This window comes from Schistocerca piceifrons, chromosome X, assembly GCF_021461385.2.
Source record: "Schistocerca piceifrons isolate TAMUIC-IGC-003096 chromosome X, iqSchPice1.1, whole genome shotgun sequence".
Lineage (NCBI taxonomy): Eukaryota > Metazoa > Arthropoda > Insecta > Orthoptera > Acrididae > Schistocerca > Schistocerca piceifrons.
This window is the reverse complement of record NC_060149.1, coordinates 149,267,154-149,501,737: the sequence shown is the minus strand read 5'-3', so window position 1 is coordinate 149,501,737 and position 234,584 is coordinate 149,267,154. Positions and strand designations below refer to the sequence as shown.

At 41.1% G+C, this 234,584-nt stretch overlaps 1 protein-coding gene across 2 annotated transcripts; it reads left to right on the top strand.

Moving 5' to 3' along the window:
- Positions 1 to 22,725: 22,725 nt before the first annotated feature.
- On the top strand, positions 22,726 to 231,290 carry LOC124721950 (coiled-coil domain-containing protein 77-like). Of its 2 annotated transcripts, none has more exons than XM_047247113.1 (9): positions 22,726 to 22,851; positions 78,929 to 79,002; positions 106,798 to 106,943; positions 121,112 to 121,274; positions 156,323 to 156,458; positions 180,233 to 180,476; positions 209,360 to 209,588; positions 224,441 to 224,554; positions 230,940 to 231,290. In XM_047247113.1, exons 2-9 carry the CDS (start codon positions 78,934 to 78,936, stop codon positions 231,231 to 231,233), a joined length of 1,395 nt encoding a protein of 464 aa, XP_047103069.1. In that variant the 5' UTR covers positions 22,726 to 22,851; positions 78,929 to 78,933; the 3' UTR covers positions 231,234 to 231,290. The 2 variants fall into 2 exon arrangements, with proteins under 2 accessions (XP_047103069.1, XP_047103070.1); XM_047247114.1 differs by having other exon boundaries at positions 22,743 to 22,851; positions 78,932 to 79,002.
- Positions 231,291 to 234,584: the final 3,294 nt, after the last annotated feature.

Sequence of the window (234,584 nt, the reverse complement as noted above, 5' to 3'; positions counted from 1 at the left end):
CAGAAGTCTAACAAACGTCACAATCAGCTTCATCTGCAGCACCACCAACAGTAACATGAATGAGTACTCCAGGAACTACTACTACTGTAGTCTTAGCAACAACACCAGAAACCCAACCAACGCCACAATCAGCTTCAGTAACCACTTTTTCAGAACCAAGAGCAGCAGCAGCAATAATTTGTGGGCTACCAACTAGAAGAAGTGTGAGGCAGCCAAATCACCTCGAGTATTTTTTAGTGTCAAAGAGCCTCAAGAAAGCAGCGTTAAGATAATAAATAATTTATTTAACTTTGCATCTCACAATCAGTTTTCAGTCCTATATCAGAATGTACAAGGTTTATGTAATAAATGGGTGTACTTGATGTTTTGTTAAGTGACAGTTTTAACCAATTATCTGTTATATGTGTCAGTGAACACTGGTTACAAAACTCTCAAATATGTATAGCAGCCCTTCCCAAATATAAGATCATAAGCAGTTTTTACAGAGAAAAGTACAGATGTGGAGGTGTTTGTATTTATGATAGAGACAATCTTAATTCTAAAGAAGTAAAGTTAAGCAATGTAAAGTGTATAGAAGAAGAATTAGAATACTGTGTCTGTGAAATGACTGACTGTGGTTTGGTAGTTGTCTGTATATATAAGTCACCTTCTGGGAATATTCCTTTATTTTTAAAAAAATGTTGAAGATCTAATGAATATATTGAGACTTAGGTGATAAGTTGTACTGGGCGATTTCAACGTCAGTTTTAGAAGTAATAATAATGCACACAAAGATCAATTGCTAAATCTCTTCACCTCACATAATTTAGAAGTTGCAGTAACTGATATCACCTGGTATGGAGAAGGGTGTGAGCAGCAATTGATCAGAACTGTAGTGATGAGGTCGAAGTAACAAATGCTGATATCTCTGACCACATGGCAATCAAGCTCTTACTAAAAAACATGGTTAGGGAAAAACATGGCAGTGGAAACTATACAGAAACAAGATACATTAATGAAAGCAGCCTTTGGAATTTTCATAGCATGTTGCATGGTGTTGAATGGGACTGACACCCAAACAAGACTGTAGACTCTAAATATGAGTCATTTTTCTCTGATTATTAATACTACTTTGATGTCGCTTTCCCCATAAAAAAGTAAAAATCTCTCTCAAATATAATTCATGGTTAACTGCAGGAATTATGAAGTCTGCAGGTACTCTTAGAAATCTGGGTTGGCATTCAAAGTGTAATGCAGCAGTAAAAGTCTACAGAAAAGTTATTCATGCATCAAAAAACTGAACTCATTTAATCATCAGAAAAGGCAGCAATAAAACCAAATCAGTTTGGAAGGTGATAAACCATAACACTGGTAAATGCAAAGTGACATACAATAATCTTATCATAAAGAAAGGAGGGAAAGTAGTTGAAGACCCTCGATGCGTTGCCAATATGCTCAATGACTACTACATTAACAGTGCTCAAAACCTTATCAAGAACCTGGGAAACTCAAAAGGTAGTAAGTCAAAAGTTCCAGCAAATGAAAAGACAATGTTTTTGTGCCCAATTACGCATTCAGAAGTAAGCAGAAAAATAAAATGTCTTGTGGATGTGATGGTAATCCTGATAAGGTCCTAAATCATAGTGCGAACAAAATAATAACTGGACAAGTTGATATTATTAATACATCATTTAAAACTGGTGAACTCCTTCCCTTCTGCACTTAAAAAATCAATATTAAAGCCACTTTATAAAAAAGACTGTCCATATGCCATACAAAATTATAGATCATTGTCACAACTCAGCTTTTGCTAAAGTAATTGAGAGGATTATGTATGAGAGACTGAGTTTCCTAAACAAATGCAACACTCTAACGAATGCACAGAATGGGTTCAAGAAAAGTAGGTCTACAGAAACAGCTGTATATCACATTTTGGAACAGGTTTTAACTGCAGCTGGCTGTGGTGGCCGAGCGGTTCCAGGCACTACGGAACAGCGCGACCGCTATGGTCGCAAGTTCGCATCCTGCCTTGGGCATGGATGTGTGTGATGTCCTTAGGTTAGTTAGGTTTAAGTAGTTCTAAGTTCTAGGGGACTGATGACCTCAGAAGTTAAGTCTCATGGTGCTCAGAGCCGTTTTTTAACTGCAATGGATGATCAGGACTTAAACTGTGGAATATTTTTGGATCTATCCAAGGCATTTGACCTCATGAACCATGACCTTTTGCTAGAGAAACTGTATTTGCTATGGAGTATGTGGAAAAGCACACAGCTGGTTCAATCATATCTGCACAACAGATATCAAAGTGTTGAAATAATACAAAATGGCACAAAATATTACTCACTATATCTGAAAGTCAACTGTGGTGTACCCCAGGGTTCTGTTCTAGGTCTTCTGCTCTTCTTAATTTTTTAACGATTTTCCTAACCATCTTACAAGACCAGAATCAGTACTTTTTGCATATGATATGAGCCTTTTTATCAAGGGAGTTAGAAAAGCTGACCTACAAGAAAAAATAGCTTCTTCAATGAATGAGGCAGCTGAATGGTTCGAGGACAATTACTTAATTATAAATGACAAAAAACCACTTGGATGAATTTTAGGCACATAAGGAACAAAGTAAAAAATAACATAAGAGTAGAGATTGGGAAATGTCTGATAGAACAACCTTCTTTTACAAAATGTTTAGGTGTATGACTGGACAATAACTTGAGATGCGAAAAACATGTTTAACTATTAAATAAAAAACTTACTAAATACTGTTATATATTAAGAAAACCTAAAGAAAACTGCAATTTTGAAACAGTACTATGTGCCTGCTACTCTTACATACATAGTAATCTAAGATATGGTGTTATATTTTGGGGAATACAGGCTTCACAAAAAGTTGTTTTAAGCTCCAAAAGAGAGCTATCCGTATTCTGAAGGGCGTTTCCTACAGAGATCCATGTAGAGGACTCTTTAAGGACTTGAAAATTTTGACCCCCCCCCCAATTTATTCATCTATGAATCAATATGTTTCCTGAAGTCAAATCAAGAATTCTCTTCTCTAAACAGTGAAGTACACTACTGTCAAACCAGAAACAGGCACGATTTCCATAGAAACGTACATTCAAAATCCCTGTACCAAAATAGTGTGATGTTTATACCCAAAATAATGTTCAATGCCTTAACAAAAGAAAAAAAAAGCATACAAGACTTACATATGTTTAGAAAAGAATTAAAGAGGCAACTATTACAAAACTTACATCTATTTCAAAAAGAATTAAAGAGGATACTATTAGGTCAAAGTTTCTATAATGTTGATGAATTTCTTTGCTATCTAAACAGATAGTGCTCATCTTTTGATTTTTCTGCATAAACCTTTGTTTTTTCCAACTTGCATGTAAAAAGAAGACAAAATATGTAATGTGTAATTAAAAAAATATTAAAGTGTAACTAAGAAAATGTTATTTCCCTTCATGGATTTTTTGTATAAACCTTGTAATTTTTTTCGTCTTGGGTGTAAAAAGAATACAAAATATGTAATGTGTAATTAATAAAATGTTATTTCCCTTAATTGTTAAAAATATAAATCACTCTCTCTCTCTCTCTCTCTCTCTCTCTCTCTCTCTCTCTCTCTCTCTATCACTCATTCTCTCTCATTCTATATGACAATTCCTATATCATGCATATTATAAAATGGATGATAATAAATTGAATTGAATTGATTTTCCTAATTAGGTTATGTTTCCCCTTTTCGACGTATGATAAAGAGTTTTTTTTCTGGAAACAGAATCGTTAACTTTTTACCATTCTTTTTATGGCAAACATAGGATTCATCGTCCTCTTCGCCATCAAATGAGACACCTGTGCTGCTTTGCTCTGTCTCTGAACAATACAGACTTCTTTGATTATTTTCTCCACATGCATGTCACAGTCTTCTTCTGGTGCAGTGTAAACTGTATGCGGTAGGATTGTCACCGGGCCTGAAGGACCTGTGAATCCTGACAGACTAGAAATGTCATTAGGTCTCATGCCACATCCATCAAATAGGAGTTCATGTATTTTCTTCAATGTTAGCAGGCTTATTAAAATTATATTTCTTTGTTGTGTAACAAGATGATAATAGTAAGCTATTATCCAAAACATTCATAGATAGCCAAAAACACAGTACACATATCAGGTGTGACATATGTAGTCGTGTTCTATCTGTTGGATACGCATACGTATTTGCCAATGGTATTTTATCGGCGAGTAAATAGCAACAAGTGAGAAACATCACTATGTAAATGAGCTACATCAAGCATCAAATCGCAAAGCTGACACATTAGACTTACATGATAATATGGTCGTGTGGTACCTCTGAGATACAAAACTGCCTCACATTGAACAACCTGAAGCGGGCAAGGTCACAGCATGACTGGCACTACTCCCACAACTATGTAAAGGAATAGAGAATACATAGCTTTGTGTCTGAGAGATCTCACACGACCATTAGTCTGAAATGCCAGTTAATAACATGGCAACAGGCTTGAAGAAATATTATGATAACCAAGACTTAAGACAAAAATCGTAAGATTAAGCTTTATCATAATGGATATTTCTGAGGTTTACGGAGTGGAAGGATGTAGGTTTGTATCCCATGACTAGCTATTTTGATTTTTTTATGAATGTAATACAAGAATATTTTGATATAACATTTAAATCTGATTAGACAACCTAGGATAAAATAAATATTTGGGTGTTTGTTTCCGAATATGTAGTGATTTCCACTGTGAGTGTAACGATGAGCAATAACATTCATTTTCTTCTTTGTCACAAATATTTCAGACACCATGAATCCTGCAGGGCTGTCCATAAATCCGTAAGAGTATAAGGGGGTGCAGACCTCTGCTGAACAGTATATTTCAGATACGCTCAATAATGTTCGTGTCCCAGTGGTTTGGTGCCCAGCAGAAGTGTTTAAATTCAGAAGAGTGTTCCTGGAGCCACTCTGTAGCAATTCTGGATGTGTGGGGTGTTGCATTGTCCTGCTGAAATTGCATAAGTCCCATCGGAATGTACAATGGACATAAAAGAATATAAGTGATCAGACAGGATGTATCACCTGTCAGAGTCGTATCTAGACATATCAGGGGACCCAAATTACTTCAATTACATGCACCCCTCGCAATTACAGAGCCTCCACCAGCTTGAACAGTCCCCTGCTGACATGCAAGGTCCATGGATTCGTGAGGCTGTCTCCATACCTGTACACGTCCATCCACTCGATACAATTTGAAATGAGATTCGTCTAACTAGGCAACATGTTTCCATTCATCAACAGTCCAATATCAGAGTTGAAATGCCTTGGCGATGTGTAAAGTTTTGTGTCGTGCAGTTATCAAGGGTACATGAGTGGGCCCTCAGCTCTGAAAGACCATATCGATGATGTTTCATTGAATGGTTCACACACTGACACTTGTTGATGGCCCAGCATTGAAATCTGCAGGAATTTGCAGAAGGGTAGCAGTTCTGTCATGCTGAACAAGTCTCTTCAGTTGTCGTTTGTCCCATTCTTGCAGGATACTTTCCCAGCCACAGCGATGTTGGAGATTTGAAGTTTTACCACATTCCTGATATTCACAGTACACTCGTGAAATGATCATATGGGAAAATCCCCACTTCATCGCTACATCGGATATGCTGTGTCCCATCACTCATGTGCGGACTATAACACCAGAATCGAACTCACTTAAATCTTGATAACCTGCGATTGTATAAACAGTAACCGGTCTAACAACTGTGACAGACACTTCTTGTCTTATATAGGCGTTGCCGACCGCAGTGCTGTATACTGCCTGTTTACATACTATCTCTGTATTTGAATACGAATGCCTATACCTGTCTCTTTGGCACTTCAGAATGTATAGCTCAACCCTAGACCATGATGCCAATAACTCCCCCACCCCCACAACTACAAAAGGCGGTATAACAATCTCCAGTTCACATGTATAGCTCAACTATAGGCCAGAATAGCAACAAACCCTCGCCACAACTACACAAGCCGGTATCCCAATCTTCAGTTCACCTATATACCTCAACCCTAGAGTAAAAGTACTCTTACGATATCAGTGGCTTCTCCATCACAAGTTGCAGTTGGTTACTGTATTCGTGGCGAATCATGGGAAGTGAACATGATGAATGATGAGTCAGATAGGACAAGACAGTGCAATCCACAAGAAAATAGAAACCTTCTCAGGTGTATCAATGTTTTTTAATGAAATCATAGGAGCAGGTAGATCAATCAATGTTTATCAATGAAACATAGGAGATGGTACGTGGATCAATGTTTGTTAATAATACAATCGCTCATTTGATATATTAATAAAAATTGATCCATCTAACTTCTCCCATGATTTAATTAAAAACATTGATCCACTTACGCTGGTTATGCAAACACCTATGAGTACAGTTTAAACTTTACTACATATTCTGTTTTATATGACAAAATTCTGCACAATATATTTCATTGTGCCGCCACATAAGTTCGTACACTCCACATCATGACGACTGTAGCATACTTAATAATGCAATGACATACCTTCCAAACACATAACCACCACATAATTAATCCACTGGATCACGCCACCTCTTCAAACAGCACGCCCTCTACAACAACATTTATTTCACTTTCACTCCAAAATAAACACTCCGCGGCTCGATGACGTCACACAACGCATCGAGGCACAGTGCAACAACGTCACAGGTCGAAGCAAACGGGTAGTATCCCGCAACCAAGTACATAATAAGAAGGGCGTCGTGTGTCACTAGCTGTAAAGAACATCGTGAAATGTTGTTGTACTTCTTTTTCCCAAAAATTAAGCTTGTTATTCATTACCGCTGAATTCCTCAGAAGCTATGTGTGCGACAGAAAAACCCAAAATAATTTCACACTTCCTTGTATCACTGTTCCCATTTTTTATGCTTCCTCTCGTTGGATTGCATATAACACGATACTATAAATTCTTTTGTGGACACGAATGCCATTATTAAATGAGTCAACGAAGGAAAGACGCGACAACTTCAACCAAACGATGATGTCGTATTGATCAGCCATGGGGCCAACGAGATTTATGGACCATGCAACGAACTGTGGACGTCTCACTAGATGTCTTGTCTGACACACTTTGCGAACGCTCAGCTCCGTGCAGGGCCCGCGGGAAATCAATATTTGATTGAGAAGGTAGTCAACAAAGGTCTTAATTTTGTTGTGTGCTATCGAGAACTTGCATGCATTTAAACACACGGTCAAGAATTATTAAAATCGTCTGAAATAGTTACTCGCTCCCGACCAGAGACAGCTGCTGGCCCTTGTAAGACCTGCAGTTTCAAGTGATGTGACGTACACACAATGAGCATGACGTCAGATCTCTCAGTCAATCATGGAACACGGACTTCACTGAACATAGAAGCTTCTTATCTTCACTTCGTTGTCAACTTTGGGATTAGTTGTACTAAGTGGTTATAATTAAAGGGCCGCTACTCACAGAGGTCCAGAGTGGGCTGTAATCATTGCATGATAGTGAAACTTGGTAGACATGCTAATGCATTAATGCGAAATCGATTTACATGGGAACAAGCCATAACAGTCAATTATAAAATAAACATTAGGTGTTCATAACCTTTTTGACCTTTTCTGCCCACATCTCGCTCCTAATCTGTTACATATGGAAATATTTCTAAGCCTCTTTCTTGTATTCACAGCACCAGACTTGCACCTGCTGGGGACTGACCATGGAACAAGAGATAAACTCAACTTACATTTACCAAGAAAAAATAAACATAAAACTAAAAACAGCATTTTCTACCAAGGAATAAAACTGTACAACAAATTACCAAAAGAGATTAAAGAAATTGAAAAAATACACAGATTTAAAAAGGCAGCAGAAAAGTACCTCTTGTAAATACATTTTATACATTGAAGGATTACTTAGATAAAACAGAGAAGGAGTTTGGTAAAAAAAGTTATACAAATAAATAACAATAATGATTATAAAATGTCCAACATTCCACATAATTCCTTCACACTATGTTTTTTTCATTTTTTCCCCTTTTCTAGAAATACTTACTCTGAAGCTATGAATAGCACAGTAGTAACACCGCTTCTTCTTTCTGAGCTCAACGTTTCACTAATTATAGAGGGATGCTGACTCAGTTTTTCAGAATAGCAAATAGGAAGTTGCACTACAGAAAATGGCCCAGAAATCACCAGTGTGTGTGTGATTGTGTTTGTAGTGAGTGAAGTGTTATGTAACAATGTGCGTATAGTGTGTGCAGTGACTGATAGTAAGATATGAGTGAATAGTAAGGCATTAGATTATTTAATAAGGTTTTTTTAAAAAAAGTATTGTATACCAGGAGTAAATCTAATGATTGTCTCTAACTAGAAGTCTGTAAATGTATGTGCATATATTTATTTTAAATTGGTCTTAACTCGTAAATACTTTGACATGACCTACATCCTTGTAAAAAGAGATCTATGGATGAATAAAGCTACTACTACTACTACTAATTTCTTTTCCAGTGTAAATTGGTTCCACATTAATGCTTTAGCATATTTACCAAGTTTTGCTGCCATATAGTAATTACGGCCAACACTGGAACTCTGTGAGTAACTGTACTTTAGTTATAACCACCCCATATATTAGAAAATGAGCTTATACTCTCAAACCTATGTCATACAGTAATAATAAAGTTTGTAAAGTTTGTGAAACAAGGCTAAATTTGTGGTTTATTTAGTTAATACAGTACACAATGTTTCACCAATGCCCATAGTTGAATCAATTAAAACAGATAGTTTATTCATGATAGACACTGCATTACCACTAATTCATTTTGTGTATCTTATTTGTAGTATCACTATTGTTCCCAATATAGTGGTTCCAATGAAGATGCCTCATGTAAAAAAAGTTTAATGTTTATCTTGTACATAAAAATATTGTTACTTATTTACCTGTGAGATAAATAGAGTAGATGTAGCAACTATGGGACAGGGCTTCAGATATTCATACACGTTTACCCAGTTCCTCACTTAGATGCTACTCCGAGAAGCAATTTCATTAAACAGACATGGCACCAGCATATCAATATGTTAAGAAAAATTCTCAGATCTGATTACTTTGCACTTAAAAATCTCTCATTATGTTGAAATGCGTAAGGAATTTGCATATATTTTCACTAAACAGTGTTTTAAGCCATATGGCAGTGTAGCAAAAACAAAAATAAAGTATGTATTCTACGGAATATTGCAGTCAGAATATTGTGCTGAGTTGATAACGGAATATCTTGCAGCAATGCCTTCAGGGACATAAAGAATCTTACAACTCTTTGTCAGTACACTCACTTCCTAGTGAAATATGCAGTTCATTACAAGAGTGAACCAAGAGTAAACTGTAGAATTCACTACCACAATAGTAGAAGTAAAACTTTCCATAAAGACTGTGAATCCCAATCTAAGAGTTCAGAATGGGGTTTAATGTTCTGGTAGAAAAATCCACAATAGGACACTGGTAGACACCTGACACGTGACTCAGAATCTACAGACACTCAGAAAAAAAAGTAAAACATATCTCCTACAATTTATTAGAATATACAGAGTTCCAAATGCATCTAAAAATGTCCAGATATTTTCTATACCTTCCCACAACTGGTATGTTATATAATCGAGTTCCATTACTTGCCTTTATGAAATATTGGTTAAGAGGAATCTTTGATACTAGTTTTCAGCTTTGACCAGTGACGTAGGAAACATGCGACTAATGTTGGAAACATATGAACTATAATGTGACATCAGTGATGATCTTTGTCAAGTGGGCTACGTTAGATATTTGTCTGTCATCACAGCCAGGCTTTTCGCTTTCACATTTGTTGGTTACTTCAACTATCAACCAAAGTGTGAAAATATGCACCAAAAGGTGATGTAACAGCATTTATTAACATTATGTCACAGGTCAAAGCTAATGACTAGTATCTAATATTTATCTTGTGTGATGTCCTTAGGTTGGTTAGGATTAAGTAGTTCTAAGGTCTTGGGGACTGGTGACCTCAGATGTTAAGTCCCATAGTGCTCAGAGCCATTTGAACCATCTTTATACAAAATCTTTCTTCAGAGCAGCATATACAGGGCATTTAAAAAAGTGTCACATATTTCTATGAGAGGTACTAGTGGTAAAACTAGAAGAAAAGATCCTATAACGATATCTCCAGAAACCAATATTACATTATTGCACAATATGTAGTCCTCCCATTCTTACCTGTGTGTGACATAAAGAATAGGCATAAAGTCTTTACCACCCATTTGACACGTCATTTAGCCCTTTTTCACAGTGAATCACACACTTTTTCAGATATATCTGGATCCATTGAAATTGCATCACATGCATTGTTCACATGCACCAGTACTGTCTGCACATTGTTCATGGGTTGTGCATAACTAATACCTGTATACTTAGGTCTGGTGGATGGGGAGCCCATGCTACTGGACCACTTCGACCAATCCGTCACCCATGAAACATTACGGTGAGATGTTGTCATATGATCCATAGCAAATGGTGTGGTTTCCCATCGTGAATATACCACAGTCAGTGTCTTCTTACCAAAGTGACGTTCTCCAATAGCACTGGTAATTCATTACACAGAAATATGTAATACACAGCACATGTAAATTTGATTGGTCAAGTATATGTCCCACTAAGTCTGGCAGCGATAATTCCTGTCCATACACTAATAATAAAGCAATCCTGATGCCTCACCTTCATGATTACTCCAGGATTTGTATCTACCCACACATACATGTTGTAGTAATTTACTATGCCATCTCTTATGAATCCTGACTTATCTACAAGTACTACACATTACTCATCACACATAAAATGGTCCATATCACAACAAGTATTGGTTTCTAGACATATAATTATCGGGTCTTTTTTCTAGTTTTAATCAATATTTCGTCTACAAATATGACGTTTTTAAACACCATGTGTTATTTCACTCAATGCTTGTTTGAACTCTGCAGTCGAAAATTCTAAATCTTTATAACTTCTTCCTTTTGTGAGCAATCATTGTTAGCCGCTCATGAGTTGAAATTGCTCGTCTAATTCAAATATTTTTACCATATTATATAAGGAGTTACTATAGGCAATAGATATTTATGTCTCCATGTCCATCCTTGAACTATTTCGCCAGTAGTCTGTTCACCCTGGAACTATTGAAGACTGTGTTCACTTAATGAACCACTGTCTTGACTATTTATATCATTCTTCATATTTAGTACTCTTTGTTTTAATTTTCTTTTCTCCAACACAAGTTTGAACACAGATGTAACAGTATTTTCTCCAATGCGAGTACCTGAAGTGAAAAAATATGAGAGACCATAGTCGCCTACTGCCGAAACTTGTTTGTAGACAGTCAAATGGTGGCCACCAATAGACTGAAAATGTGTTAGTTTCGTGTTCCATCGGTCATTTTGCATGATAGATGCTATTGATGTGGAATGAGTCATTTTACATTCACACACAAATTAATTTGTACATATGGTTACATTCTGAACATTTCTAACTTTTTTCCCTAACAGGAAAAAGATATACAGATGTTGAGAGTTAGTAAGTCTTACTGACCATCTTTTACACATTGGAGTAATAGAAATTCTTCTACAGAATGGAAGGAGTTGTCAAGGAGAAATTTTCTCATTTTGTTTTCAAATCTTACTTTGCTGTCTGCCAGACATTCTATATCAGTGGGTAAGAGATCAAAAATTTTTGTTGCAGTATTTGTAAGTAGGCTGTTTAGGTTTTTTTATTGGTAACGCCACCTCAGTATGAAAATCACTGGCTGTGCTGTGTGCAGTCTGTGGCTGCTTTGCATTGTTGTAATACTCGCCATTGTAGTGTTGGGCAGTGGCAGCTGGATGTGAACAGCGCGTAGCGTTGCGCAGTTGGAGGTGAGCCGCCAGCAGTGGTGGATGTGGGGAGAGAGATGGCAGAGTTTTGTAATTTGTCATGAACTGCTATATATATTATGACTTTTGATGATATTAAGGTAAATACATTGTTTGTTCTCTATTAATATCTTTCATTTGCTAACTATCCCTATCAGTCGTTAGTGCCGGGGCGCTCGCTTTATTGCAGTAGCTCGAGTAACCAAGATTTTTGTGAGGTAAGCGATTTGTGAAATGCATAGGTTAATGTTAGTCAGGGTCATTCTTTTGTAGGGATTTTTGAAAGTCAGATTGCGTTGCGCTAAAAATATTGTGTGTCAGTTTAAGCACAGTCTTGTATAAATTTTTCATAGGGGATGTTTCATATTGTGCACCCCTTTTTGTGCTAGAGAGTACCTTAATATAGAGTAATGAATGGCACTTTTCCTTCTGGTATTGTAATTGTGTACATCATTGTTGAGCTATAGTTGATTATTACAACAACCTTCATGAGGGAGTAAATATACTGTGAAACGGCAGTCAGATTGCCCAGCTCATTTAACAGATGTGTACAAGATGATTGTGGTGAGCATCACATATTATTCTTACAGCACGTTTTTGGGCAATTCATCTATTTATATATTTATTTATTCCATGTGATCTGATGGTACACAGTGTGTTGCAGATGTCGGAAAATATCATTTAACATTGTTAACATATATTAACATAGGCCTATAGTATCCTAATGTATTATATTGCTCAATGTTTTCAATTTAACACAAACAGCAAGATTACTGTGCTAAGGATTCATTTACAGAGTAAAAACAGTGACACAACAAATACGACTTCACGGCTTTGATAAATGTTATGTTGTCTTCGATGGACTTAATACTAGTGGGAAGATTGTTGAACAGTTGGAGGCCCATGTGGAAAGCTCCCTTTTTACACAGTTGAGTGTTTGTACGTATAACATGCAGGTTTGCGTTTTTCCTGGTGTTGTGTTCATGTATTTCATTATTTTTTATGACTCTGGGGTCAGTTGGCACTATGTGGTTTCTGAAAAATTTTAGAGTCTCAAGAATGTAGAGGCAAGGCAGTGTAAGGATTTCCAACTTTCTGAAGGTGGGTTTGCAGGAGTCTCTGGTTTTGCTTCCTGTAATTATCCTCATTGCTCCCTTCTGGATTCTGAATGTGCTCAGAGCAGTTGGAGAATTTCCCCAGAATATTACACCATATTTTGGGTGGGCTTGTATGTAAGTGCAGTACGTACTGGTTAATGTTTTCAGGCTAGCACATGTTTTCAGTACACTCAAGGCATAACAGCCAGTACAAATCCTAGCATTTACCTTTCCTGTATGTGTATTCCGTTTCAGGTTATCTTGAACCCACAGACCCAGGAATTTGGAAGCAGTGTCGGTATCTATTGGCTGGTTATTTACAGTGACAAATGGCTGAGAGGAATTTGTATTTTGTGTTGTGTGAAAATTCATGGAAGCTGTCTTTTTGGTGATGATAGTTAATCTGTTGATTTTAGCCCAGTTGTTGAGTTGTTCAGTGGCCGAGTTCACAGCTTTTTGCACAGCCTCTGTATTCTCCCCTTTGAGGAGTACAGTTGTGTTGTCAGCAAATATTATTGTTTTGTGTGCATCAACATTCAGGCTCAAGTCATTAATACACAGGAGGAAAAGTAGGGGTCCCAATACTGAGCCCTTTGGAACACGTTGCTTTACAGTTTTATTACTTGACAGTATTTCGGTTATTGAGTTGCTTTGTCTATTAGAATATTTCATGCTGACTCTCTGCATCCGATTGGTTAGGAATGTAGCAATCTAGTTGTTTGCAATTCCTCTGATACCATAGTGTTCTAATTTTTCCAGTAATATTTTGTGGTCAACAGTGTCAAAAGCCTTTGACAGATCCAGAAATATGCCTGTTATGGGTTGTTTTGTGTCTAACAGTTCTAATAGCGTATTTATGCAATCATATACTGCAGTTTCAGTAGATTTGTTGCTTCTGAACCCATGTTGAGCTAAACTTAGTAAATCTTTTTTTTTTTGTACATTCGTTTTTCAAAAACTTTAGAAAAGCGGGATGAGATTTTCTTTCCCAAAACATTATTGCGTATGAAATCATTGAAAGAAAATATGCAAAATATGTCAGTTTACTGATTTGTGTCTCCCCAAGGTTTGCAAATAATTCTAAGATTAGATTAGATTAGTACTTATTCCATAGATCATTAATACAACACTTCGTAATGATTTGGAATGTGACACGTTAATAAAAGGTGTCTATACAAGATGTTACATTACACGAAATATTACATGACACTTAATATTTTTAATTTTTTTGTGGAGGTGTGGCTGAACTAAGTTGCTTTAGGAGCTTCAAAAATGTACTTTTTGCAATTTTGATTCTCATCAATATGGACACCTAAGAACTTTGAAGTGTCCATCCTATTTATTATTTCCTCGCCATGTGTTACACTTCTCACTGTTGTAGTACCCTAGATGTGCAGAACTAGGTATGCTATGTCTTTTTAAAATTGAGGGTGAAATCATTCGCAGATAACCAGTCATTGAGACTTTAAAAACTATTTTTAACATTTATTCTGTTACTATATTTATGCTTGAATTGATTACAATACTAGCGTCGTCTGTAAAATGGACTAAATGTGCTTGTTATAAATTAGACAGAAGATCGTTTACATAGAAGAAAAGCAATAGTGAACCTGATATTGAGCCTTGCAAAATCCCATATGCGATTCCTCACCAGTCAGAATTATGCCCCTCAATATTCCGAGTGAGGTGGTGCACTGGACTCACATTTAAAGGGATGGCAGTCCAATTCCATGTCTGGACATCCTGATTTAGGTTTTACGTGATTTCCCTAAATCACTTCATCCAAATTCAAGGATGGTTCCTTTGAAAGGGCAAGACCAATTTCCTTCCCCATCCTTCTCTAATGTGTTTGGTCTCCTCGCCCAAACCAACCATTATTAGTAGAATTACTAAGTAGAGTTTTCTGCATTCTTTTGGTTAGGTATGACGTTATCCACTGGTTGACTATACCATCAATTTATCTTGTAGAATATTATGATTTACACACTTAAATGTATTAAATAGGTCGCAGAAAATACCAATTGTCGCTATTTAATTTTTAATACTTGCAAAATCTGGTGAGTGAACATATAAATCGCATTCTCAGTAGAGCAACCCTTCTGAAAGCTAAATTGTGATTTGCTGAGGATATTATTGTTGCTTGGGTGAGATACTATTCTAGAATATATCATCTCCTCAAAAATTTTGGAAAATAATGTCAGTAGTGAAACAGGTCAGTAGTTGTTGACATCTGTCTTATCACCTTCCCTTAAGGGTTTAACAACACTATATTTCAGTTTCTCTGGAAAAATGCCTTAAGTTAGTGATACATTATATATTTCAGATAAGACTGGTGCTATTACATGGAAACAAACGTTTAGCATTCTATTAGAATCACCATCAAAATCAGATGAGCTTTTATTTTTGAGAGAATGTATAATTTTTCTTAGTTTCAGAATTAGAAGTTGATGATACATTTATATAATTGAATTTTATGAGAGTTACATTTTCGACATACTGCTGTGATTTTTCTCTTGAACTGTTTGCCTATGTGCTTTCTGCCATATTGTCGGAGAAGAAGCTGAGTAGCACTCTGGTGTACTGTTTTGATACTAAACAGTTGCATGGAGGGTTGTGACCTCAAAACTCATCAGGACTGTGCAATTTTAATTTCTATATTCGTCTTTGAGTGCATCCTAGAAGTATCCACAAATGTCAAAAATCATTGTACTGGAATGTTCTGTAGCTGTGTTCTGGCCGGAGTCAGTTTGCTGCGTGCTCTTATATGTGTAAGTGCTGAATAAACCTTCCTTAAGTGAAGTTAGTGATGGTCATTCATCTAATTATACCTTCTTCTACGTGACATTATTCATGAGATGATTATGAAATATATTTGCTACCCATCAGTCATCATTTATAACCCTTTCATTCAGTTCAATAATGAAGTTAGCCTTTTCCGTGTCTGATTGTCCTGTCTCTTGTTTCACTATATTCCAGATAACCTTAAGTCTGTTATCAGAATTACTGATTTCTGACATTATGTGCATGTTCCTTGATTTTTTTAAAGTAATCGTTCTTAGTAATTTTGTGCAGTTTTTGGTAGTGTGCACCTACTACATGATCCCTACTTGTTCTTGCAAAAGTTACATTTCCCTTTTCCTTTCACAAGGTACTTTAATACCTCTAGTGATCAATAATTTTTTACATGACTGTTTAGTGTTCTTTCTGATGAGCTTAAGTGGAAAGCTATTTTCAAATAATGATATGAATTTATCATGGAATAGATTAAATTTCACTTTGCCATTTGATTCATTATAAATATCATTCCAGGTCATTTTCTGTAAACTATTCTTACACGCATTTGTCCCGGAATCAATAATTATTATAACTGATTTTTACTGATGCACTATGTTATTTCTCCTACTAGCTATTTATCATGATCAGAGAGAGTATTTGTTATTGGGTAAAGAGCTATTTTCTTACTTTGAGCTACAACAATGATAGCACTATGAATTAGGGTGTAGTGTCTTCATCCACCCACATTGAAAAGTTAATAACTGAGATCAAGTTGTAGGAACCAAATAAGGAAATTTGTGGGAAGTCCCTATGGGACCAAACAGTTGAGGTCATCGGTCGCTAGGCTTACACACTACTTAATATGTCTTAAATTAACCTATGCTAAGGACAACACACACCCATGCTGAAGGGATGATGCAAACCTCTGATGGGGAGAAGCCGTGCAAACTGTGGGAAGACACGTGAGATCTTAGGGCTACCCCGTGCGGCAACCAAATAAGGTTTCCAGATCGCCTTTCCTACCTGAATCCTTCAGAAAATCGACATTGAAGTCACCACAGACAATTAACTGCTTGCTGCTATCTGACAGTACAGTAAAGAATCCAGATTCAAACGGTTCAAAATATTCCCTGTGGGGATCTATATACAGTTATAATTTAAAAAGAACTATTTTTCAATATTAATTCGGAAGTAGTCACTTATATGTGCTGATCAATACAAAAAAATACTTGTCTCGTTATTTCTTAACTTGTGTCCTGCCTTAATATACACTCCTGGAAATGGAAAAAAGAACACATTGACACCGGTGTGTCAGACCCACCATACTTGCTCCGGACACTGCGAGAGGGCTGTACAAGCAATGATCACACGCACGGCACAGCGGACACACCAGGAACCGCGGTGTTGGCCGTCGAATGGCGCTAGCTGCGCAGCATTAGTGCACCGCCGCCGTCAGTGTCAGCCAGTTTGCCGTGGCATACGGAGCTCCATCGCAGTCTTTAACACTGGTAGCATGCCGTGACAGCGTGGACGTGAACCGTATGTGCAGTTGACGGACTTTGAGCGAGGGCGTATAGTGGGCATGCGGGAGGCCGGGTGGACGTACCGCCGAATTGCTCAACACGTGGGGCGTGAGGTCTCCACAGTACATCGATGTTGTCGCCAGTGGTCGGCGGAAGGTGCACGTGCCCGTCGACCTGGGACCGGACCGCAGCGACGCACGGATGCACGCCAAGACCATAGGATCCTACGCAGTGCCGTAGGGGACCGCACCGCCACTTCCCAGCAAATTAGGGACACTGTTGCTCCTGGGGTATCGGCGAGGACCATTCGCAACCGTCTCCATGAAGCTGGGCTACGGTCCCGCACACCGTTAGGCCGTCTTCCGCTCACGCCCCAACATCGTGCAGCCCGCCTCCAGTGCTGTCGCGACAGGCGTGAATGGAGGGACGAATGGAGACGTGTCGTCTTCAGCGATGAGAGTCGCTTCTGCCTTGGTGCCAATGATGGTCGTATGCGTGTTTGGCGCCGTGCAGGTGAGCGCCACAATCAGGACTGCATACGACCGAGGCACACAGGGCCAACACCCGGCATCATGGTGTGGGGAGCGATCTCCTACACTGGCCGTACACCACTGGTGATCGTCGAGGGGACACTGAATAGTGCACGGTACATCCAAACCGTCATCGAACCCATCGTTCTACCATTCCTAGACCGGCAAGGGAACTTGCTGCTCCAACAGGACAATGCACGTCCGCATGTATCCCGTGCCACCCAACGTGCTCTAGAAGGTGTAAGTCAACTACCCTGGCCAGCAAGATCTCCGGATCTGTCCCCCATTGAGCATGTTTGGGACTGGATGAAGCGTCGTCTCACGCGGTCTGCACGTCCAGCACGAACGCTGGTCCAACTGAGGCGCCAGGTGGAAATGGCATGGCAAGCCGTTCCACAGGACTACATCCAGCATCTCTACGATCGTATCCATGGGAGAATAGCAGCCTGCATTGCTGCGAAAGGTGGATATACACTGTACTAGTGCCGACATTGTGCATGCTCTGTTGCCTGTGTCTATGTGCCTGTGGTTCTGTCAGTGTGATCGTGTGTTGTATCTGACCCCAGGAATGTGTCAATAAAGTTTCCCCTTCCTGGGACAATGAATTCACGGTGTTCTTATTTCAATTTCCAGGAGTGTATGTAATAACTCCTATTTTCCCATATTAATTCTGCATGAGTAAGCTGCTATAGTGTAATCTTTTATTTATATCTTATCTAACCCTGTGGTGCTCTGAGAGGCAAAGTATGTCCATCTTTTCAGAGCTCGCTAAATTCTCTGAACAGACAAGAAGCTCTTCTACCTTATAAATCAGTACTCTAATATTTTAATGAAATAAGCTAACCTTACTGTTCTTTGCATTCTTAAGCATCTTCTTGGGCTCTTCTATTATTCTCACTTCTTTTAAAACGGTGTATGAATCCTGATTCGAACCTACAAAATGTGCCTCTCTGATACCAGTAATCACAGGGTTGTTGGTGTGTGTGATGATGCTTATCTCTTCTATCCAGGATGTCATGTCGATGCAAGAAATTTTATTTATTGCATCTGTGTGCATTTGCGCAGATTGGTCGTTTCATATGGACCGGCCTCATAAGGTTTCTGGGTCATCTTTAGCTACAATCTACAATACTGCATTAACTGCCAGCACGAATTTGTTTAGTTCACACCATCTTGAAAACTGTATCAATACAAATTCTGACCCTTTCTGTCCTCCGAAGGGGTTAGCGGGGAATACGCGTGCAGGAAATCGTATCTTTTTTTTCCCTTTATTGTATTTCGATTCCCCTTGAAGGGGGCGGGCTGGCAGCAGCTTATTACGCTGCTCTGCAGCCTACAGACTTTTTAAAACGTAAGGAGAAGTTAAGAAACAATAAAAGCAGGCGATAAAATGGGGACTTAAATTGTAAAACGGCGGAAAATTGTGGAAAGTTAAAACATAAATCAAAGGGTTGGCAAAGCGGATAAAATACACAGGATGCAGACAGGTAACATAGTAGGCAGACAATCAAAAAATATGGCGACAGTCTGGTTTCTGTTCGCAAGAGATATAAAATCGCACCCAGCGACAGTATGATGGCCGTTCGCAACACTTCGGAAAAGACACACAACACTGAACACTTACTGTAAACACTGCACTAAAATGTTGGCACAAAGAGGACACATCATAGCCTAGGGCAGATGGGGGGGGGGGGTGGACCTGAACGGATGAGGGGGAAAACAAGGAGGGGGGAGAGAAAAAACTAAAGGGGGGGAACCAAAGGAGGGAGAGGACTCATAAGGGGGGGAGGGGCAGGGCAGATGCGAGAGGGAATGGGAAAAGACAGAGGAGGGAAATGCAAAAGGACTCGGGGGAAAGAAGGGGACAGAGAGAGGGTAGGTGGGGAAAAAAGAGGATGGAAGGGGGGAGAGGGAGCACAAGTAAATGATGGAGGAAAGGAGGGGGGGGGGTGAGGACCAGAGTTGATAGGAGGGATAAATGGAGGGAGAGAGGGCATCACCTGGGAGGGAGATAGATGGAAGCCATCCTGGGAAAGGAGATTAAGGGTGTAGAGATGGAGGGTAGGGTGGACACAACAGTGAAGACGTGGCAGGGGGCGGGGATGGGAGAGGAGAGGAGCAACCAGGGGGTGAGGGAGATCAAGGCGGCGGGAGGTGTAGAGTATGTAGATATGTTCAAGAAATAGGAGCAGATGGGGGAAAGGAATGAGGTCATTGAGGATCCACGTGGGGGACGGGAGGCATACACGGAAGGCGAGGCGTAGTGCATGACGCTCAAGGATCTGCAGGGACTTATAGAATTTGGGGGGGGGGGGGCGATATCCAGGTGGGACTGGCATACCAGAGGATGGGACGGATTAAGGATTTGTAGGTGTGGAGGATGGTAGAGGGGTGCAACCCCCATGTCTGGCCAGAGAGGAGTTTGAGGAGTCGGAGGCTGTTGTGGGCTTTGGATTGGATGGAGCGGAGATAAGGGATCTGGGTGAGGTAAAGGTCAATGGTGAGGCCAAGGTAGGTGAGGGTGGGGATGAGGCGGACAGGACGGGCGCAGACGGTAAGGGAGAAATCCAGGAGCCGGAAGGAGCAAGTGGTACGACCTACGATGATTGCCTGGGTCTTGGAAGGATTGATTTTCAGGAGCCACTGGTTACACCATGCAGCAAAAAGGTCAAGGTGATTCTGGAGAAGGCGTTTGGGACCGTTGGAGGGTAGGAGCGAGGGCGAGGAATGCGGTGTCATCGGCATATTGCAAGAGGTGCACTGGAGGGGGGGAGATAGTATTGTGTGAAAGCGCGACTTAAATGGTTGTGCGATCGATGTGTAACACTTTTTGACAGATGTTAACAATTTTTTGAATGGCTTCGTCATGCTTTCAGTTGTCATTCTCTTTATTTCATGTACGAATGCACAGTTTCGGCCTTAGGCCATTTTCAATTGTTTTGTGGATGATTATTTTGTACTATATTATGCCATGTACGTCCTTGCTCCTATAAGTGCGTGGAATGGTCAAAAAACAAATTAGAAAGATTTTTCGCTATTTTAGGAGCACGTTACTTTCGAGTATTTCGAAAGTCACGTGCTCCTAAAATAGCAAAAAAAACTTTATAATTTATTTTATGACCATTACATGCAGTCACGCCAAAACTGTACAATCGTATATGAAATCAAGAGAATGGCAGCTGAAGACATCACGAAATAATTCAAAAAATTCATCACAACTGCACACACTATCGCACACAGTCTAATATAACAGTCGCGACACTCACTGCTGTAAAAGTTGTTGCCGTTTGACAGATGGAGCGACACTAGCGCTCCAAGCGGTAGGTAAGGTGAACGTCAGACGCGTCGTAAGCATAATGTTTGTTTACATCCATTTCCTACGTAATTTCCGCATTATTTGAGTTATTTTCTTGCCTCCAAGGGTTTGTGTGGTATCAGAAGGCATATATGTTTCTAAAAATGATTCTAAAATAAGCGCCAGCACGGACAAAAATCATGAATAGAGTGGCAAGCTACAACACATTCGTGAAGAAACACTTGTGACATTGGACAGAATTGCAGCTTACCACGTTCATATCAAAAGAATATAAACACACAGATTCACATGTCAGAAGCACAGACATGTACCTCTACTTGCAAAAACGATCGACAGCTCGTTTATCGTTCTGTAGGCCTACTGCGTTTGTTTGTCATTTTCGCCTGTTGCCACAAGTACGACCTTCATCTTTTTATTATTCTAAGTGGGACAAGCAACTGCCAAATAGTGGGAAGAATATGCTGAAAACACTATAATGAGCTGATTACACTACATTTCACGAAAAACCAAATATTTGTATAATTTTCAAACAATCTGTCAGTGAAGAAGGTGCTGACAAAATAATGTCATCACACGAAAGAAGCAAGGGAAATTAAGTGACTAACAACAGAAGTGAACGAAATACATACCAAAGAAATCAGCAGCCCAAATGAGCCAACTTCTTCAGTTTCTTATTTGCTTTCTTGTTGTTAGAAACTACGTCTTGATTCCAATATTTCAGCCTGTAAACGAGTCTCACTTTAACAAATAACTTGATTAACAGCAGTTTCGCTCGAAATCTAGCGATTTGCACATTCTGACACTTCACACGCTTTTGCAAGACACGAACAGCTGCACTTAATCTAACCACTTCATCGTCAAAGCAGGTCTGTGTTGACGATTCACACGAATCTGGCACTGATACATGGTGAGCTGAACCAGCTGCTTCTGTGTCATAGGACTGTTTTACTGCTTTAGATTGACTGTCGAATCTTTGTGGCAGTTTCCTCTTCATCGTCAGCTGAGGTGGCTTATTTGGAATGTCAAACAGGGTGGGTACTGCATTCCACACGAGTTTGTTGTTGTCTGCGTTCATGAACTGGTTTTGTTCGAAATGTAGCGAACAAAACCTAATATTACTATACAGGTACACTGGGTCTTTTTTGTTCATGAGGTCTTCTCGCCTGCTATTAACAAGCCATTTTCTGCTCGTAAAACGAAACATTCATCATTTATACACATATAGTTTGCAAGTGAATCCTGACGATACAGTTTAGTAACATGATGGTTATACCTCTCAGGATCCTTAGGAAACCTAAAAAAAGACAGCTTTGGTGTCTTCTTTCTGTTGTTGGTGCAATTTATTGCGCTACAAACGCTCCCGCCAGTAAAAGCCATTGTAAAAATCAAAATAAACAACCACTATTCTCCTTCACGATCGCGCCGAACTCACAGTGTAACCTACCAGCCGCTTGGGGCGCTGCTGGCGCTGTAGGCAACAAAATCGAGGCGAAGTGTCGCGACTGTTATATTAGACTGTGCTATCGCATTGAAAACTTAGTTAACATAACAATTTTGGTTTGTCTGTTGTAGAGTCTTTGGTAACAGCTTTTCCGCGTGTATGTTTGAATATGTGCGGAACTTTTGAAAGTTGTTTTAATACATTTTACTTCTCTGGATTACAGTTTGAGTGGTAAGATTGTATGACATGCAGTAAAGTTCATTTTTGATCTAGAGTCCCTGTTACCGTATGTTACTTTGGTTTGCTAATGTTGGCTTGTATTTTTTTTTTGGTCAAGTCATAGTACGTATGCAAATAATGACAGCTGTTCTACAAATGCGGTGTTTTGAAATCTCTTCTCCCTCACTAATTATGCTTATCTGATTAGTTTAAACAGACTGTGACCACATTGTAATCATGGACTCAATCAATCTTGGCCTGGTGTGCGAACTTTTCAGGAATTTGGAGCAGTATAGATGCGAAAATACTGTGTGAAATGAAAATACTTCAGATCTGTTGCAGTAAAACAAAAATTATGTTGAAATAACTGTATGCTCTGCTTTTGTGCCTTCTCTTACTCGGAAACCCGCAATCAATAAAAATTAAATTCAAATAACTATTGTTATGTCTTTGTTTAAATTTCACCGGAATTACAGATGAAATTTTGTACGTGGACGCTTGCAGCTGACTTTCACCATATTCTGGCCGCGAATCCAGTGTTATACAGAAATGTATAGTAGAACCGTATTTGTGTTATGTGCCAGATATTATATTTCCCCACACGAACTATCAGAATTTCAGTATAGTATGATCGTGCACCGCCCCCAACCCCATCTTGGACGTTCTGACAAACAGAACGTTTTAAAAAGTTTTGATTTGGCGCTGTACCAGTATTTCACATTAGAAGAAAAACTGGGCTTGTGTCTGCTGTGTGAATGAAGCTGATAAAGTCACACATACAGCTATGGCTCCAAATCAGGATTTTCGAAGTATTGTCAATGATGGTACCTCAGAATCTTTGTAGACACGTTTCAGTTTTCAGAAACCTGTGAATTCTTCTATCAGGTGTTGAATTGCAGTGGCCCGAGAATTATGAATTGTAATTGAAATCAAATGCCACAATATGACATTATGTAGCTTAAATCTCAGCTGTTTTACTAATTACTTTACAAAGTAATTTGTAGCCAAGAAGATTTTATTCCCTGAACTATGACCATGACAAGCTTCTTTTATGGCTGAATTTGGTGCACATAATGCAAACCTTGGTGAAGTCCATCAGCCAGAGCATAAAGCAAACTTCAGACTGTCATCAGATGATGTACTGAAATTATCATAATCATCCTCTGGGTCAAGCTCAGTTCTAGATAGCTCACTACTTAAAGTGGTAGTTTGTTCTATCAATTACAGATTGATGGAACTGTATAATTGATCTGATAGCCTAAAAGATGTTACTAACCATTTATTCCATAGTGACGGGTGTGACATTTGGAAGATTTTAATGACTCGTATATTTTCCTCTAGTAATTTTTTAAAGTTTTGTTAATGTATTACCTATTACCTGATAATGCTTACACTCTTCATTTAGATTTAGTCAGTTGTTTTCTCTTTAGAATTTACGAATAAAGACAAGAAAAGAGTTAATTTTTGTGATGGGTATGACCTTGTTCCTGTTTTTTCAGAAAATGGGTCGACAGAAGCGTCCGATCCCACGCGTTGGCTTTGACCCATGACGTAAGGGTGTTGTGTGTGACGTCATGACGGCACGGAGTTTGGTTTGAGTGTGGCTGTCTCCAGTTCTGTTTTATCTTATTTTATTTACTTTTCTGATCTGTTCGTTCTATCTCGTGATATTTTTTTTTTTAATTTAAAAACGCGTATTACTTATTTTGATTATCTGTTTCCTCCAATTTCTGTTTTAGTTTATTATATTTATCTTTCTGATCTGTTTGTTCTATCCCGTGAGATTTTTTTTAAAAAAAGACAAAACACTAATCAGCTACTGAAGCATCTTTATCTTCTATGGGTTGCAGGGGTTACGACCCCTGGGGAGGTGGGTGGGTATTCATGCATGGCTGTCGTCACTTACACGTTGTAGCTACGCAAGGCGTCTAAATTTGTTTATATTTAGTTTGCCCCCTCCACCCAAAACACCCCATTTCCCGCACTTGTCCCGTTAGTGTCATTAGGCTTCTTGTGGAAAGTGTGTGTGTTTGTTTTTGTTTCCGCCATATTTGTGACGTCATGGGTCAAAGCAGACGGGCGGGATCGGACGCTTCTGTATTTCTCAGAAAATTGTGAAACAATTAACCAAACTGCAGGAATTTATATTTTTTAAAGTTGGATAAGAAATCAGTACAACAGAAAATACACAAAGTTTTTAAAAGGTAGATATTTTTAATTTATGAAACATATTGTATTGCTGTGACAGGTATGACTTTTAGCTGTGATGGGTGTGACTCCATCCAACTATGTGAACTTATTGTTGAGAAACAAGCTTTTAACAATGAGGCTTGTAACTGATACTACCTTAGTTCTTCCATCAGAAACATGTCATCAAAAATGGTGTGCATCAGGCATTATGTTTATTGCTTACGGAAGTGATAATACATTGTTTTATACCATTGTTTTGGAATAACTATTTGAATTGAGTCTGGCCCTTGTTGTTCACTAGAACTGGAGGAGAAACTTATGTATGGATAACAACAGAGATATTTTCTGTTGAAATATCTGTTTTTTCTTTCTCTGGCCAAATCCAGAAACTACCACTGCAATGAATGTAATTCAGTTGTACTTTACGTCTTTCTGCATTGCAATAATACCAGTTATCTTGGCATAATAGAGAATTTTCCTGTTTGTTTGAACTTTGCTGCATTTTGGGTTTTCCATTTCCAGAGCGACTTGTATGAAATCATGCAGTGTAATGTTCTTGATGGAGATATTTCCCTTAGGATATGCTAGTAACATATGTTGAGTTTCAGGTACAGATTTATCAAGCACTCTAATAGATTCCAATGCAGACTTTACCATTCTTCCCACTAAAAGGTGATTTCCATCCTGCACTTCAAAAATGATACTTTTACTGTACAGTGGGTTTTGGTCAACTGTCCTCCCACCTGTCTTCCAACACTGATATGTGTATAGCTGTTTTCTCTATTGGGACATACAGTAATTGAATCTCAGATTCACATTATGAAACAATTGTGGAAGTCAAGTAAAGAATTGATTATGGATTTCCTTGCCTCTACTTGGAAAAATGCCTTACGCTTTTCTATTGCCACCTATACTATCCACTGTCCTTTTGTGTTGGGATGTGGCAGAAAAATTCCACTCTCCTGCCACACTCATGAAACGCAGATTCAGTAGTGTATATCTGTTTTTGAACTGTGCATGTTGTCCATAAGAAAAACAAGTACTTTTCCAATTGAGGAAACTCTGTTTTCAGTTTAGAAATAACAGCTTTCAGAAAAACCCAAAAATCCGCCTCATCCTGGGAGAATTTATCACTTATAACTAAAATTGGCCGCTTTGTACTTTAAGCCAACCATAGCTAGTGAGGACTGTTGATTGTAAATGACTCCAATGTGTGCTAGATATCTGGTCCTCATAAAGAGCTTCTTAATTCTCAACAAAGTCAATTTGCAGCACACATTCATTTTCCTCTGACACATTTTTTATTCTCAAAATATTCAGACTGGACACTTTTAACATAGCAGTGGATTTTCATATATGCAAGGTTACTGTCTGTTTCGTTTATGGTATATAATACAGAGCCATCAAGCTCTACAAGCCTAGGAAATCCTTCCACCTCATCCCATTGGTTCCGAGTCAAAATGCAGTCCGTCATGTAATAAATTCTCAACAGAAGTCCCTTCCCCTCGAGGAACAACTCCACCTCCTCAGCCACAGAAGAAATCCTCTTCTCTGGTTCCTGATAAGGACAGGGCTCGCTCTTGGAATACATCTCCCCAGAGTTCCCAAGATAGGAAGCCTGCTACCTTGGGTTGGACTAGGGAGCCATGCTCAAAGGCCCCCAAAGTCACTCGCTCTCTGTCCAATTCAAACATCTCTGCCACCTATTCCCTTACTGATAACACCTCCCCACTCCCTCTGAGGGAGAAGAAGGAGAAAAAGAAGCACCACCACAAGTCCCAGGACAGGACTTCCATGGAATCCCGGAGCACTTCGCCCCTTCTTCTCACTCCAAATCAGCCCCAGTTATTAAGGATGTCACCCTGTTCTCGTGGGTGAGACCACTGACCTGGTGACACGACATCCCTTCGGTTTCTTTATGTCTACCTGAATTGCAATGGATATTACTATCACCTCCCGGAAACACAACTTAATTCTTCTTATTCTGCATTCTGTCTTGTTTTTTAAGAAACAGTTATGTGATGACTACTCTCAAATGTTTCATGGTTATTGGACAATCTGTCAGAACTGTGCCAGCCCTGAGATAGCATCTGGAGGGATCTGCACTTTGTTTCGCACCAACGGCATTAGTCATTGGATCCCCCTTCGTACCAACCTGGAAGCAGTAGTGGTACGAATGCGAATGACCCCAGCAATCACTATTTGCAGTGTCTGCCTTCCTCCAGGTAGGCCACTTCCTTATGTTGAATGACCTACCTTAATACAGAAACTCCTGCCCCCATATCTCCTCCTTGGGGACTTCAATGCAAACCACCCCCTGTGGGTGAGTGCCACGTTGACGGGTAGGGGTCTTCTAATTGACCAACTTTTGATTTGTGTCTCCTCAATGATGGTTCCCCTACCCACTTCAGTGTTACACATGGCACCTTTTCTGCTATCGGTCTCATTCCATGCTCTCATGGCTTCACTACATTGCTCACCCCGTGATGATCTTTGTGACAGTGATCACTTTCTGGTGATTCTGTTGTTCCCATGCTGCCGACAGGCAGTCAGGCCCCCACGTTGGCCATTCCGCAGAGCCAGTTGGCCATTATGTAAAGGGTGTACATAAATTCTGGGAACACTTTCAATTATTTATTGCACAAGAAACAAACATTGTACAGATGTCATACATATGTCATTTTGGAGAGAAATCCTGAAAGTTTTTTTTTTTTTTTTTTTTTTTTTTTTTTTTTTTTTTTTTTTTTTTTTTTCCATGTATACCGCCACAGCTTAGTTTCATAACTTGTCTATAGTCAGCACTGCTAGCAAACGTGGCGAGTTCAGGTGCAGAGCAAGCTGTCTGTGTGTTGGAGTTCAACAAACACAGGTATGCTACAGCTGTTCAATGGATGTTTAGAACCAAGTACAGTAAGAAGCCACCAACAAGGAAGGCCATTTACAACTGGCACAACAAATTTGTTACGACGGGTTGCTATGGTCGTAGGTTTGAATCCTGCCTCGGGCATGGATGTGTGTGGTGTCCTTAGGTTAGTTAGGTTTAAGTAGTTCTAAGGTCTAGGGGACTGATGACCTCAGGTGTTAAGTCCCATAGTGCTCAGAGCCATTTGAACGATGGGTCGCTTGTGCCCGGCAAAGAGAAGGGGACATCCCAGTGTGAGTGGAGTTAATGTGGAGTGCTTACAAGAGACATTCGTAAGGAGTCCAAAGAAAACGGTGCACCGTGCATCCTGTGAACTCGAAATGGCTCCAATGACAGTGTGGAAAGTCCTGTGGCAGAAGCTGTCTATGAAACCATTCAAATTGGAGCTAGCGCAGAAGCTAAATGACGACGACATAGACAAGCGTTTTGAGTTTTGTTCACAGTTGCAACAATTGAATGAGAATGGGGATGGCATTGTTGATCACTTAATTTTTAGTGATGAAACTACTTTTCACACTAATAGGAAAGTGAACAGGCATAATTGTCGAGTCCACACTAATGCATTGAATTTGAGCATGAGTCCCCTAAGGTAAATGTTTTTTGTGCCTTGCCATGTTGAAAACTGTAGGGGCAATTCTTCTTCGCCTAGAGCACTGTTATTGTATATTCCTACTTGGACATGTTGCAGCAATGGCTGATGCCTCAAATGCAATCAGACTCTCCGTTCATCTTTCAGCAGGACGGGGCTCCACCCCATTTTCATCGTGAAGTTCGTGGGCATCTGAACACGGAGCTGCTGCATCGATGGATCAGCCGTGCTACAGAAGGGGACAGCTGTTTCGTGAAATGGCCTCCCCCATCACCAGATCTCACACTGTGTGTCTTTTTTCTGTGGGGACATATTAAAGATCTGGTGTATGTACCGCCTCTACCACATGATGTAGCAGAGCTCCAGGAGATAATATAGGAAGCGACTGCCACAGTCAATGATGCCATGTTGGGACGGGTATGGCAAGAATTCGATTACCGTATTGACGTCTGCCTGGTCACTCATGGTTCGCATATTGAATGTTTGTAAAAAAAAAAAAAAAAACACTTTCAGAGTTTCTCTTCAAAATGCAAAATGTATGACATCTGTACAATGTGTAGTTGTTGTGCAATAAATAATTGAAAGTGTTCCCAGACTTTATCTACACCCTGTATGTCTGCTGTGCACTTCAACACGTCTCTCTCAGGTTGCATTGCTGCGGTCGTGCAAGACACCTCTGACACTATTCTTTATGCTGCTGGCTATTCCCTGGTTGCCCTTGTCGACTGGTGACGTGGTTGGTGAAGGACATAGCACTCTCTATCCATGACCACCGACAGGTGCTGCAGCGATTTAAATGATGCCCTTCACAGACCAGCCTTATCACTTTTCTGTGCCTCCGTGCTAAAGCTCACTACCTTATTAAGTAGAGTAAAAAGGAATGCTGGGAGCACTGTGTTTCCTCCCTGGGGACGTATGCTTCTTCATTGCATGTTTGATCCAAATTCCATAGCCATCTGGGCTGCCAGCAGAAATCAACTGTCCTATAGGGTGCTCTGTGTACTGATCCATTGGCCCTTGCAGAATATCTTGCGACACACTTTGTGACATCATCAGCATCCTCATGCTATCCTGCTACCTTACACTGGCAGATACAGTGAGTTGAATAAACTCCTCTCTGTTTCAATCCCCAACAAGCTAAAGCCTATAGTGAACTCTTCACTCTATGGGAATTCTTGCAGGCTCTTAACTCTTCACATGACACAGACCCAGGACCAGACGCCATCCACAACCAGATCATCCAACACTTGGAAGTTATCCAGGGCCAACATCTACTCGGGGTCTTCAACAGTATTTGGCTCATGGGTGACTTCTCCTCACAATGGTGAGATAGCACCATCCTTAAGCCCGGGAAGAACACAACACCTCTCTACAGCTCCCGCCCGATTAACCTGACCAGTGTACTTTGTAAATTGCTCAAGAGGATGGTTCACTTCTGATTATGTTGGCTACTCAAATCTTGAGGCCTTTTGTCCCCATATCAGTGTAGTTTCCGGGAAGGACGAGCTACAGTTGATCATTTAATCAGTTTGGAAACAGCAATCTGACAGGTTTTTACTAACTGCCAACACCTTGTTGCAGTCTTGTTTGACCTACCTAAGGCTTACAACATGGCTTGGCACCATTACATCTTAGTTACCCTCCATGACAGGCTTTTGTGGCCCCCTTCCAGTTTTTATGCCAGTGGCTCTTCCGGGTTAGAGTTGGCACTTTACTCAGTGCCCCTCAGATCCAGGAGAAGAGTGTCCCACAGGGTTCTCTGTTAAGTGTCACATGCTTCCTCCTGCCATCAATGGACTTGTAACCTCTGTTGCACCTCTGGTTACCCCATAGTTGTATGTCAAGGATTTTTGCATCTGGTACAGCCCATCTCTGAAGCATCGATGGAATGCCAGCTCCAAGGCACCGTCTGACAGGCCTCTGCATGGGCCCTTTCCCATGGCTTCCAGTTTTCTCCCTCCAAAATGTGGGTTATGCATTTTTCCTGTCAGCTCATAGTACTCCCTGATCCAGAACTTTATTTATGTAACCAGCACCTAGGTATTGTAGCACAGTCCCATTTCTTCAGCCCGCTTTTTGATAAAAACTGATATGGCTGCCCCATGTTCACCACCTGAAAACTACCTGCATACAGAAGCTTGATGCTATCAGCCTCCTGGCCCACACATCTTAGGACACAGACTGTACTACTCTTCTCCATATGTACCGCACTTTGGTTTTGTCTAGACTAAATTATGGTTGTAAGGATTATGGCTCAGTGGCTCCTTCCAGCCTGGAACTACTCGACCCTGCGTCTGGCTATCGCTGCCTGTCACAGTGGTCCTGTTGACTGTCTCCTACAAATATGATGGAGACAACTCCTCATTTCTTAGGCAATTGCCATTCAACAGTTCCCATACCATCCCATGTATTCTGTCCTCTTTGCAGATGAGAGATGTCTTCCTCCTGATACCCGCCCTTGGGTGGAATTGCCGGTTGGAATGCCTCTCACTTTCCTATATTAGAATCTCACCGGAAAGTGACTCATGTATTTCCTCCTGCGCCCTCCCCTCCCCCCCCCCCCCCCCCCTCCCACCTTTGCTTAGTACCTTGACCGTGGATTAGGACTGACCAATTCCAGTGTGAAGAGTTCCATTGTGCTACCTTCTTCTACACTCATGGTTCTAAAATGATAGAAGGCTGGATGGATTTTTATGTCACCTACTGGCATGGTACACCATTTACTGTGGGGATAATGTTCACAATAGAGCTGCTAACCATTAACAGGACCCTCCATTTTGTTACTCAGGCCTCACACCACAGTGTTTTAATATGTACTGACTCAATGAGCAGCCTTCAGGCTATAGACTGATACCACCCTCTGGTCTCTGCTATCCATAACCTCCTCTCTGCCCTTGGCTGTGCCACCTGCTTAGTTGTCTTTCTCTGGGTCCCAAATCATGTGGGTATCATAGGGAATGAACTGGCTACCTGCTTGGCTAGAGAGGCAGATATTTAACCCCATTCCCCTTCATGATTCCAGGTGCAGATATGCGGATACATATCAGATCTCACTTTTGCTCAAAAGTGGAATGAGATCTGGTGTGCTGCTACTGCTATCAGTAGTAAACTCCACACAATCAAGGAGACTACTGCAGTTTGGCACTCTTCTGTCCACTCCTCTCTGAAGGAGTCTGCTGTCTATGCATTCATCCTACTGAGCTCACCCATCATTTTCTTGTGCATAACAAGTGCCCCCCCCCCCCCCCCCCCCCCCATAATGTGGTTGAGCCGCCAGGCTGATGGTATCCCATATATTGGGGGAATGTCCCTTCTTTTTTGGCCTTTTGTACTAAGTATAGCCTTCCAGATTCCTTAAGTTTAATCTTAACAGATGATTCACAGGTAGTTGAACTGGTCCTCAGTTTCCTTCGTGAAATTGGTTTTTATTTTCAGATATGTGGTTTTGCTTTACTCCTGGAACAGGGGCAGGGTGGTTATGGTTGGGGCCTCTCTTCATGTTTTCTGGGGCTTGGATGTATAAGCAACTCCCGTGCAAAGACTGTTCTTTTATCCCTCTGTTTTTCCAGCTTGTAGATTTGGCCTACCCATTTATGCCTTCTACTGCGTGTTTTTATCTTCCTCACTTTATAGTTTGACCCCTCTCACTGGATCCACCCGTTTTTAGCAGACACCTCTATGTTACGCATGTAATTTTTGAATCACGAGATTGATGACCTCGCTGTTTAGTCCCATAAATCCCCTCAATCAATCAGTCAACCTATCTGCAGTGACTGCGATCATCCTCTCCATGTGGAGAGTCCTTGCACCCCACCACCCATGTGCGTGAACTGTTCCAGCCAACATTCTGCTCACTTGCTGGATTCCCCCCAGGGGGCCCATCACTCTTCGGCAGTTCGTGATTGGTTACCACAGGGCCCCAGCCTTTGCAGCACTGTTTCCCTTCCATGCTGCATGTCTATTCCTTTTCCCCTCCCTTGGGGAACATGTCTGGGGTATTATTGGGAATGTTCTGCATTCTGTTGCTGACCTGTGAAGAGCCTCAACTTTCTTTTTGCCTCCTTTTTCTTTTCTTTGTTTCCATTCTCCTCTTTCCTCCTCTTCGGCGTTTGAGGATCCTCTTTTTTTTTTTTTCTTCTTCTTCCTCCCTGTGTGCTCCTGAAGGCCGGCCCATGCGTTTGAGGCATAAAAGGTAACTGGTTAATGCATAATTCCCAGCCCCGGGTCGACAGGTAGGGTTCGTACATACCCCCTGGTACAGGCCAGACCGAGGGAGGGGTGATTGCCTGAGCTGTAACCTTCCCAGATTGCCCATTGGTCCCTCCGTCAGGTGTTCGGGAGTTGTGACCTGAGGTGTGAACAATCACGTAAGGCAGGTGCACCCCCTAGTGTAGGGGTCCCCAGTTGGAAGGAGCGCACCATCAGAGATGCTGGTAATCATGGGGGATTTCCTGACGATGAGTCACTCATCCTCTCCATCAATGTCGACTTGAACGTAATGAGGCTACTGATTCGAAGACTCTTCCCGATGCACCGCGGTTCCTTATGGTATCACGTACTGCAGTCAGTCAGTCCTTTGCCACGGTCAATCTGTTTATTATTCAGAAAGGTGTTGATGCAATTGCTGACCCTGTGAAATCCTGCTCTCGTTTATGGAATGGCACCTTGCTTTTGGAGACGGATTCTGATGCTCAAGCTCAACAACTACTTGCTGCCTCGCTTCTCCACGCCTACCCTGTTCATGTCGAGGCACACGGAACTTTGTATTATTCCCGTGGCGTAATTTACACCAGGCTGCTTGATGATCTAACCAAGGCTGAAATATAGTCTTACCTCTCTGATTAGGGTGTCATAGCCTTCATCATGTAATGAAAAATATAGTTGCCCACTCGCACTCTTTCCCTCACCTTTGATAGGGTGGTGCTGTCATCCAAGATTAAAGCAGGCTACGAAATCATCACAGTCCGGCCATACATTCCAAATCTGATCTCCCTTTTACCAGCATCACCTGTTTAATCACACTAGAATGTCTTGTCGACACCCAACCAAATGCGTAATCTGTGGCAGGGACGCACACGAGGGCGAATGTCCACCTCCTCCTCCCCGTTGTATCAACTGCAATAGTTGTCACCCTGCCTCCTCTCAGGATTGTCTCGTGTATCTAGATGAGCGGGCTGTTCAAGAGATTCGAGTAAAGGAAAAAGTGCTTTACCCAGTAGCTCGCAAGTTACTGGCTAGTCACAAACCCTGTGTTCTCCCGTGTGCCACTTATAGTTCAGTTCTTGTTACCCCATTGCTCCATGAAGGACATGGCTACACAGACATGCGACCTCAGATTTGGCTCTGTGGTTGTGAAGTGACCCAGTGTCAAGGTAGCATCGCCAGCCCCCCATCCTGCTGTGCAACAAACTGTCAAACTCTCACCTACAGGGGCGAAGCTACCCACTACACAACCGGCAGGCTGCAAAGGCCAGAAGGAGTACTCCCAAGAAGACTTCCTCCGTCCCTCCAGCCAAACCCCACCCAAGTCTTCCTCTACCTGGAAGGGCTCGAAGAGGTCCACTAAATACAAAACGGCCTTCCCTCTCACCAACTCGAAGATCCTGCTCGACGGTGTCGCCACATGGTCGCTTAGCCCAGCCAGCCTCTGCCTCGCTGGTGCGCACCACCAACTGTTTTTTGGCATTGAACTCCACAGACTGCCCACACAAGCACGCCGATGCTTGTGTGGACCCCATGGAGCAGGATCCTCCTGCTTCTGTGCCCTGTAGTAGCGACTCTCCACTGGCTGTCCCTCAGTGGACACTGAGTTGACACCCCTACATCTCTTCCTCCTCATGAGTGTCCTCCAATGGAACATTTGCAGTCTTTGGTCCCACAAAGAGGATTTGTGGGTGCTTCTCGCATCACAGCATCCCCATATACTTTGCCTTCAGGAAACGAAATTGCACCCTCAAGACCGCTTTGAGCTTCCACATTACTTACCGATTGGGTTTGACCTTCCATCTGAGATTGGTATCCCATCTCATGGGGTTGTCATGCTGCTTATACGGGATGACCTTCATAATCAACCCAGCTCCCTGACTACCCGTCTTCGAGCTATTGGCATTCACCTCTTCCTTCCCCACCTGACTTTCTCACTCTGTACTATTTATTTACCTCCGTCCTTCGATGTCACCAGGGCCGACTTCCTTCAGCTTATTGGCCAGCTACCTCCACCGTTTTTGCTACTTGGTGACTTTAATGTGCACCATCCCTTTTGGCGTTCTCCCGGGACCTACCAGAGAGGTGCCCTCTTGGCTGACATTCTTAACCAACTCCACCTCTTCTGCCTTAACACTGGTGCACCCACTATCCTTTCTGACTCCTCGCACACCTAATCCCATTTGGACTTATCCTTTTGCACTGCCCAGCTTGCCCATCGTCTTGTGTGGTGTGTTCTTTCTGATGCCTACTCGAGCAACCATTTCCCGTGTGCTCTCTGTCTGCTGACTCCTACCCCATCCACATGCATGCTCAATTGACAGCTTACTCAGGCTGACTGGCAGCTTTACTCCTCCCTGGCGACCTTCGAGAACAAGATTTCCTCAGTTTTGATGGCCAAGTGGACTATCTCACAAACATTATCCTTACTGTTACAGAATGATCCATTCCTCGCTCTTCCTCTTTACCACATCGTTTACCAGTCCCCTGGTGGACTGAGACATGGCGCAACGCAATTCGTGCATAGAGACGTGCTCTCCGTGTTTTTAACCGCCACCTTATGCTGGAAAACTGCATACATTATAAACAGATGCGTGCAAAGTGTCGTCGAGTTCTTCGGGATAGCAAAAGAGCTAGTTGGGTTTCGTTCTCTAGTTCTTTTAACAATTCCACACCTTCCTCTGTTATGGGGCCAATCTCTGATGGCTGTCTGGAACCAAGATCCATAACCCCATTTCTGGACTGACAGTAGGTGCCGCTGTCTTCGTGAATCCTGTAGCTATTGCCAACGCCTTGAGCTGCCATTTTGCAGAAGTTTCAAGCGCTTTCCCACTATCACCCTGCCCTTATTCATAGGAAACAAGTGGAGAAGGCTCGGGCAATACCCTTCTCTTCTCTGAATCGTGAGTGCTGCAATGCTGCCTTCACTATGAGGGAGCTAGATCATGATCTCAGTTCATCCTGGTCCTCCGCCCCAGGGCCAGGTGCTATCCACATTCAGATGTTGCAACACCTCTCTCTTGTGGGCAAGCACTTTCTGCTTAACACGTACAACCGCATCTGGGCTGAGGGCACATTTCCTGGATGCTGGTGTGAAGCCACAGTCATACACATACCTAAGCCCGGTAAGGACAAAAACTTTCCTTCTAGCTACCACCCCATCTCATTTACCAGCTGCGTTTGCTAGGTGATGGAACATATGATTCATTCCTGACTGGTGTGGTGGCTCGAATCTCACCATTTACTCACAAATGCACAGCGTGGATTTCGAGTGCAGCGTTCTGCACTTGACCATCTTGTTGCTTTTTCCACCCATGTGACGAATGGTTTTCTGCGGCAATCCCAGACTGTGGTCATGTTTTTCGATTTGGTGGAGGCCTAAGACACCTGCTGGAGAACTGGTATCCTCCGTACTCTTTACACGTGGGGCCTGCCCTGTTTTCTTCAGGTGTTTTTACAAGACCGAATGTTCAACGTGTGTGTGGGTTCTGCTTTGTCAGACACCTTTACTCAGGAAAATGGTGTGCCTGAGGGTTCTGTTCTGAGCGCCATCCTCTTTGCTATCGCCATCCTCTTTGCTATCGCCATCCTCTTTGCTATCGCCATCCTCTTTGCTATCGCCATCCTCTTTGCTATCGCCATCCTCTTTGCTATCGCCATCCTCTTTGCTATCGCCATCCTCTTTGCATTAACCCTATCATGGCCTCTCTCCTGCCGAGTGTCTCCGGCTCCCTTTTCGTCTATGATTTTGCGATCTATTGCAGTTCTCCACGGACCTGTCTCACTGAGCAGTGTCTTCAGCGCTGTCTTGATCATCTTCACTCCTGGAGCATCGCCAATGGCTTTTGCTTTTCAACTGACAAAACAGTCTGTATGAGTTTCTGGCAGCGCAGATGGTTTCTCCCACCATCTCTACATCTTGGGCCTGTTGCCCTTCCATTCATTGCCACTACGAAATTCCTGGGACTCATGCTCGATAGGAAACACTGTTGATCCTCCCATGTCTCTTACCTGGCAGCCCGCTGTACACAGTCCCTCAGTGTCCTACGTGTCTTCAATGGTACTTCTTGGGGTGCTGATCGAGCCACCCTCCTCCATTTGTAACGGTCCCTTGTCTGTTCGAAAATCGACCACGGGTGCTTTGTTTATGCATCTGCACGCCCATCCATTTTACGTCGTCTCAACACTATCTATCATCGTGGCATCTGTTTGGCGATGGGCACCTTTTACACCAGCCCAGTTGAGAGTCTGTATGCTGATGCTGCAGAACTACCACTGTACTACCGCCATGACTTTCTCCTCAGCAGGTATGCATGCCGTTTGTCTGCCATGCGTGACCATCGTTCCTATGCTGCCTCCTTTGATGATTCTTTCGATCGTCAGTATGGGGCTCGTCCCTCTTCCCTGTTACCTCCTGGCGTCTGCTTTCGTCACTTTCTATGGTGGCTTAACTTCACGCTGCATGCAACTTTCCCCATGGGTGTGAACACTTCACCACCTTGGCTTCGTGAAGTGGCCCATGTTAACATTGGCCTTCATTCGTTTCCTAAGGACATTACTCCAGCCTTAGTCTATTGCCTTCAATTTCACGACCTTTGCATGGAATTTAGTGATAGTACCTTTGTATACACTGATGGCTCTCGGACTGACCATGGGGATGGGTGTGCATGCGTCATTGGCACCCTTGTCTTTCGATATCGGCTTCCGGCCCACACCTCAGTATTTACAGCTGAGCTTTTCGCCTTATTTCAGGTCGTGGAGTACATCCAGTGACACAACCTTCCCAATTGTGTCCTCTGCTCAGACTCACTCAGTCTCTGTTCACTGTACACTTCTCGTCCCTTAGTGCAGCGGGTACAAGAAAACTGTCACATGCTCACTCTTGGTGGAGCCAATGTCATGTTTCTGTGGGTCCCTGGTCATGTATGTCTGCCAGGAAACAAAGCTGCTGACCCTGCGGCCAAGGCTGCAGTTCTTTTACCTCAGCCTGCGAGTACCTCTCTTCCCTTCGATGATCTCTGCATTGCCATCTGTCAGAAGGTGGTGTCCCTTCGGCATCGCCAGTGGTCTTCCCTTCACGGGAATAAGCTTCGTCATCCTAAGCCTCTCCCGGCGATTTGGACGACCTCCTCTTAGCCCTCCCACCGAGAGATTGTTTTAACTCAGCTGCATATTGGGCATTGCCTCTTTAGCCATCGTCATTTGCTCATTGGCGCTGCCCTACCACTTTGTACGCATTGCGCCCAAATTTCAACCGTCCGCCACTACCCGCTGGAGTGCCCTTTTTTTACTAATTTACGTTTCATCTTGGGTTTGCCATCAGATTTATCAGCTGTTTTAGCAAATGAATCACGGGCTGTCGCCTGCATTTTACTTTTCATCCGTCGAAGCAGTATGGTGGAGGCCATTTAATTTTATGTTTTGGATTTCTATTTTTCTATGGTGTTTCTTTTTAGTCCGTTTTCCATGTGCCTTGTTTAGATGTCTCCTATTCTTTCCAATGGGACTGACATATAGTCATTTCCTTTGTCTCTGTGTTTGCGTTCAATAGTTTTGACTTGGGCGTGTATAACCTCAGCTGTTTTTTGCACTCTAAAACAAAACAGACAAACTCACTGGATTGCCCAAGCTATATAAAGGAAAAGAATATTCAAGAATTAAAAAGTCTTGACCGTCTGTCGTACTCTGAGGCCCGACAGAAATTTGACAGTCTCCACCCGGTGACTTTAATGATTACTTTTGCTTCTTTTGCATACTTTCCCCCCCTCCTTCTTTCTCCTTACGTCCATCCTGTCCCACTGAGCGATGTGGCACAGTGATTAGCACACTGGACTCGCATTCGGGAGGACGGCAGTTCAATCGCTTCAGGCAAATGGCAGGATGGTTCCTTTAACAGGGCACGGTCCACTTGCTTCCCTAATCTGATGAGATTGATGACCAATCAGTTTGGTCTCCTCCCCCAAATCAACCCCAACCCCTCCATCATGTCTCCCTTCCCTTTCCTCTTCCCTGACAATTCCCGTTCCCTCCATTTATGGACCCACTCCTACTCGGCCGGAGAAGGAACCCTCTTCTCTAGCACTCATCAGAGATGCAGCACACTCTACTAGTCCCCTCCCTGATGTCTCCAGGACAAGAAGCCTGTTACTTGAATTCAAATGTGGGAGCCACACTCTGTGGCCTCAAGGTCACTCATTCTCCTTTGGATCCTGATATTGCTGCGATTTGCTTTCTTCCTGATCACACCTCCTCTCATCCTCCATAGGGGAAGACGTAGATGATGTGTAAGTCTTGAGACAAGTCTCCCCCTTCCGTGCCCCCATCTCAACATCCCAGGGGTTTTCACCCCCTCCCTCTCAATCTGGGTCCAATCTTACATTCATGGATGTCACTCCAACCTTACTGGTTATGGATACTAACTTAGTACAATGATCGATTCTCCCCCATTTGATGTCCATCCAGCCTCTTGTACTATTCTCCTCCAATGGAACTATAGTGGTTAGTATCGTCGCACTCCAGAATTGCAGTCTGTTCTTACTCTCTACTCTGTAGCTTGTGTTGTATTTGCAGGGATCTCATTTTGAGGATACTCATTCGCTGACTCTTCCTGGTTTCCCAGGCTCTACCAGGACTGGGTTGTCCCTTTGTGGGCCTCTGGTGGTGTTCGTACATTTACCTGCAAGTGCATTGTTAGTTTGTGGTTTCCTCTTCATACTGCAGTGGAAGCGGTGGCCATTGAGATTCGTTTAGATTCCGTAGTAACAATATGTAATCTTCATCTGCCTCCAGACCTGCTTCCTAGGCTTCTTGCTCATCTTGCCCTTCTTCGACAGCTCCCTCCCCTCTTCATTCTCCTAGGGGATTTTAATTCCCATAACCCTCTGTAGCATGGTTCTGTGACCACTGATTGGGACAGGATTGTTGAAGATCTGCTGGCAGGGCTAGCTCTCTGCCTACCAATGTTGGAGCCCCATACACTTTAGTGTGGCACACAGCGCTTTGTTGGCCATTGAGCTTTACATCTGTAGCCCTGGATTGCTCCCCTCCAATGGGATGTTGATGATGATTTGTGTGACAGTGATAATTTTCTGATTGTCTTATCTTTTCTCCAGCATCACGTACCTGGTCACCCTCCCAGGGGCCCTGTTCTGTATCTTTTGGCCACTCTGCTGATCGGATCAGTAGGAGAGCACACCAAGTGGCCTTGTTTTCGAAGAAGAGTCCCCACATTATTCTGTAAGCATTTCAAAGGTGATGCCTCATGGTTCTAGTGAACTGAGATGCTGTTGTCAGTTCACAAAGTGCCAACCAGTCAAAAGCAAGTGGCCATAGATCCGTGCATGCACACTGCAGCACACACAGGGCCATGAACCTGAAGCAGCTAGCAGCCAACACAGGCACGCTATTCTTCACAGTGCTGAAAAATGTGTTTAAGAGTATGTAGTACTTCTCAAATTTCACTGACCATGTGTTTCCATGCATGCGTAATAACTATGGGGTATTTGACTGTGTCCTGGAAATTGTCATAAATGCCATATCATGTCATTTTATTCTCATTCACATTGACATCTTGTTTTGAATTTTATATTTCAGAATATGGGTTAGGAATGGCGTATTACCCCGTTGTAGAAATACATCTATAAAAACACCCAATAAATTGTTTAAGAGTGTCTCAAAGAGTAGAAAGATGCATAGAATGTGGTTGCAACTCGCTCCTAGAGATTTAAACGATGGCACAGCCTACTTCCCTATATGATATATCGATGATATGGGTCTTAAAAGCAAAATTTAAAAACATAGCTTTTTGAGAGCGTGCGGTGAGTGCAGCTATTGAAGTTCATCTTAGTTTATAACATGCATTTGGTGAATCAAAATGTTTCATATATGGTGGTATAGTCTAAAAATATTATGACGGAGATCTTTTATCTCTGTCAACAGTTAAGGATCGATCGCAGATAAATACTTTGTGACAAGCAAGAGTATAAAGACGATTGCTGCTAGTTTCATTTGCAGTAATTTAAGTTGGGTTCTTAGATTCCTGTCTAAGCACATACTCTGAAATGGCTGCGTATTTGGGAAAAAATGGTGAATTATTTGTGATAAGAAAAAAATTGAAATCTCTCTGTCAATTGTTTCACACGCAGCTATGTCATCTGTAGCAATTTCATCGTTCATTTTTTAAACATACGGAAGCCATGAAATCAAAGATACCCATTACTGAGAAAGCATGTTCTTATGTGTAAATAGTAACAAATATGGTAGAAAAGACTTGGCTTTCACTAATAACAAAGTGTCAGAATGTGTTACAAACATGAACAGGGAAAAAAATGTATACCCAGCAGGGTGCTAACCTACAACATTTAGCAGTACAATTTCTTGCCTTAACCACTTGTTCATGACAAGTTGCATGCAGCAAGCACTTTATTTCAGGTAATTCTAATGAAAAGGAACGCAGGTTGAGTTTGTTGCCAAACAATGTGTGCGTAAGTCGTAAATGCATGAAATTTTGGAAGGTTTGCACTAACATGCTTCACAAAATTCCTTTCCATTGGCACTTAAAAGTTGTAAATGCATTTCGATAGTTAATAACTAAACCATTGCAGGAAAAAGTACGCAAAATCACTAGTAATTTCAGCCAACACTCATGTATATATGTAAGCAGAATTGACATCTAAAAATTTAAAGATTTTTAAACTCTTAATTACAAAAAAATAACAGGCATTATGTGAGAATATTGACTGAAAATGCTGTTTTTTTTATGTTTTAATCATTCATAGTAACAACAATACAAATCATATTTCTGACAAAGGAAAACAGTCTATTATGAACTCACTTTCAACTAAGATGCGTCCTGGTGGCTCTTCAGTAGAAAGTAATCACTAAATCTGAAATTAAAACCACTCAATGTTTCTAAAATAACAAATTATAGCTGCAAACAAATCACACCAAACCGAATAGGTGGCCGCATCAAAGCCTAACCACCTCTTGGTACAGTTGTCGGAAAATCGGCAGGCAGACCGATCAATAACAAGTCTCAGAAGCTTACAGAATAGCAACTTTGGCTAACAAACTGAAAATGATATCACTACTGAGGCTAACCTACCGCACCGATCAGTATGAACAATACAGAATAGGACCCCAGGTGGGTCTTTACTGATGTGGATTGGTATGCCTTTTCCTCGGCTGCCATTCCAACCACCCCATTGCGAAGGCATTGATAAGTCTGTATGGAGTTTGCCCAATGCCATTCTTTTGGCAGCTGCTCCAGTGATTACTTCCTCCTCAGGTTCTCCCTGATGGAAGACTGTCCCTTGGTGGACCCTTGAAATTGCTGCAGCTCTTAGCAGGTACGGGCAAAGATCGGGTGCATTTTTGGCTGCAATCCTGCTACAGGTGTCCCAGGAATTTCCTTGACTGGTGTTATCCTCACCAGCCTGGACTTAGTCGCTGAGCATTTTGCTCGAAATTTTGCAAAGGCCTTAGTGTCGATACATTGTCCGCCTGTGTTCCATCTTCTCAAGCACCATGTAGATCAGTTCCTTTTGTCTTTCATTCCCCACTGCCAGGAGCCTTATAACACCCCATTTAGCGAGTGGAAATTCCCCAGCACCCTTACTTTTTGCCCTGACACAGCTCTTGCACTGGGCTGGATGCACACCCAAATGCTTCAACCGTTATTAGCAGCTAGCCAACGTCATATGCTTGTCCATTTTAACCTTATACCATATGGTGCCACACATCCATGCCACCTTACATGAGTGGGCCCTCTGTGGCCAACTCCCAATGTTTATCTGGAAATTTCTTTCGTGTTGCACTTTTCAGGTACAGGTTGGTGCCTCCCATAGCACCTCCCACCTGCAGGATACTGGGGTTCCACAGGTTTCTGCTTCGAGTGCCTCTAATTTTACAGTGGCTACCAATGGTCTGGTGGCATGGCCTGTGTTGTCCCCCTCTTTGTATGCTAATAATTTCTACATTTATTTATTTTTTGTTCATGATGGGCATTGCTGAATGCAGACTGCAGGGAGCAATAGACAGAGCACAATCTTGGGCTCTCTCTCATGGCTTCCATTCTTTGGCTGCCAAGACCTGCATTATGTATTTCTGTCATTGCTGTACAATCCATTCCCATCTGCATCTCTATCTTGATGGTCAGTCCCTAAATGCAGTTTACTCTCATAAATTTTTTGGGACTGATGTTTGATGCCCAGTTGATATGACTTCCACATCTTCAACTAATGCGGACATGTTGATGGCACCTCAATGCTGTTCGATGCCTCAGCAACACCAGCTGGAGCGTGGTCTGCTCTACTCTGATACGGCTCTACACAGCATTCGTCCAGTCCTGTATAGATTATAGGAGTCTCACATATGGGTCAGCATCACTTCGACATTATGAATGCTGAACATGAGACAGCATTGTGAGGTATGAATGGCAGTTGGTGCCTTTCAGACTAGCCCTGTGATCAGCTTCCTAACAGAGACAGGGGTTCCACCATTGTGCATCAACAATAATTGATTGCTTATGCATTATGTATCTGTTGCTCTCAGGGGTGTCCAAACTACCGTCTCCTCTTTCCAGACACAGAGATCCATCTCCCACAACAATGGCCCAGGTCTGGGGTTACAATCACGACACACATCTGGTTCCTTTTCTCAGAACTCCAGCTTCCCCCTCTACCGCCTCTTCTTCGAGCCTGCTCAAGTACATCTTCATGGTGCATCCCTCGTCCAAGGCCCTGTCTTGACCTATCACAACGTCTGAAAGACTCGGCTAATCCTGAGGCCCTCCACTGCCGATTCTTCTCCACACTTGATGCATTTTAAGGGTCAGAAGTATTCTACATTGGTGGCTCTGTGGTTGCCAGTCATGCTCACTTTGCTTATGTTCATGTGGCTCCTTGCTGGATGGCTGTGGTGTTTCCATGGCAGAGTTGGTAGCCATCTCTCATGCTCTTGAGCACATCCTTTCTGCACTTTTGAGACCTTCCACCCTTGCCATCCCTTTGTCCTGACTATCGATGATTCCCTTTTCCTCTTGAACAATGTAGATACTCGGTGGTCTTTGTCTGGACTCAAGGTTGCACTGGGATCCTGAGAAATGAACTTGCTGACAGGTTGACCAAATTAGCTACCAGCAAGCTGCCTCTGGAGATCAGTGTTCCGGAATCGAACCTTTGATCAGCATTATGCCGTCAAGTTCTAAGGATATGGAATACAGAATGGCGTACTCTGACTGTGCCGAACAAACTGTGGGTGAAGGAGGAGACAACGTATTTGAGGTGGTCCTCCATCCGGGCCTCTAACAAAGACTCATTCAGCCTTCACCGGCTCCCCACTGGCCATACTTGGCTGACTCATGGTCATCTCCTCCGTTGTAAGGATCTACCTCTCTGTTATTGTGGTGCCCATTTGATGATGATCCACATTTTGCTGGATGGTACTTACCTAGCTGCCCTGCGGTGGACTCTTTATCTTTCAGACTCGCTACACCTGGTGTTAGTAAATGATGCATCAGTAGCTGACTTGGTTTTATGGTTTATCCATGAAAGGGGTTTTTACCACTCTCTGTAATTGAGGGTGCCTCAGTCTTGTTGGCCCATTGAGGGGTTGGCAGGACACCCTTTTGCCTCCTTGGCCCCAAACAGCCAGCAGCTGTCTGATCTCAGTAGTCTGCCGCAGCCCTCACTCTACCTGCTCTTTTGCTCATTTTCTCCTTCCTGTGTGTTCCATTTTATTTGGTGTTCTTCCTCTGTTTTCCTCTACTTCTCTCACCCTGTCCTTGTCACTAGTGTTTTATGGGTGGGGTGCCTCTGGTAAGTGGTGGTGGGGGGGGGGGGGGGAAGGGGGTAATATCCCCCATCGCACTTTCTGCCTTTGGGGGCCTCTGGCTGCTCCCTGTGCAGGAAACCTCACCCGCCTTTCTTTCTTTCTCCCCTTTTCTTCTTCCTTGTTCCTCTCTCTAGGCTTTGTTGACCTTTGGTAGATCTCGAGGTTTTCTTTCCTTGGGTTTCATGCAGTAGACCCTTTAATCATTAAAGCAACCAACTAGCCCTTCATCAGTTTTATCTGATGGAAATCCCACGCCATGCAGCAGTAGTCCAGAAGAGCATAGTATATGCAGTCTCGGTAGTTAACCTGTTGCATTGTTCTGCCAATAAACCACAATCTTTGGTTAGCTATCCCCACAATATTATCATTGTCATCATTCCAATTTAAGTTATTCATGATTGTAATCCTTAAGAATTTAGTAGCATTCACAGCCTTTAGAGTTTTATGATTTATTGTGTAACTGAAATTTTACAGATTTGTTTTAGTATTCGTGTCAGTATTAGTGTCGGTTACGCCAGTTTTCATTATTTAATCAATTGCCACTTTTCTCACCATACAGGTATCTTGTCTAAATAATTTTGCAATTGGTTTTGATCATCTTATGATTTTATGAGACAGTAAATGTCAGCATCATCTGCAAGAAATCTAATAGGGCTGCTCAGATTGTCTCCTAAATCATTTATGTAAATTAGGAACAGCAGAGGGCCTATAAAACCTACTTGGATACTGCCAGATATCACTTCTGTTTCACTTGATGATTTTCTATCAGTTACTACTAACTGTGACCTTTCTGGCAGGAAATCGTGAATCCAGTTGCACAACTGAGATGGTACTCTGTAAGCATACAACTTGATTAGAAGTCACTTGTCAGGAACGGTGCCAAAATCTTTCTGGGAATCTAGAAATGAGAAATGGCACACTGACAAAGGGAGGCCACAACATTGGGATCATGGATTTACTTCAAACTTCGTAAACCTTTAGTTAAAACAACATAATGTGCAAGTAGTAAGGTGCACTACTCTGGCAATTTCGAGAAAATTGCAAGAGAAGTATTACAGGTCTATTATGTAACTGATTTACGTATGCTATGGTGCTGGCAGAAAGATGTCATTGTGGTGAAGCGGATAGTGTTGATGCCCTACAAGAGGGTAGTGAACAAGGCTATGGTTTGAATCCCATAAACACTTTTTTATCTATATTTTTCTCACCACTCATCACATTATGTAATTTATAAGACATTTGAGAAGTAATATAATGAAGAAAAAAAACAAGCATTTTGACTAAGTTATAGTGAATTTCATATTTGACCCTTTGCTATTGGTAATTAAATTTTCAAGGACGGGCTTGGAAAGCCCAATTAAAATCTTGGTAGATAATGATGTGAATGACATTATTCACAATCAGTAATACAGTAAGTCACAATGTGCCAGACCACAAGAGTAATGTACAATTACCCATCGGATGTGCTCTCGACATCACATGTTGCAGGATGGTATTTGTCCTGCAGACATGCAAAACATAAATTGAAACTTCATGCAAATACACGTGTTTTTCATTATATTACCTCTCAAATGTCATATAAATTAAATAATATGATCAGTGATAAAAAAAATTGATTAATAATTAAGTTTTAGCAGAAATCAAACCGTTGTCTAATACACGTTCATCTTAAAAAGCTCAAACACTAACCACCTACCTACCATGATCTCTATCATCTACCCCCTATGCACAGATACATAAGCCACATAATAGATGCATAAAACTTCTCTTGCGACTTTCTCAGAATTGCCAGAGTAGTGCACCTTACTACTTGCCCATTATGTCGTTTCAATGGCCTACTAAAAGTATACAAAGTTTGAAGTAAATACGTGATCCTAACATCGTGATCTCCCCTTGTAAGTTAAGACGGAGCTGACCAAGCAGCAAAGCTCGTAGATTCAAAGCAGCTTGTGGAGTAAACTATAAACACATAATTACACACTTCACTCATATACAATAAAGGAACGATAAGTTGCGGACACAACAGGACATAGGAGGGTTGCCCAGAAAGTAATGCACCACATTTTTTTCTTCAACAATTCTTTATTTATGTAATGAAAATTACACAAACGAAAGAATGGTGTTTTATCCACACACTATTTTTCTATGTAATCTCCATCCCATTCTATGGCCTTCCTCCAGTCCGAAACAAGGACATGTATGCCCTGTTGGTACCAATCCTTGTCCTCATGGTGAAGCCAATGCTTCACTGAATGAATCACCTCCTCGTCGTCCTCAGAATGTTTTCCATGAATGGCATCCTTTAATGGCCCAAACTTGTGGAAGTCAGAGGGGGCTGGGTCAGGGCTGTAGGGTTTAGGGGGTAACACTGTCCAACCCTGTTTTGCGATGTGTTCAGCAGTACTCAGAGTTGTGTGCGACCGAGCGTTATCGTGTTGCAGCAAAACAGCTCCTGGGTTGCTGTGGCTCCAAAGAAACCAGAATCAGGTCTTGAGTTTTGTTAATGTGTTTACATATGCTTCTGAATTAGTGGTACCGTCTCTTGGCATCACATCAGTGAGAATCACAGAATTTTTTCTTTTGTGGGGAGTGGGAATGGTGCCATTCCATCAACGGTCATTTTTTTTGGGCTCAAAATGGTGAACACAGGTTTTGTAAACCTGTCACAATCCAGGACAAGGCGGCCTCCCCCTCAGCTTCAAAATGTTGCAGCAAATAAAGACAAATGTTTTTTCTGTGCAATTTGTGATCCACCATTTGACACCACGGGACCTATCTTGCACACACTTTTGAATATCTAAGAGTGTGGATAATTGCATCCACATTTCCTTTGTTGATTGACAGATGCAGCACCAACTGCTGAGTCATAATGCTTCTGTCCTCGCAAATGACAACATCAGTTTGTTGCAACATGTCTGGTGTGACAGCAGTGGAGGGTCTCCCCGACTGCTGCAGATCGTGGAGCTCCACCGAACTGCCTTCTGATGACCTCACCACCTGTGCCCAGTGAATAACTGTACTTCTGTCGACAGCAGATGCTCCATAGACTTCACACAAGTGTTTGTGAATATTCCCCACAGTTTCTTTCTATGAAGTGAGAAATTCAATAACAACACATTTCTTGTAACTTACATCCCCTAACTGTAACTGTCCTGAAGGTACGCTATCTGTTGGAAGTGTCAGAAACTTGGCACGCTCACTCAGGAGACTTCAAATAATACATATGTAACATTTCACATTCGTAGTACTGTTTTCAGGTGAGGAAAAAAATGTGGTGCATTACTTTCTGGGCAACCCTTGTAGATACCAATGAACAACTTCAGGAATGGGAAGCTTATGGGCTGACTGCAGTACTGCATATGGTGGAAAGTGTAAATGCTAAGCTTGAGATCACCACATTTGTATTTAATTTGAATCAGTCCAAGCTAGTAGCTTCAATACCTGACCTCATATCTGGAACACATTATGCTACATTGACGGCCAACAGTTCAGGCATGATACTAAGTTCTGCAAGGGCCATCAAACATGTTGGAGATGGGAGTCAACTGCACTTATACCAAACACCACCTGCACTGCCTAAAAGCTGTATGTCAACTGTCCATAAGATAAACCATGGCAGGCCATTGTGTGTCCAGTTTCTCCCGAACAGAACAACTCCAGGAGAAGTTACTCAGTGTATATCATATGTTGAGAATCGCAAGATTTGTGAGGCATTGTCTCCAACATACATAAAATTACTTATGGTAATAGCAAACAAACAGATTAATGTTGGCGTGCATACAAATGGGAACTAAAATTGACCAAACCAGTACCTGAAAGTACAAGAAAATGAGTGTTCACAATGCACAGCCGAATCAGGCGGTGCAGGAAAAATGGTAGATAATATTGACCTATCAGAAACTACAATACATAGTACAATAATAACACAAAAATCACTTCTCGGTCTTTTGGCTATGCTGTCACAGTCACAGTTGTTGGCAGCTTAGTGGCATGGGACCACCGAAACGATGCAGTGCTTCGGCACTTGGGCATTGCCAGCGGCTACTGCCAGCTAATGCGGCGACTGATGGTGTCTAACACCATCAAATGGTCCCGCGACATCTACATCGAGCACATCACTGGCCATTGCCAGTATGTGCTCCCCTAGGCTGTGGCATGTTCTGGCGTCGGTCTGCGAGAACGTCGAGACTGCAGTCAATGGCCTAGAACTCCAGACCATCTGAGGGAAATACGACGACGATGCCGAGTCGGTACAGTGCGTGCTGTGCTGCTCTGCGCCCCTCCGCCCTCGGTGTCCACCGGTTATGGCCCCCACCTCGGACAGCGTGGGGCGGTGCAAACCGCGAGTCTACCATCCGGCCACATTGACTGCAGACTCCGCCTCCAGACAATGGGAAGTGACGCCCCATCAGCCGTGACGCCACGCTGACAGCTGCCGCATGGTGGCCTGAGGGGCGGAGCCTGGCTTTGCGGCTTGCCTGGTGCGGTGTCTGCGGGTCACTGGCCACCATGGTGCCTTGCGCATAATGGCGATCAGGGCGACATGGGAGACAAAACAAAAACTAGAACCCAAGGCCCTGTAACTGGAATACTTACGGCAATGAACTTAATGCGTCCCACCTGAGTTACTTAAAATGACCGCACCTAACGCGAAACCGTAACATAGCTTGAAATACTTAGGTTCCTGCACTTAACGCGGGCACTAACAATAAGTTGTGAATTGCATAAGCTTCATGCCTAACACGAATATGAGTGAGCTAACTAGGTTACTCTTGGAATAATTAAGGAGTGGGGTTAACCCACTTTAGTAATAATACAGTGAAGTACTTAAGTTTTGGGTAGACCTGAATTTGTATATAGAGATAAGCTTCAATTAAAATGTGTAAAGTTTGGTTTGTATAACTTGGAAAATATTTCTATTAAAATTTATACTACGTAAATATGTAACTAAGAATTATCCATGGAAATAAAATCTGTTCTTATCACCTTAATCGCTTGTAAAATACATTAAATGCGATATAGGATTCTTAGGACTATCTCTTTTCAGAGGGTTATGGCTGCAGTAGCCCAGCATACATGAAACCAGTTCATTGCGAGTCTGCCGCCTCTCCATGAACCTGTATGGCTTTGGGTAGCATTGACTGTGACCATTGTTAACATGGAAATCCCCTTCAAGAATAGACAGATTGCGCTAGACAATGCTCGGCAACTCAGACAAATTAAATATGCCAACATTGCCCATGGGCTGGCCGCTTACGGCTATGCGATCACTATTGATGCCCTGGCTGTTGGCAGCGTGGGGGCGTGGGACCGCCGGAACGACGCAGTGCATCAGTACCTGGGCATCGTTAGCCGCTACTGCCAACTAATGGCTCAGCTTATCTTATCCAACACCATTAAGTGGTCCTGTGTATAGACATTAAACACATCACTGGCCACCGCCAGTATATGCTCCCCTAGGCTGTGGCATGTTCTGGCGTTGGGCTGCGAGTGCCGAGACTGCAGTCATCGGTGTTGAACTCCTGAACATCTCTGCGATGCACCAAAATAGCACCAAGTTGGTAGAGTGTGTACTGCACCGCCCCGTGCCCATCCGCCCGTGGTGTCTGCCGGTTATGGCCCCCACCTTGGACGGCGCAGTGCAGGGTGGCGTGAAAAGTGTGTCTACCACCTGGCTACTTCGACTGCGGACTCTGCCTCCAGCCGCCTGGGAAACCACACTCCACTAGCCATGACGCCCCATTGATGGCTGCTGCACGGCAGCTCAAGGAGCTGAGCCTGATTGTGCAGCCTGCCTGTGTGTGGAGTCCGCCGGTCACTGGCTGCCATGCTGCCTTGTGCACAATGTTGGTCAGGGCGATGTGGATAAGAAAAAAAAACCTAAAGAGCCCTGTGAAATGAAATAATTAAGACACACAAGCCTAATGCGGTTAAGCTTGAAATATTTAAGTGTTCTACATCTACATTTATACTCCGCAAGCCACCCAAAGGTGTGTGGCGGAGGGCACCTAATGCGAAAATTAATAATAAGTTATCTGAAATACTTAAGTTTCGCACCTAATGCGAAAATCAGATTACTAAAATAGTATACACATGAAATACTTAAGTGGTGGCCTTCACCCATTGCTAGCAATAACACATTGGATTATTTAAGAAATGGGTAGTCCTGATGATGTAAAATTTGATAAGTTGTTGTTGTTGGGGTCTTCAGTCCTGAGACTGGTTTGATGCAGCTCTCCATGCTACTCTATCCTGTGCAAGCTTTTTCATCTCCCAGTACCTACTGCAACCTACATCCTTCTGAATCTGCTTAGTGTATTCATCTCTTGGTCTCCCCCTACGATTTTTACCCTCCACGCTGCCCTCCAATACTAAATTGGTGATCCCTTGATGCCTCAGAACATGTCCTACCAACCGATCCCTTCTTCTGGTCAAGTTGTGCCACAAACTTCTCTTCTCCCCAATCCTATTCAATACTTCCTCATTAGTTATGTGATCTACCCATCTAATCTTCAGCATTCTTCTGTAGCACCACATTTCGAAAGCATTTGCTATTTGGGGAGCAAAAAACTGATGATGGTCGAAGTAGAGAGGATATAAAATGTAGGCTGGCAATGGCAAGGAAAGCGTTTCTGAAGAAGAGAAATTTGTTAACATCCAGTATTGATTTAAGTGTCAGGAAGTCATTTCTGAAAGTATTCGTATGGAGTGTAGCCATGTATGGAAGTGAAATTTGATAAGGTATACTTAAAATTGTAAAGTTTGCTTTGCATAACTTGGACTTTTTTCAGTTTAAAGTTATATTATTTATAACTGTAACTAAGAATTATCTCTGGAAATAAAATCTGTTCTTATCGTCTTAATTGCTCATAAGATACAGTGCTGTCCAGCATTAAATGTGATGTAGGAGTTTTAGACCCATCTCTTCTCAGAGGGTGATGGCTGCAGTAGCCTGGCCTACGTGAAACCAGTTCATTGCGAGCCCGTCGCCTCTGCATAAACCTTTCGGCTTTGCGTGGCACCCGGACTGGCTAGCAAGAAAGTCGCATGCGCCCACCTCCACTCTCCTCTTAGCCAAGGTGTCCAGTAAGCAAACTGCTACTCATGATGCCAGTGTCGCCTGTCATAATGAGAAGCTGGCCCCTGTAACAGTGCGTGCCCCTGTCATGATGGACACACTCATTCCTCTCCCTGGACAGCCCTTGTGCTGGATCTCCACCAGGTTTAACATAAGCAGTACACCTCTTTTACCTTCGTCAGACTGTGCCACCGCACTCTGAATCAAACCAAGGTGTCCCATTTTCTTGCCGAAATAATTCTTACACTGGCACTAGCATTAGCCCGATGCAAGTTGGTGAGCTGCAGCCGCCCCTGGTTGAATTGGTGCTGCATCTATGGCTCCCGGACAATCCTGGCCACCAAACTGGTGTTCCGGCATGGTCTATACCTAAAGTGTAACCCATCATATTTTCCTACCCACTTCTAAGTATTACCTCAAGTCTACAGAATCTGTTCTTGTCAACTTAATATATGATACATCCTGCATCCCATCCTCGCTACATTACACGAGTGGGATCTCTGGGGCCCACTCCCGATTGCTATATATAACTTTTTGTCGCTCTGCACTTTCAGAGTTAGAATTGCTGCTTCTAACAGTTCTCCCCATATCCAAGAAATTTGGGTCCCACAGGGCTCTGTACTGAGCATCCCTCTCTTTTTAGTGGCCATTAGGGGTCTCTCAACAGCTATGAGGTCTTCACTGTCACCCTTCTTATATGCTGATGACTTGCACTGCCATATGCTCATCCACTATTGGTGTGGCTAAACATCGACTGCAGGGAGCCATGCAAAAGGTGCAGTTGTGGGCCCTCACCCACGGCTTTCGTTTTCAGCTGCCGAGACTTGGGTCTTGCACTTCTGTCACCACTGTGCTGTTCACTTACACCCACAGCTTTATCTTCCTGACCATCTCCTTGATGTAGTGGACTCTTATCACTTCTTAGGACTCGTCTTTGACACCCACTTAACTTGGCTTCCCTATCTTCGTCAACTTAAGCAAAAGTGTTGCAGCACCTTAATGTTCTTCATTGCGTTAGTCACACAAACTGGGCTGCAGATCGCCTACACTGTTGCAGCTGTACACAGCCCTTGTACACTCCTGTCTTGACTACGGGAGCCTGGCGTATGGTTCAGTATCATCCTCAGCATAGTGGATGCTGGTCCCTATACACCACTGTGGACCTTAACTTGTGACGTAAGTTTTCCGAATGAGCCCTGTGGACAGCCTGCTTGTTGAAGTCAGGGTTCCTCCATTGCAGTTCAGGTGACACAACTGCTTGCCAATTATACCGCACACATTCGTAGCTTGCCTAAATGTCTGAATCACCGTCTCCTTTTCCCTAACAAGGCAATCCCCACAACGTCGTCTCAGATCGGGGATTCCAATTGCAGCCCATGTTGTCTGCTCCCTTCTCACTAAACTCGAGTCTTTCCCACTACCACCTCTCCTCCGGGGCCACTCATGTACACTTCCATGGTGTACACCTTGACCACAGCTTCGTTTGGACCTGTCAAGTCCCAAAAGACTCAGTTCATCTTGTGGCCCTCTGCTACCTATTTCTCTCTATGGCTTGATAGTTGATGGTCACATTGGGTTCACTTACGCTCATGCAAGACCTACTGCCTTGCCTCAGGAAGTCCTTCCTCATTTGTAGCGACCCCTTGAGCACCTTACAAGCTCTCGACCAGTGCTATCCCCATCATCCTTTGGTAATGGCCATCGAAGAGTTCGTTTATATCTTTGAACTATGTGGAAGTCAGTGGTGTTCTTATAGACACTGGGAAACGTCAGAATCCCAGGAAATGAACTTGCGAACAGGCTATCCAAAGAGCAACTCACAAACCAAGTCTGGAGATAGGCATACCAGAATCTGATCTTCGATCGGCATTACGCTGTAAAATATTTGGGATTTGGCATACCGAATGGCACAACCTAACTACACCCAATAAATTACATGCTATATGGGAGACAAAAAATGTGTGGAGGTCATCCATGCGAGCCAGTCGCACGGACTCCATTGTCCTTTGCCGACTCTGCATTGGCCATACTTGGTTGACTCATGGTCATCTCCTCTGTCACAAGGACACACCCCAGTTTTGCTGCAGTTCTCAATTGACAGTAGTCCACATCTTGTTGGACTGTCGTAATCTAGCAGCCCTGAGGCAGACTATCAATTTGGTGTTAGGTGACAGTGCCTCAGTGGCTGATATAGTTTTAAGTTTTCTCTGTGAATGGGGCTTTCATCATTCTATGTAATGGTGGACGCCTTAGCCTCATTTTTCAAGCCCTCACATTACCTGCATTTTGCTCGTCCTCATTCCTTCTGGTGATGTCTGTTCGACTTGATGTTCGTCTTTTCACCGTCTGTGTTTCTCTTGCCTTGTGTTTTTAGGCTGGAGATTTTAGTGTGTTGCAGAGTGACTGGCTCATCCCTTTTTATTCTTAAGATCAGCCACCTAATGCATTTTTGCTTTCAGTTAATGTTTTCGATTTTGGCTTAATACTTTTGTTTCCTACTTCAGTGTGGTTACCCACATAGTGTTATGCATTTTGTTCCTTCAGTATGTATACCAAGACCCACTGTTGTAACTATTCCCAACATCTATTTCCCACCAAACCAGGAGTTTCTATAAGATTTGGGTAATCTACACGATTAGCAACAGCCTCCTCCCCCCTCTCTCGCCCTCCTCCCCCCTCTCTCGCCCTCCTCCCCCCTCTCTCGCCCTCCTCCCCCCTCTCTCGCCCTCCTCCCCCCTCTCTCGCCCTCCTCCCCCCTCTCTCGCCCATCCTCCCCCTCTCTCGCACATCCTCCCCCTCTCTCGCCCATCCTCCCCCCTCTCTGGCCCATCCTCCCCCCCTCTGGCCCATCCTCCCCCTCCCATTCCTCACCTTCAGCTACTCCATTCCCCCCTCCCCCTCAGTTGTAGAAAGCATCATTCATATGGAACTCAGCATGCCGTTTTCTCAGGAGATCCAGCTATTCATGGGTTAATATATTCGTACATTTCTGTAAATGTCCTCCCCCTCCCCTCCCCCGTCCTCCCTCTCATACCTTACCCATCTTCGTCCCCCCTCGCCCTCTTCCCCATCTTCGTCCCCCCTCGCCCTCTTCCCCATCTTCGTCCCCCCTCGCCCTCTTCCCCATCTTCGTCCCCCCTCGCCCTCTTCCCCATCTTCGTCCCCCCTCGCCCTCTTCCCCATCTTCGTCCCCCCTCGCCCTCTTCCCCATCTTCGTCCCCCCTCGCCCTCTTCCCCATCTTCGTCCCCCCTCGCCCTCTTCCCCATCTTCGTCCCCCCTCGCCCTCTTCCCCATCTTCGTCCCCCCTCGCCCTCTTCCCCATCTTCGTCCCCCCTCGCCCTCTTCCCCATCTTCGTCCCCCCTCGCCCTCTTCCCCATCTTCTGCTCCAGTCTCCCTGCCAACCCTCACCCCTCCCCCTCACCCCTCCCCCTCACCCCTCCCCCTCACCCCTCCCCCTCACCACTCCCCCTCACCACTCCCCCTCACCACTCCCCCTCACCCCTCCCCCTCACCCCTCCCCCTCACCCCTCCCCCTCACCCCTCCCCCTCACCCCTCCCCCTCACCCCTCCCCCTCACCCCTCCCCCTCACCCCTCCCCCTCACCCCTCCCCCTCACCCCTCCCCCTCACCCCTCCCCCTCACCCCTCCCCCTCACCCCTCCCCCTCACCCCTCCCCCTCACCCCTCCCCCTCACCCCTCCCCCTCACCCCTCCCCCTCACCCCTCCCCCTCACCCCTCCCCCTCACCCCTCCCCCTCACCCCTCCCCCTCACCCCTCCCCCTCACCCCTCCCCCTCACCCCTCCCCCTCACCCCTCCCCCTCACCCCTCCCCCTCACCCCTCCCCCTCACCCCTCCCCCTCACCCCTCCCCCTCACCCCTCACCCCTCACCCCTCACCCCTCACCCCTCCCCCTCACCCCTCCCCCTCACCCCTCCCCCTCACCCCTCCCCCTCACCCCTCCCCCTCACCCCTCCCCCTCACCCCTCCCCCTCACCCCTCCCCCTCACCCCTCCCCCTCACCCCTCCCCCTCACCCCTCCCCCTCACCCCTCCCCCTCACCCCTCCCCCTCACCCCTCCCCCTCACCCCTCCCCCTCACCCCTCCCCCTCACCCCTCCCCCTCACCCCTCCCCCTCACCCCTCCCCCTCACCCCTCCCCCTCACCCCTCGCCCTCACCCCTCGCCCTCACCCCTCGCCCTCACCCCTCGCCCTCACCCCTCGCCCTCACCCCTCGCCCTCACCCCTCGCCCTCACCCCTCGCCCTCACCCCTCGCCCTCACCCCTCGCCCTCACCCCTCGCCCTCACCCCTCGCCCTCACCCCTCGCCCTCACCCCTCGCCCTCACCCCTCGCCCTCACCCCTCGCCCTCACCCCTCGCCCTCACCCCTCGCCCTCACCCCTCGCCCTCACCCCTCGCCCTCACCCCTCGCCCTCACCCCTCGCCCTCACCCCTCGCCCTCACCCCTCGCCCTCACCCCTCGCCCTCACCCCTCGCCCTCACCCCTCGCCCTCACCCCTCGCCCTCACCCCTCGCCCTCACCCCTCCCCTTCTCCCCTCCCCCCCTCCCCCTCCCCCTCCCCCCTCCCCATCACCCCTCCCCCTCGCCCCCCCCCTCGCCCCTCCCCGCCCCTCGCCCCCCCCCTCGCCCCCCCCTCGCCCCTCCCCCCCCTCGCCCCCCCCCTCGCCCCCCCCTCGCCCCTCGCCCCTCGCCCCCTCGCCCCTCGCCCCTCGCCCCCTCGCCCCTCGCCCCTCGCCCCTCGCCCCTCGCCCCTCGCCCCTCGCCCCTCGCCCCTCGCCCCTCGCCCCTCGCCCCTCGCCCCTCGCCCCTCGCCCCTCGCCCCTCGCCCCTCGCCCCTCGCCCCTCGCCCCTCGCCCCTCGCCCCTCGCCCCTCGCCCCTCGCCCCTCGCCCCTCGCCCCTCGCCCCTCGCCCCTCGCCCCTCGCCACTCGCCCTCACCCCTCGCCCTCACCCCTCGCCCTCACCCCTCGCCCTCACCCCTCGCCCTCACCCCTCGCCCTCACCCCTCGCCCTCACCCCTCGCCCTCACCCCTCGCCCTCACCCCTCGCCCTCACCCCTCGCCCTCACCCCTCGCCCTCACCCCTCGCCCTCACCCCTCGCCCTCACCCCTCGCCCTCACCCCTCGCCCTCACCCCTCGCCCTCACCCCTCGCCCTCACCCCTCGCCCTCACCCCTCGCCCTCACCCCTCGCCCTCACCCCTCGCCCTCACCCCTCGCCCTCACCCCTCGCCCTCACCCCTCGCCCTCACCCCTCGCCCTCACCCCTCGCCCTCACCCCTCGCCCTCACCCCTCGCCCTCACCCCTCGCCCTCACCCCTCGCCCTCACCCCTCGCCCTCACCCCTCGCCCTCACCCCTCGCCCTCACCCCTCGCCCTCACCCCTCGCCCTCACCCCTCGCCCTCACCCCTCGCCCTCACCCCTCGCCCTCACCCCTCGCCCTCACCCCTCGCCCTCACCCCTCGCCCTCACCCCTCGCCCTCACCCCTCGCCCTCACCCCTCGCCCTCACCCCTCCCCTTCACCCCTCCCCTTCACCCCTCGCCCTCACCCCTCGCCTTCACCCCTCCCCCTCCCCCCTCCCCATCACCCCTCCCCCTCGCCCCCCCTCACCCCTCGCCCCCCTTTCGCCCCCTCGCCCCCTCGCCCCCTCGCCCCCTCGCCCCTCGCCCCCTCGCCCCCTCGCCCCCTCGCCCCCTCGCCCCTCGCCCCTCGCCCCCTCGCCCCCTCGCCCCCTCGCCCCCTCGCCCCCTCGCCCCCTCGCCCCTCGCCCCCTCGCCCCTCGCCCCCTCGCCCCTCGCCCCTCGCCCCTCGCCCCTCGCCCCTCGCCCCTCGCCCCTCGCCCCTCGCCCCTCGCCCCTCGCCCCTCGCCACTCGCCACTCGCCACTCGCCACTCGCCACTCGCCACTCGCCACTCGCCACTCGCCACTCGCCACTCGCCACTCGCCACTCGCCACTCGCCACTCGCCACTCGCCACTCGCCACTCGCCACTCGCCACTCGCCACTCGCCACTCGCCACTCCCCCCTCTCGTCTCCCCCTCCTGTCTACCACTCCACCATGACCCTCCCACGCGACCTCACCTCTCCCCCTCCCACTCCACATCTCCCCTCATCTCCTCACATCTTACCCTCCCCACTACTACCCTCCCCTCCTCTCTTGCTCTCCTACTCACCTATCCCCTCCTACCCTACCTTCACCCCTCCAACCCTACTGACACATATACTGATGTAAGGTCAGTGCTCAGCTTGGCTGGAGATACGCCCACTATCCCCACTGTCACTGACACCAGTGTACTATAGATTTTGAAATTTTGTGAACTGTCATGCCGTAACCATAAAGTGCTTGGGAAGGGAAGTCAGCATGCTCTGAATGTATAGCTAGCACAGGCAGTTTACCATTTTTGTTTATAGATTTTCAGTGTCTTAGTTTAATTAATGTATCATAATGGCAGTTTTTTATAATTGATAGGTTGAGATTACGAGTATTATAAGCAACTTGGCTTGTGGGAACAGCCTTTGTTCCCACCGCCCCTCCCCACACTCATTCAAGTGAATGGCATGTTGATGCTTAACATGGATGTTGATGACCATATTGTTGAGTGCCCCACATCCAACATTGTCATCTCTACTTCATGTACGTGGTTCTGATAATAGAAGATGCCTATAGACATTTACCACAATCACATACCACCTGTCTCCAGGATGAAGTTGTTGAAAGCTTCATCTCTTCAGAAACATTAACATAGGTCATAGGTAATAGGAGAAATGAAGGATACCTAGTGTTTGAAAAAATGTGCAGATCATTCCTATTTTCAAAAAATACCTTTAGATAAGATACTCATCATTATGGGTTTATGTTGCTGGCATCATCCTGCTGTAGAATTATGGAACATGTTTTATTATTGCATATCCTGACCAGTGGAGACAAAAAAATCTCTGCTGTAAGCAGAAACATTGATTCTGCAAATAATGATCAACTGAAATCCAACTCGCTCTGCTTGTTCATGAAACCCAGAAGGAAGTAGATACCGGTGGCTATGATGAAGCCATCTTCTGTGACTTCTGGAAGGTGTTTGATAGAGTTCCACATTGTCTCCCAATGAAAAAGAAATCAGTATATGTAAAATAACACCAGCTTTGTGATTGGATTCAAGTATTCATAACAAATAGAAAATAGCTTGTCATTCGTAACGGAGAGAAATCTTCAGACAAAAATGTGTGTGTGTGGCCATGCGCGTGCGTTCACTCGTGTGTGCGTGCGTGCATGCGTGTGCGCGCACGCATGTAGTTCTGCATGCATGCCTGCGTGCTGTTGTATGCAGAGAACTCGCTGTGATAGAAAACTGTAGTGAGATACTGAAAGACTTAGAAATGATTGGCACTTGGTGCATAAATATGCAGTTAATCCTCATCATAGTGAAGTTTAACATGTTGCGCATAAAAAGGTGGAAAGATTTGTTACTGTCATATTACATAATTGTTGAACAGTCACTGGAAGTAGTTACATCCATTAAACATTGCGTACTCTGCATAAAGAGTGATTTAAAGTGGAATGTTAAGTAACCCCATCAGACATGCAGGCAGATGATGCAAATATACTGACATGCAATGTTGCATACATCTGGTGAGGGCACCTACAGTAGGAACAGTCAGTATCGCATACCGGTCACGAGCTCCTGCAGTGGGCAAGTATAAAGCTGCCCTGCATCGGTCTCTTCCTAGCTGATGTTATGACTCACCTCCACCTGTGGACTCTGAATGCCACAACTGTTGACTAAGTGTATACTGCTACAAATTGTAAACTTGTGGTTTCCACCACTGCTAGTCTATATAGAACTTTCATAATGAAACATGCTTATTGGCTAATTAGTGCTTGGACTCATTTATAAACATTTCTCCATGACAGCTCTGCAATTCACAATTCATTGCATGTCAGTGACATCTTTTTCTTTTTGCAAATGCTTATCAGGACAACATATCCTCCACAATAACACAGTAGCAGATGCAGTGTGACTACATCATATCTAATCATACTTTTCACTATTTAAGGAATATCTTATTATTTTTCCCAATAACTTTATTTAAATATGCACATCAAGAAGTTTTGCATCGCCCCAGTTCCCAGAACTCCTGAAAGTAGACGTTCACTGTGGATATTGTATCACAGACACAGTCCCTTTGCCTGTTCAGAGATGGCACTAAACTCACCCAAATGTGTAAACAACCATGCATGAGCAGTGTCTGTTAGATGGAGGGGGTCTGACAGCCAATCTGGTCCAGTCATTCCACCAGGAAGAAGGTACACGGCTCGTGTTTGTAGTTCAACTATGCCTAGACGGTCAATACCGTGGTTTGATCACATCCGCATTGTTACTTTGTGCCAGGAAGGGCTCTCAACAAGGGAAGTGTCCAGGCGTCTCGGAGTAAACCAAAGCAATGTTCTTCGGCCTTGGGGGAGATACAGACAGACAGGAGTTGTTGATGACATGCCTCGCTCAGGCCGCCCAAGGGCTACTACTGCAGTGGATGACTGCTACCTGTCCCTACAGTGATCCCCATTGGAGTCCCTAAGCACCTTCAGAATACTTGCATGTAGTTCAAACCTACCAATAACGAATCTAGTAGCCCACCTCTGAATTGCTCCATTGTCTTCCTTTAATCTGACCAAACTCTCGAGCAGTTAGTCAAGAATTGGTCACACTAGTGTCCTGTATGCAGTGTCCTTTACTGATGAACCACACTATCCTAAAATTCTCCAAATAAACTGAAGTCGACCATTTGCCTTCCCTACTTCAATCCTTACATGCTCATTCCATTTCATATTGCTTTAAATGTTATGCCTATGTATGTAATCACTGTGACAGTGTCAAGCAGCACACAATTAATGCTGTACTTGATCATTGTGGGTTTGATTTTCCTACTAATCTGCACTAACTTACATACTTATACATTTAGAGCTGGCTGCCATTCACCACTTGAATAGAAATTTTGTCTGAGTCATCTTGTATCCTTGTACAGTCATTCATCAATGAGATTTTCCCATGCACCACAGCATCAGCAATGAACAGCCGCATACTGTTACATGTATATAGGAAATAACGGTGGTCCTATCACACTTCCCTGCGGCACTCCTGATGATATGCTTTTCTCCGATGAGCACTTGTCATCATGGACAACATACTGGATTATGTTACTTAAGAAGTCTTTGAGCAACTCACATACCTGGGAACCTTATCCATATGCTTATACTTTTGTTAACAATAGATTGACTCCGTGTCAAATGCTTTACAGAAATGTAGGAATATATTAACCCATGAATAGCAGGATCTCCTGAGAAAAGGGCATGCTGAGTTCCATATGAATGATGCTTTCTACAACTGTGTTGATTTGTGGATAGAAGCTTTTCCCTCTCAGGGAAGTATGTTATATTTGAACTGAGAATATGTTCAAAGATTCTGCAGCAAACCAATGTTAAAGATATTGGACTTTAATTTTGTGAGTCCATTGTATTACCCTTCCTACATACAGGAGTCACCTGCACTTTTTTCCAGTCACCTGGGAATTTGCGCTGGACAAGAGATTCACGATAAATGCAAGCTGAGTAAGGGGCCAAAGCTGTGGAGTACTCTTTGTAAAACTGAAATGGGATTCCATCAGGAGCTGATGACTTATTTGTTTTCAGTTCTTTCAGTTGTTTCTCTACACCAGCAATGCTTATTATTATGTCTTCTATATGGGAGTCTGTGCAATGATCAAACAATGTTATGTTTGTACAATTCTCTTGCATGAAAGATTTCTCTAATGCAAGATTTAAAACTTAACTTTTACTTTTGCTGTCTTCTACTACAACATCAGAGTGGTAAACAAGTAACTGTATAGAAGCCTTTGACCCACTTAGTGATTTTATGTAGGACCAGAATTTTTTTGGAGTGTCAGCAAGATCTTTTATTAAGGTATCATGGTGGTAGTTGTAAGCTTCGCTCATTGATCTTTTTTTTTTATTAACTTTTACCTGTTGTCATTTGTGCCTTCTCTTTTGAACCGAGAGTGCAACAGCCTTTGCTTGCCCAGCATTTTTCAAATTTCATTGTTAAACCATGGTGGGTCTTTTCTGTCCTTAATCCACTTACTTGGCACACATTTCTCCAGTGTATGATTTACAGTCCATTTAAACTTTGTCCATAATTCTATGTTGGAGCTGGGTTTGGGATTGTCTTAAACATGTGTCATGCCACCAGGCCATGACAAAATTCATTGCAACATATTGTGGCACCTGAGATGCTCAGGGAAGCCTCCTTGAACATTTTTACTTAATATGGAGGGAGATGACAGTTTCCTGACATACAGAAGTAAGATATCATATTTCTCCTTAGACCTGGGAAGTCCTGTGCGTGTCCAAGTAGCTATTATAGTGTTACACTCACTGTCTGTATGGACAAAAGTATAGTGCCTATAGTGAACTGCCAGATTGTCTGTTCTCCAACCCAGACAGCACTGTAGGTGCTTTCAGTGAAAGCTCAGGAAATGATATTCCATTGGTGATAACCTGACCTTGCTGGAGCCAGTTATACACCACTTTCGTGCGTAGTTATAAGCTTCACTTTTCTTACACTTTTCTCTTCCGATCCCACCCCTTTCCCTCCCCTCAAGGAAGGCTGTGGTACTGATTGGGGGGAGACAATATTCTTAGTCAGCTCCACAGACAAGCTTCAAGAAATGTTTCCCTGTTCTTTTAAAATCATTCCTCTCAACATGTAATTTTAGGTATCTAGTCTGTGACATCCTGTCCTATATTTTCAGAGATGAGAACTGTGTCCTTCGTTGTAGTGTTTTGTTATCCTGTTCACAATAGCTAAGGGCAGTATTGCATCATCAGTAAATAGCCCCATTCCGTGCTCTTTATTCATGTATCTTGTTCAGTTTTTAGAGAACCTTGTAGCAAGCACACAGCTGTGGATGACACTTGGGAGTCTGGTGGAATTGGCACTAAAAATTGGTTTTAATTTTTCAGCGATTTAAATCTGTTTCTATTTTTTAACCATTATCATCATACAATGTCCTGTCACATCGATTACTTTTCAAAAGTTTGAATAACCACTTTTTGCAGTGTGGGCTGCTGCGAGATGTGCAGAAGGAGTGTCATTGAAGTTCTGGAAGGTACCCTGGAGCCAGACCAACTCCAGTGCCATAACCAGTTGCCCCAGGTTTTCAGTTGAGAATCCATGGCGCAAACAGCCTGCTCGAGGTGGTCCCACAGATTCTCGATTGGTTTTAAATCCAAAGAGTTTGGTGACTAGGGGAGTACAGTAAACTTGTCCCGGTGCTCTTCAAACACAAACGTTCAGTGCAAGCAGTGTGACATGTCGCATAGTCCTGCTGGTAGATGCCATCATGACAAGGAACAACAGACTGCATATGTAGGTGGAAATGGCCCCCAAAGATAGATGCATTCTTGTGTTGATCCATTGTGTCTTGCAGAATGACGAGATTGCACAGGGGATGCCTCCTCCAGCCTGGACCCTTAAGATTGTTGCAAGGCTATTTATGCCAATAGCCACCTATCCAATGAAGCATAAAATGTGATTCATCTGAAAAGGCCATCTGTTGCCACTCAGTGGATGTCTGATTGTGGTATTGGCGTGAAAATTCTAGCCTTAAGTCATTGATGAACAGCAGTCAGTGTGGGTGCATCAAACAGGCTGCTGCTGTGGAGGTCCATACACTGCAACATTCACTGAATGGTTTTCGAGGAGATACTGTTGGAGCCACTTGGTTCATCTTGGTGGTCAGGTGCTCAACAGTTGCATGTGTCTGCACATACGCATCTCTGCAGCTGTCGTTCACCTGCCATTTATGGACTGTGGTACACCACAGTTGCTCAGGGCCAGTTTTGGATAGTGTCATTTTGCCTTTCATAGTGTTATTTACCCACTGTGGCCATGAACGGTTTACAGACTTATCTGTTTCAGAATGCTTCCACTTTTGGCCTGAAAGCCAATGATAATGCCCCCCTGTTAAGTCAGATAAAACACACCGTTTCCACGTAATGACAATGACTGCACTGTTTTCTGCATTCCTCGATATGCTTTATATACTTCCCACTGTTAGTGCTGCCACCTGTCTTTGAGTGGTCATTGCACATTGACATCGAACATAGGTGGTGATCACTTTAGTGTGACTGGACCATGTATTTTTTAATTTTATGAACTTTGAATGAGGCAACAGCCTTGACACAGTGGATACACCGGTTCCCGTGAGATCACTGAAGTTAAGCGCTGTCGGGTGTGGTTGGATGTTTCGGGGTGCACTCAGCCTCGTGATGCCAATTGAGGAGCTACTTGACTGAATAGTAGCGGCTTCGGTCAAGAATACCGTCATAACGACCGGGAGAGCGGTGTGCTGACCCTACGTGCCTCCTATCCGCATCCTACACTGAGGATGACACGGCGGTCGGAGGGTCCCGGTAGGCCACTCATGGCCTGAAGATGGAGTGCTTTTTTTTTTTTTTTATGAACTTTTAATGAGAGATACTACACTACTGGCCATTAAAATTGCTACACCACAACGATGACGTGCTACAGATGCGAAATTTAACTGACAGGTAGAAGATGCTGTGATATGCAAATGATTAGCTTTTCAGAGCATTGACACAAGGTTGGCGCTGGTGGCGACACCTACAACATGCTGACATGAGGAAAGTTTCCAACCGATTTCTCATACACAAACAGCAGTTGACCAGCGTTGCTTGGTGAAACGTTGTTGTGATGCCTCGTATAAGGAGGAGAAATGCGTACCATCACGTTTCTGACTTTGATAAAGGTTGGATTGTAGCCTATCGTGATTGCGGTTTATCGTATCGTGACATTGCTGCTTGTGTTGGTCAAGATCCAATGACTGTTAGCAGAATATGGAATCGGTGGGTTCAGGAGGGTAATATCGAATGCCGTGCTGGATCCCAACGGCCTCGTATCACTAGCAGTCGAGATGACAGGCATCTTATCCGCATGGCTGTAATGGATTGTGCAGCCACATCTCGATCCCTGAGTCAACAGATGGGGACGTTTGCAAGACAACAACCATCTGCACGAACAGTTTGATGACGTTTGCAGCAGCATGGACTATCAGCTCGGAGACCATGGGTGCGGTTACCCTTGACGCTGCATCACAGACATGAGCGCCTGCGATGGTGTACTCGGCTACGAACCTGGGTGCACGAATGGCAAAACGTCATTTTTTGGGATGAATCCAGGTTCTGTTTACAGCATCATGATGGTTGCTTCCATGTTCGGCGACATCGCGGTGAACGAACATCGGAAGCATGTATTCGTCATTGCCATACTGGCGTATCACCTGGCGTGATGGTATGGGGTGCCATTGGTTACACGTCTCGGTCTCCTCTTGTTCGCATTGACGGCACTTTGAACAATGGACGTTACATTTCAGATGTGTTACGACCCATGGCTCTACCCTTCGTTCGATCCCTGCAAAACCCTACATTTCAGCAGGATAATGCACGACTGCATGCTGCAGGTCCTGTATGGGCCTTTCTGGATACAGAAAATGTTCGACTGCTGCCCTGGCCAGCACATTCTCCAGATCTCTCACCAATTGAAAACGTCTGGTCAGTGCATAAATTCCTTTACAAAAAAATTCTTTTCGTAGTCCGTGCAACCACTCATGCACCGCGTGGCGTACCTCTTCATCAGAACGGAACTTCTTTCCTCCCATTGCGTCTTTGAGTGGTCCAAACATATGGAAATCACTTGGGGCAAGGTCTGGTGAGTACGGTAGATGAGGAAGACAATCAAAATGCAGGTCTGATTGTTGCAACTGTTGTATGGGCAGTGTGCGACCTTGCATTATCATGTTGCAGAAGGACACCTGCTGACAGCAATCCACGTCACTTTGATTTGATTGCAGGCCGCAGATGATTTTATAGGAGATCTGTGTGTGATGCACTGGTGACAGTGGTCCCTCTAGGCATGTAATGCTCCAAAATGACGCCTTTTTCGTCCCAAAAGAGAGTCAGCATAAACTTCCCTGCTGATGCTGGAGGTAAAATAGTCATCCCCTATTCGGGTCTCTGGGCAGGGACTACTCAGGAGGACGTCGTTATCAGGAGAAACAAAACTGGTGTTCTACAAATCGGAGCATGGAATGTCAGATCCCTTAACTTCTTTGGTTTTGGCGATGAGGAATTGCGCCATTCCTTGCTTGCTCTCTTCGTTTCCGGTTGGTGGAAGTGAACCCAGGTTTACTCCCCAGTAATGATTCTTGCAAGGAAGCCATCACCTTCTCGTTCAAAGTGCCGAAGAAGTTCTTTACAAGCATCAAAACGTGGTTCTCTCATTTCAGGTGCCTGCTGCCGTGGCACCCATCTTGCAGACACTTTGTGAAACTGGAGCACATCATGCACAGTGTGGTGTGCTGACCCATGACTAATCTGTAAACATGCTGCAATGTCATTCAGTGTCACTTGGTGGTTTTCCTTTACTATGGCTTCAACTGCTGCAATGTTCTGTGGAGTCACAACTCATTGTGCCTGACCTGGATGAGGAGCATCTTCCACTGAAGTCACACCATTTGCAAACTTCCTACTCCATTTGTAGACTTGCTGCTGTGACAAACATGCATCATCATACTGAACCTTCATTCATCGATGAATTTCAATAGGTTTCACACCTTCACTATGCAAAAACCGAATAACAGAACGCTGTTCTTCCCTGGTGCGAGTTGCAAGTGGGGCAGCCATCTTTATAATGATATTGCGATGGTATGTGTGCACCTGCACTATGCTGCCACCTACAGGCCATTCTGCAAGCTGTTTGCAGCACGATTACCAACTTTCAGGATAACGGCGCGAAATTTTGATTTGTTGTTACAAATTTAAGGTTTTCATTTGACTCACCCTCGTATAATGGTACGACTGAGATTTAGGAACAAGTCTTTAAATTGTAAGACATTTCCAGGGGCAAATGTGGACTCTCACCCCAATTCATTGGTTATGAACTGTAGATTAAAACTGAAGAGACTGCGGAATAGTTGGAATTTAAGGAGATGGTACCAGTGGCTGTAGAGTGTTTCAGAGGGAGCATTAGGGAACGACTGACAAGAGCAGGGGAAAGGAATACAGTAGAAGAAGAATGTGTAGCCCTGAAAGGTGAAATAGTGAAGGCAGCAGAGAATCAAGTAAGTGAAAAGATGAGGGCTAGTAGAAATCCTTGGGTAACACAAGAGATACTGAATTTAATTGATGAAAGGAGAAAATATAAAAGTGCAGTAAATGAAGGGGGCTAAAAGGAATAGAAACGTCTCAGAAATGAGATTGACAGGAAGTGCAAAATGGCTAAACAGGAATGGCAAGAGAATAAAAGTAAAGATGTAGAAGCAAGAAGCATATATCAATAGCGGTAAGATAGATGCCGCATACAGAAAAATTAAAGACACCTTTGGAGAAAAGAGAACTACCTGTGTGAATATCAAGAGCTCAGATGGTAAACCAGTCCTAAGAAGGAAGAGAAAGGTGGGAGGAGTATATAGAGGATCTATACAGGGACGATGTACTGAGGGCAATATTATGGAAATTGGAGAGGACGTAGATGAAGATGATATGGGAGATATGATAGTGCGTGAAGAATTTGACAGAACACTGAAAGACCTAAGTAGAAACAAGGCCCCGGGAGTAGACAACATACCATTAGAACTACTGATAGTCTTGGGAGAGCCAGCCATGACCAGTCTCTTCTATCTGGTGGGCAAGATATATGAGACAGTTGAAATTCCCTCAGACTTCAAGAAGAATATAGTAATTCCAATTCAAAAGAAAGCAGGTGCTGACAGGTGTGAAAATTACTGAAATACCAGTTTAATCAGTCATGGTTGCAAAATACTAGCATGAATTCTTTACAAACAAATGGAAAAACTGCTAGAAGCTGACCTCGGGAAAGATCAGTTTGGATTCCGTAGAAACGTTGGAACACGCGATGCAGTACTGACTTTATGACTTATCTGAGAAGCTAGGTTAAGGAAAGGCAAACCTATGTTTCTAGCATGTGTAGACTTAGAGAAAGCTTTTGAAAGTGTTGATTGGAATATTTTCTTTCAAATTCTGAAGGTGGCAGGGGTAAAATGCAGGGAGTGAAAGGCTGTTTACAATTTGCAGAGAAACCATGAGACAGTTATAAGAGTCGAGGGGCACGAAAGGGAAGCAATGGTTGGGAACGGAGTGAGACAGGGTTCCAGCCTATCACCGATGTTATTCAGTGTATAGATTGAACAAGCAGTAAAGGAAACCAAGGAAAAATTAGGAGCAGGAATTAAAATCCAGGGAGAATAAATAAAAACCTTAAGGTTTTTCCGATGATATTGTAATTCTGTCAGAGACAGCAAAGGACTTGGAAGAACTGTTGAACAGAATGGGTATCATCTTGAAAGGAGGATATAAGGTGAACATCAACATAAGCAAAATAAAGATAATGAAATGTAGTTGAATTAAATCAGGTGATGCTGTGGAAATTGGATTAGAAAATGAGACACACAAAGTAATAGATGAGTTTTGCTATTTGGGTGGCAAAACATCTGAGGACACTCGAAGTAGAGATGATATAAAATGTAGACTAGCGATGGCAAGGAAAGCGTTTCAGAAGAAGGGAAATTTGTTAACATTGTTAAGAAAAATGACTTGTCCTATATCATGTGTACTTTGTACAATATGTGATCCACAGGATAAATAAATAAATACAAATACAAATTGAGTATAGATTTGTGTCAAGAAGTCTTTCCTGAAAGTATTTGTATGGAGTTTGCAGTGGCATGGTTCCTTTTGTCCTTTTGTTACCAGCATCTACCTGTGAACTGGTTGCAGCAGTTCGCCAGTAGGACAGGCGAGCAGAAACCTACTGTACTGCAACTCGCACCAGGCTGCATACAGTGTAACAATTCTAAGAATCGGGAAAAGGTCTGAATTTTGAATGAAAGGTGAAAATACTGGCAAAACTTAAGTATATTCTGAAACCGAGAATTACACATCCACTGCCCAGTCCATGCTAATTCTAACACAGCCATGCACAAACACTTTCATTCATGTTAGCAAGTTTGTGGTAACGTATTTCCCGAAGTCTGAACAGCTACCAAGTGTGGATTGTTCTTAGATGATAATGCTCGCCATATTATTAAGTTTATCAGTGTCTATTGCACTCAAGTTTTTAGTCACTGATCTGCTCAATATGCCAAGCAAAATTACTGTCTTTTCTCATACACAAAATTACTTAAAAAATCTCTAGTTTCTAAAAAAAAGTCAGTGGAATAAATATGCCTTCACTTTAAAGCACTTTTGAGGCATGAAGCACAACCAAAGCCAGCAAATTATAACTTCCTTCAGAGCTCATACTACACATGACCGTACCATTGAAAGGCTGGCCTCTGACTCCTTAGGCTGCTGTAAGCATTCTCTGTCTCCAAGAGAAAAGACATGGGAAGAATACTCCATTCTGATTGATCAGTTTTCTTTAAGGCCAATAGAAAAACATTATTCTCCCACATTAGTTCGCGCTTTTCATTACGAACCAATCAACAAATAACTCACTTTTGAACTGACTTTTTCCCGAAATAAATATTTAGCATTTTGATATCTTGTTTATACTTTACACTATTAACTATTTTCATTTGCACTCGAATTAGTTTCCCTTTTATCATAAACTTACTTAACATATTATGATACAAAATTTCCCGTCGTGCAACGTTCATCAGTAGAACAATGATCTACATATTTACTTACACCACATTCACACTACTAAAAGTATGTACAAAACTGGACAAACATAAATAAACAAAAAAGCCTTCAAGAAATAAACAGAATAATTTACAAAAACATTCTCTTGATCTGTTTCTTGAATTTCTCAGTGCACTACTGTACTGTGGTGGATGAAAATTAGAATTACGTACTCGACTGGACCTGCTTCAGACCATCTGTCACTGTGCACGCATGAGTCATTCTCCCGATACACAGGCTCTAGACAGGACCAATATAAGGCACCACCCCTCAAGTGTAGACATGAATGGAAGTGAAACATGGATGATAAACAGTTTAGACAAGAAGAGAATAGAAGCTTTTGAAATGATGTGCTACTAAGAATGCTAAAGATTAGATGGGTAGATCATGTAACTAATGAGGAGGTACTGAATAGAATTGGGGAGAAGAGGATTTTGTAGGACAGCTTGACTAAAAGGAGGAGTCGGTTGATAGAACACATTCTGAGGCACCGAGGGATCACCAGTTTAGTGCTGGAGGGAAGTGTCGAGGGTAAAAATCATAGAGGGAGACAAAGAGATGAATATACGAAGCAGATTCAGAAGGATGTAGGTTGCAGTAGTTACTCAGAGATGAAGAGGCTTACATAAGATAGAGTAGCATGGAGAGCTGCATCAGGTCAGTCTTTGGACTGAAATCAACAACAACAACAACAACAACAACAAGAAAGTTCTATGCATTGTCTTGACTCCAATGTAATATTTCAGGTGAGAGCTATTAGTTTGTTGTGGAGTGGCTAGGTAATAAGTGATCTGCCAGCCATGTTTGTGTTGTGGTTTTGTATCCTTTTTCTCTATTGGCAAATGCTGTTATTTATTATAATCTTTAACATGATGTGAAAAGTGTGCTGTTATCAGTGTAAGTGTGTGTACATGTGCACTGTCTGATCAAAAGTATCTGAACACCCCTATATAAGGAAGAACTGAGCACTAGATATCATGAGAGGTGAAACTGCCAATATAAAAGGAGACAGGGGTATAAATGTCAACAATTGATGATCTTACGCATGAGCAGTTAGGGCTCCACTCCAGAAGACCACCCCGCAGAAGACCAAACTATGCATCATTGAGATCATGTAGCCCATGACCCCACATATTGACCCATGAAGACTGCACCACAAATAAAGCTATCACAATGAGAGCAGTATACAACAACTCTAACCTAGAAAATAACATGGTGGAATGTACAGTGCTAAACCCTACCAAAATAATGTTTGCGAACATGCAAGGAGTGGAAAGCAAAAAGACGATCTTACACCACACACTATGCAAATATGACATTGACATAGCAGGCTTTGTGGAAATCTGGATGAAATCCCACAGCAATACAAACATTAACCAATATTAATCCTACTACAGACACAGACAAGGGGGCATATCAGTCTACATCAAATCAACACTTGTATCCATGGAAGCGTCTCTCCTGCCACAGTTTAAAGAAATAGAAGCATTTATGATCTGCATCCGCTGACCAAGATGACGACTACGATGGTGACTACTCATTGCCTGCATGTATGTCCCCCCTGGAACAGATATATCAGCAAACTTCCTCCATTACATCAACACCTTCCTCGACTCTATACTCATGGGGGACTTGACTGCAAAACATCAGCTGCTAGGATGCCAAGATACCAACAGGAATGGAAAGATAGTATATGGTCTCCTAACGTCTGAAAATATGATAAGAATTCCTTTCTCTAAGCCTACCTTTGTAGGCCACCAAAGCAAATCCCTACCTGATTGTATGCTCCACAATCCAGACCTTACAGAACTCATAGTAAAAGCAGATGTAAGTGACATGATAGCCATCCTATTCAAGAACACAGCCACCAACCCACCTTCTCTCAAACCCATCAACAGGACAATCAAAAACTACTCTGCAGCAGACAGGAAAAAATTCGTGACCAAAATAAATGACAAACTCGTAGTCCACTGCCCATCACAGACGACACAGACATATTAGATTAGATTAGATTTACTTTCATTCCAATTGATCCGTAGTGAGGAGGTCCTCCAGGATGTGGAACATGTCAGAAAAACAACAATACATGACAAATATTTAAACTAAAACAAATAAGCTAATGTACCATTCCACAGGTCCCAAGTGGAATGATCGTCATTTTTTAATGAACACTAAGAGTCATTTTACAAATACTATTGCACTGAATTTAAAATAAAAAAGTTTTTTATTTATTTATAAGGTAAGAAACATGTAATACAACTACTGTAATACTTATTTACAATGAACACATTACTGCACTGAAATGGTGCAGAAGTTAGATTATACTTGCACACACACACACACACACACACACACACACACACACACACACACACACACACACACACACACACACACACACACACACACACACACACAAATTTTCAGTGAACACATTACTGCACTGAAATTGTGCAGAAGATATGTTGTACTTATATACAAATCAGTTGGTTTTCCTCAGAAATTCATCAATGGAGTAGAAGGAGTTGGCCACCAATAAATCCTTTAGGCTTCTCTTAAACTGAATTTCATTGGTTGTTAAGCTTTTTATGGCTGCTGGCAAGTTATTGAAAATGTGTGTTCCTGAATAATGCACACCTTTTTGTACAAGACTAAGTGACTTTAAATCCTTGTGAAGATTATTCTTATTTCTAGTATTGATTCCATGAATAGAGATAAACAATAAAAAAATAGAAGCAGCACAACTCACAGCCATTGACAAAGCAATTCCCACAAAAACATACCAAACTGGAAACAAACCTTACAAACTGATGTACTATTACTCATAAAAGAAAAGAAACGAATATACAATGCAGTAAGACAATGCAACAGTCAAGAACTGAAACCAATATGGAAAAGACTCAATTCTGTAATAAACCTGATGTACCTGATAAAATTAGACTATAAGTATGGACATAAATTTTGGACAAAATTCAAGACCCTGACTGGACAAAACACCAAAACCAAAGTAACACTAAACCAATCCCTGATCACAAACTACAATGAGATAGCAGAGGACTTCCAAAACGTCCTCATAGAAACCCATAGTTTCCCCCAAAGCTTCAGATTCAACAACCAATTCAGACAAAAAGTAGAAAACAAACTTCCATTCCTCCTTCACATGCACTCAGCCCCCACAGCAGCAGAACATAAATTGACCAAGGAAATCACTGAAGAAGTAGTTAAGAAAGCAATATCAGCAGTCAAAAACACAGCCCAAAGACAAAAATGCAATAAAAGACTTCACCTATGAAAAGCTCCACTGACAACAATAACCCCAATACTGACACTTCTGTTCAACTACTACCCGACAAACGACACCATCCCATCAGTATGGAACCAAACAAAAACAAACATGATCCCCTAAGCAAACAAGCCAAAGGTGGATCCAAAATCTTACTGAACCCATATACCTAATAGACATAACAAGAAAGACCGTTGAAAGGATACTGGCAGACAAACAAAATTCGTAAATCAGAGACATCTACTACTAGACAATCAGTTCGGGTTTAGGAAACATCACTCAACCAACGATCTGCAATTACGATTAACAACCGATATCACTAAAGCAATCAGCATAGGACAACTCATGCTTGCTGTCTTTCTAGACATTGATTGTGCATTTGACAAAATATGGCGCAATGTACAAATTAATAGACATAGAAATACCCCCTAGACAGTTCGACTAATCAAAAAACTTTTAGTCAACAGACTATGTGCAGTCCATGTTGATGGGCAACATTACCTCCCTCTTCCAGTCAGGTAGGTGTGGTGCATGGAGGAATAATCTCTCCACTTCTCTATTCACTACACACCACAGACATTCTCAAGACAACCAAATATAATGAAAATGTACAACTGTTCGCAGACACTTTCTACTGGTGCCTGGGAGCAATCGCTACTATCACATCAAGACACAGAGAAAAATACCTGACACGACTACAAACATGGATGGAGAAGTGGAAAATCAAATCAAACCCTGACAATACACAGGTCATCCTCTTCTGATATAGACACACAATGCAAAAACAAAAACAAAACCCGACTGACAGACTCTCACTATGGGATAAACAACTCACTCTATCAGACAAAATTAAATACCTTGGCATTCATCTTGATAAGTACGTAATTTACAACTCCCACTAACCCACACAATAGAAAAAAGAAGAAAGACAAAACCTTATCAGAAGAGTACAGGGAAAATTCCATGGATGCATCAATAACACAGTAGTGCACACACACAAAACATTCATCTGCCCAATAATGGAATATGCCTCTGCCCTCCTCACAGGAATGCACAAGCCAAGCTTAGAAAGACTATACAGAACTGAATGATACTTCATCAGAAGTATGCTAAAAGTACATGACAGAAAACATGACGATGAAGTGTATGAAGCAGCCGATGTAATATCAAACATCACTACAGACAAGGCTTGCCAAACTAAGAGTGAAATATGGCAGACAAATACTAACACACAAACCAGACATGAAATCACACATCTATTATCAACACTACACTGATACACTGCAAAGCCCAAATTCAAATTCACCCACCCCCACACCCTCCCACCCCCAAGAATCATCGGACACAACACTGCAACAGAATATGAAGGGCTTACTAACTATAAGCCCTAGATACTGATGACAAACAGCTTAACCCATCTACCTGGAAAGAACACAATCAACAATGAAGCCTAAACAGACAAAAAGAGAAAAAAGAAGGGGAAAAAGAGTTCCGCCAAGTCACCATACTACATGAGAATGTAGTGTATTGTATATCATACACATAACAACACAACAATTAAAAAATCAGAGAAATGTAAAATAGACATAAGATTAGACATAACTTAATTTTATAAACAAAAGAATAAAGAAACAAAAGAAACTGTAATTAGCTGTATTTAACAAAAGTAAAAGAAACTGTAAACAAAAGAAAAGGCCAGATAAATTGTAATTAATCATAATTAGAAATAAGCCAGATGTAAGTTACAATAAGAACCTGATCAAATAAAGGAAATAAATAAAAGAAAATGTATGCAATGACCCAACACAGGTCTCTCAGTGGTCCGCCCAATCTCTTCAAGACTGGGAATCGAAATGCTAAAAAAATTTTAAAAAATGTGTTGTCTGTAAAAACAATGCATGAAATGAGGAGAAGGAATAACTCATGAGTTCCAAAATGCTTCTAGCATTTGGCTAACATAATGACTGTGTGTATGGAGTTAAAAAGGATGGGGTAAAATGACTAAGCAGCTTTTTGTAGGCCTCACATTTATGCAGTCAGTTTTAACCAGCCCTGTGGTGGTGTGAAGAGCAACTTCACTAGACAGTGGATAATTGGAAATGACTGATTTGTAGTGATGAATCACACTACATCCTGTATGAGTGTGATGGAAGGATTTGAGTTTGATGAATGCATGGAGAACATTACCTTCCATCATGTATAGTGCAAACAGTGAAGTATGGAGGAGGTGATGTTACAATATGGGTGTGTTTTACGTAGTTTAAAATATTTTCCTCGTATTGTGCTTAAGAAAATACTAAATGCGGAAAGGATATGAACACATTTTACAGCATTATGTACTGTGTACTGTAGAGGAATAGTTCAGAGACAATGATTGCATGTTGTAAAGGGACATTCTCCTCCAGCATTAGTAGTTGATGGAAATGGAAATGAAGTCCCAGGCTTCTTGACAGAGCATAGGGGAACGATGCAGGAGACCCGCACTGCTGTACCAGGCCATGTCCTAATGGAGGTATTTTTGGTCGTTGCCTTCCTCCGACCATGATGGGGATGGATGGATGGATGGATGGATGGATGGATGGATGGATGGATGATGATGATGATGATGATATGATAACACAACAACACCCAGTCGTCTCTGGGCAGGTGAAAATCTCTGACCCTGCCAGGAATTGAACTCGGGACCCCGCGCTCGGGAATTGAGAACGCTACTTCAAGATCACGAGCTGCAGACGTAGTAGTTTATACGAAATTTTTTCGAATTTTGGAAAGGTCAATATTATAGCCGCTTTTCTGAAAAGTTTCATATAATTTTATACACAGTATGTTGCATTTCAAGCTAAAATATATGAAAAGGCGTTACTTTATTTTCATTGTTACAATCAACATGTGCTAGCTCTGAATATACAGTTAAATGTACATTTTACAAATGAATCTGGAGTCATTTGTAAAATAATAATCTAAACTAATAGAAATTCATTTGTAAAGAAAAAATGTAAGCCCTTTGGAATATTGTTATTACTGCAGACTGAAGCAGCAGTAAGCATGCCTTTCATGTAATTAGACATATTTTTGTGTTTTGGATGAACTATGTAATTTCGGCTTTGTTAACATGAAAATTGAAATACAGTGTGATATAGTAAAATGTGAGACAATAAATTATCATGAAAACAAAAATTCAGCAAATACAATCTTCAAAATTATCTAGATCAATTGAACCATGGCGACCTAAAATGTGAGAATTTCAGCTCCACGAATCAGATCGCTAGACATGAAGAACTGGAGCCAACTGTATGAGAAAAGATAAGTAAAAAGTTTATTGTAAATCTTACTCTTCTCGAATCTTCTGAAAAGACTTCTCCATCAAGGATAGTAGCAACAACAAGAAAGGGAGGGATAGATTGCAATGTATCAGCATAACAATGCACCTCGTCATAAAGCAGCATGTGTGAGGCAATACTTCGTTGACAATAACAGTACTGAAATGGACTTACCTGCCAAGGGTCATGACCTAAACCTAACGGAACACCTTTGGAATGAGCTAGAACAAAGACTTCATTCCAGGCCACAGCATCCAACATCACTATCTTCTTTTGTTTCGACTCTTGAGCAAGAATGGGCTGTTGTTCCTCCACAGATATTCATACACCTCATTGACAGTGTTCCCAGCAGAGTTCAAGCTGCCATAAAGGTAAAGGGTGGACGTACGGCATATTAATGTCCACTAATAGATGTCCAGATACTTTTGATCAGAGAGAGAGAGAGAGAGAGAGAGAGAGAGAGAGAGAGAGAGAGAGAGAGAGAGAGAGACTCTGTCTCTGTGACTGTTTTACAGATTTTTTGGGAGTAATTTAAAATGATTATTCTTTCTAATCATATTCACCTGTATGTATTTTAATGAGGACAGCCCTAGTTTCAAATGCCCGCAACCTTATGATGACAACAACGACCTACACAGTCAGTGAAAACTGCGAACAGAAGAACGCCACAAGTAAAAGTCATATCTGCAGGCAAGATATGGTCGCAATTGAGGTCTCAGCTGAAGATCAGTTAACAGACAATGTGGTCATTGAAGTTTGCCTGATGGAAACATCCAGCCCTCTGGACCAATTCTTCTCTCCAAACTTCGATCACTGCATATGGGTGGAAAGCTAATGGACACAAAAAAACAAATTCTCCCATACTCCAATGAAAGGTGTGTTAGCAATTTATGTGGAGGAACTATGGCACTGATGTCAGGTAAAACCCATGCATCTTTAAGAGAAAACCTCAATTGTTAATAAGAGCTGCTATTGCCGTTCTGAAATCGAGAGGTATGGTGTATGAAAGGACATTTATATATTGGGCCAAAAATGTGTATTTGCTGATTCTGAATGTCCACAGTTGCAGGACAGTAAGGTTGTCAACCATTAACAGAAGATTCCATATTTTCTGGAATTGTGAAAACAGTGCAGAGGAGATGTAATATGTTGCTTCCATAATCAATGGACAGCCATAAAGCAACATCTAAATGTGCATGTCTCAGTATTCAAGTACCAGGCCACAAATCCAAAGGACCATGTTTCAATCCCAGTTGGTTGTATGATTTTTATATGACTAATAGAATCTTTCAACTCTGGCAACGATTTGACAGTGTGAAAAATTCCAAGTTTCACCATGATCTGGAGTCCACGTTAAACTGTAGGTCCCCTTATAAGTGGCTGGGTGAGTCAGTTCAAAGCTCAGAGGAAAGCAATGGCATATCACCCCTAACAGAATATACCATGTAAAGCTCTGTGATGCTTAAACTAACTTTCAGATTGAGGACAATTTTACTTCAGAAGACAGACTACATGGCTTTTTTCAGGAAATTATATATGCTGTGACTGGACTGCACCTTCTTTTGTTAATCATTGCTAACCAATCCACCTATGTTTTGTAGGGTTGCTTGACAATATAATGGATTATGCTAGATGCCACAATGACATAGGCTAAGAATTTCTTTTCCTCTGTGGATTTTGTTGATTTGCCCAAGTATTCTCAATATTGGTAGTTCTAGATGGTAATGAAACAGTAACATCCACTGTCACATTATCTATTAAGTTGATGTGCGGTGATCTTGGTATGAAAAGTATAAAGTTCTTTGTTGGCCTTCAAAATTACTCTGCGCATCTGTTCTGATAAATGGGACAGTGATCTTGCAAATAAATGAGCTATTATTGATTAATAGTATAATTCACATTTCATGAACAGCTTCATATTAAGTATGTCACTCCAGCACATCCTTCCTCCTAATAATGTCACTGACCAGAAGCTCTGCTTCACCCTTCCTCAACTAACTACGTTTTTCTAATGTCTTTGACCACATTTGCAATTTTTGTGTAGTTTTTTGTATCTTTGGTAATACTGTTGAGCTACTAACTTTGTTGATATGCATCCTATTTGATTTAAAGACGCTGCCCCTGCCATATGTGTTTCCACTTAAGTAGTTATCTTAACATATTCTAATTGTATGACAGTATGGTGGAAAAACCAATGTTAGGGCTGCTCTTTTATTTTACGTATGGGTTTCACGTCTGTAGTAGCAAACTATTAACACCTTTTGGCAGTAATATTGTGGTTATAACTTGCTGTATGTGTAACATTTTTTATGATGTAACTGAGACAAGTATTTTCATATTTTTTGTAGTGTGTTGTATACATATGAAACTTCTGTGACAGTGAATGAGGAATATGTGTACCACCATTAATGATATGTGTGATAATTAATATTTTTTATAACAGCAATTCCACTCTCTTCACATAGTAATTTTATTTTGCATTTCATGGTCATATAATTCAGGATTACGTGAAGGTTTATTTTCTGTTTACTTTTATTGTTTCAATTTTTGTTTCTGTAATAATAGAAATGGTCCTCTAGATGTAATTTCACTTCCTAGATTCTTTGCACTTTCATTTCTTTGAATACTACTCAATTATCTCATCTTTCTGCTACAAAATTTCGAATTACTCCATCTGGGCCAATTTGTAGCAAATCTTTAATTTGTTGAGAGAGGGGACTTAGAAAGACAGCTTGCTTTTTATTATTGCTAAATCTTTGGACACTTAGAATAATTTAAAATGTTATGTAAGGCATTATTTTGTTTTTCCATTTACAATGCATATTCTTTGCTTCAGTGTTCTCAATATGTTGAGTATTTCATTACAATTTTTTTTTCAGAAGAAATGGGGAGCAAAGTGAAAAGTAATGGGTACTCAGTGGTACCCAGAATGTTGTCACACTGTGCTGAAAAGGTAAGACTTAAGGAATAATCTCGCTATTTAAATAACGAAATTCTGATTTTTTGTATAATACATACTGCTGAATACAGACGTTCAATATAGGGAATGTGTCCAATAAATAAGAGATACGTACTGCAATGCTATTAGACATAGATATGTTCTTTAAATGTGTCTACTATATAACAGATATAATTATAACTTCCTGACAGAAACAAGTGGAATTGAAATGGTGTGTGAAGCTGTACAAGCCAAGGATTTCCGTTCAAGGAATAGATGAGAGAGAATAGTTCCTTGCCCCGTGGTTAGTCTGCATTGTAGCAAGCCTGTATATTGAATCCTGATATATTGTGGCGTAGAGAATTATGTGCCAGACTATGAGAGCAGCACTGGTGTATTGTGGTCCACAATGAAATAGATGGAACAATTAATTACCAAGGCAAATAAGATGTTGCACTGTTTTTCAGAGAAATAATGCAAAAGAATTAGGAACAAAGATGCACTGGGTGCATTACACCCTGACTTGGTTGGGCTTTGCTGTTAAAGAAAGTGATATGGAAGTGTTAGGTGTCAGTGTTAGGTGTCATCTGCTTTGGTTCTATTCCTAATTCCTGGACCTTTCATCTGTGTCCATTCAGTATTACATTAGTTATTTGACCACTTTTCTCACTCCTTGTGAGACTTAATCAACTGCACATATGTTTCCCATTTTTTTCTTTGTCCACATACAAAATTTTAATTTCTAGGACATGGTGAAGTTAGTTTAAGATTTACACCTGATTATGATGGGCACTAGTATGCTCTTCCCTTAGCTTGTTACTCACTTATCTTTCTCTGTATTTCTCTAGGTTGCTCTTGAATTTTCAATTTTGGTTTTCATTTAATCTTTTCAATTCAGACTTTCTTCCGCTGGTGGCTGCATGGCTCCAGCAATCTCTCCTGAAGCTAAGATATATTACAACGTGGAGAGGCAGGACCTCATAATGTTCCCCTCCCTGGCTACGCCGTGGGAGGAACATAGGACTCAGAGACAACGTCAGAAATACTCCCTCCATTAATTGGGTTGTTCTATGACAGGCGGGGATTCCCTTTTGACTACAAAGCCATTGTTGTTTGTTGAACACCTCAAGGACAAATTCGAGGAAGTGGCAGCAGTTTAAAAAATGAAAAGCAGCTCTTTTCAGCTTAAAATGGCCTACCCTGCTCAGTCACTGGCACTACTTGCCTGCAACAAGGTGGGTGATATTCATGTCACTATAACCCCACTTAAAAGTCTGAATATGGTACAGGGTACAATTTTTCACAGAGATTTTCATTTACAGACTGATGACAATTTGCATGCTAATTTGGAGCAACGAAGTGTGCATTTTGTCCATCATGTCCAGTGGAGACTGAAAGAAAACAAAGTGGATACTGGAGCATTCATCTTGGCCTTTGAAGGTGGCTCATTGCCTGAGAAGGTCAAGGTATGGTGTATCACTGTGATGTCAAGCCATCTATTCCTCCTCCCCATGTGGTGCTACAAATCCATGTGATTTGAAGACATGTCTTTGCTGTGTCATCTGAACAAGACACAGCCAGGGCAAAAGCACCACAGGCACAAAGATGCGAGCTGGTGCCAGTACCATAGACTCGCCACTTGTGTGAGTTCCACCAGCACCACGAGCGATGCTGAGGATGAAGATATCAACTTCGCTTCGGCCAGTTGCTGGTCGAGTACAATCCGCCAACAACCGGATGACAATGAACAGAAGAAGTTGTCTTTGCAGTGTACTGCACTAGAAGCCATTTCACAAACTCACCAACTCGGCCTCCACAGCAGTGGTGATGTGGCCATTACAAAACTGGTGACAAGGGTTTACAAAAGTCTTAGTGTTGCAATGCCAAGCCCGTCTGTAGGAATTGTGATTGTCAGTTGCACACAAATGCTCCTTGTGCCCCTCCCTCCATCTGTATCATTTGTGGGGAGCACAATCCCCCCACTTCACCAGACTGCACCATTTTCAAACTCTTAAAAAAATCCCTTGACCATTTCACTTATCAAAAGGCCAAGAAGAAACACAATAGTCTTCATTCTAGATATATGAAAGTGACACATGCTGCTGTTACAATGACATTATTCTCTTTAATGACTGTGATATTGATCTCTGTGTCTTCTACGTCTGGCTCTTGGGGCCGCCCGACTACATCCGCTCCCCTGGTGATTGGGGGTCCTTCTTGTACTGCTCACCCCACACACCTTTAGGAGTGTCAACTCCCTGTCTGCTGAGCCACAGGTTACAGGTTGTAGGACTTCGTGTTCCTCATCGGTCCCAGAACCTGGGACAGACAAACCCTCGCAGAAGTCTAAATCATCTATGGACAAGTAGTAGTCCTCCTAAAGACGGAAATTCTGATGGTCTCTGTGCTGCCAGACCCTGCTGGTTCCGCCTCTGTATCCGAGGCAGCGTTCCTGGAGGCCCATATGGTCCTAGATCCCTCCCCCCTCCCACACAACCTGACGATTTGTAACAGATGTTTATTGATGGTGTATCTTCACAACCAGTGGCACTCAGGCATGACCTGTCTCCTTTGTCTCTTTGTGCCCCCACACAGTACTGATAGCATGATCCTCCAGTGGAACTGTAGCTCTTTTTTCTGCCACTTGGCTGAGTTATGACATCTGTTGTGTGCTTTCCCTGTTTTTTGCATCGCCCTCCAGAAAACTTGTTTCCCCCCTACCCTTCACAGCTATTGAGGCTATTTTGAGAATCACATTGACTATGAAAGAGCGTCACCCTCCATGAACCATGGACCTAGCTATTGGTGGGATGGCTTACATACCTCACAAGGGAGTTAGCACAAGTTGCGTTCGCAATTGCGGTTGAGATGTGATTTGTGTGAATATGTTTGGGGTGCTAATAACAAAAATGTATAAAACAAATGCCACTGTCATTTACACTGTAAGCTACAAATATGCCATTCCACTCACAGTGAACCATACCTTACATGATATTGTGAATTCAGTTACTGCAGTTATCATAAACAATGTTCCTGTAGTTATTTGCAGTGTATGCTGTGGTCAATACATGCTGCGCCATGCCGAAGGTCACTTGACGAAGTGTCTGATGTGACATCTAGTGGAACCTGACAGACACACAAGAGCGAGGAAACCAGTATAATAGTGATCCCTGCATGTGTTGCAACTTTGGCAGTTAATCCATCCATTTATGGTGTTACCAATCTCATTGTGTGTCATGTAGTTCTCACTGTCAATGTAATCATTTGATAATGAATCTTGCAAATATAATAAGCATGACTGTTAGCCATTAAAAACACAAAAGAAGAGCTACATAAATCAGTAAAAGAGAGAAATGTAGCTGCATTCATAATCAGTGTGATAGATGAAACAGTGGCAACCAGTGGTAATAATACACATTATGAAAATACAATAAACTATATTGAAGAATATGAATACACAGAAGAAGAGTTGTCTGATTTGAATAACGTATAAATGATTCAGAACCTGATAGTGACGAAGACTTATCACGAAGTGATAGTAGCCAGTCGTCTGTTCATACGCCAAGTGTACCAAACAGAAAGAAGTAGGGTGATACATCTTTTGAAAAGGCAAAGGAGACAATTGCATTCCAGGAATCTGGGGAAAACCAAAAGGCTTGAATACAGTACAGAAACAATATTGTATGCTGCAAGACATACATCATCTATGATATTTACATCATGTGTTAGAGAAAGGGGAGGAAGGCAAACGCTCAAAACTTCACGTGTTTGACGATTATGTAGCTGAAAAATTAAGGTTGCAAGAATTGTTCTAGCCTCTAATGTTCACAATAGAGATAGTCATGCTTGGGAGTTTGGAAAAGGCCTGAGAAATAGAACTGACTTGATTCACTTGTTCTGCCCATGAATGGGTTGAAAGGTTTGAATGGAGACATCATCTTACCTCATGGGTGATAGCAAAATGTGTAACCGCTAAAGTCTGGGATACAGATGGTGACGTGATTGAAAGGTGTGACAAGTTTTGCAAAGGTGTAATGTCCTTAATGAACACAATGGAATGTATACAGATTTATGATACTGATCTAGGTGGTGTATGAAATGAACTTCACTCATCACGAACTCTGCATTTCAAGGAAGTCAGTAAAAAGTTCAGTCCTGAATGAGAATGCAGCAACATATTCTTACACAATCCAACCCGTTACATCAGCAAGTGGATATGTGTTTCCAAAGATGCAGGTAATTTACCAGGAACCTAGCGGTCATTTTGGTGTGCAAGTAGTGAAACACATACTGAAACTGCAAAATCTGATTCAAGTTGCCTTGAAGTCTAGGTGATCACAAAACAAATCCTGATGCAATTCTTTCAAGATGTCTACATCCCATATGCAGTGAAGGAGTCTCTGGTTGATTTGCTTGGGATGTATCGTGACAGGACTCATATTGATGCTATCTGACTTCAAAACATGGTTTGTACAGTCAAGACCATCCCTTACATTCCACCAATTGATGTGCTATTCTTCTGACAGTTCAAGAAGGTGCTGAAGTGGATGAAAGAGCCCAGCATCCTTAACAACTACCAGTTCACACCATCGTCGAGGCATTCATTTTTGTTGCTGATGTGTATTCTACACAATCATTTCTGTTCTCCAATCTTCGCGGGCTTTGTTTAATACTCCTGGACTGTAGCTGGATCAGTGGTGGATACAGAAAAACCTCAAGGAGAGGGCATTAAAGATATCTTGAGCTACCTTTACTTTTACTGTAATAAAAAATAATCAAGTCACATGCAACGTATAAGAAAGTTTTATTTTAGCTGATTATACATATATACAAGGCAATGCCATGTTATGATATAAAAAAGTTACAGTTGTGATTCTCTTCCTTAAATGATGAATTCGCTCCACATATTTCTAATATCACTACGCACAACATTGACTGAAGTCCTTGGTAATAGCCAATAATCACGGTTATTCACTTTTTATTACTTCCAAGTTATCGCTGCAATTGTAGCTTTCAAACAAACTACCTGGCAGCGACTCTGCTTCCCTTATATATGTGGCTCTGTTGTTTTGAGAACATTCGCTACCAGAATTTGCGCTTCCAGACTTTTATGGGGTGTGAACAAATACCTACTGTGAAAGCGACAAGCCAATATTTACCTTACAACATATTATATCAGGGCAAATTTCCAATGATGATGTCATCTTGCAATTTATGTGTGTGTGTAACTTTTATTGTCAATTCCATTCCTTTCTAGTGCATTCGAAAGAGGGCCTATATAGTAACAATGCGTTTTTAGGAATCACTAGGAGTCACTATTACCAGACATATACACATCAATAGTTTCCCATACCTAACTCGTATTATTACATATACTTGTGTATTTACAAGTAATACTCTTACATGCAAAACCAAAACTTCGTTGCAATTCCGACTGCAACTCGTGCTGCTCCCTACTCAGTGATACAGATAGCTGTACCACCGGTGCAACCACAATGGAGGGGTATCTGTTGAGATGATGGACAAACATGTGGTTCCTGAAGAGGGGCAACAGCCTTTTTATTAGTTGCAAGATGATGGACTGATCTGACCTTGTAAAGTCAACCAAAATGGCCTTGCTGTGCTGGTACTGTGAGTGGCTGAAAGCAAGTGGAAACTACAGCCCTATTTTTTTCCGAGGGCATGTAGCAGTACTGTGTGGTTAAATAATGATGATGTCCTCTTGGGTAAAATATTCTGGAGGTAAAACAGTCCCCCATTTGGATCTTGAGATAGGGACTAGTCAGGAGAGTGTTGTCATCAGGTGAAACAAAACTGGTGTTCTACAGGTCAGAGTGTGCAGAGTCCTTAATCGCCCAGGTACGTTAGAAAATTGAAAAAGAAAAATAGACAGGCTGAAGTTAGCTTTAGTGGGAATTAGTGAAGTTCAGTGGTAGGAAGAACAAGACTAATGGTCAAGTGCATACAGGATTATAAATACAAAATCAGATAAGCGTAATGAATAATGAATAAGAAAATAGGAATGCACCTAAGCTATTATGAACAGCATAGTGAATACATTATCACAGTCAAGATAGACACAAAGCCAACAATCACCACAGTAGTACAAGTTTATAAGCCAATCAGCTGTGCAGATGATGAACAGATTGAAGAAATGTATGATGAGATAAAAGAAATCATCCATATTTTTCAGGGAGACAAAAATTTTATTGAGATGAGGACTGTAACCCGATAGTAGGGAAAGGTAGGGAAGGAAAAATTGTAGATGAACATGGACTGGGAGGAAGGAATGAAAGAGCAAGCCACCTGATGGAGTTGTCCACTGACCATAATTTAATTGTTGCTAAGACTTGGTTTAAGAATCATGGAAGAAGGTTTTATGCGTGCAAGAAACCTAGAGACACCAGAAGGTTTCAGATTGATTATATAACAGCAAGGCAGAGATTTTGGAACCAGATTTTAAACTGGTAGACATTTCCAGGGTAGATGTGGACTCTGGCTACAATTTATTGGTTATGAACTGTAGATTAAAACTGAAGAAACTGAAAAAGGGTAGGAAATTAAGGAGATGGGACTTGTATAGGTTGAAAGAACCAGAGGTTGTTGAGAGTTTCATAGGGAGTATTAGGCAACAATTGACTGAAATGGGACAACAGAATACAGTAGAAGACAAATGGGTACCTTTGACAGATGAAATAGTGAAGGGAGCAGAGGATCAAATAGGTAGAAAGACAGGGCCTCGGATAACAAGGGTGATATTGAATTTAACTGATGAGAGGAGAAAATATAAAAATGTAGCAAATGAAATAGGCGAAGGGAATACAAACATCTAAGAAATGAAATTGACAGGCAGTACAAAGCTGCCAAACAGTAATGACTAGAGGTCAAATGTAAGTCTATAGAAGCATGTATAACTAGGGGAAATATAGATGTCACCTATAGGAAAATTAAAAAGGCATTTGAAAAAAGAAAAGCGGGCAGTTATATGAATATCAAGAACTCTGATGGAATACCAGTACTAAGCAAAGAAGGGAAGCAGAAAGGTGTAACGTATATAAAAAGGGCTACACGAGGGAAAGAACTTGCAGGCAATATTATAGAAATGGATGAGGTACTAGATGAAGATGAGATGGAACATAGGATACTCTGTGAAGAATTTGACAGCTTACTGTAAGATCTAAGCTGAAGCATGGGCCCTGGAGTAGACAAGCCAGCTATGACAAAACTATTCCTTATCATGTGCAAGATTTATCAGACAGTCAAAATACCCTCAGACTTCAAGAAGAATTCCAAAGAAAGCAGGTGCTGACAGGTGTGAATATTACCAAACTATCAGTTTAATAAGTCAAAGTTGCAAAATACTAACACAAATTTTTACAGAAGAATGGAAAAGATGGTAGAGCCAACCTTGGGGAAGATCAGTTTGGATTCCAGAGAAATGTATGAACACGCGAGGCAATACTGAACCTATGTCTTGTCTTAGAAGATAGGTTAAGGAAAGGAAAACCTACATTTATAGCATTTGTAGACAGAGAGAAAGCTTCTGACATTGTTGACTGGAATACTCTCTTTGAAATTCTGAAGGTAGCAGGGGTAAAATATAGGGAGTAAAAGGGTGTGTACAAGTTGTACAGAAACAAGATGGCAGCTGTAAGTCAAGGGGCATGAAAGGGAACCAGTGGTTGAGAAGGGAGTTGTAGCCTATTGTTGATGTAATTCAGTTTGTACATTGGGCAAGCAATATAGCAAACAAAACAACAAATTGGAGTAGGAAATGAAGTTCTGGGGGAGAAATAAAACTTTTGAGGTTTGCTGATGATGTAATTCTGTCAAAGACAGCAAAGGACTTGAAAAAGCAGGTGAACAGAAGGGAAAGTGTCTTGAAAGGAGGATGCAAGCTGAATATCAACAGAAACAAGACAAAGACAATCAAATGTATTCAAATTAAATCAGGTGATGCTGAGGGAATTTAATTAGGAAATGAGACACTAAAACCAGATGATGAGTTTTGTTATTTGGGCAGCAAAATAACCGATAATGCCCAAAGTAGAGAGGATATAAAATGTAGAGTGGTAGTGCGAATATAGATTTAAGTGTTAGGAAGTCTTTTCAGAAAGTATTTATATGGAGTGTAGCCATGTATAGAAGTAAAACATGGATGATAAACAATTCAGACAAGAAGAGAAAAAGGCTAGGTGTGTAGATCATGTAGCTAATGTGGAGGTACTGAATAGAATAGGGGAGAAAAGAAATTTGTGGCACAGTCTGACTAGAAGAAGGAGTTGGTTGATAGGACTCATTCTGAGATATCACGTGACCACAAATTTAGTATTGGAGGGAGATGTGGGGGGTAAAAATCTTTGAGGGAGACCAAGAGATAAGTACAGTAAGTAGATTCAGTAGGATGTAAGATGCAGTAGTTATTCGGAGTTGGAAAGGTGTGCACACTCATACAGTAGCATGGAAAGCTGCATCAAACCAGTCTTGGGACTGAAGGCCACTACAACAACATGACAACATGCATGTGGTGTTTGCACATATCTTCTGAACTCTGCCTACATCAACCACATATGACTTTGGAGGCTGTGGCGGCTGTTCATGTGAAGACATCTCTGGAATTTACCATCTGTAATGTGTATGGCCCTCTGGGCCATGAAGTGTCCCAGAACACGTCTGCATTATTTCCTTAACTCCCCCCACATTTCTAAATACTGGATAACTTCAACCCTTTGTGGGATGGAACTACAGCCACTGGCTGCAGTAAAGCTGTCACAAACTTGCTCGCAGAGCTTGATCTTTGTCTCTTGAATACTGGTTTTCCACACATTTCAGTGTGACATATGAGTCACGTTCGACCCTTGACCTGCCCATGATGACCTGCATGACAGTGATTATTTTCCAATTGTTTTGACCCTGTCTCAGCATCACTCACCTGGAAATCCACCTGGATGGTCTCTTTCCATAGCTGATCAGGATGCATTCACTACTTCCATTGCCCTCCGGATCTTGCCACATGGAAGGACTGGTGTGGTTGTCCAGAGCACAACTACAGCCATTCTGTCAGTAGCTGACTCTGCAATCCCCTCTTCATTGGGATCCCTCCATTCGAAGACAGTACCTTGGTGGATGCCCGATGTCACTGTGGACATTAGATGTTGCAGATGGGCTCTGCAATGCCATAAATGACATCTGTTGATGGATTGGATTAGATTAGATTAATTATTCATTCTATAGACCCATAAAAGAGGTAGTCCTCCTGGGTGTGGAACATGTAAGATAAACAAATTACAAAAATGTAATTAGAAAAACTTGAGTTTCATTAATTTTAGTGATCCTCAGTCAATAAACAGTAAAATTATGTACATGAATTAAAAACTTCTAATATTTACAGGTTTAGTACTTACATCTACTTTCATTAAATCCATCATTCAGACATTTGCTAGTTTCTTGGCTATTACAACTAAGTATTGTCAAAAAATAAAGTAAATTATTCATTTCAGTGATCCTCAGTTAAGAACAGTCAGATTATGTACAAGATTTAAAATTAAACTTCCATTGTTTACAGACTTAAGACTTACATCTGCTTTCCATACATCCATCATTCACACAGTAGGTAGTTACTTGGCTGTTACAACCAAGTATTGTCAAAAATTAAAGTATAATAAATTTTCATTAAAATGGTCTACTGCACTTGTTGAGAAACTCATGGATGGAATAGAAGGAGTTGGCCACCAAAAATTCTTTTAAATTATGTTTAAATTGTGCCTTGTCTGAAACTAAACTCTTAATGGTTGCTGGTAACTTATTGAAAATATGCGTTGCTGAATACTGGACTCCTTTCTGGGCAATAATAAGTAATTTTAAATCCTTATGTATATTGTTCTTATTCCTATTATTGATACTGTGTACTAAGCAGTTAGTTGTAAAAAGAGATGTATTATTTACAACAAACTTCATTAAGGAATAAATATACTGAGAAGCTGTAATTAATATGCCCAATTCTTTGAATAGGTTTCAACAAGATGTTCTTGGATTTACACTACTCATTACTCTTATTATACGCTTCTGTACTCTAAAAATTTTTTCTCTGTTTGTGGAGTTACCCCAAAATATGATACCATATGGCATAATGGAGTGAAAATAAGCAAATATGCTAGTTTTTTTATATTTATTTCTCCTATGTCTGACATCATTCGCATTGCAAACACAGACATGTTTAGGTGCTTTAGTAGTTCGTTAGTATGTTGCTCCCAACTGAATTTATTATCAAGTTGTAATCCCAAGAATTTTACACTCTCAACTTCTCCCTTTTCCATGTCATCATATTTTATACACAAACCAGAAGTAAATCTCTTGGAAGTTCTGAACTGCATATAGTGGGTCTTTTCAAAGTTTAATAACAGTGAATTGGCTATGAACCACTTATTAATGTCAGTAAAAATTTGATTAGCTGCCCTTTCTAAATTTATATTTGATTTCCTATTTATTGCAATGTTTGTATCATCTGCAAATAAGACAAACTTGGCATCTGGTAATGTAACAGATGACAGGTCATTAATATACACAAGAAACAGTGGTGGACCTAGTATGGAACCTTGGGGAACACCACATTTAATTTCCTCCAGTCGGATGATGTCTGATTTCCTACTGCTGAAGTGTTACGTAGTGACACCCTTTGTTTTCTATTAGTAATATATGACTGAAACCACTTTGCAGCACTACCAGTGACACCATAATATTTTAATTTACTTAAAAGAATGCTGTGATTCACACAATCAAACGCCTTTGGCAGGTCACAGAATATACCAGTTGCCTCTAATTTGTTGTCCAATGAGTTAAGGACATTTTTGCTGTAAGTGTAAATAACTTTCTCAATATCAGAACCCTTAAGGGACCCAAACTGTGACTTTGACAGTATGTTATTTTCACTAAGGTGCTGAAGTAGACGCTTGAACATAACGTTTTCAAACATCTTTGAAAAAGCAGGCAAAAGTGAGATTGGTCGGTAATTTGATGGGATTTCTTTATCCCCTTTCTTGTGGAGAGGTATAACTTCAGCATATTTAAGCCAGTCCGGGAATGTTCCTGTGACAAGTGATTGATTACACAAATAACTTAAGATATGACTAAGCTCACATGAACACTCTTTTATTAACTTTGTTGGTATGTTATCATAAACACTAGAATGCTTTGATTTCAAAGACTTTATGATGGATTCTATTTCTTTGGGTGAAGTAAGTGTCAATTCCATTTTACTGAGATTGCTTGTGTGCACTGGTCTCAGATATTCCATTGCATTATTTACTGAACCTGACAACCCCATGCTATCAGTAACAGAGACAAAATACTTGTTTAAATAGTTTGCAACACAACATGCATTTGTTACCAGGGTTTCATTTATTTTTAGAGCTATTTGTTCTTCATTTCTGCTCCTACCTGTCTCTGACTTAACTATATCCCATATTATTATTGGTGTTTTGCCCTTAAAGAGCGCATTTGGACTAAACTACATGGCCAGTTCCTTTTGCTGCCTTCCTTGCTGCCCAAACTTCCCTCATTCGCTTGCTGTGTTTCTGTTTCCGGTCCTCTGTCCATGCTTCTTGTCGGCTTTGTGTCTTCGGCTTCATCTTGATTGCGTTTTTGGTTGCCCATATTTCTTTCATCTTCTGGCTGTGATTTTGCTTGCGTTCTTCGGTCCATTTTATGCCTGTTCGTTTGTCGCATTGTATCTCATGTAGTTTACTTTTCTTAATGATGTTTCTGAACTTTATTCTGTCGTTTATTGTGTCTGCTGTTATATTGAGCTGGTTCAGGTCGTTTTCTACCTCTGCCACCCATTTGTTGTTTCTAGTGGTTACCCAGTCAAAGATCTGTTTGGTCAGCCTGTGTGATGGCATTCTGTATAGGTGTCCATAGAATTGTAGTCTGCGTTTTCTAATCTTTTCTGTGATTGTCTCCGTATGTTTGTACAGTTCCTCTGTAGGTTTCTTGATCCATATTCCATTGTTGTTAGTTGCGCCAAATATTTTCCTAAGTATTTTCCGTTCTACTTTTTGTAATTGTCCGATACGTGTATGCCCTAGGATTAGTGTGGTCTCTGCTGCATATAGTGCCTCGGGGAGCACCACCATGTCGTAATGGCGTAATTTGGCTTTTTGTGAGATAGACTTCTTGTTGTAATGATTCCACACTACTTTGTATGCCTTGTCCAGTTTAGTCTTTCTTTCTTCGTTTGAGTCTCTGTTATGTCCACTCATTTGTAGTGTTTCACCGAGGTATTTGAAGTTTGCCGTTTTGTAAATCGTGCCATACTTTGTGTTCAGAGATGAGAGTTTCTTTGTGCTCATAAACTGTGTCTTTTCGTAAGAGATCTGTAGTCTAGTTTTGGAAGCAATTTCATGCAGTTTTTCAATAGCGTCTTTTGTTTCCTTTATACCTTTCGTGACAATCGCCAAATCGTCTGCAAAAGCCAGGCATTTAATCTGTAGGTTTCCTAAGGTTATCCCCTGTTGTGATGTTTCCCATTCTTTTATGACCTTATCTAACACCAGATTGAAAAGGAGAGGTGAGAGGCCATCGCCTTGTCGGACACCTGTGCGAATTTCAAAGGGCTCTGATAGTTCCCCACAGAACTTTACTTTGGAGGTCGTGTTGGTTAAAGTTTGCTCTATGATAGCCCGTGTTTTGTTGTCTACTTTGTATTCTGCTAGAATTTTGAAGAGAGTTTTCCGGTCGATAGAGTCATACGCCTTTTTGAAGTCAACAAAGGTAATGATCAGGTTCTGTTTGTGTTGTAAAATCATTTTCAGGTTCCAAATTTGTTCCGCACAAGACCGCCCTTTACGGGAGCCTGCTTGGTATTCCCCAATCAAGTGGTCGGTTTGGCATTCTAGTCTGTTCAGTAAAGCTTTAGAGAGGATCTTGTATAAGACCGGTAGTAGGGATATTCCTCTGTAGTTGTTAGGGTCAGTCTTGTCACCTTTTTTGTGTAGTGGGTGTATCAGGGCAGTTTTCCAGTCGCCAGGAATTTTCATGGTCTTCCAGATGTCTTCCAAGATCCTGTGGATGTCTTCGGTGAGTTCTGGGTCTTGTAACTTCCAGATTTCCGCGATGATGCCATCTTCTCCTGGTGCTCTACGATTCTTGAGTGACTTTATTATTTCTTTAACTTCCTCTAGAGTTGGAGGTTCACTATCTGGATTGTATGTGCTCGTTTCTGTCATCATTTCTTCCATGGGGGGGGGGGGGTCCGTGTTGAGCAGTTTTTCAAAGTACTTTGCCAGAATGTCACAATTGTTTTTGGTATTGGTTTCTAGGGTTCCATCCGGTCTTCTGGAGCACAAGTTGGGTGGTTGATATCCAGTCATATTTTCTCTGAACGTTCTGTAGAAGTTTCTTGTATTGTTCTTCATGAAGTCCGATTCGATCTCTGTCAGTCGCCGTTTGTCATACTGTCGTTTTTCACTGCGAATGATTTTGCTTGATTGCTTCTGTGTTTTCAAGAAGTTCATCCAATTCTCTTGGGATTTATGACTACTAAATTTTTTCCATGCACTGATTCGTTGGTCAATAGCTTGGTCACATGTGTGGTTCCACAAACGGTGTTTCCGTGTTCGTGGTGATTGTGCTAGTTTCATGGCCTCTCGGATTCTTCGTGAAAGTTGTGTCCAGTCTGTCGTTTTCTCCATTTTAATTTTGTGTAATATTTGTGTCTGGTTTAAAGTAACGTATTCTGGATCTGGTCTAACAATTTTGTTCTTCTGGAGCTTTTTCTTGGGCAAAAGACGAATCCTGATCTGTAGTAGGTGGTGGTCTGAGTCGAAGTAGCCTTTACGGGTGTCTATGTTCAAAATTTCTTTTTGTGAGTCTTTCTGCACTATTACGTGGTCGATTTGTAGGTCTTGCTTTCCGCTGGGGAATTTCCATGTGGTAAGTTTTCGTGTTGGTTTCTTGAATTTTGTTGACATAATGGCGAGGTCGTGGCTTTTGCAAAAGTCTATAAGATGTTTTCCGTTTTTGTTGGTATCCTTGTGTGGAGTATGTTTTCCTGTGATATGTCTGTATATCTTTTCTTTTCCGAGTTTGGCGTTGAAGTCTCCCAGTATTATTTTGACTCTATGTGCAGGAATTTTTCTGATAGTTTCTTCCATTGTCGTCCAGAAGTCATCAATTTCGTCCGGGTTTTTCCTGTTGTAGTCATTAGTCGGTGCAATTGTGTAGGATTTATTGGCTGATTTCACTGTGTGATGGTGCTGATTCTTTCGTTTGGTGACGAAAAGTCGATTATGCTGTCCGTGATGGACCTGTGTACTGCAAATGCTGTGCCAAAAAGCCTTAGGTTTTTCAGTTGTCTTGATGGTTTTCCTTTGTATATTCTGAAATTCTCCGTGTTGAAATGATCTTCGTCTGTGAATCGTGTTTCTTGCAGTGCACATATTTTGATTTGAAATTTTTCGAGAGTGTCTGTCAGTTGTTTCATCTTTCCTGTCTTCATCAGTGTGTTCACGTTGAGTGTGCCGATGTAGTGTTTGCGTTTGGTCTTGAGGGAGTTTGAGAAGCTCCAATTCTTCTCATGATGTCCGTGAGCCCCCGGAATCCGATGCTCACGACAATCCCAGTCTATTGACTGGGGCCTGGGGTAATGAGATTTTTCTCATTGTACCATCATGATGTTTAGTAGTTGGATGTATGGCATGCTGCCGAGTACAACCTGACTTTCCAGATCAGGAGGTTGGTTGAGGCCACCACTGACATGTGGAGCAGACGCCTTTTGTAGCCGCCCACTGTGGGAACAGACGCTACAAGTAGTTTTGGTCCGCCCCGAGTATTTCATTTCCTCGGTACCACATATATCTAGGAGGCATTCCCCTATCCGCCACCTGGGGAGGCGCTCGGTTGTGGGTCTACTATATCCCATATTGTTTTTATTTTATTGCTGGATGTATTTATCTTCTTCTCATAATGCAGGTGTTTAGATTTCTGGATAACCTTCTTCAGTATTTTGCAGTAATTTTTGTAATGAACTATAATGCTAGTATCAGAGGTGTCCCTATGTATCAGATAGAGTTTCCTTTTTGTCTCACATAATATCTGTATCCCTTGTGTGATCCATGGTTTCTTATTAGACTTCTGCTTAATCTGAGTTACCTTCAGGGGAAAACAATTTTCAAATAAGGTGCTAACTTTATTAATGAATGTTTTGTATTTTCCATTTGTGTCTTGGATGCTTTAAACATCCATCCAATTAATTTCTTTGAGCAATCTCCTAAATTTCTCCGTTCTTGGCTGTTTTATTGGTCTTCTGTATTCAGTTCTGATAGATGTTTTACCCTGACAATTTTCAAAATTTAATGTTAGATGTTGCCTGTCATGGTCAGATAGACCATTTACTACTGGTTTTGTAATGTGGCTTAGTTGCCTAGAATTGTCTATAAATATATTATCAATGGCAGTCTTAGAACATTTGTATACCCTAGTTGGGAAATTTACAGTAGAAATTAAATTGAATGACAATGTAACTGACTTCCGTAACTGTTCACTGACAGTGTTTTTAAGGACATCTATATTAAAATCACCAGCAACCACTAGTTCTTTGTTTTTTTAATTTTAAATGAGATAATAAATCTTCAAGACAATTTATAAACAGGTTGAAATTTCCTGAAGGTGCTCTGTATATGGCTACCATTATAAAGGACCTATTATGAAATTCTATCTCTATTGCACATGCTTCCTAAGTGCCGCTCTAAGCAAAATTTATTAATGTCAATATTCTTAAATTTAAAACTGTTTTTAACAAATGTGACAACTACTCCTTTCTCCATCTTTTCTCTACAGAAGTAGGAAACAACTCTTGGATTTCTGTGCCAGTATGGGCTTAGTAATCACAAACTCCTTTTTTAAACATAAGAACATTCACCGGTATACTTGGGAAGGCAGGGGAACCAGATCTGTCATTGACTATATAATAACAGATCAGGAATTCAGGAAGGCTGTGAGGGACACACGTGTATTCAGGGGATTCTTTGATGACACTGATCATTATTTAATCTGCAGTGAAATTGGGATTGTGAGGCCGAAAGTGCAGGAGGTCAGGTCCATATGTAGGAGGATAAGAGTGGAGAAACTTCAGGATAAGGAAATCTGGCACAAGTACATAACAGCGATCTCAGAAAGGTACCAGTTAGTTGAATGTAGTCAATTACAGTCATTGGAAAAGGAATGGACAAGGTACGGGGACACAGTACTAGAAGTGGCTAAAGAATGTCTTGGAACAGTAGTGTGTAAAAGTAGGATGAAGGAAACAGCTTGGTGGAATGACACAGTCAAGACAGCCTGTAAAAGGAAAAAGAAGGCGTATCAAAAATGGCTGCATACTAGAACTCAGGTAGACAGAGAAAGTTATGTTGAAGAAAGAAACAAAGCCAAACAGATAATTGCAGCATCCAAGAATAAATCTTGGGAAGACTTTGGAAACAGGCTGGAGACTATGGGTCAAGCTGCTGGAAAACCATTCTGGAGCGTAATTAGCAGTCTTCGAAAGGGAGGTTAGAAGGAAATGACAAGTATTTTGGACAGGTCAGGAAAACTGCTGGTGAATCCTGTTGATGCCTTGGGCAGATGGAGGGAATATTTTGAAGAGTTGCTCAATATAGGTGAAAATACGATCAGCAATGTTTCAGATTTCGAGGTAGAATGGGATAGGAATGATGATGGAAATAGGATCACATTTGAGGAAGTGGAGAAAATGGTCAATAGATTGCAGTGCAATAAAGCAGCTGGGGTGGATGAAATTAAGTTGGAACTCATCAAATACAGTGGAATGTCAGGTCTTAAATGGCTACACAGGATAATTGAAATGGCGTGGGAGTTGGGACAGGTTCCATCAGACTGGACAAAAGCAGTAATCACACCAATATTTAAACATGGAAACAGAAAAGATTGTAACAACTACAGAGGTATCTCTTTAATCAGCATTGTGGGTAAAATCTTCTCAGGTATTGTTGAAAGGAAAGTGCGAGTATTAGTTGAGGACCAATTGGATGAAAATCAGTGTGGGTTTCGGCCTCTTAGAGGTTGTCAGGACCAGATCTTTAGCTTACGGCAAATAATGGAGAAGTGTTATGAGTGGAACAGGGAATTGTATCTATGCTTTATAGATCTAGAAAAGGCATATGACCGGGTTCCTAGGAGGAAGTTATTGTCTGTTCTACGAGATTATGGAATAGGAGGCAAACTTTTGCAAGCAATTAAAGGTCTTTACATGGATAGTCAGGCAGCAGTTAGAGTTGACGGTAAATTGAGTTCATGGTTCAGAGTAGTTTCAGGGGTAAGACAAGGCTGCAACCTGTCTCCACTGTTGTTCATATTATTTATGGATCATATGTTGAAGACAATAGACTGGCTGGGTGAGATCAAGATATGTGAACACAAAATAAGCAGTCTTGCATATGCCGATGACTTAGTTGTGATGGCAGATTCGATTGAAAGTTTGCAAAGTAATATTTCAGAGCTAGATCAGAAATGTAAGGACTATGGTATGAAGATTAACATCTCCAAAATGAAAGTAATGTCAGTGGGAAAGAGATATAAACAGACTGAGTGCCAAATAGGAGGAACAAAGTTAGAACAGGTGGACGGTTTCAAGTACTTAGGATGCATATTCTCTCAGGATGGCAACATAGTGAAAGAACTGGAAGCGAGGTGTAGCAAAGCTAATGCAGTGAGCGCTCAGCTACGATCTACTCTCTTCTGCAAGAAGGAAGTCAGTACCAAGACTAAGTTATCTGTGCACCGTTCAATCTTTCGACCAACTTTGTTGTATGGGAGTGAAAGCTGGGTGGATTCAGGTTACCTTATCAACAAGGTTGAGGTTACGGATATGGAAGTAGCTAGGATGATTGCAGGTACTAGTAGATGGGAACAATGGCAGGAGGGTGTCCACAATGAGGAAATCAAAGAAAAACTGGGAATGAACTCTATAGATGTAGCAGTCAGGGCGAACAGGCTTAGATGGTGGGGTCATGTTACACGCATGCGAGAAGCAAGGTTACCCAAGAGACTCATGGGTTCAGCAGTAGAGGGTAGGAGGAATCGGGGCAGACCAAGGAGAAGGTACCTGGATTTGGTCAAGAATGATTTTGAAGTAATAGGTTTAACACCCCCCATGAACCATGGACCTTGCCGTTGGTGGGGAGGCTTGCGTGCCTCAACGATACAGATAGCCGTACCGTAGGTGCAACCACAACGGAGGGGTATCTGTTGAGAGGCCAGACAAACATGTGGTTCCTGAAGAGGGGCAGCAGCCTTTTCGGTAGTTGCAGGGGCAACAGTCTGGATGATTGACTGATCTGGCCTTGTAACATTAACCAAAACGGCCTTGCTGTTGTGGTACTGCGAACGGCTGAAAGCAAGGGGAAACTACAGCCGTAATTTTTCCCGAGGGCATGCAGCTTTACTGTATGGTTAAATGATGATGGCGTCCTCTTGGGTAAAATATTCCGGAGGTAAAATAGTCCCCCATTCGGATCTCCGGGCGGGGACTACTCAAGAGGACGTCGTTATCAGGAGAAAGAAAACTGGCATTCTGCGGATCGGAGTGTGGAATGTCAGATCCCTTAATCAGGCAGGTAGGTTAGAAAATTTAAAAAGGGAAATGGATAGGTTAAAGTTAGATATAGTGGGAATTAGTGAAGTTCGGTGGCAGGAGGAACAAGACTTTTGGTCAGGTGAATACAGGGTTATAAATACAAAATCAAATAGGGGTAATGCAGGAGTAGGTTTAATAATGAATAAAAAAATAGGAGTGCGGGTAAGCTACTACAAACAGCATAGTGAACGTATTATAGTGGCCAAGATAGACACGAAGCCCATGCCTACTACAGTAGTACAAGTTTATATGCCAACTAGCTCTGCAGATGACGAAGAAATTGAAGAAATGTATGATGAGATAAAAGAAATTATTCAGGTAGTGAAGGGAGATGAAAATTTAATAGTCATGGGTGACTGGAATTCGACAGTAGGAAAAGGGAAAGAAGGAAACATATTAGGTGAATATTGATTGGGGCTAAGAAATGAAAGAGGAAGCCGTCTGTTAGAATTTTGCACAGAGCATAACTTAATCATAACTAACACCTGGTTCAAGAATCGTAAAAGAAGGTTGTATACATGGAACAATCCTGGAGATACTAAAAGGTATCAGATAGATTATATAATGGTAAGACAGAGATTTAGGAACCAGGTTTTAAATTGTAGGACATTTCCAGGGGCAGATGTGGACTCTGACCACAATCTGTTGGTTATGAACTGTAGATTAAAATAGAAGAAATTGCAAAAAGGTGGGAATTTAAGGAGATGGGACCTGGATAAACTGACTAAACCAGAGGTTGTACAGAGTTTCAGAGACAGCATACGGGAACAATTGACAGGAATGGGGGAAAGAAATACAGTAGAAGAAGAATGGGTAGCTCTGAGGGATGAAGTAGTGAAGGCAGCAGAGGATCAAGTAGGTAATAAGACGAGGGCTAGTAGAAATCCTTGGGTAACAGAAGAAATATTGAATTTAATTGATGAAAGGAGAAAATATAAAAATGCAGTAAATGAAGCAGGCAAAAAGGAATACAAACGTCTCAAAAATGGCTAAGCAGGAATGGCTAGAGGACAAATGTAAGGATGTAGAGGCTTATCTCACTAGGGGTAAGATAGATACAGCCTACAGTAAAATTAAAGAGACCTTTGGAGAAAACAGAGCCACTTGTATGAACATCAAGAGCTCAGATGGAAACCCAGTTCTAAGCAAAGAGGTGAAAGCAGAAAAATGGAAGGAGTATATAGAGGGTCTATACAAGGGCGATGTAGTTGAGGACAATATTATGGAAATGGGAGAGGATGTAGATGAAGATGAAATCGGAGATACGATACTGCGTGAAGAGTTTGACAGAGCACTGAAAGACCTGAGTCGAAACAAGGCCCTGGGAGTAGACAACATTCCATTAGAACTACTGACGGCCTTGGGAGAGCCAGTCCTGACAAAACTTTACCATCTGGTGAGCAAAATGTATGAGACAGGCGAAATACTCTCAGACTTCAAGAAGAATATAATAATTCCAATCCCAAAGAAAGCAGGTATTGACAGATGTGAAAATTACCGAACTATCAGTTTAATAAATCACAGCTGCAAAATACTAACACGAATTATTTACAGACGAATGGAAAAACTGGTAGAAGCCGGACCTCGGGGAAGATCAGTTTGGATTCCGTAGAAATGTTGGAACACGTGATGCAATACTGACCTTACGACTTATCTTAGAAGAAAGATTAAGGAAAGGCAAACCTACGTTTCTAGCATTAGTACACTTAAAGAAAGCTTTTGACAGTGTTGACTGGAATACTCTCTTTCAAATTCTATAGGTGGCAGGGGTAAAATACAGGGAGCGAAAGGCTATTTACAATTTGTACAGAAACCAGATGGCAGTTATAAGAGTCGAGGGGCATGAAAGGGAAGTAGTGGTTGGGAAGGGAGTGAGACAGGGTTGTAGCCTCTCCCCGATGTTATTCAATCTGTATATTGAGCAAGCAGTAAAGGAAACAAAAGAAAAATTCGGAGTAGATATTAAAATCCATGGAGAAGAAATAAAAACTTTGAGGTTCGCCGATGACATTGTAATTCTGTCAGAGACAGCAAAGGACTTGGAAGAGCTGTTGAATGGAATGGACAGTGTCTTGAAAGGAGGATATAAGATGAACATCAACAAAAGCAAAACGAGGATAATGGAATGTAGTCGAATTAAGTCGGGTGATGCTGAGGGAATTAGATTAGGAAATGAGACACTTAAAGTAGTAAAGGAGTTTTGCTATTTGGGGAGCAAAATAACTGATGATGCTCAAAGTAGAGAGGATATAAAATGTAGATTGGCAATGGCAAGGAAAGCGTTTCTGAAGAAGAGAAATTTGTTAACATCGAGTATAGATTTAAGTGTCAGGAAGTCGTTTCTGAAAGTATTTGTATGGAGTGTAGCCATGTATGGAAGTGAAACATGGACAATAAATAGTTTGGACAAGAAGAGAATAGAAGCTTTCGAAATGTGGTGCTACAGGAGAATGTTGAAGATTAGGTGGGTAGATCACGTAACTAATGAGGAGGTATTGAATAGGATTGGGGAGAAGAGAAGTTTGTGGCACAACTTGACTAGAACAAGGGATTGGTTGGTAGGACATGTCCTGAGGCATCAAGGGATCACAAATTTAGCATTGGAGGGCAGCGTGGAGGGTAAAAATCGTAGAGGGAGACCAAGACATGAATACACTAAGCAGATTGAGAAGGATGTAGGTTGCAGTAGGTACTGGGTGATGAAGGAGCTTGCACAGGATAGATTAGCATGGAGAGCTGCATGAAACCAGTCTCAGGACTGAGGACTACAATAACAACAACAACAGGTTTAACATCAGAAGAGGCACCAATGTTAGCACTGAATAGGGGATCATGGAGGAATTTTATAAGGGGGCTATGCTCCAGTCTGAATGCTGAAAGGTATAATCAGTCTTAAATGATGATGATGATGATGATGATGATGAGTAGGAAGCTAACTTAAATTCTGTAAGGTCTACATAACTATACCAGTGGTCACATGATGTTCAGAAAGGCAGATTATAACAACTGGGTTCAATGACTCTAATTCACCAATGCACATAAGTAGTTCATTAATTTTACTTCTAAGCCCTTGAATATTTTGATGCACTAAAGATAGTTGGCATTTCACATTTACTGAGATGAAATCAGGTGGAAATAAAATTTCTGCTGATTGCTGTAAATTTTTAGCCAACAGCTGTGTTCGCTGACCCAATGTGCCAGGATTATGCTGTTTGATTTCTTTATCAAACTGAAGGTTTGTTTCAATCTTTACTTCTCTCAGAACTTGACTTCGTTCTGTCCTACCTATCCTAAAAAAGGTGCTGCTTCAAAACCTATGACCACTGGTATATTACCACTCACGGCAGTGCCTCCCCCCCCCCCCCCCTTACATTTCCTGCTATTAGCCTAGCCAGTTTACCCTTCCCTTTCCTGTTGAGGTGTAGGCCATGTCTAGTATAATCCCACCTACTGAGAGAATCAACCGGAACCAAACAAATATGTGACCCCTCACCCGACCCAAGCAGCCGTTCCAACTCCAAATAACTCTCCTGACAGAAGAGTTTAAATGAGGTCGGTCATGGCGTCTCAGAACAGACACAAACTCAACACTCGTATGTCTCGTTGCTGATGCAATCTTTGCCAGATCACACTCTATATTGTACCCAAGATCTCTGTCAATACTACTACCCGGCCCACCCTGAATAACCACGGTGTCTTCCTTGGTAAAATCTTTACAGAGTGAACCTAAATCCTCTGTCACCTGACCCAAACCAGCACTTGGTTTAAAAAAAAATTGTGGCCTGGTATTCTGATCCTAACTGGTCCTGCAAAAGTTGGCCTACTCCTCTGGCATGTGAACTACCTAACAACAAAACTTTCTTTCTCTTTGCTGACTTACCTACATTCTTATTCAATTTTCTACTGAAAGTTTGTTGGGCCCTCTCTCTGAGGCACATCATCTTCTAAATGAAGCAACAGGTCACACTTATTCTTCACATTCACCACAAAGCTGTCTGACAAAGTTCTAGGTCTGTTACTCCTGTTACCTGTTGCCACTTCCCACCTCTCTTTACCATTCTCCCTCCTCAACCTGTTCAGATCTTCCCTAGCCTGCTCTAACTGTGCCTGAAGGGCAGCAATGTTCCCCTCCTATTCCACTATTTTCCTATCTCTACAGCATATCCTACAGAACCACTGATGAGTCGGATCCACTTCCCTATTTCCCAGGCCACTACAGTCACCCCAATGGAAAAAACTGCTGCACCCATCACACCAAACCCGGAGCTAACAATTCTACGGCACGTCAGGCACTTTTCACTCACGGTAAAAATCTTACTTTAGCGAGAATAAGTCATTAAATTACAGAAAAACAAGAAAACACGTTTACGAAAGATTAGGTCTAGTCTCAATCGTATGTAAACAAACTTACTTTAGTGACAATAAGTTAGATTACCGAAAAGCAGAAGGAAACGTAAACGTTTGCCTTTAAACAGATCTGTGCCCATATCCACCACCTCATGAAATGACAGAAACAAGAATACTGGGAGCAGTATGTTGCTACCAGTGGACCATATACCCCCCCTTTCACAGGTTAGGGTGAAGATTCAATGCCTCTATGGATACCAGTACCCCGTATAATACTCTGTCCAGTAAGTGGGAGTTCATCAGTGCCATAGCCTTTAGCCCTGATATGGCTTCAGAGCCCAACCGCATCCACAGCTAAATGATCATCCACCTACTAGTAGATTGCCAACATCACATTGTTGCCATTTTCAACTGTATCTGGAGTGATGATGTTCACCGTCTCAGTGGCGTGAAAACATGATCGTCCCAGTACTGAAACAGGGTGAACAACCCCTGGAAATGTGGACAATAATCACTCAATTAGCCTCACTAATTTCTGTGTGTAGAGAGCCAACGGCTGCATTGGCGCCTTTAGTCTCGGGGCCTTTTGGCTCCGTCCCAGGGTGGTTTACGCCAAGGCTGTTCTACTACTGAAATTTTGATCTGCCTAGAAGAGTCTGCCTTTCAGTCAGCTTTTTCCTGGCATCAGCATCTTATTGCTCTCTTCTTTGACTTCCATAGGGCATACAACACCACATGGCATTACTGTATCCTTGTTACCCTCCACGAGCAGTCTCAAGGGCCAACTTGTGAAAGCAGTCTCAAGGGCCAACTTGTGATTTTTGTTTGGAACTTCTTGTCTCACAGTACTTTCTGGGTTCAGGTTGATGCTTTGCACAGTCCTTCCCATGTAGAAGAAAATGGGGTCCCACAGGGTTCTGTATTGACCGTGCCCCTTTTTCTAGTGGCTATCAATGACCTGACTGCAGCTTGGGGTCTACAGTCTCACCGTCCCTGTATGCTGACATCTTTTGTGTCTACTACTGCTCCTCAACTGTGGGTGTTGCTGAACACCGACTGCAGAGTGCCATACAAAAGGTGCAGTCTCAGCCACGGCTTCCAGTTTTCTGCTACCAAGACATACGTCATGCACTTCGTCGCTGATGTACTGTTCATCCCCAACAAGAACTCTACTTTGATGAGCGAATGTTCTGTGTGGTGGAATCTTATCATTTTTTTAGTATTGGTTTTTGATACCTGGTTGATGTGGCTTCCCCATCTTTGCTAACTTAATTGAATGTGGTGGCCACAGTGTAATACTCTTCCTTGTCTCAGTAACACCACCTGGGGTGCAGATTGCTCTACACTCTTGTGGCTCTACAAAGCTCTGATCCTGTCACGTTTTAATCTTGGGAGCCTGGCATATGGCTTAGTATTGCCTTCAGCACTGCAGATGCTGGACCTGATATACCATTGTGAGGTCCAACTTGCGACTGGTGCCTTTCGGACCAGTCCTGTGAACAGCCTACTCACAGAGTCTCTCTCCTAAAGATCAGATGCTAACAACTGCTGCTCAACAATGGAATACATATTCGCTGCTCACCTGAACATCTGAACTACTGAGTACATTTTCCTTGTAGAGAAATCTACCTCCCACAACAGAGGCCAAAATCTGCAGTCACTATTGCAGTGCACATACAGTCTCTGCTTTGAAATCCAGCTTTGCTGACTGTCACCTCTTGTCAGGGAGAAATCGCGTGCACTCCCATGGTGGTATCCCGTCCGCTGATATGCCTTGACCCATGCTTTGAGCCAAAGGACTTAATAGACCCTCTGGTTATTTGCCATCTGTTTTTGCACATCCTTGACACATTTCCAGGTGGTATACACTGTTGGCATATGGTCAATGTGTGAACCAGTTTTGCCTACACATGAGCAAGATGCAGTGAACTATGCTCCCTGCTGAATGGATGCAGTGTATTCACTGAAGAATTGGTGGCCATTGCTCAAGCCCTCAGCCACCTTTGTTGTTGCACTAGTGAGTGGGTTTTAAGCTGCAGTGACTCCTTGAGTAGTCTTCAGGCTGTCGACCAGTGCTACCCTTGGCACCAACTGGTTGAGTCTATCCAGGATATCCTGTATGAGATCCACCATGTTGGATGGTCATTCATCTTTGTATAGGCCGCTGATCATGTTGTGATCCCAGGGAATTAACATGTGGACAGGTTGGCTACCAGGATGCCGGCTTTGGAGAGGGAGGGCTACTGAAACCGGATCTTCAGTCGACTCTACGCCAACAGTTGTTGGAGGTTTGGAATATGGATTGGTATGTCCTGGTTGCTCTGAATAAGCTGTGAACCATAAAGCAGACCACAACCATGTGCCAGTCTTCCCTTCATGCTGAGCACAGGGAATCTACTATCCTCTTTTAACTTCGCATTGGCCACACTTGGCTGACCCATGGCCACACCTTCCAATGTGAGGATCCACCCCAATGTCAGTGTGGTGGCCCACACACTACTGGACTACCCTTATTTTGACACCTTACTGTGAAATCTTAAACTTGCCATGCTACCTCTGGCACTAGCAGATGATGCAGCTGATTTAGTTTTACATTTTACCTATGAAAGTGGGTTTTACTCTTCTCTGTGACATAGTGCACACTAGCTTCATTGTCCACTTGAGTGATTGGAGGAGTGCCCTGTCACTTGCTCCCATTTGAAGAACCCATCGCTGCCCTTACTCAGTGGTCCGGCCTGGCTCCTGCCCTTCTCACATTTTACTTCTTCTTATTCTTTTACATCTGTTGTTGGTTGACAGACTCATCATCATTGTTCACTTTCTTGAGATTTTATATTGTCCATGTAGCTAGTTTTCTTGTGATAATGGAGGGTGTGGAAGCACCAGTAGGATGCAGAGGATGTGTCTCTTGCCACACAACATGTGCACAACAGCTGCTTTGTTGGCATGCCATCTCTCCCACCTTCACCCTTTTACCCCTCTCTCACTCCTACTTGCTTCTATTTCTTAGATGTTTTATTCTCAGGTGCAGTGGAGTCCATTGGGAATTGTCTTTTGTGTTCTTCCTCTGTGGGGGCTATTCCTGGCTGGACGTACAAAGGATTAAGGGTCTGATGACCTCATAGTTCGGTCCCTGTAACCCCATCAGTCCATTCTTCCATCAGACAAAATAGGAATGATAATACACCAGTTGCTAATCTGCAAGTCTAAATAGTAGTTGGCTATCACATGTGGACTGCTCCATTCGCTTTTGCATATGTAATAAATATACAAAGTGTATTTAAAATATACCTCGCAAAAAATACAGAGGAGCCAGTGGAAAGGATGAACAAGCATAGAGAATCACAATACACAACATTTGCTCAATTTTTTGCTTCTGAAGCAAATGTGCTCCTCCTGCATGTGGATGCCAAAGCACCTGAAGAACCATAATGTGAAATAAAAGATTTTCAAAGTCAAACCAGTGCCTGGTCACTGGTCACTGAAATAACTCTTATGCTGCTTGACAGTTTTTAAGGTCTACTTTTTATTCTGTGTGCAATATACTGTTAAACTATACTTAAAGGTTGTAGGCCAATCACTAAAAGCACTGTAATTTCCAATAACAGTATGATCAGTCATTAGAGTACATAGATAGTGTCAACTCACAAATTAAAACTTCCCTCTTTTGAAGTTAAAGAATGTTTACATTTAAGGCATTCCATTAGAAGAGTTTAGAAAATATTAGTTGGTTCTACATCCACAAGGTGTCATAATTATGTGGAAAGAAATGATTTTCAGGCTATTTTATTTAATTTGTTTTGATATGTGGTTACATACCGACTGTTTACAGGTGAGTATAAACAATAGTGAAAAATACTCGAGTTTCATAACAGAAGTGGCAGTTAAAAAAATGTAGTAAATATTTTCATTCTATTAGTAAGTTTCATATTCCATGGATCGTTTACACGATAAATCGTAATGATGTGGAATGAGTCTTTTACGTTCAGTGGAATGAGTCTTTTACGTTCACATTGCAGTTAATTTGTAAATCTGACAACATGCCGAACAATTTTATATATGAGTTAGGATGTCCTATCCATCACATTTTACACGTTATAATCATAGAAATTCTTCTATGGAATTGGGCTTGTCAAGGAGAAACAATAACAGCTGAGGATGTTACCTCTAAAACTGTTAGCATCTGTATAAAAATGCATAAATGTTTCTCTTGTGTGTCCTAACTGCTACCTTCTATGGTCCCTGCCATTATACTAATCTATTAACTTATTTTGTTGCATAAAGTGTTCATGTTGTTGAATTAGATTAACCCATTTTCAAGTCAAAGTAATTAATCAAAGTAATTAATAAAAATAATTGATTTCTTACTAAATGTTCAGTTAGTTGATTAGTTTCATCCTTGTTTTATATTGCAAAGTAACTTCCCAGAATGATTTAATGCTTTTATTAATGTTCCAACTCTATTTTTTCAGATCATTATTTCATGGGCATTTAATATTGAGTGCCCCTTAAAGTAAATCATCTCCTTGCTCCTTCCTCCTCTTCCTTCAGGTTTTTACTCTGTTCTGTCCCCTCTCAACTCTCCCACTTTCTTCCATTTTGACCATGCACCTCCACTCCCAAACTACCTCATCCCTTTCTTCATTCCACACATCTGAAGATGCATAGAATGAAGTAGGTTTTAGCACTGATACTAACCAAGTTTAAATTTTATAAGTAACTAAGCATGTGGTTGGAAGTAAAACTAAGAAAAAAAATTAACATATTAAGTTTTTGATTAATTTGCTGCAGAGCTGTTGGTTTATTCTCTCAAATAGGGAAGAGAAGCTGAAGAAATTCGAAAGAGGATGATTGATGATCTTACCAATGAATTACGTCCCACACAAGAAAATTTATCTTATTATAAAACAAAGATGAGTGAGTCTGTCAAAAAATTTGAAAGGATACACAATAAAATAGAGAGGTATGTTTAATGATATGATAGGCATATGCTGTTATAGTGAATTGGTAAATAAAATAAACTAATTAGTGTCAGCAGTTTGGTTTTGGTTCGTGCAAGTGATGTGCAGTCTGACATATGAGAATAAATACAATTAGCAACCATAATAGACTTCTTTCACTTTTTAATTTTTTTCACCATAAGTCTGATCTGTGTGTGATATTGTTCATTTAGACTTTAACCAGTTGGTCATGAAAGTGTCAGTGAGTAAGATATATGATATCTATTACTGCCATAGTTGGCATTGAGTGAAGAAAGTGAATATTTCAATATAAAACTCTATAATGTGCTATATTTTGCAAGAAAATATGAAAAGTTATTGGAATATGTGATTAATAAGCTACATCTAATGTCTGATTATGCCAAATGCAAGCACACTAGGGCCTCAGCCAGTGTTGGCTGAGTGGTTAATGTGAAAAAAAGCCAGTTTGTATTGTGATTTGGAGTTGGCATTAAAATGGCAGTTTCCTTATAACTGGTTGGGTCAGTCAGTTCAAAGCTCAGAGGAAAGCCAGGACATGCTAAATCCAATAAAATGATGCTTAGTAAAGTATTTTGACATCCAAACCAACTTTTGCATTGTAGGCTGCCCCCAACTGTAATAAGTGTATCCAGCTAAGTGGGTCTGTCATTAAGTTTCTTCATTATTGCTTATATTTACATGTGAGAAATCTATAGATTTAAAAAAAAAATCATCTAATGCTCCCAGTGGCTTGGGTGAAGCACCAGCAATATAAATATGCAACGAAAAAGATGTTTATGGTAGCTGGATGTCCAGAGAAACTAAAAATTAGATGAACTAATAATAAAAATATGGCATGTAAAGCTCTAGCAGAAAAACATAAGTTTTCAGTCTTGTTTTTGTGCATGTTGACAATAATAATAATAATAATAAAGGACAACACGCATCAATTAAACAATCAGAGGAAAACGAAATCTTAAGACAGCCACCAGAGCAAGCACAAATAGAACACGAAGTGACACACATGTTAGATATAGAAGAAAAATTTCAGCTGACATACATAGAATACAAAGACACAAATACAGACATTAGACCATTCTTGCATACACCGCCAAATAACCCACAAGTCGAAACAACAATAAAAACTATCAACACAATCATACACAACAAAATAAATGAAAACACAACTATGGAAGAGTTACAACTACTGGTTTATATAGGAGCACTCACGACACTAAATATACACACTAGGCAGAGATCAGAACCAACCAACAAACAGAAGAAACCTACAAAACCAGCATGGCAACACAGGCTACAGATCAGAATAGAAAAACTGAGAAAAGACATCGGACAGCTAACACAATTTATAAGAAATGAAATGTCAGAAAAAAAACGAAAAAAGGTTAGGTAAAATCTCACAACAAGAAGCGATAGAGCAATTAGATGAAAAGAAGCAGAAATTACAAGCATTGGCCAAACGACTTAGAAGATACAAAAAAAAATGAAAATAGAAGGAAACAAAACCAAACATTCAACACAAACCAAAAGAAATTTTACCAGACAATATATAACACACACATTAAAATAGACAATCCACCAAACATAACTGACATGGAACACTTCTGGAGCAACATATGGTCAAACTCGGTACAACATAACAGGCATGCACGGTGGATACAAGCAGAAACAGACACATACAAGATGATACCACAAATGCCTGAAGTGATAATTTTGCAACATGAAGTCACCCAAGCAATTAATTCTACTCACAATTGGAAAGCCCCTGGAAAAGATAAAATAGCAAATTTCTGGCTAAAGAAGTTCACCTCAACACATTCACATCTAACTAAATTATTTAACAGTTACATTGCAGACCCATACACATTCCCTGATACACTTACACATGGAATAACTTATCTGAAACCTAAAGATCAAGCAGACACAGCAAACCCAGCAAAATATTGCCCCATAACATGCCTACCAACAATATACAAAATATTAACTTCAGTCATTACACAGAAATTAATGACACATACAACACAGAACAAAATTATAAATGAAGAACAAAAAGGCTGTTGCAAAGGAGCTCGAGGATGTAAAGAGCAACTGATAATAGATGCAGAGGTGACATATCAAGCTAAAACTAAACAAAGGTCGCTGCACTACGCATACATTGATTACCAAAAAGCTTTTGATAGAGTACCCCACTCATGGTTACTACAGATATTGGAAATATACAAAGTAGATCCTAAATTGATACAGTTCCTAAACATAGTAATGAAAAACTGGAAAACCACACTTAATATCCAAACAAATTCAAATAATATCACATCACAGCCAATACAGATTAAGCGTGGAATATACCAAGGAGACTCATTAAGTCCTTTCTGGTTCTGTCTTGCTCTGAACCCACTATCCAACATGCTAAATAATACAAATTATGGATATAATATTACTGGAACATACCCACACAAAATCACACATTTGCTATACATGGATGATCTAAAACTACTGGCAGCAACCAATCAACGACTCAACCAATTACTAAAGATAACAGAAGTATTCAGCAATGATATAAATATGGCTTTTGGAACAGACAAATGTAAGAAAAATAGCATAGTCAAGGGAAAACACACTAAACAAGAAGATTACATATTGAATAACCACAGTAACTCCATAGAAGCGATGGAAAAAACAGATGCCTATAAATATCTAGGATACAGACAAAAAATAGGAATAGATAATACAAATATTAAAGAAGAACTAAAAGAAAAATATAGACAAAGACTAACAAAAATACTGAAAACAGAATTGACAGCAAGAAACAAGACAAAAGCTATAAATACTTATGCTATACCAATATTGACCTACTCATTTGGAGTAGTGAAATTGAGTAACACAGACCTAGAAGCACTCAATACACTTACACGATCACAATGCCACAAATATAGAATACATCACATACATTCAGCAATACAAAGATTCACATTAAGCAGAAAGGAAGGAGGAAGGGGATTCATCGACATAAAAAACCTACATTATGGACAGGTAGACAATTTAAGAAAATTCTTTATAGAACGAGCAGAAACTAGCAAAATACACAAAGCAATCACTCATATAAATACATTGGCTACACCACTGCAATTTCATAACCACTTCTACAACCCTTTGGATCACATAACATCAACAGATACGAAGAAAATAAATTGGAAAAAGAAAACACTACATGGCAAGCACCCGTATCATCTAACACAGCCACACATCGATCAATACACATCCAACGCATGGCTAAGAAAAGGCAATATATACAGTGAGACGAAAGGATTCATGAGTGCAATACAGGATCAAACAATAAACACCAGATATTACAGCAAGCATATTATTAAAGATCCCAATACCACAACAGATAAATGCAGACTTTGCAAACAACAAATAGAAACAGTAGATCACATCACAAGCGGATGTGCAATACTAGCAAATACAGAATACCCCAGAAGACATGACAATGTAGCAAAAATAATACATCAACAACTTGCCATACAACATAAACTAACAAAACAACACGTTCCCACATACAAGCATGCACCACAAAATGTACTGGAGAATGATGAATACAAATTATACTGGAACAGAACCTTTATAACAGATAAAACAACACCACATAACAAACCTGACATCATACTCACCAATAAAAAGAAGAAATTAACACAACTAATCGAAATATCCATACCCAATACAACAAATATACAAAAGAAAACAGGAGAAAAAATTGAAAAATACATCCAACTGGCTGAGGAAGTCAAGGACATGTGGCATCAGGATAAAGTTGACATTATACCAATTACACTATCAACTACAGGAGTCATACCACACAATATCCACCAGTACATCAATGCAATACAGCTACATCCAAACTTATATATACAACTACAGAAATGCGTAATTATTGATACGTGTTCAATTACCCGAAAGTTCCTAAATGCAATATAACATATACCGTACAGTTAAAAGGAAGTGACGCTTGATCAAGGTCCGCGTCACTTTCCATTTTTAACCAGACTTAATGTCTGAGAAAGTAAAGAAATAATTATAATAGTAATAATAATGCATTTGCATGTTGCATATGCATTTACATATTTGGGTCCTTTTCACCAGTTTTTGCATATTTTAACTAAAAACTAGTCACGATGCACATTTTCTCTCTATATTTACAATATTTTAAAAATTTTGACGGGCATTCTCTAGCTTGATGTAGTTTTGAAGTCTTACAGATTGATCGCCACCTAGAACTGTGTGCTATTGCTAACCAACAGGCCACTGCATAATGAAATCATTACAGAAGAGGAACAGGAACAGGCAGACAAAGTCAATGCTTCTGCACCTGCACCCCCCCCCCCCCCCCCCAGTTAATCCCCTCCACTGTTATATTGTATGTGTCGGCAACAATTAAATTAAACTACGCAAGCTTTTAGTCGCATGTTCATTATTTCAGTTTAGCTTTCTGTTTACTTGTACACAGTTGAACATGTTTATGATGTCAGTGTGTAATGTGTTGTGTGCCATGCCACCCAAAAAAAGAAACATCATTTCGAGGATAGCTGACCATCCTGGAACACTTACATATGTCTTAAATTGTTGAATTTGTGAGAAAAATGTTTTATGCAAAAAAAAGTTTCAAATATCATGTCAAGACAAGTCTTCGTAGCAGGAATGCAGAAGAAAGGACCACAACAACTTCTGACAACAAAAAGTTGCAGTAGCAGGGATTTGTCCAAAGGTCACCAGAAATCGGTTTAACATGGATCTATGTGAAGCATTCATTGCAAGCAATATCCCTCTTCACAAACTTACAAACCCTATCGTCAAAGGCTTCCTGCGCAAATATTGCTTAAATAAAAATATACCATGAATCAACTTTGCGTAAAAATTACATACCGACAATTTATATAAATGTTCTGGAAGAAATACACAATGAACTCAAGGACAGCATTGTCTGGATTTCAGTTGATGCAACCACAGACAGACACTTGTGGCCATTACATTGCAAATTTAATTTTTGGTGCTTTAAAAGAAGAGCCTTCTTCCTATTTAGTGGCCTGCAAAGAACTTGAAAAAGTAAATCATTCTATGAATGCCAGATTTGTGAATGAGCGTATTAGAAAAATATCTCCAGAATCTTCTGCAGATGTTTGTGTTTATTTTAGATGCTGCTCCCTATATGATCAAAGCAGGAAAAGCCCTTCAAGTGTTTTATCCCAATTTGGTTCACGTGACATGCTGTGCTTTTGGAGTACATCGCCTTGCTGAAGAAGTACGTTCCACATTTGTGAATGTAAATAAACTGATTTCATCCACAAAGAAAGTGTTTCTAAATGCTTCTGCTCACATCAAGACCTACAAAGAAAAACTACCAAATGTGTCTTTACCTCCTGAACCAGTGGTAACTCGTTGGGGTACGTGGGTCAAAGATGTGTTGTTTTACAATGAACATTTCGAGGCCATTAGAGGGGTAGTAAACGACTTTGATAGTGCAGAGGCTTTGGCAGTTTGCTAGTGCAAGGAAGCTTTTAATGATTCCCGTATTAAAAAAGACATTGCTGTGGTTAGCACTCATGTTTCCCATATAACTGCAAGTATTAAAAAGCTTGAAACTCAAGATTTGGTGTTGAATGAATCTATTCAGTTAATGAATAGAATTATTGTAGCGACCTCCTCATTGCTGGAGGTATTCCCAAGAAAACTTAAAGAAAAGTTCGAAAACATTTTAAACAATAACCCAGGCTTTGAACCCTTGTGCCAAATTGCTAGTTTTATTAATGGGATGGGTGAACTTTTACCAGAAACAGTAAGTGCCAACATAGCACCCAAATTCAAATACTGCCCAGTTACCTCAGTTAATGTAGAATGGTCCTCTTCTGCTTATAAAAATGTCTTGAGTGATTGAAGACACAATCAAACTACCGAACATTTGGAACAGTACTTTCTCATTTATGTTTGCAATAGTAGAAAAATATAAAATAAATTGTAAATGATGCTTTGGTCCAATAGTATTAATTAAAAGTTAATGCTGTTCAAAAAAATTCATGCTTGTACATTTTTTTTTTAATATAAATATTACGGAGTTTTTGAGTGTGCCCCTCTGTGTGCAATATTGCAATATATCCCAAAGTTGGTCTTGTACCTATTGATTGTTGCAGTGCGACTCAGTTGCATTGCATCCGCTTGTTACCGACAACAATAGCAAAGCAGGAACAATTCTTGAAACATGGTATGAATACCCATTTTGCAAATTTTTAGAAAATAATCCCAGGAAGGTCCTCTTCCTAATCTCTACCAGAAAGTATTCAGATAATGATTTCAGCATTCTAAATGTACTGATTTTTTGCATGGCCAGTGCTCTTCCTCATAATTGATATGCACAGGTTGGCCTTTGAGATATAATGCATGCAGTGACTACCATGGTTTTTTTTATTATTTGATCTTGTGTATTTCGACACTTTTCACGCATTTTTAAGCATTTTTCATGCATATTTGCTGGTTTTTATGATGGGTATAATCCGGTCTTTAATAATGATGATAATAATGATAATAAATAGTGAATGTAAAAATAAATAGTGTCTGAATATTCACTGCGTGCCAGACTGTTCCTTATAATAAAAAGAGAAGGTGGCAGTTTCTACAGTACGTCACTATTCTGCATGCAGAAAGGTCAGAAAGGAATTGTTGGTAAATTAAAATCAGTCAAGTTAAGCATGTATCTCTGAGAAAGCCACATTATTACTAATTTTAACAACACATTCATCCTTAGTGGTGGTGTCATGGTGCATAAAGATGGGACAATTTTTGTGTAAAAATATGGTAAGTGTAACTACTGCTGAACATGGGAAGAATGATATGACAAACTTCAGAAATATATTGAAGAGTGTACTCAAGGAACTAGTTAAAATAGTAGCTTTTATTCAGACTTTCAAAATAGTGATATTTCCAGAACACACAACAGCAGGATTCATTCATCTTTTTGCGAGGCCCTACACATCAAACCAGATATGCTGTTTAAAATGGTTGTTGTTTGGCCATACGATACACACATGTAACAAAGAAACAATTTGCAGGAGAAACAGAAATACGCCAACAGATGGAGCTGCCTTGTAGTTTACTGTGATTTTCCTAAGTTTCCCTCAGTACATTGCGAAATAGTTTCTTCAGCAAGACCATGGCCATCTCCTTGCCCTAATGTGCCAAAAGAGAGTTGCTTTGTCATCTCTAGTGCGATCACTGTAGACCGTTTGAAGAAAAGAAATAAGTTATTTAATAGCTCATAAAATTTTCATCCTTTTTTTTTTTTGTTTTGTTTTACTAGTTAATAGTAGGTAAAAAGTTAACTCATCAAATGACAAATATGTGTAAAAAGTGATGAATTAATCTAAGAGCCTGAGGAACAATGTTATACTTCACATAACCTTCACCTAATTTCATACTCGTAATGGGAATTAGTGTGAGTTTTGTGTAGCATCGCAACACTTATGACAGCTGTCCTGGTATGGGTTTTCCATGGATTCCCTGTATCATATGAAGTGTATACTGGGATGGATCTTTACGCAAGGTTGTGGCTTATTTTCGATGCCGTACTTGTCCAGTCCTAGCTTGTGCTCCATTTCTGTTTCTGATGATCTTGATGTTAACAGGACATTAAACTGTAACCTATGTATCTTCTTTTCTTCCACACTTCATGGCTTCACAAACTGTAAAACATGGTGTTCAGACATATAACATTCACAAATCACCACCAGGGTGCAGTAAAACTTGATGCAGTTATCATCTTGTCTTAAGCTGGAGTGGGTCTTACCAGAGAAAATATCCTGTTGGTTTTCTTTGCTGCTAGTGACACGATTAAACAATGTTGCCCTGACTGTTGTTACAGCACTGTTTATGAAATGAACCTTGATTCTGTGAAGATTTTACATGTATTCTGTCAAAAACTAATCTTTGTGGAAATCAATACTGTTGGCTAGATGATAATACTGAAAGAACAGAGTTCATGGATGAACTCAACTCAGTAAGATATTACTTCTCAATATATATATAAAAAATACATGCAAGAAAGTGCAGTCAGCAGATTAATGAAATCTAGCCCTTAGGCATGGTACATTACCTCAGATACATCCATCATTTTCAGGTAATGTTAGCACACATTGCAAAATAGAATGTGACTTTTTGTATGCTTGAAAAAATGCTCTTTCCAACTGTGGTTAGTTTGAAATCAATTATGGAAAACAGATTTTCTAAAAATAGTCTGAATATGAGCTTTTTTTACAATTTTTACAAAAATCAAGTTGGATTGCAGTATGCCACGCACCCGCCATTTGCCTAAAGGGATCAGCAACCCCTCAGACACTGATGCATCATGGGTTTGCATATGTACAAGGTGTTGCCTCCACAGACCATTTCGATCAGAACGAGGACGACAGACTGTAGGACAAGCACCACCAGATGTGTTCCATGCGAGAGACCTATTTCCTTAGCCGTGTCAGTTGTATGGAACTGGATCGGCATGAATTCTTCCACGCCCTGGCTGTATAGGGTGGCGAAAGCCAACATGCTGGCGGTTCGCTCCAGCAGAGCTCCAGGCCAGTTCATGCACAGACACTTAGCAGACCATAATTCAGAGCCAGGTTGGAAGCCATTGCAATTGGACTACAACTTTGTAGCAGTATCTTGAGATCTACCTGTCAGCCAGCTACGTCGAATGCTCAACCTCTGTCATTAGGGACTATCAGTGGCATAGTCTTCACCTCCACTACGTTTATTCACTGTGTATTCCAGACGTATGCCTGTTAGTGTCTGAGAAGTTGTATTAGTTTTTATTGAGAAGAGTTTTCCTTTGTTATTAAATCTCTGTACTGTGCTCATAATAAACCCTTGTCCATGTTTACGTGTGTGTTATTATTTCTTATCAAGCATCTCCCTGTGGGAGATATAACACAGTATGTGAATGATATTTTGTATTGGAAAACCTGAGATTGCTAAATTGTTGTCAAAAGTTTCATGTTAATCATTCCTGTAATCAACAAAATATAAAAATCCAAATTTGAAACTGTATTCATTGTGCGATTTTTCCTGCTAGTTTGTTTCAATTTATATAGAATTGTTATCCCATGTGTTAAATCCGCTGTTCTTAGGGTCTTAAAATGTATTGTTTCGAATGAGACTTGTTTTGAAGCTTTAATAGAAAATAGTACACTACTGGCCATTAAAATTGCTACACCACGAAGATGACGTGCTACAGACGCGAAATTTAACCGAAAGGAAGAAGATGCTGTGATATGTAAATGATTAGCTTTTCAGAGCATTCACACAAGGTTGGCGCCGGTGGCGACGTCTACAACGGGCTGACATGAGGAAAGTTTCCAACCGATTTCTCATACACAAACAGCAGTTGACCGGCTTTGCCTGGTGAAACGTTGTTGTGATGCCTCGTGTAAGGAGGAGAAATGCGTACCATCACGTTTCCGACTCTGATAAAGGTCGGATTGTAGCCTATTGCGATTGCGGTTTATCGTATCGCGACATTGCTGCTCATGATAAAGGTCGGATTGTAGGTCGGATTGTAGCCTATTGCGATTGCGGTTTATCGTATCGCGACATTGCTGCTCGCGTTGGTCGAGATCCAATGACTGTTAGCAGAATATGGAATCGGTGTGTTCAGGGGAGTAATACGGAACGTCGTGCTGGATCCCAATGGCCTCGTATCACTAGCAGTCGAGATGACAGGCATCTTATCTGCATGGCTGTAACGGATCGTGCAGCTACGTCTCGATCCTTGAGTCAACAGATGGGGACGTTTCCAAGACAACAACCATCTGCACGAACAGTTTGACGATGTTTGCAGCAGCATGGACTATCAGCTCGGAGACCATGGGTGCAATTACCCTTGACGCTGCATCACAGACAGGAGCGCCTGCAATGGTGTACTCAACGACGAACCTAGGTGCACAAATGGCAAAACGTCATTTTTTCTGATGAATCCAGGTTCTGTTTACAGTATCATGATGGTCGCATCCGTGTTTGGTGACATCGTGGTGAACGCACATTGGAAGCGTGTATTCGTCATCGCCATACTGGCGCTTCACCTGGCAGGATGGTATGGGGTGCCATTGGTTACACGTCTCGGTCACCTCTTGTTCGCATTGACGGCACTTTGAACAGTGGAAGTTACTTTTCAGATGTGTTACGACCCGTGGCTCTACCCTTCATTCGATCCCTGCGAAATCCTACATTTCAGCAGGATAATGCACGACTGCATGTTGCAGGTCCTGTACAGGCCTTTTTGGATACAGAAAATGTTCGATTGCTGCCCTGGTCAGCACATTCTGCAGGTCTCTCACCAACTGAAAACGTCTGGTCAATGGTGGCCGAGCAACTGGCTCATCACAATACGCCAGTCACTACTCTTGATGAACTGTGGTATCGCGTTGAAGCTGCATGGGCAGCAGCTGTACCTGTACACGCCATCCAAGCTCTGTTTGACTCAATGCCCAGGCGTATCAAGGCCGTTATTACTTCCAGAGGTGGTTGTTGTGGGTACTGGTTTCTCAGGATCTATGCACCCAAATTGCGTGAAAATGTAATCACATGTCAGTTCTAGTATAATATATTTGTCCAATGAATACCCATTTATCATCTGCATTTCTTCTTGATGTAGCAATTTTAATGGCCAGTAGTGTATTTGTAAATGAAGTGTCAAATATACCCCATTTTCACCTTTCGATAGAAACTGTCAGCTTATCAGAAAATTTGTAGACTATTGGAAAACAGTAGGTGAATGAAATTTTGTATTCCACGTCCTTATGCTACCAAGCTATTGCATATTAAGTTTCATGTTCAACATGGCTTCACTCTACAAGATATTAGTTTGATTCAAAGTATCTAGCATTGTTAGCTGACATTGGATAACCAAATACACTTTTGTTCACGGATAAAACCATTGTCTTTCTGATGAGCCCAGTTTAAATAGTTTTATAGAACATAGTTTCCTGCAGAATCAAGTTGAAAATGCCACATTTTTTACATTGGACAAAATTTTCAACTTTGCACTTAATTTAGTCAGTATTGAAAAGTGGTACATAAATGAAACTTTGTATTTGAGAATCTTCTGTTGTTATGTTACAATATGCTAAGTTTCTTGTTCATCGTACCTTTAGTCCCTGAGATATAAGAAACAAACTTTGAAATCTTTTTGGATGTCGATTTCATCTGCCCCACCTCCCCCTTCCCACCAGGTGATCTGGCCTATACTTTTATGGCCACATATGGCTTGTAAAATTCTTTTCATTATTTTTCTTAATGAGAATACATAAAGTTGTACAAGGTGACCAAATTTCATGTCCTTCAACAAAATATAGCCTGCGATGAAACAACTCAAATTCACACTCACTCTGTGCAAAGTCATGTATGCAGTCAAACAAGTGACTATATCTCAGTCAGTATTGCTTCATCGAACATTAAACTGTACTAATGTTCACTGGTGACATGCAAATATTCCCTGATCGTTGAGCAGGAAAATGTTTAGAAATTAGGCAGTTTGTGGAATGACCCAAAAGTTTCTATTCTCTTCAAGACTAAATTGCTTATTGTCCATATGCCACTTCCATACAAGGCCGCCCTCCGGACAAATACCTTCAGAAAAGATTTCCTAACACTTAAATCAATGTCCAATGTTAACAAATTTCTCTTCATCAGAAAGGCTTTCCTTGCCATTGCCAGTCCATATTTTATATCGTCTCTACTTCAAGCATCATCAGTTATTTCACTGCCAAAATAGGAAAACTTCTCTACTACTTATAGTCTCTTGGCATCACCTGATTTAATTCAACTACATTCCATTATCCTTGTTTTGCTGTTGTTAGTGTTCATCTTATGCCCTCCTTTCTAGACACTGTCCATTCTGTTCAGCTGCTCTTCCTCGTCTTTTGCTGTCTCTTACAGAATTAATATGTCATTGGAGGACATCAAAAGTTTTTATTTCTCCTCCCTGAACCTCATTACCTTCTCCAAATTTTTCTTTGGTTTCCTTAACTGCTTGCTCAGTGTTCAGTTTGAATAACATTGGGGATAGGCTGTAACCCTCTCTCATTCCCTTCTCAAAGCATTGCTGTCCTTTCACGCCCTTATACTCTTAAAAATGGCCGACTGGTTCGTGTATAAGTTGTATATAATCTTTTGCTCCCTATATTTTACACTGGCTATCTTCAGAATTTGAGAGAGTGTATTTTAGTTGACATTGTCAAAGCTTTCCCCAACTCAACAAAAGCTATAAACATAGATTTGCCTTTCGTTAACCTATCTCTTAAGATAAGTCACAGGGTGAGTATTGCCTCGCGTGTTCCGACATTTCACCAGAATCCAAACTGATCTTCCCTTAGCTCAGCTTCTGTAAGTTTCTGTAAGTAATTCCTGTTAGTATTTTGCAACCATGACTTATTACACTGATAGTTCAGTAATATTTACATGTATCACCACCTACTTTCTTTAGAACTGGAATTCTTCTTTAAGTTTGAGGGTGTTTTGCCTGTCTTGTGCATGTTGCACACCAGGTGGAATAGTTTTGTTATGTGTTGCTCTCTCAAGGATATCAGCAGTTCTGAGGGAATGGGGTCTACCCTGTGAGGACCTTTTTCAACTTAGGTCTTTCAGTGCTTTGTCCAATTTTTCTTGTAGTATCGTATCTTCTATCTCGTCTTAATTTATGTTCTGTTCCCTTTCTGTTCTATTGTTCTCAAGTTAGTTTCCCATGTATAGTCCCTCTATATCCTACTTCCAACTTCCCCTTCTTTGCTTAGTGCAGGTTTTCTATCTGAGCTCTTTATGTTCCCACAGCTGCTTCTCCATCCTCCAAATGTCCCTTTAATTTTCCCCTAGTTATATATGATTCTATATTCTTACATTTGTCCATTAGCCATTCACGCTTAACCATTTTGTACTTACTGTCAGTCTCATTTTTTAGACATTTTTATTGCCATTCAGCTATTTCATTTGCTGCAGTTTTATATTTTTTCCTTTCATCAATTAACTTCAGTATCACCTGTGTTATCCAAGGACTTATCTTTTTTCAACCATTGTAGTCCTGTCTTCCTCGGTTGCGTGTAATATTACAGTATACTGATAATTTTTGCTTTATGGACCATCTGAATACAACTGAATGAAACACAATTTTCGTGCCATATGCATTTTGCCTTTATTTTCTGCAAAGCATCTTCAGTTGCAGGATGCATGGATGATTTTTTACATATTATGCTCCTGTTGCATTTTTGGTTTTGTTCCTCCTCTTCTAAATGCCTTGCAGAAAATAAAGGCGATACGCATTTGGCATGAAAGTTGTGTTTCATTCAGTTGTAGTCAGATGGTCGATAAAGTAAAAATTATCACTATACCTTATCTTTTTACCTATTTGAACCTCTGCTGCCTTCACTATTTCATCTGTCAAAGGTACCTTTTCGTCTTCTATTGTGTTCCTCTCACCTGTTTCAGTTAATTATTGCTTAACGCTCTGTCTGATATTGCTTAACGCTCTGTCTGAAACTCTCAACAACCTTATCATGTCCCATCACTTCAATGTCCTACCTTTCTTCAATTTCTTCAGTTTCAATCTACAATAAATTGTGGTCAGATTCCACATCCGCCTCTGGAAATGTGTTGCTTAGAATCTAGTTGTGAATAATGTAGTAAGTATATTAATTTCATATTCTATTCATCATTTGCATGATTTGTATCAAAATGTGAACAATTCATTTTAGCAGCTGCTTAGATTAGATTCATTGGTGTGTGTGTGTGTGTGTGTGTGTGTGTGTGTGTGTGTGTGTGTGTGTGTGTGTGTGAATACTTATATTTTATTAAGAAAATAAATGTGTGACTCTTCTTTTATTAGAAAAGACACTTACCATAGAAAAGAAGTTTTGTGTAATAAGTAAGAACATAAAGAAAAACTGTGTATCTTGTATTGTCCAGCTTTTGAATTTCCTGGATCTTATTCTCACACTGTGTTTGGTTTATCCATACTTTTTTTCTAAACAGTCAACTGCACTAACTTTGGTTTACACTGTCGATTGTTAATACAATTGTTTTCAAATTTATGATTATTGTTTTTATTGTAAGACAGCTGAAAGTTTTGCAGATGGCGAGAAGACTGTAAACAGTATTCAGTTTTGGAGGAGCTTTTTCACTCACAAGCTGACGAATTAGCTAATCTGAAAGAATTGCAAAGGACAACCAATATTTTGCTGCTAAGAGTACAAGCTGAATCTGCCGAAATCATAACTAAAAATTATGCTTTAGTGGTAAGTATATCTGTGCAGTATCATTCAGATTTTAGTTTTACATTATAAAAGGATCTAATTCTCTTCTTTGGTTGTACATGTAGTATTTTAAGGCCTTCTTTACACTTTCGTTCTTTTGGCTACCTCCCTGGAATTTGAAAACATTGGTCATGAAAGGCTCAGCTTGTACTCTGTGCACAATATATATTGCCTGACAAGAAGTTGAAGAGTGGAAACAAGAGACCCCACTCTCCTCGCCCAGCTAAGCCACAAGGAATACTTGCATAAAAGTTTATACTAGCGTTTCTACAGCATACCTGCCCATTCCAGTATTCTGGTTACCTGTTCTGAGTCACATTCAACCACCTAATTGGATATGAAAGACTATCCTCAGGAGGGAATATAAAAAAATCTGCAACAACCAGCTGCTACCAATTCATGAGGACATACCTACTATCTTAACCAACAGATACCACTCCAGACATCAGCCACTCACAACAGCTAGGAACATGGTGGACCACAGCTTCAATCTCTGTGAAGCTTGGACTGAAGAGTGGAATAACAACACTGCTTCACAGCTTCATAGTTTTCTTCAAGTTAACAGCAAACCAAGGAGGTTGCCCCTCAGTCTGCAAGATCCGGGCGGTCGCAGAGGGTGGGCTTACTGGTAGTTGGGAGCTCCAACGTCAGGCGCGTAATGGGGCCCCTTAGGGAAATGGCAGCAAGAGAGGGGAAGAAAACCAATGTGCACTCCGTGTGCATACCGGGGGGAGTCATTCCAGATGTGGAAAGGGTCCTTCCGGATGCCATGAAGGGGGACAGGGTGCACCCATCTGCAGGTGGTCGCTCATGTCGGCACCAATGATGTGTGTCGCTATGGATCGGAGGAAATCCTTTCTGGCTTCCGGCGGCTATGTGATTTGGTGAAGACTGCCAGTCTCACTAGCAGGATGAAAGCAGAGCTCACCATCTGCAGCATCGTCAACAGGACTGACTGCGGACCTTTGGTACAGAGCCGAGTGGAGGGTCTGAATCAGAGGCTGAGACAGTTCTGCGACCGTGTGGGCTGCAGATTCCTCGGGTTCCGCTGGATAGGTCAGGAGTCCACTACACGCAACAAGCAGCTACACGGGTAGCAGGGGTTGTGTGGCGTGGGCTGGGCGGTTTTTTAGGTTAGATGGCCTTGGGCAAGTACAGAAAGGGCAACAGCCTCAACGGGTGCGGGGCAAAGTCAGGACATGCGGGGACCAAGCAGCAATCGGTATTGTAATTGTCAACTGTCGAAGCTGCGTTGGTAAAGTACCAGAACTTCAAGCGCTGATAGAAAGCACCGAAGCTGAAATCGTTATAGGTACAGAAAGCTGGCTTAAGCCAGAGATAAATTCTGCCGAAATTTTTACAAAGGTACAGACGGTGTTTAGAAAGGATAGATTGCATGCAACCGGTTGTGGAGTGTTCGTCGCTGTTAGTAGTAGTTTATCCTGTAGTGAAGTAGAAGTGGATAGTTCCTGTGAATTATTATGGGTGGAGGTTACACTCAACAACCGAGCTAGGTTAATAATTGGCTCCTTTTACCAACCTCCCGACTCAGCAGCATTAGTGGCAGAACAACTGAGAGAAAATTTGGAATACATTTCACATAAATTTTCTCAGCATGTTATAGTCTTAGGTGGAGATTTCAATTTACCAGATATAGACTGGGACACTCAGATGTTTAGGACGGGTGGTAGGGACAGAGCATCGAGTGACATTATACTGAGTGCACTATCCGAAAATTACCTCGAGCAATTAAACAGAGAACCGACTCGTGGAGATAACATCTTGGACCTACTGATAACAAACAGACCCGAACTTTTCGACTCTTTAAGTGCAGAACAGGGAATCAGTGATCATAAGGCCGTTGCAGCATCCCTGAATATGGAAGTTAATAGGAATATAAAAAAAGGGGGGAAGATTTATCTGTTTAGCAAGAGTAATAGAAGGCAGATTTCAGACTACCTAACAGATCAAAATGAAAATTTCTGTTCCGACACTGACAATGTTGAGTGTTTATGGAAAAAGTTCAAGGCAATCGTAAAATGTGTTTTAGACAGGTACGTGCCGAGTAAAACTGTGAGGGACGGGAAAAACCCACCGTGGTACAACAACAAAGTTAGGAAACTACTGCGAAAGCAAAGAGAGCTTCACTCCAAGTTTAAACGCAGCCAAAACCTCTCAGACAAACAGAAGCTAAACGATGTCAAAGTTAGCATAAGGAGGGCTATGCGTGAAGCGTTCAGTGAATTCGAAAGTAAAATTCTATGTACTGACTTGACAGAAAACCCTAGGAAGTTCTGGTCTTATGTTAAATCAGTAAGTGGCTCGAAACAGCATATCCAGACACTCCGGGATGATGATGGCATTGAAACAGAGGATGACACGCGTAAAGCTGAAATACTAAACACCTTTTTCCAAAGCTGTTTCACAGAGGAAGACCGCACTGCAGTTCCTTCTCTAAATCCTCGCACAAACGAAAAAATGGCTGACATCGAAATAAGTGTCCAAGGAATAGAAAAGCAACTGGAATCACTCAATAGAGGAAAGTCCACTGGACCTGATGGGATACCATTTCGATTCTACACAGAGTACGCGAAAGAACTTGCCCACCTTCTAACAGCCGTGTACCGCAAGTCTCTAGAGGAACGGAAGGTTCCAAATGATTGGAAAAGAGCACAGGTAGTCCCAGTCTTCAAGAAGGGTCGTCGAGCAGATGCGCAAAACTATAGACCTATATCTCTGATGTCGATCTGTTGTAGAATTTTAGAACATGTTTTTTGCTCGAGTATCATGTCATTTTTGGAAACCCAGAATCTACTATGTAGGAATCAACATGGATTCCGGAAACAGCGATTGTGTGAGACCCAACTCGCTTTATTTGTTCATGAGACCCAGAAAATATTAGATACAGGCTCCCAGGTAGATGCTATTTTTCTTGACTTCCGGAAGGCGTTCGATACAGTTCCACACTGTCGCCTGATAAACAAAGTAAGAGCCTACGGAATATCAGACCAGCTGTGTGGCTGGATTGAAGAGTTTTTAGCAAACAGAACACAGCATGTTGTTATCAATGGAGAGACGTCTACAGACATTGAAGTAACCTCTGGCGTGCCGCAGGGGAGTGTTATGGGACCATTGCTTTTCACAATATATATAAATGACCTAGTAGATAGTGTCGGAAGTTCCATGCAGATTTTCGCGGATGATGCTGTAGTATACAGAGAAGTTGCAGCATTAGAAAATTGTAGCGAAATGCAGGAAGATCTGCAGCGGATAGGCACTTGGTGCAGGGAGTGGCAACTGACCCTTAACATAGACAAATGTAATGTATTGCGAATACATAGAAAGAAGGATCCTTTATTGTATGATTATATGATAGCGGAACAAACTCTGGTAGCAGTTACTTGTGTAAAATATCTGGGAATATACATACAGAACGAGTCGAAGTGGAACGATCATACAAAATTAATTGTTGGTAAGGCGGGTACCAGGTTGAGATTCATTGGGAGAGTGCTTAGAAAATGTAGTCCATCAACAAAGGAGGTGACTTACAAAACACTCGTTCGACCTATACTTGAGTATTGCTCATCAGTGTGGGATCCGTACCAGATCGGTTTGACGGAGGAGATAGAGAAGATCCAAAGAAGAGCGGCGCGTTTCGTCACAGTGTTATTTCGTAACCGGGATAGCGTTACGGAGATGTTTAATAAACTCAAGTGGCAGACTCTGCAAGAGAGGCGCTCTGCATCGCGGTGTAGATTGCTCGCCAGGTTTCGAGAGGGTGCGTTTCTGGATGAGGTATCGAATATATTGCTTCCCTCTCCTTATACCTCCCGAGGAGATCACGAATGTAAAGTTAGAGAGATTAGAGCGCGCACGGAGGCTTTCAGACAGTTGTTCTTCCCGCGAACCATACGCGACTGGAACAGGAAAGGGAGGTAATGACAGTGGCACGTAAAGTGCCCTCCGCCACACACCGTTGGGTGGCTTGCGGAGTATAAATGTAGATGTAGATGTAGATGAACTTGATCTGTCCCGTAGGACATGGAGTACACTTTATCAGGATCCATACTAATCATGGGAAATGTGGTGACTTATTATACAAATGGGGACAGATTACCACTATGGAGTGCACCTGTGGCTTTCCGTGATGGACTGTCAGACAATTGTTGAAGAGTGCTTTCAAAATTCATACCCTGGAAACCTCTCGGACTTTCGTACTTCTTGGACACTACATCAGATGTGATCAGTTATGTAAATAATATGTGTGTAAATTGTACATTATATGATGATGACGATGACATCTATGACAATGATGACTGGCACCATTTTAATCAGGGGTGATGTAGTGTGCATGTGCCCCCCCCCCCCCCCCCCCCCCCCCCCCGCCACACACACACACACACACACACACACACACACACACACACACACACACACACACATACACACACACACAATTTCAAATCCACCTCTGTAGAGTAAATTGCATTAACATAATAATGAAGATCGTAAGATTGACAGAATTTAAAGTAGGCTTTGGGTACCTGTTACAAAAATAGATGAAATGTCTTTAAATGTGAATGCATCAATGTTCACTATCTTTAATTGAAGACATAAAGTCTGAAAATGTCCGTGATCATATTTTGGCACTTTATTTTACAGGTCCATCTTGATCACATGCACTTTTACGCTTCAGTATTGCCAGTTTTGGTTACTGCCATCTTCAGATCATAAAATATTCTGATGTAGTATCAGTGTTAAACTAAACATGCAGGTACATAGTAAGTGTTTACTAAATATGAAGGAACCACACTGCTGCAGGTTCGAATCCTGCCTCGGGCATGGATGTGTGTGTTGTCCTTAGGTTACTTAGGTTTAAGTAGTTCTAAGTTCTAGGGGACTGATGACCTCAGATGTTAAGTCCCATAGTGCTTAGAGCCATTTGAACCATTTTTAAACATGCAAATACATAGTAAGTGTTTACTATGTACCTACATGTTTAGTTGGACGTTGATACTACATCAGAATATACATCATAGGAAGTGTTTACTATGTATCTACATGTTTAGTTTGATGTTGATACTACATCAGTCCACTATCTTCTCCTAAATGGAAGACTATATTTTGATGGGATTATCAGTGCTAAATGGTGCAATTATTCAAAAAAATGTAAGGCTTTTTCTTATCAAAAAATTGCTGATTTACTTGTCACTGAGGTGTGGAGATGAGTTGCAAAACAACAGTTCTTGTATCTCAGACTTTTTGTCATTAAACTTGAGAATCACTGTACATATTTTGATGAGTTTTTCAGAAGTGTATGTGGCATTGCTCATGAGAAAGGGTTTTAAGTTTGTCTCAAAATTGAATGAATTATAACAGAGATATACATTAATGACAGAATGGGTCCAAAAAAGATTCCCTTTCACAGATCCTACAGCCTTTTCCTTGAACTTCAAAACTATGTCCTGTATTTTGTAAACAGCAATGGTTTTATATGATTGAAACACATTCTATTGGCAAAAACTGATGAAATTAATTATGAAGATTTTAATTTATTTCTGATTTTGTAGAAACTAAAAATATTCATTTGTTTGGGCCCTTATTTTCTTTCATTTATCTTGGAACGAGTTGTCATTGTCTCTCTTGTTTTTGGTATTTTTCTCCCAAAAGAAAATATAGTAAATGGAAGTAATATGGGGCTTTAAAACTTTACTGAAATCACAATTATGTGATTGCTTTATATTCTGTGTATATAAAGAAGAGAAATCAGATAATTGTTACTTCCTGTGTTTTACTAACTGTAGTAAGTTCATCATACAGCTTTCTCCGTGAAATTGCCACACCCTGTACATCATTTGTGGTGTAGCAGTAACAACTTCCACATGGTGATGTGTGGGTCACTGATTCAATTTCTGCCTCTTACCAGTATATATCACTTGACATGTGTGGTATAGGGAAGGTTGTGGGACTAACCTATTAGTGAAATTTGAGATTTATTACAATATGTGAACAGAATGAGATTTATTACAATATGTGAACAGAAGTATGCACTGCTGAGGCAGGCAGCTCAGTTCTGTCTGCACTTTCATGTGCGCTTAATAAAGATGCTTTCAGTGTGAAGTGTTAGTTCTTATTGATGACCCTACTCTTGTAACAGGTACTACATTCTGGTTTCTACATGACATAGTTTGGCATGTACAGACAATATTTTGCACACTGACATTATTATGGCACCAACAAAGCTACACAAAAGCAGTTGTTTTCACTCAGGAACACAGACAGGGAGTACAGTCCCTTACTTTCCAAAGTGTCAACAAACCATAGGATTTGAAAGCACTGATATGTCAGATGCACATCAGGCAACCAACAGTGTTTTTTGGAGACATGGTTTAGGATCTGACTAAATAGCTAAAGAGATTTCTACTTTGGCTTGGATGGTGCAGCGCAGCAGTGGTTTGAGTACGAGAAAGAGCTTATACTGGGACAAATTTCAGACTGAAATCAAGACATTTGGTGACAACCAGTTGCAAATTTTCATATTCAAAGGGAAATTGAAGAACAGGGCCCAACGTCATTGGGATATGGCATGATTATACATATAGTGTATTGTCAGGCAGTGTCACACAGTGAACCTGTATATAATGGAAGAGGATGTAGTTATACACCTAATGAAAGGTTTAGCAGAGAATGTCTGTCAGGCATTTCTTTTGATGGATTGCCACCACAACAGGAGACTTCAACAAATAGTACTAGCACATCACGGCAAGGTGCCAGACGACTGTGCTGAGAGACAGTCAACAGACTTCAGATTGTTGTACCAGTGGCAGTTGTGGAAGACCATCAGGACCAAGCATTGCTAATGCAGCGAATAGGAAGTTAAAAGATACAAGGATCTGTGGTGTATATTAATGTCAAACACAAGTAGCTGAAAGTAGCAGCAGTGATCGTCAAACAAAGTCCGTGGAAAATAGCATTATTAATTCAAGAAGAGGATAGGCCAACTATAGATGAAAATACTCCATGGACAACAGTTACCAAGAACTGCACTGATGTCTTCATCAACAATCTCTCTCTCCTGATACTAGTTGATTATAGGATGTCATGTTCTATGATATCAGATATCATTGCCAGCTGAAATAGATTATGTTAAAAGTTCAGAGGCCATTGTGCTAAAGACTGCAAATGGAGAATACAGCCAGCCAACACAAATCTGTGTTTTGAGAATAACTATCAATGACAGAGCACATCCAATCAAATTTTTAGTATTACCAGAATGCACCCATAGTGGTATCTTTGGGTGGGACATCTTGTAGGCATCATAACCAGTCAGACTGTTGGAGACTGCAGCTCCAGATGGATGAAGCTATTCCAACAAGTTCATGCAATAATGATTCCTCTGGGTGATTGTCTTCCATTGAAAACATACTTATCCTTCGATTATCAACAAGACAAATTGTAGTCAATAATTCTAGTCAACAGACCCTCAGTTAAGTTGTGAAGCTCAAGTTGAGGACGAAAAAGTGCTTAGCCTCACAAAAGAAATCTTTTTACCAGTGGAGATCATAACTATTGCAAGTGGACAAAGATCTGTGGGTTATAAATCCCATGAAAAGTAGAAACTCGCTCCTAAGGGTATGTGTATATGATCAGCAAAATCAGTCAGCTTAGTCTCTTCGATGATGATGAGCCGTACTGTGTTTGCTGTACCACCATGCTAAATGGATGATGACAGTTGGAGCATAGGTGGGTCACAGTGCAACAAAGAGTGTAATTCTTGTAATTGACATTTGTTTCTCATTGCATTGACTTTGGACTACCAAATGCATAGTGTAGCATTGTTTTAGCACAGCCTGATGTGGTTTCTCATGTTCTAGACTTGCTTTTTGTGGTGTCACCACCAGACACCACACTTGCTAGGTGGTAGCCTTTAAATCGGCAGCGGTCCGTTAGTATACGTTGGACCCGCGTGTCGCCACTATCAGTGATTGCAGACTGAGTGCCGCCGCACGGCAGGTCTAGAGAGACTTCCTAGCACTCGTCCCAGTTGTACAGCCGACTTTGCTAGCGATGGTTCACTGACAAATTACGCTCTCATTTGCCGAGACGATAGTTAGCATAGCCTTCAGCTACGTCATTTGCTACGACCTAGCAAGGTGCCATTACCAGTTACTATTGATGCTGCAAAACATGTACCGTCAAGAGCGATGTTCACCAATTATGGATTAAAGTTAAGTATTCCAGCAGCTACGTACGTTTTTTGTTAGTCTCATTTCATTGTCCTGTTCCAGACCTCACGCCAGCCTGCGTGAGCTAAAACGCGTGCCTTTCATCTTCCTCTCATAGTGGGTTGGCTCTCTTGCCAATCCACAACACTTTTGCTTTCATTTATAGTCTCATATGGACAAAATGAGGAGTCTTTGGCCGTTAAACTATGTATGTGTGAACAAGAGCACTAAACTGTGCCTTTTAAGTGTAAGAGTATAACAGTGTTTTTGCAATCTAAGAGCAGTTGTACCTTGTCAGAGAAACTGCAAACATAGATTGGTAGACATAGTGAAATGTAAAATCTATGAACATAATACGTATAGATGGTTGATGTGTCCCAAGTGGTGAAAGTGCGCTGAACATCAATCATGAGTAGATTAAGATATGCAAAAATGCTGATTTCATAAGAACACATAGACACACAAGAACATTTAGAGATTTGTGTAGGAATGTTTACAGAGTGAGCAGCATGACCCAGTTCACAGAAATGCTGATGAGTCATGCTGCTGGCTGCAAGCTAGAGTGCTCACTGAGTGGCCCGCAAGAAAATGACATATTTGTACAGAAAGTACTATAGCAGTATACGAGATGACTTAGATAAAATTTGTAGTTGCTGTGATGAATGGCAGCTTGCTCTAAATGTAGAAAAATGTAAATTGATGGAGATGTCTAGGAAAAAGAATCCCGTAATATTCAAATATAGCATTAGTATTGTGCTGCTTGACAGAAACATGTCTGTTAAATTTCTTCATGTAATGTTGCAAAGCAATATAAAGTTTATTGAGAGAATTTTAGGAAAGTGTGATTCATCTGTAAAGGAGACCATGTATAGAGCACTAGTGTGATAAATGCGACTCATTTTTGAGTACTACTAGAATGTTTGGGATCCCCACCAGGTCGGATTAAAGGAAGACGTTGAAACAATTCTGAGATTGGCTGCATGATTTGTTAATAGAAGGTTCAATCCATACACGTTATGGAGGTGCTCAGTAAACTCAAACGGGAATCCCTGGAGAGAAGATGTTCTTTTCATGAAACGCCATTTAGACAATTTAGAGAACCAGCATTCGAAGTGGACTGTAGAAAGATTCTACTGCAACAGATGTACATTTTGCATAAAGACCATGAAGAGAAGAGACATCAGGGCTTATACAGAGGCATATAAGCAGTTGTTTCTCTCTCGTTCTATTTGTGAGTGGACCATAAAAGATACTGATTAGTGGTGATACAAGGTACCCTCCATCATGCACCATATAGTGGCTTGCAGAGTATATACTGCATCTGCACGAATACAGGCCACACTTTTCCCTAAATTTTTAGCTTTAAAAATCATGGTTCAGCCTATAATACAGATTTTCCCCTCTGACCATATATCGTCAGTTTCTGTATGCCATGTACACATATCTTGTGGGATGAAATTAATTCTGTTACACGTTATTGCAGACTTAGGGAGAAAATAGCGGAAAACTTGCACCTTCTTTGCAAATACAGTAACAATTTTTGAAAAAAATAAAGCAACTTTTTTTTAACTTTTCATGGCAATTTCTTCAGATTAGATTAGATTAGACTAGATTTAATGTAGTTTTCATTCTATAACCCAAAAATTGATATGATTTTTGTAGGTGCAGAAAATTTCAGAAAGTATAACATAAAAAACATAAAACATTTGAGTATAATACTCACTACCCTGATCATTTGTGAGGAGATTGTCAAAATAGGTAAATACAATATAGTAAACAAAAACAGCTAATATTTACAGAATTGATATGCTGTCAGAATGAAACATTGTTATGCACTATTAATAAATTTATCATACCCAAAATACCTAATCGTGAGTGATGTGACCAAGTGGAGTCGAAACTGAAATCTAACAGACATTTTTGCTTAAGCTGCCCTAACAGTCTCTGTTAAGATATTCATCTATAGAGTAGAAGGAGTTGCCTATCAAAAAGTCTTTCAAGCTCTGTTTAAACCATGCTTTATCTGAAACCAAGTTTTTAATGGTTGCTGGCAATTTATTGATAATGTATGTTCCTGAATGTTGGACCCCTTTTGGACCCAGGTAAGTGATTTTAGGTCTTTATGCAGATTGTTCTTATTTCTAGTATTGACACTATGCGTTGAACTATTGGTTGGAAATAGAGATGTATTATTTGCAACGAAGTTCAGTAAGGAATAAATATGGCCCGCCCAGTTGTCTGTGTGGTCTAATGCACGGCTTTCCGGGCGGGAAGGAGCGCCTGGTCCCCGGCACGAATCTGCCTGGTGGATTTGTGTCGAGGTCTGGTGAACCGGCCAGTCTGTGGATGGTTTTTAGGTGGTTTTCCATCCGCGTCGGCGAATGCGGACTGGTTCCCCTTATTCCGCCTCATTTACACTATGTCGGCGATTGCTGCGCAAACAAGTTCTCCAAGTACACGTACACCACTATTACACTACCACGCAAACATAGGGGTTACACTCGTCTGATGTGAGACGTTCCCTGGGGGGGGGTCCACTGGGAGCCGAACCGCACAATAACCCTGGGTTTGGTGTGGGGCGGTGGAGGGGTGAAGTGGACTGCGGTAGTCGTCATGGGGTTGTGGACCACTGCGGTGGGGACGGAGCCTCTCCGTTGTTTCTAGGTCCCCGGTTAACATACAATACAAGGAATAAATATACTGAGAAGCAGTAGTTAGAATACAAAGTTCCTTGAACAGGTCTCTACATGATGTTCTTGAATTTACACCACAACCGATTCTTATTACACACTTTTGCACACTAAAAACTTTTGCTGGGTTTGATGAATTTATATCTCCTACATGTGACGTAATTCAAACTGCAATTTGTTTAGGTGCTTAAACAATTCTGTGGTATGATATTGACCACCAAACAGCCAAAATAGCTATTTCTTTCATGATGTAATTTCTGTAGAATTGTCTTACACTAATTTTGAATGGATGATTGATACACACTTCTCATGCTGCCAGGATTAATCGATAGACTACAGTTTCCTTCTTTCAATTTTTGTTTCACTTGATCACCAATGTGTCCATGAAAACTATCCAACAGAATCATTGATTTTGAGGGAAGAAGCACTCCTAGCCACTTATTCCACACTACTGAAATCCAGTCTAGGACTAGTTCCTCTGTCATCCACCCACTGCCACAAGCTCTGACAATAATACTAGCTGGGAAGCTTTCTCCATTGGGGAGGATTTTCCAATTGAAAGCCCCATACAATGGCAATTTTCATCCAGCAGGGTTGGCCAACCTAATTTAGTGTCTGCATCATGCATGTAGTAGTAGTAGTAGTAGTAGTAGTAGTAGTACTTTGTAATCAGAGGTATATTTACTGTTTTACCAGAACCTCAAGCCACAGAATTCGCTTCATGAACATAATGATAACAAGGACCATGAAGTATTGGAATAGGTCATAGGCGTGTGTGTGTGGGGGGGGACGTGCGCATGCATGTTTTCATTAATGTATGAATGCCTTCCATTACATAACAAGTCCTCCGGATGGGAAATATAATATTGAGCTTCAACATTCTAAATTTACTCGTGCATTTGTGGGGTGGCAGGAGGTTGCTTCTCATATTAATAATTACCATTAGCCATAGGGAGAAATTGGAATTGTTGTAAATATTGTTCGCTATCGATAACCTGGCAACTATTTCTGTGGTCAGCCAGAAAGCGATGGAGAACATACTGACCATAGCTCCCAGTCTGCAAGTCCACATTCTTGTCCAGCCCACTGAAAGAAAAGTTTCTATTCTCTATTTGCTCAGCAGGATCAGGACTATGATTATACATGAAGATTTTGAGTTCTCATTGATACATATATTTGGTAAAGTTTCACACACTCAATATTGTAATATTCATTATGTTCATACTGACAATAAATCTCTCTATCCCTAACAGCACTATGAGCAGTTTAGAGGCGACCTGTGTGGTAAATTCCTACTAAAGTGTCTTTTGCCCAAACTACTAATAACCAAAATAAATGCTTGCCACAGAAGTGGAAAATAATTATCACCACCTGCCATGCGGTTTTGTTAACATTATTGGCGGCACACTAACAATTACTTTTGTGAAATTTAAGTGATCCAGGATGGTGTACAGTCCGCGCGAGTTCACTTTCTATTATTACTGAAAATAAGCGTTTTGTAACAGCCCATCATTGATGTCATCCGAGGCAGTGCGCACTCCAGCATTTGACTGTCGTGGATCTTATGGTGGCTGGGTGCGAAGTGAAGCCTAGTCTTGCCTCTAGGGCTGTATTTATATATGTGGCGCAGCGGACGGCCAAGGTGGCACCTGCTGTCATCCGCCTTATGCACACGGTAGCAGTCTCTAAACGGCCGCTTTCTCGGACACACAATATTTGATAACAATATCAATCAATATCAATTTAGGATCTTTGTAATTTTTGCATGCATGTAGGTAAATTGGTTAAAATCACAGAAAAAGTTTTAGCTCGCCTGCATTAAAACTTTGCCTTCTAGAATTTTTAGAACAGAACTGAAAGTAGAACATGACCTCTGAACTACAACTTTAAGAGACCTTGTATTGGCTGTTATTAACATCAAGGTCCTATAACTTGTTATAGCTGTATTGTTTAATAGGTTTCATCATGTGCTGTAACCAAAACTTTCTAGAATTAATACAACAGATACTTAATCTACTACAATTAAAGACGTTATTGTTCCAAATTTAGTTTTCAGTAAGTTACTCGAAAATTATTAGAGGTAGCTTAATGGGGGTCATGTAGTTATTATTTTAATGTTAAACTGAAGTGTCATACAAATTTTCACATTTCTAAGTCTAATATTTAGTGCCTTCAATTTTTCTTAAAAATGCGAATTTTGACCAAAATATTGCTTTAATCATGTTGAGACTTGTACCAGTTAATTTTGGCATACATCTGCACATTACATCAATTTCTGGCTTCCTAACTTTATTATTTAGTGCCTTTTATTTTTTTTCTTAAAATGATGTATTTAGGTAAAATATTGACCTAATCAATCTGATATTTGACAGTTTAAACATTATTTTACTAAAGCATATGTTGACAGAGTTTGAAAAAGCAACTTTAACTTTAAACTTCATTCTTAATTATGGTGAATTACGTGTGTGCTATGCACAGATGTGTTATGGTGACATGGTGCTACTAGCAGTGAACTGGGGTAAGTCCCGGCCTACTCGCCCGCCTCTGTGTCTCTCAAACAATACATCGCTCATTTCGCCACACATTCTATTCGCATTTTGTCTCTGGGGTGGCTGTCAGTATAATTTTCCACAGATATTCTTCACTTTTTTTATGTGCAGTCACGAGAAGTGCGGGCACTCGGGGTCCGCGCATACTCGGGCTCAACTGACTCACTCCTTTCCACCAGAAGATCCCTAGGCACCAATATCTTCCTTCTAGAGCGATGGGGAATCCCCATCACTGATGCCGCTGTGCAGTAGCAAAAGAGTGTAAGGGTAGATTTGATCCTTTAAATATAGGATTGATATTCGTACCCTTTCCAATCCCAAAGAAAGCAGGTGTTGACAGATGTGAAAATTACCGAACTATCAGTTTAATAAGTCACAGCTGCAAAATACTAACGTGAATTCCTTACAGATGAATGGAAAAACTGGTAGAAGCCGACCTCGGGGAAGATCAGTTTGGATTCCGTAGAAATGTTGGAACACGTGAGGCAATACTGACCCTATGACTTATCTTAGAAGCTATATTAAGAAAAGGCAAACCTACATTGCTAGCATTTGTAGACTTAGAGACAGCTTTTGACAATGTTGACTGGAATACTGTCTTTCAAATTCTGAATGTGGCAGGGGTAAAATACAGGGAGCGAAAGGCTATTTACAATTTGTACAGAAACCAGATGGCGGTTATGAGTCGAGGAACATGAAAGGGAAGCAGTGGTTGGGAAGGGAGTGAGACAGGGTTGTAGCCTCTCCCCGATGTTATTCAATCCGTATATTGAGCAAGCAGTGAAGGAAACAAAAGAAAAATTTGGAGAGGGAATTAAAATCCATGGAGAAGAAATAAAAACTTTGAGGTTCGCCGATGATATTTTAATTCTGTCAGAGACAGCAAAGGACCTGGAAGAGCAGCTGAACGGAATGGAGAGTGTCTTGAAAGGAGGGTATGAGATGAACATCAACAAAAGCAAAACAATGATAATCGAATGTAGTCAAATTAAGTCGGGTGATGCTGAGGGAATTAGATTAGGAAATGACACACTTAAAGTAGTAAAGGAGTTTTGCTATTTGGGGAGCAAAATAACTGATGATGGTCGACGTAGAGAGGATATAAAATGTAGACTGGCAATGGCAAGGAAAGCATTTCTGAAGAAGAGGAATTTGTTAACATCGAGTATAGATTTAAATGTCAGGAAGTAGTTTCTGAAAGTATTTGTATGGAGTGTGGCCATGTATGGAAGTGAAACGTGGACAATAAATAGTTTAGAAAAGAAGAGAATAGAAGCTTTTGAAATGTGCTACAGGAGAATGGTGAAGATTAGATGGGTATATCACATAACTAATGAGGATGTATTGAATAGATTTGGGGAGACAAGAAATTTGTGGCGCAGCTCGACTAGAACAAGGGATTGGTTGGTAGGACATGTTCTGAGGCATCAAGGGATCACCAATTTAGTATTGGAGGGCAGTGTGGAGGGTAAAAATCGTAGAGGGAGACCAAGAGATGAATACACTAAGCAGATTCAGAAGGATGTATGGTGCAATATGTACTGGGAGATGAAGCAGCTTGCACAGGATAGAGTAGCATGGAGAGCTGCATCAAATCAGTCTCAGGACTGAAGACCACAATGACAACAACATCTGTACCCTTACATCCCTCCATCTAATTGGTTTTCAAAATCCACGTGAAAGGGTTTCTAAAAAGGAATTCCCTGTTAACTCAATAAAGATAAATACATTGCAACACAGTTTTCAAAAATTTTCATACCACAAGATCAAATTGAAGAATACAGTTGTGAAATGGAGATTTTTATGTTTTTAATACCTGCTAGAGGATGGTAATCAACTGGCAGAGTAGTATTTGAAGAAACCACGAGATGGAGCACACACTCTATTTTGTATTGCCCCAAGAAAGCATGCCTTTTTTTTTTTTTTTTTGCTTTAATGTGGTAAGCCACGGCCAACATGTTGACTTGCAGGGGAAACAGTGTGACATGTTTGGATGAGAAAATGCATTGTGGATCCGAAAGGGAAGCAGATAGTTTTGAGAGTGACTGTTCGTGCTCTGACAGTGTTACAGATGTGGATTATCACCCAGATACGTGTGATATCTCATCATCAACAGAGGTAAACATCATAAATTGTCAAGGGTATATGAGTGGTGCAGTTAAAAGAAAAGTAGCTGCCAGAGAAATGGGACCTCCATGTGACTGCCATCCTGCCATCGGAAATGCATGATGAAGGTAGGAGCAGCAGCTTCCACAATATTCCATGGCTTCCGGGACTTGAGGAATTTTGATGCATAAAACAGCTACAGCTTTTCATGTATCTCAGTGGCACCTCCAAAACACACGTACCCCCCAAAAAAGGAAAAAGAAGCAGTCTTCTTGAAAAATCATTACTATGTACTGTGTTAAGATTTAAGGCAAAGTCGTCAATGTCTGTAAGAAGGCATTTCTATTTGTTCGTGGACTACACAAATCAAGAGGAAGAGTGGAAAACATCATACAGCGAGTTGGGAGTATTAAAGAGTTTGTAAAGAAAGATCAAAGGTGGTAACATAAAAATAACCGGAAATATCCACCTGAAGTGATAGAAGGTGTTCACAAGTATATATGAAACATACCAACTTACCAAAGTCACTACAACAGGCACAAGAATCCCAGAAAGGTTTGTTTTGGCTGCAAGATGACAATCAGTTCTTTATACCATGATCATTATCTACCCTACTGTGAGAAAAAAGAAAATTTCCATTGTTTCAGAACGTAAGTACAGATGGATTTTCTGCACAGAATATAGCATAGGCTTCAAGATGCCACTTTCTGACACTTGTAAAGTATGCGACAAGCTTGATACTGAGGTTAAATCATGCAGCCTACCCAATGAGCAACAAAAAGTCAGTGACCTGCGGAAGAAAATAAAATTACATCACCGGAAAGCAGAGGCATTGCAGGCAGCTATGACAGCAGATATCACCAGAGCCAAGACTGATTGAGGTTATCTCAGTTGACTTGCAGCAAGCCCTCCCTGTTCCAAAATTCACTGCTGGTCCAGCTTTTTACAAGCAAAAACTATCGATGTACAGTGATGATGGAACAGGCATCAGACACATGTACATATGGACTGAGGATGTCACAAAACACAGCAGTGATGAAATGTGTAACTGTATGTTTAAATTTCTCCAGAGAAACAGAAGTGCTTCCAAAATAATATGCTATTCAGATAACTGTGCCGGATAAAATAAGAACTGAACAGTTATGTGCATGTGGTTGTCACTAGTACATGGTGACAAATTCAAAGAAATTGATCACAGATTTTTGATACCTGGTCACACATGACTCCCATCAGATAGAAATTTTGCATCAAAAGCGCCACACGAGCCATGTTTTCTCACCCACTGAGTGGGTTGATATTGTCAATAAAAGTAGAGTAAAGAAATTTGCTCTGACACTTATAAAACGAGATGATTCCTAGAGTTCAGCAAGGTGCCTTCTCAGCACATAACAAAAGGAAATACAGCAACAGATGGACATCCTATAAACTTTTCAGAAGCTACAGTGTTCAAATTTTTGGCCCCAGGTCCTGATTCAGTTGTCATGAAGCACACTGTTCATGGAGACGTCCATGAAATTATGTGTGGCCATCCAATGCAGACACCTTGCATTGTGATGTTAACATCAAAATATCGTAGACCTATTCCCATACAGCATAAGAAAATGTCAGAAGTCTTGAACCTGCTTTCCTATATGCCTGCCATGCATCACTGATATTATTTATTCCTGACTCACTACCAAGCCACAGAGCAGGTTAATGAACCAGAATTAACTGATGGCAGTGCAGTAGATTATGCTGAAAGCAACGGGAATTGTGATCAATGAAGCCAAATGTTGACACTGAAACTTTGGTGCGGCAGGACTTGCTAAACAGTTTCTGTCGATTACTGCTGGGGCTGTGGTAGGGGTAGGCAGTTGCACATGGTCTACCTTTGTTCACTCGTTGACCCCATTTCAGTAGCCAACATGGTCAGGACCAGTGCACGTCATGGTTTTGCCGTTTGCACTTATTATGAAAACAACAGATCTGCGATCGTTACTCAACGAGCATGTCGGTGACAGTTCAACATTCCACACAACAATGCTTTTCTTATGCAAACACAATTCGGTCCTGGGTTTGGCAGTTGGAGGAAATTGGTAGCACACTAAGAATACATACACGTGGCTGACGCAGATCCATCAGAATATCAGAAAATGTGCACCAGGTGAGAACAGCAGTTCAACAATCGCCACAATGTTCTGCTCGATGACATGCTGTTGCATTGGGGATTTTAGACTGCTGTTTGAGAAGGATTCTGCAATGCTATTTGAAGTTCCATCCTTTCAAAATATTGATTGCTCAAGAATTACGCCCAGCAGACTACGCCAACGATCAAAATCTATGTGATCAAATACTTGCTCAGATCCCTCCGAATGCAGCTTTCTTCAGTAGTGACAAGGCACATTTTCATCTTAGTTGATGTGTGAATAAGCAAAACTTCGCTACTGGGCTGAAAATAAACCCCCGAATTATTCATGAAAGACCACAACATTCTCCTAAAGTGACAGTGTGGTGTGCCATATCAAAATCTGGCATGTTAGGGCCTTACTTTTTTGAGGAGGAAGGAGTGACCGTGACAGTGAATTTCACACGTTATGTTTCATTGTTGCAAAATTTTCTGCGGCCCAGAATGGATGAGATTGTTAAAGAACGTGGGGATTTGTGGTTCCAACAGGATGGAGATACTGCACACACAGCTCGAATTTCACTTGATGTTTTGAGATAAATGTTTCCAGAACGCCTCATCTCTTTGAGGGGTGATATCGAGCGGCCAGCGCGGTCACCAGATTTGAGCATTTGTGACTACTTTCTTTGGGGATATCTGAAGGAAAAAGTGTTTGAAAGCTACCCTCACACTCTACCAGAGTTAAAAGAGCAGATTATTGACAAAGTGAATGCCATACCCCGCAATATGTATGCGAGAGCTGCTCAAAATCTTCGGGGATCATCTACAACAATGTATTGATGCTAACAGCTGCATCTTGAGGACATTATTTTCAAAACTAAATGAAAATAGTATATTGTACTAATTTAGAAAATAAATACATTTTTTCTCTATACATCCAGATTTACTTTTTATTGCTCCTTAAAACTGCTTTTTCGGTTCTGCTGCACCCTTTAGAACACATCAGCTCAAAAATTTTGAAAAATGATGCTATTTGTGGAACAGGTCAGAAGTTACTGACTCCTCTCTTATCACTTTTCTTAAGGAGGGGTTTAACGGCAACAGCCGGCCGCTGGTGGCCGAGCGGTTCTGGCGCTACAGTCTGGAACTGCGCGACCGCTACGTCGCAGGTTCGAATCCTGCCTCGGGCATGGATGTGTGTGTTGTCCTTAGGTTAGTTAGGTTTAAGTAGTTCTAAGTTCTAGGGGACTTATGACCTCAGCAGTTGAGTCCCATAGTGCTCAGAGCCATTTGAACCATTTTTTTAACGGCAACATACTTCAGTGTCTCTGGAAAATAACTTGCATTAATGATGCATTATGTATTTCAGATAAGACAGGGCTCATTATGTGAGAACAAATCTTCAGTACTCTATTGGAAATACCATCAAATCTACATGAGCTCCCATTTTGGAGGGAATAAGTAGTTTTCTTAATCTCGCAAGAAGTTGGTGATACATTTATTTTTTCAACATACTTGTGTCATTTTTCTTCTGAAATGTTTGTTCCTACACTTTCTGCTATGTACATGGTGAATCACCTAAAACTGCACCACAAATATTGACGAAATGGAAAGTAATATTGATGAGTGGTTTTCACGGAATGGATTGGTAGTCAGAGGCTCATACAGATCGTAATAATACTCAGAAAGTGTATTTTTTGTGCAAACAAACGCTTTTTAAATGGAACAATGCCTATTGATAATAACAAACTAAAAGTAGTTTAAATTAGAATGTCAGTAGTGTTTGTTGCAGTACTCTAGTGCAAAATTATATGCATTGCCTGTACTTAATATTGGGTTTCACTAAGTGCAGTAGTTAAAAGTGTTCTGTTGCATATGAGAAGAAGACCCTAATGTATGTAGTATCTTATAACATAGTAAACATACCTCTTATGTCCATCACCTGATTTATGTAATTTTGTGAACTTTCAAATGTCTCTCCTGTAAAATTTACTTCATGTGGCTTACCATTATCTAGCTCCAAGCACCTAAATTTTATTTCAGTCCATTTCAAAATTTACAAAATATTACAATCCATGCTGGAAGACTTTCTCAAAATTCTTCAGATTGCATTTTGTTATTTACTTAAGCAAATAGCCCAAATCAGCTAAGTATTTAATTAGAAAAAGGTGTTTTGCATGACATCAAGTCTATGAATCAAAAAATTTTACCAGATTCCACATATTATAGAAAAGCTTTTTAAATTAAGTTAACATGAACAAAATGTAAACTAAATAGTTAAGTTCACTGCAAAGAAAAAAATACCACAAATAAAAAAATATAATATCGTACACTCATGTGCAAGTATTCACACTGCACAGATAAACACACAAGAAGGCACTACTGGGATGTAAAAAAGAAGGATCTCCACACCGTCCTCACCTGATCACTATGATGTTACTTAGCAACGACTCACAGGGTTGCCAATTGCTGGTCTGCACCTGCTGTTGTCAGCTAACAAGGCTGATGTCCATGCTTACTGAAGGCATCCAGCCAGCATCTAAATTATCCTCCTGTTGGTTCCTTTAGGTGCTGTCCAAAGTCTCCCCAATGGCCAGGCTGCTCTCTGCTGTGCTTCTCTGCCGTCTCTCGACATGCAACAACACATAACACTGTACCAGCCACAGATTCCTCTCGTAAATTCTCTATGGCATCTGCCACACCACCTAACAAGCATTGCAAGTGCTGGGTCCACTCTGGCTTTCTTTTTAAATCACTGCAATTTTACACAATGGTCCAAGAGGCTGTCTAACTATGTTCCGAGCATCCTTATTAACACAAAACATATGTCTATAACATTTGTTTAACACTGTTCATTAACACAGCAAAGATAATCACGTAGCACCGTTCTTAAAAGAAGTATATTGTAGCATATCGACCTGTCTCAGTATCACAGCCTGCACCACGAGCTTTTGACACCTGGAGCAACATCCTGGAATGCGGTATGGGGTCCACTGCTCGACCAGGGGATGGGTTAGCCTCCCCTGAGTTACGAAAGCAGCTGCTGCTGGAGCAGAAAGCCATCTGCTCGCTGGAGGGAGGTCACAGCCCCATCTGCGGTACTGTCAGCTGCACCATCATGTTGTCATCACAATCGCAGTCAGAGACATCACTGACAGTGGCATTTGAGTGATGCCACACTTGGCCCTGCTCTTTGCTCTGTCAGCACTGCCACATGTCAATTGTTTCACATGAGATGCAACTGGACACCTTCACCAAGCTGTTCCTGATGTACTACAGCCAAGGGCCAGAATAAAGAAGTTAATAAATCAAATCTACTGTCATCCTGACGTCTCATTTCACTCTCCATGGGTGCCAATCCATGGGTCATCTAACACTGGTGCTAAATCATTGACAACGCATTCTTAGATCAATGTCTGAATCTATGGCCTGTGGTATGGCGAATCCAAAAAATTTGATTGTATTTTGGTCATGAAAGAAAGGTTTGACAATCATGCATTTTGTAAAGTAAATTTTATTGTGAGTAGAGAACTGGTGGATTTGTCTAGTTTTAGAAGTAATGGAAGTCATGATTGGTTAGTGCCTGTTAGATGTACACAGCATAACCTTGAGGGCCACTCAGCACCATGCACAGAATCAGTTCCAGTAAAATGTTATACTTGTAATCGTTAGGAGCATGTGGCTAGGCAATGTTGGGAGTCAGGATGGCTCTTGATTAGATGAAAGAATTAACGTAATGTATTTTGTTTTCCTGTCTTGTGAATGTTAGTTCTCAAAGTGAACGTTGTCACGGACAAAGCTTTGACACAACCAAAGACATGAGATGTGTCAGAGCCAGAAGTAGAATGCATATTGTTAGAAAAGATGGCACAATTAACAGTGGATAATGCATAACATATGAAGAATTTAAGGAATTGTTAATTCAGAGGTATACAAAACAAAGACACGATAGGGAACAATTAGGGGCAATAACTGAGAGAGCAGTTTGTGAATAGGATAAGGAAAATTGATGGATGTACCTATGAATTAGAACAGGGTATCAGGATACTGCAGTCAGTGAAATTATTTTGCAAGAAGCTGAGCAGAGGGTGTTTAATGCTGTTTTAAGAGGGTTGCATGCGGAAATGTCAAGATATGGATGGACAGGGGGTCCGACGGATTTGCAGTTAGCAGTGCGGTTAGCTATAGAGTGTAAAGAGATTGATTTGTTGACTGGACTGCAGGGTACACAGATAGTGTCTACAGCTAATATAAAATGCTTCAGGTGTGGATGAATGGGCCCTGTAAGGAGGCAGTGCTGCCAGCCTCAGGGTGATATGATTAAGTAAGAGGAAGTAATAGTTTAGAAGTGGAGGACCAGGGAAGGATAAGGTGTTAAACAACAACTGGAACCTCAGATCTACCTACAGTCATTCCCAGTAAGATTGGATACTACAAAATCGTATGCAGAGGTCGAATGTGTGATAAGAGGAATAGGAAAAAAAAGGGTTGCAGGATATTATTAGACACAGGCACATTTGTTGGTCGCCAATACTGATCTGGTGAAACGTAAACAATGGAACCCTCCATGGTACAGATTGTGTGAAGTGGGGGATAAAGATGTCACACCATTAGGATATGATACAGTTTAAACAATGTGTAGAGATTGTGCCACACATGAGTGAGGGCTACGAGATGATTCTAGGATTAGATTTCTTATATTGGCACTGTGCAAATATCAGTCTTTGGCAACATAGGGTGAAACTTGCTGGAAAAATATTTCAGTTAGGTCAAGCCATTGCCAGTGTCGTGATGTCACGAGTGGAGTCTGTCCTGAAAGACGAACTGATTAAACTGTGAACGATCACACTAGAACTTGATCCACATGATTGTGTACCTAAAGGTGTTGGGAAATCACTTTGGGTCAGTACTGCTGTAGCTTGCCCGTAGGAATTCTGTGTGTGGTGGAACTGTGAGAAGAAAATGAAGTATTATATCGGGCGGTTTGCTTAGCTAAAAGAGGTACCGTACACATACAAGAAATAGAGGGTGGAAAGGACATACATGTTTTTATAGATACTTTTAGCACATAGTCTCGGTCGGGCACACAGTTTTAACCTGCCAGGAAGTTTCAAAGTGCGTGTTAATTGTTAATATGGATATCGTGGAGGAAAAAGAATGGGACATGAAGGGTGTCAGCTGTAGACAGTCACCGAATGCTATTGAAGTGCATTGGAGGGTGGGGGGTGGGGGGGGGGGATTGTCATTGTGCCAAAAAAAATCAATGGATGGAACAATAAATATAGGTTTTGTTGTGATTACGGGCATCTAAATGCGAAAACTGTAAAGGGCACCTACCCTTTGCAAGCATCAAACGTCACAGAAACATGGAACCATTCAGGGCAATGCAAATATTTTTTGTTGAATTCCATTTGGATTAAAAAGTGCACCAGAAACATTTCAGAAATTGAAACTTCCTGGCAGATTAAAACTGTGTGCCTGACCGAGACTCGAACTCGGGCCTTTGCCTTTCACAGGCAAGTGCTCTACCATCTGAGCTACCGAAGCACGACTCATGCCCGGTCCTCACAGCTTTACTTCTGCCAGTATCTCGTCTCCTATCTTCCTGCCTCAATCGGGCACACAGTTTTAGTCTGCCAGGAAGTTTCATATCAGCGCACACTCCGCTGCAGAGTGAAAATCTCATTCTGGATTTCAGAAATTGTTTGATGGAGTACACAGAATTTTAAAACCACAGCAGCGCTTAGTGTATCTCGATGACAATCATCTATGGGAGTGGTGGAACAGCATATGCAGCAATTAAGGAAAATATTCCTAAGGTTAAAAGCAGTGAAATTAACATTAAGTACAGAAAAGTGTAATTTTGTGATGGAAGACCCAAGATTAATTAGAGCCGTATATGAATTTCCTGTACCAGAATCTGGAAAGTAGTTGCAATTGTTCTTAGGAGTCGCGAACTATTACCGTTAGCTTGTAAAAGGATTTGTGGATATTGACAGACTAGTGACACAACTGTTAAAAAGGGGCACTAAATTTGTGTGGTCAGAAGAGTGCCAGCATGCCTTTGAGGACTGAAAGAAGCTTTAACATTGAGTCCAATATTGGTATTTCCAGATTTTAATAAAGAATTTGTTTTATCGTGTGATGCATCAAACCATGGCTGTGTGTTGTCACAAGAGGTAGAAGGCATAGAACATCTGTTACCTTAAGCATCAAGACAACTAAATTCTGCAGAAAGAAATTATTCAACAATGGAGAAAGAGATGTTAAACCTTATTTATGGAATCGCATATTTCAAATGTTATCTGTACTGCAAAAACTTTAGAGTAGTAACAGATCATGCGGCACAAAAACGATTTTTGGTGTTAAAAGGATCCTTCTGGTAGATTGATGCAATGGGCAGTAAGACTAACTGAATTTAATTTCGAAGTTGTGCATAAACCTGGGAAGAAGCACAGAAATGTAGACTGCTTAAGTAGAAAAGCAACAGTTTTACATATTGGGGATAATGAACATAAAGAATGGCAAAATGCACCAAGGGCAGATGATGAATGTAAGAATTTTTAAGCAGTCACAGTTTTGTATGCAGAGAAACAAAGTTGGGACCACGGATATTGGTACCAGCAAAGCCAAGGAATACAGTGCTACAAGAAGCTCATGGTTACATATTAACAGGTCATGGAGGTTGCAGATCTACCAACAGAAGAGTAACAGAAAGGTATTAGTTGAGGAATAGGCAGACGGACGTAAACCAGTATGTGCACAATTTCATACAGTGCACACAGAAGGCAGATTTGTGTCGAACAAAAGTATCACTGCAGAGGTTACCTGAAGCATTAGCACCATTCGAATTTGTGGGGATTGAGGTTTTAGCTCCATTCAATAAAACACATGCATGGAATAAGCATGTACTCACCATCATAGATCAGTTTTCAAGATGCATAGAAATGGTCATGATGCCAAACCAGGAGGCAGCAACAGTAGCACAAGCACTTCTGAATAATTGGATACTGAAGTTTGGAGTGCCTGAAACAATAGTAACAGACCAGGGAATGAACTTCATGTCAGATCTATTCAAGGAATTGAGTAAGTTATTGAATGTTAAGAAGTTAAGAACGAGTCCTCTCCATCCCCAAGCCAATGGAAGAACTGAAAGAGTGCGTAGGACAATTGGGAAGATGGATGGATACTACGTTGACTCACACCACAACTGGGATGTCTATTTGAAGTAAGTTGTCTCCGCCTGCAACTCAAAACTGCCCATGAATACAGGATTATCACTGTATGAAGTAGTATATGTTCGTAAAATGCCACCATCATTCAATATGTTGAAAATGAGGAAAGGGAAGCCTGGAGAGTCTGTTAACGAGTTTGTCAGAGTGATCAGGGAAGTTTGGAATGGGGTACGGAGTGCAAATACATGAGCTCTGGAGAAACAGTAGGAAGCAGTGTGCTGTATGGCAAGAATGCTAAAGTATAATGTTGGTCAGTAGATGATGCTATCAACTTCGTATACACCACAGGGAAAGACAAAGAAGTATTTTGCAAAGTATCAGGAGCCATACCAAGTGGTAGAGACTATGTCACCAGTAAATTTCAAGATTCAGTTGCTGATAAAAATGACATTTGTGCTTTTAGGGTGGTTAGAAACCTTTTCAAGGAAGTCCGGAAGTCATTCCAAGGATAGGAGATGTGGAACAGAAAGGAAGAATGAGAAAAAAGGTATTGAAAAGTACACAAGAGGTTGATGAAACGTTAATGAGGAACTTTAATGGATTAAGGCCTAGGAGATAGTCTTTTTTTTTTTTTAGGTTTGGTATAGATTTAGTGTAATTAGTATAAGCAGCTGCAAAGCAACAATGAATTGAAGGGGGCAGAAAGTAACAGGTATTCTGGCCTGTAGGTGAGATGCAGAGAAGGCAAGATGATGTGATTCATAGTTGGACTACTGATCTTCATCAGGGTGGAAGTGTTGTGGAACCAGCTCATGGAAGGGGGAGTGCTGTTCACCAAGCAGGAATACGTAGTGATCACCAGTCATTGCTGTGTGATACAGGTGGTATCCAACACATGAGACTTGCTTAATGAGGTGAGAAAATTGGAAGAAGCATTCAACATATTCTGTCAGAGAACAGAAAGGCACGGGATACTCAAGGGAAGTGGCAGGTTTTGTGAGAGAGTACATAGAGCATACAAGAAATTAAGGAATGAGGTCTCCCAGGTACTGGGGGTTATTCCACATACACAAAGGAAGAGGAGATGGACTGACGCTGGAGGTTAGCTTATGAAAACAATATTTGCCACTGCTGACGAGAAAGACATTCGAAGGGTGAACAACACCGTAGGAGAGATTTAGCAGTGGGGAAAAGGGAATAAAGCCATGAGTGATTGGCATATTATGCAGATTGCATGCTTAGAGAAGGACGTATTGAATAACACACAACTACTACGACAAATGGCTGGAGAAGTAATGCTGTATGCCAGAGATGCAGAAGCTGCAGTTAATCAGAATATTGGGGAACTACAAACAGAAGTAGAAGTCTTTGATAGGGAGGCAGTAATGACAAAATGGCAGCAGTCCATAGAATGTAGTGTTTGGAAAGCACGAGAGAAAGTAATAGAACTACAGGCTGTAAGAGATCAGCTAGGGTTAAACTTTTTGTCACCAGAGCAGCACTTAAGAGAGTCTAAGGAAAGAACAGAAGGAACTACCACTGAAGTTGGGGTTGGTTTTAGAATCCAAGCACAAAAACTTAGCTTTTTATTTCAAGGTAACTGCAAATTTGGTGAGAACTGATGGAGCAAAAGTTTACATTTCCTTTTGTATATCATTATCAGGGAAACACGTATATTACAAGTGCTGTATAGTTAATGCATATCCTGCTATATGGGGGATCTTAAAGAAAATTGTAAGAGTAAAAATGCAGTGTTTATTATTAATTGCAAAGTACATGGGAAGATATGTAGAAATGGAAGAAAAATTACAAAAATGCTACTGAGGGGAAATCACAGTCTGTCCAAATATGGTAATAAGAGAGGGGCAGGATTCCTACAGAGTGAAATTGCTGATGGGACCAAGGGAGCTAAGAGAATGCAATAAGGAAGTGATCGAGCTGGAATTGTACTTTGAGAAAGTCGAGGCTCATTGGTTGTACACAAGATGGTGGTAGTGGCTAGTTATTTCGAGCAGGGTAAGCTTTTGTCAGTAAAGAGGCAAGAACTAAACAGGAGAGGTTTGTTATTAAATGGGACAGTGTATGAGATAATGGGGCCTACTTTCCATCTGCCCTCCACAATTTCATGGATAACTCACCTGAGTATTTTGCAACCCTGTTTATATTGGCCAGAGGACCCCTTAGAAGTGCTACATGCTGCAAATCTAATGAGCTTAAAACAAACTCTGTGTCCAAAATTAATGCAGTCTATAAACACACTTCTGAACCAGCTGGAGGGATGTCTCTCTCTGGAAACAGCATGTAAATTTATATCGGGAAAGAGCAACATTAACTATTGCCATACTGACCACCACAGCCACTGCTGAGTGTAGTCCTTGTTTTGGTACGTAGAAGACGAAGCACAAGACTAAGTTTGGACCCAGCCATTGTTCACATTCCAGTGGATTGGATACAATGAGCATAAAAACAGCAGAAGGGAGATGATTGGGCGAGGGGGTGGTATTAAGGATAATTGATTCATTTTATCTTGTAAGTTTGGAATGACTACATTTCTTGTTATCCAGTGCTGCTGATATCAGTCATCATCGTTGCTCTAACAGGCATTGCAGCTAAACAAGGGAAGATCATAGAGACCTTAGAGAAGGAAGAAACTGCCAAAGGACATCGTAGATTGCTGGACAGAATACTGAATGAATGGGACTATGACCCAGTGGGAGAGAAATGGTTGCTTGTTATCCCAACTCATTTATGGCAAGACATACTTTGATATTTTCATGACACCCCTGCATCAGGTCACCTGGGATTTGTGAAGACCTTCAATAGAATTAGAAGTAGGCCATATTATCCTGGTATCTACTGCTCCATCAGACACTATCTACAGTACTGTAGGTATTGCCAACCATGGAGGCATACTCTCAGCTATTCCCAGGATGCCTGGTTCCAGTTCCTCTTGCAGATGCTCCATTTTATGAAATTGGAGTTAATCTCTAGAGGTGGTTTCCCAAATCTGCAAGTTGAGATAGATGGATAATAGTGTGCACTGACTACCTTAGGCGCTTTACTGTCACCAACGCTGTACCAACTGCCAGATTCTGGAAATCACCAGGTTTCTTGCGGAAGACCAGTTTGAAGCTTGCAGTGCCACATGTAATGACCTCTGATCTTAGGAAAGTAATTTCACAATACAACATTGTCAGTATGATAATTCCCTATCATTCACAGATGAATGACTTCATGGAACATGTTAATGAGATATTGACTGTTACGTTTACAGTGTATGTTGAAGTTGAAGAGAGAGACTTGAATTGAAGAGAGGGTCTTGCATATGATACTGCCTGCCATGACATTTACATACAAAGCACCAAAGCAATAGATTACAGGGTTCAAGCAATTTTTCCTGATCCATGGTGGACAGGCTGAAACAATAATGGGCACTTTGTTTTGTTTCAACCCACCTATGCTCTGGATGATTAAACAGCTCACCAGCAGAACCAAGCAACCAAGACAACTGGTAAATATATGCTTCATCAATGCCAAGGAGTAGCACTGTGAACATTGTGTCAGCAAACACTGAGCTGTAAGCTACAACCCAGATGACCTCCTATGGATTTTTAAATCTGTGCAACACGTTGGGCTTATGGAAATCTGCTTAAAAGGTACCAGGTACCACTTTTCAATGTCAAAACTGTATATTCTTCAACCCCTAGGTATCAGTGCTGTGGAGATCACAAATATAAAATTAGATTACAGCAGCTCACACCTTGTAGTACAAGCAATCATTGTACCCATACTCCATCAATAAATTAGCCAGGAAAATGCTAATACACTATATAATACAATCAAAAGTACTTCCATCACAAACTTCACAGTGATTTCCAGATTATATACGTAGTTACAGGTTTGTGTAGTTCATATAATACAGTGTCATAGTGTGAATGTTTGCCGTCTTAAGAAGACATGTTCTAGCAGTCTTTTCATTTTTGTTTGACTTGTGGAAAACCATAAGTTATTAGCTTTTTATGTGTGACCTGATGGTTTCAACTTACCAATATTATAACTATACTAGACAGCAGCAAAAATGGCGGCTGGGGTGGCAAGTGTAGAAGACACCCCTTCCACCTTTTCTGCACACTTCCCTTACACATGTTCTTGCCTCATACCTCAGTCGCCTCAAGTCAGAAGCCATTGGTCTGTGCCTGTCGAGCAAAACCCGGCAAAATGCGCCATCAGATAAGGCTATCTGGCGCATTTATGTACAATGTAGTATAAGGTGCTCACTCGAAAATGATATAGTATCCAGATACAACAGACAGCACATTGCAATAACGATTTCACAATCAGCAATAGACAACAGCTTATTTTAAACAATTTATTATGGGTGTAAAACCATCTATCAAAAAAATGTTCAGAAAATACTCTAGTGAAAGGGCAGCTGCTACATATTAACTTATTCTTGTGTGTTCAAGTAGACTTATTGCTGTTAAATACATTATTACTCCTCACCTGTGAAATTATTATGGTATTTCAGATTTTATGTGAACATTTAAGCATTCATTAGCTTTGCGTGTTAGTTTTTAACCTCGGTAAAGAGTGGAAAGCAGGGGTCTTCTGTTTTCCTCAAGTAACGTGCCAGCACATGCAGCGAATGCACAACAGCTTTGGTCCCACATATTGGTAACTTTTCATTGGGGGAAAGGGGGGGGGGGAGGAAAGGGAAGACAACAGGAAAGTGAGTGAAGAGAGGAAATAGTGTTCAAAGCTTTGGGGAGGGGAAGCAACAAGAAATATAACATTTAATACAATTTATTATTGTTTGAGTGTCCTGTTCTGAAAACCCACTATTCAAGCGGTCATCTGAGGCAATGACAATGCTTTTGAAGAACTTTTCATGGATGCCTTCCTTCAGAAAGCCAGTTTCCAGCTTGGCGTACACACTTAATCATTTAATTCAGTCTTACATGAAGACATGATCATTTGTTTCCTCAATTAAATTGTGCACAGCTTTCATCTGAATGTACAGTTTCTGGATGCAACCTATGATTTCACTAGGACCCATATATTTTCTATCAGGTTATACTGGCAGTGGTAAGGGGGCAGTTTCACAAGCTTGTGGCCCATTTCTGCTTTTAACCTGTCAAGTACAAACTGATTTTAATGGTTCATGTGGTGCCTGATGTCCTCCAACACCTCCACTTTCATATGGCAGTCTGAAATTGAAATAATTTTCTCTTGTAGACACTGTGAAATTTCATCCTCCTTTGTACTTTTCCTTTCTTTTTTAGTGATAACTGGCATTATCCATGATGATCATGCAACTGTCTTCCAAACCATGTAAGAAATATAAAAAACAGTGTTTGAATTATATTATTATCCATTTCTTCTCGATAACCACTGGATTTGCAGGATATAAATATTAGATTTTTTTAAATTAAGCCATATTTAAATATCCAGCATGACAGACAATAAATGTCTTTCCTTTGCCAGTTGCTGCTTTCAACCTTATTACCTTTTGAATACTTTCAGACATGCTGTCTGGTGTGATCCTGATTAAGTCAGGTCTCATCAAGATAGAGTGGTGGTGTTTTTCATTTTCTGATGTGCTTTTTTCTCAGTAAATTAGCCCTATCTCCTGCAATACAAGATCTCTCCATCAGAATGCAACTTCCATTGTCACATTTTTTGTACCTGAAGCCCAAAGATTCCTGAATTCTTCCACTCAAATAGTTGCGCTCCCCTACCCCATAAATGCAGTCTTGTCGTGTTAGACATCTGCTACAGTTGCCACTCTGATAACATTTCAGTACTATATGATGAACAACATCTTTCTGGAAATTGTTCACATTGGTTAGAGTTCTTCCACTAATATCTTCCCAAGGGGATTGAAACATCATTTCTTGACTACTGGTTTCCATTATCCATGTTTCTGCAAATATCCTACACGCAGTTCAGTGTGAAACGCCACATGCCTTTGCTGTTGCAGTTTCTTGTGCTGATAAGATTTCATCTCTCCTGGCTTTGTCTATAGGTCATGAAGAAATTAGTGTGCCGTGTATATGATGATTCTCTTTGTTTTGCTCTGTCATCTTAACTCGCAAACAAAAATAACAATATTATCTGATGAAAATCACTACCCTGTCTTCAAACATACATTTCCATGCAGTGAATTCTGGATAATGGGTTACAAAGTTGCAAAACCATGGCAGCAGCAGCATGAATGAAGCACAGTATTGCCACGTAGATGTTGTTAATGATAAGTGTGTGTTTGGTAGTCATTGCTTCTGATAATGCCATCCCAACTACACCTGTAGTAGAAGTGGCACTGGTAACAGTGTGAGCTTAGTCATGGATCAAGGTGGACTAGGCCAAAGGTTTCTCATCAGCACTTAGAAACAGGAGGAAGATGAGGGCTGGGAGAACTGACCTACTCCTCCTAGGTGCCACTTTCATTGCTTCCTTTATAGTGCAGTGTGGACACATCATCCAATGAATACTGTATGTCCTGTGTTGTTTACGGGACAGAAGGAGTAAGAGATGAAACACCACATACTGTCAAGATCATGATCCAACAATCTTGATTTCTGCAATTTCTCTAAAGGTATTTGGTTCGTGCTGCTGCTTCTGGATCACGAGGTCCCAAGTTCGATTCCTGGCCGGGATGGGGATTTTTCCCTGTCTGGGGACTGGGTGTTTGTGTTATCATTTCACAATCATTCGTTAATGTGGTGAGATTGGACTGTGTAAAGATTGAGACTTTGTATGGATGCTGATAACCACGCAGTTGAGTGCCCCGCAAACCAAACATCATCTAAAGGTATTTCATGTGAATAAGAAATTATCTCATTTCTATCGGGATGGTGATTCCCACTGCAGTCATAAAAAAAACTCAAGCTGCACGTGATGTCTTGGTTCATATTTATTAAATACAATGTTCTTGATGTTCTTGAGCAGTGGGCTGCTCAGTGTTACCAGATTTATGTCACTGTAGCCGCTACACATCCTTCGGTGATTGCTGGTGGGTTTGTTGGAAGAATGTAAGGTGTTACAAAGTGTGAGATTGTGCTTTACTACTTCTATATTGAATATGTCTCCAGATGAACAAGATGTAATGAATGCTGAGGGGAAAGTCATAATGCCCATCATTTGAGATGGTCACTTTACCAAATTTGTATCAGATTTGGTTGGTTGAGGTAATTAGTAGTCATAATCAAAGTAAATAAAAAAAGAAAAATAACAAAAATGCTAGTTCAGTACACACTAAGGTATTTATAATGAAAACTAGACCAGTTCATAGTAATTGAATACATGCCAATAACCAAAATGTATTTTTAATTGTGAAAATAAAATATGGGTTCTTGTAAATATTATCACCTTTCTGTATTCATAAAATTATGTATGAGATGGCAGGAACCCTGAAGTCAGTGAAATTTTCTCTTGCCATAGACTGCTGCTCCACATCACATCATATTGCATAAGTAGAGAATATCCACTCATGTCAGTGCTGCACAACACAATTATAGGAAAGATATTATTATATACAAATATCTGATGAGTATAGGAATGGCTGAGTTAAATTAGGATTATTAGGGCTATAATTCTACTTATGAGCAAAATGTTTTGAAGGCAAATAGTGAACTGTGGAAGACCATGCAATTTGTGTAGACTTTTAACACACCCTATTTCTGTAATAAAGTAAAGACAGTGTTGTCTGCATTAAGATATATGTCTGTGCACTAAATTCTTAAGGCTTTTCAGATACCAGCAGTTTGAACATAGCATGATGGTATGTAAAGACCAGATAATCGTAGCAAATTGTACAAAGCTAACCACAAACTAGGGAAATCTACAGACAATCTTACTTTAAATGTTGTGGCAACCATACAATTTGTGGATGAGATTACTTTGTGGAGGAAAGGATCATAGACATTGAAGTCCCAAAGTGTGTACAGCATAGCAAAGGTATGAAGACTTGGTAATCAGCATTTCAACAGTCAGAGAAGGTAAGGTCTTGTGGATCTTTTTGGCAGGTGAACATGTGTTAAAAGTTAGTTTTCAGGAAGGATATGTGACTGCCTCGTAAATTAACAATGCCAAATCTATATTAACCATGCCGACCCTATGCCAATGCAAGACAAAGACATGAAAAAAAGAAGTAACACATGTTAAGCATGAAATGAAACACTAATAGTGGCTGCAGGTGCAGTGATTGGGCGCAATTAAGATAATGAACCATCAACTGTGAATTTTTATAATAAGCTAGAACGATGGACAACTCTGTGGACAAATGAGAGAGCATGTCAACAGACTGCAGGAAGTTTCCAAAAGATTCACCCAGTTTTACAAGACTGTATTTTCTACATGAATAAAGATAGAAGCTTGGGTTAAATTTTAGCTTATACAAGGGATACCAAGTTTTTATATTCAAAAGAATCTATGATTTTATATGGGTGTATCTTTAACACACATGCACATACAAATTTGGGGTACTTATTACAATTACACTTAGCATCAATATTTCATTTACCTTTCAAAAATGTCCAATGTGTCTTCCACTCGACGCACAAAACTGTCCAGAAACCAGTCAAACTTGTTCCATACTTTTGTGAGCATGCCTGGAGTTACTGCATTAACTGTTCTTGCTGTGTACTGTTGCATTTCACCCAGAGTTGCTGGAATGAGGACACACGGATGATGACTTTCAGAAAACCCTCAACTAAAAAATTCACATACTGTGAAATCAGGAGACCTGGGAGGCCAGGGGTGCAATGCGAGATCTGTATGTTCCTGATTGCTGATCCATTATTTAATGCTTTTTTCCCCACCAGTAATCATGGGTACATTCTCTCAGATGTAGTGTTCCTCCAGGGGGAAAAAAAAACATTCACATCCTATGCAGTCCTTACACTTTAAATTAATTTATATTCTTTCATACCACAAGCCAAGTCCTATGCTGCAAAGATGCAGTTAGTGAACAGTCTGCCTCTTTCCATAATACATATTTCCTGTTTCAAACATATCTGATTGTGTCTTGTTATAAATTAATGGTAGTCTTTACTTACAGTTGAGACCATCTGCATAACCAACAGCAAGATCTCGTAATTTGTTTTCCAAATTCTTATATTTTCCACCTCTAAAACTATGTTGTAATCCTGTCTGATTGCTACATGGAAGGGCAAGACTGATCTCTGGTACTCCCAAGGAATTTTCCTTGATTTGAGGAATAAAATCAGATCCACTAATACATGTGACGCCACCTAAATAATTACTTGAAGATGTAGTATTTGAAAGGTGATATTAATCACAGGGCGAGCAATCTACAGGTCCCATATCTTTCTGTGGATTCCATATCCTTCTTTATGAGAAGAGGATGAATTAGCAGGTGGTCGGCCACTTGTGCTCTCCTAGGCCTTATATTTTTTTTCTTTTTTACCACTTGGGTGTATTTTACCTCTTTCTCTTTGATTCCTTCTTTCCTTTCCTCTGTCTTTCTTTCTTTCTTTCTTTCCTTTTTGTTATAATTCATGTTTTTGTATTAAGTTGTTATTGTTAACAATATTAGGAAAAGGAAAGATTGCTACTCATTGTAAAGATAATCCGTTGAGTTGCAGACAAGCACAATGAAAAAGACTGTTACACATTATAGATTTCAACCAAAGTCTTTTTCAGCAAAGAAAACACCCACACATTCACACAAGCAAGCACACCTCATGCACACAACTGCCACAACTGGCAGCTCCAGTCGAAATGACTGTGTGTGTTTTCTTTGCTGAAGAAGGTTTTGGGTGAAAGCTATAATGTGTAACAGTCTTTTCGTTGTGCCTGTCTGCAGCTCGATGGGTCATCTTTATGGTGTGTAGCAGTTTATCCTTTCCTAGTATTGTTGATATTACAACCTAGAGTTTCCATTGCTTAATTATTACTAATTGTTATTATTATTATTATTATTATTATTATTATTATTATTATGTAAACTGATAGTACTCTTTCATGTAAAGACATTCACTGTTAAGTACAAGGAGTTCATTTATTTCATATAAAATGAAAGATGGCTTTGAAGACCATCCTTTCATTAGGGCAAATAACAATAAATAACCAGAAACAATTAATCAGAAAATATGCAAGAAAATACTTTCCTCTTTTTGTTGCATCAGTTCTTTAATATGCCTTCTTGCAATGATTTACAGGAAAAATTAAAATATGCGAAGAAGCTTAATGAAACTGCTAATGAAGAAGGTGCAGTTAGTAGTGATCAAATAGTATTTGTCTCTTCCCAGTTGATGCCAGTAACAGTAAAACCTCATGATGGAGCAAAATTACCAGGTTGTAATTTTTTTTAGTTACTAGCTACATACCTAATTTTATGCTGCTGTTCATTTGTTTTTCTTATTTATCTAAAGATCTTCATTAGTTTTTTACATGTTCCATAAATCATTTGAACATTTTTGTTAAATGATGTGCAACAAGTCAGTTTCAGGATGTGTGTACGTGATTAATGTTAACAGTAATAAACATATTTTTTAGTCCTGCTTGTGCTACTACAATCAAAGACTAGTTTTTTTAAACAAGCTACCAGTATTTAAAGGAAAATTCGTGCATGGAATAGAAAGAGTTGTTCAGGAGAAAGTATTTTAGGTTAGATTTAAAATTTGCTTTGCTGCCTATCGGGTGTTTTATGTTATTGAGTAAATGATAAATTTTTTTCTGTATATTGAAATCCTTTCTGAGCCACTGACATCTTCAATTAATGAGTAATAAAGGTACTTTTTTCTTCTAGAACTGTAGGTTTGGAAATCACTATTCTTCTAAAATTGCGATGGATTATTCTTGATGAATTTCGTTAGCAAATGTATGTATTATAAAAGTGCCAACCTCCTTGGAGAGGTACCTACATGACTGTCGCAGGTGAACATTGTATATTATACTGTATATTGTATATATGGTTTCTTTTGTGCAATCAATGCTTTCTTTCCGAGTTATGACTGACCCCAGAAAATTATTCCATAAATCATTATTGAGTGGAATTATGCAAAATATGCCAGGAAGTTGTTTTGTTTGTTTCCAAGACTAGTAACTATATGGAGAGCAAAAGTAGCTCGAACTTAATTGTTTGAGCAGCTCAGTGATATGCCTCTACCAGTTCAAGGTGTGTACACCCAAATATTCGAAGCATTGTACCCTGTTTATTGACTCCTTTCATGCACTACATCAATTGTTGGTAGGTATGACACTCTTTGTTGTACATACTAGATATAGTGTGTTTCTCAAAATTAAGGGAGAGTCCATTTTCAGAGAACCACTTAGTAATTCTTTGAAAAATATTATTAACAGTCTCTTCTATTGCTTTCTCACTTATGGAATGTATTATAACAATAGTATCCTCTGCAAAAATTACTAGTTGTCTTGATCAATGTTAAGTGGAAAGTCACTCACATACATAATGAACAGGAATGGACTCAAAATTGAACCTTGTGGTACCGGTACTTCTTAATTTCTCCCCCATCTCAAAATTTCCTATCCTTTCAGAACTGTTTGAATTATTCAGCACAACTTTTTACATTCTGTTAAGTATGATTCAGATTAGTTGTATGTAAAGCCACCAGTTCCATAAAATTTGAATTTTTCTGGAAGAGTAACACAATCTACAGAATAAAACACCTTGGAAAGGCCACAAAAAGTACCAACTGGCAATATGTTAGCATTTAATGCTTGTAATAATGGTAAGAAAATGTATAAATAGCATTCTGAATTGAGCAACCCTTCTGGAATCCAAACTGTGATGTGCTAAGTAAATTGTTTTTACTTACACGTGAGACTACATTTGAGTACATTGGGCCATATGAATAAAACTGAAGCACAAGCTCGCAGCAAAAGGTAGAAGTAAGAGCATTCACTTGGAAGCAAAAGGTAAAAGCAGAAGCCTTAGCTTCTGATTGTAATAATGACCTTTTGCTTTTCCTCTCTACCTTTTACTTCTAACACAGTAGCAAAAGCTCCTAGCCGCCTGCTTGGTATGCATTGTCAGCGAACCATTGTTGAGCAAGAATGGGCTTCATCACTGTTTCCTTTGCCGTGCGACTGAGTTTTGCTTCATTTATTTTCAGTGAGTATTGTCACTTATTGACTGAAGATGTCTTCATCCGATTCAGATGAAAGCTGGGTATGTGCAGAAAGTATGATGTTGTTTTTAGTGGGCTTTAGAAAATCATCCTGAGTATCAGAGAAGTCACAACTTCCAGAAGCAAAAAGAAAGAGAGAAGATGCAATCTTAAATGTTATACATTCATTTGAAACTAATATCAACATTAAAGCTGACAGGAAACAATTGCTAAAGAAAACGAGACTAAAAAGGAAAATGGATAAGAACAGAACGGGAAATAAACCGATTGTTTTAAATGTTTGGGAGAAAACGTTTTACAGCTTGCTACAAGGAGATGGGAATCCTACAGTGAACCAGGTACCAGGTAAGATAAATTATAAACTCGTGTGATGTTAATATATATTTATTTTCCTTCAGTTAAAAAAATTACACACAGTCTGTAAATGTTAAAATGAGTTTTTTGTTTTTGCAAATCGTTAATTGATGGGTACTAAAATTAATATATCCATCGAGAAAGCAGTTAGTAGCGTCCCTCTTAGACAACGAATGGAGTGTGCTCCCTGCCGCCGTTGGATAAGCAGCTGCAGCAGCAAGTCGTATACTCCTAGCTCACTCATTTGCTACATAGTTTAATTCTTAATTTCTTTGCGTGTTTTTGGTACTTGCATTGTCTAATTCATAAATTTCTGGCGTATTATAGTATTTGAGAGTTATAGCATCGCGTTCTAGTACCTGAATAGTGTAAATTCGCGTAGTCGTTTGTCTTCTGTTTTTGTTTTGAACGGCCAGTGTCGGTTGGTCACAGTCAGTGTGCTCCCAGCCGGTGTTGCATAAGCAGCTGCAGCACCAAGTCGTATACTCCTAGCTCACTAATTTGTTACATAGTTTAATTCTTAATTTCTTTGAGTGTTTTTGGTACTTGCATTGTTTAATTCATAAATTTCGGGCGTATTATAGTATTTGAGAGTTGTAGCATCGCATTTTAGTACCTGAATAGTGTAAAATCGCGTAGTCTCCTTCCGCCACCGAGCAGTGTGTCAGCAGTGCGCAAGTAGCAGCATTACTGCATTTACTAGGCAATCTTGTATTTTAATAACCGTTTAAATTTTGTGTCGATTTGTTTGCGCTCTCTGTACATTAGTTCAGACGTTCTTTGCACAACAGTTTTTAGCATGGATAGGGACTGCAACTGCTGTGTTCGGATGCAGGCTGAGCTGGCATCCCTTCGCTACCAGCTTCAGGCAGTGTTGGCTCCGGTCACACAGCTTGAGGCTGTTGCCAATGGGCATCACTGTGGGGTTCCGGATGGGAGTTTGTCGGGGACAGCCAGCTCGTCTCACGCATCCCCCGATCGGACTACGACTGTGGTTGCCCGGGATACTGCCCGCATTGAGGCTGATCCCTCACCTGTGGTAGAGTGGGAGGTCGTCTCAAGGTGTGGCAGGGGGCGAAAGACATTCCGGAGGGCTGAACGGAAGGCCTCTCCAGTTTGTCTGACGAACCGGTTTCAGGCTCTGTCTCAGGCTGATACTGATCTTCGGCCTGACATGGCTGCTTGTCCTGTTCCAGAGGTTGCCCCTCAGTCTGCAAGATCCGGGCGGTCGCAGAGGGTGGGCTTACTGGTAGTTGGGAGCTCCAACATCAGGCGCGTAATGGGGCCCCTTAGGGAAATGGCAGCAAGAGAGGGGAAGAAAACCAATGTGCACTCCGTGTGCATATCGGGGGGAGTCATTCCAGATGTGGAAAGGGTCCTTCCAGATGCCGTGAAGGATACAGGGTGCACCCATCTGCAGGTGGTCGCTCATGTCGGCACCAATGATGTGTGTCGCTATGGATCGGAGAAAATCCTCTCTGGCTTCCGGCGGCTATGTGATTTGGTGAAGACTGCCAGTCTCGCTACCAGGATGAAAGCAGAGCTCACCATCTGCAGCATCGTCGACAGGACTGACTGCGGACCTTTGGTACAGAGCCGAGTGGAGGGTCTGAATCAGAGGCTGAGACGGTTCTGTGACCGTGTGGGCTGCAGATTCCTCGAGTTGCGCCATAAGGTGGTGGGGTTTCGGGTTCCGCTGGATAGGTCAGGAGTCCACTACACGCAACAAGCGGCTACACGGGTAGCAGGGGTTGTGTGGCGTGGGCTGGGCAGTTTTTTAGGTTAGATGGCCTTGGGCAAGTACAGAAAGGGCAACAGCCTCAACGGGTGCGAGGCAAAGTCAGGACATGCGGGGACCAACCAGCAATCGGTATTGTAATTGTCAACTGTCGAAGCTGCGTTGGTAAAGTACCAGAACTTCAAGCGCTGATAGAAAGCACCGAAGCTGAAATCGTTATAGGTACAGAAAGCTGGCTTAAGCCAGAGATAAATTCTACCGAAATTTTTACAAAGGTACAGAGGGTGTTTAGAAAGGATAGATTGCATCCAACCAGTGGTGGAGTGTTCATCGCTGTTAGTAGTAGTTTATCCTGTAGTGAAATAGAAGTGGATAGTTCCTTTGAATTATTATGGGTGGAGGTTACACTCAACAACCGAGCTAGGTTAATAATTGGCACCTTTTACCGACTTCCCGACTCAGCAGCATTAGTGGCAGAACAACTGAGAGAAAATTTGGAATACATTTCACATAAATTTTCTCAGCATGTTATAGTCTTAGGGAGAGATTTCAATTTACCAGATATAGACTGGGACACTCAGATGTTTAGGACGGGTGGTAGGGACAGAGCATCGAGTGACATTATACTGAGTGCACTATCCGAAAATTACCTCGAGCAATTAAACAGAGAACCGACTCGTGGAGATAACATCTTGGACCTACTGATAACAAACAGACCCGAACTTTTCGACTCTTTAAGTGCAGAACAGGGAATCAGTGATCATAAGGCCATTGCAGCATCCCTGAATATGGAAGTTAGTAGGAATATAAAAAAAGGGAGGAAGATTTATCTGTTTAGCAAGAGTAATAGAAGGCAGATTTCAGACTACCTAACAGATCAAAACGAAAATTTCTGTTCTGACACTGACAGTGTTGAGTGTTTATGGAAAAAGTTCAAGGCAATCGTAAAATGCGTTTTAGACAGGTACGTGCCGAGTAAAACTGTGAGGGATGGGAAAAACCCACCGTGGTACAACAACAAAGTTAGGAAACTACTGCGAAAGCAAAGAGAGCTTCACTCTAAGTTTAAACGCAGCCAAAACCTCTTAGACAAACAGAAGCTAAACGATGTCAAAGTTAGCATAAGGAGGGCTATGCGTGAAGCATTCAGTGAATTCGAAAGTAAAATTCTATGTACCGACTTGACAGAAAATCCTAGGAAGTTCTGGTCTTATGTTAAATCAGTAAGTGGCTCGAAACAGCATATCCAGACACTCGGGGATGATGATGACATTGAAACAGAGGATGACACGCGTAAAGCTGAAATACTAAACACCTTTTTCCAAAGCTGTTTCACAGAGGAAGACCGCACTGCAGTTCCTTCTCTAAATCCTCGCACAAACGAAAAAATGGCTGACATCGAAATAAGTGTCCAAGGAATAGAAAAACAACTGGAATCACTTAACAGAGGAAAGTCCACTGGACCTGACGGGATACCAATTTGATTCTACACAGAGTACGCGAAAGAACTTGCCCACCTTCTAACAGCCGTGTACCGCAAGTCTCTAGAGGAACGGAAGGTTCCAAATGATTGGAAAAGAGCACAGGTAGTCCCAGTCTTCAAGAAGGGTCGTCGAGCAGATGCGCAAAACTGTAGACCTATATCTCTGACGTCGATCTGTTGTAGAATTTTAGAACATGTTTTTTGCTCGAGTATCATGTCGTTTTTGGAAACCCAGAATCTACTATGTAGGAATCAACATGGATTCCGGAAACAGCGATCGTGTGAGACCCAACTCGCTTTATTTGTTCATGAGACCCAGAAAATATTAGATACAGGCTCCCATGTAGATGCTATTTTTCTTGACGTCCGGAAGGCGTTCGATACAGTTCCGCACTGTCGCCTGATAAACAAAGTAAGAGCCTACGGAATATCAGACCAGCTGTGTGGCTGGATTGAAGAGTTTTTAGCAAACAGAACACAGCATGTTGTTATCAATGGAGAGACGTCTACAGACGTTAAAGTAACCTCTGGCGTGCCACAGGGGAGTGTTATGGGACCATTGCTTTTCACAATATATATAAATGACCTAGTAGATAGTGTCGGAAGTCCCATGCGGCTTTTCGCGTATGATGCTGTAGTATACAGAGAAGTTGCAGCATTAGAAAATTGTAGCGAAATGCAGGAAGATCTGCAGCGGATAGGCACTTGGTGCAGGGAGTGGCAACTGACCCTTAACATAGACAAATGTAATGTATTGTGAATACATAGAAAGAAGGATCCTTTATTGTATGATTATATGATAGCGGAACAAACACTGGTAGCAGTTACTTCTGTAAAATATCTGGGAGTATGCGTGCGGAACGATTTGAAGTGGAATGATCATATAAAATTAATTGTTGGTAAGGCGGGTACCAGGTTGAGATTCATTGGGAGAGTCCTTAGAAAATGTAGTCCATCAACAAAGGAGGTGGCTTACAAAACACTCGTTCAACCTATACTTGCGTACTGCTCATCAGTGTGGGATCCGTACCAGATCGGGTTGACGGAGGAGATAGAGAAGATCCAAAGAATAGTCGTGCGTTTCGTCACAGGGTTATTTGGTAACCGTGATAGCATTATGGAGATGTTTAACAAACTCAAGTGGCAGACTCTGCAAGAGAGGCGCTCTGCATCGCGGTGTAGCTTGCTGTCCAGGTTTCGAGAGGGTGCGTTTCTGGATGAGGTATCGAATATATTGCTTCCCCCTACTTATACCGCCCGAGGAGATCACGAATGTAAAATTAGAGAGATTTAGAGCACGCACGGAGGCTTTCAGACAGTTGTTCTTCCCGCGAACCATACGCGACTGGAACAGGAAAGGGAGGTAATGACAGTGGCACGTAAAGTGCCCTCCGCCACACACCGTTGGGTGGCTTGCGGAGTATAAATGTAGATGTAGGTTTATTTCCAATATGATGGGTGTAGAGGATTTATGGGCAAAGATTAAACTGATTGTAAATCATGCTCTAGAGAAATATGTGCGGAGTAAGTGGATTAAGAACAAAAAAGACCCACCACCATTGAATAGCAGATATGAAAAATACTGAGGAAACAGTTTGTTTCACCAAGGTTCAAAAACGGTCGTGTAAATTTCAACAGGCAAAAGTTATTAGAAGTTCGTGCAAGTATAAAATGATCTATGGGTGAAGCATACAACTACTTTCACTTTCGTACCTTGGCAAGAGAACCCAAGAAAATTCTAGTCTTAAATAAAATCGTTAAGCGGGTCAAAGGGGTCTATCCAGTCACTCAGTGACCAGTTTGGTTAGTACATAAATGAGTTGTCGGCTGGGGTGAGTAGCAATTCTACTGTTGTCTGAAGACACTGTGGTGTATGGAAAGATGTTATTTTCGAGTGAATGTAGGAGGATACAAGATGACATAGACAAAATTTGTAGTTTGTGTGATGAATTGCAGCTTGCTCTAAATGTAGAAAAATGTAAGTTAATGCAGATGAGTAGGAAAAACAATACTGTAATGTTCAGATCCAACATTGATAGCGTGCTGCTAGACACAGTCAACTTCAGGTTATTGGGAGATTTCAGGAAAGTGTAGCTCATATATAAAGGAGACCATGTATAGAACACTAATGTGACACATTCTTGAGTACTAATTTAGTGTTTGGGATCTCCACCAGATAAGATTAAAGGAAGCTGTTGAAGCAATTAGAGGCGAGCCACTGGATTTGTTACTAGTATGTTTGATCAACATGTGATCATTACAGAGATGCTTCGTGAACTCAAATGGGAATTCGTGGAGGGAAGACAATGTTCTTTTAGTGAAAAGCTGTTGAGAAAATTTAGAGAGCCAACACGTGAAGCTAGCTGCAAAATGATTCCACTGCTGCCAACATACATATTGCATAAGGACTACAAAGATAAGATAAATTGGGGCTCGTGTGGATCATATGGATAGTCATTTTTCCCTTGCTTTATTTGCAAATCAGACAGGAAAGAAAATGACTAATAGTGGTTAAAGGCACCTTTTGCCACGCACCATACAGTAACCTGTGGAGTGTGTACATAGATGTAGATAATGAAAACGTTAATGGGCAACAGACAATATTTTCGGTTTTGGCTTGATACGAACTTTATCAGAAAAATGTTACTGGTCAGCGTAGTCACCAACTGAATAAAAGAATTGTTCAAACAATATTATTATTATTATTCTTATTATTATTATTATTATTTTAATTCTGCTTAAAATTTATATTCCTTTTGCAACTTTCTGATGTAAACTGGCAATATCTTCTAAAGCTTAACACACATGTAACTCACATGCCTTTATGTGTTAGTTCTTTTTGTTTGCTGTGTACTGAGTGCTTTGCTATTCCGGATATTCTAACTATGAAAGCCATCATTTGTCTGAATCTCTTCGAGTTGGACCCTGATGTTGTTATTCAGATAGCCTTCTTCTGTAATAGAAAAATTTGTTTTAAGTGACATGTGATGTAACCCCGAATATTATTCTGTATGTTGCAAGAGACTGAAAATGACCAAAGTACAGGGTGTCCATAATTAAAGTCATGGTTTCAAAATGCTGTAGAAAGAGAACCACTGCTCAGAATGACGTCAAATTTGAACAGCATGTTATTGACACAGGGGGAAACATCATGGAACAAAAAGAATGTAATAAAAATTTTAGCACTAGATGGCCCCGTAAGCATCAATGGGGTCAGCTACAAATGACATGAATTGCAGCACGATGGCTAAGGTGTGAGTTGAACATTACTCCATCTGTATTCATCAATGTGTATGACTGTGTAAGTATGACAGTTAACAGTTGTGGTATTGTCAGTGGAGTAAGCCCATCCATCACAGCAACGTCATACCACATGGGATGTGAAAAAAATCAGTTTTTAATTGTCCTGGGGCGAAAAATCACATAAAAAGGAAAATGACATCTGTTTCTAATTGTCGTGACACTGGTGCTAGACATGTTGAATATGTTGTCCACCATTTTCTGCCACAAGTTGAAATCGAGAAATATCAAATTCCACAACAGATTGAAGTGTCTTGGGGATCGTGTTCAGAATTAGTTGTGCATTGCAAGCCTTCAATTCAGCTACATTCATAATTGGAGCACTGAACACAACATCTTTCAGATAACCCCGCAATCAGCAGTCTCACAAGATCAGGTGATGCGGACAGCCAGGCTGCAGGAAAACGACAACTGATAATTCTAACATTTCCGAAATACCTCTGCAGCAGCCACTTCACTTGCTGCGCAATGTACTAAGGGACACCATCTTTCATAAAAATGGTCCTACCCACACATCCACACTGTTGAAGGATTGAAATGATGTTGGTGCTCGGAAGACTGTCATAGCATTTACCAGTGACAGTACAGGTAACAAAACCTACAGGATACATCTCCTTGAAAATATATGGCCCTGCAATAAACAAAGCCATCAACTCGCACCAGTCACCTTTGCTTAATGAAGTGGTACTAGTTGATGTACGTGCAGGTTTCCATTGCCGATATTCCGCAAACCTGCAGATTGACATGTCCTTGGAGGTGGAAATGTGCTTCGTCTGTCCAAACAATGGTCCATGGCCATTCATTGTCCAGTTTCATACGAGCAAGAGATTCCAGAGTGAACTTTTGTCTTACTGGCAGGTCAGCAGGAAACAATTCCTGAACACAGGTGATTTTGTACGGATAGCCACGCAGGATGTTTTGTAGGATTTTATGCACCATGCTCACATGCATGTCCAATGTTCAGGCAGCTCCCTGTGCACTGCATGCATGTTCGCACACTATCACTCAGTCCTTCCTGCAGTGCTGTGTCCACGTTTTTGATAGATGTCGGATCAACTTCTTTCCTCTGTCTGCCATATTGCACTTCAAAAGAACTGGTCTTTTCGAATTTTTAAATCATATTCTCCAAACCCTTAGCGGTCATCAGACCAAGGCCTTTTTCCATACCCTTGAGTGTCCGGAACTTCTGCAGGGCTACTGGCACACCGTCACCATTCTTGTAAAAGAGGTTTACTAGCAGTGTGCGATCCTTCATGGAGTCATATTATGTAAATTGAAGGTGGAAGGGAAGAAAGGAAAGGAAAGCGAAGAAACTTGATGTCAGCTCCATCAGGACTTCATGCAGAATCAGTGGTGATTCGTGAAAATGCATGCTGGACCAGAATTTGAACTGAGAATCTCTTGCTTACTAGACAGTTGCATTAACCACTGTGCCATATGGAACAGTGTTTATGGCAACTGTGTGGACTCTCTCAGTACGCCTCTTGACTGACTCGTAGGACCACCAAGCACCACTTATCCGCAGTCCCCATACATGTATTCCATGTGTGCTACTTTGAGATTCCTGCAGTAGATCGACCATAATTGTACATCCATACTGAATGTGGGGGATTTATTGCCCATCGAGGCACCCAGTTATATAACTGATTCACCTCGATGGGCAATGAATCCACCACCTTAAGTTCAGATGCATAATTAAGTTCAATGTCATATGGGAATCTCAAAGTAGGGAGCATGAAGTACATGTATGGGGACTGCGGCTAGATGATGATTGGTGGAAATATGTGTTGGCTCAGAGGTGTACCGGGCTCAAATCTCAAGCTAGCATACATTTTCACTTGTTGTTGCCAATTCTGCATCAAGTCTTGATGCAGGTGACATCAATAGTTCCTTCCCTTTCCTTTCCTCTCTCGCCCTCCACCTTCAATTTACATAATATGTACTGTAGCTGCAGATTTATTGTTGTGTCTGTTCATTCAGACATGTCCAAAAGTGCAGACAGCACACATTCGTGTAATTCATGTAGACAGTCATAATGGGCATCGGGCATCTCAGGTGCAAACTGAGGAACGGCCATGTATTGCACATCTGTTGGTGAGCATATTCTGATACTTAATTGTGGTCTGTTGGTAAAATTTTTGTTAGTGTGTGTGTGTGTGTGTGTTGTTTTTTTTTGTGTTTGTTTTATGTGACATTTTCCCCTGCGGAACTAGTATGCTGGTCAAATTTGACAGCATTCTGAGCAGTGGTTCTCTTTCTACACTGTTTTGAAACTGACACTTGAATTACGGGTGTCTTATGTGTGTTGCGATGTTGTTTGAAAATACAGGCACAGCATGTAATTACTGGACAACTGGTGACTTCAGGTTGCCTAATAGAGCATGCCAGATTTATGTATTACCTCTGGTAACTTTCAGCTCAGCAGTGATGCACATCTTTGAACCATTTTCTTGTAAGTAAAACAAGTTAGCAACTCTGTTTGCAATCACTTTGACTTCACTGTTAGTATCTTGTATAACTGTGCAAGTGTTCTCCAATATTACTGTGTCATTGTTGTCCATGACCTAACCCACTGAAATGAGACAAAATGTTGTTGCCACGTGTACATCACCTTTAGCTGTTACTTGTATAGTGCTGCGGCCTGTAAGCATTAAATTCTCTTTCATTTCTGTCACATGTGTGAACACTTTTGGATTGGTGTACATATGTGATGTGCATTGCACCAAAAAAGTTTTGGTGTTGCAAAACTTCTGAGCAGGCTCATTTATAAAGAAACAGTAGTGAGCCTCATTGACATTGTTCGCAGCTTGAACACTTAATTTCTTCTTGAAAAAACACTCATCTTCTTTGCATCCCTTCTTGGTGCATTTGTACACTGATTTTTCCCTTTTTTAGTTTTTCTTTAATTTTGTTCCAATTTGTCACTGTCATAGCAATTTTTGACTTGTCCTCGAAACATTTACCTGATTTAACGAACATCGCAGCACTTGCAGTTTTGCTGCCTTTCTGAATTTTCATAGTTGTGAATTTATTTTTTATTTATTTATTTATTTCGTATTCCATTAATCCGTATTGTGATAAATCACAAGGATGTGGAATGAGTCAAGATTACATACAACAGATATAATACACATATATAAAATGACAAAAATGTACCATAAGATTATGAATAAGTTTGTAGGTTAAAATCAAATCAAAGGTATAGCTCAAGTAATATAAAACAATACCTAAAAAGGAAATATAGTACATTTTCCAAATTAAACAAATAATACACATATATAAAATGACAAAAATGTACCATAAGATTATGAATAAGTTTGTAGGTTAAAATCAAATCAAAGGTATAGCTCAAGTAATATAAAACAATACCTAAAAAGGAAATATAGTACATTTTCCAAATTAAACAGTTAATATGATCTATAGCAAACAAATTTTTATCAGTATAAAAAATCATTGCTTTATCTGTAGATACTCATCAAGAGAATAGAAGGAATTTACCATTAGGTATTCTCTCAATTTACATTTAAAAGTAGGTAAGACATTAATGTGATCTTTAATACCTGATGGAAGGGAGTTGAAAATTTTTGTGGCTGAATAATGAACACCTTTCTGAACAAGACTTAAATGTTTCAGATCCCTGTGTAGATCATTTTTAGACCTAGTATTATGATCATGACATTCACTATTAGTTTTAAAAAGAGATAGGTTGTTAGAAACAAAAATCATCAAAGAAAATATGAATTGAGAGGTAAGTGTTAATATTTGTAACTTATGAAACAGACTTCTGCAAGAATATCTTGGATGAACACCACTCATGATTCTAACAGCTCTCTTCTGTGCAGTAAATATTTTTTTGGCTAAAGGCTTGTTGCCCCAAAATATTATGCCATACGACATGATAGAATGAAAATAACCAAAGTAGGCAGCTTTAGTAGCGTCCTCATCACCAATGGGGGTGATTACACGCAGAGCATAAGTTGCCACACTGAGCACAGATCACATCTAGTTGAAGCAGTACCTGAAGTGATGTAGTGCGATACCTTGGTGTCTTCAGCTCAGCATGATTGATGGATAAAATCAAGTCTGCTTTTGCTTTTCTGTCTGCCACTAGCCATGCTTTATATGTAGCATCTGCAGCAGCAAGCATTTCACCTTTGCCAGTCAGTGCAGATAATGGTGTTTCCAAATATTTGTCACCATATGTTGTTTTTGATGACTAATGCCTTGACTTGTATTCTCTAAGTCGCACGACTGCATATCCAGTCGAAATCCATGTGCAGCAGTCATGTGTGCCATATTTGTCATGTTAATAGATTTATTTATTTATGCACTTTTCAGCTTATGAATTTGTTTTCATCTAATCAAAAACTGTAACTCTTGCTGATCATGTAACTTGGCCCCATAACCTGTTGGGATGTGGTTTGAAAGTACAAGTACAACAAATAATTACTGAACAACTTTATTTTTAACTCACTGTGTGGGGAATAACACAGAACTAAGAACATTAGACTTGAGGAAGTATGCATATAGTGACATATATTACATGGTGGTAATATTTGAATCTCAACAGTGCTATACTTGCACCTTCCGAGGTAGAAATGTTAAATGTTGGCGATAATTCTAAAAGAAAAACAGACTTAATTGAGTTTCTGTGCGTGTTTTATTACATGGTCATAAAAATTTAGGTTTTAATCAACATGAATGCAATGAATGAATGAATCAACATCAATGCAGTGAATAATGTTGAGGCAAATCAATTGTTAATTGGCAATGGGTGGGTTACTGGCCACACTTGAGTTCTCTAAGGCTTGTTCTGGTAAGTGAAATTATGCCTGAATTAACCATCGTCTCCCCCCTCCCCCCTCCAGCTGATCTCCATTCTACATAAATGACTGCAGAATTCATATACACACATAAATTTAATGTACCCAACAAAGCTACCCACTCTTAAGACCTCTGTAGATACGCATACCATGTTAAGTACTTTTGGCACAAACACCTGCATTTGCAGTTGTTGCGATGGAGAAACATTCAGAAACAATGTGATACAGATACAACTGAAATAGAGAGAACAGTAAATGAAATGCAAAACAAATCCTCTACTGGTTGGGATGAAATTTCCTCCAGTATCTTAAAAAAATGCAAACATTCCCCCCCCCCCCCCCTCATCTTCCTTGTACAGAGGCTAGAATAGGCCCGAGATATTCCTGCCTGTCGTAAGAGGTGACTAAAGGAGTCTCATACGTTTCAGCCTTTATGTGATGGTCCCCTGTTGGGTTTGACCTCCATCTTTCTAAATTTTCCCGAAGAGCGAGCCAACTGGGGAAGGGCACCTTACATGGTGCATAATATCCATCATGCATTGAGATCTTTAGCCCATTTTCTTGTCATCGCATTGTAGTCCCACTCATTCTCCATCTCTTGGCAGAGGACACCTTCCTGGGTGCATTTTACACCATGCACTATGCAGGGTCGCTTTCTGCACTGACGATGACCACGGACTTCTTAGCACCTTATATCCAGCACGGTAGCCAGTCTGTTGTGGTTGGGCCGCCATGTACCCTGTTGGTTGTAGCCCCCTGACAACACAGGGATCACTCTGCTGATGCCTGCACCGTTAACTCCCCATGTATGCCATGAAGTATATGTCCACCTCCCTGGAGCATCGGGACTCCCGGCAATGGCCATCCTGCCAGGTGGCCCTTGCTGAGACTGGGTGGCACCTGTGGGAGGGACCCTGGTTGGAGTGGGTGGTATCAGGGCAGATGACATGCCATGAAGCGTAGTATGTCATCTCTTGATGGTGGTCCGCCAACAGCAGTCTCTAAGCAGGCAAAGTCAACTTCTATGATAAGAAATATGACCCCAAATCATTCCCCTCCCTGGCCACACCATGGGAGGAATGCCCGGATAAGGATGGCAGTGAAGCATATTCGCCCCGGTGCCTCGTATGTATGAGAGTTGATGGGGAATCTTTCATGTCCATGAAGCCTCAGTTTTTTGTGGAGCATTTGGAGGACAACTTTGGGGAGGTGGAGGGCTTATTCAAAATGCACTCTGGGTCAGTCTTGATAAAAACAGCATCCTCTGCCCAGTCACGGGCATTACTCGCTTGTGGCAAGTTGGGGGATGTTTCTGTTACCATCACGCCCCATAAGAGCTTAAATATGGTCCAGGGTATTATATTCCACAAGGACCTTCTTTTGCAGTCTGATGACAAGCTGTGTGCCAGTTTAGAGTGGAGAAGTGTTCATTTCGTCCTGCGTGTACATCAGGGTCCGAGGGATAATCAGGTTCCCACCAGTGCCTTCATCTTGGCCTTCGAGGGTGACAAATTGCCCGAGAAGGTCAAGGCGATGGTCTACCGCTGTGACGTCAAGCCATATATCCCTCCCCCAGTGCGGTGCTTTAAGTGCTGGAAGTTTGGCCATATGTCTTCCCGCTGTACTTCCAGCATCACATGTTGAGATTGTGGACGTCCATCACATCCTAATACTCCATGTGCCCTGCCTCCCATCTGTGTCATCTGCAGACAACGTGATTCACCTTGCTTGCCAAACTGCAGGATTTTACAGAAAGAGAGGAAAATCATGGAATATAAGACCCCGGCCCGACTGACCTACACTAAGGCTAAGAGGAAATTTGAGTGCCTATGTCCTGTGGCTATGACCTCATCCTACACTGCCGCTACAAGAACAGTTGTCACCCCATCAGTTCCTCACATTCCCGTCGCCTCTCAGAACCAGAAGACTACACCTGCCCCCTTGATGGTGGGGAACACGTCCCTTCCTGTTGCTCCCACACCACCTACTTCGGGAGCAACACCTCCCAACCATCAGAGATATCAGTCCTCACTTGAGCCGGAGAAGTGTAAGTCTTCCTCGGCTACTCTCACTACGAAGGGGTCCTTTGGGTCACTCCCTTCCTAGGTTTCTGCTAGTGGGAAAGATTACAGAACCCAAAAGCAGCTGGTTGTAGGGCTTCATGTTCATCCTCAGTCACAGAGACTGAATCAGTGAAGTCAGTCCTCCCAGCCAGGGAATCCCAAGGAGCAGTGAGAGAAATTGAAAAAGAAGGTCCCCAAGACTAAAGGAATTGCGAAGGTACTCACACCACCGCTACCTACAAGCTCTGTGTCCGCAGATGAGGTAGAGGTTCTGGCGTCCGCTGAGGACCTGGATAAGGGCAACACAGGAAAAAACTGTCTGCGATGTATATCTTCCTCCAGATGGTGCGGTATCCCTGAATGATCAACTCCATAAACCTTTCCTACTTTTGGGAGATTTTAATGCCCATTCCCCCTTTTGGGGTAGCACCATGCTTACTGGCTGAAGCAGAGATGTCAAAACTTTACTGTCTCAGTTTGACCTCTGCCTCTTTAATAGTGGGGCCGCCACACGTTTCAGTATGGCTCATGGTAGTTACTCGGTCATTGATTTATCCCTCTGCAGCCCAGGACTTCTCCCATATGTCCACTAGAGAGCACATGATGGCCCGTATGGTAGTGACCACTTCCCCATCTTCCTGTCACTGCCGTGGCTTCAGGCCCATGGATGCCTGCCCAGATGGGATTTAAACAAGGCAGACTGGGAAACTTTCACCTCTGCTGTCGAATGTCCCCCACATGGTAACTTTGATGTGATGGTTGAGCAGATGACTACAACAATTGTTTCTGTGGCAGAAAACACGATTCCTCACTATTTAGGGTGCCCCGGTGAAAGGCAGTCCCTTGGTGGTCGCCGGAAGTCGCTGAAGCAATTAAGGAGCTTCAGTAAGCTCTACACTGGTATAAATGGCACCCTTCCCTAGACCACCTCATAGCCTTTAAACAGCTCTACGCCCACGTTCACCATCTTATCAGACGACAGAAGTGTTGGGAGATATACGTCTCGACCATTGGATGTCATATATCACCTTCCCAAGTCTGGGAAAAGATCAAACATGTTTTCGGGTACCAGATACCAACAGGTGTTCTCAGTATTAACATAAGTGGCGTGTTATCTACTGATGCAAATGCAATTGCTGAGCACTTTGCTGAGCACTATGCTTGAGACTCTGCATCGGAGAATTACCCCCTGCCTGTCACACTCTCAAATGGCGGCTGGAAGGGAAAATCCACTCGTTCACTACACGCCACAGTGAATCCTATAACGCCCCATTTACAGAGTGGGAGCTCCTCAGTGGCCTTGCACATTGCCCTGAACAGCTCCTGGGCCAGATCGGATCCACAGTCATATGATTAAACATCTCTCATCTGACTACAAGCAACATCTCCTCATCATCTTCAAGCGGATCTGCTGCTATGGCATCTTTCCATTGCAATGGCGGGAGAGCACCATCATTCCGGTGCTCAAACCCGGTAAGAACCCGCTTTTGATGGATAGCTATTGGCCCATCAGCCTCACCAACGTTCTTTGTAAGCTGCTGGAACGTATGGTGTTTTGGCGGTTGGGTTGGCTCCTGGAGTCACGTGGCCTACTGGCTCCATGCCAGGGCGGCTTCCGACAGGGTCGCTCTACCACCGATAATCTTGTGTCCCTAGAGTCTGCCATCTGAACAGCCTTTTCCATACTCCAACACCTGGTTGCCGTCTCTTTTGTTTTACGAAAAGCGTATGACATCATATCCTTGCCACATTATATGAGTGGTGTCTCTAAGGCCCGCTTCCAATTTTTATCCAAAATTTCGTATTGCTTCGTACTTTCCATGTTCAAGTTGGTGCCTCCCATAGTTCCCCCCGTATCCAGGAGAATGGGGTCCAACAGGGCTCTGTATTGAGTGTCTCTCTATTTTTAGTGGCAGCAGCTGTAGGGCCGTCTGTCTCACCTTCTCTGTATGCAGACGACTTCTGCATTTAATACTGCTCCAACAGTACTGGTGTTGCTGAGCGACACTGACAGGGAGCCATCCACAAGACACAGTCATTGGCGCTAGCCCACGGTTTCCAGTTTTCGGCCTCAAAGTCGTGTGTTATGCACTTGTTGGCGTCGTACTGTTCATCCAGAACCAGAACTTTACCTTAATGATGATCCACCCACTGTAGTGGAGACATATCAGTTCTTAGGACTAATTTTTGACACCCGATTGACTTGGCTTCCTCACCTTCATCAACTTAAGTGAAAGTGCTGGCAGTACCTCAATACTCTCCGCTGCCTGAGCAACACCAACTGGGGTGCAGATTGCTCTACACTGCTGCAGCTCTACAGAGCCCTTGTTCAATCCTGCCTTGACTACGGGAGTCTGGTTTGTGGTTCAGCAGCACCCTCAGTGTTGAGTTTACTCGACCCAGTGCACCACTGTGGGATTTGACTAGCGATGGGAGCTTTTAGGACGAGTCTGGTGACCAGCATCCTGGCGGAGGCTGGAGTGCCCCTTTTCCCACCCACAGCAGTTCACCTCTTGCATCAGCGGCCCAGGTCAGGGCTTACAATTGCCGTGCATGTCAGATCCCTTCTATCCGAACTGGAGTCCTTGCCTTTTCACCTATACTCAAGGTTCATTCGCGTACACCTCCATGGTGCACACTTAGGCCACGGCTTCACCTGGACCTTTCACATGGCCCAAAGGCCTCAGTTCACCCCACGGCTCTCTGCTGTCACTTCCTCTCGATTCTTGACATGTACCGAGGCCACGAAATGGTTTACACCAATGGCTCGATGGCTGATGGTCACGTCGGCTTCATGTATGTTTATGGAGTACATACTGAACAGCATTCTTTGTCCCATTGCTGCAGTGTTTTTACTGCCAAGCTGGTGGCTATACCTTGTGCTCTTGAGCGCATCCGTTCATGCTCTGGGGGGTCATTTCTTCTGTGTTCTGACTCCTTGAGCAGTCTACAAGCTGTCGACGAGTGCTACCCTTGTCATCCTTTCGTAGCGACCATCCAGGAGCCCATCTATGCCCTGGAACAGTCCAGTTGTGCATTTGTGTTTGTGTGGACCCCAGGACACATCGGAATCCCAGGCAATGAACTTGCTGACACGCTGGCCAACCAGGCTATATGGAAACTGCGTATGGAGGTCAGCATTCCAATAACTGACCTGTGTTTGTTTTTACGCCAGGTTTTTCGGATTTGGGAGATGGAATGGCATATTTTCAGTATGCACAACAAACTGCGTGCCATTAAGGAGACTATGAATGTGTGGCAGTCCTCCATGCAGACCTTTCGCAGGGACTCTGTGGTTCTCTGCTGGCTTTGCATTGGCCATGCTTGGGTGACACACAGCTACCTCCTGCGCCGTGATGACCCACCTCAGTGTCGGTGCGGTGTCTGGCTGACAGTGGCCCATATCTTGGTGAGCTGCCCTTCTTTGGCTGCCCTGTGACGGACTCTGCAGGTACCGGACTCGTTGCCATTAATTTTAGCTGACAACGCTTCATTGGCTAATTTAGTTTTACGTTTTATATGTGACAGTGGATTTTATCATTCTATATAAGTTTTGGCACATGTTCTTTGTCCGTTTGTGTTCTCCACTCTAATGCTTTTAGGGCAGATGTTTTAATGTGTCACAGAGTGGCTGGCTTTTCCTTTTTATTCTCATTGTCGGCCAGCCACGGTCATCTGCTCTCTTGTTTTTACCCCGTCTACCTGTTTCTTGCTTCTGTGGTGTTCTTTTCCTGTTTTGTCCATGGTGGTGTTGTTTGCCCTTCTGTCGTTCTTCTGGTTCTTCCTTTCTCCTGTTGTTGTACTGTACATCTCCTTTCTTTTCTCCTTTCCTTTGTGTAATTATTTTACCGGGAACATGGGATTGATGACCTTGCAGTTTGGTCCCTTCCCCTCCCCCTTTTAAACCAACCAACCAAATATTCACTCATCCCTGTTCTTCTTCACTTCTTCAATGAAAGTTTGAATAAAGGAGTGTTTCCATCTGAATTAAAATATACAGCAGTAAAGCCATTGTACAAAAAAAGGTAGTACTTACTACATCGAAAACTGTTGACCCATCAGCTTAATTCTGGTCATAAGCAAAGTATTAGAAAAGCTTACTGCAATAAGATTAGAAAACTTTCTTGTCACAGATAGTATTACGAGAAACTCAGTATGGTTTTAGGAAAGGCTACTCAATAACATCTGCCATATTGATTTAGTAAATACAATATTTATGAAGTTACATGAATAAAAAAGGGTGGCATGTTTGTTCCTAGATCTATCATGTGCATCTACAATAGTATTTCACAAACTGCTACTTGATAAACTGAAAACATATCGTGTCAGCGGAACAGTTAAAAATATTTTACAGTCACACCTTCAAGACAGATGTCACACAGGTCACACACAAAGTGGTCAACATTATTAAGGTACAGCTCCTGTCCAGCCATACTAAAGTGTGGTTTGCCCCAAGGGCCAGTTCTGGGGCATTTGTCATTCACATTATATATCAATGATACGCCCACAGAACACAACAGCAAGGTACTTTTAACTATGTGGACAGGAGTTGTTAACTGGGGAACCATTGCGAATGATCTAGTCCAAATTTTGCTCATTGCTCTGGTGTCTAACTCGGATTGAAAAATTACTTTCAAAACAATCACTTAATCTTAAAACATCAGTAAAACAAGTCTAATGAAGTTTCAAATACACCTCAAACCAGATGGAGTGCAATGGAGTGTTATGTCTGATGATGATACAAAAATAAAATTGGATGATAAAACTACTTTCCTTGGTGTAATGCTAGACTGTCTTCTCTCCTGGGAGCATCACATTGACTTATTATGCCAAAAATTAAGAAAATCAATTTATGCAATGAGGGCAATGCCACAAGTTCCCATATATGAGCGAATGAGCATTATATACTATGTTTTAATGTGTACATGCCTCACATGTGGGCTTGAAGTAGGGGAGTGTGCTGATGCAAAGCATGTAAATAGCATATCCATCCTTCAAAAAAAGGCAGTGAAGATCATTTGTAAGCTTAGTTATAATGAGTCTTGCAAAGGAATATTCAAAAGTAAGAATCAACTAACACTGCCATCAATATATGTTTATAAAAAAGTTCAACTAATTTTAAAATACAAGCACTATAATAGTCTGAATAGTGATGTGCACATTTAAAACACTTGGAGAGACTATGATTATAATGTGGAAAGACGTAACGCAGAAAGTGCAGACGACAGCCCGTATTGCATGGAGATCAAATTTTATAACCAACTTACAAAAATTTATGAAGCTCAAGTGGAAAGTGATTTGAAATGGTCTGGAAGGAGTTTCTTATCAATAAATGTTTTTACTGTATTGAGGAATTCCTTTCAGAGGGGGACAATACTTTCATTTGTACAAATAGTATTTATATATACCAGTAATCAAGCAATATAACTTTTTTATCTTTATTGTCTGTAATTATTTGCACAAAGTTATGAGAGGAAGTGTAAAATATGTACACAATCCAAAACAAATCCTTGTGTTTGTCTATGGAGAATGGATGGATGAATGAATGAATGAATGAATGAATGAATGGAGTATGCTCAGAGAACTGCAGGCCATAAAGATTGTGGTTCATGCTTGGTCAGAAGACAATGAAAAGAAAGGCACTATTACCCAAAACATAGCTTCACCAAAATTGCAAATAAATAAACATGTAATTAAAAAACATTTAGTGCTGCTCACAGCCATTTAAATCACAATTTGCTCTCCAAACCTTATTATCCCATACAATTTACACTGACGCCTGTGACATCACCTGACTTAGTTTCAATATGTTACATTACCTTTGTTTTACTTTTCTTATCCATCTTTGCAACCACATTTCAAGAGACTTTCCATTCTATTCCACTGATCCTTCATGTCCTTCGCCATTTCTGACAGAATTAAAAGGTCATCAGCAAACGTCAAAGTTTTTATTTCTTCTCTGTTAACTTCAATTCCCTTTCCAAATTTCTGTACAAGTTTCAGATAACCCATTTATTCCTGTATTTTATCCCTACTGTCAGATTTTCAAAAAGTGTAGTCCAGCCAACAATGTCAAAAGGTTTCTCTAAATCTACAAATGCTATAAACATATGTTAGCCTTTCTTTGGAACCCAAACATCTTCACTGACATTGGGTTCTACGTCTTTCCACTCTTCTGTAAGTAATACATGTTGTTATTTGGTAACCATTGCTTATTAAACTGATGGTGCCATAATATCCACATCTGTCAACACCTGTCTTGGAGTCTGAGGGTATTTTGCACATCTCATATCTCTTGTGTACCAGGTGGAATGGTTTTGTCATGACTGGCTCTCTCAAGGATCTCAAAAATGCTGATGGAATGTCATCTGCTCCAGGTGCCTTGTTTAGAATTAGTTGTTTCAGCCCACTTTCAAATTCTTGTGGCGTTGTAATATTTCCCCTCTAAACTTCATCTACTGTTTCTTCTCTTTCCGTAACATTGTCTTAAAGTTCGTTTCCTTTGTACAGCCCTATATATTCCTGCTACTTTTCCTTTCCTTCTTTGCTTGATACTGACTTCCTATATGAACTCTTGCTATTAATACAGGTGCCTCTTTTTTTTCCAAAGTTCTTTTAATTTCTCTGTAGCTGGCATCTACAGCTTTGCATTTCTCCTCTAGCCAGTCCTGCTTTGATATTTTGCACTTTCTTTCAATCTCATTTTTTAGATGTTTGTATTTTCTTTGCCAGCTTCATTTTCTGAATTTTTATGTTTTCTCCTTTCATTAATTACATTCAATATCTTGTGTGTTATCCAAGGATTTATAATTGACCTTTGCCTGTTCACCTATTTATTCTCGACTGCCTTCAGCATTTCATCACTGAAGCTACCTATTAACCTTTTATTGTATTCCTTTCACCTGATTCAGTCAGTTCTTGCCTAATGCTCCCTTTGAAACTATCAACAAGCTCTGTTTCATTGAACTTATCTAGGTTCCATCTCCTTTAATTCGTGTTTCTGCAATTTCTTCAGTTTTAATGTGCAGTTCATAACCAATAAATTGTGATTAGTGTTAACATCTGTCCCAGGAAATGTTTTGTAATTTAAAACCTGGTTTTTAAAAATCTCCTTCTTACCTCTATATAATCTATCTGAGACCTTTTCGTGTCTCCAGATCTCTTCACGTATACAACCTTATTTCGTAATTTTTAATTCTGTGCAGCAATCTACAATACAGCAGCTTCCACTTTTGTTCCTTCTAGTCCATGTTCTAGTATTAGTCCTATTTGTCCTTCTCTTCTTTTCTCTACTATTGAATTCCAGTACTCGATGCCGTCATCATCAAACCATACAGTAGAGCTGCATGTCCTCTGGAAATATAAATGTTTCCCCTTGATTTCAGCCATTGGCAGTGCCAACATAGTAAGGCCATACAATTTAACATAACAAGGCCAAATCGGTTAATTATCCAGACTGCTACCTTTCTTTTGGAGCCATATCTCAATCAGGCTTCTCTACAGATACAGATAGCCCTCTAATGTGCTGCATTGTAAGTGACACACGCGAGAATGATACAGTGCTGAAACTTTGTGGAACTTGCCAAGAACTGTGTAGAAAGTGACTGTGAGTGAAATGCCAGCACTTTATTGCAGTACTGATTCTGACTGGAAAAATACTTCATACGTTTTACACAAATAAAAAAGTCAATGTTTCTTATTTGATTTGATATTTCTTTTTCTTCTCCTCTCCTCTCCTCTCCTCTCCTGCCTCCTGTCCCCTTTGGAATGTGGGTGTATTCCTCCAAATACTGGTGTTTGTGCTGCATCCTATATTACAATTCAAACATTAAATGTGAAATTAGGTTAGAAAAAGAATGGTGATTTAAAGATACATGTTGCTGTATTATAGTTCTGGTTGCTAATGGTCTCACCCTTCTCACTAAGTCTATCCTCATCACACTAATGTTTATAATAAAAGGTAGAAGAAAGATAATCCTTCATTTGTATAAAAATTCATTTGCTCAAATTATGAACTGTAACATATCTGTAAATGTGACATATTCCTCAAAATTACTGAAACCTTTATTAAAATATCAAGGAAACTGTCTAAATATGATAACTTTTGAAAGTTATATTCACACACTTAAATTCCCCAGTTCCAAACTAATTGTGTGAGCCTTATTGACAAACCTGCACTTACTATTTCCTGTTTTCTTTATAACTTTTTTGTTGCAGGTAAAGTAGGAAAGAAAGCTACAAAAATAATGAATGCAAAAGAAAGATGTGCAGTCAAAGGAGGAGAAAGCATGAGCACAGTTTCAAAGGAAAGTCTGAAACATCTCACAGAATTATACAAAGAAACATGCAAGCGATATGAAGATTATATACGTAACTTGATGGAGTTCTGTGAAGAGGCTGAAATTGAAGAAATAAATCGACAAAAAACCATTGAAAACTTGAAAACATTATTGGAAGCACGGTAATTCACTTTTTTATGGTATGTTGTTGGTAGAGACCTGGAAATGTAGTATCTATTTTTGGCAAAATTTGGATATAATATTTTCTTTTTAAATGATTACACATAAAAATGAAACTGGCTATTTTATAAAGGAGGAGGAAAAAAAGATGGTGGCTGGGGAGGTTTTTTGATTGGACTGTTTGCTTCTGCAAAAATTTCAACATTTATGTTCTTCTTTTGGCTGTGTTTAATTTTCAGCAAATGATTGTTTCTGTTGAGAAGCAGCAGCATTTTTCTACCTGTGAACTCAGTGCATCTCCAATGTGAGGTGTTTCTAGACATTATTTTTCTGTATACTGCCCAATTTGTTAGTTACAACATCAGCAGAATATTAATTTTGGCTCTTTGTGGGCATTCATAGCAGTGCTACATTTAGAATGGACAAAGTACTTAGTGTAGAAGTAGAACCAAAAATAACTCTATTTGCATGTTAGGGGAAGAATTTCAGTGCAGTGAAAATACATTGACAGATTTTGTTTTCTGGTTACTGTAGTGCAGAGTGTAGGCACTACAGACTAGCAGTCTGCCATGTGCACAAAAAATTAGAATTTTGACTGCCAGAGGGGAGAGCAGCGGTGTGTGGAAAGAAGCCCTGCCTCACTCTCGAGCCCATGTTCTGTGTTCCTGTGAAAGCAGAACTGACTCATTAAGGCTTTCGTGGCCACTTGTTGACAAACTGCCTATTGGCTTCTGTCTCGGGTTCTTCGGCTGACGTTCATGTAATGATTTTACTGATGTTTCACCAGCACGAGTGGATGGCATTGTCAAAGCTTCAGCCTCCATTGCTGGTGGTGAACTGGTGCCAAGCTCGCAGCTGCAGACTATATGTACCTGGCACGCCAACGTCCGAAATAAAATTTGCCAATGTGGGAGTTCTGGCTGTAGAGAACCACTATCACACGCGCTTGTTCAGAGAAGCTGTAGAAATACAAAAACACATGAACAGTTTCAATAAGAAAGAGGAAAGCCTTAAGTTAAATGGATCCTGGCTTCCCGTACTGCAGTGAATGACCGTCACAGGTAGCAAGAGGAGAACTGCGCCTGAAATGACCGAGGAGAAGCCCTCGGACGTTGGCACGCCAGGTAAATTTAGTCTGCGGCCGTGAGCTCAGCTCCAGTTCACCACCGGCGGTGGAGGGTGAAGTTTTGACAATGCCAGCCACTCGTGCTGGCGAAATGTCAGTCAAATCATTACATAAACGTCGGCCGAAGAACCGAAGACAGAAGCCAATAGGCAGTTTGTCAGAACTGACTCATAGTCACAGTATTAGCCAATCCCTTCTGGTGTTCTGAGGGTCATAATCAAAATTCATGGTGGACCAAGATTAGTCTTCTCACTCATTTCAAAATAAGAAAAGAAAATGACGAACAACACCCAACTCAAAGCATTTGGTAAGGGCTACGGGGCAATAGTCAAATAACCCACCCTAAAGAAATAGCAAACTTTGTTAATGTTTGCTTCAACAACATTGTTAAGAAATTACAACACAAATTTCCAGGCACATATGTCTTACCCACCCAGGATGAACCACCAAATTCTTTGGTACTCTGGAGCCCCAGCCTTTACAGCACCTCATGCCTTTCCATGTTACATGTCTGTCTTCCTGCTATTCTTTTTCCTCTCCTTTGGGAGACATGTTTTGTGTATTTTCGGGAATGCATTCTGAAGGTTTGGTTGCCTGGCATCGCAACAGTCCTTTGCCTGTTTTTTCCTTCTTTCTTCATGCTCCATCTCTTTTCCTTCTTCTGCTTCAGCAGTTGAGGTCTTTGTTTCTTCTTCCTCCCTGTGAACTCCTGAAGGCTAGCTCATGGCATTTGACACATAACAGGTGACTGGGTAATGTATACTTTCTTCTCCAGGTTGACAGATAGGGTTAGGGTTCACCCTTACCCCCAGCACAGACTGGAGCCAGGGAGGGGTGATTGCCTGAGCTTTTATCTTCCCAATTGCCATGTGGTCCCTCTGTCTGGAGCTCAAGGTGTAACATGAGGTGTGAACAACCAGCTAAGGTGGGTTAGCCCCCAATCTGAGGGGGGTCCCAATCGGAAGGAATGTGCCATCGGAGAGAGTGTCAAACATGTTGTTTTTTTTTTTTTTTTTTTTTAACAATGATCCAATTGTCTAATAAACGTAAATGGATTGAGACTAATGATTAAATGATTCTCCCAGCTGCATCTCAGTTCCTCATGGTGTCACACATTGGAGAAGGCCAGTCTTTTGCTACAGTGAATCTGTTTATTATTCAGAAATGTGTTGATGCAATTACAGGCCCTGTGAAGTCCTGCTCTCGCTTACGTAATGGGACTTTGCTTCTGGAGACCAATTCTGGTACCACGCACTGTGGATTTTGAACCCGTGCCAGATGGCATGGACGTCGAAGACCCCTAGAGGTCTCTGCACCATCGCGCAGTAAGGCGTGACGGCGCATGCCTCCTGGACCATGTTTAATGTGAAGGCACCACAGTGGAACATGTAGTCCCAGTGGCCAATAGCAGCATCCCCGATCATGTGTTTAAGCGCCTGCCTCTCGCTCAGCCAGTGCTTGCGACTATTGACATCTCGCCTCAGACAGCGTATTTACGTTACTTTGTTCTGTGTACGAGTGGATGTGGTTGATTCATGAGGTCTTCTTGTGACTCCGTTGTTTCTTGCTTGTTGTGGTTCATAAGGTCTCGCTCGGTTGTCCTTTGTTGTTTGTGTCTGTCCTCTCCTGTTTGTGTTGTTGTTCGCGGCAACCCCGCAGCTGTTCCGGTCGCAGTTACAACACCAATTGTGATTTTCAAGCCCAGCAACTACTTCCAGCTTCACTCCTCCATGGATATCCTGTTCATGTTGAGACCCATTGTATGCTGAATTCTTCGTGTGTTGTTAATTACTTGATGGTCTGACCAAAAGGGAAATCCAACATTATCTCTCTGATAATGACATCACTGTGGTCTATCGGGTAATGAAAAAGGTTGATGAAAACTTGGTACCTACACCCTATCTTTTTCTCATCTTTGATCGAGTTGTGCTTCCATCGAAGATTAAGGCAGGCTATGATGCCATCATGGTCCGACTATACGTTCCAAACCCGATGCATTGCTGCCAGTGTCAACATTATAACCCCACTCACGAGTCCTGTCAAAACACGGCCACTTGTATTACTTGTGGTAGAGATATTCATGAGAGTGATTGCCCACCTACGTCTCTACAATGTATCATTTGTAGTGGCGACCATGCTGCCTTATTTCGTGAGTATTCTTTGTATCTCGATGAGCAGGTTGTTCAGGAGATCTGAGTGAAGGAAAAAGTACCGTACCCTGTCGTCTGCAAGTTGTTACCTAGTTGAAACCCCTGAATTATATCATCTGGCACTTATAGTACTATTCTGCCTATGCCTTGCTCCACAGAGTACATGGCCGTGCAGAGTTGTGATCTCCAATTCTGTATTGCAGCTGTGAAATCACCCTGTATCATAGTAGCATCCCCATCTCCTTCTCCTATTGCTGCACATCAAGGCACGAAATCTTTGCCCCCTGCGGTGGCGAAATCACCTGCTACACAACTGGGAGGCCAGAAAGGACAAAGGGAACACTCCCGTGATGAATTCTTACATCTCTTTAGCCAACAAATGTCTGGGGCTTTGTCAGCCAACCATAAAAGCTCTAAGAAATTGAACAAAGGCAAACAGTCTTCTCCTTCCCTGAGTTGGAGATCCCCTTCAAGAATGCTGCCGTGTGATACCCTCATCTGGCCAACCTCCATTTCACTGGTGCACTGCCTAGCATTTTTCTACCCTGGAGTCTCCAGGCTGATCTAGGGAGAATGCTGACACCTCTGTAGATTTCATGGAACAGGATCCTCTGCAACCTGTAGCAGGGAGTCTTCGAAGGCTGGCACTTGGCAGCTGCCTAGGTGACTGCCTTGTTTATTCCCTCCTCCCCATTCCCCATTATGACTCTTCTCCAATGGAGCATTTGCGGCATTACATCCAACAAGGTGAAATCATGGCTGCTCTGGAATTGCAGCGTCTGATTGTTTTCTGCTTCCAAGAAATGAAATATCATCCTTGTGATCTCTTTGACGTCTTGTGTTTCCTTCTAGTCTGCTTTGATCTTCTCCCTGAGGATGGTGTTCCATCTCACAGGGGAGTCATGCTGCTGATCAGGGATGATGTCTATAGCCAAATCATCTCATTGAACACCCAGCTGCAAGCTGCTGCAGTCCACATTTTCCTTTCTCGTTACACCTTTATTTATTTATTTATTTATTTACATGTCAAGTTCCATAGGACCAAATTGAAGAGCAAATCTCCAAGGTCATGGAATGTGTCAGTACATGAAATTACAATTTAAAAGTAATAACAGATAAAAATAAAATGTTCATGAACCCAAAATAAGTCAAGCCACAAGTTTAAGTAAAAGCAATCAACAATACATCATAAGAATCATTTTAATTTTTCAAAGAACTCCTCGACAGAAGAGAAGGATTGACCCATGAGGAAAATCTTCAGTTTCTTTAAGATTTTTGAATTATTGTGGTAGCTTATTGAAAATGGATGCGGCAGTATACTGCACACCTTTCTTCACGAGAGTTACGGAAGTCCGATCCAAATGCAGGTTTGATTTCTGCCGGGTATTAACTGAGTGAAAGCTGCTTATCCTTGGGAATAAGCTGATATTGTTAACGAGAAATGACAGTAGTACCCATTTCTGATCCAAAAATATCCTTTTAGAATGGGAAGAGTTACCCTAAAATATAATACCATATGACATAAGCGAATGAAAATAACCAAATTAGACTAATTTTCGTGTCAAACGATCACTTACTTCAGATACTGTTCAAATAGTAGAAATGGCAGCATTATGTCTTTGAATGAACGTGGGATTTCTATGACAGTTTACTATCCATATGAACACCTAGAAATCTGAACTGTTCAGTTTCACTAATCATATGCTCATTCTGTGAAATTAAAATGTCAGGCTTTGTTGTATTTTGTGATCAACATAATCAAACACCTTAGTTAAATAAAAAAATATGCCTAGTGTTCGAAACCTTTTCTTTAACCCATCCAGTACGTAGCAGAGAAAAGAGAATATAGCATTTTCAGTTGTTAAACAACTTCTAAAGCCAAACTGTACATTTGATAGCAAATTGTGTTATATAAAATCATCAATTATCCTTACATGCACAGCCTTTTCAATAACATTAGCAAACACTGATGGCATAGAAATAGGTCTAAAATTGTCTACATTATCCATTTCTCTCTTTTTATAAAGGCTTTACTACTGAGTGCTTTAATCATTCAGAAGACTGACTATTCCTAAATGAAAAATTACAAATATGGCTAAGTAAAGGGCTAACATGTGCAGCACAGTACTTTAATATTCTGCTAGGCACTACATCATATCCATGAAAGTCTTTAGTCTTCAGTGATTTAATTATTGACTCAATCTCTTCCTTGTCTGTATCACAGAGGAGTCTTTCAGACACCAATCTGGGAAAATGCATTTGCCAAGAGAGTTATAACATTTCCCGTAGAAACTAAATTTTTATTTAATTCGCCAGCAATTCTCAGAAAATGATGGTTAAATACTGTACATATATCTGATTTATCAGTAACAGAAATATTTTTACTACAAACTGACTTTATATTGCCGACTTTGTGCTGCTGACCAGACACTTCCTTCACAACTGACCATATGGTTTTAATTTTATCCTGTGTATTAGCTATTATATTTGCATACCACATACTCTTTGCCTTCCTAATAATTTTTTTTAGCACCTTACAGTACTGTCTGTAATGGGCTACTGTAGCTGATTGTAACTACTTGTAACATTTTGATATAATTCCCGCTTTGTTCTACATAATATCCTTATCGCATTAGTCAGCCACCCAGGCTGCCTTTTACTGCTAATACCCTGTTTAGAACATTCTAATCGAAAGCAACTCTCAGAAAGCATGAGAAATGTGTTAAGGAAAGCATTATATTTGTCATCTATGTCGTAGGCTTTATAAACATCCTGTCAGTCTTGTTCCTTGACAAGGTTTAAAAAACTCTCTATTACCATTGGATTAGTTTTTGTACATACTTTGTAATTATATGTGACATTTGCTTGAGTAGAAAAGCCTTTTAGTGTTAAAATTTGTGCATCATAATCTGGGAGGCCGACACCCTTTTACTAACAGAATGCCCATCTAGTAATGAAGAATGAGTAAAAATATTGTCAATGGCTGTGCTACTGTTCCTCTGCACCCTACTTTGAAAAAGCACAGTCTGCATCAGCTCAAATGAATTTAGGAGATCTACCAACACCCTTTTTCTTGCACAATCATATACAAAATTAATATTGAAGTCACCATGTATAACTAATTTCTGGTACCTCCTATAAAGTGAACCAAGAACACTCTCTGGCTTGACCAGAAATGCTCTGAAGTCAGAGCTAGGGAATCTATTAACAACAATTAGAAGTTTAGTTTCACTAAATTCAACTGCCCCTGCACAACATTCAAATATATGTTCAGTGCAGCATCATGATACATCTATGGAGTGAAATGGAATATTGTTGTTTTAGGTACATGGCCACTCCCTCACTCTGCAAGGAACTCCTTGAAAAACAGCCAGCAAAGGAAGCCTCTGAATTGTCAAATTATTAAAGTGGAGCTCCGATATATCAATGTTTTCACAGTCAACATCTATAAGCAGTTAACTGACATTCGCTGTATTGTGACTCGCCGATCTTTCAAAGTGCCGCCTCACAGTTACGTGCATCCTCTACATGCGGCGCTGTCTGCCAGCCATGTAGCAGCCGCGCCACCTAAGTGACCAGCCAGCCAGCGGCCGCTAGACTTGGACTCAGTGCTGATTTGACTGTTACCGTGTACACATGTCTTACTTTGTCTACTTGCTCTGTGACTTACATGTATTGTGTCATCTTTGAAATATATGTGTTCAACTTGACGTTATAACAATTCGCGATGAGGTAGTGGATTTTTTCTTTTCGTCATTGACCCGCAGGTTTCCATGGCTACTTTAGAGCAACTTTTGCAAGGTCTCATAGAACAGCAAACGCTTCTCACGAATGTGATTTGTGGTTTCGTCACGGCATCAAATGCGGGGCGTCTCTCGTCGTTGTATCCACCTCGTTTTCCTTCTTACGACGAGACAGCGGAAGACTGGTCCGATTACGAAAAACATCTTCGACAGCACTTCTTGGCATTTCATGTCGCGGACGAACAAACATGTAAGTCTCTGTTCCTTTCATGGATTTCACCTCAAATGTATCGGTTGTTGTCGCAATTGGCTCCTTTGAAAGATCCTGCATCTTTGTCCTTTGCTGAAATGTGCTCACTTCTGTCCATCTATTTTCAAAAGCAAACACATGTGGTAGCCTCTTGTGTTACCTTTTATCGTTGTCAAAAACAACCGAATCAATCCTATCGTGCTTGGGCTCCTGAACTTCACGGCCTCAGTAGAAAGTGTCAATTTGTTACTGAATTTCATAAAGAATCCTATGCTGATTCCATGGTACGGGATGCTATTATCCGGCAATGTGCCCTTCAGTTGGCAAATCCGACTCTAGATGAAGTCCTATCCATGGCACAGTCTTTTGAAATTTCTCGCGCCGCTGGAGCGCAAATAGAGGTGTGGGGTGATGTCGGGGAAATACAACCTCTGTGCGCTGTTAACGACACGTGCGGCATGTCCCCGCCGGCCGACATGGCCGCAGTACACTCCCAAGCACAGCCTCAGCCTAACCGTAAACAAACCTCTAAGAAACTGCAGCAAAACCCCCGGCAACTTCCTTCATGTCCGTGGTGTTTTACGAAACATTCACGGGAGGATTGTCGCCAACGTTGGGCCGTGTGTCACAACTGCAAAAAGAAGGGTCATGTGTCATCCGTTTGCAAATTCGACTGCATACATGATGTTCATGAACATGATGCTGATTCTGATTCTGTGTTGTCTGTCAATTGTACCTCTTCCCTTTCATGGAAGTAATTCCTCACTGTCCAAATACTTGGTCGAGATGTTTGCATGCAGGTGGATACTGGTTCTGCTGCCACTATCATCAATTCTCAGACATATCTTCAGTTGGGTTCTCCAATCCTGTCACCTGTCACTAGGCAATTACGGACTTACAATAAACAGAAGATTTCTCTCTTGGGATAATTTGATGCTGAGGTATCTTCAAATCTGTCGTTCGCACTGTTCCCATATTTGTGGTTGACCATAGTAACGCGGAGAATCTTTTTGGTTTTGATGCCTTTCGCGTTTTTGGGTTCTCCATAGATGACTCTGTCAATATCGTCTCTGATGCTAATCCTTATGTTCACTTGGACTCCTTGTCGACGACATTTTAATCCCTTTTTTCTCCTGGGTTAAGCCATGCAAACGACTTTGAAGCTCATATCACGCTCAAACCCACTGCTCGACCTAAGTTTTTTCGGGCTCGGCCCACTCATGTGGCCCTTCGTGATCGGGTCAAACAGGAGCTGGATCATCTCACTGCTTCAGGGGTCTAGTTTGCTGTCACTTCCAGTGAGTGGTCCTCTCCTGTCATTGTCGTTGCTTAGCCCAATGGCGATATTCGTCTCTGTGGCGATTTTAAAGCCACTGTAAATGCTCAATGCCTCATCGACACTTACCCTATGCCCCGACCTGAAGAATTGTTCACTAAATTTGTTGGAGGCCAGTATGTTTCTAAAACTGACCTGTCAGAAGCTTATCATCAACTTCCTCTCGACTCTGCTTCCCAGCAGTTTCTGGTCCTTAACACCGCCTTTTGGCCTCTATCAATACCAATGATTGCCATTCGTGGTTGCCAGCACCCCTGCTCTCTTTCAGCGATTCTTGGAACAATTATCGCTCCCTGTCCCTGGGTGTATCAATTACATGGACGACATTGTTGTCACTGACTCCACCACTGAAGAACATCTTCAGAATCTCCGCTCACTTTTTCATGTCTTACAGACTGCCGGTCTTAAGTGTAATCTTCAGAAATCACAATTTTTTCAGGCATCTATCACATACTTGGGGTTCCAACTCTCTCGGGATGCTATTCGTCCGCTTCAGCAAACTGTCGCTGCGATCGATGCCCTCCCTTGCCCTACATCTGTTAAGGAACTGCAGGCCTTCTTGGGGAAAATAGCATACTATCACAGGTTTTTACCATCTGCGGCTTCGGTGGCTCAGCCATTGCATCGCCTGTTGCATAAAAATGTGCCCTTTCATTGGTCCGCATCGTGCGATGCGGCTTTCCAGAAATTGAAGACTATGCTGAAACAGGCCCCGTGCTTGGCTACTTATCGACCTGGCCAACGTCTCGTTCTTGCCACGGACGCCTCTCAATACGGTGTTGGTGCAGTCCTTGCGCACCGTTTTCCTGACAGTTCTGAACAACCCGTTGCATATGCCTCCAAAACATTCACGGATGCCCAACAAAAATATTCTCAAATTGAAAAAGAAGCCTTGGCCATTATTTATGCTCTTCATAAGTTTGGTGTTTTTCTCTATGGATCCAAATTTGATCTTGTTACGGACCACAAACCACTTGTTTCCTTGTTTCATCCATCAATGTCACTTCCCGGCAAGGCTGCACACCGCCTCCAGCGTTGGGCTCTTTACTTGTCTCGTTTCAATTATGAGATTCATTTCCAGCCGACGGCTCAACATACGAATGCTGATGCACTGTCTCACCTTCCCATGGGTCCTGATCTGGCATTTAATAGGGATGAACTTTTGTGTTTCCACCTGGATGTTGCCGAGCAGCAGGTTGTGGATGGGTTCCCCATCACTGGGTACCGGCTGGCGGCTGCTACGGGTTCTGACCCTACCCGCTCCTGGGTTTTAAGCTGTATTCAGAAGGGTTGGCCAGATCGTCCGTCCGCTAAGACTTCTGATCCGTTGCTGAACTACTACGCTTTGTGTTACTGCCTCACGGCTAGGGATGGTGTTATCCTCCTTTCCACCGAAAATGCTTCGCTACGTCTTGTGGTACCTGTGTCTTTGTGTGCTTCGGCCTTGCGCCTCCTTCACCAAGGGCACTGGGGTGTCTCTCTCACAAAATCTCTTGTGCACCATCATGTGTACTGGCCCGGCATCGACTCTGAAATTGCACACATGGCCGCTGCCTGCGGCCCTTGTGCATCACAGGGCGCCGCCCCGAACTCATCTTCGTCACCGTGGCCTTCCCCTGAGAAGCCCTGTGAGTGTATTCATGCTGACTTCGTGGTACCTCTTTTAGTTACTCGTAATTGACACCTACTCTAACTTTCCTTTCATTGTCCGTTGCACGTCGCCTACCACTGCGGCAACCACAAATGCTCTAGCTCGCATTTTCTCTTTGGAAGGCCTTCCCTCTACTCTTGTTAATGATAATGGTCCACAATTTGCCTCTTCCGAATTCGGATTTTTGTACCCGTTACGGAGTTATGCATGTCACGGCCCCTCAGTTGCATCCACAGTCAAACGTGAGGCAGAACGACTGGTCCGCACATTTAAGGCTCAGATGAGGAAACTCCCAACTTCTTCTGCTGCTGATGATGCGCTTCTCCAATTTCTGGCTTCTTACCATTTCAGCCCCATGGCCGACCACAGCTCGGCTGAGCTCTTACATGTCCCACAGCCCCGCACACTACTTCACCTTCTGCGGCCTTCCACCTCACGGCCGTGGGTGCCTTTGCTTGGCTGGTTCACTGCCGGCGACCTTGTATGGGTACGGGGATATGGCAGGCGACCAAAATGGAGTCCTGGCCGCATCTTATGACACCGTGGCCAATGCCTGTATGAAATCCAGACGGACACGGGTGTTGCAGTGCGTCATTCGGACCAGCTTCAGCCTCGTGTGCCAGCAACACCTGTTCCGGATGCCGCTACACCATCTTCGGCTCTACCTGACGCTCGGGATCTTGGCATCTCTCATTACTCACAAAGCAGCCCTCTCACCATTATCTCGGTGCCAGCGCAAGAACGGATGCCACCAGGAGACGTGTCCATGCAGGAACCAGATGACCATCATCTGTCAGAGCAACTCTACTCTCCTCCTTCTCCTACGGATGCCGATGCATCGCCCATGTCTCCTGTTATAACAACCGCACTTGCCGCAACGGGCAGATTGGTGCACGGGGCCCCAGCAGATTCGTCTCCTACGTCTACTGTCATCTCGACCCGTCATCATTGGGGACACTTCCATCCGTACGGGAAGCCTCCTCCTCGAGACTTTATGGCCAGTCAAACAACACCTATGGACGTTAGCAATCTACAGGCCACCTCCATCAAGACCAGTGCAAAAATTCAGAGGAGGGAAAAGTGTTGTGACTCGCCGATCTTTCAAAGTGCCGTCGCGCAGTTATGCACGTCCTCTACATGCGGCGCTGTCTGCCAGCCATGCAGGAGCTGTGCCACCTAAGCGGCCAGCCAGCCAGCGGCCGCTAGACTTGGACTCAGTGCTGATTTGACTGTTACCGTGTACACATGTCTTACTTTGTCTACTTTATCTGTGATTTACATGTATTGTGTCGTCTCTGAAATATATGTGTTCAACTTGATGTTATAACAGTACTGTTCACCAAATATTTGAGTTCTCTGACCTCCTCGCACCCAAATGTGCATCTAAACTATCTCTTTATAGTTGCACAGACCTTGTGTCAAAAAATTCCTCATGCAATGAAACGACAAACAAGCTACAATAAATCCTGAAATAAAACACTGCAAATTACCCCTCCAAATAATCTCATAATCGAAAAACAGATACAGTTATTTCTTAACCTAGTTTCCCCTTTTCATCCATCTCTAGAGTACACATATCCTGTTTGATCCACCCGTCAATTTTGTACTCGTCCCAAAATAATTCATTAAATGCTTCTTTTGCCCCACTTTCATTTTTTCTCCCTTCTAGACCTCTCACTATCTTAAACTCCTCTAGAGTCCACAAATGAGGCAATAACGATCGTAACGTTCTACCATACCATCACCAATCAGTTACAGTAAAATCACATTTCTCCTTGAGATACCATTCTGTCCAAATATCACTTTGTATATTAGAATCAAACTCACTGTATTCTCACTTAAAATTATTGACATTAGTAGCTACAACATCATTATCATGAAATAAAGCATTACTTTTTACTTCTACATCATTACAAACACCCTTACAAATAGGATTTTCAACAGCCGCTGATACATCATACAACTCACTACATAAAACCTCATTTCCCCTCCATCAACAATTCACCAATATAAAAACCGTTCATAGTTTCACCATTCTCTGCCGTTAATCGCATAAATTGTAGCTACAGCGTCGTGCAATTTCAGACTCAACAGTACCATTAAATTCCGCTGTGTTTTAATTTAAACCTGGCCATAATACCTTTTCATCTCCTACATGCTCCTGCGCCACATTAATTTCAGATCACACATCAAATTCAGATCTGCACTCATTCTCAAACAAACATTCAAGATCCACAGATCCATTCAGAATTTGGGATTCACCTCCATTAGTAGAAAGATATGCACAGATGTCTTCCTCTGAAATATCAATACCGGCAGCTTCAACTTTCATAACTTCAGCACATAAACCATCACTACTACCTTCCTTCAAAAATAATACACCAATATCGTCTGATACACACACAAATTCATCAACAGCTGGCGAGACTAATTCTACGCTGCCCTTATTAACCTCCTTAACAACTTCCCCGTCACATTATCACCTGAGACATCATCACATTCATCACTATAATCGTCACAGTTGGTTAGTACCTCTTTAGAATTTTCTTTACCATCTAACTCCACCAAATTCAGCTCCACCTCAGCCCCTTTTGGCACATAGAATCTTTCATTGTATTAACATTCACACACTCTTTCGTCTCACATTCATAAAACAAATCATTTAGCCCTAAATCGTCATCATCGCCTTTATCATTATCTTTCATTATCTTAGGATTATGCCTTTGACGTACGATCTGATTTGCAAATTTACGTATTTGATTCTCATCTCTTACTAATTGCATTTCAATATTCTGGTACCTTTCTGCTGATTTGTTAACACCTACCACATTTCCTTCACTCATGTCCTATTCGTCGCCACTTTATTTTGCCATCTCCGGACCTGAGATGCAGCAAAACTTAGTTTCCTGATCTCCCATTATGCTGGTTCATTTTGCCAGGTGCTGGTCCCTCAAATCTATGTTATTGGTGTCAGTCCCTGTCATGAAAGTATCTGTTCCCATTACTCTTTTGAAATTTATCATTGGATGTGTTCCTGTTACCATTTCCCTTATCAAAACTGCCATTTGCATTTTGTTGATAACTTCCTGGATGTCTTTAATATCGATTACTCGGACTGTAGTTATGATTTCCACTCTGAAAACTATTTGTCTACTTACTTTGCAGTTTAAATTTCTATGCCCATTCTAATTTTTCTACAAAGTCCAAAAATTCATCTATTGAGTTGCTAGGACTGTGCAATAGATCCCACTGCAAATTTTTTGGTAACCGCCTTTTCAACATCGTAATTTCAGTAAGCACTCCCTATGGACGTTTTACGTGCATTAATCTCACAAGTTCAAGTTTACAAAATTCTTGCATTGACCCGTTCCCATATTTAAATGTTGGCTCATTCAGAAACTCATTTTGGAGTCGCGTTTGCTTTGCTTTACTCCAGAACTTGTTCAGGAAACTGCTTTCAGGTATTTCACAGGTAGTGTGTATATTTGCCCACAATTGCTGCTCACCTTCCAAATGTCTTTTCACGAATTTTATCTTCACTTCGTCAGACATTCCCCTTATAAAACCATCCCTGCATGCTGCTAGAAAATTTACTGGGTGATATTTCCTGTCGTCTGCAAAACATTTGACCAATCCCAAGTTCTCAATGGAACACTGATCACTGTAGAGGTTTGATGTGCAGCTAAAGAATTCGGTTCACTTTTTATTTCATTGATTTTCTTTTTAACTTCACTATTTTCAAGTTTAATTCCAGATTCCACTTGTTTCTTTATTTTATCTACTTCTTTCTCCCCTTTCCCTAGTTGAACGGACAAGTGGTTTATAGCCTCTGTCGTCTCAGCCATTAGAGCACCTTGCCTACTCATACAATTTCTTACGTTGCCTCCCAGATCTGCATGCAGCTTCTCCAGCTTATAACTGAAATTTTTCTCCGCTTGATCTGCCTTAGAGTCAAGTATCTTAACTTCAACAGAAATTTTACCCATTTCATCCCGAATGGTTTTTAATTTTCCGTCAATCAATTCCTCGATTCCACTAGCCAGTTTACCTGCTTCATCTTTCACAACCAAAGACATTTTGGATTGAATCGAATTTATTTTTAAATTTACATCAACCATATCGGTTTTAACAGAGTCAATTTTTAAATTTACGTGACCATTATCGGTTGACCAATTTTGAATCGCAATCCTCTTACAATTTGCATTAATTGCGAAATCGTGTCTCCCCAAATTCATCTCCCTTGCCTGATTTTGGACTAAATTCACCGCCGATCACGCGCTACCGCTCTGACTTCAGGCTAAGCGGCTCACTAGTATTTTTGGACCCACACAAACTGGCTGACTGCTTAATTTTAGCGATGTCTGTTATTGGCGATAGAACTACAGAGCCATACATAATCTCACTATCAGTGCAGGTACTTAGCTTTGTCATGCTGGATCAAGCTATGGTATTGCTGCTGATGTTGCAGTTGAAGGCAATGCTGAAGATCTTGTAGCCTCTGCTGCAGTACTGCAACTGCCGCTGCGCGATGAATCGCCATTGAAGATGCCTCTGCTGGCTGCTTTTGATGTCGCCTCTTCTTTCGCATTACTTTTTTTTTTCACTCCTAACCACTACTAAAGCTCGGTGCACACAACTGTTGCAAAATTCATAGCTCAGAGCCCCCACGCAAACTGCCTAAACTGCCACAGACTTGGGACCTAGGTCACAGAATGTCATCAACTGTGAGAATTAACAATTGTAATTTCCCATCTGTTAAAGAAACCTAATATACAGTCCTGAACTGATCTCTCATTTAACTTTTGCGAGAGGTCCTGCCTATTGAAGTTCAGATAACACTTTTGGAAACACTTTGCAGAATTCAAGTCCAATTTTAAAACTTTCCACAGTTCATATTCCACAACTAACACTTTCCAAAATCCAATCCTGCTCCAACACTTTGCAAGCTTCTTACCCCTCGCCTAATACTTTCCAAATTCCTATCCCAGACGAGCCCCCAATTTCGAGCTAACAACCCAAAGATGTTTGGGCTCACATGCTGTTCCTCTTCATCAAATGTCTTGGCTCAAACTCATCTAGGGGTTGAACCACATGTGTCACATTACACCCCCTAAATTAGACACTTGTGACCCTTTGTTTAAATTGCCTGGCTGATGGCAAGTTTGAGAAATACAAAGTTAACATAACATATAATAACAATAATAATAATAATAATAATATTGGGAACTAAATTAATGATTCATAAATGATGTAGGCCACACAGTTGCAATTTGGTTAGAATGATGTTTGTTTAGAAAGCAAACTAATAGCAAAAGTGGTCGTATTTAGAGTTACTGTTACACTCGTGTGAATATCCATTTGACACACTTCGATCGTTCACAATCTCATTGTGAATTACAAGTTCAATTCTCCACCTTGTTGACTATGCGAAAAGTTAGAGTTCACACCAGGCACACAGCTGCTCACTGCTCAGAGACTAGGTCCAGCAATACCACACAACGCAAAATTTTCTGAGTCATTTCAGGTCCTAGCTGCCTAAAGACCAACTGTCTACTTTCATGTCTCAATCCAAACTGTACCCTCTGGTGTCTCCAACCGAACTGTACTCTTTGGAGTCTCGATCAGAACTTTCCGCTTTCGCATCTGCACCAGTACTCCCTCTGCCCATCCCCGGCCGCATTTTCTGTGTGCTGAGAATTGTCGCTCAACTGACTAGTGCAGTTCCCTTCCCTGAAGCCGTCCATCTGATTGGCTACATCTTATTTTACATTTTAACATATTTAAATAATCAAAGCTGGACCACTTTCATGTTCTAAATAAAGTAACAATAATATCCATTACATAATAAATGTTAAATTATTTTACCATAAAACTAAACAATTTCCTTCTTAGCTTTGAATGCCACAGTCAGTAGCCTTGCACCAATGTGCTTTCTGATAAATAAATAAAGAGCAAAAGTAACTACTATGCATGAAAAATTACAACAAATATTCTATTACCTAATGATTCAATAAGGTGTCATGCTGTCATCATTCAATGTGTTTTGTGTGGTGGAAATGATGATCTGATGCTTAACTGTAAATACTGCTAATTTAAATTTACTATATTTTTTAAAGAAATAAAGTTACAGTGTTGATATTTACAACATCTGTCATTTTAATGATGCGCTTGTATATGAAATGTCAATCATTAAGATTGGCCAAAGCGTTCAGGTTTTAGGATTCAAGTCTTTGTTAATTTCACTTTAACAGTAAATCCTAAACTATTATAGATATGATCAATATTCAAGTTTTATTGGGATCACCATGAAAATTTACGGAGGATGGCAGATTAAAATTACTGTGGCTTGATTCCGTGCATTACTACAGAATTAAATAGTTTTCATAAATGTTTTCCTTTATGGTCGATCTTAGGTCTGCCATATTTAACACTGCTACATTTCCTTGGCCACAAAGGCTTCTACTGGGTTTCCTTTTGATGTAGGTTCTCGTCTGTCTCACTTACACACTACAGCACTTAGGCCTAAATAGACAATAGACGCCTGTGAATTTCCCCATCTTGTGGTGAATATGCGCCCTTTGTGACACACCGTCCTCGATGACAGGGTTCGTTTCACAATTCCTGTAAGCTGATTCTTTCGGCCATATATTTAAATGAGAGCACAATGCTCATTAACTCACAGAGTGCAGTGGGTTTCTTTTAGCGTCTTTACATCTTGGGCTTGTTGCTCTCCAGTTCCATGAAACTACAAAATTCTGTGGCTCATACTAGATAGAAAACTTTCATGGTCCTCCCACATGTCGTACCTGACTGCACCATGTACCCGGTTCCTCAATGTTCCACATGCCCTAAGCGATAAGTCCTGGGGAGCAGATCAGGCCACCCTCTTCCATTTATACCAATCCCTTGTCCAATCAAAACTAGGGTATGGGTGTTTCATTTATTCATATGCACGTTCATCTGTCTTATGCTGTCTTAACACAACCCACCATCATGGAATACGTTTGGCCACTGGCACATTTTACACAAGCCTGGTTGAGAGTCGCTGTGCAGAGGCTGCCGATCTACCACTGTCATATCAGCATGATGTCCTCCTCAGCAGATACGCATGCCATTTATCTTCCATGCCCAGCCATCCATCCTATGCCTCCTTTTTCAATGACTCCCTTGACCGCCAGTATGGAAAGTGCCCTTCTTCTCAGTTACCTCCAGGGGTTCACTTTCGGCTGCTGCTCTGGCATCTTAACTTCACACTACCTGCCACATTACTGATGGGTGTGGACCCTTCACCACCTAGGATACATGTGGTGGCCTGTGTTCATCTTGGATTTCATTCACTTCCCAAGGACACCACTCCAAATTCAATCTATCACTGTAAGTTTCTAGACCTTCACTCACAATATAGCAATAGCACCTTCAGTACACTGATGGCTCTAATACCGACTGTGGTGTCGAGTGTGCTTTTGTCAATGGCACCGACCATTTCTGATTTTGGCTTCCAGAACACTGCTAAATTTTTGCAGCAGAGCTCTTCCCCCTCTATCAGGCTACCCAGCACATCCAGCAACACAGGCTTTTTAATTGTGTCATATGCTCCGATTCTCCAATGCCCTACAGAGGGTCTGTGTGCTGTACACAGCCCATCCTTTAGTGCATTGGGTCCAAGAAAGCTTCCACTTGCTTGCTGTTGAGGGAGCCACCATGCTGCTCATGTGGGTTTCTGGTTATGTTGGTCTGATGGGAAATGAGATTGCTGAAGCTGCCGCCATGTAGTCCTCCTACCTTGGCCTGCTAGCTCTTCCATTCCTTCTGATAATCTCCTCCATGTTGTCGTCTGTCAGCAGATTGTGTCACTTTGGCATCACCAGTAGCCTTCTCTTCACGGAAACAAGCTCTGAGGAATTAATTAAACCTCTCCAAATCACTTGGCCAACCTCCTCTCGGCTCTCTCCTCACGAGGAGATCATTTTAGTTAGTTTGCGCATTGGGCACTGACCTTTTAGGCATCTCCATTAGTTAAGTGGTGATTCCCCACCACTTTGTGCTCATTGTCATCAACCCTTGATTTTTCACCATTTCCCAACCCAACGGACTTTTTTTAACTGCTTATGTTCAAGTGTATGTTTGCCGTCTAAGTTATCGAGCAGTTTAGTGAATGACCTTTTAACTGTCATAGCAGTATGGCAAAGGACATTATTCTTTGGGTAGGGAACTCCACTGCCTCTACAGCATATTTTGTGGACCTTTCTCCAAGGGGATTTGTAGCTTTCTTTCCTTCTGTCGATTGGGCTTAACGTATAGTCGCTTCTAACTTCTTCAACTTATTGGTATTCTAAGGTTATGACACAAGTGCTTATGACCTTAGTTGTTTTTGCACCCTAAAATTATTACATAAATTAGAGGTGTGGCTAATAAATTAGAGGTGTGGCTAAGAAATGGTTTAAGTCGTACCTAGAACAAGATGAGGTATCACATATTTCAAAAGGATTTCTAGTAAAACACCTGTCAGATACAAAATATATTAATAGAGGCAATCCCACAGGAGAGTGCATTAGGTCCATTCCATTTTCTTATTTGCTTTAACAATTTCTCACAGTGTGTTGGACATGGAGAAAAAACATGTTTGCCTATGACAGCAACATAGTGATGACAGCTAAAATTCCAAAACAGTTGACAGAACATGCTGATGCAGTCCTTAAAGATGTTCACAATTGGTCACTGAGAAATAAAGTAACTCTAAACATAAAGAAAACTAATTGTATGTACTTCTGGTTGAATAAAAAACACAGTGATGCTAGATTCAGAATTGATGATTATGTGTTAGAATGTGTAACAGACACCAAATTCTTGGGGTTCAAGGTAGAGTGTCAGTTGAAATGGACAGTACAACCACAGCATGTTATGCTTTGTGAATACTTGCATCAGTTTGCAATATTTCATCCCTCCAAGTAACCTATTTTGGATTTATCAAGTGGTGTTCAGTAAGTAATGCAGTACTTTTTTTTCTGAAAGCAGATTTGTTTTATTCAGGATTCCAATACACCATATTATTCCCTATTCTTTTGGTTACAGAACCCTGTTTTTCAATATTAATCTCTGTTCAGTGTGACAAGCTTATGCAACCTTACTGGGAGGGCCTGTATGTGAACATGGTACCACTCTACTGATCAACATCAGAGCCAACATCTTGCTGCATCAATAACCTCCCTGTTGGCCACGCACTTCATTGGGCAAAATGGGTGGAAGCTGAAAGGTGTGAGACACAGGCTGTAGGGTGGATTAGGAAGAACAGTTCAAAAATGACTTTCTTCCATCTTACAATGCTGCGATGTATTCTTTTGTTACTCTTCTCTATAGCATTACCCTTCTCAGTGTCTGTTCTTTCTCTTTTTTCCTATGTTTATTCATCGCCTTCCAACCCGCATCTACTTCTGAGCCATGCTGTATCAACGGTCATCCTTGCACAACACAGACTCCGTGATCGCACGGATTGTCAATGCACCATCTGATGTTCCAGATTATTTCCTTTGATAGTTATAACTCTATTTATTCTATTGATCCCACCTTATCCCTCATCCTGACATACTTTAGCATTTTGTTTCCCACACCTGCTTGTGCCACATGAACTTTTGATCCTCAGCCTAACCCATCTCCCATGACTCTCACTTCACTTATAGCAACACATACAATCCCACACTTCATCATTTCTTTTTTCCCAAATTTCTGAATGTTTTCAACATATTTATGTGTATGTTTACTTGGTTTGTCAAGGTTTCACATGGTTTTATGTATTTTTACATATCTGTGCATACTTTAGCATATCTTTGTGTGTTTCTGCATGTCTTTATATATTTTTCAAGCATCTTTACATGTATTTTCTTTCATCCAGCTCCTCTCATAACCATCAACACATATTTTGCCCATTTATCCATCATTACCATTTTCTTTAAACCATTCCTGCCTCAGTGGACCTTTGCTCCATCTTTCTGCACCAATTCAGAAAAGCATCACTTTCCCTGGCTGAAACCCAGTCCCACATCCTGTGTCTCAAATGCTGCCTAAACCATGGAATCCCTCCAAATGGCCTACCTGTAAAGATTCCTTTCTCTGGATCGCACCCCTACTTTCACTATGACCTACACCTTTTCGGTCTGTGCAAGGACCTGGCCCTCACAAACCTGATACTGCAAAAACACTACTCCATGGCACAGGCATCCCAGAATCACCTCTGCTCTCTTCACAGGATACTACTACTCTGCAATCCCTATTTCATACACGCATCTCTCACATCTCTGAAACTGAATCCCTCCCTCTCCAGCACCTGAAGGAGCATTCCAGACACCGCCTCCATAAGTTATCCAACCTGCTGACATTCTTCTGCCACCTGGGGGCACCACTATTGAACTCCTATTGTACCCACAGTGTTCCTACTCATCCATACCTCATAGCAGACAAACCCTGCCTAGCCAACCTTTTCAATTTGCCACATCCCCTAAAACTCACTACCAACTCTCCACCAAATCCAGTGCCAAAACATTCCCATAACACTGTTGTTAACATTCCCACCAGAACCCTCAGCTCCCCAGAAGTTTCATAGCTATCCATTCAGTGCTATCCAAAGTTCACACATTTAGCCTTACACCCAACTTTAACCATGCTGGACTTGTCAAAGACCTACTCTCCTGCTCCCAATTCCTACAATGGAAGGACTTCTTTGCAGCCAATCTCTCCAACCAAAAGTACCCTAATTCCATCATTGGACCCTGCCTCCTCCAGTTCACACCACCATCCAACTGTGATCCTTCCTCCCCTCCCACCTACCACCTGCTAGTCACTTTCCAGGAATTCCTTACCTTCAAGTTAGCCTCACCATCCTTCCCCAGGTCCCTTCTTCAGAACATCAATCTTTCAGTTGAAGAAAGAACAGCCATACACAACCTGAAAACAAATCTTGGCCTAATCATCCTAACTGCAGACAAAGGGTCCACCACTGTTTGTATGAATTGCAGTGACTACCTGGTAGAAGGCCTCTGCCAGTTATCTGACTTCTCCACCTATAAACTCTGCCAGAGTAATTCCAGCCCAGGAGTCCAACACAAACTCCAATCCCGGCTTAAAACCTTAGTCCCTTCCCAGAGAATTTCACTTGAATCCATTTCCCTCCCACCCCTATCACATCTCGCACACCCACCTTCTAAATGCTCCCCAAAATCCACAAACCCAGCAATTCTAGATGCCCAATTGCAGCTGGTTATTATGCCCCCACTGAAAGAATTTCAGCCTTCATTGACCAACAACTCCAACCAACTGCCTGTAATCCAGTCTCCCAGGTCAAAGACACCAACCACTTCCTTTGCTGACTCTCCACCATCTTCACCCCATTACCTATTGGATCCCTACTCATCACTGTTGATGCCACCTCCCTATACACCAACATCCCTCATGCCCCTGGTCTTACTGCTATTGAACACTACCTTTCCCAATGTCCTTCAAACTCCATACCCACTACCTCATTCTTCATAGACCTTACTAACTTTATTCTAACCCACAGCTACTTCTCATTTTAAGGGAAGGTATATAAGCAGATCTGTGGAACAGTCATGGGCACCTCATCTAGAGGCAACCTTCCTAGCCTCCCAGAACACCAAATCCCTAGTGTGATTCAGATTCATTGAGGATATCATCATGATCTGGACTGAGGGCCAAGACACCCTATCTTCATTCCTTCACACCCTCAACACCTTCTCTCCCATCCACTTCACGTAGTCCTCCTCAATCGGCATGCTACCTTCCTAGATGTTGACCTCTTCCTCTCTGATGGCTCCATCCACACCTCTGTCCACATTAAACCCATCAACTACCAACAGTACCTGGATTTTGATAGCTGTCATCCCTTTCACACCAAAAAATCCCTCCCATACAGCCTGGCCACCCGGGGGCGGCGTACCTGCAGTCACAAAAACTGTCTTGCTCCTCAGTATGCTGAGGGTCTCACCAAGGCCTTCTCAGACAGGCACTACCCATTGACCTAGTCCGCAAACAGATCTCCTATGCAATTTCCCCTCACACCCCCAATCCTCACACCTCCAAGAACCAGCCACAAATGAGTGTGCCTTTGACCCCCAGGGCTGGAAATTAGTTATCATCATGCCCTGATGACGGACATCCTACCAGAGATACTTCCCACCCCTCCTAAAGTAGTGTTGTGTCACCCACCTAACCACAACATCCTTGTACATCCATATGCTATGCCCAATCCCAACCCCTTTCCACAAGGATCATATCCCTGAGGAAGACCCAGGTGCAAAACCTGCCCAATCCACCCACCCATCACTTCCTGTTCCACTCCCGTCACAGGTTTATCCTACCCCATCAGGGGCTGGGCCACCTGTGAAACCAGCCATGTCATTTACCAGATCTGCTGCAATCGTTGCACAGCTACCAGCCAGCTGTCCATCACGATGAATAGCCACCACCAAACTGTGGTCAAGAGCAAATTAGACCACCCTGTGGTACAACATGCAGCTGAACATACACTTGATCTCAATGACTGCTTCACTATCCAAGCCATGTGGATCCTTCCTTCCACCACCTGCTTTTCTGAACTGCACAGATGGGAGTTATCCTTATAGCACCTTGTCTGCTCCCGTAATTATCCCAGCCTCAACCTATGGTAACGTAACATACTGTACTCACACCCTCCATCAAACAGTTTCCACCCTCTCTGCCCTATCATCTCCTCCCCATTCCCATCTCCCTCCCTCTTTGTGTGCAGCCTTCTGCCAATGCATTTTCCCATCTTTCCCTGTGCCTCTCCTTTTTTGCTTCTTTTTCCCCATCTCCCTGCCCCACAGCCTCCTGATTCTGTGCCTTGTTGGCAGTGTAGTCTCTGACACTCCACCAGACAGTGTATGTCTCTCTCCTCACCCGTACACTATAACCACTTCCTCCCCCCCCCCCCCCCCTCTCCCCCTCCAGATTGCTGCTTGCATCCCGTCTGTTAGTTACATTCCAAACCGAGATGCTGGAGATGGTGATCATGTGTGCGCGAGGTATGCTTGCTGTGTGTGTGAATGGTGTGTCTCTCTTTTTTACTGGTGAATGCTCTGGCTGAAAGCTTTGTGTAAGTGTGTTTTAATTGCACCTGTCTGCAACTTGACATGTCGTCTTTACAATAAGTAGCAGTCTGTCCTTTCCTACATTGTTGATATTCCAACCAGCAGTTGCCATTGTTTAACATTTCACACTTTACTTCACAGACCTCGGAGATGATCTCCAGACCTCTGTTTGTATCTTCAAAAGTGTGTATTGCCACCTCTTGCTGCAGTGATGGCATTCAACCTTTTAGGCATGCTCCTGATGAATGTGGCAATGTCCTGTTGATGAATCATATCCCATTCTTCCAGGAGGGCATTCTGTAGGTCCCGTAGGGTCACTAGATAGTGCTATGGCCTCTTCTCCCCAGCCTGTTACAAACGTGCTCTATAGGATTCAAATCAGGGCTTTTAGAAGGCCAGCTGTTAGCAAGAATCTCTGTTTCATCCAAGAACTCTCACACAGTTCTCGCAACATGTGGGCATGCATTGTCATGCATTAATGTGAAATCATTACCAATAAATGGAGCAAAAGGCACAACATGCTCCAGAAAGATTTCCTCCTCATACCGATGTGAGATAAGGTTCCCATGCTCCATGAAGGCCAAATCCATCCTTGCAGCTGTATTGATTCCTGCCTACACCATCACAGAACAACCCAGAAAAGGCATCCTGGATGAGAATGTGCAAGGGGAATACTTTTCCCCTGGCTTCTCCAGATTCCCTCTCTTCTATCAGGTGATTAGAGGCCAATGACTCATATGTGAACATTTGATCCTATTGTTGTACTGTCCAGCCAAGATGTTCTCTTGTGAAACATAGTCGAGCTGTGCAATGCTCTCTGGTGAGTTCCAAACCTGTTGCAGGTCATCTGGACTGAAGATTGGCTTCTTCCAATATTCTTCGAACAGTTCTTTCACTAACATTGACCCCTTGAACTTGGTGGAGTTGATTCCGTGCTTCAGTAGCGGTGGTGTGACAGTTATGAAAAACTTGAAGTTGTAAGAAGTGGTAATCTCTCTTTGATGTTGCTCTTCTCAGTCTGTTTCTGGTCTCCATGCAAAGCCTCCAGTTTCCCTGTACCTTCATATGGTTCTAGAAATTTTGGAAGGTGTAGTCCTTAACACTTCTGCAGTGTAATCCGTATTGTGGTCATCTCACAAAAGCAACTGCTTTCAGAGTTTGTTTGGGGCTGAATGGCATGTTTACTCTGGAAATCTGATTACAACAATCACAGAAAGATCCTACAAACACATATGATTGAAAGGGGAACAATTCAGGGTACAATAATTAGTGCTACAAGAGTGGGAAAATATTATTTGCTCAAATTCAGTGAAGAATTTTCAAGTTTGCACGGGGAATAGCAATTGAGGCTAATGCAATAAACAACAACACTTCATCATTTGCTTGAAAAGCAAAGCCAATAACATACTCCATATCAAAAAAGTGGGTGAAGTGCTTCACTTTGATTACATGCTGCTTGACTTAGTTTGTTGTGTAAGGGGTTTCTTGCTGCCTATTTTTGCTGGATATATTTTTTTTAAATTTTTGTGACTCTTTCAAGGTGAATGTTGTATTGCTTTGTGAGTGTAAGGCTGTGTCTATTGTTAAACCATGATGTGAAAAAATTATTTCCTCTTCCCACCATTTGGACATACTTAATGGCATGCCAGTTCTTCCAATTTTAATCAGTTTAACTTACTGTATAACTTATCCATCTGCTTCATTCAAATTTTTTAATTTTATCAGTGTGTAGTTCAGACCTTGCACATATTACATTCTTTGTAAGCCTAAAGTTCCAGGTAATTAACCATAATTAAAATAGTGCATGAATTCATGAATATTATTACTCTGTGACACTATAAAACATGTCTGTGACACTTATAGTAAATACCAAGTGCTGTTAAGATTGTCTGTGGCCAGATTGTCATTCTGTGTTTGAGTTGACAGAGATATTTGAAATTGGTGGGACAAGTATGACAAAAGCAGTGGGTACAAGTCAACCATTAACTACTATTACAAACAAGAAGATTCATCATATACTATAGATGGTACGATATTACAAACCAGTGAGTGCCCATTGATGAGGCTGCATATGCTCTGCGGTTTAGTTATGATACTGTCTTCCATGAGACACTCAGTTTCTGTCATGAAGTCAGGCAAGATTTGTGTCACAGGAGTAGCACAAGACAGAACTTGTTGAGATTAGTCAGGGGCACTACAATAGAGAAGTTGACTGCTTTTTGAAGAAAATTAATCACTGTTCGAACGCCACAACTCCAATTCAAATGACAGTGTGTGGAGCAGAAACACCCATCCATAATCAGTGGTATATAAAATATTCAAGTCACAATATTCTTCAGGAAAAATGGAACTAACTGTATTTTAGAATGGAGAAGGCATTGTACTCAAAGATTACCCAGAGCAGCTGTCTACTATTGATAGTGCACAATAGTGTGTTACAGGGCCCTAGAAGTTAAAAAGTTAGCAGTTTGCTTACGAAGGCCTCTTGTTACAGGAAGTGCTGCTGTTGAATGATTAATGCATGTCCAGGCCTACCAAACTAGAGATGGACAAAACCATTCTCTTCAGAGACAGGAGCAGAACTGCTCATTCACTGGGATGAACTATCTCTTTTTCATGGCTCACCACACACAATACACTTCAAAAATAAATAAAAGGAAGGCATCTTCCATTTTTAATTCAGGTCCCTATATCTGCATTTTTATCTGATGTGGTCCTATTGTGAAATAACATAGAAAGGAAAGTAAAAAAGTTTAACTATGACATTTGGGAGTGAGTTGTAGACTGAAACAAAAGGAAATGAACAAGGAACACAAGCAGTGGAGATGCAGTTCCTGAGAAGACTATAAGGGTACATCCTGTCTGATAGGATGAAGAATACTGATATCAGAGAAAAGATCGGAGTGAAAGCTTAAATAAATAGGTTAAGGAATAGAAGAACAACAAAGGTCTATGTCACAAGAATGGAAGACAACAGAATGCCAGAATTAATGATGAATTGTTGCTTAGTGGGCGGAAGACCTTTAGAAAGAGCAAGGAAAATGTGACAATATCAATAATTTCAACCAAGAGGGCTTAACAGGCAAATTCCCAACACATGAAAAAGAAGAAGAAGATGACATCTCATATTAAAAACATGAGTTTAGAAAAGTAACTATGATGTACTAAGTTTGGAAATTACATATAAATCTCTGGTTTGATGTAAGAGGGGTCCAGAAGGCATTAATCTATCTCATTAAATAAATAAAAACTAAAAAAATAATATAGACACTCACTATCGTATATGTAAAAGTAAGTGTGCAAATACAGACTGTTATTATGATAAATAACAATATCCAGAAGAACTGAACTTGGATGAAGAGGTGCTGAGTCAAGAAAGTGAGCTGCAAGCTGAATCAGTGAGTTAGCCAGGAGTCCAGAGAGGAGAATGACTTGTGGGCACTTTGCGATCTGCTTTGCTGTGAGCCATGGAAAGCAGTGATCATGTGAGCCTTTGGGAGGGGAATAATCCCTGAGTTGCTTTGTGATCTGCTCCATGTGAGTGGTGACTGAAGACTGCTGCTCATGCGACTTACATGTTCACCAGGAACATATTCAAAGTCTGATGCTACATCAAAGGATAAGAAGTAACAACTCACTCAAAACATTTTTTGGGTGTCTGAAATTTGAGATTTTCTTTTCAAATCAAGGTGTAAATGATAACTGTTTGCAATTTACCACAACAATGTAGAGGAAGTCAAGATGTAGGACATCTGTGATCTGTCGAGTTGGAAAACTACCTTCAATTAATCTACAAAAACTATTTGAGGTAGAGCACATGGGTGTCATGTGAGGTTTTCAGCATTCTCTTGCTCTCTTCAGGCAAATTATTAGTGCCAGAGAAAAAAATGAATAGGATCTTTTTTTTTTGTAGGAAATGTAATTTAGTTTAATTTTTTACTGAGATAGTTTTTGCTAGAGAGATCTCATTTTTTGACATTATTCAAGAAAAATGTACAAAGTGACCTTAAAAAACACCCCCACCCCACACTCATTCCCCACCAGCCAAGATTTCTGGCATGTTGTTCGTGACACTCCCTCCTACCACTCTATACAAATGTGGGACTCCGTGAATCATTTCCCATTTTCGACCTTTTTTCGTCTTCATTGACTTGGCTGTTACGCCATATGCTTATTCAGCTAGTTTGTTAAGATTATTAATTTAAGCTTTCCCATGACAGTAGCAAAAGAAGAAAAGGGTTTTGTACATGTAATACAGTAACTAATTAAATTTACAGTTCTATCTAAACTTAACCCTTACAAGCACAATAGGTTTGTAGTAAGAACGGCAGACAAGCAAAATAATTTAATTGTTGATTTATGTTGTTGAAATTCACAAAACTGTGAGGTAAAATTTACACATGTCAGCTTTAAAATTTGGAAGTGCACCAGTAAGCAGGTGGCAAAAATAGCTCAGTCAATGAAGACAAAACAAGGTTGAATATTGGAAATAATTCATGTAGTCAAACATTTTTGTAGAGTGATAGGAGGGATTGCCATGATCAGTATACTAGAAATCCTGAATTTGGGGATGGGGGTGCATTTGAAGGTCACTTTGGACATTTTTCTTGAATAACTCAAAAAACATGGCTTCTATCAATAACGTATCCCAGTACAAAATTAAATGACATTAAATTTCTTACAAAAAAGGTCCTATTCATCTTTTTCTCTTGGACTAATAGTTTGTACAAAGAGAGCATGAGATATTGAAAATCTCATGCTACAGGTATGTGCAAGTAGTTTAACTTAGGTAGTTTTTGTAGGCCAATTTGAGGTAGTTTTCTGAATACATACTACAAGTGTCCTACATCAAATTGTTCGTCTTGACTTCTTCTGGACCACTGTAGTACATTGCAAAGCGTTATCCTTTACACTCTGTATAATGCGACAAAATGACTTCTACATGAATGCAGTGTTCTGAAGACCTGATCTTTGTACATTTTCTATTCTTTTCATGGCTGAGAAAAGCTGCACACATTACTGTGATATGCAAATTTATTCATACACATGGACACTAATGTCACTGGAGAGACTGTTTGAGGCACCAATCTGAGTCTTTGAATCAATTCAGGAGCAAATTGCCCATCTCTACACCAAATAAATGTAACCTTGCTCCATTTGCACTTCAGGGTGTTGCCTATAGCAATTATCTTGCTCTTTCTGATGATCATCTCTTTGCACCTCTGAAAGATGCTTTATGAGGTCATCAATTTTCATCCAACAACAAGCTGCAGGTCTTACATGAATGATTTTGTAATTAACCAAGAACTTTTGTCCTGGAGGAAGTATGCAAGCTTGTGGCACCTTGGAACAAATGCATTGCAAAGGAGATCATATGTAGAAAATTATGTACCTACATTCTCTAAACGTGTGCATAATAAAATGTAATGACAAAAGTAAGGATGATTTTTTTACTTGTCCTTGTAAAAAGAATCTTCGTATTCAAGAATTTTGTACATTTTGTTGTTCCAGAGCTCATGCTGTTGAACATCGGATCTTTTGTATCACTAAAGAATTTCGGAAAGTGAATGAAGAATTTTATTGCAACGAAGAAATTTGGCAGACAGAGAGAGAGAGATTAATTGATTCAGTCAACAAATTGTGTACTTATGTCACAAATGGAAAAGCATTTTCAGAGGACTGGACCATCTATGGAGGGGGATCCTCAACACAAAGAACACTCAGTGAAGAGATAGCTGAGGTACTGTCTAACAAGAACATATTTTCCTTTCGCATCACAATTTATGGTTTGATCTTATTTACAAGTTTTTTTTATCAGAACACTCATACAACAGAAATTTATATTTAATGTGACCTATTGCTACTCTATATTTGACTTACTGAAGCATGCATGTTTCGTTTTCAAACTGTATTTGTAAACTGATACTACAGGCTCATTGTAATCATTCATTTGTATACATGTTTGCTGGCACACGCATGTGTGTTCCCCCCTCTGCCTCCTCCCATACACACATACATGGGATCAGGGGGTCAGTAAGCTGGGAGAGGATGAACGATCAAGAGTCTCAGAAATATAGTGTGAAGTGGGCTCAGGGAATGGAGGTTGGAATTGTATAGGAGGGGAACAAGATTGAATGAAGAAAGTAGAGTCATGTGTAGGGAGGTAGTAGTGGAGATTGCAGCAGGAGAAGGGATGAGGTGGCAAAGAACATTTAGAAGTAGCATTCCTAAGCTGCGTATTTTAGAAAAGTTAGCATTATGGGATAGATTAAAATGGCACAAGACATGAAACCACTATTAAGTCATACATATTAGGGTTAGTGGCATATTCCGATCTTGAGTGGACTTGATTAATCTTAGGAAGTGTTTGACACTGGCCTCTCAGACAAGTTGATATTGGTTAGTGCTTGCACTGACACAGGATCCTGTGCCATAGTTTTAGTGAGGTTGGGTCTGAGATGGCTGCTTTTACTGATGATTTTAACTCTGACAGGATAGGATGCCAGTAACAGAACTGAAGGAGGAAATGTTGGGTGGACAAATGGGTTCAGTCTTATACCTGGTACCTCCATAGTAATATGATCTACTGTGCAATGAGCTAAGACCAGTGGCATATAGACAAACATGGATAGTACATAAGTTGTGGAGGTGGTGGATGGGAGGGCAGAGTGGGTTGACAGTGAGGAGGATATTCCTCATTTCAGAGCTAGCAGTTCTTGAAGCCCTGGTGGAAAAAAATGATTCAGTTGTTCCAGTGCTTGATGCTATTGTACTATGAATGGGGAGTTCCATTATGCCTGGTGAGCAGGTATATAAAGAGTATTTGCATGTATGTTGTGAAAGGGCACAGGAGATTTGTGAATTTGTTTCTGGGCGAGGTGGAGAGAGTATTGTTGATCTGTAAAGATCTCAGCAAGGTCTTCTGTGTACTTCAGTAGAGACTGTTTTTCACTACATATGCAGGCTCTGTGAGTGGCCACACACTATGAGTAGAATTGTTGGTTTGAAAATGATGGCAGCTGTCAAAGTGAAGCTGTTGTTAGTGACCTGTGTGTTTAATGTGAACAGAGGTTTATTTGGGGCCATCAGTGAATTCGATGTCAACATTTAGGAAGATGGATTACTGAGTTGAAGAGGATAACCTGAAGCAAATGGAAGAGAAGGTGTTAAGATTGTGAGAGAGGGTAGACAAGGATGCTTGCCCTGAACCAGGTAAGGCCATAGGCATTGGGGATGTTGGCTAGAGAGAGGTAGCATTAACAATGACAAACATGGCACTAGGTGATGAAAAAGAATCAACTGTGGATAGCCGGTGGAGGAAGCAGTTAATACTTTTGATGTAGGATGATGGATTGAAAGTATTGGTTCATAAGGGCAGAAGCAAATCTGCAGCAGTCAGTCAAAGTGGGCTTGTTGTTTAAAAAATTCTTAAAAAGAATACACAGGACATTCAATACATGTGGAATTACAGTGCTGGAAGAATATTCAAGTAATCAAGTAATGAAGATTACACCAAATTGAATGGGATAGGTAGCTGGATAAATCAGAATTAAAATGAAGTAGTAAAGCAGAATGAAAATGAAGTAGTAAAACCATTGATTAGGCAACTGCTATGGTGAAGGTTTACTTCATATCAAGAGAAGATAGAATACAAGAAGGAGAAGAGTGTAGCATAGTTACTTAATTTTTAAAAAATGTGTTGATAGGAGAGGAAGATAGGCAGAATGTGATTGTGAGAGTGAGAATAATAGGTTAAGAATATGAAGATTACTAAGAATAATTGAAGATATGGCATAAAGTTGATGATTATTTTGAAAAAAAAAAAGAAAGAAAGATGTTGTGGAGTGTAAGAGACAGGCATAAAATATGTAATAGAAGCTCATTCTGATGCTGTAGGGTCAACAATGATACTTCCGTGTTATGCAAGAGAACAATCTGCCAAGTGATTGCTGGATTGAGGCTAAGAGTGATAAATAAGTTTACGTGTGAAAATTCTAGTTTGGTTTCACAGAATTTGTTGAAAGAAGAATAGAAATAAATTCCTAGAGACTGCAATCAGTCTATAATTCAAGTTAAAGCATGAGAAATAGAAACTGATTTCCTCATAAATTCAGATGATGAACCAAGTCCAATATTGGAGAAACATTTTGAGTATATTTCAGTCAAAGAAGAAATTCCACTGTTACTGGTGTGTAGCATTAAGTTTTTGCTTCCACAGAGAACACAAACCAGAGAGTGTAAAAATATGTGTGTTACCACTGTCAGTTAATAATGATAACCATTTTGAGTGTTAATTATTAAACTTTGAATAGGCTGCTGAAGTGAATAAAGGCAGTAATTTACCAAAAAAGTTTGTAGAAGTAAAAAATAATAGCCCATGCCAAAAGTATCATTTAGAGGGCAATGCAATAAGTAAAACTGAGATATAGCAATGTCATAACATGAGAACCATTGTAGTTGGAGGTAGAGGAGAAGATCCACTGATGGTAAATTGTCAGAGAACTGAAGAAATGCGAAATGAAAATACAAATACAGGCAATGAGATTGAAGTTGTGTGTGAAGTACATGGATTGGATGAATACAGAAAAGCCGAGTAAAAAGCTATTGAAAAAAAAGTGCTCATCTTGACAAAAATGGTTTAGTGGTTATGTGTCATACTTAAGATCCAGAGGTGTATGGTTTGATCCATAGTCATTCCTAGCACTTTTATCTGTCACTTATCACTTTCTTCACCTCTGAAATTGTTTCTTAATCTAAAACATGCCAAGTTGCCCTGTGATTTGGAGTACAATTGAAACAATAGGTCCCCTATAACTGTTTGGAAAAGTCAGTTTGAAGATTGAACAAAGGTAAGGTCATACTACCTCCAATAAAACAATCTATTGTAAAGCACTGTGATGTTCAGACCAACTTTCAGGTTGATAACTGGTTTACTTTTTTATCCTGGCAATTAGGGAACACACAAATTTTAATGTTGAGTCTGACCTAATGTACAACTATTCATTTCATTCATTTCTGAAGCACTTCCTACATGAAAGTTGTGGTAAACATCAGAAAGAATTCAGGGATCAGCTAGTGATTAAACTGTATTATTTTGTCTTTGTTGTGTGATATTTATCATCTAAGGTGACAATCACACTAAAGGAGGGGAAACAGAAATGGTGAAAGTTGAACGCAAAAACATTTTAAAAATGAAAAAAAGAAATAAAAATACTGTACAAACGATAAATGAAAGAAGGGAGAAAAGAAAGAAAGAAAGTAAGTAAGGCTGCTATTTACAAGGAGACAGGGAGCATTTTCAGAATATAACGGAACAAGGTAGGTAGAAAGTAGTGTAAGTTAAAAGTAGTTGGATGCTGGAAATGTAGTTCTCATCACAGGAGTTTGGTAGTATTATAGTTTGAAAAGGTTTCCAGTGGCAATGGGACAAGTAACTGGGCACTGCTACTATGCACCACAGCTTGTTCAACTACAGGATATTGCTGCCATTTGCCCATCACAATACATTCCAACAGAGGTTGATGGTGATCATGTCACAATGAAATGCTGGTTAAAACATATAGATCAGGTGATGATCTAAATTCATACTCTGACATACTCCCCTCACTTTGATTATGCTGATATACAAAATGTTCTGAAAATGAAAGTAGATTAACTTCATTAATCTGGTGCTGCTGGAGTTGAAACAGACATAATAATTTACATGATAGCTCTAGTTTTTGAACTGCATTCATAACCGTGAAGATATGCATTTCTCACTATCAGGTCATCCCATAAAAGCAACTGGCAGCATTACCTGAGAGTATCACAGTTCTACACTGCACCAGCTGGTGGTCAGGTCCATGCCTTACTTGTTCATCACATGATCAGTAGAGTTGTGCCTCGATAAGGGTTAAGGTTCATAGGACTATAATAAGAAAGTGGTCATGTTTTGATGTTTCTTGAATGCTAATGCGAGAGTTACATTGCGATGTTATGCTACCTGGCAGTTTGTTATTTACAGGCATGTATGACGACAACGATGTTTCGTAAATGCATAAATAATGCAGCTGATTCTGCAATATTTGTGGTAAAGTGACATTTGTTTGAAGGAAGTTTTCAGTTGTGTTGCTAATAAAAACAATTTCTTTTATTTTGTATATAAAGTAAAGGGACTCAGATAAAAAATGAGCACTACACATTTGCTGCACTAGTATTCCCCAAACTTAAATGTATGGATAAATGAAAAAAATGCATTGTATGTCATTTGAAGTGCTGATAATTTGGAGGGATTCCATCAATCACCAGTATATTGTGTTCTGTTGACATCTACACATTAGCGGCACCATTTGCAATAGTGCCGCGAGCATAGGTACTGGTCCAACAGGAAGTGGGGTCATGTGCTTTTCTCGCATGAGAACAGATTCAGTCTGAATAGTGATTTTTGATGTACCCTCATGTGACAAGAGGTGGAAATGCAGATACACCTAGGAGCATTGTCGAATATGATGGTTTTGGTGGTTGAGGTGTTATGGTGTGGGGAGGCAGAACATTGTATGGGCATACTGTCTTCCATATATTTGAACATAGTACATTCACTGGGATGGTACACTTACCTGCCAGTGTTATTTTCAGGGGAACATTCGGCCCTGATTTCATTTTTATGGATGGCAATGTGCAACTGCATTGAACTGGACAAGTGGAGGAGCTCTTGGTATGAGAAGGTATTTGATGTTTGGTGTGGCCTGCCCATTCCCCTTACTGAAATCCCATCAAGCATGTATGGGACGCTTGGAGAGATGTATTGCAGCACATTCACATCCACATGCACCAATAACCATCCAGCAGTTGTCAACTGCGCTGGTGGAATAATGTTATGCCTTACCACAAGAACTGCTTACCAACCTTGTGGCCAGCATGGTAGCATGTTGCAGAGCCTTTATGGTGCTCACATACTCTATTAACAACTACGCCCAGCTTTTTGTAATGTCCAAGTGAACACAATGAATCGCAATGACTTCAGTGTGATTAGTGTCTTTGAATAAAAGTATCATTTCTGTTCACATCATATATTTCTTCCATTTACTTTCTCTACTATACTGTGACAGTTCTTCCTATATACAGCTCAAGTTCCATTGAGCTATGTTACTTGACAGTGACATATCATGCAAAAGTTACTTTTGTCCTTAAATTTGCACACCAGTGTACTTACAGTGTCACTTAAAGGATTCCCAGTGTTACTTAAAGGACTGAGTTGGATGAAGAGTGTCACTGACAAGGTTTCCACTTGTGTGCTGCTAGTATCTTTTACATTTTCACCCACATGGAGGTTAAAATTTATATTCTGGCATACAGTTTTATAACTTATATTGAAAAGTCAGTACATTTGCTTTGGATAACTCTACAGATTTTTCTTACATTTGAAACACACTCCAAACTATTAAAACTGTTAAATATGAATTTCAGCTGAGATGCCGTATACAACTGATCTGTTGTTGGAACACTGAACTCGTCACACAGTAGTATTCCAGTCCAACCACAGTGTTTTAAACCAGTGATATGGAGAAGAGGATATCACAAAACTGTGCTCCCAGTGTATCATTATACTTCTTTCTATGTAAAAGTGCCTTCTGTGTGTATTACATCAAACGAAACCACACATACACATTAACATTCTGACAATGCTGATGCCTGGGCTTTTATTAACAGTATAACATCAGCTGTCACACTAGAACAGCATCTGAAGTGTGTGATGTTCATCTTTTCATGGCTGAGGTGGGAAAACAGCCTTGTTTCTTGATAATACATTTCTCTTTCTTGATACAAGGCAAAACATAACTATTTTTCAGAAGTATTCTGTTTATTACTTTGCTTGTTTCCTTCTAAAGAACAAAAATTTATCCACTGTTGGTGAAAAAATTCGATGTCTAACATCTGATTTTACTTAGTTACAAATTTAATTATGTGTTGTTGAAAATAGATTTTCTAAAAACATAAGCCTTTCTATCTTGCGGTTACTTTTTTGGCACTTCTGCTTAAGTTTCATTTTCTGCGCACAAGCTTTCCCTATTAAGTTCAGACACTGTAACTCTGTTCTGGACATACAGCTATCAGTTGGTTGTTTCTGTGTTCTAAATCTTCCAGATATTCCCTTCTTTTGAAGAATTGCACTACCAGTGTTGCATTCATTTGTTGTAGGATCTCTCTCTCATTTTCAGGAGACTAATTATCTAGCTGTTCAAGTGTGCATTTCTTTGTTTGCGTTATCAGTAACCTCCCTGATTTGTTTGGAGGTACAACATTTACATTGGAAACTCCAGTACTTGCACACTTATTGCTATCGAAACTGGGAACATATACTGATATATTTACAGATTTTGCTATTGATAGATTAAGTAGTCTTGCCCATAAATTATGAACATAATCTATCTGGCAGGATATCTTAGATTCAGAACATTGCATTCACCCAAGGCATTGTGTGTTGTGACATCCACTGTGTTGGTACCACATAAACATGTTTTGTGGCACTTCATCCAGACAGCAATGAAAAATTCATGTGAGAAAGTTGGCACATGCCCCTGCCATTTTGGGTACTATTGATGAAATAGGGGGCAGTATTTGTACTGCCAAGCATCCCCCAAGAGACATTAAATCTCCATTAATGCTGATGTCTCATCTGTCTAAGCCATCATGGGTTTTGTTTAGAAAGAAATATTCATTGATAAAAAGAATGTCAGAGTAATAGTTCCGGTGGGTGATGATTAACTGCTGTACTTACTGACAAAAATCATTCCCATGCAGTACTTGGCATAAGTGTATATGAGAAGGATGAAATGGGTGGCATGTTAAAATGCAATGTACTCTTATTTTAGGAATGCCAATCCCTTGTTCAATCTGTAGTGTGCTCATTTAGGATCATTACAACAAAGCAAGAATGGTAACTTTGGTGCCTTTGTCTGTGAGAATTATTCGGTTCTTGTTTTGCCTTGAGTTGTAATTTCCCTTTTCCTGAAGTGTCGTAAGATGATAAAACATCTATCAGGAAGGTGGGTTCTTGTCAGGATACCACTCTCTGCAGAGTTCCTCTTCACATGTAGCATTATATCACCTTTAACCATGTTAAAAGAAAAGTACTGATTATGCAGTTTTCAATCAAGGACTGCCTTTACTATAGACACCATATTGTTTAAAAGTCCTACAGTACTGTACTGTATGTACCCATATTGTAAATAAGAAAACTTTATTGTAATTACAGTCCTACTAACTTACATTCTCCATAGATGAGTAGCATTTCTACCTTCTTCTGTTGGTGTTCTTTGTACTCGCAGAAACCTTCAACTGAAGCAGGTGACCGAATCACTGTTGTGCGTTTTCCTTGCGTTTCTGTTTGTTTATCATCAGCTCCAGCAAGTGGAAAAGTTACATTGTCCAAGGCATCTGCAATGTATCCTAGTACAGGAGAGTCGAAGTCTATTTTGCATTACATTTTTATAATATCATGTTTACATGAATGGTACACTTTGATATGTTTTTAAACAGCTCTTGAGGAGAAGAAGTGGACTACTGAATAAAAAATATATGTTGCTATTTAAATAAGGTGTACTGCTGTTCATATCTACATAACAAACAAAGTTAAAAGAAAGGCTGTTGGTGAAAGTCCCCCTGGTAGCTAAACAACATTTGCTTGATACTTTTTTTTTTTTGCTTCTAGACAAAAAGTTATTTCAAGTGGTTAAGATAAATGGGACACACTGTATATTGATATCAGCAGCTAGTGGAATGAATGAGGCGATGGGTTCTTCTTCCAAACGGAAAAATTCAGTCTAGTGGTGATATCCTTGTTTGCAGAATATTTATGAGGCAAATTACAATCACTGGTACATTTGTCATTGTTCACCACAGGCAAAGAATACGGGAGCCTCGTGGCAGATAATGTGCACCCACTTACTTGCCTAAAACATGGCATAGGAGATCTCCGCACTCAGTAATACAATTCACCATTGCATTACATCTAAATTTCAAACTGGCATACTTTTGTTGTAGAATCTTAGAACATATTCTGAATCCGAACATAATGAAGCATGTCAGACAAAATTACCCCTTATGTGCCAAGCAGCATGGATTCTGTAAACATTGCTCATGTGACACCCAACTCTCACTTTTCTCACATTAAATATTGGAAGCCATGGATCAAGGCAGGCAGATAGGTGCAGCAAAAAGTATTTGACTCAGTACCATATCTACACTTGTTATCAAAAATACAGACGCATGGGGTATCGAGCAAAATTTGTGACTCATTTAGGACTTTTTGGTAGGGAAGATGCAGAAAGTTACACTGGATGGAGAGTCATAGACAGATGTAGAAGTAATTGCATGTGTGTGCCACGGAAGTGTGTTGGGTCCCTTACTATTCATGTAGGATCGTAATGACCTTGTGGACAGTTCTAATAGTATCCTCAGACTTTTTGCAGATGATGTATCTCATGTACATCTACATGTATACTATGCAAATCACACTTAAGTGTCCGGCAGAGGGTTCATCAAACCACTTTCAGAATAATTCTCAATTATGCCACTCTCAAACAGTGCACAAAATAAAGTAACATCTATATCTTTCAGTGAGAGCACTAATTGCCACTGTTTATTATGATGATCATTTATCCCTGTGTGGTTGGCGTCAACAAAGCATTTTCACGTTTGGAGGAGAAAGTTGGTGATTGAAATTTCGTGAAAAGATTTGCAACGAGAAATGCCGTTGTTTTAATGATGTCCACCCCAAATCCTGTATAATGACCATGACACTCTTTCCCCTATTTCTCGATATACAAAACGTGCTGCCCATCTTTGAACTTTCTTGATGTATTTCATTAACCCTGTCTGGTAAGGATCCCACACCACCCAGCAGTACGCCAAAAGAGGATAGACAAGCATAGTGTAGGCAGTCTCTTTAGTAGATCTGTTGCATCTTCTAAGTGTTCTGCCAATAATACACAGTCTTTGGTTTGCCCTCGTGAGGTAACGGGCGAGTTATGGCACCCTGGAAATAATCTAAGTTCGGAGTTGGTGTGCCGTGGCTCACTGGCAGCCGCACAATGGCCGGACTACATAGTCCATCGGCCGCATGGCTGGGAATTCCATGGTGACGCAGTGTCAATGAAGGAGATATACCGGGTGTGCCAAAGATAGCGGACTTTGTGAAGCCTTAATGGCAGACATTTCACAGTTTGTATAGAAATTAATAGTAGCCAGATGAATCATGATACCTCAAAAAGAAAAATGTACATTACCATTATTTGCTTGATTATTCTGATGGTGTAATCAGATTTACAATATCTTTGTTAGTTTCTAGTTTAGTATCTGACAATAAATTATACAAGTAACAAACAGAAACGGATTTTCAAAACTTAAAACGGTTCATCCGATTTTGTCGAGCAAACCTGTCTTTAGAAAGCTATTAGTGTAAACCTAAATTGGTATAAATTATAGGTATGTAACTTGAATAGCATATGAGTTATTAGAGATCAAAGTGGCCGATTACTATTGATCGCGTGAGGCCATAAGTACTCCACAGTTCCACGAAAAAACGGCAGCAGCATGCTTATAAATATATTTGTTTGTCTATGTCTTTGTTTATATTCGATATTACTATTCATGAAGAACTTGGTTAAATATTTGCTGTGTTTTAGAAAGCACAGAGGCATTAGGCTACTGGCCTACTTTTGCTTGCTATTCCTTTGATATATGTTTATTTAATTTGTTTATGTAGTTAATAATGTGTGTTAGAGAGTGTTTATGGTCCAGCCGTAGGAATATTTATTTAATTTCAAGTTATTTAAATGTATATCCAATATTTCATATGTGTTTCATTATGTTTGTGTGCGTGCATTGGCTTGAAGACATGGCACGAGCACTCTAGCCAATGACAATGCTCGTGAATGGGGAGACTGGATGGAAGTGAGAGAAGAGTTCGGGAGAGTACGGCACAGGACACGGGAGGTGCTGGATGTGATGGACACACGGTCATGGGGAAAGATTTGGACAGTGGAGCAGTTTGCGTGCGGTTGCGAGAGAAAGAAATACTTCGGAGTGCCAACTTGTGCTCTTGTGTGGTTTCCGTAGCTTCTGCAATGAAGACGTGGTACGCATTTAGAAGTGAATATCTTGTGAGCTATGTTGTTGTTCATAACTAATTACGTGAAGCAGGAATATATGTTTCCCTGTTATTCAGCTAATATTTTATTGAATTGCTGGACCATCGACACCAACAAGTGTTTTGCAGAAATATACCGCATTCTTAAAAGTACTTCTACTATCGTACTCATCATTTAAAGTCGTTAAGATAGTACCTGCAGATTTTATTTAATTGCAGTCTTTCATTTATAAATTTCTACAATACATTCGCAATTGCCGAGTGATAGGAACCTTCGACCATTCGATTCACATGTATATTCATATTGTATATTGTAGATTCAACAGTATTTGGCTTGTAATGTGACAACTACATATCCCAACCCCTAGACAATGATACCAGCCAAAACTTTTAATATTTCAACATTGAGTCAGAGGGTACATAGTTGAGGGCCACACAACACCATATCGTTTCATTTTTCTATTTGAAAGCCTGCACCCTCCCCACAACATTTTCTTTGTGTTGTGTCCAGTTTAAGTTAATTATTTCCAGTTTAAGTTATCTACAATGTGATATTACCTGAATGAAGGTGCACAAATATTCAGGCAGATCTTGACAAGATTTCAGATGGTGCAAAGATTGGCAAATTGCTTTAAATGTTCAAAAATGTAAAATTGTGCACTTCACAAAATGAAAAACAAAGTATCCTGTGACTATAATATCAGTAGGTCATGGTTGGAATGGGTGAACTCATACAGATACCTGGTTGTAGCAATTTGTAGGGATATTAAATTGAGCTATCACATAGGCTCAGTCGTATGTAAAACAGGTGGGACACTGCAGTTCATTGTTAGGATACTAGGGAAGTGCAATCATTCTACAAAGGAGACTGTATACAAAACACTTGTGCAACCCATCCTGGAATATTGCTCAAGTGCGTGGGACTCGTACCAAGTAGGACTGATTGCAGATATTGAATGGATACAAAGGAGGACGACAGGAATGGTCACAGGTTTGTTCAGCCCATGGAATAGCATCAGGAAGATACTGAAAGAACTGAACTAGCAGGTGTGCAGAGATAGACACAAACTATCTTTTGAATCCCTACTTAGAAAATTTCTGGTACCAACTTTAAGTGACAAATCTAGGAATATGTTACAAACTCCCCTGCTCCCATAGGGATTACGAAGACAAGATTATACTAAATACAGCACACACAAACACATTTAAGCAATCAGTCTTCCCAGGCTTCATGTGTGAATGGAATGGGGAAAAGTCCAGTAATTGGTACAATGGCATGTACCCTGTGCCGTGTACTTCACAGTGATCTGCAGAGTATAGATGTAGATGTACGTAGTTGTAGATGTTGAATCGCCTTTTTACAGGTCTGAATATACATGTCTGGGTGCCTAACTGCATTGTACCTTACTCCTTTTGAGCATGTACATCTTCCTGGCACCTGTTTAAACAATTCAGAATATTAACAACCACCTCACAGTATATTTATTCACTGGTGAAATATGTTGTTACATTTTGAAAGTAAGAGAGAGATTAATTAATAAAATAAAAAGAACTAAACTCCTCCCAAAGAGGCCAGGAAGGCCCAACGGTACCGACCGACTGCCGTCTCATCCTTAGCCCATAGGCATCACTGGATGCGGATATGGAGTGGCACGTGGTCAGTAAACTGCCCTCCTGGCCGTATGTCAGTTTCCGAGACCAGAGCCGCTACTTCTCAATCAAATAGCTCCTCAGTTTGCCTCACAAGGGCTGAGTACATCCCGCTTGCCAACAGCGCTCGGCAGACCGGATGGTCACCCATCCAAGTGCTAGCCCAGCCCGACAGCACTTAACTTCGGTGATCTGACAAGAATCAGTGTTACCATTGCAGCAAGGCCATTGGCTAATTAATAAAATATGTCAAAGAAAATATACACTTCCCTTTAGTGAATGTAATTACATCACAGAAAGGGATTAAATACACAGTTATAAAACTCTGAAAATTCTTCGGCAGTTTTCTTAAGGAAGAAAGTGCCTTACAGAAACATAAGTGTTCTCAAGTGTAGATTCTTTTTATCAACTCATTCTATACAACAGAGAAATTCCTGAACAGAAATAAGTAGTCAGTTAAAAACCCGGAGATGGCCAGTATGCATCCATATCCAGAGTGGGATAATTCCATACTTAACTCTTTGTGATAAGTCCCAAAAGAAAGGTGGGGTTAATGAAATAAAATGTTGGAGCATCATTTGTGGAGATCTAATCTGTGCTTACAGGAGAATGTCATGCACTGGAATTTATAATTGGATAGTAAAGATGACATCTGTTCCAAATATCTCACTTTGTGATGCACACCACTTCAAAATTACTGTTTTGAAACATGACTGTAGATATGTGTTACCACAAATGGGACCATTTCTAAGTCTTACCAAACTGAAAATATGGTTTCCTCCTAGTTCTATTGTGCCAGACATAACACAAAAATAAATGATTATCAGTGGTTACGTACATATTCGTTGTAATGAAATTCATGTGGGTGATAATGTGTGTTTAATATTTTTGCCTTAAGTTTCTTTGTTACTTTGCATTTGTTACTTACATATTTATTGTAATGAAACTCATATGGGCGATGATGATGTTTAATATTTTCTATCAAATTTATTGTCTTAAGTTTCTTGGTATTCTTTAGAACTGCACCAATTAATTTTCAGGGTTGTTTCTAAATCCTGCTTTACTTTTTTATATACACTTTTATCTAAAATGTGGTTTGACTGCATTCCATCCCATCCTTACAATAACAACTTGTGCAAACAAAACAAAGGAAGTAAGGAGGTAAGATTGGGTTTAATGAGTGACCAAAACAAGTCCCTGTTGGAAGAAAAGAAAGATATTCTTTTCACAGCCTTATAGTATGCTTTTGTTCCCCACAAATCTCTTATAATAAAGATACTTTACATTTATATTGTGTTACATAGTATGTCAATTTAAGCTCATACAATGTCTGCTGTACAAAACTGTTCATAAGTCCTTAATGCAGTGGTTGCTATTTCAGGTATCCATATTCACATAATGACAATGACTATACAGAGTTTAATATATATTTCTTACATTTAGTATTTGATAATTTTGTTTCTGCCCAACAGACATTAATGAATGGTGTTAGCAGCCTCCCTTCTTATTTTGATTCTGAAATCTTGTAGTCAGTAGTGTTTCACAAAACTATTAAATGCGAACCAATGGTGTGGACATGCTCATACATCACCTCTGCATTACAGACATCATATGAGATTTTCTTCCTTACAGCAGTGGCATTCAGTATTTTCTCAGGTGGCTTTTCCTAACTACACTGGTTGTATGAACTGAGGAAAAATCAGACACAGCAATAATTCTTGAAAAACATAAAGCAGGTGACAGTAATATTCACTGCACTGTCTCAAAATGACTGCTTGCAAACCAATTGCATTACAATCTCCTTGTGCTTTTTGTTCATAAAAGACGACATCATGGTTGTAATTATGCTGTGAGTGAGAGAAAACAACTAGAATTAACCGAATTGATGGAATTGCTTCTAGGCATTTTACAGCCAAACTACAATGGAGGACAAATGACAAAATGGAGCCATATCAAATTTGCATGGTAGTGGTTACATGGTTAAATGCTTATCAGAGTGTTTTGTATAGTAAGTGGCTTCAATTTCTGACAGGAACAAGAAATTTAGCAAAGGATGGGAAAGAGTTGTGACTCAAGCCAGTGATTATTGTTAACTGTTTATGTCTTTTTAATTGACTTTACTGTGGGCATTTGATGATAAATTGCAAAGAAAGTGCAGAATTAAATACACAATTTTGTTTCATGTGTTTAACATTATTTTACAAGACCTCTGCTTCTGGTTATATGTGCTGGACCAAGACTCAAACACAGGACCTTTGCCTTTTGTGGGCAGATGCTCTACCAACAGAGCTACCCAGCATGATTCATGACCTGTTCTCACAACTTTACTTCTGCCAATATCTCTTCCTACCTTCTTAACTTCATATGAGTACACACTGGACTGCAGAATAAAAATTGACTCTGGATGCATCCCCCACACTTTGTCTGAGCCATGTCTCCACATTATCCTTTCTTTCGGGAGTGCTAGTCCCACAAGTTTTGCATGAGAACTTCTGTGAAGTTTGGAAGGTAGGAGACGAGGTACTGGTGGAAGTAAAACTGTGAGGACAGGTCGTGGGGTATGCTTGAGTAGCAAAATTGGTAAAGCACTTATCCAGGAAAGGCAACAGTAATGAGTTTGAGTCTCCATTTGACACACAGTTTTAATCTGCCAGGAAGTTTCAAATCTTAGTTAACTTACTGAAGAATCCTGATGACGAGACGGACTGGACCAAACTGTTAAAGCATCCTGCAGAATCTCAGTGCAAAAACTGCTGTACATTCACTTCATTCAAGAATTTATATTTTTAATCCCATTATTTTGCCTTTCACAGGAGCATAGGGAGCTAGAAAAGAAGCTTAAAGCTTACAAGGACAAGTATAAAACTCTAGTGGAAGAAAACGATTGGAGTAAAAGCAATGCAGAAAGACGCCAAATTTTATTAGAGGTAAACATTAATTACTTATTATTTTTTGCAGCTGTATGAGCTTTTATTTTTGAGCTTCAAATCATTGAAGTTAACAGGATGCTTGTATGACTTAACCTTTGAGTTTCCAATAGGAAACTAATCACAGCATATACCTTCCACAGTTTTACTCAACTGATTAATGAACATGAAAGGTATGGGACTCATTTTGGAAAGGAGCAGTATTCAAAGCCCTATCCAGCCGTCTTGAGTCATGTTTCCTGCAATCTCCTTAAACTACTTCAGTCGAGTGCTGTGATCGTTTCTTCATAAAGACTATAGCTCTGCCCCCCCCCCCTTCCCCCACCCATTTTCCCAAAGTTCTTATCCAACTACATTAGAGCTCCATCTTTCCATCCTTGATCTCAATGAATTGAACTCTAGCAGTCCTTTGAATGTGCCAGCTAATTTAGATATAGCTTTTAGGCAGCTGCCCACATTTTGTTAGATAATCTCTTTGTCAGTACTGCAGTGACATTTGTTATATATTCTAGAAATAATAGCACTGTAATGTGCTTTTTTATACAATAACTTCAATATAAGCTAAAGATTCTTCAACACAAATCATATTAAAAAGAAGAAATATACTGAACTGCTTGCAGATTTTCTGCAACACCCACCTCTCTCCACTCGACAGCCTCCGATAAGTGTCTGTCTTGTCAGTTTATAGAGTCATATTTATGTTGCATGCCAGTCGCTCGCAGAATTCATATTGCAGGGGAGTCACACCAAGGATCGAACTCTATGCAAGATTCCCAGGAATCAGTCCTAAGCCACAGTGTAGCACTCTTCCGAGCAACTTGTCTGTTAAAATTTTCTTCCAGAGGGCAATATGAGGGTGTGCTGAAAAGTAATGCCAACATTTTTATGTGAAAACTCTTAAAGCTTTTTAAATAAAACAAACATTATTAACATTCTATACCTTTATTCTTCATGTCTACATATCTGTTTCTCAACATAGTCACCCTGGTGACAAACACATTTCTTCCAGCTAGAGACCAGCTTGTTGATACCATCATTACAGAATGTTTGACTGTGTTGACAGAATCAAGACCTCACCTCTGCGTGCACTGGTTCATCACTATCAAAGTTAAGGCCTCAAAGGTGTTCTTTCAGTTTTGGAAACAGATGAAAATCAAATGGGGCCAGATCAGGACTGTGTGGAGGATGATAGGTGACAGCAGATCTAGGGCATCAGATTGTTTAAGATGTCACAGTGCTCATGTGCATCTGACATTGTCACACTGAAGGAGAGGGTGCTGCGTGTGTGGATGGTTAGAAACTCGATTACAGCACGCTATTTCTCGTGCACTGACATAGTTACGTTTCACACCGCCATTTTACAGGATACAGTTCAGAGCCCTCTAATGGCAGTGTTGCAACTTGCATCAGCAAGTCACAAAGGTCAACAGAGTAATATGCATGCTTTGTTGTACCTCAACTGATATTGAGAATAGAATAAGAAATTTGGAGGCTTTACTTTTCAGCATGGCCCTCTACATATATCCTCATTTGTCAGTGAGAGTGGCTGTGTGACATGGATGCGGCTTGTGGCAGGTTTCACACAGAAATAAACTGAAGAGTATATTTAAGTTCATTTATTGTGACAAGCTCTGCTGTCAAAATATTCTTGATATACTTTCCTATTTCTTTACTACATGTTTCAAGAAAAACTTTTTGCATATCATACTTCTTGACTTCTTGTTTGACATCATATATAAACTTGACAAACACCATACAGCTTCACCAGTATGCTATTTGTCAGTACCTGGACATGTGTGCTATGAACACAAAAGATGTGGTTTCTCTAAGACCTAGGTGCTAACTGACGCCAGTTTGAGAAATTGTTATTAGTAGACATCATATTACCTCAGCCAGTGTGTGCCTCCTTCATGTTTCTTAATTAAAACCTGAAACATTTTGCAAAATTTATTAATTGAATGATGATTCATTAAGGGGCTTTCCCTTGTGCCCTTGTTGCATTCTCTTTGTATAAATTATTAATAATCACATTAATCTGTCGGCCAGTTTGTATACTTTCTCACATAGCCTTGTCAAATATTATTGCTGCCTGTAAACAATCTTTCCTTGAGATGATGCCCCTACACTTCCAGCCCTCAGTTGGTTCATTGAATGTTACAACTGCCTGCTTACTGTCTATGAGAACAGACTTCTCTGTGGTGACTAAATGCAGCACCGTGTGCAATATCTAACTACAGAAACATAAACTGAACATTGAACTAAAAAAATAAAAGAATTCCTAAATGTCTTAACAACTATTTCAGTATATACACTTACACTGTCATGTTCTGTGGGTCGCATATTGTCATGAAACTGAGATTCGTAATATATATTGCTCAAATAAAAGTGTACAAACCACACAGGTGAATGCTAGTGGTAGTCTGATTGTGATAAAGTTATTATTGATGCCTATAAAGTAATTAAGGAAAGGTAACATAAGATAAAATTCTTGCTTTTTATTTGGTCATAGTGACTAATCTTAATCCATGTGGGTAGAAGTGATGGAGCGATTCACTGAAGCACAAGAACTCTAGAAATAACAGCAACAAAGCAATACAGAACATTTTGGGAACAATTATTTGACACTGAAATATTGGGAGAGGAATCTGTTATGTACAATGAAAGTATGGAGTCACATGAAATCTTTCAGTATATATATTTGAAAATATGGGTTTTGTGGCATACATTTTCAGTTCGACTGGATTTTGGAAAATTGGCCATCCAATGTATTACACACGTTCTTGTGTCAAACAGTGGAAAGTCCAGGATGGAATAACAATAATATGGAAAGGACACACACACACACACACACACACACACACAAGGTATATCCAGCAGGGTAGTGGGGGAAGAAGCTAATTCTTCCTGTGGGAGTGCACAGGGACATGGTGGGTACAGGGTAGGACTGCCGTAGATGCAGCATTGGGATGCTGTACTGTGATGGTGAGGAGAGAAGTAGAGAAGGGTAAAGGAATGTGTACATGTGTCGGCGGGATAGAAGGCATCCTTAATACTGGAGTGAGAGCAGGAAAGAAGAAAGGCGGGTGGAGGACGTCTCTTGGAACAGTTTGGCAGTGGCCATTTGTGCAGATGACAGCTTATTAGTAGTCATACACATGCAGGATGTGGCACAGTGATTCCAGCTAAGTCTGTACATCACATGGGTGCTTTCATAGGTGACCCTGTCTTTGATGGGTTAGGAGATGCCTGTGATAGGACTGGAGTAGGTGGTAGTGGGGGGATGTATGGCACAGGTGTATTGTAGGAGTGTGAGCCATGAGGCAAGGGGCTCGGAGCAGGGGTAGAGTAGAGATGGGCAAGGATATTGCGTAGGTGGGGCTAGTGGCAGAGTACCACTATGGGATGGGTTGGTAGGATAGTGGGGAGGATATTTATCATTCCAGTGCACAGTGAGAGGTAGTCAAAACTGTGTCAGAGAATGTGATTCACTTACTTCTGTCCTGGGTGGTACTGAGTCATAAGAGGAGTGCTGCTTTGTGGCCAAACAGTGGGTATGTGGGAAATGGCAGGTGTGTGGGGAGACAAGGCATGGGAGATCTGTTTCTGGACAAGGTTGTGAGGGTAATTTTGGTCTGTAAAGGCCTCGGGTAATTTTGGTCTGTAAAGGCCTCAGTGAGACCTTTAACATATTTGGGGAGAACTGCCCATCACTACAGATGCGATTTGGTGTGAATTGGGTAAAAGCTATCAAAGTGTTGGTATTATTGGTGGTTTAATGTAGATGGTGTTACTGATGTGGCCACTAATGTAGCTATCCTATAGGTGGAGGTTGACATCAAGGAAGGTGGCTTGTTGGGCTGTAGAAGACCATGTGAAGTGAATGGGGAAGATGATGTTGAATTTGCGGAGGAATTTGGGTCAAGTGTCCTCACTCTGTCCAAATCATAGAGAAGCCATCAGTGAATATGAACCAGGTGAGAGGTTCGGGATTCTGCCTGGCTCTGTAGGATTCCTCTAGATGGCCCATTTGCAGACGGGCCTTAGTGCCCGGAGACAACAGTGGCCATTATGTGTCAGTTGTGCTTGTGTGTGTGTGTGTGTGTGTGTGTGTGTGTGTGTGTGTGTGTGTGTGTGTGTGTTTTCTGCTTCTGAAGAAGGATGTAGTCCAAAACCTGAAAATTTCTGATTTCTTTTTCATTGTGTATGTCTGTGGCTCAACACCTTTTTGTGTTGCTGGTAAGGAAATATCCCACTCAAAATTGCTGTACTCCTTAATGTCCACAGACTTAATACTGCACTTTCTTTTGAATGACTCAACATTTAATGGAAGCCTCTTGCATCTTTTCATTCATTGTGTGGGAGTTAGAATATGCATTATCTCTTGTGCACAGCACTGATTCAAAGTCCATCAGGGTTCATTATGATGTAGTTCTATATCCAGATGTTATGTACAGGAATTATTTAACTTTATTAGTGAAATTTGTGACTGGATTTGAGGACTTTTTGGTAGGGAGGATGCAGCATGTTATCTTGGATGGAGAGTCATCGTCAGATTGAGAAGTAACTTCAGGTGTGTGCCAGGGAATGTGTTGAGAACCTTGCTGTTTATGTTGTATATTAATAGTAACCTCAGGCTTTTACAGCTGGTGCAGTTATCTATAATGTACTACCTGAAAAATCTGCATAAATATTCAGTCAGATCTCGATAAAATTTCAAAGTAGAGTAAAGATTGGTAACTTGCTTTAAATGTTCAGAAATTTAAAATTTTGGACTTCACAAAAAAAAAAATTGTATCCTCTGACTATAATATCAGTGAGTCACTGTTCTACATCTACATCTACGTGGATACTCAGCAAATCATGCGCAAGTGCCTGGTAGAGGGTTCATCGAACCACCTTCACAATAATTCTCTGTTTTTTCACTTTCAAACAGCATGTGAAAAAATTAACACCTATATCTTTCCGTGCGAGCTCTGATTTCCCTTATTTTTATTATGACGATTGTTTCTCCCTATGTAGATCACCATCAACAAAACATTTTTGCATTCAGAGGAGAAAGTTGATGATTGAAATTTCATGAGAAGATCCTGCAGCAACAAGAAATGCCTTTTTTTTAATTATGTCCACCACAAATCCTGTCTCATTTCCATGACACTCTCTTCACTATTTCTTGATAGTATAAAACATGCTGCTCTTCTTTCATCAATCATATCTGGTAAGGATCCCACACCATGCAGCTGTACTCTAAAAGAGGCTGGAAAAGTGTAGTGTAGGCAATTGCTGTATTAGATCTGTTGCATCTTCTAAGTGCTCTGCCAATAAATCACAGTCCTTGGTTTGCCTTCTCCACAACATTTTTTATGTGTTTGTTCCAGTTTAGATACTTCGTAATTGTAATGCCTAGGTATTTAGTTGAAAATTACAGACTTTAGATTTGATTGATTTATTACGTAAATGAAGTTTAACACATTCCTTTTACCACTCATGTGGCTAACCTCACACTTCTCACTCCTTAGGGTCAATTGCCAATTTTAACAGCAAACAGATATCTTTCCTAAATTATTTTGCAATTTGTTTGGAATTAGCTAACTCATACAAACACCTGGATGTAACACTTTGTAGGGATATGAAATGGAATGATCACATGGGCTCAGTTGTGGGTCATGCCAGTGGTAGACTTCAGTTTATTGGCAGAATCGGGGGAGTGCAATCAATCTATAAAGGAGATTGTTTACAATAACTTGTATGACCAGTTGTAGAATATCGCTCAACTGTGTAGGACCCATACCAAATTGGACCAACAGGAGATATTTGATATATATAGAGAAGGGCAGCGGGATGGTCACAGTGCTACTGAAGGAACTGAACTGGAAAACTCTTGAAGATAGACATAAACTATTGTGAGAAAGACTACTAACAAAGTTTAAACACCTGGCTTTAAATAATGATTCTAGGAATATACTAAAATCCCCTAAGAATCACTCATGTAAGGACCATGAGGATAAGATTAGAATAATTACTGCATGCAGAGAGGCATTCAGACAATCATTCTTCCCATGCTCCATACGTGAATGGAACAGAAAGAAACCCTAATAACTCGTCCAGTAGGACATACTCTCTGCCATGCACCTCACAGTGGTTTGCAGAGTATAGATGTAGATGTTTAATGAAAAGCTAAAAAAGCTTACTGATACAGTTTACAATTTTAAAATATAATCAAAAAGTTAACAAACAAGTTTTATATTTTACAATGTATTTTTTACTTGTGACAAAGAAACAAGTTATTTTTTGATAAAATATGAATACCTTCCCATTTTCTTATTTATACTGCTATTAAAATAACATAGTTCAAATTTACTAATTGTTGAAGTATTTTTTCTTTCAGAAAAAACTTGGGAAACTTAGGTCAGAAATTACGATGCAGATGAAGAATTACAAAGAACTTGACCGTAGACAAAAACTAGAAGTTGAGGGTTTTTTAAATGAAATAAAGATATTGCAAAATCACCTGAAAAATGTTGAGCGTAAAATTACAAGAGGATGTGGTAAAGATTGTTTTGTAACAAGAAGTGAGGGTTCAAAAGCAACAGAGACAACAGTGCATAATGTTAAAAAGATTAGAAAGGTCATAAATGATTTACTTTATAATTTATCTGTCATGCAATCAGATCTTTGTTGATTGTATTATTGTTGTTAAGTTTCATACACTCAAACTGTTAATTTTATATATGATTTAATGGCCATACAGTTAAGTCTTCAGATTAACTTTTAATGCAAACTAATGATAAAAATAGAAATAAGATACTATCAACATTTACTGAAATGAAAACAATTTACTTCTTACCTGTAATGAACAACATTAAAGAGAGAGTTATATGATAGAAGATTACTAAACTATTACAGGAGGGGGTGGGGGAGACAACAAGAAAGATAGTAGGAAGTAGGCATTGCCAGTCAAAGGATAAGAACTAGCTGTGGCTGAATCCAAGAGGGCTGTAGGAATGATGAAAATATGAGGACAATTCCCTTGTGCACAGTTCAGTTAGCCTAGTGTTGAGCAGTGGGAAAAGGCAAGACAAGTCACTCATTCACAATGTTGATATTTACCTATTATACCAAGCAGTATGCTCAACAATTGGCTGGTCAAACTTGCACTTAGCAACAATTTCGCAATGATCATTCATGTTATTCAAAATTCACAAACCTAATGCTACAGAAATCCCCATTGTTACTGGTTGCTGTGCTCTCATCAGTTGAGTTTCTATCATCATTTCTGTTGTTTATTTGGTAAAGCAAAGGGTAGTGTATGACCCCTGAAACAATAAACAGTAACACACAAAGTGAACATGCATAAATGCACAGCAGTCGCTGATAGAAACATCCATAGAGCAGCCTGTAAGCCATAACCGGTAAACATAAGCAGGTTCAGCATAAATTAGTAGCCATAGACAAGAATAGTCATCAAAATTGACTGGTATACCAGTGAGGCTGTGTGTTTTGGTGTCTACACATATCTCACTTGTTCAGGAGTTCTGTTCCAGCTAATTATCACAGTGATAGTCTGGTGAATGAAGTATTAAAAGATAGTATTTACATGATATTTCTGAATTAACCACATAAAGTGCACTTTTATGTATTTATTTATTACAGGACAGAAGTGTACCATTGTCGATGATAGAGGAGACAGCGTTGTGCAAAGAAGCTGCTGAACAGTAGTAAGCAGCATGTTATCCACCTGCGAATCAGAAGGCTGGTGATTACAAGTGACATTCAAGTCTATTGCAAACGATGCTGAGAGCATATCGGAGGCAACAACTCAGGGGAGTAAGCCTTCTGTATTGTTAGCACTGTATACAGGGTGCTACAAAAAGGTACGGCCATACTTTCAGGAAACATTCCTCACACACAAATAAAGAAAAGATGTTATGTGGACATGTGTCCGGAAACGTTTAATTTCCATGTTAGAGCTCATTTTATTTTCGTCAGTATGTACTGTACTTCCTCAATTCACCGCCAGTTGGCCCAATTGAAGGAAGACAGTACTAGCATCAAGCACATCAGTACGTAGCATCAACAGGTTAGTGTTCATCACGAACGTAGTTTTGCAGCCAGTGCAATGTTTACAAATGCGGAGATGGCAGATGCCCATTTGATGTATGGATTAGCATGGGGCAATAGCCGTGGCGTGGTACGTTTGTATTGAGACAGATTTCCAGAACGAAGGTGTCCCGACAGAAAGACATTCGAAGCAATTGATTGGCGTCTTAGGGAGCACAGAACATTCCAGCCTATGACTCGCGACTGGGGAAGACCTAGAACGATGAGGACACCTGCAATGGACGAGGCAATTCTTCCAACATGTGGTTCATGCACAATGGAGCTCCTGCACATTTCAGTCGAAGTGTTCATATGCTTCTCAACAACAGATTCGGTGACCGATGGATTGGTAGAGGTGGACCAATTCCATGGCCTCCACGCTCTCCTTACCTCAATCCTCTTGACTTTCATTTATGGGGGCATTTGAAAGCTCTTGTCTACGCAACCCCGGTACCAAATGTAGAGACTCTTCATGCTCGTATTGTGGAAGGCTGTGATACAATACGCCATTCTCCAGGGCTGCATCAGCGCATCAAGGTTTCCATGCGACAGAGGCTGGATGCATGTATCCTCGCTAACGGAGGACATTTTGAACATTTCCTGTAACAAAGTGTTTGAAGTCACGCTGGTACGTTCTGTTGCTGTGTGTTTCCATTCTGTGATTAATGTGATTTGAAGAGAAGTAATAAAATGAGCCCTAACATGGAAAGTAAGCATTTCCGGACACATGTCCACATAACATATTTTCTTTCTTTGTGTGTGTGATGAATGTTTCCTGAAAGTTTGGCCGTACCTTTTTGTGACACCCTGTATAGAGCACAACAGGGTACAGAAACAGAGATGTATGATGATATTACAAAAAGTGTGCAAGCAATTGTAGTTGCCTGAGCAAGGAATGCAGTAACAGAAACAAGGTTAAAGGGCTGGGACCAGCCCTGCTCACTTGTGAGATTGTGCATCTATGCTACCCATTGTGGCTGGGTTGTCAAGCCTTTTCGCTTCTCCAGCCTGTCAGGTTGAGCTTTGAGGTTACTCGCTCAGTCAGCCTGTCACCTCTGCTGTTTTACACTCTGTGCCTATCAGCAAATTCCTGTATCAATCCACTTATATTATTATTCTAATTAAATATGTTGGTGTAGATGGGCGGAAGGTTCCATGAGTGCTTGAGCTTGTGTACTTCACTATAGTGACAGTTTACACATTTTTCTTCCAACCATTTACAGTACCTACACAGGTATTCTTTTATGATCAAAAGGGTACATGTAACAGCAATAACAGCTACAGAATATCTTTATCTAGGTGGATATATTCTTAATTCCCAAATAGTACAAATTGTGCATCTGTCGGTCGAATTAAATGTATTACATTCTTGCGAATCACTGATACTCATAATGTAATAATCCATTGACATGTAATAGGAATCAAGTAGTACACAACATCAAAGTCATTTTTTCTCCCCACGAATTGTAGGATACAGACAGACTTTGAGTGCACCAAAGCACAGGCAGTGAGGGTGGAGTGCTGAATCTGTAAACAGAGAACATAGAACTGTGGTGTGGTGAGCCAGCAGGCTGGCAGACTGTTCTGCTGTCTGTAGTGTGACGGACTGCACACAGCTCAGCAGCCTCGGTGGGCCAGAGCAGCTAGCCTGTGGCCTGTACGGTCCAGCACACGGAAGACAGGCTGAAACAAACACCATGCTCCACTGTAGCTGCAGTGTGTTCTTGGTATAGATGTGGCCACAGATAGGCACCTACAGTTGATGGTAATTCACAGCACTCCATCAGTAGGAGCATTTCTGTGAGGGGACCACTAGCGGTTCTCAAGCAGTATGATGTACCTCCTAGGTCAAGGACTTTGTTGAGTATTGCCATTGGTGGCTGCAGTAAAGGTGCATTAGTGTATGAGAACTACTTACAAAAAGATAATAGTG

Coding starts and splice junctions, on each gene's coding strand:
- LOC124721950 (XM_047247113.1), top strand. CDS start 78,934: ATGGGGAGCAAAGTGAAAAGTAATGGGTACTCAGTGGTACCCAGAATG. Junction 156,459..180,232: donor TGATGGAGCAAAATTACCAG/GTTGTAATTTTT, acceptor TTTTTGTTGCAG/GTAAAGTAGGAAAGAAAGCT. Junction 209,589..224,440: donor TCAGTGAAGAGATAGCTGAG/GTACTGTCTAAC, acceptor TGCCTTTCACAG/GAGCATAGGGAGCTAGAAAA.